This window comes from Brachycentrus maculatus, unplaced genomic scaffold (genome assembly GCF_059751285.1).
Source record: "Brachycentrus maculatus isolate JH-2025_06_01 unplaced genomic scaffold, ASM5975128v1 h1tg000306l, whole genome shotgun sequence".
Classification (NCBI taxonomy): Eukaryota; Metazoa; Arthropoda; class Insecta; order Trichoptera; family Brachycentridae; genus Brachycentrus; species Brachycentrus maculatus.
In genome coordinates, this window is record NW_028281056.1 from 748,929 (window position 1) to 972,299 (window position 223,371).

General features: G+C 30.9%; 1 protein-coding gene across 1 annotated transcript; it reads left to right on the forward strand.

The window, feature by feature from the left end:
• The first annotated feature begins 28,114 nt into the window (after positions 1-28,114).
• On the forward strand, positions 28,115-211,958 carry pip (heparan sulfate 2-O-sulfotransferase pipe). Its single transcript, XM_088267864.1, has 9 exons — positions 28,115-28,620; positions 112,857-112,996; positions 196,010-196,080; positions 202,460-202,598; positions 203,084-203,222; positions 203,781-203,937; positions 207,629-207,753; positions 208,333-208,487; positions 211,357-211,958. The coding sequence occupies exons 1-9, from the start codon at positions 28,571-28,573 to the stop codon at positions 211,533-211,535; spliced, it is 1,155 nt and encodes a 384-aa protein (XP_088123990.1). The 5' UTR covers positions 28,115-28,570; the 3' UTR covers positions 211,536-211,958.
• The last annotated feature ends 11,413 nt before the right edge of the window (positions 211,959-223,371 follow it).

Sequence of the window (223,371 nt, forward strand, 5' to 3'; positions counted from 1 at the left end):
ATTAAAACCAAAATTTTTAGCTTTTCCACTTTTTTATTTGACCAGCGACCGGGTTTCGTCGTTACCGACATCATCAGACTGGTGAGAGGCTATACAAATTGTTATGTTATATATAAAAGAAGGCAGGAGTTGATAACCATGATTTGATATAATTTTATGAGATTTATATCAAATCATGGTTATCAACTCCTGCCTTCTTTTATATATAACAAAACAATTTGTATAGCCTCTCACCAGTCTGATGATGTCGGTAACGACGAAACCCGGTCGCTGGTCAAATAAAAAAGTGGAAAAGCTAAAAATATTGGTTTTAATCTAATAATAAATTAAAAAATGCAATTCCATCACGAAGTGTCAGTGGATAATATAAATCTATTAAAAATAAATAATAAAAACTGATTAATTTTGAGCCCCCCTTGAAAATCTCGGGACCTCCAGCGTAGTAGTTAAATGCTCTAATCGCTATTTATGAAGGCGAAAAATTGCACGTAGTGCAAAAAAATATTTTCGCTTTTTATAGCCGATTCACGTAGCTCGTGAATTTTAAGTATACTCAATCATATCATTGAATATCGTGAATTGAATATTACGATATGTAACATATCTTCATATATCATTAATAACTCCAAGTTTAATTGAATATAATCCATTGAAAAAAGGAATCCACTTTCTTAACTCTAGATCACGAGACTTGTTTCAATGCACCTTAATACGAGAATATTGTAAAATGTACGACGATAAGAAAAACTCACATTTTATCAAAAACGTTTTCTAAAAGCATTAAAAAAATATGTGCAACATGTTTTTTCAGAACTTTAAACAATATAAAAAAAAAACTCTAAACCCTTATCTATACCCCATGGTGAATAGGGCACTGCATCATTTAAACGCAGTGTCATCTTAATCGTGACACACGAAGGAGATGATGATCAGCCCTCCACTTCAGGTACCAGTCCAGTGTAATATTGAATAAATTTTAGAGTTGAAATTGTGTTTATTTGACCCTGGGAATCGAATCTAGGACCTCCAGTACGGTACCGAGCGTGCTGATCATTACTACACGGAGGCGAACAATTTAGTAGCAAATATCAGTAAAAAAAAAGATATATGCCATTATATTGATTTGGAATTAACTTCGTGGAATGACAGCTAGATTATTTAAAAAAAAAACTTGTATAATACCATTGAATGAGTTTTATTTCATCACACGCGACTAGTTTCGAAAACTACAAATGTTTTCATCTACAGGTGAAAAGTAAAACTCATTAAGTATTTTTATTTTATTTTAAATAATCATAATATTTGCTAGTTGTCACTATATTCTTCTTGTTGCTTCCGTGCACCCCACAGATTAGATGTCCATCGTAAATTTAACGAACGTCCTGTAATCTAGGGTTAAATCGTAAGCATTCGATCGAAAATATAACAATCTCGATTTGAAATTAAATGGATCAATGTTCTGAACATGATCGATGGATCTGATCGTAATTTTTAGTTTTGGCGATCTAAACTAGGGCGAATTACCATATAGCCGTATAATCTAGAGTATTACGGTTTCGAAAATGGCTAATTACCATTGTTTATCTTTACACGACTACTTCTTATCGTGATGCAGTCTCGTGGTACTTCTACCGTCCCGTACATCAACCACACTTGGGAACATTAATCACTAAATGATGGAGAGATAGAAAGGGGACAACAACCTTTTTTCAAATAAAATTATTTCACTTTTTAATAGTACAACTCTTTATAAAAATCTGTTGTGATACGAGTTATAATGTATGCAGTATCATTTTAAAAATAATACGGAATGCATTGAAATACAGGTTAAAATAGATTTTAAGAAAGAGTGCTATTTATATTCATTAATTGATTTGGCATGTCAGATGAAAATATGAAAAAATGAGTAAATAATCTTAATACATTTTATTTGACAAATCCATCCTTTATTGTAATATTCACCAATTCTACCTATTAATGACAACCACAATACTCAAATTCTTGAAAGCTCTTTAATGTATGAATTTTATATAAAGAGCTTCCAAGAATTTCAGTACCGTAGAACTGTGCTACTTGAACTTTTGATGTGTTACTTAAGCCCAGTACAAAAAAATAAATAAATCTGTATTTGGTCTACAATAATGAACGTATCGACATGATTCATTGTTTCCCTGACAGGTGACACTTATTGTCACGATACTTCGATCGATAATTTTTTTTTGTACTGGGCTCAAGTAACACGTCAAAGTTCAAGTAGCCCCGTTCTACGGTAGTGTGGTTGTCAATAATGGGTGGAATTGGTGAATGTTACACGTGTGAATATCACAACACCAGCCTGTGACGGTCGTCATCATCCTTAATTTATCCCGGATTTCATATTCGATATTATTTATAATTTTATCAATGGATTTTGTAGTCACATTGTGGTAATATCAATCTGTTTTTAATTTAAGTAAAATTTTAATTTAGGTAAAAACTGTGTTTGAATACAGATTTCGAAAATGATGAGGAATGCATTGAAACCCGTGTCACAATGGATTTAAGTAAAAGTGGTATTTACCAAGTAAAAATTTAATGAAAAATACGTTAGGTTAGTAAGGGCATCTCCTCTTCATACCTTCTAAGAGCCTGAATCGAGCCTCCTCTTTTGGGTCACTTCCTTCCCAGTCAGTTACACAAGCGTGACTTGGGATGGCGTTGATAGCAGCCGACAGAAGAACCTAGACGCAGTTTATGGGCTTTATGTGGTCCATATAGGGAATGAATATGGTTTAAGTAAGTGTGTAAAGGAGTGGTCGAGAGAGGTGAAGAATGGAATGCATTAACGGAGACATTTGCCCAGCAGTGCGTGGATTCGTGTGTCGTATTAGGGATGAGAGATAGAAAGTATGTAAAAAAGGTTATTTTGGCTTTCTTTCCTTTGGCAATGTAAAATTCTGTTAAATAATAAAGGCTTTTACGTATTTTTTTGTAAAAAAAAACCAATGTAAAATTAATAAAACTTAAATATTATTTTTAACCACTTTTATTTATTTCGACAAGTACCTTGTCTCTTTATATATCTTCAGAGATAAATACACACTTATCCACCTTTGTTCATAGTACGCATCTATCACTAAAAAAATACTAATAACTTAAACAAGGCTATGAAAGGTCGTTAGCCCTGTAAATACATACTTACACTTCCATAAACATATGTTGAGATGTCAATATAAAAAACACCTTATTGTACAAACGCGGTTTTGTCTACAAACATTTGGACACATTTAAAATATTGTGGATTTTATAAAGTGTAAGGTAAAATATTGGTATAATCTAAAAATGTAATAAATTAACAGTTTAAGAATTTTTTTAGTAGAAAAAAAAATACGAATAGTTTAAATGTAAGTTTTGTGAAATAAGTGTTTTAAATTTTTTAACATTAAGGATCCATTACTAATTTTGTTTTATATAAATTGATTTTTATATCAATAAGTTAGGTTTTATAATTACCGTAGAACGGGTGATGTGTTACTTGAGCCCAGTACAAAAAATACTTAGATCTGTTTTTGGTCTACAATAATGAACGTATCGACATGATTCATTGTTTCCCTGATAGGTGACACTTATTGTCACGATACGTTCATTATTGTAGACCAAATACAGATTTAAAGTTTTTTTTTGTACTGGGGTCAAGTTACACATCAATGTTCAAGAAGCCCCGTTCTACAGTACCCAAAAATATATGGTGATTAATGATAGCTTTGTATACGTAACGATCTTAAATGTAAGTACAGCATTAGTATAGTACATATTTTAAAAAATCTCATATATTAATATTTTAAATATTTAATTTCTGGCTCGAATTTCTGTTGTTGACGATCACTTTTCTTTGATTATAAGTAGAGCCTTCCGCAGAGTTGCCAGAACACGCAATAAAGCGTGAATCAAAAATATCGGCCAGATCGGTTAAAGAAAAGGATTTGCGAAGGACGTCGTGATTTCCAGGGTTGCGTCATAATGTCGAAACCACGACAAATAATTTAATCTCCATCGTGAATTTTTAAGCTTTCACAATTTACATACCAAATAAGAGCTTAGCGATTCGACAGTGATATTCTAATTTTACTTATATATTTTACGCAGGCAATAATTAAGGCAAAACGTTGTTTGATAGATGTTCAAATGGTGATATAAAGAAAGAATGCAAAGCTAAGATAAACATTATCGATAAAATTATGAAAGATGTGTTCACATGCTTTGGGCATATGAATCGAATAAGTGAATAAAGAATAATAATAATAATAATAAAACCCTTATCCGCACCCCAATGGTGCATAGGGCACTGCGTCATATAAACGCAGTGTTATCTTGATCGTTTACACATGAAGGCAAGGTGATCAGTCCTCCGCTTCAGGTACCAGTCCAGGGTAATATTGAATAAATATGACAGTGAAAAAATCACTTATATTTATTTTACCCCCCTTGGGAATCGAACCCGGGACCTCCAGAACGGTAGCCGAGCGTGCTGACCATTACACTACGGAGGCGGACAGAATAAAGAATAGTTAAACAAAATCAGTGCCCTATTTTTTTTTCACTTTAATTTTTTTGCACCCTGCTTATAAATGCAAGTTCATGCTATGGGTAAGGGATTCTTACACTTTTACCATAATGCTTTCCAGTATGTATATTATGTGGGAGAAAAATAAGAGGGTAGAGCAGCGTTCAGCCGCTTCACCCTCTACATTTAGCTCCGTAAATATTGGTCATAGTTGTTCTAAAATTCCCGTATCCGACGTTTATCCTCCTTCATTGTAGTTTTTCATCTCCACAACTATACTTTCCAGGTAGTCCAAGTACAACTTGGTGACGGCTCCGCTTCTAAGCATCTCCTGCGGGTTCAGGAAGTCGATGTTGTGAGCATTGCCCGCAATCAGTGCCCTATGCACCATTGGGTGTATAGGGCACTGATTGCGGGCAATGCGATAATACACGCGTATGCGGATGCATACGCGTGTATTATCGATTGCGAAGTACCTCTATATTGTCTTTGCAGTTAGGTTATCAATGGAGACTCTTCGTCTTCCTTTTTCTTTAACCTTCTATCCTGGATATATGCCGCTTCAGTATCCTTCCATTTCTTTCAGTCTGTTGCTGCTTGTAGCCATCATGTCGGACCATCTTTATTTAGGTCTTCCGATGCCTCTCTTATTCTCCCAAGGTCTCCATCTTACATTTTAGGGGTTCATCTATCGTACGACCCCCAAAAAAAATCAGAAAATATATAAGGAGTGTAATCAGAAATAAGAAGGATGCAGAAAGTATAAAGAAAGACACAGAATAAGAGGTTTTTAAGAGGAGCCTGTGGCTAGACAACAATGAATGAAATAAATTTATTATTATTTTGTAACAACTCATCAAAGAAGAAGAAGAATATGGAAGTCTGGGCATTTACGGGGCTGACGACCGTCATAGGCTGGTTTAAGTGATCACTTTACACACGTGTAACATTCACCAATTCTACCTATTATTGACAACCACACTACTGAAATTCTTGGAAGTTCTATATATATGAACCAATTTAGAAACCTATAATATATATAGAACTTCCAAGAATTTGAGTAGTGTGGTTGTCAATAATGGGTAGAATTGGTGAATGTTACACGTGTGTAAAGTGATAACTTAAATCAGCCTATAACGGTCGTCAACCCCGTAAATGCCCAGACTTCCATATTCTTCTTCATCTTTGATGAGATGTTACAAAATAATATGAAAATAACTCCTGTAATTGGAGATAATCCAGATTTTGCGAACAAGTATTTGGACACACTCAAAATTTTGTAAATTTTATATTCGTAAAATAGAAGGAAAAACGTTTTATCTTTAGTTTATTTCTATCAACAATAGTTATATAAATATCGTGCATCTTTTCTAAACGAAAAAAAGGAAAGTAATTAATCGAAATTTCGCCAGTTGATACACAAAGAAAACAACAATTTATTTCACAAACATCCGAGTACTCTGGGCGATACTTAATAATATATTGTTACATTAATTGTTTAATTGGGTGCAGATAATGGATCTGATTCTCACAACAAAAGTAAAAAGCATACTTGAGTTATGTTTATTGTGTGTTACATCCTATTGTGATGTTGTGAAACGATGCATACGTATTTGATTACTATTACTTTTAAAATATTTATATAAGTGGACGTCAATTGGGAGTGGAGAGTTGATTGTCTTTTGTATAAAGGTGCAGTCATCATTGAGTTTATTTTTATTTATTTTTTATTATTTTTTTTATAATAACCACGAAAAATTCTATGATGACGAACAGAAGGTTTATTAAAACAAAGTGTTAAAATAATATTTTTGAAAAATAATTTTTAACATAAGCTTGATTTATAGATATCATTAAGATGCCTTTTTTGGTAAGAGGTTGGATGTTGAAAATAGTTTGTACGAAAAGTCATAAACTGCAGCATTTTAAAACAACGGAAATTCATAAAAATATAAATAATAATAAGCCCATCATTCACAATATGACAATGACTAAAGCCTCCCCCCTTTTTTCTTTGTTCCCACTGATAAGAAATATAAATATAAAAACATAAATTAACCAAATAAATAAAAATAAGAAACAGCTTCTACCTCCTCTTCAACCTTCAACGTCCCAAGGACCCAACTTAAAATTAAGAATTAGCTTCACATACGTTGTTTGAAAATGATGCGGAATGCATCGAAACACGTGTCACAGTAGATTTTAAGAAATAGTGGTGTTTACTAAGTGAAACTTCAATTCAAACTAGAAAACAGTTATTAACTTTTTATAAAGTTGAATATATATATATATATATATATATATATATATATATATATATATATATATATATATATATATATATATATATATATATATATATATATATATATATATATATATTCAACTCTGAATATATATGTATATGTCCGCCTCTGTAGTGTAATGGTCAGCACGCTCGGCTACCGTTCTGGAGGTCCCGGGTTCGATTCCCAAGGGGGGTAAAATAAATATAAGTGATTTTTTCACTGTAATATTTATTCAATATTACCATGGACTGGTACCTGAAGCGGAGGGCTGATCACCCTTCCTTCATGTGTAAACGATCAAAATAACACTGTGTTTATATTACACAGTGCCCTACGCACCATTGGGGTGCGGATAAGGGTTTTTAATTAAATATATATATATATATATATATATATATATATATATATATATATATATATATATATATATATATATATATATATATATATATATATAAAAATATATATATATATATATATATATATATATATATATATATATATATATATATATATATATATATATATATATATATATATATATATATATATATATATATATATATATATATATATATATATATATATTATATATATATATATATATATATATAAATTAAATTTACATATATTTATTTAAACATTTTATAATATGATTTTATATTGTTTGATTTCTTAATTTATTGATTTGGCGTTTAATTTGTAGAACTCCATTTTAATTTATGTATTAATTTTAAATCAAACACAGATTTTTGAGTCTATTAAGTTGTATTTTATTAACAAAAACACATCAAAAATTATATTATGACAATTGTTTCGCCTTGTTAGGGCATTCGTTTGATAATGCCCTAACAAGGCGAAACAATTTTTACAATATAATTTTTTATGTGTTTTTGTTAATAAAATACAACTTAGTAGACTCAAAAAATCTGTGTTTGATTTAAAATTAATACATAAATTGCTTGATTTCTTTTGTTTTTCTTTTTTTTTCAAAGTTGGAATATAATTGTGATTTACGCCACCTACTTTTTTATTTGTGATTTCAAATCTATTTGATTTTTATTAATTTCATTAATTGATTTTTTATTGTTTGTTTTTTAATTGTGTATTTTTTTAAATGGTAAAAACATATACGATAAAGATATAATAATTATCTATATCTTGAACTTAATTTAAGAACCTTTAAGGAAAGCTGATTGAATAGCACTCTTATAAATATTAAAAAAAGTATTTCTTAATCGTAATAATAATAACGTGATAAAGTATGGTAATTGTAATATGTGGGCTTTGCTGTGAGGTGCTTTCTAGTGTTATGTTACAATAAAGACATATTAAAAAAATAATGCAATATGGATGTTAAAAATGGTAAAATTGTTGAGTGTATGAAGTGATCAATTAATCCAGCGAGATGTCAGGACGCAAGCCCTAAAATGTTCAGACTACCATCATCTTTCGTATAAAAACGATAAATGCTTCGTCTCAATTAAGACACATTTAATACACATATACTTATACAGTTTAATATCAGTGTAAAGCATGACATTGCTGTATTTTTCGAAGATGAATCGTTAAAAGTTGGGACAACTTTCTTACCACGCTTTCAGTATATTAATTTGTAATTTATTTTTCGTATCTAATTTGCATTAGGGATGGGTAAGATTAAGCCATTATTAATTGATCGAAAGGGAAATTAATATTTTTTACATTATACAAGGTGTTCTAAAACAATATTTAGAGTGTCCAAAATTTTGTTTATAAATTCTGGATTTGTTCCACTACGGAGTTATTTATATCAAGATTATTTTATTGATATCTCAATTCAGATGAGGAAGACTTTTGGAGGTGGTAATATGCCAGTATGGGCATTACGACCATTGGCTGATTTAAGTATAATTCTTCATTCATCATTTTTCCCACTATTGACAACCAAATGACTCAAATTTCTGTAAGATGTATTTATAAATTTCATAAAATAGATAATCAATTTTTTTCGAGGTATGAAGTACAAGAATATAAAAATCAAGAAAAGCAACCAAATAAATAAATAATAATACATTTTGACATCTCAACATAGATGAAGAAGAATATGCAAATCTGGGTTACACACTACCACTACACTAACCCATGCCATTGTATACATATCGCTCACTCCTTTCAAGAACGTCATAAATAAAAAATTGACAATTTTCAGTTGTGCATGTTTTCGGAATGCCCAGAAAATGTACTATATCCCAGCAAAAGAGGCATATTTTTAACTTAATATTTACCCGCTACAGGGCAGAAAGTGTTGTTTTTGCATTTTGCATATTGTTTAATTATTTTTTTAAATATACTAAATATTTTACAAATGGAGAAAAAACCTTCAGGTTTTACCTAAAAAAATCTATTGCACAGTAAAAAGTTCAATAAGTGACTTGATATTTATTTGTAATACATTGTATTATATTTTTAAACATTAAAAACATTCTCCTGGAAAATCAAGTTTTTTGATTTATGACGTTCTTCAAAGGAGTGAGCGATATGTCACTCTTTGTTGTGTATACATATGCCACTCTTTGTTACTTCACTTCCGTTCCGTCCGAATGTATAGCCATCTTTCTCCTTCTGTCTACGTCATATCTGTCATCTCTCTCATGTAATGAAATGCGCCCAATAAACGTGACGCGTCCTTGAAATTTCACATGTTTTCCTTCCTACTTCCTAATTTTCTTGTAAGACATGATGATATTATTAAGGAAAACACTTGTTTTTTTTACCACTTGAGTCTATTTTTGTGAAGACTAGTTTCGGAAGCTAAGCTTCTATCTTCAGGTCTAAATGTAAACATAAAGAGTTTCCATTTAGACCAGAAGATGGAAGCTTAGCTTCTAAAACTAATCGTCACAAAAATAAACTTAATTGGTAAAAAAAAAACAAAAATTTTCTTTTATAATGGAAGGAAGTGTAAACCAAGAAACGTTAGCAGGTAATCAAAATAGAAACAGCATCCAATTTGTCACATCTCTTAAATCACTTTGAAAGTACAGGGTGCGGATATATGGATTCATGGATAAATTCATTAGATTTTTCGAGTGTTTTTAAAATAAAATTATATTTTTTACTACATGAAATATTTTGTTCTCATTAGTTATGTGGAACCCTGTTAAGATAATCAACTATATTAAATGAAAAGTCATTCATTGAATACATTATTTAATCAATTATGAATAATATTATTAAATATTGCAAAACAATACGATATGTATTCATTACTGCATGACGTTTAATATATAGTTTTATCTCCGGAAGTTAGTACGTTGAAAGTAATTTACCCAATAATGATATTCATACTCGTTAAATTTTCTGTAACATTTTTCAAAAATATAATTGCTTAAATACTACGCGTTATAACGGAATTAATATAAAGTTATAATATTACATAACGTGTTATATTTACATAGGATGAAAAACGAGTTTTTTCTTTACTGCTTTCACTTTTTTGGGTGTGAACAAAAAGTTGTATATTACGAATACTGCTACCATCACACCGTTTCTCTGAAGAGGCAACCTGTGAGGATGCAACGCCACACTCGCCTGTCCTGACACACACACACTTCCAGCTTTCTTTCTTTCCTTACATCTAGGCATACATGCCCACAGATAACGTAGATTTTGACACTGTTTTTGAACGATTTAGTAGGACGTAGAACCAAGTGTTTTTTGGCTGTACACGTTTTGTTATCCTATTCAAATTTACTGAATACACTTTTCAGTCATTCTCTTGTTATCCATTCACTCCACATGTTCATACCATCGTAAATAACTTAAATTAATCTTTTCAAATATCCCTTGTTTCTTACTCATCCTCATTTTTTTCTTCTCTCATTTGCTATATATAATATTAACTCTATTAGTTTTTCTCCGTCATCTATTCGCTCAACACATCAAAAACATCGCAAAGAGTCATTATAATTGTTTTTTTTTTAATTACCCCTAGCGCTTGTGCACTACAGGAATTTTACCGTCCAGCAGTCCGTTTTTTTTTTAATAAAATGTTAAAACGTTGTTTATAAAATTTAATCCTATACGGCATTATAATTCTGATCAATTAATACTGAGACGAATCGTGCTGAGATATACGATATGGCGTCGAAGTCTTTTCAAACGAAATACCTGTATAACAATATTACGTTCTCTATTCATTACAAAGTAGTCGATTTACACAAAACAGATAAAAATTACATATAATCAATCTAAAATTCTTTCACACGTCTAACTAAATCGATTGCGTAATCTACACCTGGATTGTACCTTCTTGTAATGCAAATTAATAATTTTCAAACGGTTGTTAAAAGCAAGTAGGTATGTTTCAAAACAAATTATACTTTTTAAATTTTCTCAACATACACGAAGAACAATATGGAATTTTGTTGAATAGTTAAACCAAACGAGGAAAAAAAATATTCATGTATATATACAGGTGTAATAAATGAAAGGGGGGGGGGGGTTAAGGAACGAGACTTTATGTAAAAGGAAACATTGAAAATAATGGTGACGTATTTTTAAAAAGCATACACATAGCACATAGCACACACACACACACACACACGCACACACACACACACACACACACACACACACACACACACACACACACACACACACACACACACACACACACACACACACACACACACACACACACACACACACACACACACACACACACTCGCACACATCCACCCTCTCTTCTTTTTTTATCTCTTAAGTTCAACAGTATTCATAACATAAATGTGGAATTATTTAATTGGCTTTTATCATTGTCAATCATACTTTTTTTTGTATTTTTTTATTTTATGGATAAGCTGTGTAATTCTCAAATTAAATAAAAACATATGTGATTCGCTTATTCTGAAAAATAATTACCAGTAAGTTCACGGCGACGTTCTCTGATTCTAATTTTAAGATTTCTCGTAGTAAGTCTACTTTAAAAAGAAGTTTACTTTATATGGTTCAAATTTTCGTCACCTGCCAACTTTTGCCGAAATTACGTAGATAAGTGCAAATACATAATCTATGATGTTGGTAGGTTGCATACGTCAATGAGTGACTATCTTAGAACCATTCTCACGGTAGTTTTTATTTGCATATACCATATACCGCTTATTAAATAGTATTTCTTTGATCATTTCACAATGGAAGTCCATGCTATCGTGAATATAAATCACACATGAATAATATAGGTCGCTTTTATTCGATGTTATATGTAATATTTGCAAAATATTACGTAAAGGTATTTATGGATGTTTGATAATAAATAAAATCTGTCTATCTTAAGGAAAAATAATATTTGAATTTATTATTTAGTATATCACACAACTCACACAACGTGTGTGTGTATAAATATAGGATGATATATCCTTTATTTATACACACACACACACACACGCACACACACACACACACACACACGCACATACACACAAACACACACACATTAGATTGAGATATTATAAAGGTAATAAAAAATATGTTATTTTTTGACATCTCATAAAAGATGAAGAAGAATATGGAAGCCTTTGCATTTATGGGGCTGACGACCGTCATAGGCTGGCTTAAATGATCACTTAATACACGCGTAACATTCACCAATTCTATCCATTATTGACAACCACACTACTCATTCAATTTTTGGAAGTTCTATAAATATGAAAACTGTTATAATTGGAGATAATCCAGATTTGTGAACAAGTATTTGAACACACTCAAAATTTTGAAAAAATGTGTTTAAAAAAATAATCAGATGATCAAATTTACAGGTTGTCTCTTCAATAAATAAATGCGAACTAATAGTGAATGAATCCATTTCACTTGTGTTCAATTAGAGTAAGCTATATTTTTCACAAAGTCTTAACTGAGGGCAGCTCCTTCAGCCGAAATTCCATGTATCAAAATCACAACCAACTTAAAGAATCCTACAGTAAAAAGTTGTTTTTAACAAATATGATTTTCTCAGTTATCTGTTACCAGTGATAGAAAAAAACACGTAAACAAGAATCCAACGTTGTGTCACAATTTCCAAGCAATCTGTGAATATCTTTGGGTAATTAAGACATCGAACGAAGGAAGACATCAACATTTTTATTTATGTATTGTAGATACCAACGAAGGTGTATAAATTGAATTATATGGAGGTTAGGTGCAATTATCATTCGTCGATTTCAATGATAATCACTGCACTACGGATCAAATAACACAATGTTAAAACCCTTATTCTTAAAGGAGTTCGTTAAAGTCAGAAGCAATAAATGTGAAAATATCACGTACGGGAAGATCATTGTTTATGGTGTTTTATCACGGAATTTCTCGGGCACGATCCAGATAGCGCCCGCGGCTCCTGCGTTCGTGTTCCCTGTCAGCCGTACAGACAGTCCCCTGCCTTTCCTGGCAGTATCCACATTTGCACCAGATCTGCGTACAGATTGTGTCCACCCACCCGATATCAGGGGTATTAAACCCTAGAACTTTTGAAAATATACGGAAAATTATTAATAAAGAATACATAGAAAATAATAACCTTACGAAAGATAAACTGACGATGCACAACTGAGTCCTGGTTCTAACCCTAATGTAACAAAAATGAAACATAGAGATGTCAAAAGAAGTTTGAAAATAGACTGAATGTAGTGGAAATGTCTGTATAAGCTTTATCGATATATTTTTTTAAAAAGGTGTGTTTAGATGGTTTTGGAATTTGAATCGAATGAGTGCAAAAAGAATACCAAAACAAGTTTATGAGGCTAGTGTGGTTAGTAATAGAAGTAGAAGAACATCGAGGATAACTTGGCATGATCAAGTATTTCAAATACGTCGGGTCAGGAGTCGGAACAATGGGTTTTCTAACCATTCACTCTGTTACCAGCATCCGATCTCCTTTCTAAATCTTAATCATTATTTTCATCCCTAGAAAACACACTTTTACCCAAATCAAATACCTGTTCCAAATTTCCCCAATTTACTACTATTTAACATGCAGGCCTACATTCATCTCTTACGAAAAAACCATGACATTTAAATTTATAAATGAATGTAATAGACTTAATACATATGTGTATATTTCATCTAACCCTTATTAGCACCCAATGGTGCATAGGGTACTGCATCGTATTGATACAATGTTATCTTTATCGTTACTTAAACAAAGGCAAGGTGATCACTCCTGCTGTGGACCAGTCCAGGGTATTATTAAATAAATATTAGAGCGTTAAATCACTAATATCTTTAGAATACACACTTCCCAAATATACGAAATAATCTACCTGTTCTAAAATTTCCCCATTTACTACTTTTTTATTTCCAGATCTACATTCATCTATTTAAAAAACCATGAATTTGGATTTATGAATGAATGTACTAGACTTGGTTATAGAGCCACTGATTTATATAACACACACGATATAACATTCTTGTAAAACAACTCGTATATACAGGATGGCGCAAAATTAATCATCCTAAAGGAACATGTTATAATTTTTGTAAATAGTGACAAACGTCAGTCGTATTTGACATTTCGCTCACTCCTTTCAAGAACGTCATAAATTAAAAATCGTCAATTTTCAGTTATGCATGTTTTCCGAATGCCCAGAAAATGTACTATATCCCAGGAAAAGAGGCATATTTTTAACTTAATATTCAACAGCTACAGGGCAGAAAGTGTTGTTTTTGCATTTTGAAGAAAAGGTTTTGTTTAATTTTTTTTTTAAATATATTAAATGTTTTTCAAACGGAGAAAAAACCTTCAGGTTTTACCTAAAAAGATCTGTTGCACAGTAAAAAGTTCAATAAGTGGCTTGATATTTATTTTTAATTCATTGTGTTATATTTTTAAACTTTAAAAACGTTCTCCTGAAAAAACGATTTTTTTTATTTATGACGTTCTTGAAAGGAGTGAGCGATTTGTGAACTACACAGCTGCAGTTTACTAACAAATTAATAAAACGGGGACAAATGTGTATGAATATTGGTGGCAGTCATGTGACGGATGTGATATTTTCCACTTTTCAAAAAAAATGTAAAGATTTCCATTGTTAATTATTTTGTTTTATTTAGTTAAAAAGATATTTAAAAACGAAATTGGATGATAAATTTTGCACCACTCTAGATTTGTTTGTATACTACAGCTGTCTAGTTTACAAATGCCAAATCCGATTGATGTACGCGCCATTTGCAAAAATTATTACATCTTCCGATAGGGTGATTAATTTAGTGCCATATTTTTTTTGACATCTCAACATAGATGAAGAAGAAAATGGAAATCTGGGTATTTACGGGACTGAGGACCGTGTCATAGGCTGGTATAAGTGATCACTCTATACACGTTTATATCCAAATTCTTCATTTATGTTGAGATATCAAATGTGAATGTTCCACGTGTGTAAAGTGATCACTTAAACCAGCCTACGAAGGTCGTTAGCCCCGTCAATGCCCAGACTTCTATAATCTTCTTTATCAATGTTGAGATGTCAAAAAATAATATAAAATAACTCCAAATTATTAGTCGATGGTTGCTTCTTGTTGGAAGGGACAAGGTGAAAAGTGAATTAATTAAAATCCAGGTGTAATTATTTTATTTTACAACCTTCATAATGTAAATTATTATTGTATCTATTGTATGTAATGTACATAATGTAATAATAAAAAATAAAAAATAAATAAAAAAATGTATTAACATGTCCGCCTCCGTGGTGTAATGGTCAGCGTGTTTAGCTACCGTGCTGGAGGTCCCAGGTTCGATTCCCAGGGGGGGAGGTGAAAATAAATATTAGTGATTTAACACTGTAATATTTATTTAATATTACCCTGGACTGGTTCCTGAAGCGCAAGAGTGATCACCTTGCCTTCGTGTAAGTAATGATCAAGATAACACTGCGTCAATTTGATTCAGTGCCCTATGCACCATTAGGTGCGGATAAGGGTTATAAATAAAATAAATTAACATGGAAGTATTTCGGCTCAGTCCATGCCTAAAGAGCCGTAATACATAATAGTTAAAAAAAATCTATGTATCTATAATTTTTTTTCTAGATTTGTGGAGATTTGTGGAGAAGTATTTAGACACACTCAAAATGTTATATCTACCGATGAGGTTATTAATTTTGGGCCAACCTGTAGCAGTGGTACCTGTTTGGTTAATCCGACACTCATCAGGAAATCATCTCACATTGCAGTTCGGCGATTGTTCTACTGCATTTGATGCCAGGCAGTACGGTCTCTTCAGTTTAGAAAGTAGTTCTGAAAGTAGTCCTTGTGGACCTGATCTCGCGTACCTCGGATGATGGGATCGGCATCCATCGCAAAAAGTTGCAGCCTCGTTTCGCGGATTAAGAAATAACATAACAAACATAACATAGAGGGTTTTTAAACCTTAGATGATATCATATTTAAAAAGTGGATTGTTTAAAGAGAGTGTTAAATACATACAATGTATTTTATGTGACACTCAAATAGAGCAACAAATTAATTTAAAAAAGAATAAATAATATTTCCAACATTCCGTATTAAAAGGCAAAGAAATAAGGATCAGGTGAATAGTTGAATGTGAGAGGTAGAGAATGAGTATATATGAGTATCACGTTCATTAAAATATTCTTGAATTACATCAGATATAATAAAATAACCGCAAAAATACAACTAAAATATTCAATTTCAGGTAATTCATTCATTGTTTAAATAATTTGTCAAAACTAACATTAAAATTAGGAGGTCAAAGTTTATAAATAAACTATAAACGGTCCATTAAGCTGTTAAATGATAATCATTGTTTAAGCTAAAAACTTAATTGTGTTTTCATTTGTATTAAAATAATGTCCATTCAAAAATGGCTGCTAATAAATATCAAAATCAAGATAAAAACAGAAGTTTTATGGTCGTGTGAAAGATATCGCGCAAAGTATTTGATACTCGATTCAATGGTATTGTATGGAGGCGTTTATTCCGCTTATAATTGACTCGGAAGGCTATATTATTGTAAGGCTTCGTGGGTTTAAAACAGAGACCTCTAGGTGACGCTTAATTAACTGATTATGATAATTAAAATTTAAAGTGTTTAAACTTTGGGTAGAATTATACAATTATAGTATAGGGAAAATTTCGTCGTATTTTCATATAAATTTTTTAATATTTTTTTTCTTCTTTGTTTTAACTCTTATACGCACCCAATAGAGCATAGGGCACTGCATCGTTGCGATGCAGTGTTATCTTGATCGTTAATTGCATAAACGCAAGATGATCAGCACTGCGTTTCTTGTACCAAAGTAGGGTGATATTAAACAAATATGAGAGTGAAAATCGCCCATTAAATTTTAAACAGAAAAAAATGGGTTATTTTTTTTACGGTGTGGATCTTGTGCTTGGAGAGAATATTTATGTATTACACTTGTAGGATGCACTATTTTAAATCTCATACTATTTTTTTACACGAAAATTTTTTATTTAAAAAAAATGGTTCTTAGATTGTTAGATAATTTTTTTGGTAACCACTTCTAATATTTGGTGCATTCAAATAGTAAGTGTGTCTTACACGCATTCTTTCAAATTTGTCTGAACTGTTTGACCCTAAATTGATCGATTAACTACTTTTTTGTACATGCTTGATTTCAACTTAAAATGAATATGTTATTCTCGAATTGATCTGACAACTAAATGAACCAGACATTGGTTGTCTTACCGTTAAAATATATTTTATATAAAAAGTTCAAATGTCGAAATCTTGGTTAGTATTTAGTTACCTAAATTTTGTAACTAAATACTAAACTAAACCCTGTAAATACCAAGACTCCCATATTATTTTTCATCTATGTCAAGATGTCGAAAAATTTAGAATTATCTAAGTCAATACTTTGTTGATGTAAACTAAATAGGAATCAAGTTGTGGCAGAGTTGACCACAGCCGAACTCAAAAGAATGTAAATATATGTAGTTCTTAAATTCCACATTTACTTTATTGTTTAATTTTAATGTTATATTTTATCATTGTTTGTTATAAAATGTGTACGCCACATGAACCTATAAGGCACTTTACCTCAAAGTTAGGGATAAAAATGAAAAAAAAATGAGTTACTTCCGGTACTTGGGATATTATGGATGAGTATCATCATTGAATAAAAACTAGACAAAAATATTAAAATCTTCTAGTACACAACCATGATACACGATTCACCCACAACGAAGGTTTGATAGTCCCAAGAATTAATAATAAATATGGGAGTTCAATATATCGTTCCGAACATTTTAAATTTGTTGCCGACGGAGGTTAGAGGTCAAAATAAAATATGGAACAAAGGCAAAATAAAGGAATGATCAAGAGCTAATTCTATAAAAATTGTAAAATATATTTAGAAAATTGTAAAGTATATGTTCATAACTTTTATTTTTTTAGTCTCTTTATTTGTGTGTAAATTAGGTTAAAATAGACAAATATAATAAAAAACGTGTGTAAAAAGAACTCCACTGACAAGACACACAAGATGGCTTGGTGGGTCTCTGCAAGTTTTTTAAATTTTAAATATGTTTATAATTGTTCTTTTAAATAAATATTTACAATTTATATATTTTTTTAGGAGAATACCCCTTTTTAAAATCACTATTTTAGATACAGAATATACACCTTTGGCGATTATTTTGCACTGTATAATTTGTATAATTATACATGTTATGTGAAAACGAAAGGATTTTTCCATTCATGCTTTATGGATTTATGGGAATCATCTTAATATTTCGTGAGTACGTTCTTACCTTCTACCGATTCAACCATAATAACGTTATTTATAATGTTAGCCTTAGTCGGAATAAAATTTGAGCACACACACATATATTTATTTGTGAAGACAGTAATGGTTACATTATGTTCTACAAGTTTGTGAAAGTTTTTTTTTCTGGAAGGTCATTGCGATTCTCGTACGAAAGTAGAAAAAACAGCAATAATCTATTTTATATACGGATGCTTTTTTCCATTGTTCGGAATCACGTTACTGACAAATTGACTAATAGCAAAACTGATTTCGAAACGTCATTATTTATTGAAAACATTCCGAGAAAATCCGAGTTTCTACGAACAAATCTTCAAATTGATAAAACAATTGTTTCGTAAAACAATTCAAATAAAAATGATGACTGTTTTATATATGTATATGTATATATATATATATATATATATATATATATATATATATATATATATATATATATATATATATATATATATATATATATATATATATATATATATATATATATATATATATATATATATATATATATATATATATATATATATATATATATATATATATATATATATATATATATATATATATATATATATATATATATATATATATATATATATATATATATATATATATATATATATATATATATATATATATATATATATATATATGTATATATTTATATATATATATCGCTCACTCCTTTCAACAACGTCATAAATCAAAAACTTGATTAAGTTAGAAATATGCTGCTTTTGCTGGGACATAGAACATTTTCTGGGCATTCCAAAAATTGACGATTTTTGATATATGACGTTCTTGAAAGGAGTGAGCTATATATATATATATATATATATATATATATATATATATATATATATATATATATATATATATATATATATATATATATATATATATATATATATATATATATATATATATATATATATATATATATATATATATATATATATATATATATATATATATATATATATATATATATATATATATATATATATATATATATATATATATATATATATATATATATATATATATATATATATATATATATATATATATATATATATATATATATATATATATATATATATATATATATATATATATATATATATATATATATATATATATATATATATATATATATATATATATATATATATGAATAATATAAAAATACACTGGTCGATATTTAAGCCAGTCTGGAATTAACCACAAAATGCCGAACCCTCTTCTAGTGGAACGGAAGGCCTGTTAATGACAGTCAACAGTCCGGCTTCTCCTGAGGAGTGTTACATGGTTTCCTTCCAGCAATGAGCAAATGCCGAGAAGTTGCCGATTGTCCCACGCTAGATAATCCCTCCTGTTCCCAACACAGATTAAAATAAAACACCTTTTGTTAGTTAGAAGAAACAAAAATCCACTTAATGATCTATAAACGTATTCTTTTTTGACATCTCAACATAGATCAAGAAGAATATGGAATAGGCATTTACAGCGCTAACGACCATCATAGGCTAGTTTCAGCGATCACTTTACACAGCGTAACATCCTCCAATTCTACCCATGATTACCACACTACTCAAATTCTTGGAACTTCTATATATATATATGGTTTAATTTCGAAATATGGTGCTTAAATCACTGATGAAAGAGGCTTTTTATTGGGCAGAAACTTTTTTATTTGTATGTGAGGTCCGAATCCTGGAATATAATCACATACATGAAATGCTTTAATATTTCTTTTTCATTTTATTACTTTAGCTTATTTGACCAGATAATTTTTTTACAACATTTTGAGTGTGTCCAAATTTAGTCACACTCAAAATGTATTTATAAACCTTGTACATGATAAGCAAGGTAAATAATAAATGCAATTCCCATCTAAGAAAAGTCTAGAATCGATTGGGTCGTGGTCCCTTGGTTAGCGGTAGTGTCGCGGACTCTTAAGTCGTAGTTTCTCAGTTCGAATCCACTCTACCAGAATTTTATACCTATTTCCAATAATGAGCCGCTTAGGCTCACAAAAATAGTATGAAATTGAAATATTTGTGTAAATAATAAAAACACAAATATTTATCTTTTCAATCAAAAGAAAAAGATTCGAAGCAGAAAAAACAATACGAAATGAATAGAAATTATTAATTCACAGGTTATACGGTTAGTTTCATATCGAAAATATGTTTATTGCGACTAAGAAACTAGTTTATTTGACTGGAGAGAACAAAAGGGGGAAAGAGAGTGGCCCGCGGAAATGAGGTGAATGACTTTCGCAAACAATAATAAATTATATTTATTACATATGATTATTATTTATATGCAATATGTTCGAATGTACGTATGGAATTATCGTTATTACCCGGCGCTTTATGGAATCAGTTATTATTGATTTCTTAGGTAATTTGATACAAAGCTCTAAATACTTTTTAGAGAAAAACAAGAACTTTATTACAAAAATTAATAATTTTCTTATTTATTTATTTTTTCTCAAAAATATAATAATTTTAGTTTATAATTACCCATCGAGATTTTTATGTCTACCAGTTTCGAGACGTACCCGTCTCTTCGTCAGGACAATCACTACCACAGCATGCAAACGTTTTGTGTAGTTTTATTAAGTGTGTAAATGGTGCTATAGTGGTGGAGTGTGGTATTGTTTACATGCTGTGGTAGTGATTGTCCTGACGAAGAGACGGGCACGTCTCGAACCCGGTAGTCATAAAAATCTCGGTGAGTGGTTATAAACTAATATTTTTAACATTTAAAAAAAAAATAAGTAAATTGACTAACCACAAAGTAAATGCTTGAAATATTTATAATATTGAGAATATAATATTCTTATATTTTTCGAAAAAGTAAATCAAGAAATACGCATCCCACAACATTTTGGGTGTGACCAGATTCATGATCACAAATCTTGGTTTCTCCCTTTACGAGTTCAAATAACAACTTGACATCTTAACATGAAAAAGAATAATGAAGTCTAAGTATTTTCTGAGCTTAAGACCAATTAAAAGCTGGTTTAAATTATCATTTTATTCAGTGTAACACTCACCATTCTACCCATGATTGACAACCACACTATCCAATTTCCTTCTTATCCTTGTATGACCGTTCGAACATCTATCACACATGGTTTTACCGCACATTCATCTAAGAGATCGCATTTCGACTGCATTTAGTCTTCTTTCATCCTTCACTTGCCAACTCCCTGCTTCACTTCCATACAAAAGGGTTTATACCCGGACTCTATCGGTGAATAACTTAAGAATATTTAAGATTTTGAACAAATGAAGATTTTTTCATTTTTGACATCTCAACATAGATGAAGAAGAATATGGTCGTAAGTCCTGTAAATGCCCAGACTTCCATATTCTTCATCATCTTTGTTCAGATGAAAAAAAAAGTACTCCTAAGCGGAGATAATCCAGATTTGTGTACAAGTATTTGGACACATTCATAATGTTAAAAATTTACATTTTTTTTTTAATTTGAATTTTTATTTTTAGAAATATTGTACATTTTATAAGGATCTAGTTTTCCTTTTGAAAGTGACTGTCGGGTTTGAAATTACGTCATCCAATTATTTTGTTCTGCATCACGCCTACCTTGTTACCATAAAATATATTGCACATGTTTTATTTTGTAAAAGAATGTTAGTACAAATGTTTCAAATTACGTATTTTTTTATAACTTCTCGTATAATACAAAACATAAAATCATATTTTATCTCCGTGTATAAGTGAAATATCGTGACTTCACTTAGGATGTATGAAGTGTACAAGCAGTAAGTACACATACATACATACATTAATTATAAATTTTTTTGTATTTTTATTATTTACAATAATACTTCACTTGCATACTATTTCTGTGAGCCTAAGCGGTTCATTATTAAAAATAGGTATCAAATTGTGGTAGAGTGGGTTCGAACCGAGAAAATCTGCCTTAAGAGTCCGCGACACTAACCACGGGACCACAACCCGACACATAATTATTTTTACTATTGATTTATTTATATATATAAATATATAAATATATATATATATATATATATATATATATATATATATATATATATATATATATATATTTATATGTATATATATATATATATATATATATATATATATATATATATATATATATATATATATATATATATATATATATATATATATATATATATATATATATATATATATATATATATATATATATATATATATATATATATATATATATATATATATATATATATATATATATATATATATATATATATATATATATTATATATATATATATATATATATATAATATATATATATATATATATATATATATATATATATATATATATATATATATATATATATATATATATATATAATATATATATATATATATATATATATATTTATATATATTTATATTTATATATATATTTATGTATATATTATTTTAAAAATTGCAAGTATGCCATTAATAAATAATACGTATGTATGTACATCTTGAAATCTTGATTTCAAACTAATCAGTGGATAGTTTTTAAAGAATTCAGATTTTTAATAACTTTTATTAACATTTTTTAAAAAATTATTATTATTTTAAAATAAAACACTTGTATAATACCATTTATTGAGTTTTATTTTATTACACACGACTAGTTTTGAAAACTACAAATAATACATTTAAAAAAATAATAAAATCGCTACTTTTATCTATGATGAGTCGTATCTCTCGTTTTAAGATAAAAACAATAATTTACGGATGTGTATTCATATACATGTATACAATAGTTTTCACTGAGATATTTATTAAAAAAATTAAGAACTCCATATTGACCTTTTAGCCTTGGTTATTAATTTATAAGATTGTTTTACCGATCATTATTTTTCTTAATTAACTTTCTCTTAATATATGAAATTTGATGCTAATTGATATGAAGCGAGTTTTAGTTACCAACATATTTTGATAAACTAAATATGTGTGGGTACAAAAAATAATTGAAATGAAAAAAAAGGAATACTTAAATTTTAAGACTTGAAGTTTTTACGTTTGGACATATATGGTTTATGTACAGGTATATGAAACTTACAATCTTTACAAAAAAAAGGAAGGATTTTCATCACAAAATACATATTTTTAATTGAAATATTTAAATGCAAGTACCAGTGTCAATACAAGAGGTGTGTTATTTCAAGATCAGCTTAATTATGACGTCGTTTTAAATTAAAGTTACTGACATTGATAATGAAGAAACTTGAATTTTTAAAACGAGTTATCTCGCTTGTATTTTTCAATTATTATTTTCAGGTAAGTTTAATTGTTTTTTTGGTCTTCCTCGAAAGACATCTAGAGTAAGACTAACAAATTTATGGATGCTACAGCAAGATAACATGATTCAAGACATGACCTAGGTGAAGTTGTATATGATAGAAGGAACTCTTAAATAACACGAAGATGAGGAAAGCTGACCCTAAAACTCTACAAAGACGATACGTTGGGATGAAGCCAGGAAAAATAAGGTAAGGATGGTAAATTACATGAATATTGAATATAAAAAAACCATTTTATAAGACCACTTTTGAGTTTATAATGCAAACACAATTAGTTCCAAGAACTACAGATGTTCTCATCTACAAAATGACGAGCAATACAGATAGAAAGGGTAGGATAGTAATTACATAGAGGGTGTGGGTCAAGGGTGAAGGGTTTAATGGTAACATGGAAATCATCATATTCACCCTTGTTTTCCATGTTGTCGTTAAACCAAATACCACACATTAACCTTTTCTTCGAATAAAAAATCTCCCCACGTCAAACAGTAAATTATTTATAGTTTCTCAATTTGTAAGTTCATGTTTTGAGAACATCTATGGTTCTCAAAGCTAGTCGGGTTAAGAGTAATAAACTCAAAATTAGTCTTAGATAAATCCTTTATATTTATATTAAATCATCATGTTATTCTATTAAGTAAACGCCTCATCAGGAAATAATATAAATTGATATTAATATTGTGATTTTTATGCATATATTTAATATTTTAAAATATTTCAATACTTCAATCATAACTCAAGAATATGTTAATAATTGTCAGAATATCATGTATTTCCTATTTTACTGCATATTTGCGATTGTATGAACTGTCGGTTTTCAGCATTAAATCATAAATACGGTTTTTGCGTCATAAACATTGTACTACTCGTATTATAGATTACGTATTGAATACGGTTTATTTTACATCCTTTACTCAAGTTTATATTTCCTAAGCAAAAAGACATATTTCCTAGATGCCTGAGGCGAATACTGGGTATAAAGTGGTATGACTTCGTCAGGAATGACGATGTGAGGAGAAGAACTCAACAGCCCCTCATACTGGAAGTCCCGAAGAGAAGAAGGTGGACATGATTGGGACATGTCCTTAGAATGCCACCTGAGGGCATCAACCCCTCATGTCTCTTCTTCCAACCCCGAGGATTCCGGCGCCCCGGAAGGCTGCTGACGACCATTCACCGACTATACTCAGCGGAACTTCGAGACGCCGGACTGAGCTGGGAGGAAGCCAAGGAGATGGCGCGTGACAGAGTGACTTGGAGACGACTCGTGTTGGCCATATGCTCCACCTAGGGAGTGAACATGGAAAGAAGAAGAAGAAGCAAAAAGAGTGAATTTCGTCATCGTTTATTTACCGTTTGTGTATTTAATCCTCAGGTATCGTGCTTGCTCTACCGCTGAAATATTTATTACACATTCTAGTTATACTTCCTCCCGAGAAATATCACCGATTCTAACATTACTTTACAATGTATAATACTTAATTTAAATAGAGTAGGAACTGGAAGTAGGAAGTGGCGTCGCGGGTTCGATTCCTGCTAATTACTAAATAAATTCAAGCGAGATTTATTTTAAATTGATCTTGGTGTTTATTATGTATTTTTCACATTTGCCTTCCCTATCCTTACTATCTTACCTGCACAAGCATCTAAATTAGACGCTTTGCGGGTTATTCCTTTTAAAAAATAAAAAAAAATAAAAAATTAAAGAACCTTTTTTTTCAAAACAAGTTCCTATATTAAAGGTAAAAAATCATCCAGATGGAAATCAATCGCGAATAATAATAAATTTGAATAGCGCCATTTTCGTAAAATACATTATACAAGTATAAATTTAATTTGGCTTTTGAAAATTCATTTACATGAATTTGGCATTTTTCTACCAATTTTTATTCCGAAATAATATCAGAAATTTAACGTAACAGAAAAAAATTGTCATTTTTTTTCTTCTAAAATAAATTAAATGAGATTATTCAAACTTAATTTAAACTCCGTTATTTTATTAAGCTGAGAAGTAAACATAATACGATTTTAAATATAAAAATGATGTTTCATTTGGATTAAAGTACTTTGATATATTGACGTATGTAAGAATATTAAAAAAAAACATTATGTAGGTAATTGGAAATAGGAGCAGAGGAAGATCGAAGGAAACTTAACGTGATCAAATATGTCAATTACTTGGTGGCGTGGTCAGGTCAGGAGTTGGAATAAATGACGGATTTGTATGAGGAGATTCATTTGCCAGGTGTGGCATTCTATTTTCTCTGTATGCTCCTTCAAAGAGATGGCGTTGTTGTTAGTTGGTTAGATAGTTAGTGCACATCAGTAAAGAAGGTGAAAGATGATGACCGTTAATTATTTACATATTTTATTAATATATGTGAAAGTAACTACAGTGTGGAACATGTTAACATATTCCTTATCGTATTATAGTCTTATTGTTTATACTTAACACGTGTCTTTATCAATATACATGGGTTATGTAACATAATATTAAAAACGTAAAAATGCAATATCAAATACATATTCAATAAACGTATCAGCAGTATTAAGGCCCATCATACGTTAAATCGCAACTTAATGTTCTTTAAACCCAAGTAACATTTGACGTGATTGATTTTTTCTACTTCTTAAAATACCGTTTTTTTAATTAAAAATAAGCCTTCCTTCGAAATATATATATGATTTTGAAAAGGGTAATTGGACGGTTAGGAATTTAAATACATATATATATATATATATATATATATATATATATATATATATATATATATATATATATATATATATATATATATATATATATATATATATATATATATAAATATATATATATAATAAATAAAAAACCCTTATCCGCACCCCAATGGTGCATAAGGCACTGCGTCATATAAACGCAGTGTTATCTTGATCGTTTACACATGAAGGAAAGGTGATCAGCCCTCCGCTTCAGGTACCAGTCCAGGGTAATATTGAATAAATATGACAGTGAAAGAATCACTTATATTTATTTTACCCCCCTTGGGAATCAAACCCGGGACCTACAGAACGGTAGCCGAGCGTACTGACCATTACACTACGGAGGCGGACAATATATATATATATATATATATATATATATATATATATATATATATATATATATATATATATATATATATATATATATATATATATATATATATATATATATATATGTGTGTTTGTGTGTGTATTCTAAAAAAATGTGAAAAAAAAACCCAATAGATATTCTAAAAAACCGGGCGTGAAGTGACAATCAGCTGTCAGCGCAGTCGGACGCTTAATGAATTCTATTGTGTATCAAGTGAAAAAAACAAGTGTTTTATTTATATTTTTCATTATCAAATTAAACATCTTATTTGCTTTACAACATTTTGAGTATGTCCAGATATTCTAAATTCTTTTCATCTCACCAATAGATGTCTCTAGTGAAGTTCTAGTGATTCAAGAACAATGTTTCAAAATTCGTTCATATTTATAGAACTTCCAAGAATTTGAGTAGTGTGGTTGTTAATAATGGGTAGAATTGGTGAATGTTACACGTGTGTGAAGTGATCAGTGCCCAGACTTCGATATTCTTCTTCATCTTTGATGAGATGTCAAAAAATAATATCTTATTTGCTCTTCATATTCTTTCTTTTCCTTTAAACCAGACTGAGCCGCAGTGTATAGTGCATCGTGTGCAGCGCATTCGTCTACTGTTCATTACGGTAGACACGCATGGACGCCCGCTTACCCATCGTCTGGAAGAAGGTTGCAAAAACTAAGAAAATATAAAAAAATAAACCAATTAGTAAAAAGATATAAAGTGTAAACACTTGAAAATTTTGGTCAATTTAAAAAAAGCTTTCCTTTTTGTTGGCACACATTGTAAAAATTTAAGGTGACATCCGCCGAACGCGGCTTTGAGAAAGCTCGGCCACTTAAACAAAAGTGACGATCTGATGTGCGGGTGTTTTTTGAACAGGTTTGTGTGGGTCGGTTCCTTTTGATGTGCTCCTACTCCAATTTCCCACCATTTCTCCCGCGGTATTGGAGCATTCTCTTTGACTCGTGCAATGGCGGAACGGAAGGCTGTTGATCAGTAGCGCACAAACGTTCATAGGGAGAGGTTGTGTTAGCGGTTCGCGGTGCAAACACTCGCGAATATTGTAAACACACGCGTTTGACAGCTACGATATTAAACTACAACATATGTATTTAATTCACAAAAAATACTAAAATTATTAAATACATATTTAAAAACTACGAAATAAAATGATATTATTTTAATTGAATAAAAAATAACACATTATTATCTGTGAAAAATATACACTTTATTAAGTAAAATAAACTTTATTTTATCAATTATTTTCATACATGTACATCCAAAGCTTTTCAAAAAAATATTGTTTAAATATAAGTGTTTTTAAGTGAGTTTAAAGTTGATGAAAAGTGAGCTTTTTAGCGGGATTTTTCTCAAATTTACTGACTATTTTATGTGTTTTATGTGAAAAGTTTCGGTAATTCACTTGTCGAATATTGATAGTGGTCAGTTGATAAAAAAAGAAAACTCGAAAAAAAAAGTTTAGTAAAAAAATGACAATGGATTCATTCTTTCGCCAGAGAAGGCTTTCGGTGCCAAAACGGTAAGCTTTCAAAATTACGTTTTTTTAAGAATATTTTTAAACATTTTCTTATGCTTTAAAATATTAAATATTTGTAGTGGGATTTCTTTATTCATGTCATCTTTAGAAATCAGTAACATCAAATATATATGATGTATTTTATATAAAATAAATAGGTAAATGCTGACTACTTCAGAATAAGTATTCAATATACGTAGTGTAAATAGACAGCTTATACTTCGTTCATAATTTTTATTAATTTTTATTGATACCATTTTTTACTGTTGCAAACATTTTAACCCTTATCTCCTGATTTGTGACGTAGAATTGGAACACCCAAAAATGATATAAATATTTTAAAAAAATATACTTCTTATACATATATCAAAAGATTTATTTTTTGACCTTTCTTGGTGGAACTGCATTTAATGGAAAAAATACTGCTTTATATGTTTTATCATCATAAAGACTAATAATAAATAATAATAAAACCCTTATCCGCACCCCAATGGTGCATAGGGCACTGCGTCATATAAACGCAGTGTTATCTTGATCGCTTACACATGAAGGAAAGGTGATCAGCCCCCCGCTTCAGGTACCAGTCCAGGGTAATATTGAATAAATATGACAGTGAAAAAATCACTATTATTTATTTTACCTCCCTTGGGAATCGAACCCGGGATCTCCAGAATGGTAGCCGAGCGTGCTGACCATTACACTACGGAGGTGGACGTCATAAAGACTGGTCAAATAAAATCGATTTGAAAAATAACTGTTTAGTTGTTATTTTATAAGAATATATCTTAACTTTGTAAAATTAATTTCACGGCACAAACTTTAATAAAGTGTTTTTTAAACATACCACAATGGTTTGTGCTTTTTGCAAAAAAACCTCAGTAATATATGACACAATGTCTGTACGACCATAAATATTAAAGATTTATTTTGTAACAGTTTACAGTGGGAAAATATAGTTTTCCTACATAATTATCTAGTCAAAGTATCATGGCACATTTATGTAGTTCTTTACGGGATGTGAATTTATTGTTATATTGCGTAATTTTCTATTGACTTCACACGTTATAACATATGTACGTATCTACATACTCCAACAGAACGTTTTATAACTAGCGAGTATCGTGGATAAGGTACTTTAACTGCAAAGTAACAATAATAGATACGTTAGTTCAAACTTGATACGGATGATCAAATTAAATAATGACTCTTTTAAAATTATGTGGTAGTAAGATTCAAACACTTAAAGCTTATATGTTTCATGCTTATATGTGCACAAATTTGGTTGAATACATATATAACGCATTTCTAGCTCTTAACATATTTAAATGCCACCTAATCAATGCCTGCATTGCTGCTGTTCTCTTATAAGGCTGTGAAACATGGCGCCTCACAAGGGCCCAGAGCAGCCGTGTACTTAGCTTTGAGAATAGGTGTCTGCGAAGAATTTTAGGCGTGCGGTTTAGGTGCAGCAAATCTTGGTCACAACTGTCGTCAAGAAAAGTCGATTCAGATGGCTTGGCCAAGTACTCCTCCCGAGAGCCTTGATCAAGCTTGCATCTTTTACAAGGCATCAGGTTCGCACCTCCCAGGACGACCACTGCTGACAATTCATCGGCAGTTCTCGTCAGAATTTCGGGACGCGGATCTGACTTGGGAGGATGCAAAGGAGCTGCTAGCCAACAGAGAATCTTGGAGACAGTTTGCGGACTCCATATGCTCTACAAAAGGTGGTTTAAATGAAATAAAAATGGTTTGATTAACGATCAAGTGTACAAATTTGGTAAAGTATTGTATATTTCTAGATTCGAATTTATTTGACGATTGAAAATTTGAGTTGGAAAGAAATATAGTATAATATGAACCAAGAAAATGGAAAAAATACATTACACAAATTTGGTTGCGTATATTACAAATATTCGTCAAGTGTATACGTGCATTTTGCTTCCCTATTTTTTTTAAACAAAAGTTTTTGTTTTATAATGATTTTTTTAACCCATTCCAAGAAATCTTATAAAAGATTTAAAAAATACCATTGGATGATGAGATAAAAGGTTTAACGATACAATTCATTTCCGGTCTAATATTATCTCCATTTTGTTCACATGCAGTTGTTTTTTTGCAACATATGAACAGTTAATATAACGTGTTTAAACAAATGAAGAAGCATAATGAAACCAGTTTTTTCATCGCTGCTTTCACTATTTTAAGTGTGAATCAAACGTTATTTATTACGGCTACTAGTACTACCGTCGTCGTTTCTCTTAGGGGGTTGGCTGAGAGGATGGAATGCCATAAATACAGCAATTCATCGAATGAACTAATTAATTAACCATTACGCCGCTTCCCCACAGGAGTCGGCAGAGAGAATCACTCTGTCTTTGCAAACATTCTTCGCCTCTTCCACATTCATGCATCATCTCATGCATACCCGACGATTATTACGACTCCTGACCCGGCCGCTTTAAAGTATTTGACATACTTGATTGTGCCAAGTTTTCCTCGGTCTTCGCCTCATAAATTTGTTCAACCGTTCTTTCTTCACTCAAACGTTTCACATGTCCAAACCATCTCAACAGACCTTTCTTAATTTTATCGATAATGCTTGTCTCAGCCTTGCATTCTTTCCTTATTTCAGCATTCGAACATCTATCAAACATTGTTTTGCCACCATATATACAAAGGAAATATTTGACGAATTGCAACTTATGATAGCCGAATGCTAAAACAATTCTTTTATACCTGAATGTACGAAAAACGAAAGGAATGATTAAAATCAAATATGTTTTACTGTAAGAAGATGTAAATATATTATATGATATTAAATTAAGTATAAATATCAGTTTTTATACTAAATGTACTAAATAGATTTATATTATCCACTGACACTTCGTGATGGAATTGCATTTTAATATATTATTAGATTAAAACCAATATTTTTAGCTTTTCCAGTCTGATGATGTCGGTAACGACGAAACCCGGTCGCTGGTCAAATAAAAATAAAGTGGAAAAGCTAAAAATATTGGTTTTAATATAATAATATATTAAATGTACTAAAGACAAGCTAAATAAAAAAATGCATTCTATGATTCCCTCTTACATAACACAGCAAAGCACAAATCGCTCTCTCCTGACAAGAACGTCATAAATAAAAAATCGTCAATTTTCAGTTGTGCGTGTTTTCGGAATGCCCAGAAAATGTACTATATCCTAGCAAAAGAGGCATATTTTTAACTTAATATTTACCCGATACAGGGCAGAAACTGTTGCTTTTGCATTTTGAAGAAAAGGTATTGTTAAAATATGGTAAATATTTTTCAAATGGAGAAAAAACCTTGAGGTTTTACCTAAAAAGATCTATTGCACAGTAAAAAGTTCAATAGGTGGCTTGATATATATTTTTAATACATTGTGTTATATTTTTAATACATTGGTTATATTTTTAAACTTTAAAAACGTTCTCCTGAAAAATCAAGTTTTTTTTATTTATGACGTTCTTGAACGGAGTGAGCGATATTTCACAATTTACTCACTTTATGGAAATGTACTTTGAACTGCAGGATCCAAAATACAGAAACACGTCAAACAAGACCTACTCTTTTTGTTAATACAAACTCTTTTTAATAAATAAGTTTTATTAAATAAAGTTGTACAATCTGCTTCCATTAACCTCGAAAGCCATAAAAAATAAATAAAGTATAAAAAAGCTATTCATAAATGGATAATGGAGGTGGGCAAATATGAATTAGATTGCATTATTTGGCCATGTTGTATTTTATTGAATGTCATAAACAATTTCTTTCATATGGTTTTATCAATAAATTTTATTAAATGTGCCCTCGCGAAAACTCAGGCACATTATTGTTGTTTGTATTTGTAATTATATGATGAAATATAAATAAATAAATATACCATTTGACAATTTTGCATCAGAGAAATTTGTTATATTATATTGTACTTTAAAAAAAAGTCTGGTAAATATATTCTGTATATACCAGACATTGAATTCCTTATGTTTTAAATACTCCAAAGTCTTTTTCTGCAATGTTTTTTTATCTGTTACAAATAAAGGTCAAGTCATGAATAATTTAGAAAATTTAGAAATACATAAAAATTTTAATTCAGATAAAACAATAATTAATAATATACTGTTTCAAAATATGTCAGCATTATTATCAATGTTTCCTTTTACAAAAAATGTTGTTCCTTAACCCCCCTACCTAAATTTATTAACCTATATATACACCTAAATATATTTTTATTCGTTAGTTTTAATTTGTACCAGAAGATGAAAACAATTGTCGTTTTCGAAACAAGTCGCAAATAAAAATAAAACTTAATTCAGTGGATTATTCAAGTGTTTAATTTAATTAAAATAATCATGTCATTCCACAAAGTTAATGCCGAATCAATAAATATTTTTATCAATGCATAAGATATTGAATTACAGCTTTTACCATATTTAAATAGGGGTGAATTTATAGCTAAGCGAGAAAACCCGTAAAGATGAAAGGGAAAAACGAATCCCATATAAGAACGAGACAAAGCGTTGATTTATTTGTTATAGCGAAGCAAGACCATGTTACAAAGGGAGACGATGTACTAAATTTGAACCTAGGATAGTTTTACATATAATATAGAGCCTGCGTTAAAGCCTGAATACACAATAATATTATCTTTTGAAAGAATCGTACAGTGCTATTGTCGAGTTTAACGTGTAAAGATAGTCGGATTGCATTTCCCGTAGATTTAAGATAGTAAACTTGACTTAACTTATGTGACAGCATACAATGGAGTCCTGGTACCAATATTAAAACTTAAAAAAGTGTTTTGAATTATTGCCAAACTGGCAACAATGTTTTACGAACTGTCAATTTTACAGTTGACATTTGATTTGTAGTCAGTACGTTTTGCCATTTCACCATGAATAGATCAAATGACCATTATGTGCGCCGTAGGTTCGGTGAATGGCCCGAAAATAATATTCAGCCTGATTGTCGTTTTCAACCCAAAATTTTGTTCACTGATTAGGCGCATTTTTGGTCAAGTGGCTATGTCAATAAGCAGAATTGCCGAGTTTGTAGTAGAGAAAACCCAGAAGCTTTTATCGAGACCCCCTTACATTTATTAAAAGTCAGTGTTTGGTGTGCTTTATAGGCAGGTGGAATTATTGGTCCATATTTATTTAAAGATGATATCAGCCAAAATGTTACGGTCAATGGAGGGCCACAAAACCATGATTATTGACTTCTTCGGGCCTCTAAAAAACACCCTATATACTTATGTTTAACTAACTAACTAACTAACTAACCATCACGCCGCTTCCCCGCAGGGGTAGGCAGAGAAAATCAAACGCCACACCACTCTGTCTTTGCAAGCATTCTTTGCCTCTTCTACATTCATGCATCTCCTCATACATACCCGACGATTATTACGACTCCTGACCCGGCCGCTTTCAAGTATTTGACATACCTGATTGTGCCAAGTTTTCCTCGGTCGTCCTCTGCTTCTTTTTCCAACTACATTTGCCTCATAAATTTGTTTAACCGTTCTTTCTTCACTCATACGCTCCACATGTCCAAACCATCTCAACACACCTTTCTTAATTTGATCGATAATGCTTATCTCAGCCTTACATTCTTTCCTTATTTCATCATTCGAACATCTATTAAACATCGTTTTGCCACACATTCGTCTGAGCGATCGCATTTCGACTGCATTCAGTCTACTTTCATCCTTCTTTTGCCAACTCCATGCTTCGCTTCCATACTTATGTTTATATATATATATATATATATATATATATATATATATATATATATATATATATATATATATATATATATATATATATATATATATATATATATATATATATATATATATATATATATATATATACACATATACTTATTATTATTTTTAGAAAATTGAGATGATTACCAGCTTCATCGTATAAAATAACATACTATTGAAACAGATAGTAAAAGAGTAAAGCGAATCTCTCTTGGTACGTGTGGAATTCTAAATAGGTACATCATTTTTATATTATTATGTATATACTATCATTTGGTGCCGGGAATTTCATTCGTATATAATAGTTGGAATTAAATGTAATAAGGTTTTCGTTTCTGCGATTACATTCAATGAATCCTTTGATCAGCTCGCTTTGTGGGGTATTTCAATAATTATTATGATCCATCCATCAATATCCCAAATTGGAAGACGTGGATCCAATTACGTTTGTAATAGATTTCACAACAAAAGACCGCTTAATTAAATTTGGTTATGACGGTTAGCATCTGGTGCACGATGAGTTTGTAAAGTCTTTATTAAGATTTTTTGAAACCGGTTTGATCATCTTATTTGAGAAATAATAGTGTATACTTTATCTGAATTTCAGCATTTCAGCATTTATTTTTAGTTTTTATTTCAGTTTTAATTGGTAAATACCACTGTGTCTTAAAATTCATTGAGACACGTGTTTTAATGCATTCCTCGTGATTAGTATTTTTTTTATCATTTATATTTATTATTTTTATTTAAAATTAAAATTATTGTTTATCAATGATTATGGGGAGTAAAATGCTGTACAGATTTTTTTTGTTTTAGATTATTTGATATTTTTGTTAATTTTTTTTTAATTATAAATTTCAATTGAACACCGTTTGTGAAGTCTTTTATTTTCAAAAAATTTTGCTAAAATTGTTTGAAATTGATGCGGATTTTTTTTACATGTACAAAGTAAACTACGTTAATTTATCAATGATACTTTGTTCTTTTATTGTTTTTATTTTTTAATTGAAGAAAAATGTTACGAAAAACCAAGATGGCGAAGTTATAATAGTTTTGATAAGGACTTGATAACTTAATATGCCGTTTCTTTGTTTTTTTTCAAAAACAACTCGTGTATTTGATATTTAATATTTTAAAATTTTAACTATTATTTTTTTAACTTGCAATAATAGACAGGCCAAAAACCAAAATATCCAAATTCTTCTACATCTACATTGAGCTGTCGAGAATAAAGTTAACTAATGTTTTTTCAATTTTTTTTCTATCTCGTTGATATTTTGAGAAGTGGGTAAAAACTAGCCCGGTAGCCAGAACAGCGTCAACAGTTACATTAATTACATTCAAATTCGTAAACAATTTTTAACAATAAATCAATTTCACGCGAGATTATTTCTATTGTTTAACAAATAATTATGACCCGAGAATGAACATAATCTGTAGGATTAGTTTTCCGGCTTGTAACTGTTTTTTGAACTGTTTTCACGCGTTTGAATTGATAATTAATCCCTTGGAAGGTAATTATTTACACAGATTACTATCAGTTCAAGTAGATAAAACTAAATGTGCCTATTTTACTGTTAAATATATAATTTAATTCGTTATGTTAACGCAACTGATTTAAAATTCCGCCCAAATTGGAGCCGAAAAAATTACGAAATTTCTTCAATGTGTGAAAATAATTATCATCAAATAAGCTAGTTCCGTATATTATATTTCCACATAAAAGATACTGCAATTGTCCGTATAATATTGGATTTACAACATAGAAATCTCATGCTTAGTTAGTTCCAATAAATATCTGGATAACCGTTATACAATAATACTAATAATCATTTTAACTAAATAACTAACTAACCATCACGCCGCTTCCCCGCAGGGGTAGGCAGAGAGAATAGAGCGCCACACCACTCTGTCCTTGCGAACATTCTTCGCCTCTTCCACGTTCATGCATCTCCTCATACATACCCGCCGATTATTACGACTCCTAACCTGACCACTTTCAAGTATTTGGCATACCTGATCGTGCCATGTTTTTCTCGGTCTTCCTCTGCTTCTTTTCCCGCTAACATTCGCCTCATAAATTTGTTTTACCGTTCTTTCCTCACTCATTCGTTCTACATGTCGAAACCATCTCAACACACCTTTATTAATTTGGTCGATAATGCTTATCTCAGCTTTGCATTCCTTCCTTATTTCACTATTCGCACATCTATCATACATCGTTTTGTCGCACATTCTTCTGAGAGATCGCATTTTGACTGCATTCTGTCTACTTTGATGGCGACCGGGGCTGGCGACCTATGAAGGCTGGTTTAAGTGATCACTTTACACACGTGTAACATTCACCAATTCCACCCATTATTGACAACCACACTACTTAAATTCTTGGAAGTTCTATATAAATGAACCAATTTTCTTCAATGAAGACATTATTCTTGAATCACTTGAACTTCACTAGAGACATCTATTGGTGAGATGAAAAGAGCCTTTTTTTTGAGCAGAAACTCTTTTATTACATAGTATGTGAGGTCCGAATCCTGGATTATAATCACACACATGAGAAACGCCAAAAAATATCATTTTCATTTTTATTATTTAAGCTTATTATTTGGCCAGATGATTTATAATTTTTCTCCCATATTCTTCTTCATCTTTGATGAGATGCCAAAAAAATAATATGAAAATATTCCTGTAATTGGAGATAATCAACATATATTTACAACAAAATGTTGTTAATATGTATTTTGTCAAATATTGACACCAGTTATTTTTAATAAAAAAAAAATAACTGGTGTCGTCCTGTCCTTTCTCTTCCAATTTCTAACCAATTATTGCGAATTGCATTAATAAAAAAAACTGCAGCTTGCTTTTACAAAATTGATGTTTTGGTGCCATATCCGGTCAGGATGTTGGAGAGCATTAGACGACCTTCACTTTGTGAACAGCTATGAAGACCGGATGGACTCTATTGAAACTATTTGAACCACTCGTAGATTGTGATCTTACCTTTTCTACATAGGTAAGATAAAAAAAGTAAAATTTGCTAAAACAAAGTGTTAAAAATGTGAAATCTGCAAAAATTATATAAAATCTGTAAAGAAGAAAAGTTTAAAATGTAATATTTACAAGAGTAATGTAAAATCTGCAAAACGAAGTGTCAAAAATGCAAAATCTGCAAAAGTAATGTAAAATCTGCAGAAAGAAGTGTTAAAAATGCAAAATCTGCTAAAGTAATGTAAAATCTGCAAAACAAAGTGTTAATAATGCAAAATCTGCAAAAGTTATGTAAAATCTGCAAAACAAAGTGTTAAAAATACAAAATCTGCAAAAGTAATGTAAACTCTGCAAAACAAAGTGTTAAAAATGCAAAATCTGCAAAACAAAATGTAACAAGTGCAAAATCTGCAAAAGTAATGTAAAATCTGCAAAACGAAGTGTTTGAAATGCAAAATCTGCAAAAGTGGAAAAGACAAAGTTGGCAAAGACAGAGTGGTCTGCCGTTCTAATCTCTCTGCCTACCTCTGCGAAGAAGCGGCGTGATGTCTAGTGAGATACATAGTTGAGAATGGATTACCAAGACGTCATGAAATAATAAAATTAAAAATATTATTTTAATATTCGACTTGTCTGAAAAGGAAAACATATGAATCATTTATACTACCATTGACTACATATGTATGTATAAGAGATCATGGTTCCTTCAAAACGAAATGTAAAAAAGCTCAAATGCAAACAGCGATCCATGGAAAGATCCATCCTTTAGATAAGCCTAAGAGACAGAATAAGAAATGAGGAAATTAGGAACTGAACCACAATAATGGATCATGGATCAATAATCATTGATCGCGTAACAATACTGAAGTGGAAATAAGCAGGTCATATAACAAGATAAGACTCCACAAGATGTAATACTAACATTTCAAGATGAAGACTTTGGGAGAACAAGAGAGGCGTCAGAAGACCTCAAAAAAGATGGTCTGACGACAAAGCTGCTGTGGGCGGTAAAAAATGGCTCCGAGCAGCAACTGACGGAAAGAAATGGAAGAGGTCTTTATCCAGCAGTGGAAGACAGAATGCTAAAGATGAAAAACGCGAAGATTAATTTAATTCTTCTTCTTCTTTCCATGTTCGCTCCCTAGGTGGAGCATATGGCCAGCACGAGACGTCTCCAATCTCCTTGGCTTCCTCCCAGATCAGTCCGGCATCTCGAAGTTCCGCTGAGTATAGTCTGATTGATTAATTTAACACTGCTCTATAATTTTATGTTCATCAGCATAATGTCATATTATTCCTTATTTATGATACTATTCAATCATAATATTTTAAAATGTACATCTTCTTTTTGTGTAATACCATATTATTAAAGATAAGATATTTGAAATATAAAAACATGAATTGAAAAATATTACACTTGATCGCCACTAGGGTATTCTTCATCATCAAATGACAGCCGTATCCGGATTATAATTTTTAATTTCTACCTTGCCTTATAGAAGAGACCCTAATTTACTTAATAAAAACAAAAAGGTTCTATGTAATTTCTCGGTTCGTTTTCACCGGCGAAACTTAACGATTTAAGGGGCGATTTTGTACAGTTATGCTTATGAAGAAATTTAATCTTTTGAGTTATATCTGGTCGAGTAAACAGCAGTGAGAACCATTAAGTTTACCTTTATGGTGAAGATAATCTCTTTATGGGCGTTGGACCTTAGCGAGACTAGTTTTTTAATAATCTTTGAGGGAAATATATGTATACCTTGAATGACCTGTTTATGATTTTGGGCGTTGGACCTGATTGTAATTTTTTTCTTTAAAAACAAATTATCTAAATACAGTATTTATGTTTTTTTTCGTTAGTTTTTATGATATTTAAGAAAAAAATATCCAAATAACAAAACAAGTTAAAAATGAAAGTCCAAATAAAGATTTCCTTTTCACAAAAACTATTAAGTATATTTAGTTAAAAAGTTATTGAAAATCAAAATTGGATGATTAATTTTGCGCCACCCTGAATCTGTTTGTATACTGCAGCTGTCTAATTCACAAACGACAAATATGATTGACAAAGGACGCCATTTGCAAAAATTATAACATCATAGTGTGATTAATTTTGTGCCACCCTGTACGAACGTCTAGAACGTAGAACGTCTTATGACGTTCCGTTTCTAAATTCAATCATAGATGCCTGTTATGAACTCATTATCGCAACGTCATAAGATGGATCATAAATGTATGATTTCCAAAATTTGAGTGGCGTGGTTGTCAATGATGGGTATATTGGTAAATGTTACATGTGTGTAAAGTGATCACTTAACCAGCCTATGACAGGTTGTAAGCCCTGTTAATCCCAGACTCCTATATTCTTCTTCATCTATGTTGAGGTGTCAAAAACTGGGAAGGAAGAAAAGTGTTAATTTATAACACTCCTTATCTTCATCGCTCACTTTGTGTAATACCGCTTTTATTTGAATTTTTATTTATTTTATTATTAGTATTTTTATTTATACGTTATACCACCTAGATTATTTAACAAATAACTATTTACTCCGCTTAAGTTTTTGGATCAGTGAGGTTTGGAATGGACTTCTAGTTTAAAAACCAGTGCTCTTTTCCATTTTTAGTGTTTACAACACCGTGCTTAAATACCGAATCAAAATTTCATCTAAAATTCTTTAATTACTCTTTTTTTTTACTACCACACCTCATTATTTGAAATTGTGAAATAATAACAAAGAGACTGTAAGTTAAATACCCTTCAATTAAATTCGAATACAATAAAATTATTAAATTTAAAAATATAATTTTATAAATTAAGAATATTTTAAGTGATAGTGTTTTTTTATTTGTGAAAGGGAATCAATGATTAAGTACTTGCTTTTTTTAAATAATGTTTTACCTGACGAATAGTTGAATTAAATTACATTAATTGTTTTAATGTTTCCCTAAATTTTATCGTCAAAACTGTGTCCATTTTTTTTAAAATACCCATCATTAATTAAAAAACGTACTAATGACGTATAAGCATATGTAATTTATTGATTAAAGAAATTATATATCACTGTGAAAGTAGATACATACTAAACATTATTACAGTTTATTTTACCACTTATTACACAAAAAGCTTAACCAAAATTAAAATTACTGGATATTAAATAAAGCTGAATATTAACTTAAGTTTGCATTTAAAAAAAAATACAATTAAAAATACATTTTTTTGCATTTTTGATATCTCAACATGGATGAAGATGTGGTCTGGGTATTTACAGGGTTTATGAGCTGTCATAGGCTCGTTAAGTCATCACTTTACACACCTGCAACATTCACTCATGATTTACAACCACACTTCAATAAAAAACGGTATTTTTTATTAAAAAAAGTCAAAGCAAAAATAAATAAAAAAAAAAAACAAAAATTAAATTACGTAAAATTTTACCTGAATTTAAAGGAAAATATGAGTATTGTAATTTATCGTATATTGTCTTAAGTGAAAAAGTTCCAAAGTGGAAAAAAGCCAGATTTATGAACAAATATTTGGACACACTCAAAGCGTTTTAGCAAAGAGTTATGACATGTTCAAAAAAGTTTTTAAACTTGTGCTTATTTTTTATGAATGATGCCATTTGTACGTTTTAATTTTTTTTTATTGAAAAATACACTAGAGGAAAGGTTCGTGAATTGCAGTGATCTAGAAAGAAATAAGAAGGTACGTTTTATTTAGCAACTTTGTTCACGAATCAGATAGAGTATGCATTCTTTCATAAATGTACCATTTACGAAATAGTGATGATGACGGTCACGATAGAATAGATGACATGGCTGCAATCCATCATACGAAAAACTTAACCAAAATCTATTTAAGATATTAAATACCATATTGCAAAATCCATATATACAATTAACAATTTGTACACATATCAATATGTTCCAAGAATTCTAAATTTTTATAACAATTTATTTTCTAATATGTACCTACATACATTTCAATCTATGTACATATATTTCCTTACTGTAATCACCTTTAAAAGAAATGTTGGAACCTTTTTGAACCTTTTGGAAAAACCTTTTTGGTAAGGGAATGTAATTAATTATGAGTATTTTAATGTTTTAGAATTTAATAAACCCTGACGATGACAAGGTTCTTGTCGAAACAGGTAGGTTAAAGTGTACTAATAATAAAAAAAATTGTCTTCTGTCCGCCTCCGTATTGTAATGGTCAGCACGCTCGGCTACCGTTCTGGAGGTCCCGGGTTCGATTCCCAGGGGGGATAAAATAAATATAAGTAATTTTTTCACTGTAATATTTATTCAATATTACCATGAACTGGTACCTGAAGCGGAGGGCTGATCACCTTTCCTTCATGTGTAAAACGATCATGATAACACTGCGTTTATAAGACACAGTGCCCTATGCACCATTGGGGTGCGGATAAGGGTTTTAATTTAATTTAATAATAAAAAAGTGGTTAAAGCAAAGTTGTTTAATTTTATAAAGTTTAAATTAAATAAATAAAATAAATTATTTATTTCAAATATTATTACTCCAACTGTTAAAGCATTAATATTAAAAATACCATTAACTACGCGAGCAGACAATGGAAGGTATTGTTGAAATGGTCTATTGGATCATGCACAATTAACCCAGTTACATTACTATCGACATTTTCGTGTTTTGGGATTGATTTAAGTAGATAAGAGATAACTGTGTTTTGCTTTGTTTGTGTGTCAGTGTTTCAGCCGAATTATTGAAAATAAACTTTTATATCACCCAAATTTTGTACGTGATTAAATTTAACGACGTTATGGCGATGAAAATTTACGAGGTGGATAAATCTTACATATAAACTAAACTGAATAGTCGTACATGCGTAATATTCAAGTAATGAGATAAACTAAACATGGTTTTGATGTAGTAACGTGTTTTCTTTCGGTATTTTACGTTTCAATTACCGGTTTTGCTTCTTTTGAGTTTGTCCGGTCTGGTCCGCCTTCGTAGTGTTATGGTCAGCGCGCTCGGCTACCGTTCTGGAGGTCCCGTGTTCGATTCCCAGGGGGACTCAAATAAATAAAAGTGATGTTTTCACTGTAATATTTATTCAATATTACCCTGGACTTGAACCTGAAGCGGAGGATTGATCACCTTTCCTTCACGTGTAAAACGGTCGAGATAACACTGCGTTTATATGACGCAGTGCCTTATGCACCATCGGGGTGCGGATAAGGGTTTTACTGCTTTTACTTGTCCGCTTTACACTTTAGTATTATAAAGATAATCGGTCGTATTGAAATTCTAACTAAGGTAACATCATGCCGCTTGTAGGCTAAGTAAGATAATAAAAGGTTATACCAGTCTGTCTTTTGCAAAAAAAATCTCCTTTTTCACATTCATATATCTGCCGTTTTTCCGACTCCTGGCTCGACCACTTTTAAATATGTATTAAGTTTTTCTTGGTCTTTGTCTGCTTCTATTATCAACTACACCTGCTCATAATTTTGTTTTACTACTTACTGTTTCTTTCTCCACTTAATCGATTCAAATGCCCAAACCATCTCAACGCATCTTTCTTAATTTAATTGAAAATGATTATCTCAGCCTCGCATTATTTGCTCAGGAGTCGGAATAATTGGCGGGTATGTAAAAGGAGGTGCATGGATGAAGAAGAGGCGAAGATTGTTTAAATATACAAAGTATTACAGCATTATATACACATTGTAAATAATACAATAATTAAACTAGCTATGTACACAAATTATTCTTCAAAGACGAAGTTTTGGAATTGTTTGTATGTAAAATACTATAAAACATTTAAAAAATGTAGTGGCGTACAATAATTATCATAAATACCTGCGTTATCAAAGTAATAATTTTAATTGCGAATAAATTACACGTTACATAGTAAATAATTTAAAATGAGATGCGTAATTGTTGGGTTTCATACTAAAACGGAGTGATTACAATCAGACAGGAGAGGAGACTGGAGATTACACAGAAGGGAGATCAGTGGGCAGATCATAGGATAGTCGCTTGTCTTCTGGGTCGGTTGAAGGTGTCAGTGGTCGTCAAACTTTTTATCGTCAGGGACCGTTTGATAATTTTACAGCGGCCGCTGAGGGCGGACGATGATTGCTTATATTTCAGATTCTTTACAACATTTTGAGTATATCCAAATACTTTCACAAATCTGGATAATCTCCACTGAGGAGTTTTTTTTTTACATTGTTTTTGACATCTCAACAAAGATGAAGAATAATTGCTTAAAGAAAAGCTTACGACCGTCATAGGCTTGGTTAAGTGATCATACACATCATCGTACACATACAAATTACAATAATATTCACTCACTGAGTTTTCCCGTGCCGAGGGCACATTTTACAATACTCGTAAAATGAATATAAAGTGATTTCTAATTTAAGCTCACTAGAATACTTAATGAATGAGAACCCTGAGCTGTTTTTTTTTTGCAAAGACACGATTCCATATATTTAAAGTTTTTTGAAAATTTCTTTAGTAAGCTTATATTACACTTAAAACAAACTATTTTTATGACAAGGTTCTTGTCGAAACCGGTAGGTTTATGTGTACTAATAAAAAAAAGTGGTTGAAACAAAGTTGTTGAATTTTTTTAAGTTTATTTTTCATACTTAATTTGCATCATATTTGTATATTTACATCTTCTTATAGTAAACAAAACATTTATTTTAAGATTCTTTCAGGATCTTTTCATTCTTCGTATACTCATTATCATATGGGTATTATGGAAATAATGACATTTGAAGTGTGTTGTTACGTCCAATTTTTTCAGTTGTTTTGTTTTGGTTGCTGTCAGTATTTTTTAAAATTTTTACTTGGGTATTTTTGAGTTTTTAAAGTCTTAATATTTTTTAAGCAGGGTCTTAGTTGGTCGGGTACCATTTGTTACCATCGGGTACCGTTTGTTATTATGCGGACCAAAGGTTGGGGTCCACTGGGATAAGTAATATAATTATAGCGAACTTGAACTGTGTTTACACTGTATTGCTTCTTTAATAATGGACTTTCTTGCATAACCAACATCAATTATCGACACGATGGTTTGTTCGTAGCATTCATTCAAACGGTCCAACAGATCTGGATGATGCGTTCGAATTAATTAGAATAAAAATGTTCTGTTATTTCTTACACTTAAACGAGATTAACAGTGAATATCAGACTGGAAAATGAATATATTTCCTGCTCATTAACCACCCATTGCTGATTAATAGCGGGAATGAGAGGTCGTTTAAAAATATTTCCATAAATTCATTATTGAAAATTTTAAAGTTAAAACTTATGTTAGAAATACCTATTTATTCATTTTAAGAAACTCTTTGAAATAAAAATGTTTTTTTTTAATAAAAAGAACAAGTATCTACTTTTTTTTACTTTTATTTGATTTGAACAGTGACTGGGTTTCGTCGATATCGACATCATCAGACCGGTGGGAAGCTAAAAAATATATGTGTTATAACAGAACAAGGCATGGATTGAAGAATGTTGAAGCAGACGAATTCTTTATAGGACGATATATATATATATATATATATATATATATATATATATATATATATATATATATATATATATATATATATATATATATATATATATATATATATATATATATATATATATATATATATATATATATATATACATATATATATATATATATATATATATATATATATATATATATATATATATATATATATATATATATATATATATATATATATATAAATATAACTTACTAACCATAGAATGCCACGCCAATCTGTCATTGCAAACAATTTTCGCCTCTTCCACGTTCATTCATCTCCTCATCCGAACCATTATTTATTGTTACAAGATTTTACTTTTTTTTAATAATTGAATTGGCCGTGAGTTGGCTTAGCAGAGAAAATTACTCCTACGTACAGAAATCTACCGATTGGGGACTTCTATTACCGGCTGGATCATTTCCAGCAGGAAATTACGAAGAAAAAAGTGAGAACGCTCTCAGCGAGTATTCCTGTTATATCCGAAATATACCAGTCATCAATATTAAGGAACCTACCCACCTGTATGATTTTTAATAATCATTTTTCTTAAAAAAAAACGAGAATAATGATGAGATTTCAACTGGATTTACCATTCTTTGGATGTAATTGAGTCTCAATTTCGACATATTATATTTTGATTTCCAGTGTTTTAAAAAAACGACATATTTATTAACATTAATTGTTTCTTGTCCAACTCCGTAGCACAGTGGTCAGCGCGTTTGGCTACCGTGCTGGAGGTCCCGGGTTCGATTCCCAGGAGGGTCAAAATAAATATGGCCGATTTTCACTCTCATATTTATTTAATATCACCCTGGACTGGTGCAAGAAGCGCAGGGCTGATCACCTTGCCTTCATGCAATTTACGATCAAGATAACACTGCGTCGCTACGATGCAGTGCCCTATGCACCGTTGGGTGCGGATAAGGGTTAGAATTGTTTCGGCAGTTACTTTGTAGTATCATCTATCCGATTTTAATTAAAGTTTTAGATATAAGTATCTAAAATAAAGTAAATATTACTATTTAATAAACTTAATTATAATTATTCATATATCCACGTAATTATTCAAACTACGGATGATATATCAGTATTTTAGCTGTTTCAATATGAGATGAAATGTTTATCGTTTTTATGTGAAGAAAGCTGGAAGTGTGAACCACAATTGAACACCCCCATATTGCATTAATATATTGAAAGGTGCCCCACCGCATGCCCAGATCTGATACAGAAGCATCTAGGCCCTATGACAGATCTGCTCTTGCAAAGCATTTTTTTTTAAAACCACGTTGCGAAATTTATTGAAAATGTGAAACAATATGAAATATATCTAAATGTGTAACAATATTGCATTAATATTTTAAACTTATTGATATGTGATATTAGTGAATTCCATTCACATGCTAGTTTTTGATTCATCGATTGGGAAGTGAAACTGAAGACAGCCAAATGCCAGGTAGTAACCCCTGGGATGCTCAGACTTCCATTTACTTCGTATGCCTATTTAAAAAAAACGGATGCTCCATCTCAAGTCGAAACATTAATATAATTATATACTTTTTTATTTTATTATTAGATTAAAACCAATAATTTAGCTTTCCCACTTTTTTTATTTGACCAGCGACCGGGTTTCGTCGTTACCGACATCATCAGACTGGTGAGAGGCTATACAAATTGTTATGTTTTATATAAAAGAAGGCAGGAGTTGATAACCTTTTATATATAACATAACAATTTGTATAGCCTCTCACCAGTCTGATGATGTCGGTAACGACGAAACCCGGTCGCTGGTCAAATAAAAAAAAGTGGAAAAGCTAAAAATATTGGTTTTAATCTAATAATAAATTAAAAATGCAATTCCATCACGAAGTGTCAGTGGATAATATAAATCTATAATTATATACTTTAATTGAATCCTATTCAAATTTTCAATACGAGTACATAAAACATCAACTTAAAATTTGGTAGTGTCATAAGTCTACATAATCGGAAGGCATGTATGACTAGATGTATGGATGCGGTGGAAGATAAGTGTGTATGTCAGGACAGACGAGTGTGGTGTTCCATCCTCTCTACTTATTCCTGTAGTGAAACGGCGTGAGGATAGTAGCATATATATACTAGTTAAAAATGAAATTGTATTACTACCCCATAGTAAAAATAAGAGTTAGCACAACGATTCGCACTTGGTAGCTTATTGCGTTTTTTTTCTTCTCTATTTTAAAACGAGATTTCCAATATATGGAATCAGGTGCATCTGTGGTTTACCTATCTAAAACAGTTGACCACAGATGTATTTTGACGAATGATCATTGGAATGCTCAAATCGACAAAAAACAGTGCCTATATCTACTTATAATCAGTTATAACGTAACACCTCAGATAGATAAATACAAAAAAAATGTTCGTAATTTTCTTACGCAGTGAAGTACTTGAAAATTTTCAAAGCCTCGCTACCAATTCGATACGGCGATTTCGACACGAACCCAACTAAAATTACTATTAAAAATAAAATGCACACATTAATCATAAGTTCGCCTCAACACAAACTTAAAACATTCTTCTAAAGTTCCACCGTTCTTCTGTCGTCATGGCGTTGAATGTCAATGCTGTACCGTACTAATTTATCCTTTATTTACGCTACTGATCTTGCCGTGAAATTGCCGAAACATTTATTCAAACAGCATGCCGTATCTTTCATAAGGGCCTTAGCGCACAGCAAACTAAAATCGTACGACATTTTAGTCGTAAGACAACTAGCAATCTTGTTGGATTTGTCTACCATATATGCATTGTACATAATAAAACAGTGATAATAGACGCTGAATGGAGTCTTAAATACCGACAATAAACACAATTATTAAAGTTTTTTTTTCCACAGCCATTATTTAAAAAAAAATTCAAGTACCTAATGAAGAAATCATTTAAAAATATTTTTTTTAAATAAAAAATATTAAATATTTTAATCTAAAAAAAAATATTTTAGATTTCACATTGATTTTAGAAAAACGAAATGCATCAACAATAAAATTTAATATTTGGAAATCAAATAACTTAATAACTTATCTGCGGATATCAAAACAATATTAATCAAAATATTTTAAAAATTAAATGTCTGTAGTACATGAAAAACAAAAATAAAAAAAAACACTCAGAGTAGGGTATGTCAAACTGGTAGACAAAAATCCGTCCGTTATAATAAAATAACAAATATTTACAACATTTGAATGTGTCCAAATACTTTGTTACTAATTGTTAAATGTTACACGTGTGTAAAGTGATCACTTAAACCAGCTATGATGGTTGTAAGCCCTTCTTATATATATTCTTCTTATATTCTTCTTCATCTTTGTTGAGATGTCAAAAAACAAATATGTATTAAAATTGTCTGAGCACAGAGAAATTCATTTAGTATTTAAAACTAAATATATAATTTTGATGGAATTTATTGACGACAAGATTTGTCGGATGACAAAAATCATGAGTGCGCGATGGGTCTTAATCTGAAAATCGTGCATCAAAAACCCTGAGAACTCGGCATTGCAGTGATAATAAGAAATTTGTATTATTTTGTATTTATTTTCTTTACACTACGCTCAGAAAATACGGAGCATTAGTGTAACACGCCTCATTAAACTGCATCATCGGAATTTTTAAACTTTTTATACCCCCACTCGATGCTAACGGAGAATTTTTGTGTAATAAATTTGATGTAATGGGGCAAAATGAATCACCTGTTATTTACAGGTTACAATGTAAAAAGCCATATTATTGCGTTATAAATTTCAACGACCTACGATTCATTAAATTAAACAATAAAACTGTTTTTTGGCTTCTCAACATGGATAATCTTCTTCTTCCTGGTTCCATCCCAACTTGTAGTCGTTGTAGGCTGTTGGGTTCAGCTCTCCTCGTCTTTGGGTTGTAGGTCCTTCTAGCATGGACAACGTCACCAGGGCCATGCCAATATCAGACCATTTCCTTGGACAAACTTGTTTCTTCTGCTTCATTTGGCTTGCCCCTGGACTTCCGCAAGCTGTTCCTGACACATTTCCTGTCTCTGGATGACCAAGAGAAAAATTATAATACAGACAGGGTAGTGCATCTAAGCGTTTGTTTTTCCTTGAAGCTTTGGATTATTTGACTATAATGTTTTTACAGTACAAAACACGTGTCACAATAGATTTAATGTAATATTGGTATTTACCAAGTTAATTCTTATTTATTAGAAATGGATTGATATTAATTACCAGTCTCAGATAAAAAGTCACCGCTTACTCTAATACTGAAGTGGGTGGGTACTGAAAAGTGCAAAAAACGAATCGTGCAGTAATAATCTGTAATTGACTCATATTAAACCATAATTAATAGAATATTAAAATGTATTATCTTTTGCTATTCTATTACTCTTGTTAATAATTATAATGCCAGCCTCAAGGGTAAGTAAATTTAAATAATATTGGCTTCTCGTTCAACGGCTCAATACTTTTAGCATTAAATTACTGGAGAGCGAATTTGACCGCAAGTAATAACATTATCTATTGGTTTCGGTGGTTCAATTTCACGAGTATACTCGTATATCTGTAAGTGTGAACGCCACTTACTGAAACTAATCTAATTTTCAGTCCTGCAGCGTATTACGAACATCTTAATACTGTGAACGTCCACAAAGAAAGGTCTTATATATTTTTTTATTGTTTTGTGATTAAAATATTTAAAAATAATAAAGAAGAATATGTAAATAGAACTTTATAGAAAGACGCATAAAGTGGTTTAGTGGGTTTCCGCAAAAATTGTTTGTTTATATGAAAAATGTATATATAAAGCACGATGTAATGAAATAAAAAAATATTTTATTATTTTTTTAGGTGTTTATTTTTGTAAAATGTGTAAATGAAAAAATAATATTATGTACGTGAAAAGAACTCTACCTGCAAGTCATAAGGTGGCTTGGTATGTATATGTAATATTTATAAATATAATACAATAAATTTAAAAAATACATTTAAATATGTTTTTTTGAACAGTTTATCGTCATATTAAAAACATTTTAATGCTGTGAACATCTTCAAAGAAAGCTCCTATTTTATCATTTTATTATTTTGTTTATCTATTATGTTTAAATATATGAAAAATAAAAATAAAACGCAGTATTGAAATAAACCTCCACCGACAAACCACATAAGTTGGCTTGGTGAGCGCCAGCAAAAAATGTATACGTAGGTTTACATGTATGTATGTAATAATGCTATAAAAATATGAACCATCGAAAAATGACCTAAATACCAGTAAACGACATCTCTTTTCGATTTTCTCATTAGGAATATTGACAATGGGATTTCGATGCCAATTTTGATGCGAATTATAATTCGGTCAATAAGCATGAAAATTGTAATACATTACTAGAGCAAGGATTCTGGTTCATAATCGATTCATATCGGTTACAGATTTTAGGTAAAATATGTACATAAAAATACGAACAAATTACTGAAAGTTAAAATCAAACCAAAAAAATTATTTTCACAGTTGAATATTTTTGAAATATTATCAAAATGAAAAAAAAAATGGAACAACACCCAGAATTTTCTTCTTCATCTATGTTCAAATTGTCAAAAATATAAAAATTGCTCCTAAGTGCAGAAACCTATATTTGTGAACAGGGATTTGGTAAACAGTTAAATACTTCATATACAATATTCCAAGTGTGTCTTAATACTTGTTCACAATTCTTTTTACTTTTTTGACAACTAAACATAGATGAAAAAAAATAGGGAAGTCTGGAAATTTGGATCATATACATATATAGAACATCCAAGAATTTGAGAAGAGTGGTTGTCAATCATGGGTAGAATTGGTGAATGATCCACGTGTGTACAGTGATTACTTAAACCAGCCCTGCAAATGCCCAGACTTCCATATTCTTCTTCATCTATGTTGCGATGTCAAAAGAATACTTCATAATTCACAAACAGGTTATTTTCTTGTGACTCTCCACATTAAAGAAGATCCTTACAGATGTTGAGTTCTATATCAAATAATTTACCGCATGTTTATCCTGTTTCTCTCGATAAGTCAATGACCATGTAATAACATTAGACCACACGGAAATAATAAATCTAGACTCATTAGGCCAAGTTAAACAAAACCGCAACGCATTTGAACTTGAGTTGTGTGAAGATTACCGCTGTCCTATCCTATACTTATTATTCTTCTTCTAACCCTTATCTACACCCAATGGTGCAAAGGGCACTGCATCGTATTGACGCAGTGTTATCAGTGTTATGTGTCGGGTTGTGGTCCCGTGGTTAGTATCGCGGACTTATAAATCTGAGTTTCCCGGTTCGAACCCACTCTACCACAATTTGATACCTATTTCCAATAATGACCGGCTTAGGCTCACAGAAATAGTATGAAATTGAATATTTGTGTAAATAATAAAAACACAAATATTTCTCTTCATCAAAAATCTTGATCGTTACTTACATGAAGGCAAAGTGATCACTCCTGCGCTTCGGGGACCAGACCAGGTAATATTAAATAAATATTAGAGTGTAAAATCACTAATATTTATATTCACCCCTTTTGGGAATCGAACCCGGGACCTCTAGCACGCCAGCCAAACACGTTAACCTTTACACCACGGAAGCAGATAATCCTATACACTCTTTATTACTATAATTAAGCATTATATTATGTTAGATATTTATATTTTATTTCCATACCCTCCATGTTCTCAATTCAAAATATTAATAATATAGACTCGTTGGCTTTATTTAAAGCTTAGTTTATGGTAAGTCATTTTTTTTTAATTTAACAAAAATGGCCATTCTCCAAAAATATTTCGTAAACTTATAAGCTCTAATTAATAACAGAGTCTAATATTTCTTTTTTATAAATCTTTTGCGTTTTTATTTTTATTTAAATACAAATATTTTTTACATTGTTATTATTTTAACAATCAATAAATTTAAATTCACTTCTTAATTTATTTGTTTGTTTGTGGATTGAGCACTTTCTGCATAGTACTCAATTAATGTGACATCACGAAATTTTTAGAGCGTGAAAATATCATGTTGTAAATAATTTGAAATTACCGTAATTTATTCCCCATAAACAAGGTTAAAAATACATTATCGTCATTAATATCTGAAAATATCCCATTGGATCGGAAACACAAAATAAAAATACAAATATTGTCCACAACTTATTTGGAAATCATCTGGAATTAAACCACTTTAACTCAATATTTTTAGTATTATTTTTTGACGTCTCATCGAAGATGAAGAAGAATATGGAAGTCTGGGCATTTACTACATTTAGTATATTGTAATCTAGTATAAATCTAAAGTTTTTCAAATAATTCTAGGTTAAAATTACGCAAGAGACAGATATTTTTTCTTCACTTCATAAAACACTTAGTTAAACCACTTTTCCTCAACATTTTCACTGTATTGTTATTCATATTTCATTTTTCATATAATTCTGGAATAAAATTACGCAAGATCGAATTATTTTTTCTTAACTTCATAATACACGTAGTTAAACCACTTTTCCTCAATATTTTCACTGCATTATTATGAATATTAGGTTTTTCATATAATTCTGAGTTGAAATTACGCAAGATATATATGTTTTTTTTCATAACTTCATAATACACGTAGTTAAACCACTTTTCCTCAATATTTTCACTGCATTATTATGAATATTAAGTTTTTCATATAATTCTGAGTTGAAATTACGCAAGATATATATGTTTTTTTCTTAACTTCATAATACACGTAGTTAAACCACTTTTCCTCAATATTTTCACTGCATTATTATGAATATTAAGTTTTTCATATAATTCTGAGTTGAAATTACGCAAGATATATATGTTTTTTCTTAACTTCATAATACACGTAGTTAAACCACTTTTCCTCAATATTTTCACTGCATTGTTATGAATATTAAGTTTTTCATATAATTCTGAGTTTAAATTACGCAAGATATATATGTTTTTTCTTAACTTCATAATACACGTAGTTAAACCACTTTTCCTGAATATTTTCACTGCATTGTTATGAATATTAAGTTTTTCTTATAATTCTGAGTTGAAATTACGCAAGATATATATGTTTTTTCTTAACTTAATAATACACGTAGTTAAACCACTTTTCCTCAATATTTTCACTGTAATGTTGTTAATATTATATTTTTCAAATAATCCTGGGTTAAAATTACGCAAGATAATTCTTAACTTCCTAAAACACGTAATAGGCCACACGTGTTGTCCGCTCATATTTAAAAAATAATATATACATATATTGGAATTTGTCGAATAAATACATAATTTTTTCACTTTTTAGCTTAATGTTACTCTTTTCTTTCCAAAATTATTTTTCCATACAAAATCTATGTTTTTAGAAAAAAATGCAATCACGTAAATGGTTACCTAACTTTAAAGAAAATTAAGCTTCAGGCTATCGATTATCCCGTCTTATCTTCATAAAACACATAGTTTCCTCACTACCTTTCAATATTATTACACAAAAAATGCAGTCAAGACTTCTCTCTTGCTTTACAGCTAAGCTGTTCACATAACAAGTTATTAGTTATCAGAAAACACACTAAGTTTTTATTATTTTACGATACTGGATTATAGCATTAAACGTTGCCGATACTAAACTTGTAAGTGCCCGCATAAAACAATAATTGGACATTCTTCTCGTAAAACTTTCGTAATAATCTTGCATAGTTTTATCGTCTCTTTCTCTTATCCGTATCTATTCAATGCATACGGCACTGCGATATAGTCATACATGCCCTCCGATTACGTAGACTTTTTACATCTCCAGATTTTACGATATATCATAGGCAAATTAGTGTAATGTCGAAGTGTAAATAAGTAAGTGAAGTATACATAATTCATATGATTTATACGTCCTATATGTGTGAGTTCTTAAACGCATCTTGGGTTGAATTGACTACCCTCTGTATTAAGCAGAGACCCTCATTTTGTATATACGCAAGATTCTTCCCGAATCATTTCACATTCAGGAGAATCTACAGGAGATTTTAAATTTTCATTACAATATAAAATTAAATTTGTGAATTTCACGTATGGTTGTCAATCTTGGGCTGAATTGTGAATTTAAAATTGTGAACTTAGGTGATCAATTTACACACTTTGCACAGTGTATAAATTGATCACCTAAGCCAGCCAATGACATGTTACAGGTAAGCACTCTGAATGTCTAGATATTTTCATCGTATAAAAAAAATACCTTGGCCCTGTCGTGAAACTTAGTATCACAATTAAATGTTAAGTTTTCAGCTAAACTGAAAAAAAATCTAATTAAATTTTTATGTTGAAAAATGGATAGATATTAAAAAATGTGACTACTGAATCAATTCATGAAAAATAACAATAAATTACACCATTTTTAGAAAGTCAGTGTGCACACAGTTGAGTAATCTTTAAAAAAACAAATAAAGAGGGACGTCCAAAAGAAAGCTTTGTATTCAAGAGTGATAAAAAATACAAAAGAAATTACATTTGGATTAAGAGTCGAACCACAATTCATTCCGCTGAGAATCTCGCCTTCAAAGACACACTAAAGAAAGCATTTTATTTATACATCGTAATGGCCTGGTGGTTTACAATACTGACTGTCATAATGTTACTAACCCTTTGGCTACCGGGACTTTTAAGGTTACTATATTAATTGTTTAATTAAAATTATTCAGTAAATTGTCCGCCTCCGTAGTGTAATGGTCAGCACGCTCGGCTACCGTTCTGGAGGTTCCGGTTTCGATTCCCAAGGGGGGTAAAATAAATATTAGTGATTTTTTCACTGTAATATTTATTCAAAATTACCATTGACTGGTACCCGAAGCGGAGGGCTGATCACCTTTCCTTCATGTATAAACGATCAAGATAACACTGCGTTTATATGACAGTGCCCTACGCACCATTCGGGTGCGGATAAGGGTTTTATATATAAAAATTAACAAATACATTAGGGACAACATAACATTATAAAGAAGCAAGAACACTCTTGTTAAATATGTAGAAGAATCCCGCTTCGGAATACCCCCTCAGACACATGAAACAGATCAATATCCGGCATGATATTATTCAGCATAGCGGTATCTCTTTCCACAGACATCGGCAGGTTGGTCCTGTGTATAGAAATGTGAAACAATCTATGCCGACGCTGTCTTAGGTAACTATCGGTAACATACAGACCAAAGCTCCGGATAATTTCAGGATTATCGATAAAAATTAACAACTATGTAGTTTTTTTCCACATGAATTTTATTTGACCAGCGACCGGGTTTCGTCGTAACCGACATCTTCAGTCTGATGAATGATGAATGATGTCACTGGTCAAATAAAATTCATGCGTAAAAAAAACTATTACGCATAGTTGTTATTTTATTCTATAAAATGCAGTTCCACCGAGAGATGTCGGTAAGAAACTTAAATCAACTATAATTTATAATTGAAGCAACAACTTTTTGATTTTCCATTTTATAAATAAAATGTAACTTTGTTTTAAAATCACTATAAATATTTAATTATAACTTAATTATAATGTCTACCGGTTTCGAAGCTAACCGTTTCATTATCAAATATTAATCAGTCTTGATAAAGAAGCAGTTAGCTTCGAAACCGGTAGACATTATAATTAAGTTGTATTAAAATATTTCCGGTGATTTTAAAACAAAGTTACATTTTGATTATTAAATCAAGTTTGGTTAAGTTTAGTTTAAATCTTTCAAAAACCAGTGAACGAAATGGAATCTTCCAAGACTACTTTATATTTTCACAGATAGTTTTTAAGATTGTATATATACCGCACACTTAATTTAACAACGTCATATATAAAAATCGACAATTTTCAGTTGTATGTACATGTTTTCAGAATGCCCAGAAAATGTACTATATCCCAGCAAAAGCGGCATATTTTTGACTTATTTTATATTTACCCGCTACATGTGTTGTTTTTGCATTTTGAAGAAAAGGTATTGTTTAATTTTTTTAAATGCACTAAATATTTTTTAAACGGAGAAAAAACATTCAAGTTTTACCTAAAAATATGTGTTGCACAGTAAAAAGTTCAATAAGTGGCTTGATATTTATTTTTAATACATTTCATTATATCTAAACTTTAAAAACGATCTCCTGAAAATCACGTTTTTTGATATATGACGTTGTTGAAAAGAGTGAGCGATATATACTTTTGATTTTAAAGCCTCATAAATAAAGTATAAGACTTGCGAATCATGCAAATAATTCAACGCACAATAATTGATAGAGTGAATGGATAACATTACCGCTAATTAATGATCTTCGAATGCCTCCAGCATCTTCACAAACACAAGAGAACACAAGTATTTTATTGTCTATTTGTGAATCGAGTGAAATTGCCAGTGTTAATGCATTCTGGGAATCCATTTCTTGTGTTATTGAGTGTAAATCCGTATTTCACTTGTCGAGACACTCCCAATTAGTGCTCGGAATGGTAAAAACACAACAAACGAAAAAACGGAGAAAGTTTGTCGAATTTTTAGACTGTTCAATAGACTATTCAGAAGATGACATTTATGTGTGTTTCGGCTGTGATAAGAATAATAAATAATTTGGAAAAAATATTTTAAAATACATTATCTATTAAGACTTCATTGTTCATTGTGTTTGAATGGAATGGACGTCAAATTGAAATGTTGATGTTTGTTTGTTCAAAATCTTAAATCTCCTAAAGTTGTATGTAGTAGAGTGGTGAAGTTATATCTAGTTTATTAAAATAGGAGCATATTTTAAGTTACTGTTGGTATAAAATATATATGTATATTTTTAAATTTATTCATTTAATGGCAGCGCCATCTGTTAAACGTTACTGTAGCAAACGCAATTCTAAAAATTTGTAATGGCGGACTGCGTACTTATAGACAACTGCTGTCACTTGACATTTTAAGTATTTTTTATTGCATTGTTGTCACATGACGATCGTGAAATGATATAAAACATACTAGAAATGTTTGCTTTTTTTCCATTTAACCTAACTGAGCCACAACAATGCGCGGCAAGTTTAGTTAGTTTCTATAAATGTAGCTATGTTTTGGCTTTTATGTTTTTGTCTGAAAATTCAAATTTTGTTAATCATTGATTTCCGTTTTTTTATTTACTTGTTTAGTGAGTAATAAATTCTAAACTACTTGCATATCCCAGATTTTTTCCAGTCTAAAATGTATAATATAAAATATGTTAGTTTCGAATACAGGTTGTATAATATGGATTAAATGCAATTAAAGTTTGATAAAATAAAGAAAGCTGTATAAAGAAAGTCTATTCGGGCAGGCGAATTTATGAAGATTTATGTGAAACACGCGCAAATAAGATACAATCCACAATAAATTATTCCAACGTTTTTGGATGTATCAGCATGCGTTGAGAAAAACCACTTTATCAGAATATATATATATATATATATATATATATATATATATATATATATATATATATATATATATATATATATATATATATATATATATATATATATTTTATTTTTTTAAATAATCCTAATGTCATGAAATATAATAAAAACTCCATTATAAAGTTATAATCATCAATTAAAATTTTGTCAGGTTTTGTTACGAAGGTTTTTGAGTTCGACTTCACTCTACCATAACTTGTTACCTATTTTTAAAATTCAATAATAGTTTTTTTAGTTTAATTTTAGTTTATTTTATCATTTATGTATATAATTACAAATAACGATTTACGATAATGTGCTTATAATCCAACTTATAATCCCCAACTTGTTATTCCATACTGCGGTACAGACTGACAAAAAGCGGAGTAAATTTATGCTAATTCTTTTGAAATTGAACTGAGAAACCCAGATTTATGAACAACGATTTGGACACTTTTAAATAACAAAATTAATAACCCGCAAAGCCTCTACTTTTAGAGGCTTATCTGCAGGTAGGATAGTCAGGATAGGGAAGGTAAATGTGAAAAATACATCACAAACACCCAGACCAATTGTAAACAAATCTTTCTAGAATAATTTTTCAAATTGGTAGGAATCGAACCCGCGATGCCAGTTTCGTAGTCGAGCGTCTACCCAACTACGCTACGGCGCCTGTCTGACAACATCAAAAATGTTAAACTAAATATTTACCTACTAAAAATTATTATCAGACTGCGCTGCATGGAATACACATCTAACTCAACTTTTTTCCATGGGTGACATCGTTTAATCTACTTATACAATGACGATATGTATGTAAAGAATACAAATAAAATGATATACCATTAATAAATATATATTTTTTAAATTGAACACTTGAATATACCACTTTAATGAGTTTTATTTACATATACGACTAGTTTCGAAAACTTACAGATGTTTTCATCTTGTGGTACAAATTGAAACTAACGAACAAAAAAATATATTTAGGGCTATATATAGGTTAATAAATATAGGGAAGGGAGGGGGGGGGGTTAAGGAACAATATTTTTTTGTAAAAAGAAACATTGATAGACGTATTTTGAAATAGTATATTACGAATTAACGTTTTATCTGAATTAAAATTTTTATGTATTTCTAAATTTTCTGAATTATTTATGACTTGACCTTTATTTGTAACAGAGTGTAATAATTGAAGTGTATGAGAGTCAAATGAGTGGTTAGTTTCCATGATATGATTTGAAAATTCCGAATTACTTTAATCTAAAAAAAATCAACATGTCATCCCACAAAGTAAATGCCGAATCAATAAATAATATAAATAAATAATATGATGAAAGTGTGCAAGCTATTTAAAAAAGACCCATCTTAGCACATTGATGTCACGATGATTAAAAAGCGTTTCCTTTCTGGTGAGCCAAATAACTTAAATCACAGTGCTCGAAGAAGGCCGAAGTAATTCATTATTGTTAAGAGGATTCCCGTTTGAGTTCAGAAGGCCGTCTCGAATTTCCCTTTCATTTTGGATTGTGTCCAAATATACGTATCATGGTAGAATTTACGTGTTTCGCATAATTTTTTTTAGAGAAAATGAATGACCAACGAAAGTTGATTCAATGCTTTACGTGTAAATCAGAAAGTGTTTATTTTTTAATATAGCATAAAATTACTATGTATGTTTTATTACCTTCGAACAATAGAAATTCAGTATATAAAAATGGTCATAATTTTTATGTTTTAAATTCGCTTGATTTAAAAAAAAGTATAATATGCATTTAAAGTTTAATATATAAACATTTACATAAAAACAGTGTATGAAATGTGTTTAATTGGTGATATAAGGAACGAATTCAAGATTGAGATAAGCATTATCGATGAAATTAAGAAAGGCGTTTTAAAATAGTTTGGGTATGTCAATCGAATAAGTAAGGTAATAACAATAAAACAAATTTATGAGGCAGTTGTGGTTGGATATAGAAGCATAGGAGGGCTGAGGAAAACTTGACATGGTCAAGTATTTCAAATACTTAAAAGTGGTCAGGTCAGGAGTCGGAATGAACGACGAGTATGTGTGAAGAGATGCATGAACGTGGAGGAGTCAAAGATTGCTTGCAAAGACATGTTTATACATTTTATAGTGCAAATATCTAGGATAAGTGCTAATATCTAGAAAATGCGAATATATATGAAAGTGCTAATACCTAGGAACCAAGTGGCTATTTGACTGCAGATTTTGGATTTATATATTTATTCTGTCTCTAAGCTAGTTTCTGTAAAATATGGACTCAGTAGGTTGTGCTGTAGTTGAGATATGAAAAAACCTTTATTCCTCTGAAACCAATGGTCCAAATACCACCCAACTAACTAACTAACTAACCATCATAACCACCATAACGTAGGTAGAGAGAATAGAACGCCACACCACTCTGTCTGTCTTTGCAAACAATCTTTACCTCTTCCAAGTTCATGCATCTCCTCATATATACCCGCCAATTATTTCGACTCCTAACCTGACCGCTTTGACATAAATTATTGACAACCACAGTATTAGCATTAAAAACAAATATAAACAAGTCGTTATTCAATTAGTTTCTCGCAAAATGTCGCCTAAATCCATTACTAAATTAGTACAATGACCTTCTTTGCTAGGTTTCATTTCTTAATGTGATAATTACAAAAACAAATGTTAAATTCAACAAAATGCTTTTTCTAGTTCCAGATAAAACAGCCGCCAAATAATGGACACATTTGCGAAAACCCGGTTTCCAAATGTGTCCTTAATTTGAAAGGACAATATTTGTCCGGTGACCAGTTTGCTAACGCCTGTACTCATGTGTGTATAATTACTGTAATTGTGTGACGTGGGCTGTCGTGAGAATATCAATACCACGCATTGTGGCCAAACTGAACAGTTCAATTATGACTTCTTACATCAACAACTTATTAAAACACGGTTGCGTTTGGAGCTTAATTAAATTATTAAAAAAAAAAACTGTAGGACAATGCTTGAAATACTTGAATACTGAAATGATATTATAAACAGTTTATTATTAAACACTCTCTTCTTATCATTAATCGTTCACTTTATGTAATATCACTTGAAAACACAATGTTTTCAAGTGGTATTACACAAAGTGAACGATCAGGTAATCTACAGCCCGAACGATGGAATGATTTTTACGAAACCGTCAGTCGTGAAGTAAAGTTTTTAAGTGGCGTTACACAAAGTGAACAATGAATAATAAGGAGAGTGTTATATTACCATACCACAAAGTTAACTATGCTTTAAAAATACAAAAGAATTTATTATTATTTAAAAAGTATCTTTATTTTAAAATCACTATTAATATTTTATTTTAAGTTAATTATAATGTCTACCGGTTTCAAAGCATACCGCTTCTTAATCAAGACTGATTAATACTCTTGATAATAGTCAACGTTGTCAGTCAGTCTAATAACTCTTGATTAAGAAACGGTTAGCTTCGAAACCGGTAGACATTATAATTAAGTAATAATAAAATATTTATAGTGATTTTTAAACAAAGTTACATTTTAATTACAAAATGGAAAATCACAAAGTTAGTGCCTCAAATGTAAATTATATTATATATCAGATTCGGATTATATATCAATATTATGAGTGTCTCAATTTGATATGAAACGTCCATAGTTTTATTTATTTATATGAAAAAAGATGAACGTCTGAGCATCCCATGGCTTGTAACCCGGCATTTGGCTGGCTTGAGTGATCATTTTATACACTTGTGTAACGTTTACCATTATCATTATGCACCCATTATTGAATATATAACAAATTAGTTTAGTTTTTAAAACCTGAGGATTTAATAGCTTTCTATAAACGCATAATGGAGGTGGGTAGATCTGAAATACATAGATCGCATCATTTGCCCATATCGCATTTGATTACATAAACAATTTTCATTCTTATAGTTCCATATTTTTATACATATGGTGGTATGGAAATGTAGAGCGAATGGATAACGAGAGAATGACTGAGAATATATATTTGGCGAATGTGAGAGGGAAAACAGAACGAGGACGACCGAAAAAGGCACGATCAGATCAATCAGAATCTAAAATCTGGCGGTGTCAAAAGTCTGCGTAATCGGAGGGCATGTGTGACTAGATGTATGGATGTGAAGCAGGGGAGGAGTGTATGTCAGGACAGAAGAGTGTGGACTTCCATCCTCTCTGCCTACCCCTGCGGAGAAACGGCGTGATGGTAGTAGTTTTATATTTAAGTATTGTAAAATGTGATCTCGGCACGGATAAACTCAGTGAGGGAACATTATTATGTATGATGAAATATAAATAAACAAATAAAGTGTGAAGGAAAAAAGGACGTTAAAGGATGTACGTAATATTATTTGTATCGTACTGTGTTCGCTGCAAAATACTTATTTTTCTTCCTGTAATATGACCACAGATATGAATTACCAGAGTCGCACGAACGATCACACTGGGAAGCACAGTATCGAGAAATAAATTGGAATGCTGAGAGAAGAACGTGGCAGAATGAGGAAATGAGAAAATAATAGATGGACATATGTATGTGCATGAATGAACACTGTTTTTATTAAATACATATTCTCGGATAGGAATAGTATTATTATAATATAATGACACTATCTACAAGATATAGATTCCTAATGATAAAAAATTAACTAAATGAAATAATTTGGTTCCATTCAAAACTATAGCAAAAATAACGAAATAAAGGGTGACACAAAAAATGGAACTTTTTAACAATCTAATAAAACCAAGAGAATTTTTTTTATTCATAGTATGTATATAAGTTTAGTATTGACATTCCATTCAAAACTATAGCAAAAATAACGAAATAAAGGGTGACACAAAAAATGGAACTTTTTAACAATCTAATAAAACCAAGAGAATTTTTTTTATTCATAGTATTTGAGTTTAGTATTGACATTTCTTGGTGGAAATGCATTTTATAAAGTAAAATAACAACTATGTAATTTTTTCCACATGAATTTTATTTGACCAGCAACCGGGTTTGGCGTGACCGACATCACCAGTCTGATGATGTCGGTTACGACGAAACCCGGTTGCTGGTCAAATAAAATTCACGTGGAAAAAATTACAAAGTTGTTATTTTATTTTATTCATAGTAATTGAAGCCTCAGAAATTGCCATTTAAGAAACATAATGGAATTTAATCACTTTTTTTTAAATTACGTCATTTGGATGCCGTCTGTTGAGATTACTCACTAACTGTTGCAACATCTCAGCTGGGATATATATGTTGATTTCATCCGGAATCCTCTGTTTTAAGTCATTCAGTTAAGTTTTTATACTATCTGCAGCTTTTATGAATGAAAGTTCAAATCTAAATGAAGAATTATGCAAAGGGCATTATTATACATAGTATTGACACAGTGTAATTTTGATCGTTACGTATATGAAGGCAAGGTGATGACTCCTGCCCTTCAGGTAATATTAAATAAATATTGGAGTGTAAAATCACTAATATTTATTTTCACCCCCCCCCCCTGGTCATCGAACCCCGGGATCTTCAGAACGGTAGTTGAACACGTTAACCATTACACCACGGAGGCGGACATAACTCTTTAGTGGAGACTTACCCAGATTTATGAACAAAGATTCAGACGCTCGACATGTTTTAAATAATAAAAATATATATTTTAATAGAACGCGTTTGTGGAGTTGCATCCTTATAACATCGTCCGTACTAAGGTTACGACTGAAAAGCCGACAATTGTCTTCTCACCATAGATAACACGGAACGATTCTGTAAAGTCCTGTACTGTTAACATGATCACATATATCGCCGATCCATCAAGTGGAGATGGTACATTACGGTATCAGTTGATTGCCTTTGATTATCGGTTGTACCATCTCCTGACTACATAGAATCCAACGGGCGTTCAGGAAAAGATTCCCTTTACTACGAGTAGAGAATATGCAGTTATCTCTCCCGAGAAAAGTATGTAAAAACCGAACTTGTGCTATGTTGGAGTAAACTTGTAGTTATGTTTTATTTTATACAACTGTAGCAATTATACAAGTATAAACTGTATTATCACGTTATTATACAATGTATATTCTACCTTTATTTATTGGAAAAGCATCGGAATATTTACACAAATAACAAAATAAAATTGTATTTTTTTAATAATATTTTTTTGACATCTCATCAAAGATAAAGAAGAATATGGAAGTATGAGCATTTATGGGGCTGACGACCGTCATAGGCTGGTGGTGGTGATCGTTAAGTGATCACTTTACACACGCGTCAGCCCCGTAATTGCCCAGACTTCCATATTCTTCTTCATCTTTGATGAGATGTCAAAAATTAATATGAAAAATAACTCCTGTAATTGGAGATAATCCAGATTTGTGAACTGGACTTTGTTGTAGAACCATATTGTTTTGTATTTTATTTTTGTAATTACTAGATCTATGAATACAACTTGGTTTCAACACTCGTATATGTTTCTTTATCTGGAATATACGTGTGACATTCACCAATTCTACCCATTTTTGACAATCATCCTACCCAAATTTTTGGTCTACATATAAAAACCAATTTTGAAACGTTGTTCTTGAATCACTAGAACTCCATTAGAGACATCTTTTGGTGAGATGAAAATAGGCTTTTTATAAGAATGTGAGATCCAAATCCTGGATTATGATCACATACATGAGAAATGCCAGAGAAAAACATTTTCATTTTTATTGTTTTAGCTAATAATTTGACGTGGAATCATAAAAGTGTTTTTTTTAGAAATATTTCACGTATTTAGTTAGTTAGTTTCTAAGTAGAAACATACTCAGAATTTGTGAATAAAGATTTGGACACATTCAAAATATTGACAATTAATTCATTAATATTTAAAGTACTTTCACATATGGTATGGGTAAGATATAGAAATGATCCACTCGTTGGTGATAGGGGACATTAGAGTTTAATGTTACTGAAATTTGTGTTCATTTTAATCTTTTTTATACGAAAGATATGATTTATACAAATAATCGATTAAAATTCTTAAAACGCCTTTTTGATGATGCTAATATCTTTTAAGTACAACAATTTTAAAGCGTAAAATTACTATATTAAAAACTCTCTAAATTTATTACCTGAAATAATGGTAGGAAACGATTCAACAATATTTATGTAGGTTTCACAAGGCTGTAGTAATGTATACATTTATCAAACACCGCTACAATATACAATTATATGAGACCACCCTTCCTACACGTTAGTCAAGGAAATTTGATGCGGCAAAAGGAAGAGAAATTTTGTAATAATCTTAAAAGCTTTTAAGCTTTATAGAAAATTTGAGATATTTTTAATTGGTATGGCATTAAATGTGTGAAACTTATACGAGTATAAGACCACTTTTGAAAAAATAATAAATTTGAAATTGGTCTAATGTTCGTAAAAGTACAATATTTTATAAGAAACATTTTAAGTTTGTCCAAATACATGTTCACTAACTTGGGTTTCTCCACTTGTTAGTTATTTTACATTTTTGAATTGTCAACAAAAATGAAGAAGAATATAAAAGTTTGGCATTTACAGGGCTTTCGAGCTGGTTAAGTGATTACTTTACACATGTGTAACATTCACCATTCTACCATACTACTCAAAAACTCCTACATTTTGACGCTTCAATTTTGAGTTCACGGGAGCCATCTATGATTGGTTTGAGAAAGCTATTATTTACCAGAGACCCTTTCATTTAGACTTTTATTTTCTTCTTACCATTATCCGAATTCAATGTTTCATAAAGCTTTGCAATGGATGCAATGTTATATTGATCGTTAATTACATGAAGGCTTATTGTGATCAGTCTGACGCTTCAGGTACCAATCCAGTGTAATATTAAATATGTATTAGAGTTAAAAACACTTACATTTATTTAACACTTCTGGGAATCGAACCCGGGGCTTCCAGGATGGTGGCCTAATGTGGTCACCACTACACTATGGAGGCTGACATGCACGTAAGAACATTTAGCCTTTCTGAATAATGTAATTTTCTTAAATCCATTTTTTATTCATATCTCTTGTGATGTAAAAATGTAGAAAAATGGTTTGCATTGTCTCTATTGTACGTTTATTGTAATTATCGATTTACTTTTGACAAATGTTTTTTTTTCTGATAAAATAAAGTTAAAACCATTGAAAATCACTGAAGTTTATTCGTTTTTTTTTCTAGAGTCTGCAAAAAAATAGATTTAATCAAAAGGGAAATATTACTTTCACACTTAAATCAGCTTTCTACTGCTTTTGAACTGCATTTTAAATCTTTACATCACAAGCGCGGTGTGAATGCATAGAGTAACTTATACACGTATAAATGAGCCAATTATTTCATTACAAGTATGTATAATGTGCACATACAACTATCCACTTACATGCTCATACGGGATACATCTAGTGACGTGGTATCCGGTAGCACAAAGACGTTTATTAAGAGTGCAGTCCACTTCCTTGTAAACTTATTTGTTTTTATTTCTTAGTGAATTTAATTTATTTTCATCAATTGATTCGGCAGTCACTTTGTGATAAAATCAATCCATTTTTAAATTAAAGATTTACTTCGTAAATACCACTATTTCGTAAAATCAATTGTGACACGTGTTTCGATGCATTCCGTATCATTTTGTATGTGAAGCTAATCCCAAAATTTATAATAAGCGATTGATTTTAAAAGATTTTTTGCACAGGCCAAATTTACACACTTTTTATTTCATTTTTCCACAATACTTATTAGTCTCTTCTTCTTTTTCTGCTTAACGTAGACCTTGTGTCCTGTTTTTAAGAGGAATAAGTCTCCTGTATTATTGCTTCTCTGCTGTCAATCCATCTTTTTGGTGGTCTGCCTAGGAGTTTTCTACCTTGGGGTTAGACGAACAGTGTAATGTGGGGAAGTCTTGATGGTTCCATTCTCACAGGTGCATACCATTGTCTTCTTCGTTGCATTCCCCATATAATCTCGCTTATTTTTCTTATTCTGTTCCTTGTTGGTGTTCCTTGTTCTATCTCGTAGACTCTTGACAGATATGCTTCTTAAAGTCAACATTTCTGACACTCGTTTTTTGTTATTGCGACGTCCGCTCTGCATTCGATCCCGTATGTCATGATGGGTCGTAAAAGTTAGTGAAAGAGATATTTTTATAATATTATTTTTTTGACATGTCAACATAGATGAAGAAGAATGTGGAAGCCTGGACATTTACGAGGCTTACAACCGTCATAGACTAGTTTAAGTGATCACTTTACACACGTGCAGCATTCACCAATTCTACCCATCATTGACAACCACACTACTCCAATTCTTTGGAAGTTCTATGTATATGATCCAACTTCGAAACATTGTATAAGAATCATTAGAATTTTCACTAGAAACATCTATTATTGAGATGAAGAAGCTTTTTATTGAGCAAAAACTCATTATATTTGTATGTGAGATCCGAATCCAGGATCACATATATGAGAAACGCCGGAAAATATCATTTTTCATTTTATTATTTTAGCTTATAATTTGACCAGATTATAGATATTAACAACATTTTGAGTGTGTCCAAATACTTGTTTACAAATCTAGATTATCTCCAATTGTAGGAGCTATTATGATATTCAGATATGTTTTAATAAGTACCAAATCATAAGACAGCCTGTAGATGAACTCCCCATTTAAAAGACTGTCTAAACTTTCTACGTATGCATTATATTCTGATTGATATCACTACAGCTTAGAATAAATTGTATTAACGATGGAGGAGTCAGTTAAAAGATGATTCGCCACGGGTTTATATACGTAAATCAAATTACGTTTCAGAGAGAATTTCGATATCTCTTTGAATAACAATAGATGTAGATAGTCTGAAGGGCTTTCAAGTCACAAAGAGTGTATTGAAATTTTAATACAAGATAAGTGGATAAGGTATCTACATACTTTGGTATGTAATTCAGCATTTAATTTATAAGAAGAGCTTTATGAGAAAGTGAAGGTTAGATTTGAATTTGAAATGTAATAATATGAATATTAAATGAGAAGAAGCTTTCTAATAGTACCTTTAAAAAATGAAGTAAAAACATACGTTTATACAATACAATAGCTGTTTAAGGATTTATTTTGATCAATGTATTTTTAACACTCTTCTTATCATTTATCCTTTATTTAGTTTAAAATCACAAAAAAATATACTTTACTATTTATCGGAATCATAATCCCCTCATCAGGTCAACTTGTCTATAGTTGACCTGATGAGGGAATGGATATTCCAATGATAATGCTTATTGAATGACAAAGAGTTTCATATTTATGTATTAATTGTTGAATCAAACACAGATTTTTTAGTCTACTGAGTTGTATTATATTGTTAAAAAAAAAACAAAAACTGTGACAATTGTTTCACCTAGTTATGGCATTTTCCAACGAATGTAAAGATTAAATGAACTGACGGTCCTTATATAGTTTAACAATTCTGGGTACTTAAGTAATAGTTTAAACATGTGTAGTAATAATTTACGGGAGACAACAATAGTTAATGGGTTTCATATTACCATACCACAAAGTTAATAATGCTTTCAAATTCCAAAAATAAGTATTTAAATGTTATTTTTAATAAATAAATTATTTGTTTCTAGAAATTAATGTGTAATTTGTTTAATTTCAAAATATTAATTTTTCAGCACTTTAAAACGTTTTCTGCGTGTAACCATGAAATACTGACAAGCAATGAAAAGTTAAAACTATATTAAAAACATACACTGTTATTTTTGTGTGAAGCATTTACGCGCGGGTCATATTTATACTTGCTTTGAGACAAGCGAGTATAAACATTAGTCGTAGAGAAGATTACAGCTATGTTTACATTCGCAAATTATAGATTCCCATATCAAATTAATTAATTTATTATTTGTATTTTTTATATTCATTACACACTTTCATAATATTGTGTGAAGACTGTAAGGGTATACTTTCAACAACGCAATGAAACTTTCATTCTTGTTGATTCATTGTTATCTGCTACGCGCTTAACGCGTATTTCAGCACGTATCCCGCACAGAGGAAAATGTTATATATTATTTTTTGACATCTCATCAAAGATGAAGAAGAATATTGAAGTCTAGGTTTAAGTGATCACTTTACACACGTGGAACATTCACCAATTCTACCCATTATTGACAACCACACTACTCAAATTCTTGGAAGTTCTATATATATGAACTAATTTAGGAACCTTGTTCTTGAATCACTAGAACATCACTAGAGACATCTATTGGTGAGATGTAAAGAAGCTTTTTACTAAGCAGATTCTCTTATTTTGTGAACAAGTATTTGGACACACTCAAAATGTTGTGAAAATGTTATATGTACACGCCTGTCGCGTACACCACACTCAACGTGTCAATCGATACAATTTACGAACCATATAAGAAGAAGTTGTAAAACTAGATTGGTCAAGGATAATGAAAGACAGGAAGGAATGGAGAAGCCAGGAGTGAAGAGATGGTCGAAGAAATGGAAGAATGAGAAATTTGCATAACAAATCATTCTTAAACACCTTCGTTTATATTTTCTAATGAGATTTTTTCATTACTGAAGTTAAAATCAAATTGATTCCATTGTTTTCTGGTTGGGAAGTACTTCTACCAGCTTTCACTTGCTCCAATCCATTGATACGAATTCTAGTGAGATTTTATGTAAATGTTCTGTGTTTAGAAGTCTTTTAAGCATTTTTTCTGGGGCTAATTATACGTCTGTGAAATAATCGTGAATATCTGACTACTTTGAATGAAAAGTTATCTGAAATGAGTTTCAATGGAGGAACTATAATAAAAGTAATTAGATTTACCTGTGGGAAAAATAATATCAGCCAGAAAAAAATTACATACGAAAAAAAATGAAGAGCAAATACACATATTAAAAAAATGAAATTTCTCGGTTAAAATCAATTAAAATAAAAATCTATTGTGACACTTGTTTGAAGCGTTCTGCATCATTTATAAACACGTAAAATGATGCAGAATGCGTCCACATTGAGCATCCCAGGGCTTACGACCTGGCTACGTGATTACTTTACACATGAAACATTCACCATTCTACCCATAATTGAACATTAATATTGCATGAATTTTGGTACTTGGATCCCTTTCATACATGGGTGGTAATTCAATAGATTTGGATTTATGGTTCGTTTTGGCTATAAGTTGAGTAATTTGCAAAGTATATACATATATGGTTTAACATAGGCGAGATTGCCCCATAATCAGTTATACTTCCAAATCTATTGAATTACTACCCATATATGGAAGGGATTCTAAGTCAATACATATAAATACGAGGAATACAAAATTTCAACATCTTCCCTTTAGAAATTAACTTAAATTTAATTCAACAAAAGAAACTTAATGAACACTTTTAACATATCGATCACTCCTTTCAATAACGTCATAAATCAAAAAACTTGATTTTTCAGGAGAACGTTTTTAAAGTTTAAAAATATAATACAATGCGTTAAAAATAATTATCAAGTCACTTATTGGACTTTTTACTGTGCAACAGATCTTTTCAGGTAAAACCTGAAGGTTTTTTCTCCATTTGAAAAATATTTAGTATATTTAAAAAAATTAAATTAAACAATACCATTCTTTAAAATGCAAAAACAATACTTTCTGCCCTGTGGCGGGTAAATATTAAATTAAAAATATGCCTCTTTTCCTGGGATATAGTACATTTTCTGGGCATTCCGAAAACAAACAAAACTGAAAATTGGCGATTTTTGATTTCTGACGTTGTTGAAAGGAGTGAGCGATATACAGACTATACAATTTAAAAAAAATAACAACATAACACCGCATAAAAATATATGTTCCCCAATTGTATTTTCTTTCAAAATGTGTAACATGTCACTATCAACAAAAAAAGAAGAAAAAAGTTCCTTTCCAAGCACAAGAGCTCAGTCCTTTTTTTAGAGAGGTTCAGTGCAGCTAAAATTATAAGAATGTATTAAGTAGAAATGTATAGAAATTGTATTAAACTGCATATAAAAAAGTAACTATATTAAAAAATAATAAAAAAACCCTTATCCGCACCCAATGGTGCATAGAGCACTGCGTCATTTAAACGCAGTGTTATCTTGATCGTTTACACATGAAGGAAAGGTGATCAGCCTTCCGCTTCAGGTACCAGTCCAGGATAATATTGAATAAATATTACTGTGAAAAAATCACTTATATTTATTTTACCCCCCTTGGGAATCGAACCCGGGACCTCCAGAACGTTAGCCGAGCGTGCTGACCATAACACTACGGAGGCGGACATGAAAATAATAAGAAATGAAAATTTCAAAAATTAACGTAATATGGATGTTTAATAATGGGCACAATAGTAAACTTAGATAAATAAATAGTAAACAAAATAGTAAGATGAATGATAAGGAGTGTGCTAGAATAGTAAACGTTACACAAGTATATAAAATGATTACTTAAACCAGCCAAATGCAAGGCCATTAGCCCTGGGATGCTCAGACATCCATATTCTTTCATATATAAACTAAAACTACTGTTTCATCTCAAGTTGTGATATTTAAATATTGATATCGCTCACTCCTTTCAAGAACGTCATAAATCAAAAAACTTGATTTTTCAGGAGAACGTTTTTCATCTCAAGTTGTGATATTTAAATATTGATATCGCTCACTCCTTTCAAGAACGTCATAAATCAAAAAACTTGATTTTTCAGGAGAACGTTTTTAAAGTTAAAAAATATAATACAATCTATTAAAAATAAATATCAAGCCACTTATTGAATTTTTTACTGTGCAACAGATCTTTTTAGGTAAAACATGAAGGTTTTTTCTGCATTTGAAAAATATTAAGTATATTTAAAAGAATAATTAAACAATACCTTTTCTTTAAAATGCAAAAACAACACTTTTTATTAAGTTAAAAATATGCCTCTTTCGCTGGGATATAATACATTTTCTGGGCATTTCGAAAATATGTACAACTGAAAATTGACGATTTTTTATTTATGACGTTCTTGGAAGGAGTGAGCGATATATCATCCGTAGGGTGAATAATCCAGTGACAGGTTTAAATTTTTATTTTTTATTTTTTATATTATGTTCGCCTCCTAGTGTAACGGTCAGCGCGCTCGGCTACCGTTCTGGAGGCCCCGGGTTCGATTCCCAGGGGGGTCAAATAAATAGAAGTGATTTTTTTCACTGTAATATTTATTCAATACTACCCTGGACTAGTCCTGAAGCGGGGGGCTGATCACCTTTCCTTCATGTGTAAACGATCAAGATAACACTGCGTTTATATAAAGCAGTGCCCTATGCACCATTGGGGTTCGGATAAGGGTTTTATTATTTACTATATATTAAAAGCATTAATAACTTTGTGGTATGGTAATGAAACACTCTCCTTATCATCCATTATTTACTTTGTGTAACAGCACTTTTATAAAAACTTATTCGTGACTACCGGTTCGGAAAATTATTCCGTCATCAGGTCATTAAAATAAAATTATTACGATTTGACGTTTGTATAAAAATTAAAATTTTGAAAGAGAGAAAGATGACAAATGAATCACAATGGGAATATGTATTTTCAAAAGTGGACGCGAAGTAAAATTAAGTTGGTTATTTATTATAGGTAAGTCTGTATTGAATAACTATAAAAAATAAACAACTAAATTTAACTTCGAGTAAAGTTTTGAAAATATTCCCATTGTGATTCATTTTTCATCTTTCTCTCATTCAAAAATTTTATTTTTATACAAATCTCAAATCGTAATAATTTTATTTTTATGACCTGATGATGGAATAATTTTCTGAAACCGGTATTCACGAATAAGTGTTTATAAAAGTGGCATTAGACAGAGTAAATAATGGATGATAAGGAGAGTATTAAAAAATGCTACTACAGTTATCAAATCAGAATTTAAAATTCTCTCAATATATGTACAGTTACCGGAGAAGTTTCCATTACTTCAAATGACTTTTTTTGCAATCCCAATCGATTTATCGGTCATGAATAATATCCAATTAAATATGAAAGGATTGGCAATTGGTTTGATTCAGAAGTGGAAATCTTGTACGAAATAACAGTTTATTGGGTCTTTTCCACAAACCGATTGATGATTAAATTATAATCTAACGAAAAAAAGTAAAAAATAACCATACCTCTGTTATGGCACGCATCTTCGACTGTCAATGTGCTGCCAGTTTTTAGATTAGGTAAAGCGTGTCTTTGATATGTTCAGAAAGTTTAAAAAATATTTTCGTCCAATGTTGGTCAATAATCGAAAAAAGGTAAATTAATAAAATTAAATATCAAAGTGGATAATTCGTTGAAGTTTCTCATGAAAATAGGCAGATAGCATGTTACTGGTTTATGAATTATATTTTTTTGTAAAATTTCCCCCATATATTAACACTTCATATTAAAAATGATGAAATACCTCAATGTACATACATACACAAACATGTTAACACAATAATTTATTAATAAAAAATCGAAGTATATATGGTATTCACGGAAACAGTTTGACACAGGAAGGAATTTAATAATATCTCTTCCTAAACCTCGTTTAACAAACATTTATTTTAAATTTTATTCTCAAGTAACTGTAATACGTTAAAAATAGTAAAATTACTTCTATGATATTGGGCTCAATTTACTCGTGTTGCTCTGAAAAAACAAAGAAACGACAATTTAAGTTACATAAAGACTGACGTTACTGCTTGGTTATTATCTGTCGAACTAAGTTTTATCAGCGAAACACTTCTTAAATTTGAAAATTAAGTTATTTCTTTATAAATAAATAAATACGAGGATATAAATATACATAAATATATATTTATATATATATATATATATATATATATATATATATATATATATATATATATATATATATATATATATATATATATATATATATATATATATATATATATATTATTAATTAAAACCCTTATCCGCACCCCAATGGTGCATAGGGCACTGCGTCCAGACTTACTTTAAACGCAGTGTTATCTTGATCGTTTACACACGAAGGAAAGGTGATCAGCCCTCCGCTTCAGGTACCAGTCCAGGGTAATATTGAATAAATATGACAGTGAAAAAATCACTTATATTTATTTTACCCCCCTTGGGAATCGAACCCGGGACCTCCAGAACGGTAGCCGAGCGTGCTGACCATTACACTACGGAGGCGGACATATATATATATATATATATATATATATATATATATATATATATATATATATATATATATATATATATATATATATATATATATATATATATATATATATATATATATATATATATATATATATATATATATATATATACATTTATATATATATTTATTTATAAATATATATATATGTATATATATATATATATATATATATTTATATATATATATATATAAATATATATATATATATATATATATATATATATATATATATACATATATATATATATATATATATATATATATATATATATATATATATATATATATATATATATATATATATATATATATATAAATATATATGTATATATATGTATAAATATATATATATATATATATATATATATATATATATATATATATATATATATATATATATATATATATATATACATATAAATATAAATATGGCATATTGAATTCTATCTAAACTTTTTTCACGATAATGATGCCAACATTTTCGATACAAAAAATGGTGACCATCAATCTCGCTTTCCGAGTACACATTTAAAAGAGTCAAATCGTTGTCTAGAGCTACACCCTAATTAAAGGAGCACCGGCCACCTCGCTCTATCATTAGCTGCATAAACACGGGGTTCTTTGTGTGCGGTTATTTAATCGGTAGCATAAGCCGGCTTCTTACGATGGATTATTTTCGAAAATTGGGTGTCATTGCTCCCGAGTCTTTGGGAGATTACCAGCGCTATCGGGTTGGTAGGAACTACATAGTATTGACTCCATAAATCATACCCTAACATCTTTATTTAATGAATTTAATAGGCGTGAAAATGGCACGAATTATGTATTTGAAATTTTAATGCTGTGCTTTTTGCAGAAAAAATACTGCTTATACCGGTATTATAATATAATTTGTATATTTTGATATGAAATACGTTTTAGTTTACATAATTAGTTGCATATTCGGCTGTCCTATTTTTTTTGTAATACGTTTTTTTTTGCATTTTTGGACTAAGTAGATTCTACTTAGTCCAAAAATGCAAAAAAAACGTACAAAAAAGTCCCTTACTGTGTTTTAAGTTTGGACAGCCGTATTGTTATTAATGTATATAATTTGGCCGTAAATCTTTAAAAAAAGGATCAACTGTATTTCGTTTAAAAAACATATTTTTGATAAATCCACTATCCTATTTTTTTTACCTTATATTTTTCTCATTTTTTTTATCTTTTAAATATGCTTCTTATTCCTATTTATTCAACCTGTTTATTGTTTTTATATTTCGCCATGTATTAGTTTTGGTTGTTTCAAAATAATAATCTTTTTTGTAGCTTTATTATTTGTGTTCCAGTCTTGTTAACCTTAATCCCATGTCCCAAAATGAGAAACAGAAATTACTCATCATGAATAATATATTCATACGACTTAAGTATGTACGTAATATGTTTTGAAATATAAATAAATAAATCAATTAATACATTTTAAAGTTTCATAGAACGTCAAAATTGTACACAGCTACATAAATGTATGGCGTAAGTGATTTTCTTATATATTTAAATACACCTTTATAAAAACACACACTTTTGATTTGTTTTTCGTAACGTTTAAATGTATTATTAATTTGGATCGTGTAACTTGTATTAAAAAGTGAAGACTTACCTACATCGAGCTTTGTTTGCATTATAGTGACGGATGAGCTTTACAACACGAGCGGGCTGTATATCGCTCACTCCTTTCAAGAACGTCATAAATCAAAAATCGTAAATTTTCAGTTGTGCATTTTTTTAGAATGCCCAGAAAATGTACTATATCCCAGCAAAAGAGGCAATTTTTTAACTTAATATTTACCCGTTACAGGGCAGAAAATTTTGTTTTTGTATTTTGAATAAAAGGTATTGTTTAATTATCTTTTTAAATATACTTAACATTTTTCCAATAGTGGAAAAATCTTCAGGTTTAACCTAAAAAGATCTGTTGCACAGTAAAAAGATCAGTAAGTGGCTTGATATGTATTTTTAATACATTGTATTATATTTTTAAACTCTAAAAATGTTCTCCTGAAAAATCAAGTTTTTTGATTTATGACGTTCTTGAAAGGAGTGAGCGATATATATACCAGACCATTCGTTCCAAATCAGGAATAAAATTAATAAAGCATCAGCCAGTCCGTTTCAATAGAAAAAGTTACATAACAAAACGTACATTATCAGAGAAACGCATGTTATTACATAATAGCTGCATTCAAAGGGATCGTAATATTTAGAGTAGCTCTTTCCATTGAATTAAATGTGTATTTGTAAAGTGTGTATAATGGGTTAAGGGAATAACACATAATCAAACAAACCGTGAATAAAAACCTAATGGTTGTGTTCCCTTTTCTGTGACGAATTCAATAAAACACAACCTGTTTTTATAATGAACGCATTCCAGTATATTGATCTTTTCCATCGTAGGGGTCTTTTATAAATTACTTAACTATACATTATATTATGTCCGCCTCCGTAGTGTCATGGTCAGTACGCTCGGCTATCGTACTGGATGTTCCGGGTTTGATTCAAATAAATAAAAGGGATTTTTTCACTCTAATATTTATTCAATATTACCCTGGACTAGTACCTAGAGCGAAGGGCTGATCACTTTTCTTTCGTGTGTTAACAATCAAGATAACACAGCGATTATATGATGCAGTGCCTTATGCACCATGGGGTGCGGATAAGGGTTTGAAGTGTAGGGTTGTGGTCCCGTGGTTAGTGTCGCGGACTCTTAAGAAAGAGTTTCTTGGTTCAAACCCACTCTACCACAATTTGATACATATTTCTAACAATGAGCCGCTTAGGCTCACTGAAATAGTATGAAATTGAAATATTTGTGTAAATAATAAAAACACAAAAAAAGGTGATTAGACCTCCGCTTAAGGTACCAGTCCAGGGTAATATTGAATAAATATACGAGTAAGAGCGAAAAAATCACTTATATTTATAAACCCCCCCCTAGGAATCGAGTCCGAGACCTCCAGTAGGGTTATCGAGCGCGCTGACCATTACGGATGCGGACATATATCGTAGTCGTACAGGAGAAAGTGATCAACTAGCAAAACGTAAAATGTTCAGGAGGGCCAATTAAGTCACTTTTGATTGGCAACAAAATAAACGTCAATGCAGTTAGTCATTTTTAACAAGTCAATATATTATACTTCTAAGTTTAAAATCACTTTGGGATACTTACAGGGCGATTTTAAACTAGGAAGATATCAAATAGTCAATGATCACGTTATTGTAAATAATGCACTTGGTCACTTTCTCCTGTATGACTACAATATGTATATATAGCTTACTTTAATCGAACATCAACAAGGTGAGATTTGTTGAAACTGTAAATAGAAGAGACTTTAGTTTTGCATGCAGGTGATTGGTATCTCCCCCTGAGCGGAAGTAGATGCACGCAGGCGCAGTTAAATGATATGCACTAGAAACCTACGCGTTGCATCACTTCTAGCTTTCTGCCCCAATTGTCAGGAAACCGGTGCAACAAGTAATGAGCTGCAACTTTTGTGTTTTGACGGACCTTATAATTAGCTCGTGATAGGATGCAATTATGCCAATATTCTAAATGAACTAACATGCTGTAATTAAATATCTTTTATTCATAATATAACTTGTGCAGAGTAATTTTAGCGAGTGCTTTTGCCTAGAATTTTTACTCATGAATTACATGGAACTGTAAAACGTGCAGCTAGGTTATTGCATTATATATGTATATGTATATATATATATATATATATATATATATATATATATATATATATATATATATATATATATATATATATATATATATATATATATATATATATATATATATATATATATATATATATATATATATATATATATATATATATATATATATATATATATATATATTGGCAAATTGGATGTGTTAAAAAGTATTGAAGATGAGAAAGCTGCAAATTTCGTTCTAGAAAAAAATATGCTACTTATGAATTTTAACGCATGAAGAACATACGTAATAAGTCATATGCAAGTAGGTCCCATACACGTCTGACCCAGTAACACATATAGTCATTTTACGAAACACGGTGTGCGAAAACTTTTAACTCTTTAAAAAAATAACTTACATTCAAGAAATAAGACAGCATAACTTTTTGCACTCAATTACTCCTTTGTGGAGAAACTCAGATTTGTGTATTATTTAAACCCACTTAAAAGATTTATTGAAAAAAAACATAATATTTCATGTTTTTAAAGCTAATAAAAAACGTTGTAATTTTGTGAAGTTCCATAAAATATTTAAGTCTTCATTCAAGCTACCTTCTGAAAAAAATAATTTTATAAATGTAATATGATAATGGAATAAATATGGACATTAATTTTAAAATATTGATAAAAACAAAAAAATACACAAATAATGCTATTAACGAAATAACTTAAGATAATAAATTTAATAAATAAAATATACGTGCTTATTTTATGAACGAAACACCTTGCCTAAAAATTGGCATATTGATACTATGTGGTTTTATACCGATAAATGAATATTTTTAATTGAAATTTTACTTGGTAAATATACGTTTTTTAAAATTAAACTGTAAGTTTTTTTAAATTAAAAATGGATAGATTTTAACAACAAATTGACTGCCGAATAAATTTATGAAAATAAATTATTTAAATGATACATAAAAAATGTACTCATATCTCACAACATTTTGAGTGTGTCCAAATACTTGTTCACAAAATCTGGATTATCTCCAATTACAGGAGTTATTTTTATAACTAACTAACTAACTAACCATCACGCCGCTTCCCCGGAGCGGTAGGCAGAGAGAATCGAACGCCACACCACTCTGTATTTGCAAACATTCTTTGCCTCTTCTACATTCATGCATCTCCTCATACACGACGATTATTACGACTCCTGACCCGGCCGCTTTCAAGTATTTGACATACCTGATTGTGCCAAGTAGTATTGTGTAATTGTAGTGTGGTTGTCAATAATGGGTAGAATTGGTGAATGTTACACGTGTGTAAAGTGATAACTTAAACCAGCCTATAACGGTCGTCAGCCCCATAAATGCTCAGACTTCCATATTCTTCTTCATCTTTGATGAGATGTCAAAAAATAATACTCATATCTTGTAAAAACTTACACCAATAGATACATCAAGTTATGCGCCAGGGTGTATTTATACTTTTACACAATGCTGTTATATTATTAGCACCTTGCGAACCAATTGCTATATTGAATGAAGATAGTTTTTTATTTTATTTCAAAATTTCTTTAGCGATGTGGAAAAGGCCTACATTTGTGATCCAAATTGGTTCAGTTTGGTTCAATTGGATAAACGATCGATCTATGAATCTCAGCTAAAATCAATGATGAATGGTTATATTTATTGATTTGGCGTTTAATTTGTAGAACTCCGTTTTAATTTATGTATTAATTTTTGTATCAAACACAGATTTTTTGAGTCTACTAAGCTGTATTTTATTAAAAAACACTTTAAAATTAGTATTGTGACAGTTGTTTTGCCTGGTTATGGCATTTTCAAACGAATGTGAAGATCAAATGGACTGACGGTCCTTATGTAGCTAAACAATTTTAGGTACTTAAGTGATAGTTTTAACATGTGCAGTAATAATTTATGGGAAACTGGCTCCATAATATACACGAGTGGACAGGAGTACAGAACGTCGAGAAGCTGTTTCGGTCTGCCCTAAATAGGGACACTTTCTTCCAAATGATAGTCAACTAAATATATATATGTAGATATATGTTGATAACTGTGTTTTTTTTACATCCCACCAATAGATGTCTCTAGTGAAATTCTAGTGATTCAAGTACAATTTATGGAAATTGAACCACAAGTTCCAAGAATTTGAGTAGAGTGATTGTCAATTTGTCCGCCTCCATAGCGTAATGGTCAGCACGCTCGACTATCATTCTGGAGGTCCCGGGTTCGACTCCCAGGGGGGGGTCAAATAAATATAAGTGATTTTTTCACTCTAATATTTATTCATTATCACCCTGGACTGGTACCTGAAGCGGATGGCTGATCACCTTTCCTTCATGTGTTAGCGATCAAGATAACACTGCGTTTATATGCAGTGCCCTATGCACCATTCGGGTGCAGATAAGGATTTGAAGAAGAAGAAGAAGGTTGTCAATCATAGGTTGAATAAGGTTACATGTATGTAAAGTGATCACTTAAACTATGACGGTCGTAGGTTCCGTAAACGCCCAGACTTCTTCATTTATGTTGAGATGTCAAAAAACAATTAACCCTTCACTGCATGACTTTTTTTGCATGGCTGTATGACTGCATTGACAGTTCGTCTTCGAGAGACAAGTGAAGTTATTATTTTGGCGTTCATAGCGCGTCTTTTGGCTAAATTATGAACTACCATATATACGTGAGTTGTGAATGTATCTAATCAGTTACAACAAAGAATAGTTGCATAAATTTTTAAAGGACGTTTTAACAATAACTTGTCTGTATTTAACCAATTTGATACACTATGCAGTGGTCCACCTCCGTAGTGTAATGGTCAGCACGCTCGGCTACCGTTCTGGAGGTCCCGGGTTCGATTCCCAAGGGGGGGTAAAATAAATATAAGTGATTTTTTCACTGTAATATTTATTCAATATTACCCTGGACTGGTACCTGAAGCGGAGGGCTAATCACCTTTCCTTCATGTGTAAACGATCAAGATAACACTGCGTTTATATGACGCAGTGCCCTATGCACCATTGGGGTGCGGATAAGGGTTTATTATTATTATTATTATGCAGTGGTCCACCTCCGTAGTGTAATGGTCAGCACGCTCGGCTACCGTTCTGGAGGTCCCGGGTTCGATTCCCAAGGGGGGGTAAAATAAATATAAGTGATTTTTTAACTGCAATATTTATTCAATATTACCCTGGACTGGTACCTGAAGCGGAGGGCTGATCACCTTTCCTTCATGTGTAAACGATCAAGATAACACTGCATTTATATGACGCAGTGCCCTATGCACCATGGGGTGCGGATAAGGGTTTAAAAAAAAAATGCACTGAAGGGTTAATATGAAAAATAACTCTTAGAATTGGAGATAATCCGGATTTGTGAACAAGTATTTGGACACACATCAAATGTTGTTGATAACTGCGCATATATTTTGTTGTAGTTGTTGATATTTTGCTGCGCAGTCGATGTGACGTAGCGACCTCTACTTTCCGTTACATGAGTATGTGTGCGTGCTTGTGTTATGCTCTTGTCAACGAAGCGTGCAAATTTGCAACCGTTGTGACGTCAGTACCGTTTTTCTCAGACACGCCTCTTTTAAGGCCCAGTAATCAATAACCCGCAACTTAATTTTCATTAAACCATGGTAACATTTAACGTAATTGAATTTATCTTAAAACGCAGTTTTTGTATTGAAATAATAAGTGTTTCTTCGAATGCAGGGGATGCTACACACACTTGTCATTGTACTGTCATGGCGACCTGTTGAATAAACCGATTGCATCCTAATTACGAGTTATTATTACCTATACCCGAGCCCCGTAATAATTCAGAAGTGGGATACGAAGTTCGATTAATGGACAACAAGTTGCGAAAAGTGATAATGTTCGTAATATCGTTTTGAAAAGAAAGAAGTTATTGAAAGAAAAATAGTTTTTAAAAAATTAAAAATATTTTTTCAGTGTATATTCTAATTGGGCGTGAATAGATGTGTAGCCTGTCGCTTACTGAATTCTATGTTTTTGAGTAAGACATATTTTAAAAACAGAATAATTTGTTTTGAATTACCTTACGTCCAAGTGACTCTAATCTAGCTACGGCTTATGCAACACCGCTTATCATGACCCTACTCAGGCTTCAACTTTTTAAGTTTCATAGCCTATTCTTTTGTCGTTCTATTCTCTCTGCCTACCCCTGCGGGGAAGCGGCGTGCTGGTTAGTTAGTTAAGTTTTTCCCAAAGTTTATATATATAATACCTATGTCACTTTGTTATTGAATGAATAAGATTTTTCCATAATTCACAATGAAGACAGTTAGAGCATTGTGTTTTTTTTCTAGAAAATATCTCACATCGCTTTTCTTTTATCCATGAATCATCATCTACTGAAAAGCAACTGTCGCATTCATCGCTCTAGCCTTATGTGATCTGTATTGTAGACGCATCTATTATGTGGCGGATAATGTTCCTTTTCCCAGGCAAAACATCGTCAATTGTCGCAGAATATCGTCAGACTCTAAAGTCACGGTAAAAGTGACGTAATATGTAACGTTATGTGTTATTCTGCAATGATGTTAATACAGGGTCATCTAAAAATAATGCCAAAATTAAACATATCGCTCACTCCTTTCAAGAACGTCATAAGTCAAAATACTTGATTTTTCCGGAGAACGTTTTTAAAGTTTAAAAAAATAATATAATGTCTTGAAAATAAATATCAAGCCACTTACTAAACTTTTTACTGTGCAACATATCTCATTAGGTAAAACCTGAAGGCTTTTTCTCCATTTGAAAAATATTTAGTATATTTAACAAAATAATTAAACAATACCTTTTCTTCGAAATGCAAAAACAACACTTTCTGCCCTGTAGCGGGTAAATATTTAGTTAAAAATATGCCTCTTTTGCTGGGATATAGTACATTTTCTGGGCATTCTGAAAACATGCATAAATGAAAATTGACGATTTTTGATTTATGACGTTCTTGAAAGGAGTGAGCGACATGTGTTCAAAAAAACTATTTTAAGTAATTCAATGGTTTTGATCATGGATAGAATGATGAATTTTTCATATTATTTTTTGACATCTCATCAAAGATGAACACGAATATGGAAGTCTGGGCATTTACGGGGGTTTTAAAAAAACTATTTTAAGTAATTCAATGGTTATGATCATGGATAGAATGATGAATTTTTCATATTATTTTTTGACATCTCATCAAAGATGAAGACGAATATGGAAGTCTGGGCATTTACGGGGCTGACGACCGTCATAGGCTGGTTTAAGCGATCACTTTACACACGTGTAACATTCACCAATTCTACCCATTATTGACAACCACACTACTCAAATTCTTGAAAGTTCTATGTATATGAACCAATTTAGAAACCTTGTTCTTGATTTCTAGATTTTGTGAACAAGTATTTGGACACACTCAAAATGTTGTAAATGAATTTTTCACGTGTATTGAGTGATCACTTATCAACTCATGACAGGTTGTGAGCCCTGTCATACGATTTAATATTTTTCCCATAAAACAAACCCAACCTAAACACAGTTATCCCCTTCTTTACTCCTACCCTAACCCTAACCTTAAAACACCATTACCCCCACCCCTATACTAATCGAAACCTTATAACTTTTACACTGTTTCTTTTATATATCATGTACATATATTAAGTCGTAATATAAACACTGAAGAGGGCAACTGGTTGCTGCCGAAACTAGTTGGTTTTTATATTATTTATTGATTCGGCATTAACTTTGTGGAATGACATGATTATTTTAATTAAATTAAACACTTGAACAATCCACTGAATTGAGTTTTATTTTTATTTACGACTAGTTTCGAAAACGACAATTGTTTTCATCTTCTGGTACAAATTAAAACAAAAAAATAATAATTTGTACCAGAAGATGAAAACAATTGTCGTTTTCGAAACTAGTCGTAAATAAAAATAAAACTCAATTCAGTTGATTATTCAAGTGTTTAATTTAATTAAAATAGTTGGTTTTTAATAAAAATGTGAGTGGATCAACAAACAAAGTTTTATTATTTCTCAATTTTTTTTAGAATGTATAATCCCGTAGTACTAAACTGTTCTACGGTTTTTATGTACATTAAAATGATGGAATAATATATGGTCTACACTCAATAAACTCGTAAATTGTATCATCTATGATACAACTAAGAAAACAAGGTTTTTGTGCAAACGCTTTGGATTCAATAGGCTTATAGGGAGGTTATTTCCAGTTATTCACCTAGTGATATAGCAGGAAGTGTTATCAAGCTAAACTTGCGTAAATTGCCCTGAATACTTGGTTGATATAATCGTAAATCAAGGAAAATGTTATCTATTTCACGGTGTACATAATCTTAGTAAACACTTTTGCAAACCTACCTATATTAATAATGATCGTTTTTATTAAGTAATAAAGGTTTTTTAAGGTAAATCTAGATACCTTGAAATATATTTACATTTATATATATATATATATATATATATATATATATATATATATATATATATATATATATATATATATATATATATATATATATATATATATATATATATATATATATATATATATATATATATATATATATATATATATATATATATATATATATATATATATTTATATACATATAATTATACTCAACATCATACCGCTTCCCCTCAGGGGTTGGCAGAGAGACTAGAACGCCATGCCAATCTGTCGTTGCAAACAATTTTAGACTCGTCCACATTCTTGCATCTCATCATACATACATGCCGATTATTCGGACTTCTGACCCGACCACTTTCAGGCATTTTAAATATTTGATCGCACCAAGTTTTCCTCGATCTTCCTCTGTTTCTACGCCTATTGAATTTGTTTTACTATTCTTTCTTCACTCATTCGAGTTACATGCCCAAAACCATCTCAAAACATCTTTCTAATAATAAAAATTCTTGTACATTTGTTACGTGTGCACTGTTAAATGTGCCCTCGACACGGGATAACGCAGTGAGGGCACATTATACCAAAATTTTATTTATATGTTTGAGATGAATTAATAAATAAACAAAAAAGGGCAAGAAAAGTTATTGTCATTTTCACACGATAGCTTTACGTAACAATGTTTACCATCCTTGTATGTTTGATTGATAACCCGAGGTTATTTGTAAAGAAAATATAACCTAATAAAATTGGTTATTATTGTTTGTTAATGATTCAGGGGTATACGGCTTATGATTTACAATGATTTGAAAATCCTTCGTCAAACGGCTGATTTCAATAGAATTATTTTCACATATACTTATGTGAGATCGTAAAAAGAACAACCTTGACTTTTTGCCACAATGAGACGTGTTAATTATCTGCTTAAATAAATATAGCGTACTTCATTCACGCAAGTACGGTTAAACCTCGATATAACGGATTAATTGGGAGGAGGTGTTGTCCATCAAAGCCGAATGTCCGTTTTATAAAAATAGGTTTAAAATAAATCAATTTTTTTTTTTTTAAATAAACACTATTTGTCCGCCTCCGTAGTGTAATGGTCAGCACTCTCGGCTACCGTTCTGGAGGTCCCGGGTTCGATTCCCAAGGGGGGTAAAATAAATATAAGTGATTTTTTCACTGTAATATTTATTCAATATTACCATGGACTGGTACCTGAAGCGGAGGGCTGATCACCTTTCCTTCATGTGTAAAACATGAAGGAAAGGTGAAACACTGCGTTTATATGACACAGTGCCCTATGCACCATTGGGGTGCGGATAAGGGTTTATATATATATATATATATATATATATATATATATATATATATATATATATATATATATATATATATATATATATATATATATATATGTAAATATATATATATATAAATATAAATATATATATATATATATATATATATATATATATATATATATATATATAAATATATATATATATATACATATATATATATATATATATATATATATATATATATATATATATATATATATATATATATATATATATATATATATATATATATATATATATATATATATATATATATATATATATATATATATATATATATATATATATATATATATATATATATATATATATATATATACACTATTTAAAAAATAAAAAGTATAAAATACAAACAAAATTCTATGTAATGTCTTCGGACGCTCGTCGTGAAGTGACATAGATGTTTGATATTGACTCGCTTGCTTTTAGTAATCCTGCTTTGGAAAAGGAATCATTATTTGTTGGTGCACTTTTGAGGTTTTGAAACATACTTTGTGATTGTCATGGCCGCTAAAAATTGTTTACATGCGGCCACACTTGAATCTAAGCATGTAATATTGGCAGGCACTGTGGTGTAGTTGGGCGCTCGACTGCGAAACTCGCGTCGCGGGTTCGATTTCCTCCAATTTCAAAATAAATTCAATATACATTTGTTTTCAATTGGTCTGAGTGTTTGTGATGTATTTTTCACATTTACCTTCCATATCCTCACTATCCTACCTGCAGACATGCCTCTTAACTGGAGACAAATAAAAAACAGGACGTTTTTAATTTGTTTTGTTTAATATGAGCGGATTTTTGTCCGTTATATCTGAAGTTCGTTAAGTAGTGGTCCGTTATATCGAGGTTTTACTGTAAATGCGTTCATTCGGCAGATAAGTTTAAAATAAAAGTAAGGCTGATTGACAAATGTCGGCAAAAGCATATTTCACAATTAATTAACGAACGGATGTCAAATAACGCTTGCTAATTTGTTATATTAATCGTTCAACAGCGTTATTTGAAGCCACTTTTTCATTTTCCCGGCGATGAAATAAACAAACATCAATAAACCGTTCATTTAAATGTCTCATCGAAAAGACTTTATCATACATATTACAACATATGACAGTCAAACAACTATATGTCAACAATCCTTATATATGCATTTAAGAAAAACTCAAGAAAGCACATCGCAAAAAAGCATACAAATCACAATTAACTTGCTTTATGGTAACGTTCATAGAACTTTAAGATCCAAAACACCGTAACATATCAAACAAAATTTAGCATTTGCCTCTGAAAGTTAAAAGAAATTTAATCAAATTTTTAATGTTTTAGAATTTAGTACATAAATCCTGATGATGACAAGGTTCTTGCCGAAACCGGTTGGATAAAGTGTACCAATAAAAAGTGGTTAAAACAAAGTTGTTTTATTTTATAAAGTTTATAAAATGTGCCACAAAGTATCTTCGAAAAACATTCAAGAAATTAAAGAAATTTGATAAAAAATTGTACAACCTGCTTCCATAATCCATAAGTCATTTAAAATGGAAACTGAATATAAAAGAGCCATTTATAAATGCATAATGAGAGGGGGTAGATCTACGTATTATATATTGCATCATTCGGCCATCTCGTATTTGGTTGCATGTCATAAACAATTTTCTTTCATATGTTATAAATATTATAATATTGTAAAATGTGCCCTCGGCACGGGAAACCTCAGTAAGGGCACATTTTTGTAATTTGTTATTTGTAATTATACATATCGTAGTCGTACAGGAGAAAGTGACCAACTAACAAAACGTAAAATGTTCAGGAGGGCCATTTAAGTCACTTTTGCTTGGCAACAAAATGAACATCAATGCATTTAGTAATTTTTAACAAGTCAATATATTATGCTTCCAGATTTAAAATCGCTTTGGGATTTTTTCAGGGCAATATTAATCAAATTGTCAATAATCATCAAATTGACAATTTGATTAATATTGCCCATTAATCAATAATTATCAAATTGTCAATAATCACGTTTTTGCAAAAAAATGCACTTGGTCACTTTCTCCTGTATGACTATGTTATGTATGATGAAATTTAAATAAAAAATTAAACATTTGACAATTACAAATTCATGAAAAAATCCTGATCGAAAAATCGGAAAAAATATATTTTTTAAAAATAATTTGATGTTTTTAAGTTGAAGTCGATCTAAGAATGGGAAAATAAATGGACTTTTAGTAATATTTCTTCCGAGAATCAATTTATTCGCGTATGAAATTTTTACATATACCGTAACTACCTTCATAGAATTAGTGTGTGTGTGTTTTTTGTGAAATTTTATGAGTCAAGGTTTCGCGTAGAACAATGTTATCCAAATTTACTGTTTTACCATTCTAGAGCACTCAGTATCCATATAATCTCTCGTCGCATAAATCTTCTCAACATTTATTTTACAACTCATTACACAGTTGATTTTATCTCTTAAAATAATGTTATATTCATCTCTCTCATCTTAACATCCGCTAGAATAACTCAAATAAAAACTGCAAGATTATTTTAACGATTAATGAACATCTCATTACCTTTTGTTTGCTATGAATACAATATCATATCATTAAATTCCATGTGAATGGTTCACTGACTCCTCATCTCAAAAGACGTTTTGGATTCCATTAAAATTAATATCTGCGTTTTGATGAGATGAGAGAATTTTCATTTCTGCTTTTAATGTACATGGGTGTCTTTTGTTTTAAAACAAAACGCGATAAATGTTGAGAAAGTATTGCATCATTTGGAGGGTTTAACGTCATGATAACATAACTCCATTTTGCATAATTTATTGAACGTGACAAGCATTTTGGATTAAATAAAGAAAGGTGTGTTGAAATGGTTTGGGCACGTGAATAAAGAACGGTTTAAACAAATTTATGAGGCGAATGTGGATGGTAGTAAAAGCAGAAGAAGACCGAGGAAGGATTCAATTATTTCAAATACTTGAAAGTGGTGAGGTCAGGAGTCGGAATATTCGGCGGATATATCGCTCACTCCTTTAAACAACGTCATATATCAAAAATCCTCAAATTTCAGTTGTGCATGTTTTCGAAATGCCCACAAAATGAACTATATCCCAGCAAAAGCGGCATATTTTAAACATAATATTTACCCGCTACAGGGCGGAAAGTGATGTTTCTGCATTTTGAAGAAAATGTATTGTTTAATTATTTTTAAAAAATATATACTTAAAGAATACTCAGGTTTTCCCTAAAAAAATCTGCTGCACAGTAAAAAGTTCAATAAGTGGCTTGCTATTTATTTTTAATACATTCGATTTTATTTTTAAGCTTTAAAAATGATCTCCTGAAAAATCAAGTTTTTTTAATATATGACGTTGTTGAAAGGAGTGAGCGATATATGAGGAGATGAATGAATGTGGGAGAGGCGAAGAATATTTGCAAAGATTCATTGGTGTGGCGTATTATATGACGATGTCTCTTCACCAATATGTTTGGTGTAATACTGAAGTCTACAAAAACGATTGGGCAACGTTACAAGTTGCCCTAAATGTCGTCCTACATTAAATGTGGACGACACATAAAGCATTTCGACGAGTCTGAAAACGTGTTTTGTTGCGTACGCAAAAGGGCAAGTCCATTATACTCGTATAATGAGAAAATATATAATTTTACTAATTGGTTCAGCAGTCACTTTGTGGTACTATCTATACATTTAAAATTTTAAGTTAATTATAACTTGGTGACTGTAAAATGTATACAGATATTTTTTCTCTTGAATTTCTTATTATTATTTCATTTATTGCCCTGGACTGGTGAGGACCTATCCGACATCGGACTCTCATGAGAGGTGGTATCGTATATGATAAAAATCGTGAAGGACATTGGTACCATAAACCAAGCTAGGACACAAAATGCCGAACCTTCTTCTAGTGGAACGGAAGGCCCGTTGACGATGGTCAACAGCTCGGCTTCTCCTGAGTTTCACGAGGTTTCCTCCCAGCAATGAGCAAATGCTGACAAGTTCCTGATTGGCCCACACTAGTTTATTATTCCTTTTTTCACAGATTAAAATAAAACATTTTCTTAGCTAGAAAAAACAAAAAAATCCACTAATTGATCTATAAACCCAATACACAATGCGCACGGTAAATAATAAATACATCTCCCATCAAAAAAAAAATCGTTTGATAAAAGTATATGATAGACCGTTAAATATACGTTAAAGAAAGAAGAAGTTTCTAGTTAAATTTCCACAATTCGTTTTAGATTAGGAATACAGCTATATTCATAGTCTAAAAAAAGGTTTTCTTCGCGGTTGAGAAAATTTCATTTAATATTATGATGTTATCTTTTTTATTAATTGTGTTGTCTGCGTCTACATACCATAAACAATTATTATTATGTTACATAATTTGAATCATCACCATATTTTACATTAAAATTTAAATATTTTCGGTGAATCCGAAAGTTAAAAAGAGAATTGACCATTAATTATTAATTAAATGAATTATTTTTAATACTCATCAAAACACATTAATATCTTGATACTAAGCGATAGCCAAGATATACGGGAAACGTAAGTCGAAAAATCGTTAGTTGAGGCATACAAATTTATGCTAAACTAAGATTATTTGCTGTTATTACCAGACACTGCATTATTCATCCTACGGATGATATATCTATATTATAGGTATCTCAAATCGAGATAACCACATGTATTTTTCTTTCAATATTTAATTTAAGAGAGGTTTCAAAATCTTCAAAAGATTTTTCTTACTAGATTGATAAATTTCCTCCAGTAAAGGATTTTCCCGAAAAAAAGATCTGTCTTTTCTACGTAAAATACAGTAAATCATCAAATTAAATAACTGCGCTGTATTTTAATTTGAGGTAGCGTCACTCGGGATTTTAGAGTAAAAATATATATTCTTATCTCTTTAATACGTGTTTTAGCGAAAATTAATATGAAATAATTCGTAATGATTAGTTCAAAACCACAAAACACGTTTTACCATTTATCATAAACATAATCATGAACACTTACAAAAATAAAAATAAAATCAAAAATCCTTTCACGTCATATTGTACAGCCATCGTATCACTCTTTTGTAACAAATTAATATAAAAAATAGAATTTTGTATTAATTAAAAAATCAGATCAATTTATTTTCATAAAATTCTAATATCAATTTGATTGTATCTTAAATAATTCAATACTATTCACAGCTTTCTTTGAAATTTTGACATAATACTGCACTCAAATAGGAAAATTATGCTTTTATGAAACACTGTTTTTTTACCCTGATGGCAGACAACGTGCTTTTTGACAGCTGCTCCCATTTAGCATTTTAAATGTTTTCTAATGGTGTTTTATGTTGTATTAATGCTTTACTTTCTTCACAAGTAGTGTGAAATTAAACATGTAATAAAAGTGTGTTTTCGATATAAATTCTTTTTTTTTTACTAAAAGAAGTCACAGTAAAGCTCTGCCGGATAAAGCTTGTTATTAAATAGGAAAATACCTTAAATGTGCTTATAATCCGGCATCAGTCAAATAGTTATAGTAATAAAATTTATCTGATTAAAAAGAGAATATTTTTCATGATTATGTATTAATAACTTAAATCTATGGATCACGTTTGTGAAAGTACTGTTAGATTGCCATTATAAATAAAAACCTACGCCCAAAATGTATTTATTGAGCCACACAGAAAGTCTATTAATTATTTATTAGTAAGCTGCATTTACTTAGTGGTGCGTATCTGAGTAGGTATCTATCCGACCGCATCCTGGCAACACTAACACAAGTTGCAAGAAACCTTCAAGAAGGATATTTAAGAAATACTTATATCATTCTTGCTTTTGACCCTCTTCGTTTTTTTAGACTATTGGGGTCAGTTCTTCTCGTTGTAGGTCCTTCTATCATAAACAACATCACCTAGGCCATGCCTTCGAATCATGTTATCTTTCTGCAGCATCCATGAATTCTTTGGTCTTCCTCTAGATGTCTTTCGAGGAAGATCCATGGCGATTGCCTAGTTCACAAGATGATCAGGTTCTCTGCGTCCTATGTGCCCATACCATCTCAATTGCCTTTTTTTCGCCTGACTATTGGTGCCTGTTACACCCAGGCTTACAAAAAGAACGCGAAAACTTTGATGATTTTGAGTGTGTCCAAATATTTGTTCACAAAATCTGGATTATCTCCAATTACAGGAGTTATTTTCATATTATTTTTTGACATCCCATCAAAGATGAAGAAGAATATAACATACTAATATAAGAGTTTCTGCTTAGTAAAAAGCTTCTTTACATCTCACCAATAGATGTCTCTAGTGAAGTTCTAGTGATTCAAGAACAAGGTTTCTAAATTGGTTCATATATATAGAACTTCCAAGAATTTGAGTAGTGTGATTGTCAATAATGGGTAAAATTGGTGAATGTTACACGTGTGTAAAGTGATCACTTAAACCAGCCTATGACGGTCGTCAGCCCCGTAAATGCCCAGACTTCCATATTTTTCTTCATCTTTGATGAGATGTCAAAAAATAATACTTTGATGATTGATTAAATACCGTATTAAGATTTAAAAATTAAAGAAAGCTTTTTTTAATGGATGGGTCCGAATAGAAACGACAAGTTTCTTTCCCGGATCTGGGAATATGGAGGGAGATTTCAGAGTGAACCATATATTTGTATTAATGTAAGATTATGAAACTCTTCCATAATGTTTTTTATATTTTCTCATTTGCTATATTTTCTCATTTTTTATATTTTCTCATTTGTTTATTTTTAATATGCTTCTTATGCCTTTTTATTATACCTGTTTATTGTTTTTATATTTTGTCATGTAGTAGTATTATTTTTGGTTATTAAAAAAATAAATTGTTACTTTTTTATTTGTATTCCAGTCTTGTTAACCTTAATCCCATATCCCAAAATGAGAAATAGAAATTTCTCATCGGGAATATTATATGTATATATCGTAGTCATACAGGAAAAAGTGACCAAGTGCATTTTTTACAAACACGTGATCATTGACTATTTTGACATCTTACTAGCTAAATATTGCCCTGAAAAAATCTCAAAAGAATTTAAACTAGGAAGTTTAATATATTAACTTGTTAAAAAATGACTAACTGCATAGATGTTTATGCTCTTGCCAAGCAAAAGTGACTTAAATGGCCCTCCTGAACATTTTACGTTTTGTTAGTTAGTCACTTTCTCCTGCACGACTACGATATGACTTATGTATGTAATATGTTTTGAAATAAATAAATAAAATATTTAACACATTGTATGTATTTTAATAAGTTTAGAATTCACAGCAAAAGTACACCCGTTCCATAAATTGGTGTCATTGGACTCGCCTAATGAAAACCACGTTTTGTCACAGATCCACTTAATTCACGTTTAAGTGGTCGTGAACTTGGAAAAAATGCTGAAAAATATCTGTTTTTATACGTGAACCGACTACTAACGGATTTATCATAACGGTCCGCGGTACAGAACAATTAATTTACGTCGCTCAGTTGTTTAACTGGGTATTATATTGTATCACAATCGTCGCTTTGTTATGACTGTAAATGTCGTAAAATTTACGAAAAGCCAAATAATAATGATTAATTATAATGATAAAATGCGTGTGAAGTTAAATACATAGTTTATAATACATATAAATACACATTTTGGTATCTCAACAAGGGTGAAGATAAATCTCGGTATTTACAGGGCTTACGACCCTCATAAACTTGGTTAATAAATCGCTTTATACACGTGCAACATTCACTTTTTTACGCGTGATAAAATTCATGATCACTTCTGAAATTTTTGGTATTCCTACATGTATAGTAAATCTAGTGATTTTTTACTTGTGATCTTGATTACATCTTAATAAAAGGATCTCCGCTAAATAAAAGATTTCTCAAACCAACTATAGATTGCTTCAGTGTAGTCACATGTAAGATTGGATATTGATTGATAAGACATTGGATATTGATCTGTTCCATGTGTTCGAAGGAGTTTTCCGAAGCGGGATTCTTCTACACCTTTAAGTCTTCTTGCTTACTTTTAATATATACGCCTTGAATATTGTTTGTTATGTATATAATATTTTTTTTGTTAAATAAATTGAAATTGAAAAATTGAAGATGTCATGAATTTTACGTTATATATAGGAGTTCAAAAAATTAGTACCGTTATTGTAAATCGTGAGTAGAATGGTGAATGACACACGTGTGAAAAGTGATCAGTAAACCAGTCTATGACAGTAAGTAACCCCTGTAAATGCCAAGACTTCCACATTCTTTTTCATCTAAATACAGGACTCCTATATAAAGGATAAACCGGCCGATAGTTATGCCTGTAGGAAGAACTACCGCTTTGCTTAGCAATATCACGCAGGATATTGATCTTTTTAATATGTCTGAGGGAGTAATCCGAAGCGGGATTCTTCTTCAAATTTTAAGAGTTTTACTTACTTTGTAACTTATATTATTAGTATACATGTACATAAATGTATGCCTTAAATGAAAGTTTGTCATATCGCTCACTCCTTTCAAGAACGTCATAAATCAAAAATCGTAAATTTTCAGCTGTGCATGTTTTCGGAATGCCCAGAAAATGTACTATATCCCAGCAAAAGTGGCATATTTTTTACTCAACATTTACCCGCTACAGGGCATAAAATGTTGTTTTTGAATTTTGAAGAAAATGTATTGTTTAATTATTTTTTTTGAAAATATTAAATATTTTTCAAATGGAGAAAAAACCTTTAGGTTTTACCTAAAAAGATCTGATGCACAGTAAAAAGATCAATAAGTAGTTTGATATTTATTTTTAATACATTGTATTATATTTTTAAACTTTAAAAACGTCGTCCTGAAAAATCAAGTTTTTTTTTATTTATGACGTTCTTGAAAGGAGCGAGCGATATGTACATGTATATATAATAAACTCAATTGAATTGAATCTATATTGAGATGTTATTTTTATTTTAAATATGCAAACATATATGTATTTAGTAGAGTTGTCAATAAAAGTTCATTAAGACGTTTTATGTGAAAGGATTGATCTCAATTCGTTTATCCACAAAAGCCACAAATTCTTTGTAGAAAATAATACAATATTTCAGTATTATTCAAATTTTCATTGAAACTTTATACAAAACGATGCTCCAATTCGTGATGAAAATCGCTCACGATGGCCCACTCACAATTTTTAGCCTTCATTGATTTTGAAACTGTTGATCCTAATACAGTAAAACATCGATATAATAGACCTCTATTAAACGAACTTCGGATATAGCGGACAAAATACCCGATCTTAAAACGTCCTGTTAATGTTAAATATGCTTTAATTTAAGTGACAAATTTTGTCTCAAAACTACAAAAATGAACTCGATTCCTTTTTCGAAGCAGGATGACCGAAAGCAAGTGCGTCGATATCATATCGATAACAGCAACGTCACCTCACAACGAGTGATTGAAGACAATGAATAGAATTTTGTTTGTGCTTTGTATTGTTTATTTATATCTAAATATTTCTTACCCTAATCCACACCCAATGGTGCGTAGGGCATTCCATCACAAAGCAGTGTCATATTGATCGTTAACATACTTAAAACAAAGGTGATAAGATTCAGGTATCAGTCCAGGGTAATATTAAATAAATATGAGAGAAAATCACATATTTATTTGACCCACCCTGGGAATCAAACTTGGTGAAGGCAGTGTCATCTTGATCGTTAACACTTGAAGGAAAGGAGATTAGCCCTGCGCTTCAGGTAATATTAAATAAATATTAGTGTGAAAATCACATATTTATATAACCTCCTACTGGCAATCGAACCGGGGACGATACGGAGCGTGCTGACCATTACATTCCGGAGGTGGAGATATAAAAATACAGTGTTTATATTTGAAATTGAAAATATGAACAATATCTAAATACAGTGTTGATATTTGAAATTTAAAATGTGAACAATTCCTAAATACATTGTTTATATTTGAAATCGAAAATATGAACAATATCTAAATACAGTGTTCATATTTGATATGGAAAATATGAACAATACCTAAATATAGTGTTCATATTTGATATTAAAAATATGAATATTATCTAAATACAGTGTTCATATTTTCAAAAAAGTTTGTTGATTTAAAGCAATTTTTACATAACGGACTGTCGACTTTAAGGGACACTCCCTCCCTCAAATTGGTCCGTTATATCGAGGTTCTACTGTATATTAGAATCGTGAAAATTAAATAATATTGCATACATGTAGCCTTGAAGGCAGGCTGTATTGAAGGCACCGTTGGTCCGCATAGGAAGCGATAGGCCCAGAAGGTTTATCATCACCGTATTTGGAAACAATCGTGATTGCATGTCTCGTTACTCGCTTTAGGAAATCGTAATTTAACTGGTCGTGCTCTTAACGCAGCATCAGCTATGCGCAAATATAAACATGTGTGCATAATATGCACTCACTAGGCTTGAGAAATGCACTCCCGTATAAATTAGTCCGCCTTCGTAGTGTAATGGTCAGCACGCTGGAGGTCCCCGGTTAGATTCCCAGGGGGGGTTAAATAAATATAAATGATTTTTTCACTCTTATATTTAATCAATATTACCTTGGACTGGTACCGGAAGTGGAAGGCTGATCACCTTTCCCTCATGTGTTAACAACGATCAAGATAATTCTGCGTTTATATGATGCAGTGCTCTATGCACCATTGGGGTGCGGATAAGGGTTTAAATGAAATAATTTTTTTGTGAAGAAATTGTTTCTATAATAAATAGTCTAACGTATAGAAAAGAAAAGTACTATGTTACCATACATATAAGTATGGTAACATAGTACTTTTACCATACATATAAGTATGGTAACATCACTTTACACACGTGTAGCATTCACCAATTCTACCCATTATTGACAACCACACTACTCAAATTCTTGGAAGTTCTATACATATGAACCAATTTTGAAACATTGTTCTTGAATCAATAGAACTTCACCAGAGACATCTATTGGTGGGATGAAAAGAAGCTTTTCATTGAGCAAAAACTCTTATATTAGTATGTGAGGTCCGAATCCTAGATTATAATCACACACATGAGAAACGCCAGAAAATATCATTTTCATTTATACCATTTAAGCTTATAATTTCACCAGATAATTTAATAACATGAAAAATACTATGATTGGAGATAATCCAAATTTGTGAACAAGTATTTGGACACACTCAAAATGTTGTATTAAATAAATTACCTTTAGCGTGACGTAACAATTGCATATTGAACCAAAAGTAATTACTTTCGATAGAATTCCATTCACCGATACAATTGCACATAGAAAAAAAATACGTATAATTATTTACATTAATATATCACAAAAGGCAGACTACACTGGATATAAAGAATACGAGTTAGCCTCACAGCAGCAATAAAAGCAATTTGTTATAAAATAATGGAGCTTTGGTATAGACACTTTGTTTCACTTTCGTTGGAAACTCGTTTCGAAGAGGGCCATAATTTCTACTATTTTGGCCGGCGTGTTTTTGACGTACAGTAAAACTTCGATATAACGGACTTATATTTAACAAACTACGAATATTACGGACAAAAATCCGATCAAATGGCGTACTTTTAATATTTAATATGCTTAAATTCAAGTGTCGCAGCATGTAAACAATTTTTAGCGGCCTTCATCTATCTAGCTACGAGTAGCATTAGAATTTTAGACATAATGCCATGCTGCTTACTGACTGCACCTAGCTGGAGCAACAACATCACTCATCTTCCTTGCTTCATCCTAAATAATCGTCTTTTTAGACTGTTAGGATCATCTCACCTCATCCTCAGGTTGTAGGTTCTTCTATCATATACAACGTCACCTAGGTCATGCCTTCGAATCATGTTATCGTTCTGTAGCATCCATGATTTTTTAGTCTTCCTATAGATGTCTTTCGAGGAAGATCCATGGTGATCGCCTGGCCTACAATATGTTCAGGTTCTTTACATCCTATGTGCCCACCATACCTTCTCAATTTGCTTTTCCCTTTGAATTTTGTTCGTGTTTTTTATTGCATATTTAAATTCTCAATATTATTAATATTTACTTAGTGGTTAGTCATTTTTACTTTTATATTTTTTACAAAAATGTTAGTAATATTAGTATTAAACTACTCACTGAGATTTGTATGTCTTTTGGTTTCGAGACGTACCCGTCTCTTCGTCAGGACAATCACTACCACAGCATGCAAACATTACTACCCCTCACTACCATAGCACTATTTACACACTAAAAACTACACAAAATGTTTAACACGTGCAATTTTGATCGACCCGAAGACCAACATGCACTATACATATTTATATGTAAATAAAATTAAAAAAAGCTTATTTATTAGATTAAAACCAATATTTTTAGCTTTTCCACTTTTTTTTATTTGACCAACGACCGGGTTTCGTCGTTACCGACATCATCAGACTGGTATGTCGGTAACGACGAAACCCGGTCGCTGGTCAAATAAAAAAAAAAGTGGAAAAGCTAAAAATATTGGTTTTAATCTAATAATACATTAAAAATGCAATTCCATCACGAAGTGTCAGTGGATAATATAAATCTATTAAAAAGCTTATTTATTTATTTTAAAACTATTTTTACATAACGGACTTTCATCTTTAACGGACACCCCTTTTCACCAATTAGTCCGTTATATCGAGGTTTCACTTCACTCCAATAATCAGTGTCAGAATACCCACGGACGAATATTAATTATTTCATCAAGAGAAATGATTTCATCAGTGATGTAAAAGGAGTGACATGCGATGAAAACTTCCCAGCGATCCTTTCATGCGATGAATTACAGTCATCATTTGTAACGGGACATTTCAAATACAATCCGTCTCACTTTTGGTTTTAATTGTACATTATACGGGTGATACCTTTGAAAAATTACATAAGACTATTACGTCATTCTAGGTTTCCCACATATGAAGTACATGTAAGAACACTCTAGGTACATACACATATTTAGTGAGGCTTTTAAATAACCAAGAGTCTTTCTTTTCCTTTTAAAATTGTCACGATACGATGACCATAAATAACCTACGATTTATCTTCAATTTATTGTAATATATAAAAGCATAATGACGAAATTATTGCCATGAAGTAATTGCTTTGAACCAAATAAAATAATGTATTATTTCGCTCACTCCTTTCGACAACATCATATATCAAAAATCGTCCATTTTCAATTGTGCATGTTTTTTTTTCGGAATTCCCAGCAAAAGCGGCATATTTTGAACTTAATATTTACCCGCTACAGGGCAGAAAGTGTTGTTCTTACATTTTGAAGAAAAGGTATTGTTTAATAATTTTTTGAAATATACTTATTATTTTTCAAATGGAGAAAAAACAGTCTGTTGTAAAAATATCTGTAGCACAGTAAAAAGTTCAATAAATGGCTTGATATGTATGTATAATACATTTCATTATATTTTTAAACTTTAAAAACGATCTCCTGAAAAATCTAGTTTGATATATGACGTTATTGAAAGGAGTGAGCGATATGTCTTAATTCGATAGAAAATATCTATCGTCTTTTTAAATGAGAGAAGATTTCAAATTTATACTTTTTTGTAGGCCTAGGCAGCCCGTTATAAAAATAGGTATCAAATTATGGTAGGTACAGTGCATTTGACTCAATGTCCGCGATACTATCCACGGGAAATAAATTCAATAATTTATTGAAAAACTTATATTTTTACAATATAGATTATTTTAAAAATATTATCCACTCTACGGATATGTTATTATCATAGGTGAGCAAATAGAGCAACCTATATGAATACTTCACAAATACCTGAATAAATGGCGCCATAATCAGCCATACTTCCGAATCTATTAAAAATGCTACTCGCATGTGGAAGGTACCCGAGCCTATTGCGAATATACAGGTTTGAAAAATTAATGCAATATGAATGTTCGACAATGGACAGAATGGTGAACGTAAACATAAGTATAATAAGTGATCGCTTGAACGAGCCAAGTGCCAGGTAGTAAGCCCTGTAAATGATCAGAGATCTATCTTCTATCGTATAAAAATGACAAATGCTTAATCTCATTTTTTAAACCCTTATCCGCACCCCAATGGTGCATAGGGCACTGTTTCATATAAACGCAGTGTTATCTTGATCGTTTATACATGAAGGAAAGGTGATCAGCCCTCCGCTTCAGGTACCAGTCCAGGGTAATATTTAATAAATATTACAGTGAAAAAATCACTCGTATTTATTTGACCCCCCCTGGGTATCGAACCCGGGACCTCCAGAACGGTAGCCGAGCGTGCTGACCATTGCACTACGGAGGCAGACAAAAAACTCATTTAAGACGCCTATAATATATATTATAATATACTTGTAATATCCATAGGTTGAAAAATCCAATGTCTGATAGAAAAAATAATGAAAAAGGAAAAATTTCCTTTATTTCTAAATCCAATAACGCAATGTACCTAGGTGCATGTATTTCAATGTTCTCACGAGTGTAGAATTATCATGAAAAACAATCGACATTTATACATGGAGGTGCAATCTACCACACATTTAATTATACATATATGCATTTTGCAAATCAAACCGATAAATATTCATAATAAGCGTCGAGGTATGAGGAGATTGATAGAATAATACATACCATAACTTACAACACTCACTTACAGGTATGTTAGATGCACAATTCACAGGAAAGATCGATTTGGATTTTTCACCATATTTTCAATAAATTTAATTTTTAAGCAATTTCTCTCAATATAGATGAAGAAGAATACGGTATTTTGAGTATTTATGGGGTCTACAACCCGTCGTAGGCTGGTTTGAGTTATCACTCTATATTTATACTTCAATTGACACCTTCTACATTTTACTTCTCTGAACCATCTTTAGTTGAATATATCATGACTCAAGACTCAAGTATTCAAAATGTTGTGAATATATTAAACTAGTCAAATTGTAAGTTTAATAATGGTGTATAGGGCATTGCATCAAATGCAGTCATAATTTGATCATTTATTAAACGAGGACAATGTGATGGTCCAACGCTTAAAATATCTCGATATTTTTTAAGTGAATATTATTTTATATGATTTTTTGATATTTCAAAATAGATGAAGAAGAATATGGACGTCTGGACATTATTTACGGGGAAGTTTTGAGTGATCACTTTACACAAGTATAAATTCACCAATTCTACCCATGATTGACAACCACACTACTCAAATTCTTGCAACTAATATAAAACTTCCAACAATTTTAGTAGTGTGGTTGTCAATAATGGGTAGAATTGGTAATTGTTACAGTGTGTAAAGTGATCACTTAAACCAGCTTATGATGGTCGTCAGCCCCATAAATGCCCAGACTTCCATTTTCTTCTTCATCTTTGATGAGATGTCAAAAAATAATACTTTTAATTTTTACTAATGTTCATGATGAAATAAAAATAAATTAATATACTCCTTTACATTATTAATGAAAAGCTAATATCTTCATGTATTTTTGGGGGTGTAGTTCACTTACCCCACTGGCTTTAATTCGCCTTACTTTCCCTTGCACTCAATAAGAATAACTGACCTCTCCCGTTGCAAGTGGGTAACCTCCTTTATCCCCGCACTCTCGACTCGCCCATCAGGTTATGCCACGCCATACCACGGCTGAGGCTAACTTAATATATCACATAACCGGGTATTTTAACCGGTGGTTAAAACTAGGTAAGCTTTCATCTGCTCGGTCGGTTAATGTAATGCTCGACCGCGGAACTGTAATTTGCAATTTACTGCGAACGGCTGTTCTTCAAACTGCTCATTTTCTCAGCAATGAGGTATCAACCACTATGATGATATGCTTCACTCACAGATCAAATAATATTAATTATAAAACTAACTAACTAACTAACCATCACGCCGCTTCCCCGCAGGGGTAGGCAGAAAGAATAGAGCGCCACACCACTCTGTCCTTGCAAACATTCTTCGCCTCTTCCACGTTCATGCATCTCCTCGTACATACCCGCCGATTGTTACGACTCCTAACCTAACCACTTTCAAGTATTTGGCATACCTGATCGTGCCATGTTTTTCTCGGTCTTCCTCTGCTTCTTTTCCCACTAATATTCGCCTCATAAATTTGTTTTACCATTCTTTCCTCACTACATAATTCGTTCTACATGTCCAAACCATCTCAACACACCTTTCTTAATTTTATCGATAATGCTTATCTCAGCTTTGCATTCCTTCCTTATTTCACTATTCGCACATCTATCATACATCGTTTTGTCGCACATTCTTCTGAGAGATAACATAAATATAATCACGATATCTTGAGCTTTTAAACTAACTACTGTCCGTTCATATTTATTTTACCACTGATTTATTTATATTCATATTTATTTTTATTTATTTTATTTATGTTCATATTTAGTTTACCTCAGATTTATATATACTTAAAAAACATAATAACTAGAGGTAAAATAATTGTGGATTTACTGTATTTATAAGCGCCGTGCAAAAATCAGATCACAATGACTAAATATTTTTATATATTTTTTCAAACCACTACCTAATAATGTAATTGACCACCACGCCGATTCTCCGTAGGGATAGGCAGAGAGAATAGAACGCCACACTACTATGTTTTTAAGCTAACATTACTCTATTTTGTCTTCTGACCTGAAGCCTTTAAGTATTTGAAAGACTTGAGTAAGCAAAATTTCCTTCAATCTATTTCTGCTCCTATTTTCAACTATATTCGCTTCATAAATTTGTTTTTCCGTTCTTTCTTTACTAGTTTAATTCATTTGCCCAAACCATCACAATACATAATTTTAAATTACTCAATTTTATCGATTGTCTTTATCTCGGTATTGCATTCTTCCTTAAAATACCATTCGAATATCCATCACACAACATTATGCCACAGATTGATCAAAATGCAGTGGCATTTCGTCTACCTTCATCCTTCTTTTGCTAATTTCATGCTTCATTCCACATATTAGGGTTAGCACCGGGATTCCATTGTGTGCTGCCAGTTAAGCTTTCGCTGTTTGGCTTAGGTAATATATCTATTTTCCATTTAAATTTTACTTAATTAACACCACTGTTTCTTTCATAGTGACATATCGCTCACTCCTTTCAAGAACGTCATAAATCGAAATTCGTCAATTTTCAGTTGTGTTTGTTTACGAAATGCGCAGAAAATGTACTTTATCCCAGAAAAAGAGGCATATTTTTAACTTAATATTTACCCGATACAGGGCAGAAAGTGTTGTTTTTGCATTTTGAAGAAAAGGTATTGTTTAATTATTTTTTTAAATATACTAAATATTTTTCAATGGGAGAAAAAATCTTCAGGTTCTACCTAAAAAGATCTGTTGTACAGTAAAAAAATCAATAAGTTGCTTGATATTTTGTTTTAATACATTGTATTATATTTTTAAACTTTGAAAACGATCTCCTGAAAAATCAAGTTTTTTGATTTATGACGTTCTTGAAAGGAGTGAGCGATATGTTTCGATGCATTCAGCAACATTATGATACCATATTATAAGATGTTTAATTACGGTAATTAATGCATTGAAACGCGTGTAACAACATGAAGCGGTATTTACCAAAATACATATTTTGATTGGTTATTAATTTATATTACGTACACATTTTTATTATTAGTAAGGCTGTACAATAAAACTCAAATCCTCTTGAACCTTCACCACCCCGTCTAGCATATGTAACGGTGAAATTGGCAAAAACTTACAACAAAAAATATTAAAAAATATATATATTCATTTCAGATTCCTATATTTTGATCAATGCAAATGTCAATCAAAAAATACCTGCCTACATATATATTTATATTTTGAATATACAGATGTTACAATACTTTTGTATTTCAGATAAAGAAACATAATATACGAGTGTAGATGCCGAGTTGTATTCAAAGATCAGGTAATTAAAAAAAATTGATGTGAAATAAATATGATTCTGTCATTACTTACAACATTTTGAGTGTGTCCAAATACTTGTTCACAAATCTGAATTATCTCCAATTATAGGAGTTATTTTCATTTTTTTGACGTAAATTCCCAGACTTCCACATTCTTCTTCATCTGATGAGATTATTATTACTTTTGAAATAAATTACTTTTCAATAATATGTAAAAAATAAACACGCACAATATGTACTAATATATGAGTTTCTGCTCAATAAAAAGCTTATTTTCATCTCACCAATAGATGTCTCTAGTGGAGCTCTGTGTTTGAATTTAGAAACGATGTTTCTAAATTGGTTTCTATATATAGAACTTCTAAAAATTTTAGTTGTGCGGTTGTCAATAATGGGTAGAATAGGTGAATCACTTAAACCAGCCTATGACGGTCGTCAGCCCCGTAAATGCCCAGACTTCCATATTGTTAATTACTTAATTTTTTCTCTTGTCAAAATATCCTCGAGTTTTTTCAAGTAAAAAGTTGCAGCTCCATAGCATTTGTATATATTTTTAAAAGTAATTTTATACATTTGTGTATATTATTTACATATTTTGTAAAAGTAATAAATTTAAAAAAAACTAATAACCCGCAAAGTCTTTGTTTTAGAGGCTTGTCTGCAAAGTAGGATAGTAAGAATAGGAAAGTCAATGTGTAAAATAAATCACAAACGTCTAGACCAATTGAATTTTTTTTTTCAAATTTGTTTCGCTATCGTCGGGAATCGAACCCGGGCCAGGGATACTCAGACTTCCACCTTTTTTGGTATAAAAAAGAATGACCCTTTATTTTGAAAAATCTATATTATAACTACATTTTCTATTTCATGGGTTTTCTTGTCAGCGACATTACAATAACGTCACACAAACTTTAAAAATGTCTTGTAAAATGTCGTGGGTAAAACAGAAAAATAATCTGAAGTGTTGTTTTATTTATTTATTTTATTTTAAACTTCATGTACAGAAAATAAAAAGTACATTGGCGGGCTTATTGCTAAAAAGCAATATCTTCCAACCGACCATAGACGGACTAGTGATATTGATCAAAACGTTTGATACCATATATAGCCGTTTGCAATCAGTGGGCAGATAGTACTTGAACAATTAAAAAAAACATAAATTACAAATTGACATTTAAAAAGAAACATAAATTAACAAAAGACGATAATAAGGAGGGCAAAGGAAGAAGGAATTTAGGGAAGGAGGTAGAGGGAGGAGGTTTGATCGACAGTTAGGATTCTAATGACAGATAGTAATGTCTCAGACGTTTTTAAAAGTTAATACATATTATTGTCTGATGTAATAGATTTTATCAAAAAACTAAAAAACAATTAATTAACAATTAGACAAAAAAGTATTCTAGGATTCTAATGATAAATAGGTAGAATTCGGTAGCAAGTTTAAGAAAGAGAGGAGGGGTCAGGGGAGGAGGAGATGGACAGTTAGGGTTCTAAGGTAAGATAATGATGTTTCAGGCGTTTTTTGAAGGTTAAGATAGAAGGTGCATTTTTTACATGTAGAGGTAGTTCATTCCAGAGTCTAGCCGCTTGGACAGTAAAGGAATTACTGAGGAATGCTGTGTTGTGGCAAGGAATGGAGTAGTTGTATTTTATTGGTAAAATACAACTACAGATAGCAGTGTAAGTGCCATTTTAAAAATAAATGTCATCAGGCGTTAGTTATACGCGCGGGATTAATGTCCGTCCATACTCCTATTAGGAAAATTTCGTTTGGACGACCACGTACGGCCACACTCCCGGTCAGGTTAATATTATTCATTTGATCTGAGTGCTCGTCTATTGCCTTTTCGCACTATGCTGGCTTAAGCTTTCTAAAACAAGTAAGAGGTGAGAAGACACTGGTGTAAGAACTATGTACCAACTGGTAGATCGATAGTGGAGCGGCTCTTCGCAACTGTTGTTTTCTTTTATGATTCTCAGTACGAAGTATATTTCAATACTCTTCATCTATATATGAAATACACATATATGTACAGGGATGACCAAGTTTACTTAAATTAAAAATATTGTCCGCCTCCGTAGTGTAATGGTCAGCACGCTCGACTACCGTTCTGGAGGTCCCGGGTTCGATTCCCAGGGAGGGTCAAATAAATTTAAGTGATTTTTTCACTCTAATATTTATTTAATATTACCCTGGACTGGTATCTGAAGCGGAGGGCTGATCACCTTTCCTTCATGTGTTAATGATCAAGATAATACTCTGTTTATATAATGCAGTGCCCTATGCACCATTGGGGTGTGGATAAGGGTTTCAATGAATGAATGATATATTATTAGATTAAAACCAATATTTTTAGCTTTTCCACTTTATTTTTATTTGACCAGCGACCGGGTTTCGTCGTTACCGACGTCATCAGACTGGTGATGTCTGATGATGTCGGTAACGACGAAACCCGGTCGCTGGTCAAATAAAAATAAAGTGGAAAAGCTAAAAATATTGGTTTTAATCTAATAATATATTAAAAATGCAATTCCATCACGAAGTGTCAGTGGATAATATAAATCTATAATGAATGAATGAATGAAAAATATGAAGTATTTTTTAGTATGGATTCAATATGGCTATTTATAATATTATAAAGCGAGTTGTATGGGAAGGAAGAGAGGTATTATAAAAGTTACATATTATGGAGAGCAGTAATATGCAGTGCACGAAAATTGATGAGGCTATAGGGTATAAAGATCAGGTTTAGTTGTGGATTATTTAGAAAATATGACATATTACAGATAAAGTTTGAGATAAATCTTGATTGATATAAAATATTGAATTCATTGTATCTAATGTATTGTTTCTAGGGATCAAAATTATTCATTTACTTTACATACATTCTTTCATTTATAAAATATACATATTTTGTTAATTATGTGTCTATAATTATTTATTTTTTATTCAATTTTATTCTTAAAATTAAAAATAGATAGATATTACCACAAATTGGCTGCCAAAGCAGTAAATGGGGATTTTTTTTTAAGAAAAAATTAAACGATGATTTCTATTAATCTAAAACAAAAAAAAATATATTTTCTTGAATGTTTTTCGCAGATACTTTGTGGCACATTTTATAAACTTTATAAAATAAAACAAATTTGTTTTAACCACTTTTTATTGGTACACTTTATCCAACCGGTTTCGACAAGAACCTTGTCATCATCGGGGTTTATGCACTAATTCTAAAACATTATAACATAACACAATATAACATAACCTTACTGTGATTATTTCAATGTTTTAGAATTAGTACATAAACCCTGATGATGACAAGGCTCTTGTCGAAACCGGTAGGAAAAAGTGTACCTATAAAAAGTGGTTAAAACAAAGTTGATTTATTTTATAAAGTTTAAAAAATATAAATATCTGTATGGCATTTTATTCCCCGTAATAAAATAATAAATCTATTTTTTTAAATGATGCTGAATGCATCGAAACAATTCATACGATAGATTTAAAGAAGTAGTGGAATTTACCAAGTAAAACTTGAGTTAAAAATGAAATTAGTATTAATCCATGTGGTCTCTGTTAAACCACCTATAACGCCCGCAGACCGCAAATTACCATTTCTGCACTGTACTTTACCACTCTCCCAGTATATACCGGCATGGTAAGTACAGTGTATACAATATCCCAGCCAAGTCAGATCATAACTCACCAGAGTCCAGTAACAAGGCTGTATCTGATGTGATGTGTGACCGACCCCAATGCAGATACCAAAGGCTAAATCCTATTTACCATGAGCACTCCTATACCCATCGTATACTATGGAATTATCGAATCTTTAAGAGGGAGTTCATGGGTACTAGCGAGAATTAGTGTGTGATGTGAAAAATGTGCATTATTTATTATTTGATTACCGAAAACTGGGTGATGTTTATTAAAATATATATTAATGTTTATTTATGAACGTATTCTCATTCATCAATTTAAACAGAAGAGCCAATTCGTAATTGCCTATTACAGTTCAAGTGTATTATATTTACAACATTTCGAGTGTGTCCAAATACTTGTTAACAAATCTGGATTATCTCCAATAATAGGAGTTATTTTTTGACATCTCATCAAAGATGAGTCAGCCCCGTAAATGCCCAGACTTCCATATTCTTCTTCATCTTTGATGAGATGTCAAAAAAATGTATTATATTTATTTAAAATTTTATTTTTACTTGGTAAATACAACAATTTCTTAAAATATACTGTGACACGTGTTTGGTTGCATTTCGCATCATTTTCAAACACCGTAAAATGATGCGGAATGCATCGAAAGAGGTGTCACAATAGATTTCAAGACAAAGTTGTATTTACCAAGTAAAACTTAAATTTTATAATCAATTGAGTCTGACCCCTCGCGTGGCCGTTCGCTTACTGAATAAGATGTTCGTTCGAGTTCGATGCGAGTTCGCTCTTAATGTAAATAGTTTCTACACATGATGAATGTTAATGCAGCTAAGAAAGTTGATGTTCATTATTCCCTAAATGGGATTTATAACATAACTAGTTATACAGACGTAGTAATTTTCACTTTTCTTCTACATATTGGTGAAAAGAATTTGTAAATCCTGCCTATTTTCTAATGCCTGTACAATGTTATTAATTTATTTTTATTTCAGTATTATTTCCACCAACATTTTTTCATTGTACCCAAACGTTCTATTGCGAATAATGTCCTTTGAAAGTTCGATCAAATCAGGTTTGTATGTCGTTATTTTTAGCACGTTTCCAGGTTCTTACCAAAAAGTCAATTTCTCAGTTTACTTATGAAAAGGTTAATGCTTGAAAAAAATTGTTCTCATGAATACATAGAGTCGGAGAGCCTTTCCGCGAATATTTGTGTCGGAGTCGCACTTTAAAGGTCAAGAGCCGTAAAGTGGCTCCGGAGCCATACAACCAGGCAATCGAAATGGATCTTCCTCGAAATATATCTAGAAGAAAACTAAAAAAAATCATGTATGCTACATGTTACAGAAAGATAGCATGATTCAGAGGCATAGCCTAGGTGACGTTGTCCATGATAGAAAGGACCTACAACCTGAGGACGAGGAGAGCTGACCCCGGCAGTCTACAAAGACGATAAGTTTGGATAGAGCTAGGAAGAAGAATATATTTAATCCATATCGTAGTCGTACAGGTGAAAGTGACCAACTACCAAGCGTAAAATGTTCAGGAGGGCCATTTAAGTCATTCAAAACACCAATGCAGTTAGTCATTTTTAACAAGTCAATATATTATACTTCCAAGATTAAAATCCTTTGGGATTTTTTCAGGGCAATATTAAGCTAGTAAGATATCAAATGGTCAATGATCACGTTTTTATAAAACAATGCACTTGGTCACTTTCTCCTGTATAACTACGATATACCTACTCGCATTTAATTTTTATTTTTTATATATTCCATATTAATTTGACCGTTCAACTTAAACATTAGCATTCTCCATTTATTTTACATATAGTATGAAAAGCACGAAGCGCATGATCAAAAGAAATGTATATTTCCCCTTTACTTCAAGTGGCTTTTCATTAATTATTATTAATAGTACAGCATTAGGCCTATATATCGTTAGCAACGTCTTCCTAAGTAATCAGCGGAAGTTCACAACCTTCATTATTTCTAGTAACATCTAACATAAAAACAATCCTCATGCAAGGTCGGAGAAATGATAAATCTAATTTCACTGTGAAAAAACCATGAGTTATCGCGTGTAAATATAAACTTTCATTCGCTTGTTTATTTTTTATTTTGGAGTCGTCAACCCACTTAATGTCCATTAATAAATGACTTGCACAAATTGTGACTCAAATATATTTTTCTCTCCATTAACTTTCGATAATTCTAGTGTTTATATTGCTACTTGCACTTTCCTTACGCGTCTCATACGAAACCTATGATTTCAACTGATGTTTGGTGAAAAATACTTTAAAACCACTTTAAAAAATACTTATATTTTATGTTTGAAGTTAGTTACCTACTCGACCACCTGGGAGAAGAATGACAAAACAGCTTCTCAGTACATAATACCAAAACGGAGTTGATTTTTAAACAAAATTGAAAACACTTTGACATTTTAAATTAATGTTTTACTTAATAAATACCATTATTTCTTAAAATCTATTGTGACACGTGTCCGGAATACATCGAAACACGTATCACAGTAGATTTTAAGAAATAGTGGTATTTACTAAGTAAAAACTTAAATAAAAATGGATAGATCTTACCACAAAGTGACTGCCTATTTAATAAATGAAACACTTATTCAATTTACAACATTTTGAGTGTGTCCAAATACTTGTTCACAAAATCTGGATTATCTCCTATTACAGGAGTTATTTTCATATTATTTTTTGACATCTCATCAAAGATGAAGAAGAATATGGAAGTCTGGGCATTTAAGGGGCTGACGACCGTCATAGGCTGGTTTAAGTGATCACTTTACACACGTGTAACATTCACCAATTCTACCCATTATTGACAACCACACTGATGATATTGATGATAAACAACGATTCAATTAATGATATTATTGATAAACAACGATTCAATTAATGATATTGATGATAAACAACAATTTAATTAATGATATTGATGATAAACAACGATTCAATTAATGATATTGATGATTAAACACTGATTCAATTAATCATATTAACGATAAACAACGATTCAATTAATGATATTGATGAGTTTTTTTATTGCCTAACGTCCATGTAACTCTGAAATCTATCTATTGCTTATGCAAAACCACTTAAAATATTAATATTATTTACACTTCAACTTTATAAGTTTTATAACCTATACTTACTTGTGAGTGGGTTTAAAGTTTCAATAATTTCATGTGATTCATGAGCAGAAATTATAGTAAAATACACTCGTTTTTTTTTTTACGTAAATATGGAGCTCTAGATATATAAATACATGGCTAACGACCTGTGGTTGGCTGGATGAAGTCAACATTCATCATTCTACATTCACCAAAACAAACATGGACCAACATTGACTCAGAACAACCAAGACAAGAAAAATATTAATAAAATCATAAAGAAAAATAATATCTTAAACACTATTTGATAACTTAATTGAACCACAAACTTACTTGATTTTTTTAAAGCAAACATTTTGAATATTATTAATATTTGTGGCATTTAATTTTTGGTTAGTGATTTGTAATTTACAATAAATGTTAGTAACGTTAATATAAAAACACTCACCGAGATTTCAGTCTACTGATTTCAAGACGTACCCATTTCTTCTTCAGAACAATCACTACAGCACCAGTGAAAATAAAACTTTACGTCACTACAATAGCACTATTCACACACGTACAACTTCACAAAATATCAATCACTTGCGTTCTCAAATGTGTTTTTTGGTGACGAAAAATATCACAACGTTGCGTAATACTGTTTTTAGGTAATGTACTATAGGTACCAGTAGTTCAGTCTAATGGTATGCTATATCTGAATACTATAGTGTAGAGAATATATTTTAAAAATGAAGATTTATTACGAAATCGTGTCGGAAAAACTTAAGAGACAATAAAAATTGTTGATTCACGTCACGATTCTGGCGACATTTTGTTTTTGGCATTTGTGAGTAAACTTCTTTATTATTTTTAATGAACAAAAAAATAAATAGAACAGTGGAGTACCTTCTCATCTTGTTTCAACCGAACTTCGACCTTAAGATGATTTATTGTTACATATGATTTTAAGCCTTGTGACTCGTGTCATCTACAAGGCTACTGGCATCACTAATGGCTATTTTTCCTTGAACATGATTATCTTTTTTAGCCTTAAATAGGATTAATTTTTTTATATTTTTTTGTTGGATTTATTTGGTTATCGGATTTCCACAGAGTAAATATTTAACGAATTACAACTTTGGACAGACAAAAAACTATATGCTAAAACATTCATTACATAAGCATCTAAGAATGGTCTCACATAACACAAGGAAATACTTCCCCGCAAAGCACAAAAATCACAACTTACACACTTTATGGCAACGTACATAGAAATACAAGATCCAAAACACATTTATCTTTTGGTCAATTTTTTATTATTATTATTATGCAATAAAGTGTCTTCCAGTGCAGTCTCACCACTTTCTTAATGTCATTGGACCATTTTGTTTGGGGCCTACCCAGGCTTCTACGTCCTGTTCTAGGCCTCCAGTCAAACACCTTTTACGCCCATATATCCTCAGACATACGTACCACATGATATGGAAAATATGTTTTACATATATAGTTAAAAAATAACTCATTTTTACATTATTTTGTCAATCATGGGTAAAATTGGTGAATGTTACACAAGTGTAAAGTGATGACACTTAACCAAGCCTATGTTGGTTGTAAGCCCTCTAAATACCCAGACTTCTATATTCTTTATTGAGATGTAAAAAAATTGTGTTAAAAAATATCTCATAATTGGAGATAATCCAGATTTGGACACACTCAAAATGTTGTAAAACACATCTTATTGTAATGTTGGGTAATATATCCAAAATAAAACGAGATTTTTGTTTATGTAGTATTTATGTGTCCGCCTCCGTAGTGTAATGGTCAGCACGCTCGGCTACCGTTCTGGAGGTCCCGGGTTCGATTCCCAAGGGGGATAAAATAAATATAAGTGATTTTTTCACTGTAATATTTGGACTGGTACCTGAAGCGGAGGGCTGATCACCTTTCCTTCATGTGTAAACGATCAAGATAACACTGCGTTAATATGACACAGTGCCCTATGCACCATTGGGGTGCGAATAAGGGTTTCATTATTATTATTAGTATTATTTTTTGACATCTCATCAAAGATGAAGAAGAATATTGAAGTCTGGGCATTTACGGGGCTGACGACCGTCATAGGCTGGTTTAAGTGATCACTTTACACACATGTAACATTCACCAATTCTACCCATTATTGACAACCACACTACTCAAATTCTTGGAAGTTCTATATATATAGAACTATATATAGAACTAGGTCCAGTGAAGTTCTAGTGATTTAAGAACAAGGTTTCTAAATTGGTACATATATATAGAACTTCCAAGAATTTGAGTAGTGTGGTTGTCAATAATGGGTAGAATCGGTGAATGTTACATGTGTGTAAAGTGATCACTTAAACCAGCCGATGACGGTCGTCAGCCCCGTAAATTCCCAGACTTCCATATTCTTCTTCATCTTTGATGAGATGTCAAAAATAATATGAAAATAACTCCTGTAATTGGAGATAATCCAGATTTTGTGAACAAGTATTTGGACACACTCAAAATGTTGTAAATTATTATTATTATTTTATTTATGTATATCTTAATACGTGACGCGTTTCGTCTTTTTAGGACATTATCAAAGACTATTATTTATATGGAATTATAAACACTAGTTCAATATGGAATTCTACCAACTGTCTGCAGTTACAATAAATACATCTTATTGTAACAGAATTGTTGTACTTTTTCTGCCATGTAGGTACCTAGGACTTTTGTAATTTTAAGGCATCAGATAAGCAGAATGATTCGTCGTAATCATTCTAAGATAAAATAGATCTGTACCAATATTTTAAAGTTGTTTTTTTTTTATGTTACAGGACGATAGAGCTGGTGGCTCTGATGGCCATATCCTCAACGCTGTTCCTCTTCCTCCACACACGAGACCTGAGCACTAAGTTGAGGCAGATGGAGGGCAGGCTGCAACCTGAGGATTCACTCTCTTCCAACCAAATTACTGGTAAGCTAAACATACTTTTTTTCCTGATTTTTTCACAGTAATATTTATTCAATATTACCCTGGACTGGTACCTGAAGCGGAGGGTTGATCATCTTTCCTTCATGTGTAAACGATCAAGATAACTCTGCGTTTATATGACGCAGTGCCCTATGCACCATTGGGTGCGGATAAGGGTTTTATTATTATTATTAAACATTCTTTACAATACCCGAATTAATCAAACCAAAGGTTCCCAAACTGGGCAATATCATGAAATAATATAAATACATACTTAAGTTTCGTAAATATAATCGTAAATATATTTATTAAACAAATGTTTAGATGTGCTTCACATTTACTGTTATCGTAAATTGGAAACTCTATGAGACCACTTTTTTTAATTTTAGAGGTCTTCATCAAAAAGTTACATTTCCAATATTGCGCAAATGAATGCTTTAAATGCAAATCTATTCTGTTTAATTTATTATTAGATTAAAACTAATATTTTTAGCTTTTCCACTTTTTTTATTTGACCAGCGACCGGGTTTCGTCGTTACCGACATCATCAGACTGGTGTCTGGATGTCGGTAACGACGAAACCCGGTCGCTAGTCAAATAAAAAAAGTGGAAAAGCTAAAAATATTGGTTTTAATCTAATAATAAATTAAAAATGCAATTCCATCACGAAGTGTCAGTGGATAATATAAATCTACTATTCTGTTTAGTGTATTTTATCGAAATCTTAATTAAAGTTGCGACAAAACGTGACCAATCCTGTGTTAAACTAATAGGAAATCATTAAATCGCACCAAAACGTAATAATTTTATCCTGATCACTTAAAATCATTTATAATGGAAATGTAACATTTTGGTGAGGACCTCCACAATCAATCTAATATATTATACTTTTAAAATATTAAAATAAGTAAATAAAAATGTTTTATTTAGAAAATTTATAAATTTATCTTCTATTAAAATAATATTTTGATTTGACTTTACTTGTATATACGAAAATTAAAATATCATCCACACATCACCGTAAAAAATAAAAATAAAACATTAAAAAGGAAAGTTACAATAGGTATACTTAAATATAAATACTGGAGAGTAAAATCAATTTGATCTTTTACAGTTAATTCACCTACTAAAGATTTAAACAAATTGCATGCATTTCCATTCCGATAAAAAACGAGAGAGAGGGTCAAATCAAAGCTACTTAATAGAAAGGCCTTATCTAACTAGGCGTGTAATCTGGCATTCAAATAAAATAAAACGCAATACTGATGAGGTGCCCTACTTGTATCGTGGGCTTGATCCGGAAACAAATGATGAATCCGGTTCTTTTAGTTGTACAAACTTACCGCATTCATTTAACCGGGTTAAAACAACTCATTAAATAATCCGAATCAAATGTACCGAATCTTAGAACTAATAGCATGACATGTGAATGGATTACATATCGAAAATATATAACGAGATAATCCAGATCTTCTATGACACCAAAATAGGCACCTACTTATATAATTAATCTTCATTTAGTAGCGCTGCCTCAAAAACACATTATATCGAGGAAGTAGATCATATTATTATTCAACTAAATGACTGACTAACTTAAGAGAATAGAATGCCACACCGCTTTGTCTGTGCAAGGATTCTACGCCTCTTTCACATTCACGGAGGACGACCGAAAAAGACTTGGTACGATCAGATTAATCAGAACCTAAAATCTGGTGGTGTCAAATCACTCACTCCTTTCAAGAACGTCATAAATCAAAAATCGTCAATTTTCAGTTGTGCATGTTTTCGGAATGCCCAGAAAATGTACTTTATCCCAGCAAAAGCGGCATATTTTAAACTTAATATTTACCCGCTTCAGGGCAAAAAGTGTTGTTTTTGCATTTTGAAGAAAAGATATTATTAAATTATTTTTTTTAAATATACTAAATATTTTTCAAAACCTTCATGTTTTACCTAAAAAGATTTTTTGCACAATAAAAAGTTCAATAAGTGGCTTGATATTTATTTTTAATACAACATTTTGAGTGTGTCCAAGTACTTGTTCACAAAATCTGGATTATCTCCAATTACAGGAGTTATTTTCATATCCGAATCCTGGATTATAATCACACACGCGAGAAACGCCAGAAAATACCATTTTCATTTTTATTATTTAAGCTTATAATTTGACCAGATAATTTATTTACAACATTTTGAGTGTGTCCAAATACTTGATCACAAAATCTGGATTATCTCCAATTACAGGAGTTATTTTCATATTATTTTTTGACATCTCATCAAAGATGAAGAAGAATATGGAAGTCTGGGCATTTACGGGGCTGACGACCGTAAAATTTAAATAATAAAAATGAAAATGGTATTTTCTGGCGTTTCTCATGTGTGTGATTATAATCCAGGATTCGGACCTCACATATTAATAAAAGAGTTTCTGCTTAGTAAAAAGCTTCTTTACATCTCACCAATAGATGTCTCTAGTGAAGTTCTAGTGATTCAAGAACAAGGTTTCTAAATTGGTTCATATATATAGAACTTCCAAGAATTTGAGTAGTGTGGTTGTCAATAATGGGTAGAATTGGTGAATGTTACACGTGTGTAAAGTGATCACTTAAACCAGCCTATGACGGTCGTCAGCCCCGTAAATGCCCAGACTTCCATATTCTTCTTCATCTTTGATGAGATGTCAAAAAATAATATTTTTAATACATTGCATTATATTATTAAACTTTAAAAACGTTCTCCTGAAAAATGTTCTGTCTGTAATAATCTGACGTTCTTGAAAGGAGTGAGCGAAATGTCAGGACAGAAGAGTGTGGCGTTCCATCCTTTCTGCCTACTCCTGCTGAGAAATGGCGTGATGGTAGTAGTAGTCAAAATATTGATAAATGTCACAATTATGATAACATAGGCAATAATATTCCCAAGCGTTTTAGTGTCATAAGTATTTGATTTGGGTACTAAATTATAACAATTTTGACCAAATTACGATTCGATATTATTCTTTTGTCTTTTCTAAATTCGCTGGGAATCAGGGGCAAGACAAAGCATTCTTTGAAAAATAATGTACATACTTAACTTGAAAAGGATGAATTGTCGAACCTTGGCTGGATACTTCGAACAATCGGCACTTTTATTGGGGCCTAAATAACACATTATCAACTAATTGCTATTTGATTATTTTCTAATTTATCTTGTGAATTGTCCTCCGGTGGCTGAAATATAACCTATGGCAGGGGTGGTCAATTTTTTGGGTGTCAGTTCACATTACAGATAAAACATTGACCGCGGGCCACATTATAAATTAAACATTCATATAGTTTTGGGTGACCAAATCTTTGTTCGTTAATCTGGATTATTTTAGGCTATTTTGTCTTAGGAGTTATTGTTGAATTTTTAATATATCAACATAGATGAAAAAGAATTTGCAGGTATTAAATATATAGACAAAAAAAGGGTCTCTGCTAAATATGTATCATTTAATTCCCTCGGATTACTATTATATTCTCGGTAGCATCTATGATTGATTTGAGTAAGCTTTTTATGTAGTAGAAATCCTTATTTTGTATGTAGGCAAGAAAGATCCATTTTAAATTATTCCACATACTAGGAGACGCCTGAAAACATAATCATTTTTTTAAGAAACTTATAATAATTTTTTTTGAAAAGACGTGTGATTTATACGATATATAATACTATATACGAATGTCAAAGCAAATTTAATGTAAATTCTAAAAATGGCCTTATTTTGTAGACAACTGCACGAAAATCGGAAAAATATAATAAAACGAAAAATATAAACATAAATAATCAAGTCTCTACAATGGATTGAGATAAAAGTTAGTAATTGTTTTTTTAAGTTTTAATACCAATTATTTTCTCACAGATTCTAAGACATCACGTATATTGTAATATATTTTTCAAAATCCTTCGCAGATCGCGGGCCGCCATTTGCCAACCCCTGATCTGATAATTAATAACTTTATGTAATAAATTTTCGTCTTGTCCTCAATATTTGATTATATTTTTAATGTTGTAATTAATCCGTCTATTTTAAGGTCAATTTTCTATAAAATGATTAATAATAATGAAAAAAACTTGCGACATAAATATCGCCAGCTAATTATAAATAAACACACGCCGTCTATCAAAAAAATAATTAGGTCCATGTAAACATGGATATTATCAACAGATTTTACAGGAAACTAATACGAGTCCATTTTTCTCACGTTTCGCCAGCGAGGTGTAGAATGTAAACACAATATTTTCATTGTAAAGGCCTCTAAATTATTCAAAACCATTGACCGTTTATTCACGGCTACGATATCGGCGATTTCATCTGCCGGTGTTTGGTTGTGTGTAGCTGTGTTAATGAAATAAACCGGGATGCTGCTGCAGTCATTTGTGATTTGACAAGTTCAACAGTCGCTGGGCTGACGACAGAGGTGCGAAGCAAAAGTACGACCCCAATTATTTTTTTATTTTTTTTTATTTCATAGATATAAACATTTTTTACTATATGTATTACGGCTCTTTAGGCATGGCCTGTGTTGAGCCGAAATGTTAAAACTTTTTGTAATTCATTGAATGTTTTCCGCAGATACTTTGTGGCACATTTTATAAACTTTATAAAATTAATTAACTTTGTTTTCACCACTTTTTTCATGCTGTTTTTCGGGTGATTCCATTAGTTTTTATTTGGGGTTGCTTTGCAATGAATAATAAAAATAACATTTAGGATTCTTATGGAGTGTGTGGAAGTTTTAAGTGATGGTATTTTAATGTTTTTGATTTAAAATAAACCTTGATGATGAGGTATTGTCGAAACCGATAGGTTTAATTGTATTAATAAAAAAAGTGGTGAAAACAATGTTAATCAATTATTTTATTTGTTTTTTTTTTTAATTATAATATTATATACATTACATACAATAGATACAATAACAATTTACAGTATAAAGGTTTTACAATAAAATATTTACACCAGGACTTATATTAAATCACTTTCTACCTTGTCCTTTTCAACGAGAAGCAACCATTGACGGACACTGTTCTTAAAGACAAGATCACTACAGGAATTTTTAATGGTTTCGGGCATTGATTATTAAGAATATTAATAAAAATATTCGTTTGATTGAAATTATAAATACCCCGAATATATCTATATGAATAAAAACATGAGATGTCACTTTTGACATCTCAACATACATGTAGAAGAATATGGAAGTCTGGGTGTTTACGGGGCTTGGAACCCGTCATAGGCTGGTTTAAGTAACCACTTTATACAGGAGTAATTTCACCATGATTGTCAATAACATATATGTATATATCGTATAATTGACACTTTTTTATTGTGTCGGTTCTTATTTCAATTGTAAGCAAGAATCTTTCCGAATTATTTAACATACAAGGAAACGCCTGGAACAATGATTTTATTTTTTTTAAAGATTATAATTTGATGTTATTTTTTCACAACAATATGGGTGTGTCCAAGTCTTTGTTCACAAATCTGTGTTTCTCAACGTTATTTTTACATATTTAAAAAATAACCAAGCCCTGATTTGTGAACAAGGATTTAAACACACTTAAAATTTTGCGAAAATTGTAATAAATGTTTTTGAAAAGTTATTCAAAATCGTATAACATTTTTACTGTTTTCAATTGAATTTTTGTCAAATAGATTTTCAATTTTTCTCTAGATTTGAAATGTGTATTTTTTCTTCTATTATTTAGTAAAATACTTTTTTATATCTTACACAACAATGGCAGAAATGTACCATAAAGAATACGTGATCAGACAATTATTTCAAAAAGAAAAATTGGAAGAAATAAAATAATAATAGTCGATGGTAGAATAAATATTTTCAGATGAAATTAAATACGTATGTGATTACAAAGTCACTATGCACTGATCAAATTACTGTTGTATGTAATTCATTTGCTTTCATTATGCATTATTTTAATAAGAGATCTTCCACATTTTTCTCGTAGATAATAATTGAATCAAGATAACAAAATTAATTAAAAGATAATAATAAAAACTAAAAGCTTCGTGTTTTTCCAAATTACGGTTCTGCTTTAAATGAAGTTTTAAATTTGCAATACGAAAATACAATTTCGAGTTTGCAATTAACGTTTTTATATGAATTTAATGTATTTTCATTGACTATTCGTTCTTAATTCCAGTATTCTTAAAGTTTGATTGCTCTGTTATTATTTATCTAGAACAAAATAATGATTTTTACATCTGTAATGGATAAAACAGCTCTCATGTACTTTTTAAATGGTTTGCGAACAAGAAAATTAAAACAGTTACAAAATAATAGTTGTCGCATTTAAATTTGTATTTTTTTTAAACAACATATGTATTTATTGAAAATCATAACTTAAAAGTATTACATATAATTCAGACATTTTTAATTTAAGTCTTACTTGGTAAATACCGCTTTTTCTTTTCTTTAAAATCTATATGTGACACGTGCTTCAATACATGCCAAATCATTTTCATCTATGGTGGGACGAGAGAAGCTTTTTTATTAAGCAGAATCTCTTCTCATTTAGTTTCAAGAATTTGAAAGATGTGGGTGTCAATCATGGGTACAATTGGTGAATGTTACACGTGTGTAACATTCAAAGTTATCACTTTAAACGAGCCTATGACGGTCGTGAGCCCTGTAAATGTCCAGATCTCCATATTCTACTCCATCTTTGTTGAGACGAAAAAAAATATGTAAAAAATAACTCCTAATTGGAGATAATCCAGATTTGTGAACAAGTGTTTGGACGCACTCAATAATATTGGATATAAATCTTTTCTATATGGTTTTGTGTTTGACTTACGTCCAGAGGTAAAAAATGTAAAAATATCGTGGGTATACTGGCAAAAAACGTCAACTCGAAAATATGCAATTCTGACTTGATGATGCAAGTCATAACATTTTCATCCTTCTATAAACTCGCAAAATACACTAAGTAGTTTGAAGTTTCATATTTATGTGCTTTAAAATTTAAAAAAATAATTGAACTGTAAATTTAATAGCGGGTTTTATTCAGCCTAAAAGCTTTAAATAACAGGGATTATTCAAACAGCGATTTTAGAGCTAAGTTTTTTTGCCCACGATATAATGTTTTTATAATTAAAAGAACTCCCCAAGTACGTAATACGGATGAATCTTTGCAAATTATCCGACGTCATAACAAACGTAGGATTTTCTATAATTATTTCGCAATATTATAAGAAGTCTGATGTTCATTTTATAATTATTCTTGTACACGCATAATCGTATTCCTAGAATGTCTGATAATAACAAAAACATTATAATCATGCCTATTAAAAAAAATGTACTAAACAACACTGCATACTATCATTAACTATCCATTTCATTGGAAAACGAATAACAATATAAGGTACATTATATCGTTTCCTCATTTCTCAATCGATTGGCCAAAGCAATTTATAATACGTATATTTATTTTTGTTCCCCTCCGTAGTGTAATGGTCAGCACGCTCGGCTACCGTTCTGTAGGTCCCGGGTTCGATTCCCAGGGGGGGGTCAAATAAATATAAGTGATTTTTACACTGTAATATTTATTCAATATTACCCTGGACTGGTACCTGAAGCGGAGGGCTGATCACCTTTCCTTCATGTGTAACGATTGAGATAACACTGCGTTTATATGAAACAGTGCCCTATGCACCATTGGGGTGCGGATAAGGGTTTTATTTATTATTATTATATTTATAAAATGTAATTCAAACATGATTTTTAACCACTGAATGTACCACTGAACTACATATCTATCCCCAAAGATGACAAGTTGATTGTCAAAACCGGATGGAAAAAACATAAAAAATAAAAATTGTAATGAACAAAGTTAAAGTTTTATTTCATAAAGTTTATAAAATGTGCCACAAAGTATCAGCGAAAAACATTCAAGAAATATTCATATATTTTTCACCTTCTAATACATTTCATGTATAAAAAGTACAAAGTATTGATCTCAAGTTTTCCTCGATCTTCCTGTGCTTCTATTTTCAAGTACGTTCGCCTCATATATCTGTTTTATTGTCCTTTCTTCACTCTTTTGTTCCACATGTCCGAATCATCTTAACACACCTTTCTTAATTTTATCGATAATGCTTATCACAGACTTGACATTCTTTCCTTATTTCACCATTCGAAAAAGACGAATGTGTGGAAAATCATTGTATAACAAAATTAAAAACGAAGATATTAGAAAGGCTGAACTAGGGTTAATTGAAAACAATAAGAAGAGTAATTAAGGTGGTATGGACATATGGAGCGAATGGATAGTGAGAGGATGACTAAGAAAATATATAAATAATGTAAGCAGGAGAATAAATAATACGAGGACGGCCAAAAAATATGATCTCGATCAGATCAATCAGAACCTAAAATCTGGTGGTGTCAAAAGTCTGCATAATCGAAGGGCATGTTTGGATATTAAAGATGCGAGGAGTGTAAGTCGTGATAGAAGAGTGTGGCATTTCATCCTCTCTGCCTACACTAATTATAGGTACGTAAATATTGATCGCACCTCTTGTTTTACACACATTTCGAAAGCCCGAAATTGGTAATTTGATTAATCTTTTCACCGCATATTTCCTGCCATATGACAAACTATTCAAGTTCATTAGCACTAATCTCTACGAATTACCATAAGCGAGATGAGCGGACCACTGATGCACAGCTTATGTTTACACTCCAGCCCGTCAATTCACTTTCTACCGCTTAAAGAAATGGCTCTTCAACTAGAGATTCGACCGATGTGGGCATACGTCGAAAGCAATACACATAATGAGCGTATCAAATTGTATAAGGCTCAAAAGATGCTATTAAAAAGTGAATGGAAATTGAAATCGAAGCCAGAATTGGTAATTAAAATAGGCAAGTCAAGTAGTACATGCATATCTCCTACAAGATATTGATGTAAGCGCTCTTAAAAGCTGTTGAAGTTTCACAATTATTAATGTTATTTAAAAACCCATAGATATTTGTTCATGTGAACAGTGTTTGAAGTTTGGCGACTGAAAACTGATTGAAAAAATGAAAACTGACTAAATTTAATTTAGAAATAAAAATTTCAACTTGTCTTATTCTAACCCTTATTCGCACCTAATGGTGCATAGGGCACTGCATCGTATTAACGCAGTGTTATCTTAATCGTTACATACTTGACGATTAGGTGATAACTCTTGCAATAAAAAATAAATATTTGAATGTCAATTCATTTCAATATTTATTTTCACCTCCCTCTGGGTATCTAACCTCCAGCATGGTCTTTAACAGAGGTAACGCTTAAACAAAAAATTATATGTATAATACTTAATTTAAGCTTATTTTCTACCTTTAAAATGATACATAGAGCTCCTTATTAGAAAATTGTTCAGAACTGAGTGCTTTTTTCAGTATATTCTTAAATATGTCGTGAGTTACATCTTCTTTTAAAAATAATGTAAAAGACATTTTAAAAAAAGACATTTTGTGGCACCAAGATATTTTACAATATTATACACAATTTGGTATATATATATATATATATATATATATATATATATATATATATATATATATATATATATATATATATATATATATATATATATATATTTTTATATATATATATATATATATATATATACATATATATATATATATATATATATATATATATATATATATATATATATATATATATACATATATATATATATACATATATATATATATATATATATATATATATATATATATATATATATATATATATATATATATATATATATATATATATATATATATATATATATATATATATATATGTATATATATATATATATATATATATATATATATATATATATATATATATATATATATATATATATATATATATATATATATATATATATATATGTGTATATATATATATATATATATATATATATATATATATATAAATATATATATATATATATATATATATATATATATATATATATATATATATATATATATATATATATATATATACAATGTATGTAATATTTAGGTACATAATGATCAGTCATCTGTTCAAATCGTGCATAGCACAAACATCTTATTATCTAAAGAACCGGGTCGTAACCAACTATGAAGATGGAAAAATAAGTTCACCGGTTTATTTAATATCATTCCAAATTATAGTGGCACAGTTCTGAATGAAAAGAGAAAATAAACAAAATTATTATGTTTATTTTTATGTTTTTCTCAATTAGATACGCAACCATCCAAATAGAGTATTTTTCATGTTAAAAAGAGTATGTTTTTTTTCGTTTTTCTTCAATATTTTTATTAATTTTCATTTTCATTTTCATATCATAATCCATATATGTATAAGCGTGCTGGAGGTAGTATTTTACGAAAATGGCGCTGTATAAATTATTCAAGATTATTATTATTACCCTCCGAAAATTTGCATCCATTCGACATTCGGCATCTTAGTTAAGATATCAATAAAAATCATTAAAAACCTGACTCCTTAGTGGACCAAAACCCGAATTTGTGAAACAAAGATTTCGACTTACTTAAAAGCCGTTTCTTTAAAATATTTGAAGAAAACGACTTACAGTAAGTTATCTGAAATTTCAAGCGACTGTTGCATCCAATTACGTTATCAGGTGACCAACAAGCGAGCTATCCGTCACGCGCCTGGCTACACACAAAGAAGACGTTTACTAAAAGGCGAAACACCGTCTATCTCAGGAGTGGCGAACCCCAAGATTTTTTTTAAAGAGAAAGATTTGTGTTTTTATTGATTACACAAATATTTCAATTTCATAATATTTCTGTAAGCCTAAGCGACTCATTATTAGAAATAGGTATCAAATTGTGGTAGAGTGGATTTGAACTAAGAAACTCTGACATAAGAGTCCGCGACACTAACCACGGGACCACAACCCGAATTTCGTTATTAAATTTCGTAAGATGGATTGCAATGCATTAAATAGCAATGTTTTCCAGTTTTTATTATTGTTTTAATGTTTTAACCCTAACTCGCAACTTAGCAGGAAATCTTAATCGTGACATAGAAAGACCATAACACGATTCAGCACAATTTATATAGAAAACACCCTTTTAATGCAGCACCTTTGATCAAACATAGTATATTAGTATCACAATGACAGCGGAAACAGCCTTAGTTAGTTGGGACACTCTGGTTCCACGTTTGAAGACCCAAGGTGGATAAAAACTTAAGTGTACAATAAACCATAGCTTCATGGAAAACAACTTTAAGATGCATTACCCTGTCTGCGAGGGTGATTCGTCTCTCAGTGATTCAGAGACTGGCAAGTCAGAGCCAGCTTTCGGGATTCCAGGGTAAGCAAAATGAAGCAGAATAAACAAGGTCGTCCAAGGAAAGGGTCCGAAAAGTAAAGAGGAAGGACCTGTAACCTGAGGAAGAGCTGATCCCAACCGTCTAATAAGATGATAAGTTGGGACGGAGCCAGGAAGAGGAATCAATTAGTATCACAAACTGGACCACGGTTGTTGGATGTTGTTCATGCCAAAAATTGTGTATTTTTATAACAATTTGTTTATTAAAATTGTAGGCATAAATGTATTCGAGAAAAACAAAGAGACGCAGTTCATTAAGTTTTAAATGTTTACTATATTGTCTCCACCACATGCAACTCCTTTAAAATCGTATATAAGGGGTGGAGGACCAATATTAGTGTGCTCAGATTAGATTAATATTCAAACGTGTATACGTCGCGCTCGCTCTTTTTCTATTGGTGTCACTTTGTTCTTCCCGACTTAATGAGTTTTATAATTTTCAATATATTGGTGTCGTTTTGTTCTTATTTCTTTGTAATTTTTTTTATAAATAAATAATTGACCATCATTTGCGCGTTTCCGTCTTCCTCATCACAAGTGTTCCAGTACCATTAGACAAAACAGATGCAATGAATGAGAGGAACAAACAGCTCTGAGATAAAGCTTTGAGATCGGAATCAGCCTAGAACTTAGAGGATCCAATGCGCCACTTGTAGTATCTTATGCGCCAAGTTCGGCCACCCCTGGTCCAACTTATTGTCTTCTTAAAATAATGTATTCCGGCGTCTCCGCCATTTTAAATTGCGCCCGTTTCACGTCAGAAACTACGCGAGCACATCCAAACGTTGGCAATCAGGCCTAGTTTTGTGACGTAACGTAATTCACTATTTATTCCATGTTGGATTAATCGCAGGATGAGGAAGCCATGATGATTAAATGTAATGGAGGGCATCAGAAACGATTTGGGGACCTTGGGGAGGTCAAAATATCTCGAAATTGTTTCGTGTCGAAATGCGCCGGTAAAAACAAAACTAAACGAGGGATACTTAGCCTCTTAAATGCTCAGGAAACGACAAAAGCGGTTGGTTTAAGCAAAACATTACTAGTGGAATAACACAAATTTATACGGCAGGGAAAAAACGAGGCATATTTTAAGTCAATTTAATGTGATTATAATAAATAGATGGCTGTTGTGAACTCATATGTGTTGTGTCACGAGATTGATCAATATGCTCGTTTGTAGGAATTCCTCAATATTGAGTAGTATGGTTGTCTACCATGGGTAAAATTGGTGAATGTTGCATGTGTGTAAAGTTATCACTTGACCAGCCTATGACAGGTCATAAACTGTAGATACCCAGACTTCCATATTCTTTTTCATCTTTGTTGAGAAGTCAAAAAAATGATAATTAAAGATAAATTAATATAATAGTTCATTTTGACAACAAACCGCATATTATTCACACGTCGCTTCATGTGCGAATTCGCGGTAGTACCTATGGTTGATTTGAGTAAGCTTTATTAAGTAGAAACCCTTATGAGTTATTTTACACACTGGGAGACGTGTGAAAACACGAGCCACACCATTCTGTCTTCATTTATTATCAATTATATAACGTTATCAGACTGGAATATCAATTATGGGTACAAAATGGTTGAATGGGTAGCGTTTTGTAACTTTCATCCAAAATATGATTGTGTTAAAAAGAAACTTGTTTCCTTCTGCTACTTTAATATTAGAATGTGGTTTTTAAAGTGAAAAAATAAAATTTAATTCATTTTATAGAAGTGTAACAGTTATTTGAAAATATTTTTTCTCACAGAAAACGTCACGTTTTTACGGAAAAAATATTCAAAGTATGTAGACTAGAACCTTAATTATCAGAACTAAGTGAGTATGAAGGTGCTTCTATAAAGAATAATTTTTTCCAGTGACTGAATTTTTCTTCGAAATGGTATTAAAATTGACGTACGTACCTACAAAGATATGCTTCAAATGATTATATTGTACAAATTCTTTATTTTGCCTTTTTTCTTCTATAAATAATATTAAATTTGTTCTAAACACATGATTTAATATTCAAAAAAAGTGTTATAAAAAATCTCTTAAAACGATTTATTAATCATTTGAATGAAATAAATTGGATAGACGTAATATTTACAGAGAAGGTACTATAAGTATGTATATATTTTTAATTTAATATTTTAAAATACAAAATCAATATTATCTTTCTAACTTAGTAATCATCACGCCATATCTCTACATGGTTAGGCAGAGAGAATAGACGCCATATCATTCTGTTTTCGCAACAATCTTCGCCTCTTCCATATTCATGCATCTCCTCATACTCCCGACCTGACCACTTTTCAGTATTTGGCATACTTGATCATACTAAGTTTTCCTCAGTTGTCCTCTGTTTCTTTTTTAAACTACTTTAGCCTCATAATTTTTTTTAACTGCACTTCTTTGCCCATTCGATTCGTATTCCCAATCATCTTAACACACCTTTTTATAATTTTTATCAATATTTTTTTTATCGCTTTGCATTTTTTCCTTGTTTCATCATTTGAACATCTATCGTACATCGTTTTGCCACACATTCGTCATTCATTTACCGCACGAGTTTCCCAGCCCAGCAGGCTGCTTTTCCCGCAGAAGCGCTAAGAGGAGCTAAGCCCAAGAATGTGAGATCGCAAAATCATAAGGTGAATTAAATTATTTTTTTTATTAATTGATTCGGCAGTCACTTTGTTTAAAACCTTTCCATTTTTAATTAAAAATTTAAGTAAATACCTATATTTCTTAGTAAATAACACTTTTTCTTAGTAAATACCACTATTTCTTAGTAAATACCACTATTTCTTAGTAAATAAAACTATTTCTTAGTAAATACCACTATTTCTTAGTAAATACCACTATTTCTTAGTAAATACCACTATTTCATAAAACCTACTGTGACACGTCGGCTGTCCAAACTTAAAACACAGTAAGGGACATTTTTTTTGTAGTACGTTTTCTTGCATTTTTGGACTAAGTAGAATTTACTTAGTCCAAAATTGCAAAAAAAAACGTACTACAAAAAAATGTCCCTTACTGTGTTTTGAGTTTGGACAGCCGACGTGTTTCGATGCATTCCGCATCATTTTCAAACACCGTATGTGACGCTAATTCTAAATTTTAGATGTGGGTCCTTCGGATGTTGAAGGTTAAAGAGGGGGTAGGAACTGTTTCATATTTACTTTACCTAATGATGCGATTGACTTTCTTCTCGATAATTTGTTGTTACTTTCTTTACATTTTCTTCACTGTTCCTTTCGCCCACTGTCTGTATCTGTGTCTGTATTCATATCGAGGCTTTTAAACGATTGCATTCACTTCCTCCTATTTTCCTTTCAATCTTTCAATTATCAATAAGTATCCTAGAACGCCGTATAAGTATTGTAGCGTGTCAGGAAAGCTAAATGAGGGGTATTATGTATTTAAACTATCAAACTAGGACTTATAGAAAGTGAATTATAATAAAAAGGTGCAATTACATGATAAATTATTACAAATTGTATTTTGTTTTGAAGATTATATTTCTATAATACCTCCATAAGGTGGGCGATACTAAGTTCCGGGTATTTGTATAAAAAAACAAATAACTATTTTTTTTTAATATGTAGCATTTTGAAGCTTTTAAAACCCTCTCAGCGAAAGCTAAGTGGCAGTCTACAACGGAGTATATTATCTTGGTATACTTTCTATTAACTTTAATGTATTGTAGTGAAGCATCGAATTGGCAAAATAAGGATGAAAGCAGACAGAGTGCAGATAATCTTTCAGACGAATGTGCGTCAAAACGATGTATGATATATGTGTCACCTACTTTTAAAATCCGCCAGATCCAATTTTATACGATTTAAAAATAAATACTCTATCGGAATGCCAATTGTGGGTTTTATTGTTTAAAATATATACATTCTTGAAAACCCTGCTAAAAATACTTAAAAACAGCGTTGTATTTCAAATTCCGCTATATTCATGAAACTTGTCTTCTGGCCCATATCGGCCAATCAGAGAGCGGGGTAGGTCAAAAATTAAGATGACGTCATTATCGGTTTGTGTCTTGTGTTTTTATTTAAATACTGAAAAAAATTCATAATATTTTATCTAAAGATAGACAAATCTTTGAAACATAAATGTTACCCGGAGAATTTCGCATTTCTTTGTAAAATCGACTTACATGGATCTGGCGGATTTTGAAAGAAGGCGACACATATGTTTGAATGGTCAAATATATAAATGCAAGGCTGTGATAATCATGATGAATTAAATTCAGAAATATGTGTTGAGATGGTTCGGACATGTGGAACGAATGAGTGAAGAAAGAACAATTAAACAATTTTTAAGTCTAATGCAGTTAAACATAGAAACAGAGGAAGACTGAGGAATTGATGAATGTTACACGAGTGTAAAGTGATGATTCAAACCAGCCTATGACGGTAAGCCCTGCAAATGCCAAGACTTCCATATTATTAAATAAAAATATTTATTGATTTGGCGTTTAATTTGTAGAACTCCATTTTAATTAATGTATTAGTTTTAAATCAAGTGCCTTGTTAGGGCATTATCAAACGAATTCGTTCGATAATGCCATAACAAGGCGAAAAAATTGTCACAATATAATTTTTTATGTTTTTAATAATAAAATACAACTTAGTAGACTCAAAAAATCTGTGTTTGATTTAAAATTAATACATAAATAAAAACATTAAATAATAAAAAATGTCAAAAAATAATGTAAAAATAACTTTTATTCAGAAAAAATCAATGTTTGTGAACAAAATATTTGCATACACACAAAATTTTGCAAAACAATTGTTTTGAGCGAAATATTATCTACGGTCCAAATTATTCATAGACCGGCTGTATAGCCGATCGAAAGTCAAGTTCAGGGGTAGAATGCTGTAGCTGCTAGCTCGTGACCAGGTTGCATGTTGGCCTTTAGACGTTAGCTTCACTGAACCCGGTATCATGTACCTCTTGCACCATTCTGCTCGCCCGTCCCATTCAGCCGACTTGCGCTAAATTTCCGCTATGATAAAGTTGCTTTACTGTTAAATAGGAATTCCACTTCTATGCACTTTCGTGGGAAAGTTTAATTGATTTACTTTTAATTTAAATTTTACTTGGTAAATACCGGATTTGCTTAAAATTTATTGTGACGCGTGTTTCAAAACATTCCGCATTATTTTCAAATACCTTATGTTACTTTAAATATAAGGCCCTACATACTTAAAATAGCAACTTCATTTTGTTTAAGCTCTGGTAACATTTGACGCAATTTCATTTTGCATTTAACATACATAATTTTGCCGCACATTTGTCTGAGAGATTGTAATTTTACAGCATTTACTCTGTTTCACTTCCAAACATCATGGTTAGAACTATGACGTTGACATGAAACATCATTATGTTACCTTAGAACCCTAACTGTCCATCTCCTCCTCCCCTGACCCCTCCTCTCTTCCTTAAACATTCTACCTTTTCCCATGCCTTCCTTACTCTATCGTCATTTTGTTTTTCTATTCATGTTACCCTGTTTAAGTTCTTAATTTGTAATTATGCTCTCTTATGTTTCTTTGTTTTTCTTTTTTCTTATCCTTGTCTTAACCTGTTCAAGCATTATTTCCCCACTAATTTCTAACAGACATCAAAAGGTACAAGCCTAGATCGTTCACACTAGTCTGTTGGTTCACACTGGTTGGTTGGAAGATATTGCTTTATAGCAATTAGCCCGCCAATGTACACACATATTGTACAAAAAGTTCAAATAAATAAATAAATAATTTTTTATTTTTATTTTATTTACATAAATTGTACATCCATTTATTTAAAAAAAAAGTTTTTAACATATTTTAAATATTTGTTTGTAGAGACCCACCAAACCACTTTGTGTGTCTTATCTTATAAAAAAGAGAAAAAAAAATTAAAACATAAACTATTTTAAATTTTTCATATAATTAACTCTCATTTACCCGTTCCTTTATTTTGCCTAAATGGGTAGAATAGTGAGTGGAAGACATGAGTAAAGTGATCACATAAACATCCTATTATAGGTCATAAGCCCTGCAAATACCCAGACTTCCATATTCTTCTTCATCTACGTTGAGAGGTCAAAATCCAAAACGTAATGATTTTCTTCTCTTATTATATAACTGATCATCTGTTGCCTGCTTTCCATAGAAATTTATTTAAGTTCAAAGTATTATGTAAACAAATTATTTTAGAAAACCGTTTAAATACGTAAATGCCATAGATATTTAAGCATAAAACGTTTATATATCGCTCACTCCTTTCAAGAACGTCATAAATCAAAAACTTTTTAGGAGAACGTTTTTAAAGTTTAAAAATATAATACAATGTATTAAAAATAAATATCAAGCCACTTATTGAACTTTTTACTGTACAACAGATCTTTTTAGGTAAAACCTGAAGGTTTTTTCTCCATTTGAAGAATATTTAGTATATTTAAAAAAATATATATAATAATAATAATAATAATAATACCCTTATCCGCACCCCAATGGTGCATAGGGCACTGCGTCATATAAACGCAGTGTTATCTTGATCGTTTACACATGAAGGAAAGGTGATCAGCCCTCCGCTTCAGGTACCAGTCCAGGGTAATATTGAATAAATATGACAGTGAAAAAATCACTAATATTTATTTTACCCCCCTTGGGAATCGAACCCGGGACCTCCGGAACGGTAGCCGAGCGTGCTGACCATTACACTACGGAGGCGGACAATACCTTTTCTTCAAAATGCAAAAACAACACTTTCTGCCCTGTAGCGGGTAAATATTAAGTTAAAAATATGCCGCTTTTGCTGGGATATAGTACATTTTCTGGGCATTCCGGAAACATGCACAACTGAAAATTGTCAATTTTTGATTTATGACGTTCTTGAAAGGAGTGAGCGATGTACAATAATGTCGGCATAAGAAGCAATTAATACGAGTTTATTTGTTTTATGCAGAAAAAGAAATCTTAAGTGGTATTAATGGCTTATATCATAGAAAATTAATTGGAAATTTACTAAAAAGACGGCTAATCGACGGATTATAAATATTATAACTCGAATATTATGTAAATATTTTTACAAGTCGACAAAACAGTTGAGAAATAATTTATATTTTGTATTAAATAATGTATAAATTATTTTTCTCTTTGAACGCAGAATAAAACTAAATACTGTATCACTATAAGTATATTCATATATACATGTATAATCTTTTGTTCGCCTTCGTAGTGTGATAGTCAGCACGCTCGGCTACCGTTCTGGAGGTCCCGGGGTCGATTCCCAGAGAGGATCAAGTAAATATTAAGTGATTTTTTTCACTCTAATATTTATTCAGTATTACCCTGGACTGGTACCTGAAGCGGAGGGCTGATCACCTTTCTTTCGTGTGTTAACGATCAAGATAACACTGCTTTTATGTAATGCAGTGCCCTATGCACCACTGGAGTGCGGATAAGGGTTTGAAATTTTTTTTAAAATTTTTATCCCTAAAGTATAATATATGTATAAGTGGGCAGTTCTAAAATTGATTGGATCATTCAGCTATGTCATAATTGCATGAAAAAATATTATAATTTTTTCATTAATTTAGTAAAATTTGCCCTCGACACAGGAATACTTAGTGAGAGCACATTATAATCATTTGTTATTTTTTAGTATTTACCTGATGAAATAAATAAAAATATAATTAATAATAATAAAACCCTTACCGCACCCCAATGGTGCATAGGGCACTGCTTCATATAAACGCAGTGTTATCTCGATCGTTTACACATGAAGGAAAGGTGATCAGCCCTCCCCTTCAGGTACTAGTCCAGTGTAATATTGAATAAATATTAGAGTGAAAAAATCACTTATATTTATTAAACCCCCCTGGGAATCGAACCCGGGACCTCCAGAACGTTAGCCGAGCATGCTGACCATTACACTACGGACACGGAAATAAAAATAATGTACAAAAAATTCATTCATAACATTTTGCGCGTGTCAAAATACTTTCACAAATCCGTGTTTTGTTTACACTTTTCTCCACATTTTTTTAAACATTATTGACATCTCAACAAAGATGAAGAACACGAAATTCTGGGTATTTAGAGGGCATTAGCCCTTACATAGGCTTGTTTAACCAAGTCGCAAACCCTGTCAATACCCACACTTCCGTATTCGTTTACATCTACGTTAAGATTTTTAAAAAAATCTAAAAATAAATAGATTTTTAAGAAAAATATTAGAATGATAATTATAGAGATCATTTTAAGTTTTTTAATTTGAGTTTTACTTGGGAAATACCACTTTTTCTTAATATCTATTGTGACACATTCGAATTATGACTTGGCTTCAGCCAAGCTGTTTGAAAATGACGTGGAATGCATCGAAATACGTGTCACATTAGATTTTAAGAAAAAGTGGTATTTACCGAGTAATACTTAAATTAAAAATGGATAAATATTACCACATGTAACTGTCGAATCAATTTATGAAATAATTTTAAGAGTAAGATTACTTTGATATTCCACGATCCAATAATATATTTTCTGCACCCTGCATTGTCCCATTGTTATGTCGGGTCAAAATGGCCAAGCTTCTTGAACGTTATTTAATAGCTGACAACCGTTAGGCTAGACGGAATATGTTAAATGGCTGATTGACAGATACGGTTGACAACTTCACTCAGTCGCCGGACTATTCCCCATGTGGATTGAACTCGCCAGACAACTCCATATGTTGACAACATACAATATTATTACGAGAACCCAATCCTGAAGTTGGTTTATGCGGATGCATAATCTATTGTGTTGCTGTCAGAGCTTTACCTAGACTATTGTGCTCCTAAGTTTATTTTCTATCTAAAGAAAATAATATAAATTATGACAACCATAGTAATATGTGCAGATACTTCTTATCTTAGTCGAAATATATGCGATTAGGTACGGTACACATACTCAATTTTCCAAAAATAAAGTCCGGTTTTTAATATCATTATGATAATAGAATACATTCTAATGATTAAAGAAAACACTTGTTTTTTACCACTTGAGTTTTATTAAAGACTACATGTTTCAGAAGTTAAACTTCCATCATTCAGGTCTGTATAATAAATTATGTATGAATCTTTTTAGTTATTATACAGACCTGAATGATGGAAGTTTAACTTCTGAAACATGTAGTCTATAATAAAACTCAAGTGGTAAAAAACGAAGTGTTTTCTTTAATCATTGTAACATGTCTTACCACAAAGAAATGCCGAAACAATAAATCAAATATAGAATATATTCTATATGTTAGTTGTACAATTATTTATAAATAATGACTTTTAAATAATATTTTCATTTTATTTCAAAAAGGTTTTTTTATGTAAGTGTGATTACTTTACAATTTATTAGATTTAAGTTTAGTACTGAAATTTTTAGGTGGAACTGCATTTTATAAAATAAAAGAACAACTTTATAGTTTTTACAAATATATTTGTTATTTAATATTTTTCGTCGTTAAAATACGTTAAAATATAAATATACTAATCAGTCATCACCAATTACTACGAATTCATGCGAATAATATTTCTAAAGTATGAACCTTATTAATAGCAAACTGAGAAATCGTCTCATTGACGAGAACCTGGAAACGTGCTAAAAATAACGTCATACGAACCTGATTTGGTCAAACTTTCAAAGGAGATGATACAAGAGCATTATTCGCAACCAGTAGTGTTATTATGGATACCTCACTTTCAAAATATATTTTATCATTTCATTAATTGATTCGGCAGTCACTTTGTGGTAAAATCTATCCATTTTCAATTAATGTTTTACTTAGTTCATACAACTATTTCTTAAAATCTACTGTGACACGTTTTTCGATGCATTCCGCATCATTTTCAAACACCGTATGATGCGGAATGCATCGAAACACGTGTCACAGTAGATTTTAAGAAATAGTGGTATTTACAAAGTGAAACTTGAATTGAAACATTAATTAAAAATATTTTTTTTAAGTAATTTGTCCTCATAGTGTGTAAAATCAAGTTTTATTGGGTGTACCTGTAATTGAATAAAGGTTTAAAATTATAATAAATGTGTACTAGAATAACATACAAAATTTTAATCGTTGTTATGTGCGTATTTGGCTCTTTGGCTAATAAGTTTGCCTGCCGCTGACATAAATATTACATACAAAACACATTTGTTATTTATTATTTATTTTATCAATACTAGAATCTTTTTATCAATGCTAATAAGTTTTTCGACCCCTGAATTAAGGGTGAAACATCGTCATTTTGAGAATCATTGAACTTTAAAATCGAATATTGAATGACCGGAAGTTGGGTTATTACATGAAAATCGTACATTGACCGAGTGGTCGATGAGAATTACACATTCTCACGGATATAACGATCATGCCTGCGATCAGGTTTCGTTGACATTTCACGTCATTAATATGCATATAAATCGAAGGTTTAATTAGTTGTGAATATGACATTTTATGTCTATAATATTGGACATGACATTTTTATATTAAATAAACATACATTATAGATAAACGGGAAAACTCGTCTAATGTTGAAATAATGACAAAACTCATACAAACATGGTAAAATAATTGTTCAATTTATTTATTTAAAACAGCAACAAAAAATATTACAATTTTATTAATTCACTAGACATTTCTTCTTTTAACATATGTTATACCAATTCCACTGTTCCTGTCCAAAAATGACTCAAAAAAAGCTCTTGTGCTTGGAGAGAGACTAACACTCGATGTTTATTGTTTATACTTAATAAATGATTGGTATAATAGTTTTTCTCTTTGTATTATTTTTTTGATTTTTTAAAAATCTTTCAAAGCGTACGACGTGTCATGGGCTAGTTTAAGCAATTATTTTATACATTTTCACAAACATTTACTCATACTCAATACATAAGAAACATTTTCATCAAATTATATTTCTAAATTCGTAAATTTTTCAATAGCATTTGGAAACCTTATATATGCTTAAGCATTTATATTTTTTATGCAAATGTGTGATGGTGTTTGATAATCATTCTGACTGCGTGAAACTCGTGTCACAATAGATTTTAACAAATATGTAGTATTATTTACGAAGTAAAATTTCGTTTAAAAATGGATTGATTTACTATAATACATTGAAAGCTGTCCCACCGCATTCCCAGATCTGATACAGAAGCATCTAGGCTTCCTGACAGACTTGCTCTTGCAAAGCGGTTAAAAATAACTAAGTTGCGAAATTTAATGAAAATGTGAAACAACATAAAATTGTATTGATATACTACAAAGACGAATCAATTAATGTTTTTTTATAAATTAGCAATATATATATTCATTTTACAGAAATTTTGTACGGTATACGCAATTACGATAAGATAGTGAAATAAAATATTTTCCTTTGAAATTTTGAGGCGACTACAGCGACCATCTGTTGTAATTTTGAAATTAACAACGGGTATAAAAATCCTACATAAAATGAAATATCGCTCACTCCTTTCAAGAACGTTATAAATCAAAAATCGTCAATTTTCAGTTGTGCATGTTTTCAGAATGCCCAGAAAATGTACTATATCCCTGCAAAAAAGGCGTATTTTTAACTTAATATTTACTTAATTTTACTTAATTTTACTTAATTTTAATTTTACTTAATTTTACTTAATTTTATTTATTTTTCTTCAAAATGTAAAAACAAGACTTTCTGCCCTGGCATAAAGTCTTGTTTTTGCATTTTGAAGAAAAGGTATTGTTTAATTATTTTAAATATTTTTCAAATGGAGAAAAAACCTTCAGTTTTTACCTAAAAAGATATGTTGCGCAGTAAAAAGTTCAATAATTGGTTGATATTTATTTTTAATACATTGTATTATATTTTTAAACTTTAAAAACGTTCTCCTGAATATTCAAGTTTTTTGATTTATGACGTTCTTGAAAGGAGTGAGCGATATGTGTAATGTTTGAAATGGGACACATTAAAAGTCATTTTATGTAGTTACGCCTACCATGTATGCAGTTACTGCCATTAAGGAATGAGTTTTAACAACAAGTTTGTATCTAAATTTCATGCCAATGTCGCGTCATAATCTGTATGCTGTACGCTACTTGCGGTACCGTTAAACTGAATGCTTTCTGAATATATTATTACGTAGGTACTTTGTAATAATGAAAAATATCAAAAAGAAGAGTTTCACCTTTACTGAACGAGAGATGTGGCACCCACATGTATTGTGTATATTGTATAGTGTTATTAATGTACATATTTGGCGAGATCTTTGTGTGTAAAAATGTGTTAGGAGGTCAGTAGACGATAACCTTGTATTGGGCGCCTGCTAGACTGCACATGATAGTCGAAACACATTGGTGTTATCGTCTTTCGACATTTCGGATGTTAACACTTCATTTGTCACAGATTTTTTACAGACTTACCTTTAAAACCAAGCAAATGTACTAGGTACCTACTATAAAAAATGCACATTTTAACAAAAATATTCATTGGTAGTCAGATGGTTTGGGCATGTGAATCGAATGAGTGAAGAAAGGCTAGTTAAACCGATTTATGAGGCGAATGTAGTTGGTCAAAGAAGCACAGGAAGTATTTCAAATACTTTAATGTTTTCACTATTATTTGTAAAAATGAATATTTTATTTAAAACGAAATATTTTTGGAATAAAAACATTTTTTCCCTCATTATTTCAGCTGCAAAAATATCATCTTAAGGGGGTGTTTGCAAACATAAAAATTCAATAAGCGAACCACTGCGCGATGAACCAAATGTAATCCGCAGATTTTTTTCTTAAAAACATGTTTTGGAATTAGATTTTTTTACAATAAATATTGAAAAATTATTTTTTTTATTTTTTACCTCCTAACCTTTTAATAACTCTTTCCTTTTCAAAACCATTTATTTCGAAGAATAAAATTAAGGTATGGGCTATCGAATATCCCTCTTTGAACTAGTAAAATTTTGACAAATAATACTGCATATCTATTTTTTAAGTTTTTAGTTCGTACTAAATTTCTCTCTGAAATGAATAGTATGAACAGTTAACATTTAAAATCGATTAAAAATTATGAGTAAATTTATTTCCAGTATTTAGGGGAGAAAAACTTACTTATCTGTAATTGGTCGCTAACGGGTTTTGGTAGTTAGTGTGTTAATACCCCGATCAAGAATTTCGTCGGGTCATTGTTAATGAAAAATCAAAGCCTAAAACCAGTTTTTCGGGGTCAGTTTTGTGTATAATTATAAAAAGCACAAATATATTATTCATAATCTAAAAATGCGAAACATTTTTTTTATCGTGGCGTTACCGTGTCAGCGAGCTTGACTCGAATCGTGATCCTGGGTTCAATTCGTATTTGGGTGTAATGTATAGTGGGGAATAAAAAAGTAAAAAATGTGTACAAAAAATTCTATATTTGGATTACTGATTTGATAAACTTGGTTCCTCACCAGTCACATTTCAATAGAAGATTAAATTGTATCTCATACATACTGTCTAATGCATTCGTAATTGCGTATCATCGTAATACTCTCTCTTATAACACGTTCTTCCATAAATTATTCCTCGTTCGTCCCACCAGTATTTTACGAATATATATATATATATATATATATATATATATATATATATATATATATATATATATATATATATATATATATAAATGTATATTTTTATATACCTGCCACTAGATGTCCCACAAGGCGCCGAGAGACGTCAAATGAAAAAATATGGTGTTTGTTGAAGGAGTGTAATATAGAAGATTGTTGTAGAATAACCATAGACATCAACAAATAGACTTACCAATAATTTAGCAATATTACCTATATTAAAATAAGTCCATCGTTTCTGTGACGTCATTCATTATCAACTTACGAAAACAACGTATTTACGAAGGCGAATTTTCCAAGAGAAAATATAATATTATATGAAAATATTGATTATATCGGCTATTATAAACACAAAACGAGTCTAATACAATGCTTTGTAGGTGAGTATTTTGAATTAGATATTCCTCCCGTCTGACATTTGTTTTTTTTTGTTGATTTTTTTAGACTATGGTTGAGAAACTGGTCCTGCATTATTAATAGTAGAGTTGAAAGGTCCTAGCTTTCTCGATGACTCATATTCTATGCTAATTTAGATACTTTGATTATATATTTATGGATGTGCGCATATTTATATGTTGGATAATTTGTATATTATTATCTTAAGCGCTAATCGGTTATTTTTATCTGAAATATACACAATAATTGATTCGGCGGTCACTTTGTGATAGTATCTATCTATTTTAATTTAAGTTTTACTTATATTATTTATTGATTTGGCATTAACTTTGTGGAATGACATAATTATTTTATTAAAATTAAACACTTGAATATACCACTTTAATGAGTTTTATTTTTTTTTACGACTAGTTTCGAAAACGACAGATGTTTTCATCTTCTGGTACAAATCAAAACAGACCAATTTTAATTTGTACCAGAAGATGAAAACATCTGTCGTTTTCGAAACTAGTCGTAAAAAAATTAAACCCATTAAAGTGGTATTATCAAGTGTTTAATTTTAATAAAATAAGTTTTACTTAGTAAATACCACTTTTTCTTAACATCTATCGTGATGTAAACAGGGAAAGCTTTTATTAAGCAAAGAATCTTTCTATTTGTATGTAAAGTCCGAATCTTGGATTCAATTCACATACTTGATTTTCATGTATGTCAATTGAAAACATGATTTTAATTTTTTTATGTTTCCTATAATTGGAAATTTTTGACATTTGGTATGTAGAGATCCGGAATAAGTAAAAATAACATACAAATGGAGAAAATACAGATTTGTGGACAAGTATTTAAACACACTCAAAATATTGTAAATATTTTTTAAAGGATGTTTTTCTTCTAAAAAATAATAAGTGCGGTATTTTATCATAGATAAATACATTTCGACTAGTCCGGTAACTGCAAACACGGTGGCCGTGTGCCGCGGTTAGCGCTAACTAAAGTGTGGGCCGCGGCACGACCGCGCGTCACGACCAGTCCCATGTCCTGCAGTCTCGGCTCCCAGAGGAGTTGCTCGGTAGTACGTGCGCCCGCATGCGCCGCGCGGGAATGGTAATGCGAATAACAGGGAATCTAGATTTATCTTCCAGGCGTTTCTGAATAAAGCCGGCTCTAATAACGTTGTTCGTGTTTTATGAAGATACGAGGTTTTGAAGTTTTGCTTCCTGCTTGGAAAATCAAAGGAAATAATTGAAAATATTCATTTATTTATTTTTAATTTTTTAATTTTCAAAGAACATTATATAACGATGTGCTTTCATTGAGTTTTCCCATACTAAAAGCACATTTATAATTTATTTATTGACTTGGCGTTTAATTTGTAGAACTCCATTTTAATTTATGTATTAATTTTAAATCAAACACAGATTTTTTGAGTCTACTAAGTTAGTAAACTTAGTAGACTCAAAAAATCTGTGTTTGATTTAAAATTAATACATAAATACACATTTATAATACTTAATTATAATTTTATTCATTGTTTCGGCATTAACTTTGTGGCAAGACATTTTACAATGATTAAAGAAAACACTTGTTTTTTACCACTTGAGTTTTATTATAGACTTCATGTTTCAGAAGTTAAACTTCCATCATTCAGGTCTGTATAATAACTAAAATATAAAATATAAAATATTTCTATAAATAAGGATAGGGGAAAGTTAGGGGGAGGGGGGGGGGAATAGATACTAATCACTCATTTCACTCTCATAAATTAAAATTATTACACCTTGTTCCGTATAAAGGCCAAATTATGAACTATCTTGAAAATTTAGAAATCCAAAAAAACCTTAATTCTAATAATAATTTATTAAATAATTTATTGTTTCAAAATTCTTCACCTTTATTTCCATTTTTCCTTTGTTTTCAAACTCCGCCCCTTGACTAACCCCCTCCCCCTAACTTTCCCCTCTCCTTATTTATAGAACACTTTTATATTTTATATTTTAGTTATTATACAGACCTGAATGATGGAAGTTTAACTTCTGAAACATGTAGTGTATAATAAAACTCAAGTGGTAAAAAACAAGTGTTTTCTTTAATCATTCTTAATTATAAAATTTGATCAAAAGTTTTTTTATTCTGTGCGTATCATGTCAGGTCCCTTGAGCCAACTATCACTTGAGCCTTTTTATATCCTTTCTATTCTATTTTATTTTTAATATTGCCTTCATCACCAAAAGGGTTGGAAATTTACATTAAGCGTTAAACATAAACCGCTTTCAATTTACGTTAAACATAAACAGCTTACTTTAATAATATTGCTTCAAATTACACGATTGATTTTGAACAAATTAAAATTTTGGCGGAAATTGAAATATCCTAATTTCAATCGGTCATACATCGCTTATTTATTAATAGATAATAATAAGGATAATAGCGATACTTAAGATTTATTGAGTAATAAAAAAACTTTTTTTATTGAGCGTCGGAATCTTTATATACTAACCATCGCGCTTTTTTCCACAGGGGTAGGCAAAGAGACCGCCATATTAACCTAATCTAATTACCATCCGATTATTACAACTCCTGACCCGACATTTTTTAGCTTAGTGATTTTCTTGATCATACTAAGTTTTACTCGGTCGTTCTATGCTTCTATTTCCAACAACATTCGCCTGATAAATATATTTATCAGGCGAATATATTCACTGTTCTTTCTTCACTCATTCGATTCACATGTCCAAACCATCTCAACACACCTTTCTTAATTGTATCGATAGTGCTTATCTCAGCCTTGCATTTTTTTCATAAATCACCATTCAAACATGTAACATGCTCGTACATCATTTTTACTGCATGAAGTATACTTTCATCCTTATTTATAAACAGTTATATATAACAATATTTTTACCGAAGTTAGTGTCAAAAAGTGACTTATTATCAACATACGTTGTTTATGGTAGAGCTTAAAAAAGTTTTATTTTTATTTTTAAATCATACGTCTTGTCATTTTTTTTTTAATGCTCATATACTTTTTTATTTTATTTAATTAGTCTTTATTTATATTTGTTAATATTTGAAGAAGATAAATATCCATATGGAACTAACAAAAACAAAGGATTTTTTATATCTCAACCTTCATTCAAAACTGCGAATAGCACCCAAAAAGTTAAATCGTTAACCTTCAGATAATATTACGCATTTAAAAATGATATCGCATTGTAATGCCAACTTTTTATGACAATTTCATAGTCAGAACGCGAAGGTAAAAAAATCTTTCACTGCAATCTGAGTACCTAATATAATATTACCCATAAGATTGACATTTAAACATGCATGAAGAAGATTATGGAAGTCTATGGGTAGAATTGGTGAATATTACACGTGTGTAAAGTGATCACTTAACTAAGCCTATGACGGTCGTTAGCCCTGTAAATGCCAAAACTTACATATTCTTCATCGTCTATGATGTGATGTCGAAAAACAATGTAAAAAACTTACTTGTATTTTTTTAATGAACAAAATGGTTATACTTTTGGTCCCATTTATAACCAGTTCATTGTTCACGTACCGATGAACAACAAAGAATAAATGCGTTCAACGGGTTAAGAACCCACTTTCTGTGCATGTCATGCTCTGTGCCTATCATTACTCTACGGGCACTGAATGGGTCAACGGTGCTGGGAATCACTAAAGGCGTATTATGAATATTTTTGTAGGCAGATTCGTTTTTTTCTTCACTCTTCTAGGTCATATACAGAATTCGTTATTGTTTCATACCATATGGGTACCGCTATAAACGCATTAAAATAGATGGTGTATTTGTTCGATTTTTGGTGCATCTAGAATCCAATCACGATCCGGAATTCGTTTGGCACTAAATGTTTTTTAATAAATAAATTTGAAAGCAAAAAAATCAATGCAAAATATACTTTTTAATATTCTCAATATTATTCATATTAAAAGCATTTACTTTGTGGTTAGTCATTTTTTTAAAAAAAAGTTAATAATATTAGTATATAACCACTTACCGAGATTTTTATGTCTACCTGTTTCGAGACGCACCCGTCTCTTCGTCAGCATGCAAACAATACCACCCTTTATATACTTTTTATTTAATATCTAGCAACCAACCACAACAGACTAGTGATATTGGTCAAGGTTTGAATTTTATAAAGCAGTTTTAAATTAAATGCATGTACATCTCTTCGCTTTCCTGGCTCCTATCCAACTTATCATCTTTGCAGACTGTATGGTCAGCTATAGATCAGGTTCCTCAGGTTATAGATCCTTCTGTTATGGGCAACGTCAACTAGGTCATGCCTTCGAATAATGTTTTCTTTGAGGAACATTCATGAACTTTTTGGTCTTCCTTTTTCGAGGAAGATCCATGATCCATGATCAGGTTTTCTGCATGTACCCTATATTGATGCCTGTTACACCCAGGCTTCCACTTATACGTGAATATATATATATATATATGTATATATATATATATATATATATATATATATATATATATATATATATATATATATATATATATATATATATATATATATATATATATATATATATATATATATATATATATATATATATATATATATATATATATATATATATATACATATTTATATATATATATATATATACATATTTATATAAGATTTCATACTAGTAACAACGCATTGCTTTATAAATGACAATTGTCTAGACTTGTACCAAAATCTTTGAACTTGATTCAACAAATAAGCATAAATGTACAACCTATCGAAATACATTTGATGTTAAAATGTGTGAGAATGGTCAATATTAGGCAGGCAGCATCTACTTAAAACCAAGATAAAAAAAACTTACATTGGTTCACGGTACGAAAAAGTTTGGGAAACCATGGTCTAGAATTTGGACATTTGCAATTTTTGGCATCAATCTTTCTGCAATTGTTCCAGTTATGACTGAAATTGCACAATGGTGCCGTTTTAAGTGATTATCGGCAATAATGGAGTGTCCATCATCCACTTACCAAGTTCTCACAGTGTGAAAGGTTATGTGATATAATCAGTTAAGTGCTGTACCATATAATATTGATAAAGCTAGTTTAGTCGTGACGCATTTCCGTTAAGTGAAGTTGGGAAAATATTGTTTTAACTGAGTACAGTAACATACAGAGATGCTGTCTGTTTTCAGGCACAATTCACACTTGTCTTTTACTGAAACGTGCGGAAAAGCTAATTTTCTTTACATCATAATATTTTATTGAATCATAACATAAATATTAAATAAAAGAATAGTTTTTTTTTAATATACCTTGAAAGTTTTCAATTGTTACTGGCCTAACTGACTAAATCAGTACTTAAACGTACCTTACTGAGTTTATTAATGTAAACATGACTTTTGAAAACAAAAGACGTTCTTGGGTGAAAAAATAAACTGTTTTGTTTGACTTTTTGTTTTTCGTGTACAAATATTTTGTTTTTATATTTCAATAATCGTCTTTTTCAACCTGTGCCCGTAGATAAATGTGCTAACTACTACAGGTTGGTGCGAACACAAAAAATTACAATACCTATACTTAAAGTAAAATGATGTGAAATTTAATAATACCAATAATCCCGCCAATGTACATTCACTGTGTATAAGAACTCATTGTATACTCAAAATATTGTGAGTTAAATAACCGGCCGAGTTATACGTGTAAATGTAATGAAAATAACGTTTTTAGGCGTCTCCTGCTATGCAAAATATTTCGGTTAAAGCGCAGAAAAAAGATCACTTTATCTTCATATAATAAACAATCAAATTAACATCAATTTATACATCAATACGGATTTAAATCAATAATTCAACCAGCCAGTGGCAGTTCGAAGGCCCTATAAATAAGCAGACATTCATATTATTCCTCATCTATGTTAAGATCGAAATTTTATTTGAATTAATTGAATAATCCACTTTATCGAGTTTTATTTTTATTTACGACTAGTTTCGAAAACGACAATTGTTTTCATCTTCTGGTACAAATTAATTAGTTTTAAAGTGTTTAATTTAAATAAAATAATCATGTCATTCCACAAAGTTAATGCTGAATCAATAAATAATATAATTGAGATAAAAAAAAATAATATCACTCCTAAACGGATAATCCTAGATTTGTGAATAAGGATATGGACCCACCTTAAACGTTGTAAATGTCATTTGAAAGAAGATAAAAAAACTAAGCATCCCAGACCTTGCGATGCTCAGACTTCCATCTTCTTCCATTTGAATTAATTGAGAAAATGATGCGGAATGCATCGAAACACGTGTGATTTAATACATACCGCAATATTTAGATGACAGTATGTACAAGAAATGTAATAAATCAATGCTTAAATTGAGAAAATGATTTTCACATTCTAAAATCTATCTCTGCCTTGATAAATTTATCACGACCATTTCACGTTAAAAAAAATGCTTTTTCACTAAAATTATGAAGCATATTATTCACGACCCGACGCATTTCGTCGTCACCCACGATGTACGTTCCGTAACAGTTAACGTTGATATAATGAATCAAAGGTTCTCATGGAACGGCATATAAATATTCGCTGTACAATAATATATCATGATAAAGTTCAGTTCACAATGAGCAGTGTCAGTTTAATGAGCCTAAACTTGAACTAAATCGCACACGCACGACAATGAGCGTGTCTGTATAGGGTTCACGTCTGCGTCTGTGTTGGCTGAATGTCTGCGACTAACCACTAGTTTGAGATTTAGTATCATAATTAATGTATAAATTGTGTAGTCGGTTGTAATCTTTACGAAGTCAGTGGGTAATTTTGCGTTTTTTCACCCAGATCCAAAAACTTACATTATCCATAAAATAACTATTTTTTGGGTCAATCAGTGTATAAGTAAGTTTCTCTCTTTTAAATCTTCTTCTTCTTCTTTTTGTAGATCCTAAGGATCTGTTTGTGCCTTCACCTGTCGCTCTTGGGATGCTGTGGACGTTTTAAATTTGATGTTGTTGGAAGTTATGAATATTAAATTATTTTTTTACAGCTCAATAAAGATGTATGAAGTCTGGGTATTTACAGGCCTTACGACCCGCCATAGACTGCTTTAAGTGATCACATTGTACATGTGTAGCATTCACCATTCAACACATAATTGACGTTCGCGGCGGTATCTATAGTTGATTTGAGTAAGCTATTTGTTTAGAAGAAACCCCTTTATTTAAATGTATGCAAGATCTTTACCGAATCATTTTAAGTACTGGGAGACGCCTGAATAAAACACTCGGTTCAAATATTAGGCTGCATAAAAATTTGATTTTATGTTTCAGGTGTCTCTTAGAATGTAAAATTATTCTGATAGGATTTTGCATACATTTAAAAACGAAAGAGTCTCATCAAAATAAAAGCTTTCTCAATCTAACTTGGATGGCTGTTTTGAATTCATACGTACTGTGTCATGAGATGTCAATAATGGGTAGAATTTCTGGCGTTTCTCATGTGTGTGATTATAATCCAGGATTCGGATCTCACATACTAATATATAGTTTCTGCTTAGTAAAAAGCTTCTTTACATCTCACCAATAGATGTCTCTAGTGAAGTTCTAGTGATCCAAGAACAAGGTTTCTAAATTGGTTCATATATATATAGAACTTCCAAGAATTTGAGTAGTGTGGTTGTCAATAATGGGTAGAATTGGTGAATGTTACACGTGTGTAAAGTGATCACTTAAACCAGCCTATGACGGTCGTCAGCCCCGTAAATGCCCAGACTTCCATATTCTTCTTCATCTTTGATGAGATGTCAAAAAATAAAATGGGTAGAATGTTGAAAGTTACACGAGTGTAAAGTGATCACTTAACCTATAAATACCCAGGCTTTCATATTCTGCTTCATCTATGTTGAAGTGTATGAAAATGTACATTTTTTATTCAACATACATATGTATTTGTGTTATTAATATTGCTTAGCTTAACGTGTGGTCTAATCTAATTCTCCGCGGCTTATTGACTAGATTCCCGCCACTTCGCTTCACTTGCGAGCGCATTACTTAATTTATGTGAGTATTTAAACAACCGTTTATGGTCGTAAACAACAATATGAATTTATGGTGCAGACTTCCAGTCTAGCTCGCCACTAATAGGGACTCGGTAAACAGTTAGCGAGATCCGAGCGATCTAATTCCTAGACTTAACTGGTTTTCTGCATAAAACTAGATATAACGTCAAATTTGTGCCGTCGGCGCGAGAAAACTCTGCGAAGGCACATTGTTGTAATTTATAATATGTTTATTATATAATGGATGGAGATAATCCAGATTTGTGAACAAGGATTTGGACACACTCAGAATAAATTTACTGGTCAAATATCAGATAAAATAAAAAAAGGATATTTTATAGCATTCTAGCATGTATGTGATTATAATCCAGGGCTCGGAAGAAATAGTTTCTGCTCAATAAAACGCTTTTTTCATCTCACCATAGATGTCTCTAGTGAAATTCTAGTGAATTCAAGCAATATGTTTTCGAATGTAAAAAAAGAAGTTCCAAGTGTTTTGTAGTGTGGTTGTTAATCATAAGTAGAATTGGTGAATGTTACCGTCTGTAAAATGATTGTATTTAACCAGCCTATGACGGTCGTATGCACAGACTTCCATATTCTTCTTCATCTATGTTGAGATGTAAAAAATAATAATTTGAATATTAGACATTTTTTTTAATTCATTTTAATTTATTTTATTTTTATTATTTTATCATTTTATATATCGTAGTCGTACAGGAGAAAGTGACTAACTAACAAAACGTAATATGTTCAGGAAGGCCATTTAAGTCACTTTTGCTTGGCAAGAAAATAAACATCAATGCAGTTAGTCATTTTTACCAAGTCGATATATTATCCTTTCAAGTTTAAAATCCTTTGGGATTTTTTCAGGGCGATATTAAGCTAGTAAGATATCAAATAGTCAATTATCACGTTTTTGTAAAAAAAAAATACACTTGGTCACACTCTTCTGTATGACATTGTATATTTTGGCTCCAGCCGTTAATAAAAAAAAGAAGAAAAAAAAGGTTTTCAAGCAAGGGTCAAAGTGTGACCTTGTAATCATTGCAGCACTTAAAATGGAGCACTTCCGTGAAGATGCGCGGCAGCCCCATGCGGAGGTTTGAGGTCTAGGGAGTCCGAGAGTGACCTGGTCAGGTCGTGACTGGCGCGCCGGATTCGCCGATAGTGTCACGTCACGAGCTCGTCGTTCTACAACGGTCGTGGAGGAAGTAGCGGAGGCTGCTTCTCCAATATAGCACTCTCAAGTGTCAAGATTAAAGTGCTTCTCACGGACTTAATCTTAATGTCACTCGCTTAAATTCCGGATCGATCATTTTATTCAATCGATCATTGTTGGAGCTTGTGAATATCGGTTTGGATTTTCATTAAATTTATTTTACTTATTTTATTTGTTTGGGTATTATACAGCTTGTCCATATAAAAATTATAGTTAGGTTGACAATGATAAAAGCCTATTAAATAGTTCCACATATGTTTATGTTATGAATACTGTTGTATTTTAATGGAGTTATATTGAAAGCTGTCCCACCGCATTCCCAGATCTGATACAGAAGCATCTAGGCTTCCTGACAGACCTACTCTTGTAAAGCAATTTTTTTAAACTAGTTGCAAAATTTAGTAAACAAATACAATAATACCTTAGTTTTACTGTAAATTTACATTTAAAAGCTTTCAATATCCATGTCACCTCCGATCAAAATAAATACAAGTTTGTAAATCCACCACCAAATTTTCTAGTATCCCGGTGTAGGCAGTGAAAGTATTAATGGAGTTGTATAATTGTAGATGCAAGAATATAATAGCGGCAAGCTTTGTTGGCAAATTTATTTTGGTGTGGCGTTCTATTCTCTGTGCCTACACCTGCGGGGAAGCGGTGCGATAGTTAATTAGTTCAAAAATTACCAAAGACATTGAACTTGCAGAGCCTTGTTTTCTAGTTTCTGTGTAGGTATATTGGTATTTCATACACACATAGCTATTTTATATATGTACATATGTAGGTGTAAGAATAAACTCCATAAGTCTGTTGCACTTAAATAAGGAAATGTAGTTGCTTGCAAATTGTGCCCACATAAAGCTCTGACAAGAGGCAAAGTCGTCCGCCTACACAGTTTAAAGCTTCAATTTACCGAAGAAGAGAAACCTTCGGGGTCGGTATTTGCAGTCTCGTTTATTTTCTCCAATTTCAGATTACATATCAGATTTTTATGCACTTGTCAGAAATGTTCAGATTATTCATATAGTTTATCTTTAAACCGTGCTCAAAGGTCATTAAAAATAAATATTACTTTATTTATTATTTCTGCATTCACTTTGTGGTAAGACTGATGAAATTGTAAAAGAAAAATACTTGCTTTTTACAACTTGAGTAAAAGGGTTAAAAAAATATTTTTTTTTACAATAAATATTACAGTAAAACCTCGATATAACAGACTAATTGGGGGGAAAGGTATCCGTTAGAACCGAAAGTGCGCTATTTTAAAATTTGTTGAATTAAACAGAAAAACCATGTTTATGTTATATATATACACTGTATGTAAATATAAATAAACAGTACATATGTACATATTTATTTAGTTAGAAGAAACACAAATCCACCTAATGATACAATTCCCATCTAAAAAAAAGACAGTACATAACACAAACGACATTCTTATATTAATTCAAATAACGTCGTGAAGTAACGATGTTATTTGATATCGAAGAATCAGTTTTATTTTGCACTTTTGAAGTTGGGTGTTTTTTTTTCATAAACAACTCTCTTACATTATGAAAATGCGTATAATATAGTTGAAATTCGTTATGTGATGAATAGTCAATAAATGTTATTGGATCGTGGAGATGTGATCTTACTGATAACTTAATTTTTGGCAGCTCCGGCTAGGTGCAGTCTACGAGAAGGATGGCATTTTATCTTAAATTCTAGTCCTAGACGAATGACATGATTATCACGGTCGATAAAAATTGTTTATACTTATGCGGCAACACTTGAATTTAAGCTTGTGTATTATTAACAGGACTTTTTTTTTTAATAATTGACCGCATTTTCGTTATATCCGGAGTCCATTAAATAGAGGTCCGTTATATCGAGGTTTTACTGTAATATCAGTATTCGAAGCACTAACTTCGTGATTTTCCATTTTTAACACGCAGTCTCCTATGCACCATTGGGTGCGAATGAGAACAAGAAAAAAATAGAGATTTTTTCGTTTTAAAATTCATTTGGTTCAACAGTTTTATTATTTATATCTCAACATAGATGAAGAAGTCTATTGAAAGATAAAGTTTGGGTATTATTAGCAAGAAATTCAAAAAACGATGATATTTTACCATCTCTCACTGCATTTGATCCGTTAGAATTTGACTATGTTTAAAAATGCACAAAAGAGGTTTTATTCACAATTTTATAAAGGAATAAATTAAACTTCTTATGCCTACGGAAATCCCGTTACATTCTATGTGCGCGAATACTTAAAGCAACTCAGTAGTTAGCCTAATTCGTAAACTAAAGTTAGGCTTTATCTACTGATATCTCTCCACACAATTCCACGATTTTAGCTATTGTAGGTTAACTTGTCAACCCATTGAAACATGCATGAAAATAAATTAATGATTTTTTAGAGTGTCAGAAATGAAGACTCTGAGAAGCATAACAGGCAAGAGTCTTCGAGATAGATTGAGAAATGCCAAGATCAGGGAAATATGCGAGATCGAAGATGTCGTTAGGTGGGGAAGGCAACGAAGAAGACAATGGTATGCGCATGTGAGGAGAATGGAACCATCCAGACTCCCCCACATCGCATTGTACGGCCAACCCCAAGGTAGACGACTCCCGGGCAGACCACCAAAGAGATGGGCCGATAGCTGGGAATCGACGTCGCAGGAGGCTAATCCCTCTTCAAAACAGGCCGCAAGGCCTATAATAAGAAGAAGAAGAAGAAGAAGATTTTTCAGTACATATTCCTAAATCGTTTTTTTTAACTACTTTTATTAACAAATCATGACGCCGCCTTCTTTAAGGGTAAGCAGAAAGAATAGACCGCCAAACTAATGTGTCTTAGCAAACAATCTTCACCTCTTACATATTCATGCATCTCTTCAAACATCTTCTTCAAACTCTTATCCGCACCCCTGTGGTGCATAGGGCACTGCATATAAACGCAGTGTTTTCTTGATCGTTAATACATGAAGGAAAGGTGATCAGCCCTCCGCTTCAGGTACCAGTCCAGATATTGAGTGATATTATTGGGTGATATTGAATAAATATTGAGTGAAAAAATCACTTATTTTATATTTATTTGACGCCCCTGGGAATCGAACCCGGGACCTCCAGAATGGTAGCCGAGCGTGCTGACCATTACACTATTACTTCATACATACCTGACGATTATTCTGACTTCTGACCTGACCACACCCAAGTTTTTGAAACACTTGATCACGATAAATTTTCCTCGGTTTTCTTCTGCTTCTATTTACAAAAAAAATTCGCCTCATTATTATTTTTTTACTCTTCTTTCTTCACTCATTCGATTTATATGCCTAAACCATCTTAAACACACTTTATACATCAGGGTTGAAATTTTTATTTTCATTAATTGTTTCATTGATTCGACAGTCACTTTGTAGTAAAATCTATCCATTTTTAATTTAAGTTTAACTAAGTAAATGCCACCATATATTTCTTAAAATCTAATCTGACACGTGTTTCAACGCATTTCACATCATTATTAAACACCAGTGTTCGAAAATATGAAATGTAAAGTAAAACTTTAAATAAAAATAGTCTACATTTTTTTTAATGTTTTTATAATATGTATATAATATGTAGAATTTTTTTTTAAAATTTGTCTTATAATTTTATAATGTTATATAATATGTATATAATGGGTTTTTTTAATAAATTTATAATTTAATAAAATATATTATTTTTAATCTAGGGTCTCAAGAGGTTTAACCTTCAGTTTTCGTAAGGTTAAGAGTAAATTTCAATATTTAACGAGTTGCACTTTTTCCGTTACGCTTCATTACATTTTGTTTAAAGTCAATTCGGCTCGACAGTGTTTCGACACCGTTCTATGTCAACAGGTCTTTGTCGAAAATAAATAAGTGCAACAGAAATGAATTGGAGCATAAAATTACGGTGGCACTATTAACATTCACCCGAGCAGATGTACGCGGTGGCACGAATGTCATGGTACATAAAAATTAATGGATTTTTTTTCATTAAGACCCAGTATAGGATAGATCGAATACTGGGTCTTAATTTAATTTTCTCTACAGTTAAATTTTCTCTACACCCATGTAACATTTGACGTAATTATTTTTTTTTTATGAAAATACCCTTTTTGTATTGAAAACTTGAGTATTTCTTCGAAATAAATAAATGATTTTGAAAAAAACGAGTTCTTGAAGGAGGAGAGTTATAAAAATTTATATTTTTTCTTTTAATATTTACGGGTATTTAAAAAAAAATGCTATTTCCAATATATATTCTAAAAAAATCATGCACGAAAACACATCCGACCTCTCATGCGGTCGCCCGAGTTATGATTTACCAACGTTCAAGATCTCGGCCTTAATCGATTGCAGTCGCTTTGTGGTAATATCTGTCCATTTCAAGAAATAGTGGCATTTACCAAGTAAAACTTAAATTAAAAATAAATATTTTTTCGTTTCACTACAGAAAGTAAAAAAGAGTACAATAACAAACAAACTAACTAACCATCGTGCCGCTTCTACGTAAGGGTAGGCAGAGAGAATATAACGCCACCCAATCTGTATTTGCAAACATTTTTCGCCTCTACTCTGCGACTCATGATCCGACCATTTTCAACTATTTGACAAATCTGATAATATTAGGTTTTCCTCGGTCTTCCGCTGCTTCTTTTTCCTTTCTGCCTTTTGTTGCTTTATTTGAAAAAGCCCTTCCATTAAGAGGTGGTATAAATATAAATAAACCTTGACATTTTCTTTAGACGTGTTTTTGCCTAGAATTTTCACTCATGAATTATATGAAATTATAGTAACAATAAACATAAAGAGTAAATCCACTCACGAGTAGGCAAAGGCTATAAAACTCAAAAAGTTAAACCTGAGTAGGGTCATGATAAGCGATGTTGAATAAGCCGTAGCTAGATTTCAGAGTCACTTGGACGTTAGGTAATTAAAAAAATAAAAATCTGTAGACTTCATCTATGTCGATTGTACCACGTTTTTGGCACATTCTGTACAAGCCATTATTACACTTATGATACTAACAAACATTTTATAAAGATGGTAAATACATATTATTTACAATTATTTTTATGTTATTGTCATGACCACTGCTGTATGAAATCAGATTTAGACTACTCCACCAGCGACCAAATGAGTTGGAAAAAGTGGGTCTTAAAAATATCTTACAATATTTTGAGTGCATTCAAATCCTCGTTCACAAATCTGGTTTTTCTCCATTAAGGAGGTTTTTTTTGTCATCTCAATATAGAAGAAGAAGGGTTTTGAAGTTTGAGTATTTATATGACACTAAAAAGCTTTTTCAATCCAATAAAGACGGCTGTTGTGAGCTCAAACGTACTGTGTCCTGATATTTATGTATTTATTTATTGAACGGCTAATGCCTTTAACATAATACATATATACAATATCTAATTTTATAATACACAAATGAATACACTAATAGAGAAAAAAAAATCTCAAATATAAAATAATAGTAAAATAACAAATAGTAAGCACTGGTAAATACACGTCTCCTTCACACACTATCAGCGAGCAGCGTGAGAGAGTGAAACACAACGTTCATTATAACATGGAGCACAACGATGGAGCACAACGTTCATTATAACATGGAGCACATGGAAACACAACGTTCATTATAACATTATAAAATGGAATCCATTATAACATGGAGAAGAAATGCTGAGAAAGTACAGACTTCAAGGTGGATAACAATATATTAAATAAATCTATACTTTCAAAAGCATTGGCTAACATATGAAGCCGCGGAATCGGAGAGAATATGGCATAGTTTGCATTGTGTAAAAATATTAATGATATATGTATCTAGGAGTTACAAAAATTAGGAATGAGTAGTGTGGTTGTCAATCATGTGAAGAATGGTAAATGTTGCACGCATGTAAAAGTGATCACTTAACCTGTCAATGCTAGCTTGGAAGCCCTGTGGTAATCCAGACTTACCGTAGCCGTATTCGTTGAACCCAACATACAGGACATTCGTAAAATTTAAGACGGACATTCAATATGTGAAGAGCACCGAGGCGACACATATACATAAATAATGTTGTGACAACTATCATGTACCTTAGTTTTAAACCAATATTTTATGTTAGATTTTTATATTTCTCACCGTCGTACATTTTACGATAGTCCCGTATTAACGTACATTGAATCAACTTGCGTACAAAAAACGACAGTAAGCTTTTCCGATTTTTGATTAATATTGTTTTTTTCTCTGAAAATGTCACATCTATATATTATGTATATATAAATATATATAAAACTATATATATATATATATATATATATATATATATATATATATATATATATATATATATATATATATATATATATATATACATATATATATATATATATATATATATATATATATATATATATATATATATATATATATATATATATATATATATAATATATATATAGTTAAAATAATAACGATTTTGATGTACTTATGATTCTAATGTACCTACTAGTTAAATTTATTGAATTAAAATATGGTTAGTCAGAAAAAAAAATTAAAATTTTTTAAAATGGTAATGACGTAAATAAATAAAAATAATCACTTTTTAATGGTGATAAAGATTACACAAAGATGATAAATGAATTTTCATGATATGTAAACAGTATTACGTGATGCTCTTAATTTTATTTACATTGAGATTGCCTAATAATTATTATACGTACTACGATTTCAATTAATCAATCTCGTCATATGTACACATCTGCACTAATTATTTCTCAGACCCATTATGGAGCATAAATTTGCGAGACAGGAATTAATAAATCCAATTGCGCTCAGTGAAGGTAATGGCTGATTAGATGATAGATCATGTCACGAGGAATGAATATAATCCATTAATCACATCTTAACCATGTTGCCATCTGCGAAGATTGAAATATTTATATATGTATCTGTATTGTGAAAGCGGACTAAGGCGCCTGTTCGAATTTGCATTCGTAATGTGTGTATAATTTGATTCGCCCCCTCGGTTTAGAATAAAAACTTTAGATGATTTTAAACGACAAACAAATTAATCGGAGGGTATGTATGAGATGATAACCATGTTTGAATGGTGAAATAAGGAATGAATGAATGAATTTATGAAATAAAAATGTGGTCTTATACAATAGATCTATTTTTACATCAAAATTATATTGATAAAAATACAATAAGTTTGTAATTTTCTCCTTTTGACGAGCACATCTGGTTAGTTCTCGAAACTAGTCGTGTTTTCATATTATTTTTTGACATCTCATCAAAGATGAAGAAGAATATGGAAGTCTGGGCATTTACGGGGCTTACGACCGTCATAGGCTGGTTTAAGTGATCACTTTACACACGTGTAACATTCACCAATTCTACCCATTATTGACAACCACACTACTCAAATTCTTGGAAGTTCTATATATATGAACCAATTTAGAAACCTTGTTCATGAATCACTAGAACTTCACTAGAGACATCTATTGGTGAGATGTAAAGAAGCTTTTTATTAAGCAGAAACTCTTATATTAGTATGTGAGATCCGAATCCTGGATTATAATCACACACATGAGAAACGCCAGATAATACCATTTTCATATTTATTATTAAGCTTATAATTTGACCAGATAATTTATTTACAACACTTTGAGTGTGTCCAAATACTTGTTCACAAAATCTGGATTATCTCCAATTACAGGAGTTATTTTCATATTATTTTTTGACATCTCATCAAAGATGAAGAAGAATATGGAAGTCTGGGCATTTACGGGGCTTACGACCGTCATAGGCTGGTTTAAGTGATCACTTTACACACGTGTAACATTCACCAATTCTACCCATTATTGACAACCACACTACTCAAATTCTTGGAAGTTCTATATATATGAACCAATTTAGAAACCTTGTTCATGAATCACTAGAACTTCACTAGAGACATCTATTGGTTTAGTCGTGTTTTCATTAATAAACTCAAAATCTCTTTTCACATTTAAATCATAATGGTGTTCCACGCAGTTAATGCCAAACTTATAAATAATATAACTTAGATCATATTTGGATTTTAATTATTAAAGAAAATATATATAGAACGATGAATAACGATCTACGTTTTTTTATAACTAAATATGTAATTTTAAAATATGAAATCATATAATTTTTTTACTCCTAATCATGCGATCCTTTAGACGAATGTGCGGCCAATCTTGTTTATAAGGCAAAAGCAGTTAAAAATAAGAGCAGAGGAAGACCGAGGAAAATTTGGCATGATCAAGTATTTCAAATACCTTGGCTGTGGTCAGATAAGGAGTCCGATAATCGGCGGGTATATATGAGGAGATACATGAATGAGTACAGAGAAATAGTGGTGTGGTATTCTATATTAAGTAAGTTAGCAATATTTCGTCTTACTCCAATATATAATAAGTCAATGGCACTTTGAATACATACGTGAAGTCTTCGGGAAACATGCCAAAAGAGAGTGTCTTCCGAAAACACGACTTTGGGTTTATTTTATTGCCGACACATGTTGTTTATAGAAAAGTGGTGACGTGATAGGTCGTGTGCAGTCACATATGGCGACACAAAGCGTCCCTTTCAGCGCCTTGGCCTCTGGAAACTGACCAATATTAGTGAGATGATGATATAATTCGATTGGTCGGAAATCCAAATCGAGAGTTTGTCGAAAGTAAAAGTGGTCGGCTATGGCAATGGCTCCGCCAACTCACGTAGGAATCCGAGATGGCATTGTACATGCGTAATATATATATATATATATAAATATATATATGTATATATATATATTTATATATATATATATATATATATATATATATATATATATATATATATATATATATATATATATATATATATATATATATATATATATATATATATATATATATATATATAATATATATATATATATATATATATATATATATTTATATGTATATATATATATATATATATATATATATATATATATATATATATATATATATATATATATTTATGTATATATATATATATATATATATATATATATATATATATATATATATATATATATATATATATATATATATATATATGGACCTATTTTGAAACAATTCTTGAATCACTAGAACTTTACTAGAGTCATTTATTGGTGAGATGAAAAGACACAGATTTTTTTGCATATTCATGTTTTATGATTATCTAATGTACGAACTGTGGTTTGATAATCAACCCATTAATCTAGAAACCTAATATTTTAGTTCAAATTCTCATTTATTTTTTTAAAAAATCCTCACATCCATATATCAAAGAACAGTAATTAAGCTGTTTTTTGCATTACGTTAATTTTTTGTATAACAAAAACAATTTTATATAACACTTAGCTGTTCAAGATTTCACACGATTTATCTTCCAAAAAAATGTTCAATGGGTTAGCTATTACATTTATTTAAAGGTATTAATTATTCTGACATTACTGTTATTTTATTTTTTATAATTAACATAAATAATAAAAAATTAAAACCTTCATTTTGTGTCACTTTTGGTAATCATTGAAAAAATATATGTATGGCACATAAGAATTTAAAAAAAATTGAGAAGTGTGGTTGTCAATCCAGGGTTGAATTGGTGAATTTTACACGCGTCTAAAGTGATCACTTAACCAAGCCTATGACGGTTGTAAGCCTTGTAAATGCCCAGACTTCCATCATTTTCTTCATCTATGTTGAGATGTCAAAAATGATTTAAAAAACTACATATCGGAGATAATCTAGATTTGTAACATGGTGAGTATGTCCAAAAAATTGTACACAAATCTGGCCTATCTACTATTAGGAATTATTTTTTTTATTTTTTTTTTTGACAACTCAACATAGATAAAGAAGAATTTGGAAGTATGGGCATTTATGGGCCTTATGACCGTCATAGGCTGGTTTAAGTGGTCACTTTACAAACGTGTAACATTCGCCAATTCAACCCATGATTGACAACCACGCTACTCAAATTCCTCAAAAACTTTTAGATATTTTGATCAAACTCGAAACATAGCTTTTGACTTCATTAGAGACATCTATGGTGGGATGAGAGAAGCTTTTTATTAAGTAGAAACTCCTTAATTTGCATGTGAGGTCCGAATCCTGGATTATATTCACATACTCGAGAAACGCTAGAAAATATCCTTATCATTATTTTATATAAACTTAAAATTTGACCAGTTATTTTATGTACAACATTTTGAACGTGTATAAATACTTGTTCACAAATCTGGATTATCTCCAATTAGGAGTTATTTTTTCACATTATTTTTTGACATCTCAACACGGATGAAGAAGAATATAAATGTCTGGGCATTTACGGGGCTTACGACCAAATAATTGTAAACACTAAAAACACATAAACATCATTATTCCACATATAGATTACTGCTCAACAATATTATTTTCGGCATGAAGCGATGAGAATAGTACTCAAGAAAAATAGATACAATACTATAGAAAAAAATAGGGAAGAACCCAACTGGTTATCCATTGTATAAAAAAGAGACTAAAATTACATATGCTGATCTTTATGGTACAAATACATTTTAATGGCAGGCGATAAATACCACAAATATTTTAAGGATAAAATACTGAAAAACAAAAATTTTCACGAACATTTTACTAGAAATAAGGATAAAATAAAACTGCCATTGTTGAAAAAACCGAGTCACAAAATTGTTTATTGTATAAGGGTTTAAAAATGTATGATGAGATGCCTGAATGTATGAAGAATGAAAAGAGTCTGAAAGAATTTAAAAATAAATGTTTTGTTTACTGTAAGAACATATTAATATATATGATGTAAATTAAGTGTAAATTATAGTTTATACTAGTGTAATACAAGTTAATTAAAGCAATAAAATATATATATTTAAAAAAAAACAAATATTTGGACACACTGATATTTTTGTGTTTTTTTTAGTATTAATTCAAACAGAAAGAAGTATGAAGATTAATAATTTATGACACAAATGGGAGGATATTCATGGATGTTTAGTTTATCGTCTGGTCGTTAGTGACCGCGTGTTAACGAATACAAAACCCAAAGTGAAAGACGCGACCCCGGGAGCTTTCTTCTGAACAAGGTTAATGACACAATGCAGCATAATTAACATATTAATTATCCTGTTTTTGTTTATTAACATCATATTACATATGTTCGTCGGTCTTTGTTTAATACGTGCACAAGGTCTGTCTGTGTATGGTTCCAGTTCTCAGTAGGTCAGAAAAAAATCATTCATATGTTAAATTGATACGATCTTAACTTTGTATCTACATATGTACGTAATAAATATGTATTATTTTTCATTAATCGATTTGGCGTCATTTTGTGGTAATATCTTTCCATTTCTAATTTAATTTTAACTTAGTAAATACCACTATTTCTTTAAATGTATTGTGACACGTGTTTCGATGCATTTCGCATCATTTTCAAATACCGTGTTATAATAGATCCTAAGAAAAATTGGTTAACTGATTAAAACTGATTAAAAATAATAATATCCTTTTTTGTAATTAACTATTACATTACTGTAATGTTCGAAGCATAATTGTCAAATTGATTATTTAATTTTCTTAAACTGAGGTAAACCGGGTTCAATTCCCAGGGGGGTTTAATAAAAATAAGTGATTTTTTCACTCTAATATTTATTCAATATTACACTGGACTGGTACCTGAAGTGGAGGGCTGATCACCTTTCCTTCATGTGTAATCGATCGATATAACACTGCGTTTATATGAAGCAGTGCCCTATGCACCATTGGGGTGCGGTAAGGGATTATTATAGTTATTATAAACCGAGGTAAAATTTAAAGTAATTGATTTTTTTGCTTACAACACTTTTTTGTATTGAAAAAATGAGTTCTTAGAAATAAATACGTAATATGGTTTTGAAAAGAAAGGACTAATTGAAAGGTAAAGAGTTTCAATAAAAATTAATACATCGCTCACTCCTTTCAAGAACGTCATAAATCAAAAAACTTGATTTTTCAGAAGAACGTTTTTAAAGTTTAAAAATATCACACAATGTATTAAAAATAAATATCAAGCCACTCATTAAACTTTTTACTGTGCAACAGATCTTTTTAGGTAAAACCTGAAGGTTTTTTCTCCATTTGAAAATATTTAGTTTATTAAAAAAATAATTATACAGTACCTTTTCTTCAAAATGCAAATACAACACTTTCTGCCCTGTAGCGTGTAAATAATAAGTTTAAAATATGCCGATTTCGCTGGGATATAGAACATTTTCTGGGCATTTCGAAAACATGTACAACTGAAAATTGACGATTTTTGATTTATGACGTTCTTGAAAAGAGTGAGCGACATATTCTAAAAAAACTAATTTCAACATACCTACATATATTTTTCAATTATGCTTAGAGATACGTCCGGCTTCTCGCGCAGCCATTCGCCTACTGAATCATCCAGTTTGCTAGTTTTCTCTTAATGGACATGCCTCTATTGCATTCAGTGTTCAGTGCAACACCTTATACTTTTCTCTCATATCAAATCCATTTTTTTTACTAACATAAATTGTATACATTTATTTAAATCACAATTTTAAACATATTTAAAAAAAATTGCAAAACCCACCAATAAACTTTTTGTGTTTTGTCGGTGGAGTTCTTTTTTAGTACATTTTTTATTGTTTTTAACTATTTTGACCTAATATACACACAATAATAATAATAAAACCCTTATCCGCACACCAATAGTGCATAGGGCACTGCATCATTTAAACGCAGTGTTATCTTGATCGTTTACACATGAAGGAAAGGTGATCAGCCCTCCGCATCAAGTACCAGTCCAGGGTAATATTGAATTAATATTACAGTAAAAAAAAATCATTCATATTTATATACACACAAAAAGAGGAAAAAATTAAGAATATAAACATTTTACAATTTTCATAAAATTAACTCTTGATCATTTTACCCATTTCTTTATTTTGCCTTTGTTCCATAAACAAACAACAGAACATTGTATAACTTTTATTTAATACATTTTATACAATGATATGGTATTGTAAAAAAAAACACGAATACGTTATCTATCATTATAACTATTAACTAATATACTCTTCTATCGGCAATTATGTACATTGGAAATCATGATCTCACGGCTCCATAATTCAAATATAACATATGTATATTATAAGTACACATTTCTCAGCCTGTAGAACCATTGAAAAGAAAAAAGCATTATTTAATTGATTGAATGTGCTTTTACAACGCCCATCCGCGCAAAAAACCTTCACTTCTTTTCTGAGTGCCCGGTCAAGTGATATAGAAAGTTCACAGGAACAAACGATGGTGCCCACTCATGTGACCCAACACTTACCACCGCTACAGGTTGATCAGGAAATAAGTTGCATAAAATAAATCAAAACTAATAATTATAATTTTCAAAAGACTATTTAGATGATCTGTTAAAAATTCATCAAATCACCGATAAACACATTGAAATATTTACAACATTTTAAGTGTGTCCAAATACTTGTTCACAAATCTGGATTATCTCCAATTATAGGAGTAATTTTTCATACTATTTTTTAACATCTCATCAAAGATGAAGAAGAATATGGAAAATAGTTTCTTATGTGTGTGATTATAATCCAGGATTTGGACCTCACATACTAATATAAGAGTTTCTGCTCAATAAAAAGCTTCTTTTCATCTCACCAATAGATGTCTCTAGTGAAGTTCTAGTGATTCAAGAATAAAGTTTCTTAATTGGTTCATATATATAGAACTTCCGATAATTTGAGTATTGTGGTTGTCACACGTATGCAAAGTGATCACTTAAACCAGCCTATGACGGTCGTCCACCCCGTTAATGCCCAGACTTCCATACTCTTCTTCATCTTTGATGGGATGTTAAAAAATAATATGACATTTCAATATTTTTTATTAAACATTTTTTTATTGATTTTTTTTCGTTTGGGGGTCTAGGGATCTTGTATCCCTTATGTAACCGCGATCATGTCAGGTCTATTGTGACTTTTATTGAAATTACATTAGCTCTAATTCAATTTCCATAATTTATCAATTAACTACCTAAAGAAACCAAATGACCATCAAGTTAAGTTAATAGAACGCGACACTTATCTGTTTTTGCAAAGTAATATTCTCATTTCCACATTCATGCGTCTCCGAATGATTATTTGTGTTATTATTTCAACTCCTGACCTGACCACATTCAAGTATTTAAAAAACTTGATAATTTCATATTTCCTTCAGTCTTTCTCTGCTTCTATTACGAACCACATTTGCACCATAAATTTGTGTTGGTAGTCTTACTTCAATCACGTGCCCAAACCATCTCAACAAACATTTATTATGATTAATTTAAAATAAACAAAAAACGTTTCCTGAAGCCATCGAATTAAAAAAATATGTGATATCTATTTTGCCATGCAATAAATTCAATAAAAAATGCACCATTGTGTGCAAATAAATATTTATATACAAAAAGTCACTTGAGATCTACCTGAGCTTATTTCCCTAACCATCAAAATATTTTGAATATTGTTTAGTGTATTAGATAGTGTTTTAGTATTTATCAGTCTTGATAAAGAAGCGGTTAGCTTCAAAGCCAGTAGACATTATAATTAAGTTACAAAGTAACATTTTAATTTTAAAATGGAAAATCACAAAGTTAGTGCTTCAAATATAAATTATAAATATTTATCAGTTGTCGATTTTGTTTATGTTATTTTTGGTTTGTTTCACTGTCAAATTATCTTTAATTGTTTTTTTATGTTTAAAATGGCGTTTCATATTTGAGAACTAAGTCAGTTTGCTGAAACCCTATGACCCGTACTTATCGCTCAGAGAAAGCAGCCGTCCAGATCAGATGATTTGGTCGATGGTTCCTTTATAATTTTCGTGCAACTTTTACATCAGTTTATTTTTGCTTTCCGTATTCTCTTCGCATCTTCTTTCATCTCGACTAAACCAGTTTACAATCATCTTCGCCGGACCGATTCATTAGCGTTTCGTAAGACTTCTTAAATACACGTTTCCGCTCACATTCTTCCTAATCATCAGTCTTTTCATGACACATCCCACTGTTGGTGTTTGCATAATGTTATACAACACACCTTAATGACAATTATCGTTATTAATTATGATTTTTTGCATGAATGAAAAAAGCATCACGCGAGAGAATGCGGAGAGTAACGGATAATTGAAAATATTGTATTTTCACTACTGACAAACGCCTTTTACGTAACGTCTTTTCTATGTATTTTTTCGGCATTTTCTTTGCGGTAAGACATGATGATATTATTAAAGAAAACACATGTTTTTTCCACTTTTATTTTATTTTATTTCCACAGTTTATTTTATGACGAATTATGTTTACATTCAGACCTGAAGATGGAAGCTTAGCTTCTGAAACTAGTCGTCATAAAATAAACTCAGGTGGTAAAAAAAACAAGTGTTTTTTTTTAATAATAACGTCTGTTCAGTTACGTATCTTCACAAAATGCTACTGACTCATATGAATTCATATTTACTAATATTTAAAACATTTTGAGTGTGTCCAAATACTTGTGCACAAATCTGGACAATCTCCGTTTAGGAAGTATTCTTTTCCTTTTTGACATCTCAACAAAGATGAAGAAGAATACAAATGTCAGGGTATTTACAGGGTTTCCGACCGTCATAAGCTTGGTTGAGTGTACTAATTATAATCAATTATAATCAGTTAGCCAAGCCTACATCGGTCGTAAGCCCTGTGAATGCTTAGATTGTCAAAAATGTGATAAATTAATAATTTGAAAAATAAATTTAAAAACTGTTAACTGATGATGATTTTGAAAAAAAAAGTTATTAAAAAAAATTTGAAATTTGTATGAGCGAAATTGTTTTACTCGATAACATATTAACAGAATGACATTTCATTTTTTATTAATAAGAAAGTGGAATGAGTCTTTAGGTGAATAAAAAATGGAATCTTCTGAGTATTGATAGGGCTTACAACCTGTCATAGGCTGGTTTAAGATTACTTTATAGATGTGTTACATATACCACTGTACCCATGATTGACAACCACACAACTTAATTTTTTAAACTCATGAAAACATGACAAACATTTTTCTCCTACAATTTGATTATAGAATCAAATCCTTGTTCACAAATTTAGGTTTCTCCAATTAAAAGGTATTACAATATCTTCTTCATCGGCGTTGAGATATTTAAACTAACTAATTATATCTTTAAAATATTTGTATGTAAGCATAAAACTTAAATTTATACTTCTTTCTTCTCACAATGATTAATGAAAACACTTGTTTTTTACCACTTGAGTTTTATTATAGACTACATGTTTCAGAAGTTAAACTTCCATCATTCAGGTCTGTATAATAACTTTATTCTATTTATTTTATTCTTTCTTCATTCTTCAATTTCATTATTTTATTAATGGACTTCCCACGTGGGCGCTTCCGTTTAATTTCACTTTGAATTTTCAATTTTAAATTTTATCTTAATGGTATATTTATTATTTTATTTAACAGACATGTTTATTATAAGTGCCTGTTTAACATATGAATGTTTATTTTATATCGTCAAACGTATTTTTACGTTTGTACTTTATTATAATGTTCTGTATGAGTTTGATAGGAGGTTAATGTAGTTTTTATTAATTCATTTTACTTGTGTGAAAGTGGTTTTTTTCCACAGTTAACAGATTATTTTCATAATTATTGTAGATTTACTGTGAAATAATTTAAATTGTCTGGATACGCATACAAACACGTTTTTGTTGACATTTATTCATGCCTTTAGTAAACGTTGATCAAAAAATTTATCTGTGATTAAAAATACACGACTCAAATTATTCATGAGTTTAAAATATTCATAGTGACATCTTGATTTCTTAATATGCGTGAGATTAGTTTATTTTAGAATCAACTCTGAGATCTATCTACTGCTAATGCAACACCACTTATCATGTTTCTACTTAGGCTCCAACTAAATAACTTTTATAGCCTACTTCTTATTGTGAGTGGGTACACTATTTTTATGTTTTTTGTCACAAAATGATTGCATATTAGTGGTTATTATTTTATTATAAAATCTTCATTTTATGTTTTTATATTGATTAAAGAAAACACTTGTTTTTTACCACTTGAGTTTTATTATAGACTACATGTTTCAGAAGTTAAACTTCCATCATTCAGGTCTGTATAATAACTAAAATATAAAATATAAAATTGTTCTATAAATAAGGAGAGGGAGAGTTAGGGGGAGGGGGTTAGTCAAGGGGCGGAGTTTGAAAACAAAGGAAAAATGGAAAGCAAAGGTGAAGAATTTTGAAACAATATATTATTTAATAAATTATTATTAGAATTTAGGTTTTTTTGGATTTCTAAATTTTCAAGATAATTCATAATTTGGCCTTTATATGGAACAAGGTGTAATAATTTTAATTTATGAGAGTAAAATGAGTGATTAGTATCTATTATGTGATATGCAAATTCTGAAAAATAAACATGTAGTCTATAATAAAACTCAAGTGGTAAAAAACAAGTGTTTTCTTTGTAACATGTCTTACAACAAAGTTAATGCCGAAACAATAAATAAAATATGTTTTTATATTATTTTTAATAGATTTATATTATCCACTGACACTTCGTGATGGAATTGCATTTTTAATTTATTATTAGATTAAAACCAATATTTTAAGCTTTTCCACTTTTTTATTTGACCAGCGACCGGGTTTCGTCGTTACCGACATCATCAGACTGGTGACCAGTCTGATGATGTCGGTAACGACGAAACCCGGTCGCTGGTCAAATAAAAAAGTGGAAAAGCTAAAAATATTGGTTTTAATCTAATAATAAATTATATTATTTTCTATTATGTTTCCGTAGTAAACGACTTAATGGATAATAGAAGCCGATTGTACTTTCATCTAATTAAAATTTATCGATGAAATGTAAATAAATTTAACTATTGTAGTATTATCAACAGAAATTGTAAAAGAAAAACACTTGTTTTTTACCACTTGTGTTTATTTTACTATGACGACTAGTTTCGGACGCTAAGCTTCCATCTTCAAGTCTAAATGTTAATGTAAATGTAATCTAAGGTCAGTTTGCATTTAGACCTGAAGATGGAAGCATAGCTTCCGAAACAAGCCGTCATAATGAAATAAACTCAAGTGGTTAAAAAGTGTTTTTTTTTTACAATTTTATCATGTCTTACCACAAAATGAATGCCAAAAAAATAAATAAAATAATAATAGTTTTAGAAAAACTTATACTAACTGGATTTTAAATGACTATCATTGTAGTCAAGCTGTAATTTTCCAGACTGTTCTATTACTTGGGAAGATTGATCGACGAGAACACATCTCATGCACTTTCTGGCTCTTAGCTTCTCGGGCATGCTCCTCTTTAACCCTTAATGGGGGCGTTCAGACACTATTGCATCACACGCTCGTACATATTTTGACCCACGCTTGCTTCAAATATAAAGTCATCGTTTTTAACACGAAATTGTCTTATTAGGTTTGTTGGATTTAATGGTCTGAAAAACAGGGAGAGAAAAAAATGGTTCAATTTTGAAAATATAGTCTATTAAATCCAATGAAATCAACTACAGTACCAAAAAATATATTATACTTATAGTATATATTTACAAATATATATTTATATATATATATATATATATATATATATATATATATATATATATATATATATATATACATATATATATAAATATATATATATATATATATATATATATATATATATATATATATATATATATATATATATATATATATATATATATATATATATATATATATATATATATATATATATATATATATATATATATATATATATATATATATATAACGTGGTAATAATTTTCTTTTGTAAATTGGGTGTAAATAATATGTAAAGTGGGTGTATAATAATAAAATAAACAATGTGTTGCTTTGTAATTAAAGTTGATTCTTAATTTAATTTAATCTTTATAATATTTTTCTATCTATCTTTCTGATACTGACAGTTCAGAATATTATATTTTTTCTATCTGATGTCTTTTGTTTTATTCAGTGCGACGCATGCGACATCCGGTGGTAGAACTGTTTTATGTAGGTACTATTTGTAAGTACTTAATAAAATGTATAGGTAGGTACCTAGGTATTTTATAACATATATATATATATATATATATATATGTATATATATATATATATATATATATATATATATATATATATATATATATATATATATATATATTTATATATATATATATATATATATATATATATATATATATATATATATATATATATATATATATATATATATATATATTTATATATATATATACATTCTAAGTATGGTTGACGGTGGCGCCTTCACTTGGGAAATTTGTAAACGTAGCTCAATTTCATTGAACAAATAATATGAGATTCAATACTTGTTTACAAATCCGGGTTTATCCACTTACTTGATAAAAAGTTTGCTCAAATCAACCAACTCATACATGAAACAGCGTATTAACACTTACTCTGCGATGGTGGGTCTGATCAGACCCGGTTGTACATAAAATTATCGATTACTTAATAGGTAATTTGTTTACGTCATTTTCCTTCAATGTAATCTTTCTTCAAATATTTACCTACAAATTGAGATATAAACGAAAATTATGGGACCAGATTCAAATGAGTTATTTAAAAAAATAACAAATGAAAGTTCAAAAATGATTATTGAGTATGGTCAGTTGGCCGCTATCTGTTGTCTTGGTGTGACGTCTGCCGCGTCCGTCGATTTCTCAAAAACAAAACCATACATTGTCAATCTTTGGCGATTGTTTTCGTACATATAATTTTTTACATTTATTTATAACTAATTTATTTATTTACTGCGTTTTAAATCACTGATATTAAAAAAGTTGTTAATAGTTTTAAAACACAAAGTTAGTGACTCAAAACATCACAATAAATTGTTTTATGTTGAACGATTTCCAGTTTATATTTTTTTTCGCCACATTGCCACAATGGCAAGAAAAAATCAATTATCTCATGACGAGATTGAACGACTTTTGGAGAGTTCTGAAAGTGAAAGAAGTAGTGTAGATGACAGTGATTTAGAATTCGAAATCTTAGATACAGAATTCGAAAGTGAATCGGAAAACGTAGTGTTGGAAGAAATGTCAGAAAATGATGAAGATGTCGATGACATCATTGAGCAGCCAAATGGATCCGATGAAGAAGGAATATTTTTCACTTCTAAATCTGGTTTTCTGTGGTCCTCTTTGCCACCACCTAACTCACGGTCTAGGGCTCATAATATAGTGACAAAAGCTGCAGGATTAAAAAATGGGAGCGAAAACATACTGACTATAAAAGATTCTTTCTTCTTGTTTGTTACAGAAGAAATGATAGATGAAATAGTAGATTGCTCCAATAAATTTTGTCAGCTGAATCCCAAAAATTCAAATATGCCAGCCATTACACGTGAGGAAATCTATGCTTTTTTTGGAATTCTTTTTGCCTCGGGAAGAAATCGTGGAAGAAAGTTAGCATTAGATGAATTGTGGACCTCCGACGATTTGTTCCGGCAGCATTTCTTTCCTGCCGCTATGGCCAGGGACCGATTTCGTTATATTTTTAGCCATATCCGCAGCGATGACAAAACTACAAGGGAAGCAAGAATTGCTCAGTCTGGAGATAAAATGGAAGCCTTGCGATCAATATTTGATAAGTTTGTCGCTGCCTGCATTAAAAATTATGAGCCAGGATTCCATGTTACCATAGATGAGCGACTTGTAGCATATCGTGGACGCTGTCCGTTTAAAGTCTATATGAAAGATAAACCACAAAGGTATGGTATAAAAATTTGGATCGCTGCCGATTCTGCAACATCTTATATCTGCAATCTGCAGGTTTACACTGGCAAGAAAAATAATAAAAAAGAAGTTAATCAAGGCCAAAGAGTTGTTTTAGAAATGACCGCTCCATTGGCAGGTTCAGGTCGAGGTATAACAACCGATAATTTTTTCACAAGTATACCTTTAGCAAACATTTTGTTAAATGAAAAGAAATTAACATTGACTGGGACTTTGCGTTCAAATAAAAAAGAAATTCCCAAAGAATTTCTCCCATCAAAAGAAAGAGAAGTGTTCAGCAGTATTTTTGGATTTACCCATGACCTGACAATTGTGTCTTATGTACCGAAAAAATCAAAGGCGGTAATACTTTTATCTTCAGAATTTAACGATAAAAAAGTAAATTTCGGGCCGAAGAAGAAACCAGAAATCATCCAACATTACAATAAAACGAAAGGAGGTTGACGTAGGTGATATGATGACCAGGGAGTATTCATGTGTAAGAGGGACGAGGAGGTGGCCATTTAGGTTACTTATGGAGATATTAGATATGGCCGCTCTGAATGCATACATAGTGTGGATGACAAAATATCCTACCTGGCGAGAAAAAGAGAGTGCTCGCAGGAAGAGATTCATAAGAGAATTAGGGAAAGAATTAGTCTCTGAAAATGTCAATAAGAGACAAAATAGTGGACATACGTTTCATCGTCAGCAGCTAGATAGTTTCGCGATATTTGATAAAACAAAAAATAAAGATAACATCAACGTAGAAGAAAGTGTCATGAACAGCAAATGCCAATATAAACGACAACGGTGTAAATTTTGTCCATGCAAATCCGATAAAAAAACCAAATTTTCGTGTTCAGCTTGTAATAAGGCAATTTGTAGTACTCACAAATATGACACAATTTACTGCCCGGATTGTAAATAAAATAAATTTACCCATTTTAAATATATATATATATATATATATATATATATATATATATATATATATATATATATATATATATATATATATATATATATATATATATATATATATATATATATATATATATATAAATAAATATATATATATATATATATATATATATATATATATGTATATGTATATATATGTATATATATATATATATATATATATATATATATATATATATATTTTTTTTTTTTTTTTTTTTTGTGTATGTGTATGCATATAAATTCATTTATTCATTTGGTGAACGTCTCACCAGGCAGAACACGAGACATTCATTTATATTGTAAAGTTTATAAATAAATATTTTTATTTAAAAGATATTCAGAAATTAGTTTTATTTGGTTTTGTACAAAATTATATGTACATATACTCATAATTTCTAAAATCTACAAAAGGTTTATGTAAGAAATGGAGGATTTTAAATAAATATCTCAACCATTTTGGGCCGTTCCATAAATAAATAGTTTTCAATTAAAATTAAAATATCTTTAATATACTTTTAAATTTTTTTTAGGTTGAACTAAAGTCTAAATCCAACAATCAATTGGTGGTTTTTGGAACTTACAGCCAAGTTTTATGTTTTAGGATAATTACTTAGTTGCATTTCGTTAAAAATCCTGTCTGACAGTGACTTATAATTCAGTTATAAAATTAAATACAGAAATTATTTGAATTCAGTTAAAACAAAAATGTTTGGAGCCACTGCTTTATGCGTATACACGCTGACCACTATTCACGCGCGTGCAACATGCTCAGTGGCGTTAGTAGGTAGCTATGCGTCATCGTGTCTGCACGTACGCTTCGATAATATGTATGCGCTTGGATAATTTAAATTAGGAACTATCAAAAACTTGAAAATTCCTACACAAAACTTATGGCAGATTATTCTATTGCTATGTAGCCTATTTTAATACATTTATAAAATATAAAAACCCGTCAAAGAACGCCTAAAAAGCGATTTCTGTACTGGGTCAGATCAGACCCACCACCGCTGGGCACGTTTTGTTTGAGGCCATCGCGCTTTAGGTGTTAATCAACATATATCAGATTTAAAAATTTGAGTAGTGTGGTTATCAATCATGGTTAGAATAGCGAATGTTACACGTGTATTAAGTGATCACTTAATCCAGCCTCTGTAAATACCTAGACTTCCAATCTCTTCTTCATCTTTGTTGAACTGTCAAAACTTAGTATGATCACGCATTTCAAAAGTTTTATCAATCTAACATAGATGACAACTTATGTAAGCTAATACGATAGTCAGATCAGGAGTCGGAATAATCGTCGGGTATGTATGAGGAGATGCATGAATGTGGAAGAGGCGAAGATTGTTTGCAAAGACTGATTGGTTTGGCGTTCTATTCTCTCTACCTACCCCTGCTAAAAAGCGGCGTGGTGGTAGGTTTTTTTTATAAACTTTAATTAAGAGTGATTGATTAAATGTCCGCCTCCGTAGTGTAATGGTCAGTACGCTCGGCTACCGTTCTGGAGGTCCCAGGTTCGATTCTCGGGGGGGTCAAATAAATATAAGTAATAAATTTTTTCACTCTAATATTTATTCCATATTACCCTGGACTGGTACCTAAAGTGGAGGGCTGATCACCTTTCCTTCATGTGTTAACGATCAAGATAACACTGCGTTTGTATGATGCAGTGCCCTATGCACCATTGGGGTGCGGATAACGGTTTGAATGAATGAATGAATGATTAAATGTACTTATGTACTCATTATCTTATTCAATCAAATAAGTCTTTCTACTTCTTTTAATCAGGCCTTTTTTATATACAAAAAAGGAACTTGATTCATTAGACCACCATTACACCACATTGATGTAACGACCGCCGATTTAATAATGCACCACTCATGGTGGTCCCATAATGAGCCGGATCGGCGCGCTAAGGGTTAACAGGGAATGCTGTAATGGTGATGGCGCAAGACAAAGGATCTATGGGGGAAAGGTACAAGGAGCAAGGCGTAGGATACGGGATCTCGTCACGACGTCCCTGGATGATAAGGCACCGTGTAGTGTGAATTCCTTATCCCTTCAAGTATACGGGAATAGCGATCAGCCCGTAAAAGATAGTGAAATATTCTGAAGTGGTCTATAATTTTACTTAAAGCATGCAGTTCTCAGTAAATAAAACACACTAAATTAGATTTCAATTTTGTATGGATATTTCTTTGTGGAACGGCATTTTATATAATGAAAACAACAACTGTATATTTTTATTTTTTAATATGGTTACAAAAGATTTTTTTATAATTTTACTTAATTTTCTAGACATTTCTACTTTTACAATCTAAAAATTAATATTTTATTTATTGTTTCGGCATTAACTTTGTGGTAAGACATGTTACAATAATTAAAGAAAACACTTCGTTTTTTACCACTTGAGTTTTATTATAGACTACATGTTTCAGAAGTTAAACTTCCATCATTCAGGTTTGTATAATAACTGACAGTTATTATACAGACCTGAATGATGGAAGTTTAACTTCTGAAACATGTAGTCTATAATAAAACTCAAGTGGTAAAAAACGAAGTGTTTTCTTTAATTATCTTAAAATTAATAATGCAGTTCTCTCCAATAAAGAGACTAAGCTCTTGTGCTTAGCGAAGACTATTCTACATTTTGATGATCAAGAAGAATATGAAGTTTACAACATTTTGAGTGTGTCCAAATACTTGTTCACAAAATCTGGATAAAATATGACGGTCGCAGCCCCGTAAATGCCCAGACTTCCATATTCTTTTTCATCTTTGATGAGATGTCAAAAAATAATAAAAGAATATGAAGGTCTAAACTACTGAAACACAAATAAGATTTTTTTTTTTAAAAAGCAAAACAAACACAGGTCAAAATATAAAACAATAAACGGGTGTAGTAAGTAGGTATTTAAAGGAAAAAAAACGAGAAAATATAACTAATCACAAACACAAATATCTTTCCATAAAGTATTTTTTCAGTTCATTTATTTCATATTCTCAATATTATTAATATTTAAAGCATTTACTTTGTGGTTAGTCATTTTTACTTATTTATTTTTTTACAAAAATGTTAATAAAATTAGTATATACTCACCGAGATTTTTACGTCTACCGGTTTCGAGACGTACCCGTCTCTTTGTCAGGACAATCACTAACACAGCATGCAAACAATACTACCCTTCACCACCATAGCACCATTTACACACTCCTTTAATTTTAACTCACTTTTTAATGTACGTTTAACCTCGGCTCGTAACGCATGTCTGTATTGAAAACTATAGTGCATGTTGGTCTTCGGGTCGACCAAAAATCGCATGTGTTAGACATTTTGTGTAGTTTTGAGTGTGTAAATGGTGCTATGGTGGTGAAGGGTAGTATTGTTTGCATGCTGTGTTAGTGATTGTCCTGACGAAGAGACGGGTACGTCTCGAAACCGGTAGACGTAAAAATCTCGGTGAGTGGTTATATACTAATTTTATTAACATTTTTGTAAAAAAATAAATAAGTCATTTATTTCATGTTATATGCTAGGCAGCTGGTTAACTTAAGTATAGGCAGTAGATTGTAAGGACATTACTCTAAACTTAGTTGATTTTATGTCTTAGTGTATTATAATGAAGAATTTCTCTAGTAAAAATCGTTTTGGTGTTGCTGTGGATGCTAATTTTTTTAAATGTTAATTTTTAATGAAATATAAGCTAACGTAAGAAAAAAAAAGAAATGATAATACGAAATCGATTACGTTGATCACATATCCAATTCACCGTAAGTTATTACAGTTACACATAACTCAAATTTCAAAAATGCTTCCGACATGACGTTTCAATTTCTCGTTCACAAAAGATTATATCTTTTAGTTTTTAAAGTAAGGTTTTAATGAGTTCCCCGGCTTGTTAAAATGTCCGCCATGACTTGGAAAATTTAACTTATCCATTCACCGTTAAGTAATAAAACAAGATCAGCCATCAGGTTTATATTGAGTTTGTTTACAATATTGTGGCCCTTATATTGATCCCTCGAGGAACGCATAAAGATTTGCTGATTAGGCTTCAACTATGCACCCAGAACGGCTCAGTTCAGTTAATTGGACAGTATTAAATGAAGTGTTTAATAAGTAAAATTATCTGGTTAAATTATAAGCTAAAATAATAAAATGAAAAGGATAAATTCTGGCGTTTCTCATTATGTTTCGGCATTAACTTTGTGGTAAGACATTTTACAATGATTAGAGAAAACACTTCGTTTTTTACCACTTGAGTTTTATTATAGACTACATGTTTCAGAAGTTAAACTTCCATCACTCAGGTCTGTATAATAACTAAAATATAAAATATAAAATTGTTCTATAAATAATTAGAGGGGAAAGTAAGGAGAAGGGGTTAGTCAAGGGACGGAGTTTGAAAACAAAACTTTCCCCTCTCCTTATTTATAGAACAATTTTATATTTTATATTTTAGTTATTATACAGACCTGAATGATGGAAGTTTAACTTCTGAAACATGTAGTCTATAATAAAACTCAAGTGGTAAAAAACGAAGTGTTTTCTTTAATCATTGTAACATGTCTTACCACAAAGTTTATGCCGAAACAATAAATAAAATGAAGATTCTTAGTTTTATTTTTTGGCTCAAGTCGGAAGGTCATAGTAGGGTCACGAGAGAGGCCAAAGGTTTTCCACCCCTGATGAAGATTATAATCAGTTTTTTACACATATAATAATATTAACCGCGATGCATTCAAATTTGCATATTTTGTGTATATTTTTTCACAGTTATTGTTCTGCATATTAATTGGTCAATATTTTTAAACATCAATTTGGTACTTAAAGTTTTAACGGGAGGAAAAGAATGAAGATAATTTTATTAAATGGACATTTAGATGAAAGCCATTAAATCTTATTGATCGTAAAGAATGTTAAAATGAGATAAATGTTTTCATAAATTTTATTAGCAACTTTCACCTGTGTACTTTTTGTTATTTTTGTTAAATTTATGAGGTGAATGCAGTCGGGAATAGAAGCAGAGGAAGACGGGAAAATTTGGCATAATCAAATATTTACTTGATACTGGGCAGGTCGATTAGGAATAGGAGGCGGGTATGTTTGAGGAGATGCCTGAACGTTTGTTGGATTTTTTTATTTATTTAACAAAATATTAGTTAAATATTTGAATAAAATGTAATTATTTATTGATTTTCAAAACTAAAGACTCATCTCTACCATGTTTGCCATCCTGTGAATTAAATTAAAAATGGAAATCTTGATGTATAATAAATAAATAAAACAAAAAAATGATATCTCATCAAAGATGAAGAAGAATATGGATTCACGGGGCTGACGACCGTCATCGGCTGGTTTAAGTGATCACTTTACACACGTGTACGGACCTCACAAACTAATAAAGAGTTTTTACTAAAAAAAAGCTTCTTTTCATTTCACCAATAGATGTCTCTAGTAAAGTTCTAATTATACAAGAACAACGTTCCGAAATTAGTTCATATATATAGAACTTAAAAGAATTTCAGTAGTGTGGTTGTCAATAATGGGTAGAAAAGGTAAATGTTTCACGTGCGTAAAGTGATCACTTAAACCAGCCCCGTAAATGCCCAAACTTACATATTCTACTTTATCATTAATGATATTTCAAAAAATAATATGAGAATAACTCATGTAATTGGAAAAATCCAGATTTTGTGAACAAGTATTTGAACACACTCAAAATGTGGTAAAAAAAATATTATTAAGGATTTTGTGAAACCATTTTTTTTTTTTTTTTTTATTTATTTATTTATTTATTTTCATAATACATAGATACATTCAATATACATATTCATTTCATATACACATTTATTATACGTATTACGGCTCTTTAGGCATGGCCTGTGTTGAGCCGAATACTAACATGGTAATACAAGTTTATATATATATTTTTTAAATTTTTAATATACATATATTTTTTTTAATGATTAGTTTATAAACATAACATACAGGAGATACAAAAATAATTTATGTTTTAAGGTTTTTTAGTGTGATAATTACACCTGGACTTTAATTAATTCACTTTCCACCTTGTCCCTTCCAATGTTAACATTGATAACATATGGTCGTTTTTCGCATGCGAAACTGTCTTACGCTTAAATTACAACATTGACAGCTAAAAGGGTGTTAATGCCAAGACCACCAGACTGTTAAATTGTCTATGTCATGTAGTTACATTTACCGCCGCCTACAAGGGGCGTCTTGTCTATGGCCGGCTTGCATTATGCGCGGGAAGTGCGTGCGAGAATGCGAGTAGACCGGCGCGCGCATGCGTCGTGGACTACATAATTTTCATCTAGTAATCGCATGCAGATTATTATGCAATGGTCGCCTGCAGCTAGCAATAAGTGTAATGGAAATAATAAATCATGGTCACCTTGACAAAGGGTTTTGTTGTGGACATCTGGGCAAGAATTACAGTAAAATGCCTTAAGAGGGCTTATGCACTACACTACTTTTTACGTTCCGGTCGAAGGAAACCTTATTAATTATTTTTTTTAATTTTAAGATAAATATTTGTGTTTTTTTTAATTATTTAATTTCTTACTATTTCTGTGAGCCTAAGCGGCTCATCGTTAGAAATACGTATCAAATTGTGGTAGAGTGGATTCGAAGCGGTAAACTCTGACTCAAGAGTCCGCGACACTAACCACGGGACCTCAACCCGACACTTTCGATACTAATAGTATTGTAATATTGTATTGTATTGATAGCGGTATTTTAAGCAAAAATTCAATTTTGTCAAATGTTACTTCGATTTAAAGAATATTAAGTTGTGGGCTATCGAATATCTCGCCCAAGGACCCAATTTACGAAAAGTAAATGTATTTATCAATATTAAAATTCAGTACTTGCGCCGATACTATGGAAGTGAAACATGGAGTTGGCAAAAGAAGGATGAAAGTAGACTGAATGCAGTCGAAATGCGATGTTTCAGAAGAATGTGCTATAAAAAGATGTATGATAGATGTTCGAATAGTGAAATAAGGAAGGAATGCAAAGCTGAGATAAGCATTATCGATAAAATTAGGAAAGGTGTGTTGCGATGGTTTGGACATGCAGAACGAATGGGTGAGGAAAGAACGGTAATAGAAATTTATGAGGCGAATGTAATTGAAAAAGGAGCAGAGGAAGACCAAGAAGAACTTGGCACGATCAGGTATGCCAAATTCTTGAAAGTGGTCAGGTTAGGAGTCGTTATAATCGTCGGGTATGTATGAGGAAATGCATGAACGTGGAAGAGACTAAGAATGTTTGCAAAGACAGAATTGTGTGACGTTCTATTCTCGGCGTGTTCATCAAACCCTTATCCGCACCCCAATGGTGCATAGGGCACTGCATTATATAAACACAGTGTTATCTTGATCGTTAACACGAAGGAAAGGTGATCAGCCCTCCGCTTCAGGTACCAGCCCAGGGTGGTCAGGTTAGGAGTCGTTATAATCGTCGGGTATGTATGAGGAAATGCATGAACGTGGAAGAGACTAAGAATGTTTTCAAAGACAGAATTGTGTGACGTTCTATTCTCGGCGTGTTCATCAAACCCTTATCCGCACCCCGCACGCATAGGGCACTGCATTATATAAACACAGTGTTATCTTGATCGTTAACATGAAGGAAAGGTGATCAGCCCTCCGCTTCAGGTACCAGCCCAGGGTAGTAAATATTATAGTGAATAAATTACTTATATTTATTTGACCCCCCCTGGGAATCGAACCCGGGACCTCCAGAACGGTAGCTGAGCGTGCTGACCATTACACTACGGAGGTGGACAAAACTCGGCGTGTTGGTTAGTTAATTAATTAATTACTTGCGCCGATAAAATTTGTATGGTAGAATCGAAGAAGTAGCCGAACTTAAGGAAAATATTTGGACATCATAATATTAGCATAATCACTTCGGCTTATGACCTTTTTTAAGATTAATGGTGTTCGAAGCGAGACTACATAGATTATAAGGAATGGTGTTCTGGTGAAAGTAAAATGAATTCTAAAACGATTTAAATTACATTACCCGGTGCTGTGTTAATAAAAGCAGATTTAAGAACGAGTGGTCTGGAATAATGCACTGTCCAAAAAGAAATTCAAAACATCTTCAAGTAATTTATTGATCTAAAAGAAAAGAAAGTGTGGGATCGCGAAGATCGCCATCGATAAAGAAAAGAATAACTATTTCACCGATATGGATCACTAAATCATAATGCACTACAGAATTAGTGTCGTTAATTTCCTTTTTTTGACATCTCAACATAGATGAAGAAAAATTTCTTCCATATCAACTTTCTAGCAAGAACCAGTACAATTATTTTTGGAACCTTTGATGTATGATTAATCTCATGACACAGCACATATCGCTCACTCCTTTCAACAACGTCATATAATATATCAAAAATCGTAAATTTTCAGCTGTGCGTGTTTTCGGAATGCCCAGAAAATGTACTATATCCCAGCAAAAGCGGCATATTTTTAATTTAATATTTACCAGCTACATGGCAAAAAGTGTTGTTTTTGCATTTTGAAGAAAAGGTAATATTTAATTATTTTTTATATTATGAACTTCACTTGAGACATTTATTGGTGAGATGAAAAGAAGCTTTTTATTCAGCAGAAACTCTTATAGAGGTCCGAATCCTGGATTATAATCACATACATGAGAAACGCCAGAAAATATCATTTTTATTTTTATTATTTTAGCTTATAATTTGACCAGTTAATTTATTTACAACATTTTGAGTGCGTCCAAATACTTGTTCACAAATGCGAATTATATCCAATTATAAGAGTTATTTTTCGTATTATATTTTTACAAATGTAAAAATAGATGAGAAAAATAACTGCTTTAATTGGAGATAATCCAGATTTGTGAACAAGTATTTATTTATATATAAGTCATATATACATATAATATTCCCGATAATTTAGACATACTCAAAATGTTATAAACTTGATGATTGTTTAAAAAACCATATCATAATTCTTTTAAAAAAATGTTAATTTAGTTACCTTATTGTGAGAAAGTTGGGATTCTGAATGATTAGGGTTTAAATCTCTCATTATTTTGAAATGTCGGGATTTTATTAATTGAGATTGTGACATAATATACGAATAGTTATTTCTATAAACGTATATGTCTGCCTTCGTAGTGTAATGGTCAGCACGCTCGGCTACCGTTCTGGAGGTCCCGGGTTCGATTCCCAGGGGGGATCTAATGAATTTAAGTGATTTTTTCACTCCAATATTCATTCAATATTACCTTGGACTGGTACCTGAAGCGGAGGGCTGATCACCTTTCCTTCGTGTGTTAACGATCAAGATAATACTTTGTTTGTATAATGCAGTGCCCTTTGCACCATTGGGGTGCGGATAAGGGTTTGAATTGAAAAATTGAATTGATATGACAACATTGACGATATTTTTTAAGTCGATAATGTTTTTCTATTTTTGCTATCGTTCTTGATAAATCTAATTTTCTACTTAAATTTTATAATCAGAAACAAAGAAAATCAACCATGATTTATGAATCGCTTGGTGATTTTGAATTTCTATATCAATTATCACCGTTACAAAGTCAACACTGATTCCTTTTAAGTGAAATTGAAATCGTCAGAGCGAAAAGCAATTTTGTCGATTCTTCAGGAAGTAAATAATAGAAAAAGTAGTCAAAATTATCGTGGATTCTAGCACTTTCTTTAGAAGAGTTGTCATTTCTTGTTTATTTAACTAACACCAACTACCGGTCTTATGATTTATTCACAAATTTTATATTAAAGCAAGAAGCAATCGGCTTTAAGTGGATTATTTATTATGCGGTTTAGATTGCAATACGGATGCAGAATTTTATAATTTAAGCATATTAATAGGAAGAGAATAGAATTTCATAAATTATTCCCATATTTGAAGTCATTGTATCCAATTTATATGAGAAATGCCGGAAGCTCTAAATTTATTTTTAAAAATAACCCACTTATATCATTAACTCAATAGAAAAATTATAAAAAATTAATGACGACCCAGAATTCTATTTTAGAGGTAAAAATATTGTGTAATTTTAAATAGTATTCTAACTACATTCAGTCATACTTTCATCCTTCTTTTGCCAACTCCATTCTTCACTTCTATGCATTAAAGTTGGATTCAAGACTTCATTTCAGTATACTACATAGTTTAGGGTGAATTATCTCCTTTAGAGTTTAATAAAATAAGACTTCTTCTTCAAACCCTTATCCGCACTCCAATTATGCGCATAGGGCACTGCATCATATAAACGCAGTGTTATCTTGATCGTTTACACATGAAGGAAAGGTGATCAGCCCTCGGGTTCAGGTACCAGTCCAGAGTCATATTAAATAAATATTAGAGTGAAAAAATCACTTATATTTATTTGACCCCTCGAACCCGGGACCTCCAGAACGGTAGCCGAGCGTGCTGACCATTACACTACGTGCTGACCATTACACTACGGAGGCGGACACAAAAAATAAGGCTTCGCTCAATGGTAATACAAAAAGGTCACAGAAATCCAATTACAAGAAAAATTGTGTTATAATATTTCAATAGACGCACAAATCGCATGAAGATATTTCAGATAATGAGTGGTATGGAAGTTTTTTCATATGTAGATTAGGGAACCCCATCATCAAGGAGTTATTTCATATATCGGACACTGGTTTCAATTGAAAGTTTAAATAAAAATTAAAAATACAAAAACAAAAGTACACAATAAATAAGTACTTTGCTATTTGTATAAATGCCTAACGAAAAGTAACGTGCAATGTGTTCCGAATGCTTTTTATTTAGCAGAGGCCTATTGAATGTACGCAACATCCTTCTGAAAATAATTTTACATGCAGGGAAATTATTTACATACGTGTTTTTAAATACTAGTTTTGATATATCTCACATACATATTTTCAGGCGTCTCTCAGTATGTGAAATAATTCGGGTATCTTATTGGATTCAAGCAAGATTGCACACAATACAAGTAACGTGTGGGTATATATGTATAAATGTATGTATAAATGTATAAATGTATGTATAAATGTATGTATAAATATATATATATATATATATATATATATATATATATATATATATATATATATATATATATATATACATATATATATATATATATATATATAAATATATATATATATATATATATATATATATATATATATATATATAATACATATATATATATATATATATATATATATATATATATATATATATATATATATATATATATATATATATATATATATATATATATATATATATATATATATATATATATATATACATATATATATATATATATATATATATATATAAATATATATATATATATATATATATATATATATATATATATATATATATACATAATATATATATATATATATATATATATATATATATATATATATATATATATATATATATATATATATATATATATATATATATATATATATATATATATATATATATATATATATATATATATATATATATATATATATATATATATATATATATATATATATATATATATATATATATATATATATATATATATATATATATATATATATATATATATATATATATATATATATATATATATATATATATATATATATATATATATATATATATATATATATGGACTCGCCTATACCGACTGTGGTTTATAATCCCTGACTTGTATCACTTGTCTGTTGAAAGATATTGTTTTTTAGAAACAAGCCCACCAATGTGCATTTCCGTGCAAGAAATCTAACAAATAACTAACAAACTAGCTAACTAACCATCACACCGCTTCCCCGCAGGGGTAGGCGGAAAGAATAGAACGCCACACCACTCTGTCGTTGCAAACATTCTTAGCCTCTTCTACGTTCATGCATCTCCTCATACGCACCCGCCGATTGTTTCGACTCCTAACCTGACCACTTTCAAGTATTTGGCATATTTGATCGTGCCAAGTTTTTCTCTATCTTGCAAATAGCTAATTGCAGCGGTTAGTCGAAGGTCACGCTTGTGAGTAATGACCTAACTACTTGTATTTACAATAATACAACCTACCTAGTGGTAGCCAGTCACCAGCGGGCAACTAGTGGTAACTTGTGGTAACGATGCGTCGATGTAGCACGATGACCCCAAAGAGCGCGACTTTGATCAATATCGAGGTCGCCGCCGACAATAACATTGAACCATTATTGTATCGTGGTACACGTTTTTGTAGGTTTGCATAATATTCATTTTATTTAAGACTGAGATCTCCAACATGCAAATTCAGAACGCGATCGGCCATGCTAGGGGTCAAACGTGTTTCCGGGCAATTTTGTGTTTATTATTGAAAAGTCGAATTCCAATGCATATTGGAATTTTACTTTTTTAGAATATATTGTATTTGATTTTTGTTTAAATAAATTTTGAGTTTTTAATTTTTAATTTCTTTTTAATTTCCTTTAAATTCTTTTCAAAGCCATATATTTATTTCTAAGAAAAACTTATTTTCCGATGCAAAAACAGTGTTTTAAGAAAAAAACAATTACGTAAAATGTTACCTAGTTTAGAGAAAATGAAGTTGCGACTTAACAAATACTTGGCCTTAAAGTGAAAAAAACCATCATGTTTATTTTGACTTCCCTGGGAATCGAATCTGATACTTCCAGCACAGTAGGTAAACACGCCAACCAATGCAATCACAATAGGCATATAATTCATCAGCGATATATATACAAACAAACAAGTTACGTATATATTATATCCCTCACTCCTTTCAAGAATGTCATAAAAAACTTGATTTTTCAGGAGAAAGTTATTAAAGTTTAAAAATGTAATACAATGTATTCAAAATAAATATAAAGCCACTTATTGAACTTTTTACTGTGCAACAGATCTTTATAGGTAAAACTTGAAAGTTTTTTCTCCATTTGAAAAATATTTAGAATATTTAAAAAAATAATTAAACAATAAATTTTCTTCAAAATGTAAAAACAACACTGTCTGCCCTATAGCAAGTAAATATTAAGTTAAAAATATGCCTCTTTTGCTGGGATATAGTACATTTTCTGGGCATCCCGAAAACATGCTCAACTGAAAATTGACGATTTTTATTTATGACGTTCTTGAAAGGAGTGAGCGATATATCATCGTTCGATATTAGTTCATCGATACAAAAACAATATTACAATTTATAGACGGTCAAATTTACATTATATAAATTTGTTCTCCCATAGCATGGTCTATTAATCCAGGACAGATTTATTGACGCTAAGAGAATGTTATACCGATGTAATGTTTATGTATGATAATTTCTTGTGCATCCGGAATCGAGGAAATTTACTAGCGAAAGTAATACGTTGAAGAACGAAAGAGGAGAAGATGTGTTCTGTATGGCCTGCATTATTGAAATTACTAGATATTTCTTGCTTTGACCTTAATTATACAAAGAAAAAAGCTTTAAATCGGTACAGCTTTCTTTTTATGTATCATTAGTTCCTATTTGAGAATTTCTGCTACAAAATTTTTCGTAGATTTTTCAACAGGTCAGACAGAGTATCCTTATACGAATGAAATATTGAGTACAATTTATCTGGATTTTACGAAATTTTATATATACATATGACTTATTGTTTTTATTACACAACCATTTTTATACGTTTATGTCCGCCTCCGTGGTGCAATGGTTAAAGTGTTATGATACCATGCCAGAGGTCTCTGGTTTGATACGTGTATTTTTTTTAAATTAATTTAGATAAAATTATAATATTATAATCTAAACCAGCCTATCCATTCCAACAAATACATTTTTTTGTCAAGTAGGTCTTTTGTTACCCGTCTTCATAGTGTAGTGGTTAGCACATTTACCTTCCATACTGGAGGCCCTGGTTTCGTATCTCAAAAGGGTAAAAATTAATGTTTTTTTTACCCAAACATTTAATTAATATTACTAAAGAGTTGTATCTAATGCGCAAGGCTGATCACTTTTCAAAATGATAAAATTAACATTGTTTAAATTTAAAACAGTGCCCTAAGAACCATTCTAGTAATGAGAAGAATAATAAAAAATAAAGAATAAAAAGAAAGGTAATAAGAAGGTTATTTGTCATGAAAATTATCAAAGCTTTTTTTAAATATTATTTGCATTATACCTACAGTTAATTTTTGATAGTGTAAGTATTATTCTCAGAGACTCATAATGAATTATTCTTAATATACAAATAAACAAACTTTTATATCAAATATATAAACCAAACACCACCTTTATTTTGAGATTATTAATGAAGAAAAGTTATGTATTTTTACCTGCTGTTGAGTGCGGATTTAGGGTCAATATTACAAAAGTTTTATATTTGCACCTGTTGTTCGATAAAGGTCAATAGTAGTACAAGATCTTTTGTATTGATGTATTTGGTCAATTGGAAAAAAGTAGTTTAGTTATTTTACATAAAATGTTCATGAAATAATGTCGGTATATAAATAAACATGAATGAATAATTTCTATTAATAATTTCAGTCTAGTATTTTCAGATAAATGATAGTATTTTTTCGCAACGTATTATAATATCGTCTTACAGAAGTAATCGGGGTTAATTGTAAAACGTATTAAAAAAAACTCGCACAGCTTTAATTTGGGATCCAATCTATTACAAAAGATAATTATAACTTTTTGTGAACTAAAATAATAATTTAGAAATCGGCGATGTGAAGAACTATTAAAAAGTAAATTGTTCAATTTTCGTGAAAATCTTCTTAGTTTACTCAAGTTTCTCTACCCGCGGCTACGAATTATCGCGATGGCTTGAAATTTCAGTGTACGAACATTTTGCACGTTTATTGTATGAAAAAAGAAGTCGTGATCTTAGTTCCGCTAGCTTTGGTGATTTTTTTACCAAAAAAATACATTTATATTTTGAGGCGTCATCAAGCATCATTTAATAGAGGCTTTTAGTTTTAACGGAAAAAAACCGTTAACCATTTTTTCTGACGTTTATTTGATAGAAAAGTTACAACTGTTTAGTTATATTTATAATTATTTGAAGCATAAATTTTGCAATACTTGTAAAATACCTTTTTAATATATTGTGACACGTGTTTTCATGCATTGAGTATTATTATCAAGTAGTTGTGTTTGATAATGATGCTGGATGTATCGAAATACGTATCATGGTAGAAAATGTAAAATGGTATTTACTATGTAAATTGTAAATAACAATGGAAAGATATGCCGACCAAGTGACTGGCATATAAATTAATCCATTTATTACACCGACCTATTTTTTGTTACTTTTTTTTAAATCTATCAGTTACTACTAACGATTGACTCTTTTTTAGAATTATTGAACAGAACCATATTATTTAATATTTATTTTACATACACATAACATATGTATCTTGTCTTGTCAGTATGAATTGACTACATGCTACTCTGAAGTTGAACCCAATAGAAAACTCAACATATAATTTTTAATATATTTATTGCTTCGCAAGCATTGTAAAATTTTACAAATTAGAAATATGTGCTTCTGTTTTTATCTCTTTGAATATTTATACATATAAATATAAATATACATAATATACATTAAACATTAAAGATATGTTTTTTATAATATAAAAGTCCATATCGCTCACTCCTTTCAACAACGTCATATATCAAAAATAGTCAATTTTCAGTTGTGCATGTTTTTGGAATGCCCAGAAAATGTACTATATCCCAGCAAAAGCGGCATTTTTTCAGCTTTATATTTATCCGCTACAGGGCAGAAAGTGTTGTTTTTGTATTTTGAAGAAAGGGCATTTTGAAGAACTACTACTACTACTACTACTACCATCACGCCGTTTCCCCGCAGGGGTAGGCAGAGAGGATGGAACGCCACACTCTTCTGTCCTGACATACACTCCTCGCCTCCTTCACATCCATACATCTAGTCATACATGCCCTCCGATTACGCAGACTTTTGACACCGCCAGATTTTAGGTTCTGATTGATCTGATCGTGCCAAGTCTTTTTCGGTCGTCCACGTTCTGTTTTCCTTCTCACATTCGCCACATATATTTTCTTAGTCATTCTCTCGCTATCCATTCGCTCCACATGTCCATACCACCGCAAAGAACTCTTTCTAATCTTTTCAATTATTCCTCGTTCAGCCTTACATTCCTTTCTTATATCGTCGTTTTTAATTCTGTCATACAATGATTTTCCATTTTGAAGAAAAAAAAATTAATACATTAAATATTTTTCTAATGAAGAAAAAATATTCTGGTTTTACCTCAAAAGATCTGTTGCACAGTAAATTGTTCAATAAGTGGCTTGATTTTTTATTTTTAATACATTTTACTATATTTTTAAACAATAAAAACTTTCTGAACATTGAAAAATCAAGTTTTTCGATATATGACGTTGTTGAATGAAGTGAGCGATATAATTTATCTGCATTTCGGCTCTTTAGGCATAGCCTGTGTTAAGCCGAAATTACTAATGCCAAATGTGTACTATTTACACATGTGTATATAGTATAAATAAAGTATATATAGTATAAATGCATTTACTCTTTGCTCATTCAATTTTATGCACCGCAGTAGATAATAAGGATTTATTGTTTGAATCGGAGAACCGCGCAACCTGAAGATTAAAGTAATCAAACTACTAGATTTATTTATCTGTATAAAAGTTATATATGAGTATTCGAGCTCTTAGATTGTTGTACATTAATAAGGTAAGAGATCTCGAGGAAAAAAACACGCAATAAACGAGATGCCTCTTTGGAATTGGATTTTAAAATTAATTACCTTTTATTTTTATTATTATCACTAAATGCGCTCGTTATAATTCGGTTCACATGTGTATCTTTCTATTAACCATCGAATTGCGTAACGTTTTTTTTTACTTTCTGAAAAACATCATTTAAAAAGGTGAATTAATAGCAGAGAGCTGTACCATGTATCACAATGTGACCCAACCCACAATATACAGAGTGTTCTCACAAATCACATTTCAAGATTATGTAAATGTTAAAAATGTAAGATTTTTAACATATCGTAGTCATACAGGAGAAAGTGACCAAGTGCATTGTTTTACAAAACACGTTTACGTGATCATTGACTATTTGATATCTTACTAGCTTAATATTGCCCTGAAAAAATCCCAAAGGATTTTAAACTTGGAAGTATAATATATTGACTCGTTGAAAACGACTAACTGCATTGGTATTTATTTTCTTGCCAAGCAAAAGTGACTTAAATGGCCCTCCTGAACTTTTTACGTTTTGGTAGTTGGTCAATTTCTCTTGTACGACTACGATATTGTGGTTAACATATTATTGATGCCAAAACTAAAACAAAGCATCTTATTTTTTTTTTAAATTACGAAAACTTTTTGAACGAAATTTCTTCTTCTTCTAACCCAATGGTGCATAGGGCACTGCATCGCCGTTTCCTCGAAGGGGTAGGCAGAGAGAATAAAACCCCACACCAATCTGCCTTTGCACACAGATTTCGCCTCTTTTACGTTCATACATCTTATCATACATGAACGCCGATTATTCCGACTCCTGACATTACCACTTTCGAGTATTTGAAATAATTTATAATGCTAAGTTTTTCTCGATCTTCTGCTTCTATTACCAGCCACGTTCGCCTCATAAATTTGTTTAACTGGCCTTTCTTTACTCATTCGTTTCACCAAAGTCCAAACCATCACAACACAATTTTTTTTAAATTCAATGATAATGTTTATCTCAGCCTTGAATTCTTAACTTATAAAATATCACCATTCGAAAACCAAACATACGGCTGTTTTAGTTTTACCGCACATTCGTTTGAAAGATCGCATTTCGACTGCATTCAGTCTACTCTCATCCTTCTTTTTATAATAATAATATACAAGATAAAGTAAAAAAATGTGAAAAAGAACCAAGCATTTTTGATATTTCAGTTTTGTACTGATTTGCTTGGTGGAACTGTATTTAGTAGAATAAAATAACAACTTTGTAGTTTTTTCCACATTAATTCTATTTGACCAGCAACTGGGTTTTGTCGTAACCGACATCATCAGACTAGGTCTACGAGGTTACCCGGTTGCCGGTAAAATAAAATTCAAATGGAAAAAACTACATACTTAGTTGTTATTTTATTCTATTTTTAATACTGTTTTATGATTTTTTAAATAAATAACACGCTGTATATAAAATTCGATGTCTACAAAAGCACTTTAACTAAAAGATTATTGTGAAATACCATCTTTACTGCGGTGATCCGCGATCGGTCGGCTGAAGGCATTCTCTTGGGGCGTTCTCTTAACATTTTGTGTGATTCAATTCCACTTATTATATGTTATGACGACACTTTCTACAGCTCTACCGTTTACCTTTCTTTCAAAATTCACCGAATCTATTCTTTAAAACACTTCTTACAAAATGAACACGTAATAATAATATAATTATTATAATAATAATAATACTAAAAATAATACCCAATTTATAAACAAAAAACATTTTAAGTGTGTCCAAATACTGGTTTAAAATATTGTAAATGAATTAACTGGTCAAATTATAAGATAAAATAATAATATAAAATGAAAAGGATATTTTGTAGCGTTTCTCGTGTATGTTATTATAATCCAGGATTCGGACCTCACACACAAATGAAAGAGTTTCTGGTCAGTAAAAAGCTTCTTTAAATCTCACCAATATATGTCTCTAGTGAAATACTAGTGATTCAAGCGCTATGATTCGAAATTGAACCATATATGTATATAGCATTTCCAAGAATTTTAGTATTGTGGTTGTCAATCATGGTAGAATTAGTGAATGTTACACATGTGTAAATAGATCACTCAACCAGTCTTTGACGGTCGTCAGCCCCGTAAATGCTCAGACTTCCATACTCTTCTTCATCTACGTTAAGATGTCAAAAAATAATACCCAATTTGTAAAGCACAGTTTTTCGTGAAAAGTCTTCCATATTGTTTACGGGCATAAGCCATACAAAAAAATGAAAATCATGTTTTCAGGCGTTTTCATGTATGTGAAAATAATAATGGATTCGGATTTTACATACAAATAAAAAGGTTTCTGCTAAATAAAAGCTTTCCTCAATCCAATATAGATGTCTGTTGTGAAGTCATATGTATTATGAGATTCATCAATATATCTAAGAGTTCCAAAAATTTAAAAAGTGTGGTTGTCAATCATGGGCAGAAAAGCAAAGTTGTACGATCTCTGCACTAACCCAGACTTCCATATTCTTCCGCCGTTTCCTAAGAAGTAAAATAATTCGGGAAGAATCCTACATATATTTCATAAAGGCATTTGCTAAAAAACTCACTCAACTAAACCATAGATGGCGCTGAGAACTCACATCGCTCACTCCTTTCAACAACGTCATATATCAAAATTCATCAATTTTCAGTTGTGCATGTTTTCGGAATGCCCAGAAAACGTACTATATCCCAGCAAAAGCTGCATATTTTTAACTTAATATTTACCCGCTACACGGCAGAAAGTGTTGTTTTTGCATTTTGAAGAAAAGATATTGATTAATTTTTTTTTTTAAATGTCCTATATATTTTTCAAATGGAGAAAAAACATTCAGGTTTTACCTAAAAAGATCTGTTGCACAGTAAAAAGTTTGATATTTATTTTTAATACATTTTATTTTATTTTTAAACTTTAAAAACGATCTCCAGAAGAATCAAGTTTTTCGATATATGACGTTGTTGAAAGGAGTGAGCGACATGTAAAAGGTACATAATACACTTCCAAAATTTGAGTTGTATGGTTGTCAATCATGGGTAAAATGGTGAATGTTACAAGCGTGTAAAATAATTTCAATCACTTAACTAATACTTAACCTGACAATATTCTTCTTCATCTATGTTGAGATGTCAAAAAGGTAAAATGTTCCAATATAATGAAATAACTGCAAAAGTATACAAAATGCATCACTCATTGCGGAAAGTTAGTAGGTGATAAATCTACTCTGTTGTTTTTTTAATCATCAGTTTTAAAATAAACTATGGTCTTTTTTTCAATCTGCCTCGGGAGAAAGCGTCATTGTTTCCAAGGTGCTGCGGTCCGCTAAGAATCCTTTCACTAAAACACAAATGTATTCTCATCAAAATTTGGGCTGTGGCTTACATTTGACGCACTCTAACTAGACATAATAAATTACTGTTAAATATCTGGCTGAGCATCATGTTATTGTAAGTCTGTTTTTTCATCAAAACACGAGAACTAGGAGCAGACAGCTGATATCATATTTGTACATAAAATAGCTTTTGGTTCAATTGACTATAATGAACTACTCTCTAAGCTCTTTATATTATTAGTTCCTCCAATAGCACTTAGAAATAATCCTCCTCTTGATACTCCACTTGTTTTTAATAATTATTTATAAATTATATATATATATATATATATATATATATATATATATATATATATATATATATATATATATATATATATATATATATATATGTATATATATATATGTATATATATATACACAGTGTAGTTGGCACATTAGCACACTTGGCTATGATGATGATACCTTTGTGATAAAAGCACAAAAATATATTGTAAGATAATTAATTTCATTTTCCGAACAGCTAATTTTATAATAACTTTCTTAAGCCAACCACGAATGGCTCTAGTGAACTCACACGTGTCGGTGTTGTTAAATATTTTTTTATGAAAAGAAAACCGTCAAGTGTAATGTAAATGAAACCAATTTTTAAAAATACATATAAAGACTTTTCAAATTTATTGGAACTTATTCATAAATGAACATGTAATACAATGTTCATACGCCAACAAAGAAGCAAAAATGCAATTATCTTGTCTAGCAGAATATATATTACTGAATACAATTCATTCCTTCCACCAAGTAAGTGGTTTGTAGCAAATAATATAATTGCATTTGCGTGGTGTGTAAACCATTGTTTTATTATTTGTTCTTCTAAGTATATGTGTAATACATATTCATGCTTGGTCATTATTCAAAGGTATTCGTTTACGTTAGAGTAAAACTTGCTATAATAACGGTAAATGAATTGTATTTTTGTATTCTAAATGTGTGTCAAAATTTGTATTCTAAATGCTAGAACATTCTTTACTTTGGAGTTGTCAATCGATATTTTTATTTATATTTCGACATAGATGAATAAAAGTACTTATGACTTATCGTTGGGTGGTTTAAGTAATGATACACTGTGTAACTGTGTAACATTCACCATTCTACCAATAGTTTACATTATATTTATACATCGTTGTAGTGTAATGGTTAGTGCTTTCTTTTATTCTAACCAAGTGGTGCATAGGGTACTGCATCATATTGAAGCATTATTATGTTAATCATTTTTAAGTAAAAGAATATGATTAGTCCTACGCCCAGCCCAGTGTATTATTTAATAAATATTTCAGTGATAAATCACCCATATTTATTAAACCCCCTGGGAATCGATCTCGCGACCTTCCTCACGGTATCCAATAGCGTTAACCACTGCACTTTGGAGGTAGAAATTGGCTCGAAACATACATTATGTAAGGCAATTCGCATTAAGTGAAATAAATAGAAAAATATTAAAGGATTTTCTCTTTAACTTTTTGGAAGGTGCTTTTGCATAAATTTTACAAATATATTATAAAAGAGGCTTTCAAAAAAGTATTTATTAGGTCAAAGATTTTGTAAAAGGTGTATGCTTATGAAACTGACGTTTTTTGCTGAACTCAACCTTTTTTTAGATAATGAAGGGAAAGTTTACATTAATTAAAATAATTCCCGTCGCTATTACTACTTTCGCCCATTTTTATGGCAAAGCGCAGGATCCTTGCTGGAAGAAATCTTGGTCATTTGAGAAAATCCATTGGACCATCCATTATTGATCTTCTTCAAGGAAGTACTGTTCCGACAGTCCATTTCGCATTGTAAAATTAGAAAACATGCATTAAATTAAAACAGACATTATAATTGTGTTTGTTTGGTCAAAGATTTAGTATTTAAGAAGTTTTTTTTTCAATTTACAAGTTGATTATAAAACAGGCATTTTAAAAAGTGAGTATTTTAAAATATTTTTAAATCGAGCCTGCGATATGTGCAATGAAATGCTTAATGAAATAGACACCAATAATGTTTCTTTTAATACGTTTAAATTGATATCTATTTGACCAGTTGATAAAGAAATGTTCTATATAGTTATACTTTTATGACAGTTTATTTTTTATTTAACCTATAATTGGAATTGTTATTTTTTTGTATTTTATCATATTATGTTATTTTTGTCGACATATTCTGTTGGTTTTCCAATAAAAATAATAAAAATAATATTTTCTTCATATACCTAAAAAGATCGAATCCATTTTATAAACTTTAAGGTGTAATGCAACCGCATTTCGATGCATATAGCTTTGCGTCCGTTCGTTCAGTAAATAAATCACCCTGGCCATATATAACAATAGGAACTGCAGCCCGCAATGCGGAAACCGCTTACTGGTGGTCCTGAAGAGAAATCCTGATTATTTCAGGCCCGGCGGCTTATAAACCACAGTCGGTATTGGCGAGTCCGTTTTCCATTACCATAGAGCGAAGCACTATTTTATTAAGCTCTATAAGAGATAATTCACCCGATGCTATGTACTAAACAACACGCAAAGTATATACAATACAAAGATCTGTATTAACATACCTTATTGTATAATAATGATAATAATAAAACCCTTATCCGCACCCCAATGGTGCATAGGGCACTGTGTCATATTAACGCAGTGTTATCTTGATCGTTTACACATGAAGGAAAGGTGATCAGCCCTCCGCTTCAGGTACCAGTCCATGGTAATATTGAATAAATATTATAGTGAAAAAAAATCACTTTTTTTTATTTTACCCCCCTTGGGAATTGAACCCGGGACCTCCAGAACGGTAGCCGAGCGTGCTGACCATTACACTACGGAGGTGGAATTATTGTATACGTCTGTACAAAAAAACCTATCAGCTAAAGCTAAACTGCCAGTACACAACGGGGTCCTGGTTCCAAACCTAATGTATGAAAGTGAAGCATTAAACAATATACAACATTTTGAGTGTGTCCAAGTACTTGTTCACAAATCTGGATTATCTTAAATTATAGGAGTTCATTTTCATATTATTTTTTGACATCTCATCAAAGATGAAGAAGAATATGGAATGTGTATGTATGTGTTTATAATCCAGGATTCGGACCTCACATACTGATATAAGAGTTTCTGCTCAATAAAAAGCTTCTTTTCATCTCACCAATAGATATCTTTAGTGAAGTTCTAGTGATTCAGGAACAATGTTTCTGAATTGGTTCATATATATAGAACTTCCAAGAATTTGAGCAGTGTGGTTGTCAATAATGGGTAGAATTGGTGAATATTACACGTGTGTAAAGATCACTCAAACCAGCCTTTGACGGTCGTCAGCCTCGTAAATGCTCAGACTTCCATATTCTTCCTAATCTTTGATCAGATGTCAAAAAATAACATTAAACAATATTTATTTATTTATTTAATAAAGCTACATATTTTTTTCAACTAATTACACTTTAATATATTTCTCATATCATTATTCTGTGTCCTTTTTCTGTCCTCATTATGTGTTTAAATATTTGAAGAAGAAAAACGACAGTTTGTATGCACAATAACATTTAATCCTTAATACTGCATTCAATTGATAAACGCACCAATGAAAGCCAAACTGACACAACAGAATCATGGTTCCAACGCTAATGTATGGAATTGAAGCATGTATTTGGCAAAAGAAGGATGAAAGTAGACTGAATGTAGTCGAGATGTGATCCCTCAGATGAATGTGCGGCAAAACGATGTATGATAGATGTACGAATGGTGAAATAAGGAAAAATTGCAAAGCATTATAGATACAATTAAGAAAGGTGTATCGAGATGGTTTGGACATGTGGAACGAATGAGTGAGGAAAGAACGGTAAAACAAATTTATGTATGCAGTTGGAAAAAGGAGCAGAGCAAGATCGAGGTTACACATGGTAAATATTAAAAATAATTTTAATTTTGACTCGATTTCAAAATAAGTATTGACCTTTAAAGTTGTTTGAATGATCCATATAACGTTGTCATATTATTATCACGTTATTTTTATTAGTATAAATAACGGTTACCAATATTTCATAGATTTTAAAACGCATAATGGAAAATTCTTCCGCTGTAAATATCGATTATACTTAATGATAACTGACCCTAAATCATTATTAAGACATTCATCTTAACGTCACACTTACGAAAAAATATTCACATTAACAATTATTTGAATGATCCATATTAACGTTATTATATTATTATCACGTTATTTTTATTAGTTTAAATAACGGTTACTAATATTTGATATATCACCGAATCCATATGGAAAATTCTTCCGCTGTAAATATAGATTATACGTTATATTAACAGGCCTTAAATCGTTATTAAGACATTTTAATTTCATACATAAAATATACACACAAACCATAAGCATTAGATACGTTCATTACAAATAATGATACATATAAAATACGAATAAAATAACTATTATTTTTAAGTGTAGTTATGAGATTTCATTATTGAGTAACCAAATTTACATTAATATGTACATTTAAATACGTTACATGAAATGAATAGGCGAATTAATCATACGAAACGTTTTTCAAAGCATTTTTAATACACTGTTACAAATGAAAAATAATTCTGATTAGTTATTTATCCATTATTGGTGTAAATTTTACTTGGTCAATACCAATATTGCTTACAACCTTTTGTGACACGTGTTTCGATGCATTTCGCTTCATTAACAAATACCGTATGTGAAGCTTGGTTTAACCTTGCTTCCATTAAGTAACGATCAAGATAACACTGCGTCAATACGATACAGTGCCCTGTGCACCATTGAGTGCGAAAATGGGTAAGAAGATGAAAAATTAAAATGTCTAGCAAATGAATGAAATTGTAATATTTTATGTACCTATATAAATAAATAAAAACTTTAAATACATGCATATATCGATTGTGTTCAGGTTAAGTTGGGTTATTTTTAATTTAATTTTTACCTGGCAAATACCATTATTTCTTGAAATCTATTATGACACGTTTTTGATGCATTCTGCATTACTTTCAAACACCGTACTTCCTATACATTATGCATTTTTAATCGTACCGACTTCAATAATTTCCTGTGTTGATTGAAAATTATGTGGAATGCATCAAAACACGTGTCACAATAGATTTTAAGACATTTGCCAAGTGTATATGTGGAGTGTGTTAATATACTCGTATATTAAGTGGTGATAAAAAAACTGCAATTCGATACATGCATCGCTCACTCCTTTCAACAACGTCATGTATCAAAAATCGACAATTTTCAGTTCTGCATGTTTTCGGAATTCCCAGAAAATGTACTATATTCCAGCAATAGCGGCATATTTTTAACTTAATATTTACCCGCTACAGGGCAGAAAGTGTTGTTTTTGCATTTTGAAAAAAAAAATTGTTTAATTACTTTTTTAAATGTACTAAATAATTTTCAAATGGAGAAAAAACATTCAGGTTTCATATTTTTAAACTTTAAAAACGAACTCCTGAAAGTTCAAGTTTTTTTGATATTTGACATATCGCTCAATCCTTTCAAGAACGTCATAAATCATCGAAAACCTGATTTTTCAGGAGAAGGTTTTTAATGTTAAAAAATATAATACAATGTATTAAAAATAAATATCAAGCCGCTTATTGAAATTATACTGTGCAACAGATCTTTTTAGGCCAAACCTGAAGTTTTTTCTCCATTTCAAAAATATTAATCATATTTAAAAAAATAATTAAACAATACCCTTTCTTCAAAATGCAAAAACAACACTTTCTGCCCTGTAGCGGGTAAATATTAAGTTAAAAATATGTCTCTTTTGGTGGGATATAGTACATTTTCTGGGCACTACGAAAACATGCACAACTGAAAATTTTAATTTTTTTTATTTATGATGTTCTTGAAATGAGTGAGCGGAATGATACATATATTCTTACATACTGATGTACGCAATATAACTATATTTATATTTGAACGCATACACGGATGCGAAATCGTTTCACAGGTTTTTATTATGTCTTACCTGCATAATTAATTAATATTTCAATCACATTACGTATATTCCGCACTAATATTTTTATCTATTTTTTATTATAATAATCTGGTACACATTACATACAATGCAATGTAATTTTGAGGAATGTGATAAGAGAATGCCTCATAAATACGAACGATCATGTTAAAATTTACGTACGTTTAACTAGTATGGGTTTGAATTGTGTTAGTTTTGTCAAGTCTATATTATTTTATTATTTATAAGTTTTTTTTCTTTTTACAGGTATCAACAGTGGTAGCGCTTCATCACAGGAACTTAGCACATTGGCAAAAATGTTGAAGAGTTCTGGAAAAGTGAGTAAAATATTTTTCTGAATATTTTAATTAATTATTAATAAAAACTTCAAACGAATTGTCGGCAGTGGTCATCCTGGGCGGCGCGAACCTGATGCCTTGTGAAAGAGGCAAGCTTGATTAAGGCTCTCGGGAGGAGTGTAGGGTACATGGCCTAGCTAACTGAATTTCTTTTTCTTGACGACAGTTGTGACCAATATTTTCCGCGTCCTACGTTTTATCTCTTCATTCCTACTCAAGTCAAACCACCGCATGCCTAAAACTATTCGCTGACACCTACTTTCAAAGCTAAGTATACAGCTGCTCTGGGCCCTTGTAAGGTGCCATGTTTTACAGCCGTGTAAGAGAACAGGATCAATGCACGCATTGTATAGGCGGCATTGGTCTTCGTCGAGCATAAATCCGATCTCCAGACAGCCTTCATACTGTTAAATGTGGACCCTGCGAGTCTTCAGTTCCTTTTGAAGGCTGACATTTTCAGTTATGTACACTCCCAAGTAGGTACTTGAAACTCTCGATCCTTTTGATGAGCTGGGTACTCAACGGCAATATTAATTCAGCTTCGAACCCTTGTCCGCACCCCAATGGTGCATAGGGCACTGCATCATATAAACGCAGTGTTATCTTGATCGTTAACACATGAAGGAAAGGTGGTCAGCCCTCCGCTTCAGGTACTAGTCCAGTGTAATATTGAATAAATATAAGATTGAAAAATCACTTATATTTATTTGAACCCCCCCCTGGGATTCAAACCCGGGACCTCCAGTAAGGTAGCCGAGCGTGCTGACCATTACGCTACGGAGGCGGATGAAATGCAATATCAATTACGATTAATTATATTACAGTGTATGTATGAGCAATCTGAAGTCATGAATGGTTACTTCGACCGCTTCGGTTCAAATTTGCATCTTACTTAGAATGCAAAACCGCAAACTGTAAATCTCAAGTTCGATACAATTATTTGAGTTATAACACAGAACCATCGCATTCTGAATACCTAACCACACGGGAGACGTCACACCTCAACCATTCGTCACACTGTGGCGCATGGTCAATGGATTCTGAACAAAAACACACCAACATCTGGTGCAAGCCAATGCCCCTTTGAGAGGGTACTCGCAAATATAAAATTCGCCGCGTGTCTTCGCGCACAATTATATATTTTCTTGAAACACACATTGAACATTTTTTGACATCTCAACAAAGATGAAGAAGAACATGGAAGTCTGGGCATTTATTGGGTTTACGACCGTCATGGGCGGGTTTAAGTGATAAATGATTATTTTCTTCATCTTCGTTGTGATGTCAAAAAATTATATGAAAAATTCGATAAAATGAAATTTATTTTTTTCTAAACCCAGGTAACATTTTACGTTAAGTTGATTTTTTTTCTTATAACACCTGTTTGTATTGAAAAAACAGGTTTTTTTCGTAATAATTATATGGTTTTGAAAAGAAAAGAGTTTTAAAAAAAATTATCATTACATTTACATCTTGAAAAAATAAATAAATAAAGGCTATTATACAATTAATTATATAAAATAGTAAACCATGAGTGTAAGTCCCTCTCCAAGCACAAGAGCTCAATCTCTTTTTTGGAGAGGCACAGCGAATCTAAAACTAAAAGTTTGCCATATCGCTCACTCCTTTCAAGAACGTCATAAATCAAAAATCGTCAATTTTCAGTTGTGCATGCTTTCGGAATGCCCAGGAAATGTGCTATATCCCAGCAAAACAGGCATATTTTTAACTTAATATTTACCCGCTACAGGGCAGAAACTGTTGTTTTTGCATTTTGAAGAAAAGGTATGGTTTAATTATTTTTTAAATAAACTAAATATTTTTCAAAGGGAGAAAAAACCTTCAGGTTTTACCTAAAAAGATCTGTTACGCAGTAAAAAGTTCAATAAGTGGCTTGATATTTATTGTATTATTAATACATTGTATTATATTTTTAAACTTTAAAAACGTTCTACTGAAAAATCAAGTATTTTGATTTATGACGTTCTTGAAAGGAGTGAGCGATATGTATAAATGTTTAGAAAATGTATTATATTGTACTTAAAAATGTAACTATATTAATTAAATTTATAAAATAAAAATAATAAAAATAATAAAGAGTAAAAATATATTTTTTTTAATATATTAATATATTATGAAAAAAATATCCGAAATAAATTCCTTAAAAAAAGGGCGTTGAAAGACATGTTACATCTTCGGCGGTTGTTTTCTGTCTTTGCGAATATCCCCTTAATAGTATTATTTTTAACATCTCATCAATGATGACGAAGATTATGGAAGTCTGGGCATTTACGGGGCTGACGACCGTCATAGGCTGGTTTAAGTGATCAGTTTGAATGAATAATGAATTGAAAAGAAACCTTGTTCTTGAATCACTAGAACTTCACTAGAGACATCTATTGGTTCATATATATAGAACTTCCAAGAATTTGAGTAGTGTGGTTTTCAATAATGGGTAGAATTGGTGAATGTTACACGTGTGTAAAGTGATCACTTAAACCAGCCTATGACCCGTAAATGCCCAGACTTCCATATTCTTCTTCATCTTTGATGAGATGTTAAAAATGATATGAAAATAACTCGTGAAATTGGAGATAATCCAGATTTTGTGAACAAGTATTTGGACACACTCAAAATGTTGTATCCCCTTAATCCATTAAGTTTTCACAGTTAATAAATTAAATTACGTTCACGTCTTAACATAACACGAAGCTCACTTGTTATACCTCATTATGATGCCAGGCCACTGTCAACGCCCATTTCTCAACCTGAAATTAACGTGATTAGCTCATCACGTGAACGATAATCTGATACGCCGGCGATATGACCACTGGGATTGAACCCGTGACCTCAGAATGAAGACGTGATAGCTAACGACTCGACAGACAAATGTACCAAAACACGGAAGATGTTAACATATTTGGTTACTTTATTTGTGCACGCAAACACGGCCTCGATCACAATCATATAAAATTTTCAATTCGGGAAATAAACGAATTATCTTAATAGATTTTTTCCGCTTTTATTACAAATCTATGATCACTATAGCCAAATGTGATAATCACTACACTTTGGAGGTGGTGGTCACGTGAAAAGATGACTTTTATCTCACCTCTTAAGGTTTTTTTTGTTGTTGTATGCCTTTATTAAAATTTTAAGATATCACCTTTTGCCTTAGCAAAGGTGAAACACAAAACCATTCAAAGAAGGTGCTAAGTTTTCAAAAATCGCCGAACAATTGTGAAAATATTGAACCGCGGTGTACTTATTTAAAAAAAATTAAAACTTAAACGCTTTCTAAATCTAAGTAGGTACTAAGTATTTTTTTTTAAATCTTTTAACCCTTATCCGCACCCAATGGTGCATAGGGTACTGCATCGTATCAATGCAGTGTTATCTTGATCGTTAATTGCATAAAGACAAGGTAATCAGCCCTGCGCGTCTTGTACCAGTCCAGGGTGATAAAATAAACATGAGAGTGGAAATCACCCATATTTATTTTGACTTCCCTGGGAATCGAACCCGAGGCATTAAACGACATAAAAATTAAATCGTTATCTAAATCTATATATTACATATCGCTCACTCCTTTCAACAACGTCATATATCAAAAATCTTAATTTTTCAGGAGATCGTTTTATGTGAATATTTAAAAGTATAACGAAATGTATTCAAAATAAATATTAAGCCATTTATTGAACTTTTTAGTATGCAACAGATCTTTTTAGGTAAAACCTGAATGTTTTTTTTTTCCATTTGAAAAATATTTAGTATATTTAAAAAAATAATTAAACTATACCATTCCTTCAAAATGCAAAAACAACACTTTCTGCCCCGTAGCGGGTAAATATTAAGTTAAAAATATGCCGCTTTTGCTGGGATATAGTAGATTTTATGGGCATTCCGAAAATTAAAAAATTGACGATTTTTGATAAATGACGTTGTTGAAAGGAGTGTGCGATATATGATTCTTAGTAGGTACTGTACTCTTTATGTATTAATTTTAAATCAACACAGATTTTTTGAGTCTACTAAGTTGTATTTTATTAACAAAAACACATAAAAAATTATATTGTGACAATCGTTTCGCCTTGTTAGGGCATTAACTCTTTGTTTAATGATTTTTTTTTTAAATACCGGGACATTTCATCGTTTATGGGATGCCGGGACATAATGTCCAAAACGGTGGCATGTCTCTATATATCTAAAATCTAAACGGATGGCAACCCTATACTGACGCTATAAATGACTTAACGACCATCATAGTACACTAAGGCGCTTCATAAATGAACCATAAATATCCCAAAAATTATCTTTATGAACATGTCTCAACAAATATAGTAATTTAAAGCAGTTACCTTTATTGTTCTTAACAATCTCAATAGAACACGAACATACAGCCTTAGTTAGAAATAATTGTTAAAGGGTCGTTCTCCAAAAATAATCGTATAGATTTGTAACTAAGTTTATTTTCATATTTTAAAAAAAATATTTATTTCTATCATACATTCATGATGATATATCAACATTTTGACTCAATTTGAGACAAAACATCTAAAAAAAATTATACCAAAGAAGATGGAGGCATTCCAGGGATTATGACCTAGCGTTTTTGGTTTACGAGATCACTTTATACGCTTCTATAACGTTCACCATTCTGCCCATTTTCGAACATCCATATTGCATTAATTGTTGAAAGACATAATATATGCACTGTTGTTCGATTCCTTTCGTACGCAAGTTATAATTTTAATAATCTCATTAATTAATTCGGCAGCCACTCTGTGGTCATACCTATCTATTTTTAATGTAAATTTTGCTTGGCATATACCACTATTTCTTAAAATCTATTATAATATTTGCTCCTGTGCATTCCGCATCATTTCTAACCACCGTAATCCATGAAAATGATGTGGAACGCATCGAAACACGTATCACAAGAGATTTTAATCAAAAATGTTATTTACCAAGTGCAATTTGATTTAAAAATGGATAGATATTAAAAGATATCGCCATGGGTCAATATTAATGAAATGAAAAAAAATCTAAATTTTACAGTTATTTTACATTTAGAAAAATTAATATGTCGTGCTATAAAGACGATAATTGGAATAGAACGAGGAAGAAGAAGAAGAGATATTACGACAATGTGACTGCTGAATCAATATTAATAAAAATAAAAATAATATAGATTGATTTTAATACTTATTTTACAATTTGAAATTTTTTAATATAGTGCTGATGGATTTGCCTTTCTCTTGCGATTCACCCCAGTACAGATGTTGCACAATGCACCTACGTTGAACGTTAATTGGCCAATTATGTAATAACTATATTACAGTTCTCTGACAATCATCAGATACTCATCAAAACTTCCTTTAACGGGAAACGATATTTTTCTAATGAATTGGAGCGGATATTGGATGTGTATCGCGAATCTAACATTCCAAATTGGATGTAATTTTTCGCGTTCCGCCATATTGCGCTCGGGCTAATTCGGTATGTGTGATTATTATTAAATATATCAAGTTATAATTCTTAAGAAAAAATGTATTTAATTATCACAAATAGATGTTACGCTTTAATTTGTTCTAAGTCACAGTTAGCAATTTTTTTACAACATACAAGCAATTTTGTAATAGGTAGATGATTTCGTTTATTTGGAAGTTTTCTAAGGATGGAAAGATAGGGAAGACTTGCAGAAGCTGGTGTCAAAGGAAAGTGAATTGCTGATGAATGTTGAAAAATCTATTGACAAATCAGTTGACAAATCTAGTAAAGAGATGATTGTATGTAGATCTGGGAGTAAAATAGTAGTAAATGGGGAAAATTTGCAACAGGTAGATGATCTCCTATATTTGGGAAGTATGTTTTCTAGTGATGGAAAGGTTGATAAAGATACACAAAGGAGAGTAAATGTGAGAAACGGATAGAATGGTGCACTGAAATCAGTTATATATCAGCAAATAAAAACAAATCAGCGATAGCTAAACTGGCAGTACACAACGGAGTTCTGGTTCCAATCCTAATGCATTGAAGTGAAACATGAAGTTGGCAAAATAAAGATGAATGCAGGGAATAGGGCTCGAACATTGTACCCACATGCGGAAAGTTCTGAATCCATTGCATATATACAGGTCTCAAAATTAATGCAATATGAATGTTCAATAATGGGCAGACTGGTGAACGTTACACAAGTGTATAAAGTGATCGCTTAAGCCAGCCAAATGCCAGGTCGTTAACCTGAGATACTCGGACTTCCGTCGTCTTTCATATAAAGAGAAAAGACAGATGTTATAAATCAAGACACCTATAAACATATATTTATTTTATATCCAAAAATTTCTTATTTTTCCAGATGGAGTATCTCTCTCCACATAAACTAAATAACACGCGTCACGCCGGACTAGACATCCTCTTCTTCAACAGGGTGCCGAAGGTTGGAAGCCAGACCTTCATGGAACTCCTCAGAAGACTATCGCTGAGGAATCAATTTGGTAATATTTCATTTAAATTATACATTTAACTCTCCGTAATAAATAAGTCCGCCTCCGTAACGTTATGGTCAATACGCTCAGATACCGTAATGGAGGTCCCGGGTTCTCTTCTCAGGGTCTAATTAATACAAGTGATTTTTCACTCTAATACTATATTAATTCAATATTACCCTAGACTGGTACCTGAATCGGAGGGCTGATCACCTTTACTCACATGTGTTAAAACGATCAATATAACACTGTGTTTATATTATACAGTGCCCTATGCACCTTCAGGTGCGGATTTGAAGAAAAGGAAGAATATTTTTTTTTGTTTAACCTTTCAAAGCTACAATTTCTATCACCGTTGCAATTGGCGTCATCTCAGAGGTTTTGAAGTTGAGATTTCGTTCTACATAGAAGGATCTGCTCTTGCCTCGATTTCATAGGTGGCTATAGTGATTGCATAGATGAATTTTGTTTAAAACATAATCATAATTTTCCAGGGTTTCACAGAGATCACGTTCAGAGAGTAGAAACGATCCGTCTAGCGCCCGCTGATCAGCTACAGCTGGCGGCACAAGTTGCAGCTTATGAACCCCCCTCAGTGTACATCAAGCACGTCTGTTTCACCAATTTTTCTCAGTAAGTAATTATAATAAAATATATTTATTGGTTTGTCGTTTAATTTAAAAAACTTCCTGATTTATATTGTATTTTCAAATCAAACACTGAATTTTATGGGTCTAATCAGTTGTATGATTTGTTTTTAGCAAACAGAAAAATTCATGACAACTGTTTCGCCTTATTAGGGCATAAACTACTCTAGTTTGATAATGTCAATATTAACAAAAATATCGTTCATTTCTGTTTTTTTATTATTCATTTTATGGATTAAGGTTGAAAATTTTTATAATTTTTTTTGTATACTGTAGCTGTCTAGTTCAAAAATGTTAAATATGATTGACGTAAGACACCATTTGCAAAAATTATAACATCTTCCGATAGGGTGATTAATTTTGCGCCACCCTGTATATGTAAGTTACTAGGTAGCTCTGAGTGACTGGTTCCTAGGGGAGACAAATCTAGAATGCCGCTTGCCAGACTATGCTGGTACATACACAATTCGCCTACGTTGTTGTCGCCACTGTGTCACCAACATTCCCACATTCCTTACATTTTATTTATTTATTTATTTTGCAGATATAACCTCCCGGAGCCCATATATGTGAACTTGGTACGCGACCCGGTAGAAAGGGTGATATCATGGTATTACTACGTACGAGCTCCATGGTATTACGTAGAAAGGAAACGCGCCTTCCCAGACCTCCCACTTCCGGATCCTGAATGGCTAAAAATGGTAAACATTTTATGTTTTTTTTTTATTATTAACATATTTGTACCTATATAATTATTTAAATCACAATTTTAAGCATATTTAATTTTTTGCAGAGACCCACCAAGCCACCTTGTGTGTCTTGTCGGTGGAGTTCTTTTTTAATACATTTTTCATTGTTTTTAACCATTTTAATCTAATATACACAAAAAAAGAAAAATTAAGAATATAAAAATTTTACAATTTTCATAAAATTAACTCTTGATCATTCACCAATTCCTTTATTTTGCCTTTGTTCCATATTTTATTTTGACCTCTAACATCCGTCGGCAACAAATTAAAAATGTTCGGAACGATATATTGCATTATATTGCAAATATTTAATTTATTCTTAAACTTTCAATTGTACATTCGTATTCCTTGGTTACAATATGTGTGATGATTGGTTCACTTCTCTATCTATCTCTTCAACTCGACGTACCCGCTACAGAGCATGTCGGAGATAATTTGGTCCATGTAGGTTAAGCGGGTTATCCTCTGTAGCTTGTGCCTTTGCACGTGCCTTCCGCATTTGTAAGAAGCAGGCCTGGGTGTCTTATAATATGGACTATCCATTTGACTCTTTGTTTGGTTACTTTATTTAGTAAGCATCCAGATTCACCAGCCCTGCTAAATCCCCAACATGCGCCTTTAGCACCACATCTCAAACGCCTCCAGCCACCCTCGTTTTTCTTACACATAACAGTATGCTTCAGGCCAGAGTTTGTCAGATAACGACAACAAATTTTTCGACTAATTGAATCACCATCTGTTAATTTATGGTCTATCCATTTGGAAACCAGGAGGATTTTTTTATCCCAAAATATGTGCTATATTTGGTACGGTAGAAAAGTGCGTTTATCTACATGGCACTAACGACCAACATAACACTGTACTGTTCAATTTTATACTAATATAATCATAAAAATATATTATTTTTTGACATCTCATCAAAGATGAAGAAGAATATGGAAGTCTGGGCATTTACGGGGCTGTATATCAATGATTATTTCATAAACATTGATATACATTTGTGTCGATTTAGATATGGCGCCACAGTAAAATCGACACAAATCATCATAATATGAAAAATACATAGTACACAATCAAACATACTGGTATACCTCATTAGGTCAAAGTAACTTTAAGTATTTACAACATTTTGAGTGTGTCCAAATACTTGTTACATAAAATGCACAAAATCTGGTTTATCTCCAATTACAGGAGTTATTTTCGTATTATTTTTTTGACATCTCATCAAAGATGAAGAAAAATATGGATGTCTGGGCATTTACGGGGCTGACGACCGTCATAGGCTGGTTTAAGTGATCACTTTACACACTTGTAACATTCACCAATTCTACCCATTATTGACAACCACACTACTCGAATTCTCGGAAGTCCAATATATGTATATGAACCAATTTAGAAACCTTGTTCTTGAATCACTAAAAATATAAATTAATTCTTCTTTTATGCAACCTAAAAGGCAATAGGTAAGTCCAATATTTAATTTTTATTTTTTGTATTTTTAATTTTAAATTTTACTTGGTAAATACGCGACTTAATTTTCTCGAAACCTAGGTAACATTTTACGTCATTGATATTTTTTCCTAAAACACCATTTTTGTATTGAAAAAATAACTTTTTCTTTGAAATAATAATGTGGTTTTGAAAAAAATAGGTATTAAAAGGTAAAGAGCTATTTTTGATTCCTTATACAAGTATTCTAAAAATCAAAAAAATATATCCAATATAAATTCTTTAAAAACATTAGGCGTTGAAAGACGTTTTACCTCTTTGGTAGTTGGCCGGCGAATGAGTTCTGTCTTTGCGAATATCCCCTTGAAATCCATTGTGAGACAGTTTTCGATGTATTCATTACTTTGGACCCAATATACGATAAGTCGCAACTTATTTCTTTAAACCCAGGTAACATTTAACGCAATTGTAATTTTTTAAAACACCACATTTGCATTAAAAAAATAAGTATTTCTTCGAAATAAATACATGGTTTAGAAAAGAAAAGAGTTACTGACAGGTAAAGAGTAAAAAATTCATAAGTATTACCACAAAGTGACTGCCGAATCAATTAATGAAATGATAATAATTTTATCGATATTTTGTATTTACCGAAATTTTAAAATACTATCATAATGTGAATACCTGAAGTACTTCCTATTTCCCGTTGATAATTGCAATCTGCAAGGCTCATCACGATTTAACATAATGTTATTTTTATGGGAGCTTGCACAATCTGACTTGGGAGATTGAATTAATCTAACGGTTTCCATGGGGAATGCAGATGCAGAATTTTCACTCATATCTGCAAAAGTGATTTCCTTATTGTACGAGGAGATGGCGAATCCCGTTTCCAATTTGGAGATCTAAATATAATAATATAATACATATTGTAATACAACGGTAGCACGGATGAAAGCAGGGGTCGGCAGATTCGACCAAATAAATTGAATCTTTAATAAAGTAAAAAATAATAAAACTAATTAATTATTTCTTGGTAAATACTACTATTTATTAAAATCTATTGTGAAACGAGTTCCGCATTCAGTATTTTCAAACACCGTATGTGAATTGTTGGGTAATATTTCCAAAATTAAACAAGGTTTATTGGATTGAATTCTACATTTATTTATGTATATGTTAATACGTGACGCGTTTCGTCTTATTAAGACATTATCAAACACTCTATAATGTGTTTGATAATGTCTTAATAAGACGAAACGCGTCACGTATTAACATATACATAAATAAATGTAGAATTCAATCCAATAAGCCTTCTTTAATTTTGGATAAATTGCCCAACAATTCAATATGGAATTCTACCAACTGTCTGCAGTGACAATAAATAAAAAACCGTATGTGAAGGTAAGGGTAGCTAGTCTAAATATTAGATTTGTGTCCTTGGGACGTTGAAGGATGAAGAAAGGAGGAACTGTTTTATTTTTTAAATGTTTATTGTTATTGTTTATGGTTATTTTAACTACTACAGAAAATGTTCTACACAACAGATTTTCTGCCAATTGGATGGGTGTTATTAATGACAAATTGGTCACTAAACAAAAGCGAAACAATCCGAGGAAAGGGTTAGAAGTAGCCGGACACTCTGTAGTAGTTAAAATTAGTTTTTAATGTGTTTTTCTAATAAAAATAGAGGTTTTTATATCTTTTTCGAAAGCTTACGAATCGAGAATGTTTTTTTAAGTAATTCGTACGTTTAATGTGATACTGTTTTTAAAACTGTATGATTTTTTTTTGTCAAGTAACGTAAACAATATTATAAAAATGAAAAACACCATAAGATTAATTAAAGTTATCAAATTATAACTGTTTTTTGGTATTTTATTGATTATTAAGCTTTGTTATTATTGTCACCTGCCAATAAAAAAAATTATGGCACTCAATAAGCCAATTTTTTTTATTCTGTCACTAACGTCCAAAAATGGGTATTTTTCATAAAATCGCTAAATTCCAAATACATACATATCTCAAAAACTAACTTAACATTCGGCCATACATGGTTTTGCTTAAATTTCTTGCATTTGCGTTCCCCCTACCTCGTCCTGCCGGGAACACATCGAGTTACCAATAACCCTGTATATGTTTATATGTAATGCCATTTTATGTTTTTTTTTTAAAGCTAGCATTAAAATTTCAGAATTTTGAGGACTGTGTGCTGAGCGGTGACCGGGAGTGCAGATATGTAGAGGGGGTGACACACGAGGGAATCGGAGACCACCGCAGACAGTCCTTGTTCTTTTGCGGGCATGAAGACGAGTGCACGTAAGTTGAATGTTGCTTATCATTCAATAATACATTATACAATTTCAATGTTCAATTCATCATTTACAAATTGTAAAAACATCTCCAAAATGTATGCAAAATTCTTCCCGGATTATTTCACATAGCGGGAAACACTTTTATTCTGATATATGCAAAATTATAATTATGATACATACACCGGATTACAATAATGAGATTTATGACATAAATTTAAGTTTTGAAAATTAAAAAAAAAATTGAGTAGTGTGGTTGTCAATCATGGGTAGAATGGTAAATGTTACACGTGTGTTAAGTTATTTTAACCACTTAACTTAACCAGCCTATGACAGGTCATAAGACCTGTAAATAACACATATTTTTCTTCATCTATGTTGAACTATCAAAATGTTGATATAAATAAGATGGTAACAATTAAGACTGATGTACATGTTATTTTTTGACATCTCATCAAAGATAAAGAAGAATATGGAAGTCTGGGTATTTACGGTGCTGACGACTTTCATAGGCTGGTTTAAGTGATCACTTTACACACGTGTAACATTCACCAATTATTCACAAGACTGATGTTTTTGTTTCCAGACCATTTAATACAATTGGTGCTATGGAGAGAGCTAAACGGGCAGTAGAGAAGCATTACGCTGTCGTTGGGGTGTTAGAGGATCTCAATTCTACATTGACAGTTCTAGAAAACTATATTCCCAGGTTCTTCCAAGGAGCTTCCCAGGTTTATTGGAGTGAGTACATCTCTTCTGTGAAAATAATACATAATCCTCTTTAACTCTTAACACACTGTAGGCCAGACATTCTGGCCCGTATGATTCTAGTAGGCAGCTCCGTGAGCCACAATATCTAGCCCGGCGCAGGTATAACTTTAATCACTGATTTCTCTATCACCCAAGTATATTCTACCAAGAAATATTTCAGATAAATACAGTTAATCTTAATTAACATGGTCATACGAATTGCCAGACAGAGTGTCCCAAAATAAGGGAACCATATATTTATATTAATGGTAGAAAAACGTCGCATTTTTTTTATCAGATTAGCTGATCAGTTATGAGAAAAAATGGTCAGAGTGAAAAGGGTTAAATTTCAGTCTAGTCTTATCATTTATAATTGAAATTTTACTCGGTAAATACCACTTTTGCGTTGTGACACGTGTTTTGATGCAATTAACACATTGCCAATCACTGCACGTGTACTTTGATATATATTAAATCATATATCCAAGCAATTCCATTAAAATTACAAGAATTTGTGATTATTCTTTATTGATACGGCATTAACTTTGTGGAATGACATGTATAATACCACTGAATGAAATAAAACTCAATAAGCTGTATCATTAAAGTGACCTTTTTTTTTGTCCTCAAAACGGGACATCTATCAATTTTTACGTAATAGTATGTATATTCAAGAAAACACATATTATTTCTTAGTTTTTATGTATTACATAATAAAAGAAAAGGAATGTTCATAAAGTAATAAACGAAATATATAATATAAATATGAAAAATATGGTGTTTTATAATTGGACGTATAATTATAATTTATATCTAAAAACGAATCGGTCCCATTCAAAACGGGACGTATGGTTACTTTAGGTATCATACAAGTATTTAATTTTTTTTAAATAAGTTTGTGAACCAAATATTTTAATAACCATCAATATTAATGATTAAAACGGATACCAAAAGAGAAGATTGCAAACTGTTTTTTTAAATAAAAAATGCCTGTTATACATAAGAAATTGAAAAAAATTTATAAGAAAATATAAAAACACAAAAACTACAGAAAGAAAAATTACTTTATAATATCCTTATTTTAGTACAATCAACAAATATTGAGTGTGAGTCCCTCTCCAAGCACAAGAACTTAGCTCCTACGCAGTTCTCTTAAGAATAAAATTGTGATATAAATATACCAGTATTTCAGTGTGCTTTGTTACACGCATGTGTTAAATAGCAATATTGTGTCAAAATTTTAAAGCAATAGGTGAAAAATTTAAAAGACATAAGACTTTAATTAAATAAACATTTACAATTTTAAGTATACAGATTGTTTTCTGAGAAGATACTGATCAAAAACAAATTTAAATAACCTTTGATAAGAATTCTCGTATGTATTATTGTAAAACCATTAAGGATTTGTGTACACTGTTAAATAATGATTCAATTGCACAGGTTACACGTGTTGCAATGCTTGCAACGTACATTAGATTATAACAATGGCTTTCAGAACTGTTAACATGCAACTGAAATTAATTTGATGGATAATACGGCAATTAGGCAACAAGAAATCTGACAGCGTTGAAAAACATATTTGTTTGTGCTACCCATGTGTTTTATTTGATATTTCACTCCAAACAAGAAAAGATAATATCATATAGTCGTTGATAATGTTTCTATGTTTAATGCTTTACTGACATGCACAAAAATCAAAGTGTTATGAAAAATAACCTAATTTGATTTTCATAATTAACCAACAATTAACATGAAGTTTAGTATGTTTGTTGTTTATATGTCTGCCTCTGTAGTGTAATGGCAAGCATGAATCGCTACCATGCTAGAGGTCCCTGGTTCGATTCCCAGGAGGGGGTGAAAATAAATATTAGTGATTTTGCACGTTAATTTAATTCAATATTACTCTGGTCTGGTCCCTGAAGCGCAGTAGTGATCACCTTACCTTCATGTAAGTAGCAATCTAATTGATAACACTGCGTCAACAAGATGCATTGCCCTGTGCACCATTGTGTGCGGATAAGAGTTAGAAAAGAATTAGTATGTTTATGTATGATAAAGTATAATAAATATTAGAACCCATCTACCCTGTTATCTTTGGATGGTTAGAATGCCAAAAGGTCGTAGAAAATAAAGATTTACAGTAATATAAACATACTCTGAACTCAAAAATGACTGTGCAGTGTATGAAAATGCTAAATGATGTGGAATGCATCGTCATACATGTCACAAATGATGTGGAATACATGTCAGAATAATTTTTACCAGTTCCCAGTTTAGCCCGAGCGCGACTCGGGCAAGGAATTTTTATTATATTGATGATCTAGAGTGCTGCTCGGGCAAAGTGTAACACAACTTATGGTATTCCTCTATTTACCCGAGGCAAATATTTTGATGTATTTGTTTTTATTGCCAGGGTTCGGGCAGTCTTGTTTCGACTTGTCGGTTACGATTTCCTACGCTGACGAAATTTCTTACTAAAATTCAATTATTAAGTGGTTAATAAACAGTAGTATTTCTTCTTTTTCTCCTAACCCTTATCCGCACCCAATGGTGCATAGGATACTGCATCGTTTAGAATCATTGTTATCTTGATCGTTAAATACACAAAGGAAAGGTGATCAGCCTTGCGCTTCGGGTATTAGTCCAGGGTAATATTAATTAAATATTGGGCCGAAAAATCACTAATATTTATTTTGACCCTCTTGTGAATCAAACCCAGGACCTCCAGCATGATAGCTTAGCGCAGTAACCACTACAGTATGGAGGGGGAGGTGTTATGGAGTGGTATTTACCAAGTAAAATGTTATTAAAAATATAAGTAAGAACTTTCTTTATTAATTCTTTTATTTTTATTTTTCAGATGAATTCAGCAACTTTGATCGCATCAACAGAAACGCCTTCAAACCTCCTGTATCTGAACGTGTCAAAGACATCGTCAGGAAGAACTTCACGAGGGAGATTGAATTCTACCAGTTCTGCCGACAACGGCTTCATAAGCAACTCCTAGCTCTGCGATTGCCATCCGTGCCTTCATCTTGAATCCTACAAAGGATTGTGATTAAAAACAATAACCTTTTGGTTAGTTGAAAATCGGTCCTTAAGTTAGTTAGGGAAAGAAAAATAAAATCATTTAACCTTCGAGTTGTGGGGTTATTGTATTCATCACTAAATCGGATGATAAACCTCAAACATAAGTCGTAAGGATGTGTGTTAACCACTTAATGCTCTGGTATTTTTTCCACACAAATAGAAGTTTAACTATCAGGATATTTTATATTTTTATTTAAAGCGTTTGCATAATTTATACAGTTCAAATGTCTAGTTAAAAAAAACAAAAACCGAGGCAATAAAAATGTGAAAAAAAAACTTAACCCAATACAAAAAAACAAATCTAACTATAATAATCATAAAAAAGATTTAATATTATTTTTGACACTCATCAAAGATGAAGAAGAATATGGAAGTCTGGGCATTTCCCTGTAAATGCCCAGACTTCCATATTCTTCTTCATGTTTGATGAGATGTCAAAAATAATATGAAAATAACTCCTGTAATTGGAGATAATCCAGATTTTGTGAACAAGTATTTGGACACACTCAAAATGTTGTAAAAAAAGATTTAAGTTAAAAATGAAAAAACATGAAGATAAAATTTGGTAAATTTTCCAAGTGGCAACTGGTGAGCTCCGTTTGGTTGTTTTTTTCATATAACAGCACTTAAAGGGTTAAATGTTAGTTATGACAATTTGGTAGTCATACATCAATATTTACTTCTGTCAGAAAAGCTAAGATATAAAACCGGTTTTTATATTTACTTAACTGTATGTGTATTGTAGAACAAGTAATTAGGATTCATTGTATTTTTATTTTTAGTCAACACCTAAATAATTTTTGGCTTATGCTATTTTTGATAAATGTGATATGTTTATAAGATATTTTAAATTTAAATTATTATTTCAATAGTGTAACGGAAAGTGAGAGAGTGTAAAAGATACATCGATAACATTGTGGAAGTTAAATTTTTGATGGTCAGTGAATTTTGTTTTGAATCAAGTATAATCAGTCTCACGGTGTATTTCCTATGTTACAGATAGTAATCATGCTATTTATTAATTATTTTACATATCGTTCACTCCTTTCAACAACGTCACATATCAAAAATCGGCAAGTTTCAGTTGTGCATGTTTCCGGAATGCCCAGAAAATGTACTATATCCCAGCGAAAGCAGCATATTTTTAACTTAATATTTACCCGCTACAGGGCAGAAAGTGTTGTTTTTGCATTTTGAAAAGAAGGTATTGTTTAATAATTTTTTTAAACATACTAAATATTATTCAAATGGAGAAAAAAACCTTCAGATTTTACTTTTAAAGATCTGTTGCACAATAAAAAGTTCAATAAGTGGCTTGACATTTATTTTTAAAACTTTATTCTTAAACTTTAAAAACGATCTTCTGAAAAATCAAGTTTATTGATAAGTATATGACATTGTTGAAAGGAGTGAGCGATTTGTGAATTATATTAAACTATGTTAAGTATGTTACAGGATTGAATATTTAGTAAATAAATGTTATTCTTTTACTTTTAAGCCTAAATAATAATGAGAAGTAAATTCTTTGCCGTGTAGGCATAAATAAATACATAATAAATTTATTCTTCATTAGAAAAAGAAAATATTTTAATAATTGGTATACTGACATCTGTTGATAAAACTTAACATTAAAATATTTCTTTTTAGCGATGATTCTCACCTCATGTGCCATACATGAGGTGATTTTTCACTATTATTTCTATAAACATTTTAGAAACAGATTCCTTTTTTGCACAACTATTGGTGCATGGGGCACTGTATCTATTTAAATCTCAAGATTCGATGGTAAATATCATAATAAATCCCATAGAATTGTGGTAGATTGGCAGACAAACAACACCTTGTATTTTCTTATTAATAAGAAAATACAAGGTGTTGTATTTTATTATTATTTGACTATTATTTTATTATTATTTTATCTTATTATTTGACTCCTTTTATTCTTGATTAATTATTTTCTTCTAACCCTTATCCGCACCTAATGGTGCATAGGGCACTTCATTATATTGAAACAGTGCTATCTTGATCGTTACTTACATGAAGGCAAGGTGATAACTCCTCCGCTTCAGGGACCAGTCCAGGGTAATATCAAATAAATATTGGAGTGTAAAATCACTAATATTTATTTTCACCCCCCGCCTCTGGTAATCGAACCCGGGACCTCCAGGTAGCTAAAGGTAGCAAAACCATTACACCACGGAGGCAGAAAATTATTACTTGAATAATCAGTAAAGAAAATTTGTTGATTAGTTGGACCTCTACTCTTCTTTACAAAAAAAAATCAAAGATGTCTCTTCTCAAGTTGTGACATATTATGTAAAAATATCTTTAAGGGTAACTTCCAAGAATTTGAGTAGTGTGGTTGTCAATAATGGGTAGAATTGGTGAATGTTACACGTGTGTAAAGTGATCACTTAAACCAGCCTATGACGGTCGTAAGCCCCGTAAATGCCCAGACTTCCATATTCTTCTTCATCTTTGATGAGATATCAAAAAATAATATCTTCAAGGGTGCCCGAAAAATGTTTATTTACCCAAATAAAACGCAATATGGAACCCGGGACCTCCAGAAAGGTAGCTGAGCATGCTGACCATAACAATATGGAGGCGGACTATTTTTATATTAGTAAAAGAAAAACTTTTGTACACTCTATAAATTAATAAAATTACATTATTTTTAATGTTATATTAATATGTTTATAAAAATACAAGTTTAAATTATTCATAAGTCAGCAATTGGGAATAGATTAGCGGGGGAAACTTTGGAATAGCTTTGTAAATAAAAAATATTACCTATTACTATGTATACTACCTATTTTTAAGGTACAATTTTAAATTTACTATGATTTTTTTAATATGTTTACATATAAGATTTAAAGCATTTGCAATGTTTTAAAATTACATTATTGTTTTTTGTAAATATGCTTATTTTATTTTTTTATGTAAACAATAAATAATATAGCACGCAGTATTATTTTTATACATGTATTGTTTTTTTCCTAACCCATCATACCTTGGTTCCAGTTTCCATACCATTATTGTTCCCTAAAGGTCATATCGCTCACTCCTTTCAAGAAGGTCATAAATCAAAAATCGTCAATTTTCAGCTGTGCATGTTTTCGGAATGCCCAGAAAATGTACTATATCCCAGCAAAAGAGGCATATTTTTAACATAATATTTACCCGCTACAGGGCAAAAGGTGTTGTTTTTGCATTTTGAAGAAAAGGTATTGTTTAATTATTTTTTTAAATATACTAAATATATTTCAAATGTAGAAGTAACCTTCAGGTTTTACCTATAAAGATCTATTGCACAGTAAAAAGTTCAATAAGTGGCTTGATATTTATTTTGAATACATTGTATTATATTTTAAAACTTTAAAAATGTTCCACTGAAAAATCCAGATTTTTGATTTATGACGTTCTTGAAAGGAGTGAGCAATATGATGTCACTGAAATGTACTCTCAAGTTGAAGGATTTTCAAGTAAAATTACTTGGTAATTACCACCATAAGGGACTACACAGAATTTTACCATCCAGCAGTCCGGTTTTGAATAATAAAAGCGACTATGACAGTTTAGTGTGATTGAATTTACGCACAACGTCTTCACGCACCGATTAAGAGCACTGAGCCGAAGAAAGATGGACAAAAGCCCGAAAAGCAGTAGATATAATTCTATTTTTTCTAGAAATTTTACTGTCCAGCACTTCAGTGAGCGTGATAAAACGACAATTGGTTTGGATTGGCTTGTGCCTTTGGCGGTCTTTCTTCGGATCCGTGCGCTTGATCGGTGCGTCCCTAATAGGAGGGCATGGATGACTAAATGTATGGATGTGAAGGAGGCGAGGAGTGTATGTCAGGATAGAGGAGTGTGGGGTTCCATCCTCTCTGCCCAACCCTGCAGTGAAATGGCGTGATTGGCGTGATTGGCGTACATTGTATTTCTTTTCTTTTAAATCTAGGCCAATAAGAATGCTATGGTCTGACATCTATGGAAATTACACGCAACTTGATAAAGGTTTAGAACTTCGCTATCCCCAAAATAAAAATAAAAGATTTGAAAATTTTCCACTGTAAATTTATTGATCTACTAAAAAATTCTAGCACACAATATTGTGAATTAGTTGTTTGAGTAAAATTTATTTATAAAACTTGTTTCGCAAGCCAAATTTCTTTCATCGGGCATGGTACAAAATTATCAAGCATTTTGTTTTTTTTTATTCTTTTATGATTTCATGTAAAACTTTTCTATTTAAGATTAGAATATTTTTCAATTATTGTTTTTTTTTCATTAGCTAACGTCCAAGTGACTCTGAAATCTAGTTACGGCTTTTGCAACACGGCTTATCATGACCATATTTAGGCTTAAGTTTCATGGCCTATGCCTACTCGTGAGTGGATTTGCTCTTTATGTTTAAAGTTACTATAATTTCATGTAATTCATGAGTGAAAATTCAAGGCAAAAACATTCCATTATTGATTTGGTCTTCCATTTTATAAATAAAAATAACTCTTAACTTCCCCCACAGCAGTATGTAGAGAGAATAGATCGCCAGACTTCTCTGCATTTGAAGACATACTTTCTATTTTCCACATATGGAGAATGTATGGACATTTCCTCATATCTACCATTTAAGTCTTTTTTATATTCCTGAACTATTCGCTTTCGAGGATTTGGTGTTCTTGAGATCATTAATCAACTTTTTTGGCTTTTCTTGACTTCTTTATTCATCACATTTCATCCATCATTCATTTTCCCCACACGCTCAAATAATTTTAACCCTTCTTTCTTTATTTTATCATTAATGCTTATCTAGTCTTGCATTCTTTGTCCTTTGCAGTTTTGATATCAATTTATCATACAACCTTTTGCCGCGTATATATCTAAATGTGGAGACTGACGGGAGCATTTCGTCATAAAGTAACACGTTACGATGCGAGCATTCAGGCAGTCAGTACACCGATCCGACCCTCCATCCATAGTTTCGGATGCTCGGTGATGCTCGCCACGAGCGATGTTATGTTACGACGAAATACTCCAGTCAGTCTCACCTTAAGACAGTGGTTCAGAACCAAAAAAAAAAGTTATAAAACATTTATTTCAATTAAATCTAAAAATATTTTTCGCTGAAAATATAAAAAGACTGGTGGAGACAGAAAAGTCCGATACAGAAAAATATATGGTACTCCATGGAACTCTTAGGGCTTCAGGTGAACTTTTCAGGGACTTTTGACCTAGCCAGAAACCTCAAAATGAAAGTTGATATATTAATATTAATTCAAAATGAAAAATTTGCCAAGTTAAACATATGTAGTGGCGTGTTTAGACTACTTAGCGATATTTCTATAACCGATATCAGCATGTCAATACACTAGGATACGCTACCTGTTACCAGATACTAGTCTGGTAACCATGCTCCTCGTATCTCATACTATGCGCCGCCGCGATACGTGATACGCTTACATCTCAAATGTTTCTTTAAATTAGAAACACTTGTTTTGAAGGATATTTTTGTTTGCATATTATTTGCGCACGGCTAATTTGTTTACTTCAGAAAGCACATATCAATATCTCCAAAATTCACTTGTACGTGCTTCATTGTACATTTTGACAGAGCGGGAAATAAACGGGAATATTTCAAAAAATATCTGTTTACTTTAGTATGTTTTCCGATATTGTTTACAATATCATAATATCTGTGATACTTCGTATCTCCGCGTATTTCCGAACCCAGTGAGTCCTGAGCCGAGCGATATTCAACACGCCATGACTGACATCGATAGGTATATTTGTCTCTCTTCATCATTTGTATCTAATAATCTAATAGACTAAGAAAGAGATAGCTTTACAATATACTATGCAAAATGACTGACTGGCAATTTTTGATAAGCTAAAATTGGTTGTATGTTTTATGAGTGACAATGCTATCGCTGGTTACATTAGTTTGAAACAGATTTGTGAGATTTGACTAGTGGCTAGTGGCTATTATATTGCACGTATCACAGCTCCATACAAGTACCATGATATAATTATATATAGTATTTGTACCTGTGACTGATATACTAGGAATACCTCTATACATGTGTCTTTAGGTAACAAATCATGTGAACCAAACAATTAACTTACTAACAAAAGACAAATAGGTGTCTCATTAAATGTTTTAGTATGATTTTATGTCATATTACAAATAATATGACATAAAATCATGGAACAAATCTATGTAGATCAAAATTTATCCCTACGCCGTAACACTATCTTCGAGACACTGTTGACTATTGAAACATATGACAAGCCTAAAGGCCTTGCTCTTAGAAATTTATTCCACAAAGGGACAAGACAAACGAGTTGAGGAACCACTGGTATAGTAAATCTATTTCAACGAAATTCACTCTATTTTTTAGCAGATCCGTTGCTTTACTTGCATTTATTGGGAATATTTTCCTAAATTATTTGTTTATATGGTATATATCATTTGACACATTATTTTCAGGAATGATAAAGTGGTACAATATCGCTCACTCCTTTCAAGAACGTCATAAATAAAAAAAACTTATTTTTTAGGAGAATGTTTTCAAAGTTCAAAAATATAATACAATGTATTAAATATAAATATCAAGCACATTGAACTTTTTACTGTGCAACAGATCTTTTTAAGTAAAACCTGAAGGTTTTTTCTCCATTTGAAAAATATTTAGTTTATTGAAAAAAAATAATAAAACAATACCTTTTCTTCAAGATGCAAAAACAACACTTTCTGCCCTGTAGCTGGTAAATATTAAGTTAAAAATATGCATCTTTGGCTGGGATAAAGTACATTTTCTGGCCATTCCAAAAACATGCACAGCTGAAAATTTACAATTTTTGATTTATGACGTTCTTGGAGTGAGCGATATGTAAAAAGTAGAGGAATTATGTTTTTTGGAATAACCTGTAAAACCTCTACATTTTGAGACTTTTCTGGGGGTAGGATAGCAAGGATAGGGAAGGTAAACGTGAAACATCTCAAATGAAGTCAAGCGTCTACCTAATAATGGGATAAGATTGACATTAGGAAGAAAATAAAACATTTCATTTCAAGATATATAATTTTATTCATTATTCAATAAGTAATAAAACATACTGTGACATATTTATAACATTATTTACAAAAAATCATAAATCAATATTTATAAATTCTTTAGTAAAATACTCATACATATCTGAAGATTGAATTCCAGCAATCTACTTTAAAATATATATAATCATTTTGTATTTCATAATAATAAATTTCAAATAATATTACAATAATCAGACTATAATATACTATAAAATTTGTCCTTATTAACTGTCATAAAAATATTAAAACATTCTTCACGCAAAGTTCTTCAGTAACGAGTAATATTTTTCTATAATTAGGATATTGATAAAATTATTGATTTTTTATTCTGTAACGATACACATACTTAAATTGGTGTTTAGGCAGGATTCACAATTAATATTTCTTCAGTATCAAAATATTTATATCTGCAGTTAAACTTAAGTTTGTTATTGTTATTATTTTAAAACTTAAGTTTTAAAATAATAATTACATTAATCAATAATATAATTTTCAATGGAAAAGACGATAATGTTGGACAAAGAAAATTTTTCATTTAAGTATGTGAACTTTTTGCCCGTTACAAAAAATTCATATAAAGGCTTAAAGTACTTTGCTTTAGTTCGCTTTGTTGACCTTCATTTAGTGGTGTTTAAATTTTGGCAATTGATTAATTAACGAATAATGAATTTAAATCCTGAATTATTATCATTAGTAATTTTTTGTCAACTCTTCTGAGTGGTAAACAGAAAACAACAGCAAAAAAGTGTGATTTACACAACCCATTCCTCAATGATAGGACTTCAGTATATTTAAGAAACAAAGATAGAGGCTTTTCTATTGTAAAGTATGAAATCTAATATAATTAATAATCTTACTAAAACAGTTCTCAAGAATATCACATCTTCATAAAGCTACTACATTTCTCATCCAAATATAATTTTCCATTTTTCAAATGTCAAGATAACAACTACCAAGTCTGTTTCTTTATGAATTTGCAATTTAGAGATAAAATCTATACAATTTATGCGAAATAACTTAATATTTTATTGCTTTAGTTGCACTTGGTAAATATCACTATTACAGTGATATTTACCAAGTAATTATTCATTTTAAAATTAATATGACATGATATGACAACAAAATGGCTGCCAGATCATTCAATAACATATTTTAAATCTTTCAATAATGTTCAAAATATTATGCCTAGTATGTAAAAATAATGTATAAATTGATGCTTCTCGGCCGTCATCGCTTGTTGACCTAATTCGGTTTGAATGACTTAGTTATATGAAATTTTTCGACAAATCTATTCTCTTTCTTTTCAACATCAATCTGTAGAAGAAAGCTGTGAGTAAACTTGGTGATACAGGTGAGCAATGCGATCCATCTTACATTTCCCCTCTGATAATGACACTACTGATGTTGATTGTTTACGATGAGTGAAACAAAGTTTTGGCATTGTATATACATATTTATACATATATACATGATTTATTTTTCAGAGTGTACTACCTAAATTCATCATATAACAGATTATTAACAGCATTATTGTTATATTAAATGTTTTCAAAATGACGTTATAATATCCGTGTTCACATCATAATTTCATTATCAATGGTGTTAACAATATAACAACACAAATTTTAAAGAGACAAATAGTTTTGTATAAAACATATCCAACCTAAACAAATATTGTGAGATATCTATCAGTAATACTTCACAAGAATTTTGAGCTCCTCAGACATTTGAGATCAATAAGAAAACATTTAATATCAATTATATCACGGGGTTTATTGACACAAATTCATTATATCCTTTAGACATTTTACAACCAAATTAAGCCAACACATTTTATATTAATCTTCATCGAACAAAAATGACTTCCAAATATCTTTTTAAAATGCCTTGAGGTATTTAAATTTCATGACATATTCCTTGTTATGCCTTCTTGTTATATGGATTTGAAACGTGGACCCTTAAAGTGAGTAGCATGAGCTGGAGATGGAGGCATTCGAGATGTGGATGCATCATGAATGCTTTGGATACCCTGGATAGACATGGTAAGAATACAAGAGTTCTCCAGAGCGAAGAGGGAACTAATATCGAATATTAAAATGTCCTATTTGGGACATGTGCTCAAAGGAGAAAAGTACAAAGCTACTGCAAGTAATCATCAAGGGTAAGATCGAGGGTTGAAGAGGTGTCGGAAGAAGGCGGATATCCTGGCTCCACAATAAACACGAGTGGACAGGAGTACAGAACGTCGAGGAGCTGTTTTGGACTGCCTAAAATAGGGACACGCTCTCACAAATGATAGTCAATGTCACGTAAAGAAGAATGGCTTCTTATTTTATAATACATTTATGATGCATTTTTTAAAGATTATAACATCCTAACATACTCATCACACAGGTATCCAAGTTTAAACCTCATAAAACGAGATATGATTCTTTGTTCTGTAACATTACATTTTCAGTACATTTCATTACACTACAAAAAAGAAAGTATACTGACTTAAATACGTTTATATGCGAAATATTTTGGTTTTGTGTGAATGTATCTTCAGGTGACACTGGTAGAATGCCATCTATGGGATGTATTTGAAAGTATTTGCAAATATTTTAGCAATTTATTTTGACAGCTGTCGGTTTTTAATAATTTTTCAGGTGTATTTCATGTTATATCAAGCATATAATGTTAAATATTTTTTTTAAGCACTAATATACATGAAATTGACACATTGTAAACATATTGACAGTCAAAAGTCCAGAGTTTTTTTGGAGTTTCGCGTAAAAGCATATTGAAGTTGTGGTGATTCTTAAAAAGAAAAAATATATGGTATAATTTGTTGAAATCGTATTGAAGACTATAAACATTTCAAACACAGCAACAAACGCCATCATTAAAAAAATAATATGCTTAAATCTAACTCTATTAGGCATTTATAATTCGTAAATTCCATCTAGATTTAAAAAAATCTGTAGATATTAAACCTCTAGAAAACTATTAAATGTATTCACAAAGAGTGTTCAATTACATGGTATTACTTGATAAACGGTATAATGAATTAGTGTAATGGTCAGCACGCTCGGCTACCGTTCTGGAGGTCCCGGGTTCGATTCCCAAGGGGGGTAAAATAAATTTAAGTGATTTTTTCACTGTAATATTTATTCAATATTACCATGGACTGGTACCTGAAGCGGAGGGCTGATCACCTTTCCTTCATGTGTAAAAACGATCAAGATAACACTGCGTTTATATGACACAGTGCCCTATGCACCATTCGGGTGCGGATAAGGTTTGATAATAATAAATTCCGTGACACTTAATTAAATTCATGTAACAACAATAAGAAATAATATTATTACCATAAAGTATGTGATTTATTCTTATTTTCATATTTATTTCTTACATATTTGTGTCCACAACTATAAAAGGGTTAATTTTGCACAATCTAGGTATAATTTTTCATTACAATATTTCTCATTATACAAAGTATTTTCAAATATCATATGTTTATATGAATTAATCTTTCCATTAAAGTTAGCATCCTTTTTATTATTAATTTATAAACGTATCGTTGGATTTTGTACAAAATGTATGGAAATTAAAAATAATGGCTCGAGTAAATAAATCACTAGCGTACCGATTCACTTACAAAGTATATTATAAGACTAAGTCATGTTAAAAGTTGCCAAAATATAATGATTATTAAAAAAAATAGGAAAAAAACTATCAAAATTAGTTAAGAATCAAATTTAAGATTATAAAAAAATATTTTTATATCTGGGTAGTAAAGGGTGGCGCAAAATCAATCACCCTATCGGAAGATATTATAATTTTTGCAAATGGGTCGTACGTCAATTATATTCGACATTTGTATACTAAACAGCTGCAGTGTACAAACAAATTGATCAGGCCACAGATGGTGTATCAACAACACTGGCGGCAGCCACTTGACGGGTATCATCTTTTCCACTTAACAGGAAAAATTGTAAAGATCCAAATAAAGATTGTTTTCATCTAGTAATAAAATGATTTAAAATCAAAATTGGATGATAAATTTTTGCGTCACCCTTTAGGGTGATTTATCTGTTTGTATACTGCAGCTATCTACTTCACGAATCGCTCACTCCTTTCAAGAACGTAAATCATAAATCAAAAATCGTCAATTTTCACTTATGCATGTTTTCGGAATGCCCATAAAATGTACTATATCCCAGCAAAAGAGGCATATTTTTAACTTAATATTTACCCGCCACAGGGCAGAAAGTGTTGTTTTTGCATTTTGAAGAAAAGGTATTGTTTAATTATTTTTTTAAACATACTGAATATTTTTCAAATGGAGAAAAAACCTTCAGGTTTTACCTAAAAAGATCTGTTGCATTGTAAAAAGCTCAGTAAGTGGCTAGATATTTATTTTTGATACATTGTATTATATTTTGAAACTTTAAAAACGCTCTCCTGAAAAATCAGGTTTTTTGATTTATGACGTTCTTGAAAAAAGTGAGCGACATGTCAAATACTATTGACGTATTACGTCATTTGCAAAAATTATAACATCTTCCGATAGGGTGATTAAGTTTATGCCACCCTGTATATATAACTAATATTATTTCCAAGGAGTTATTATGATACCTTCCATTCATCTCATCAATGATAATCTTACCATAAAATCAACATTAACTTTCTTTCATTTTACTT

Bases quoted from the DNA above. Each gene is read 5' to 3' on its own strand.
- pip (XM_088267864.1), top strand. From the start codon at position 28,571: ATGACAATGGATTCATTCTTTCGCCAGAGAAGGCTTTCGGTGCCAAAA. The intron at 28,621-112,856 runs GTAAGCTTTCAA...TTTATGTTACAG, and splicing joins AGGCTTTCGGTGCCAAAACG to GACGATAGAGCTGGTGGCTC. The intron at 207,754-208,332 runs GTAAGTTGAATG...TTTTGTTTCCAG, and splicing joins GGGCATGAAGACGAGTGCAC to ACCATTTAATACAATTGGTG.